Below are 288,358 nucleotides of genomic sequence, written 5' to 3'. Positions count from 1 at the left end.
TACAGTGGGTGACATAGCGGTGATTAAGTACTCTTGTTTATTTCATGTTCTTACTTTAAATACAAGTTTAAGTAAAACTTATTTTAGCAAATAGTCTACATTGCATTTATACATTACTCGAATATGTTTACATTACATGAGCAACAATAACCTTGGGTCATGCAAAGAACATTTTTAACAAAATTAGATATCTCAGGATTTATTATTTTTTTCGGAAAAAGGGGGGTGCGCTTCTATTAGGGAATGCTCACATATTAGGATGAATATGGTATGTGTGTGTGTGTTCTGAGCAAAATATTTTGATACTGTACAGATTTAATATACCTTAATCTTCCACCCTGTGAGGCATTTCATTTTGAATGCATGGTATTTAAGTGTGTGTACAAGTTATGATCTTATTAACTTACAATATGCATAAGAAAGCTATTGGCTACCTAGAACACGCAACACCTGCATTGTTATACAATCTTAATTCAGCCCATCTTTGAATGGTGAATACACCTGCTAAATCACACTTCCCAAAAGTGGGTGTCAAAGCTGAGGTGACGTGACGTCCATGTCTGTGCAGTGCAGTGCAGCCCAGCCCGGCCGAACCCCACCCAGCTCAGTCCTGGCTGTTTGGAGAGAGGTTGTCTGAGGGCCTGTGTTTGAGAAGCTAACAGGCCTCACCCCCAAAATCACAGCACATCTGCTGCACTTCCTCAGCCTTTTAGGGGATGGAGCTCAAGGCAGCTTCCTTCGCGTCGAAAAGCCAGAGGTACTGCCAAGGAGAACTTTCCATGGCTTTAGGGGAGTAGAAAACAACAAAACAACAGTAAAAGCTGCAAAACGTAAAGGCATTAATGATACTCCGGTTATTTCTAAATTACTGACGGCAAAATCATAGTTGGACTTTCCCAATGATGAAGTATAGAAGGGGTACTGAATGACACTAACAGAGGAGACTGACATGCAAGATTGAAGAAAAGTAGCGAGTTTGTATTGATCAGTCATCTCTATGTGGGACACAAAGCAGGAACATTAAGTTCACCTAGAAGGACGAAAGGGACAGTAAACCAAGAAAGATGGTTGTGTGAAACAGGGTTTTCCATTCCAGGTCCTGTGGGACCCCTGTGTATTGTGATTTTGGTTATTCATATTAAACCAATACCAGCTCTGGCATTAGAACACTCCATTAACTCTGTACCAATACCAAGTACTAGCTTTCAGAAATCCTCTCATTTAAGTGAGCTATTTCAATGTCAGTGTGTCTAGAATTTAACAAATCAGGCCAGAAGAGAATTAACAGTGCTTGTTATAGGAGTGTCTGTCAGTGTAGCATTAATAGTAAACTGTGAATAATTTGAGAATATCAACCACTGATTAAAAAAACAGACAAATGCTTTGCTTGTTTTCCATAAATAAGGCTTTTAGTAGGGAAGATACTGTTATCATGAAAGAATGAATAGATGCATAACTATATTTTACATATTAATGAAAGACTTTGATAGACATAGGTAGATTGTCTGCATTTCCCTGCATTCTTCCTGTTCCTTCATATTAACGGTATGATTGTTATTACATTATTCAACATTGTAAAATGTATTATGCTTTGAATTGCTTTGTATTATGTAAATTCGAATTTGTAATGTTTGATGCCTTGTAACTGTATTCTTGGCCTTTGTATTGCGCTTATATTTTGTAAGTCGCCCTGGTCACCTTGGAAATAAAAATAACAACAATAATAATTCAGGCAAATGTGACCTTAAGATAAGAGAGATGTCTCCTAGGAAGTGTTCTGAGGAAGCCCAATAGTGATGCACAAGCCCCTGGAAACTGCAGATAAAATAAAAATATTCCTATTCGGTCTGTTCCTTAGCCACAAGAATTGTTCAACAATACCAATCTGCAACTTCACACACATCATTTTCAGCCTTCGAACACCACATTTTACAAAAGTCAAAAATGGTGATCACTCCATCCCTTTTGTACAGCAAGACTGGTGAATTGTCACTGCATACAGCAGCAGTAAAAATACACTAGAGAAGCCATACGGCCTGCATAACTGTGCATGGTCCTGGAAAAAGCAACTCAGGGGTGTGGATGACTTCTGGCTGACTTTCCTGTTTGGTACACAAACTGATCAGGGAAAAGGAAAGGAGATTCCAGAGGAGTTTCAAAGCAAGAGTGCAAAGAAACTAAAAACCTGGCCAGATCTTACAACAAAATGCCTTCCAGGTTTTTCTGAATAATAAAAATGATAAAAAAAAGAGAGAGATCAAGATCTCTCAGCCTGCACCAAACCCAAAATAATTTAGCTAAAGTTTCAATATTTAAGGATGTCCTTTTGGAAGAGTAATGTGACTAGATGTATAATCAAAGATGCCATGTCAATTAATGGAGCACCACATTCCCCAAAATCACAACCACGTTACTTGAGGGGTAAACCCAGAAACCTCAGTTTTCCACAATTTCTTTAACGAATAACTATGTCCTAATAAAAATGGTAGGGCCTACATATCCTGCACACATATCCTAGATGATTGTGGCAAAGTATTTTCCAAAACAACATTTGAATAACTGCTCCCTACTTTCTGTGAAAAGAAGCTTTATCCTAAGTAGACCCACACACAATTTATGGTGGAAGACAATCTCCTTTACCACCCCTGCAAGTCAATCCCCTGCTAAGATAAACCAAGATAGACCCATGCAGCTCTCAGGTCACTTTCTAGAGCTAACAGATGCAGGTTTGTACCTGAGGGGCACTCGCTTTATAAAAGCCATTACTGGCACAGCAGCCAGTGTCATTTTTTAACAGTTTAACTAGTCTGCTGGATGATCATACAGGTTTTTCAGTTTGGGCCAAAAACAAAAGTCGCCTTTTTTTTTTTTTTATATAGTTTCCGTTCATAATATTGTGCTAATTTTTATAAGATCAAATGCATTCATTTCATAGCCTCTCCTTGCAACAACTTAAAACAAACCCTTGATAACAATATTCAAAGTTAACCCAAATAACTATTTCAGGACCAGCAGTGAAACAGTGGGCTGAATATTGAGCTCATTCTTACTATTAAAGCAGACTTTTTTTTTTCTCTCTGCCTTCCTTCCTTCCTTCCTTCTTTCATACTACTAATTCATTCCATGAAGTATCCTGAATCCGCAGGAAAGGATCACTAAGCTGGATCTCTAAAATCAACATGGAGAGCAAACTAGTTCGTCAAGCTCTGTAATCAAGTGCAGCCCAGGGCCTTGTTCTGAGCACAGCCTCTGGATTCACACAGACCTGCTGTCATAGTCCCATAGGTGGGTGGAATTTGCTTAATGTGTTTATTTTGAGAGCAGGTTAAACAGCAAACCATGCAGCAGTCAGATGTAACCATGTGGAATTTACCTTAACCGTGCACCATTAAGCCTAAAAAGGACACAGTGAATGGGGGCGGAGGCCATTTACGTCGACTTGCATTGAAAGCTTTGTGAAAAGATACTCGATTTTCTATTTATTCATTTATCTCCTGTTTTTCTCTACCTGTTTTAATCCTCAGGTTAAAGTACTGGACAGCAAAAAATGAAAATTCAACGAAAGATAGAATCTGATTGACAAATGTTGTACAGTGGAAATGTAATTAGTCTATTATTCTTCCTTTTGAAGCAGAATGTCTTCAGATATATGCATCACTTTAGAACATCTCAAAAGCATTTCCATAATAAACAAAATAAAAATCTCACAAATAGATTGCAAGCAAGGCGATTCTCAACAGAATCAATTCTATAACTGTGGAAAGGACAAGGCAACAAGGCAACTCCCCAACGATGTGTTTGAAGCTGAAAATTTGGGAACATTTAAAAATAGACTAGATAACCTGCTACAATTGCATCTGTATCAGAACCTACACAACACACAAGACTGAGCTACTGTGGTGTCTCCTCCCTTTGGTGCTTGGTGATCTGTCATACAAGTTATCTATATGAAAGGCTGGTCATAACACAGTTCTATGCCCATCTTGATATACTTGCTCGCTCGCTCACTCACTCTCACTCTCTCGCTCTCTCTCTACAATATATTGAAATCAGTTAGCAGGCATTCTAACTGGTAAGCACACAGGATTAATGGCATCTAGACATTTATTTATTGGGTATTTATTGATTTGAATACACTTAGTTTTTTTTAAAGACTTTAATCAACTCAAGTCCCGACATGGTTAAATGGAAGAAACTTGCAAAAAGGATTTTAACATAACAAAGAGCCCAAGTCAAATGATTACAGTGCCATTAATGGGAGGATATCAAGAGAGACCTGCCATATTAAAAGGAGCAACCTCAACATAAAAGCTAATTTGCATGATCCATAACCAAGCACATTTCAGATTAATGTTACACGGTGAAATTACATCCATATTGAAATGCCAGCATTAATACACTACTGTTTGAATTACAAACTATTCTAAAATCTATTACCTTTCCACAGCCTGAGTTTGGCCTAATCTTCACATGGGAAACCCAACCACTTCAACAGTGTCTGTGCATTCAGAATGCAACTGAGCCATAGCTATCAGATCGGGGACGGGGACGGGGGGGGGGGACGACACACAACTTCAAACAACAGTTGACAGGTCAGTAACTTCAGAATCATAGGTATTCCAAGGAAATTTGATAAACCTAAATTTGTAAGAAAGCTCAAGAGACAGATCACCCTATTTGAACTTTTGAACTATGTTTTTCAGTATTACTTATAAAATCAACCAACGAAAGAAAAAGTGACACCAAGGAAACAAACAAACACACAGGGGCTTTCCTCCCGATTGAAAATTCTCTTGACAAATCTTTACAGGGTTGTGTAAAGGTCAGTAATGTAAAATGTTTCTTGTTGGAAGTCTTGTTGGCATTATGATGAACAAGCAATATGCAGTGCAGAATTGGATAGCGCTGTGTGGATAGAATAGAATTAGATACCTGTTGTGCATTCAATACTATTTGAATCTAATGTGGAAAAACAAATTCATGCACAAATTAATAACTGGACATGCCATCTAAAAGACTAGCAGAGAGGTTGCAATAAGGTTTACAAGGATACACCTTTAAATATTTTTGCACAGAATCATAAAAAGTACATTACGGTCTTAAATTAGGTCCAAGCAAGTGCACATCTTATCAACATTTGCAGGTGATGACTGATCACTTAACTAGTAACAATCTTTAAAAGAAGACAGGTTTGATTCCAGCTGTTTACAAAACTGAGCTCAGTCAGAAATACATTTTGCAAATTAGTAAAATAACTGACAAGAACACATATTTGTCCTCCTTTTTATAATAAACAAACTGCCAAAGTAAATATATATAATTTAATTTTGGTTAATTGCACTTGTAACTGAATCCTTAAAAAAAATATGAACTTGAAGGTTGCGTTACCCATCACTGGACCGGCACTACTGGGCCTAATGTACTATATCTTTGGACTTAATGAATGGGTCAATGCAATAGTGTAAAAACATTTGTTTATGATGATTAATTGCATGTAAGGGTGTCCCTTTACAGAGCCATTAAAGGTTATAAACTTAAAGGTTAGTTTCTAAAGTTAAATTACATGACTAATTACATAAAACAATAACTTAACTACTAGAAATGTTGCAGAAGACAGGAATTTGTGTATGACGCAAGTGGTCCGTGTAGGTCTAAATACAATGATTACAACATGACCTATACTCACATTTGTTAATGTTAAAAAGAAAAAACACTACTTATACTATTAAAGATTTCATTATTTACTAGATGATTTAATCACAAACATAAAATATAATTTCAAAGAATGTCGTTAGCCAACCTTTTTTCTTCTTCTCCTTAATAAATGTGGACGTTAACACATTTTATTAAACTCTCACCTGTCAAACTACAGTAGGAAACAGGCCCTATTTAAAATGTGTGTCCTGGATAATTTCGTAAGAAAATAGGAGGGATACTTACGATTCTCCCGTTTGCTGCTGTGCCCCTCCAATAAACCCGTATCTATCCGTCTGTCTCTCAGTATTGGCGAAGCCATTGATCTCAGAGTCGGAGCCGAAAGAGCTGCTCTCTCTCTCGGCCAGACTTTCATTGGTTCCCCCCAGACTGCGCGACTCGTTCACTCGCAGTCCGTTCTCCTGAGTCTTGGCCATGGTCCTTCAGTTCACTCTCCAAACAATGTAATAAATACACCCCGAAACACGGGTGCAAATACCGCAAACAAGCACGCTGTCCGGAGATGAAATAACGACGTATAGAAAAAAACAAAGATCCTCAGCTCCCCTTTATGTTTTCGGTCCTCTTCTCCTGCATGATGTACAGCTTGAATTTTTGGTTTTAACCCTCGAAATTCCTGAGGTGTGGACTAAACAAATTTTGAAAAACAATTCAAAAATGTAATTTGAACTACATTAAAAATGTTTTATAAAACAATCCTCGTTTGAAAAGTAATATCCCATGTTATGGAAATCCCTGAAACCATTTCTTATGGCAACAAAAACAAACGTATGACCCACCAATACGATCTACCGATTTGTTTGTATTATTATGTTTTAAGTGTGATTGGTAGTTAAGGGTGTGTGTGTCTCCCTCTTCACAACAATGCTACTAGGTTACAGACTACAAAAGTTGTTCACCTAGCTAGTTGTATAGTGTGGTAATCTCTTGAATTGAGCTATTGTATTGCACTGGATTATCCCCGTGTTAATGTATGGTATTAATCCCGTTCGCAGGTAACAAGTACATATATAACGTACTTAAATATACATAGGATCCGCTGTAATCCCACAATAACTTTGCTTTTTATTCCAATCCATTACTTGTGTAAAAAGTCGACTGACTCGCCAGGCCGTTGTTCAACCGCAGATCCTTGTTTGTTTTTTAAAGCCCGGCGCCTTCGCTCCGAAGGGGATATAAAGTTCGCTTTCAACGCCTAAACAACACTAAGCCCTTAGAGTTCGCATACAATGTGCATTTCTGCGTTTGCCTTTACACGTCTTGCTGATTCCGATTATTTTGAGGTAAACTAAACCCAAACTAGAACAGGGTATCCATCGGTATTCGGCAGTCCACCGCTCTCTCTATTCTCACAACTGGCATGTCTCGCTCCCCCCCCCCCACCACCGAAAAAAAAAATACGCAAACTCCTTTGGATTGTTTCCTCCTAATTTCTGATCTTTAGGCACTGTACATTTTCCATAAAGCCGTTTGCCTCCAGTGGCTTAGTTCTGGCTTGGCTGAGTGCGCCTGCGCAGTATTGTCTTCTCCTGGCTGTGGAGACCCGCCCCAGGCGGCCGAGTGATAATTAAATGTGGATGAAAAACGCAATAATAAAGCGGCCGGGGAGACGCAGACATGCTCTACATTTCATTGTCCCAAAACATGCCGAGATCTCGCATAAATGGTCTGTGGTATTCAGTGCACTTACAATAAGGTCACGACGGTCTCATTAGAATTTGAAGTGATGCCAATTCGAGATGCTTGCACAATGAAGCCGTCCATATAAAGACATTTGAAAGTGTTGTATTATGTAAACTAACCCAAACGATGTTCAGTCCGTTAAAGAGCGAGGGTTAGTAGCCAGTAAGTGCACACGGATGAATCTGTTTTCCCCCTTTTTAGCATTATACTCTGTCCTCGAGGATAATACAATTACAATGTTACTGGTAATGTAATAGTTAAATACTATTAAATTGTTAATTACCAACAAAATTGAAGAAATTGAAATTATGACATACATTACTTTAGATAATCTGAGGTATATTTATATTGAAACAAAATAGGCTAATTCAAATTCAACTTTTCATTCGTGAGTAGTGCCGTCCTCAATCATTAATATTTACTCAATGTTTACTAGAAGACAAAACAATAGTAACCAGAAAATGTTATTAAAAATATTGTTTGTATGTATAGAATAAGTTTAAAAAACATATATTATATATATATATATATATATATATATATATATACACAGCTCTGGAAAAAATTGAGACCACTCCAAGTTCAGAAATCAATGTTAAGTGGTCTCAATTGTTTCCAGAGCTGTATATACACTCACCTAAAGGATTATTAGGAACACCTGTTCAATTTCTCATTAATGCAATTATCTAACCAACCAATCACATGGCAGTTGCTTCAATGCATTTAGGGGTGTGGTCCTGGTCAAGACAATCTCCTGAACTCCAAACTGAATGTCTGAATGGGAAAGAAAGGTGATTTAAGCAATTTTGAGCGTGGCATGGTTGTTGGTGCCAGACGGGCCGGTCTGAGTATTTCACAATCTGCTCAGTTACTGGGATTTTCACGCACAACCATTTCTAGGGTTTACAAAGAATGGTGTGAAAAGGGAAAAACATCCAGTATGCGGCAGTCCTGTGGGCGAAAATGCCTTGTTGATGCTAGAGGTCAGAGGAGAATGGGCCGACTGATTCAAGCTGATAGAAGAGCAACTTTGACTGAAATAACCACTCGTTACAACCGAGGTATGCAGCAAAGCATTTGTGAAGCCACAACACGTACAACCTTGAGGCGGATGGGCTACAACAGCAGAAGACCCCACCGGGTACCACTCATCTCCACTACAAATAGGAAAAAGAGGCTACAATTTGCACAAGCTCACCAAAATTGGACAGTTGAAGACTGGAAAAATGTTGCCTGGTCTGATGAGTCTCGATTTCTGTTGAGACATTCAGATGGTAGAGTCAGAATTTGGCGTAAACAGAATGAGAACATGGATCCATCATGCCTTGTTACCACTGTGCAGGCTGGTGGTGGTGGTGTAATGGTGTGGGGGATGTTTTCTTGGCACACTTTAGGCCCCTTCGTGCCAATTGGGCATCGTTTAAATGCCACGGCCTACCTGAGCATTGTTTCTGACCATGTCCATCCCTTTATGACCACCATGTACCCATCCTCTGATGGCTACTTCCAGCAGGATAATGCACCATGTCACAAAGGTTGAATCATTTCAAATTGGTTTCTTGAACATGACAATGAGTTCACTGTACTAAACTGGCCCCCACAGTCACCAGATCTCAACCCAATAGAGCATCTTTGGGATGTGGTGGAACGGGAGCTTCGTGCCCTGGATGTGCATCCCACAAATCTCCATCAACTGCAAGATGCTATCCTATCAATATGGGCCAACATTTCTAAAGAATGCTTTCAGCACCTTGTTGAATCAATGCCACATAGAATTAAGGCAGTTCTGAAGGCGAAAGGGGGTCAAACACAGTATTAGTATGGTGTTCCTAATAATCCTTTAGGTGAGTGTATATCAGTCTTAGTATATCTTATATCTTCGCACTTTAACTTTCCAGTACTTGTTCGTGCTGCCACCATTTGTAAATTTTTGGCATTACAAAAGGCAAAATAGGGAGTATTTTAAACCTTGCACTGTAACACCCTCCCATCATGATATCAAGAGTTTAGTTAGGCCAAATACAAATTAGCAAAGCTGCAGGTTAACTAATGATCCCCACAAGCCTTCAACTTTATAATCAGCCTTAAATAAATTATGTAGTTCACTATAGTGTGTGGATTCTAATACTCTTTAAATGTCTAGAGGAACTATATTAAAAAATGCCATTCTCTCAGTTACTAGTAATGCTGCAGGTATGTTTACAAAGAACAACAGATGTTAATGGTTAATTACTTAATGGTTCTTGCAAAAACATGCAGAACAGCCGACACCCACCACTGACATCCAGATGCGATGCAAGAGCTGTTCACGTTGAACAAGGAAGCCTTTATACAGCGCCCTGACTGGAGTAAATCACAATCTTACTGGGCTATGCAATTCATTCATCGCAGAGAGTAGGGATATTTGGTCCATCCTACACAGATTACAGAGTGACCTATACAACCTGCTAGATAGGGCTTCCCCAGGACCAGGATTGAAGAACCTTTAGCAGATTCAAGTGAATCAAAGACAGAGCTTAAAGGTCTCATCCACTCCACGAACGGAGGTATAGCTGAAGTGTCATCAACTGGATGCAAACAGTTTGAAGAACAATTAGACACATGGGGATGTATATTTTTCATAAATGTTGTTTTACAGCCCATCTCTGTGTACCTTAAATACTTTAAGAACATACAGGGAAGTTTGACCTTTGGGTTTCATGTGAAGGCAGCTTTACATAGCACTGGTACAACAGGCCCTTCATTGTAGCATAAACTAGATAAATAATGCAATTATAGCTGTTATAGGAAAAATAGGAAAGCACCTTCTAGGCTTCTTCTGGCATAATGGGATTAAAATGCAATACCAATTTGAAACATTTTGAAAGAAATCTTTATTTTGGTACTGAAGGTGTGATTTGTTTACCACATTATAGATTATAGCTGTGTAATAATACAACATTTTAAATATTGAGTTCCACATCATTGCATTTGGTTTTAACGTGGTGCCAAATGACTGGCAAGGATAAATCAACTGAAAGAAATAGTACATTTGGGAAAACCAGTGCAGTTTAGTCTACATAAGTAATAGAACTACACAGAGAACATTAAAATAAACAGGTTTAATAACAGGTCTGTCATCTCTGGTATTGTATATTATACCCCAAAACCGTAACAATCTTAATTTTTAGAAACATTTTTTCCATCTGGAAACAATATCCTATTTAAAGAACATTTTGATGTATTGTGGAGACATATTACAAATAATTTTCTGAAGAGTATTACAAGGAATTGAAAATGTTAGTCTCCAATACCACCTTGTGGCCTTCCCTGCCAGTAAGGAATACTAAACAGAAACTACTTTTGTTCTAAAAAGGGAAGCCTGTAAAGCTCTCTTCCCAGACATGGTTCACTTCTTCCTGCCACCTCTCTCCTTCAGGGCCAGGTGGATGACTGAGCCATTGTTCATGTTGTAATAAGCCAGAGAGTTGGAGTCTTTGATAAAAATACCCTGAAACCAAGAGCAAGATAAGATTGTATAAGGTTTACAGTTCATTACAGTGTGCCTACACAGCTATCCAATGCATCCCTCAGCATTTACTTTTAACACCAGGCCTCATTAAGACAATTACATTAATAATTGTATACCTCTGACTATCAAGAACCTTATGTATATACCAATTAGTCATTATTATGCACAGCAGTAACTATATGGATGGTACTGCAGTCATCATGTTCCATAGGAAATGTATACAGTGCAATCAATGCTTACCTCATACTGCAACTTCTGCTTACCAGCTGGCATGCCAGTGGCTTCATGGATTTTAACCTTTATTACAGATACCTACAAACAGACAGAAGAAAAACTGGTTAAGATTCATCGATCCTTGGCCTTCATATCTACCTTATGTGACAAAGGCATAGAAGTATGAGAGTTAATAGACAAATCTGAATACAAAGAGACATTAAGTGGTGATTGACTTGTTCAAAAATAACTTTAAACATAAGACAAATGTCTAGGATAAGTTTCATAGCAGTATATAATGAATTGATATAATGCATTATTGAGAGTCACTGTAGAAACTAGGGTCTTTTAAAAGTTTTGAATAAATACAAAGACATTTAGACTGAATGCCCAGACATTTCCAATCACTGCATTTGATTCAAGTGGGTGGGTATACGAGAGGGGTCCCTTGGTCTGTACCTGGTCAGTGAGAGGCAGAGTGAAGTTGAGGACCTGGCCATTGAGCTTCCATTCAGTCTTATCCTGCATGTTGGGTACTTGGACCTTCACTGCGACCGGGCCCTGAGGATCAGAGAAGAAAATTGAGCCAACAAACCAATTTAATGAAAAGGTACATATCGATTATCACTTCAAATTTAAAATCAGATTTCAACTTTGAATGCCAAACAGGGAGGAAAACATGGTTAGCCAAAGGGGGCAGCATAACATCTAATTTTGGGTCTTAAATTATACAGATCAAAAAATACTTTTACTTTATTCTATTTGTCTCTGTTGGTGTATCTGCTTAGATTGGTACTTTCTATACACACAAAACAACTTCTGAAAAACATGATCCTAACATCCTGCCAGAATGCACAAAGAGGAAGTATATCAGTGCTCTACAAAGCCTGCGAACCTCCTGGTGCCAAACTGATAAGCCATGTCCTTCTCTCCCATTCAGAAAAGGCATTCAGACGCTACTTATATGTGGCACAGAACATATCAGAATATGTAACAATACATCAAGTTTTATACTATATTAAACTGGTTGGTTAAGTGGACAAATTGACCATTTGTTCCTTGTGCTACTGTGAAGGTCAGTGTATGCTAATTGCGAGAGTACCTTGTTCCTGCGCAGGAATTCCTCCTCTGGGATCAGGTTGTCTTCTGACTTCATCTTCTTGCTGGCAGGCTCATCATCATGTGGAGGGGGTGGGTGAGAGGGGGGCATGGGTGAGGGCGCAGAGCTCGGGGGCTGAGGAACAGGAGGGGCTGGAACAAAAGCTGAGGTCGGGGGGGCATTGGGACAGGTTTTAATTTAACAAGCATTTAGGGGCAGCCTACAAACGATTCACCTTTTTACATAACTGTTTTTAGATACATCACTACAAATACTATTCTGATGCATGTTCAATTGTAATGTGGAATACCAAATAAGTGTAGACTATAATCACAATGAAAATGTTTCAGGGAATCATCCTTTTTTTGTAAAACAAGTCCACTGATGAAGAAAATAAAAAGGGAAAATAAAAACATAGCATTACTGAGCAAACAAATTCAAGTACAAATAGCACTCATTTACAAAACTATTAGTTAAGCTAAACAAAAAAAGATGATGGGATATTCAAAAGACATATGTTCCAGTACAGCAATAAAGATACAGCAAGATTAAGTCAATTAAAATTTTAAGTAAATTAAAAGTGAAATGGGGATTCTGTTAAGTATTCCTCTAAGCAGCCTTTACCTGCAGGAACCACCATGGGGGGTGGTCGGGGTGCCATGATGTGAGGCCCAGAGGGAGGCATGGGCACCACATTGATGCGGGGTGCATGAAGCATGGGGGGCATGGGAGTGAGCACCTGCCCAGGAGCCAGTCGCACCACAGGGGTCATCGGGGGTCGCGGGATCACTGGCACAGCTGACACCAGTGTCGTTCGCACTGGGGGAGGCATCTGAACAGAGCGAGGAAAACAGTCTTAAGAAACGGTCACAAGTGAAGCAGGAGACCTGTAAAATAGTGCCGGACTAGAACTGTCACACTATAGAACTTTCTGGGTTGCACAAATGTGATGCCTTCAAATAATTTGGTGTTACTGCTATACTTCTCAACTATAGAATGATCACTTTCCATGTACAGTGTGAGAATAGGCTCTGTTTTTTGTTTTGTTTTTTGTTTTTAAAAGAACATTACTGGGATATTGAGTCAGAGGATATCAGGATGCATGTCAAAGCAGCTGCCTTGCATCTTAGGTAGCCTACCACAATCTGTATGCCATATGCCAATAATGATTAAAAAAAAAACGTTTTACACTTTCAGAGATCCAAGATTACAATTTGTTTATAATGCTTTTTCGTTGAACATTTTAGGCTGTGGTTTTGTGAACAAAATTGTATTTCTGCGGATTTGCCTTTCTAAACTCACTTTTAGGCAGCAGCTTTAATAAATCAAAAGAACAGAAGGTGAGGTCAAAGAAGCTTAGCAACGACTACTGCATTATAATATAACCCATTGCTAACAATAGAAGGACTTTGTCAGTATTAAGATCTAGAAAGTTGAGAGTTCAGACTAATTTTCACATTAAAAGTCTGCTGCAAAATCAATGTTGTGATTATGCACTTCACTGCTTTAAACTATAAGCCACAAAACAAAACTATATATACAATTGGTTTAAAAACAAAAGAAAAGAGACAGCAGACTTTGTGGCTATGTTGACCTGCACTTCACTACACTCTTTTGGTGTGCTGATCACATTTAATTTGATACGAATGGTTTAACAGTTTGGATTTATGTTTGCATGTGATTTAAACAAAATGTACCCCAACACTGACTTTCAACACCAAAACCAAAAGGCACCCTTGCTCTGCAAATCCCAATGCAAAAAGAGGTTCAAACTCACCCTAGTATTGTGCCCTGAGTGATGACTCACCGAGGGGGGGCGGGGAATGGACGTGATTGGTGGGGCGGGGTTGGACATGTTGGGGGCTGATGAGGGGATGGCAGGCTGGGGCATCTCACTGGGCTTGCTAGGCCCAATCTTCTCTTTTGTGTCATCCTCCGGGACCAGGCCCTTGGCTTTGTGGATGGCTTCGATCTGCTCCTGGAGCGTGATGTTGGCCTGGGCAGCCTGCTGGGTGCGAGCCATGCTTCCCGAGTGACCATCCCATGTCACCTGCCACCAACACCAGAAAGAAAATCCATGAGACACCACGACCACTGCCACAACTGTTGGACCCCTTAACCCAAGTGTGTGGTTACATTTGATGACTAGTTCATAATTATTATTATTATTATTTTTTTTTTTTGTCATTTAGCTGATGCTGTACCCATTTATACAGCTGGGTATTTTACTGGAGCAATCTAAGTGAAGTACCTTGCTCAAGGGTACAACAGCACTGCTTCACCCTGGATTTGAACCCACAACCTTCCAATCATGAGTCCAGAGCCCACAGTGCTCTCTCTAACTCTAATTAACCTTGAACATCACAAGAAAACCTTACAAAGGAACAGATTGGAAGCACTCACCTGTTCTACAATCGTCTCAAATGGAGCAACTGTAACTGCAGTAGGCCATGAAAATGCTTTAGCCCAGGTGTGTCACACTCAAGGCCCACAGGTCGAATACGCCCCCCCGCAATGGTTTTAATCTGGCCCCCGTAAAGGTGGTGTATCATTAAGTAATTGGGCCTGCGACAGTTTGTGAATGAGAAAACTACAACTACCAGTTTCCCACCAGCCACTGCGAATGTCATTGACACGATGTAGGGTTTTAACTGCCAATCATAGGCTTTGTTACTTTACACATTCCTGTTCTTCATTTGCAATAAACTCCACTAAATATGTCCAAGAAAAGAAAAATCGACAAAGGTAGAGTTTCAGAAAAGGTAGGAGTGGGAATATCTGTTTGTGGAACAGAGTTCAAAACCTGTATGACTCGTTTGTAAGGAGAGTTTAGCTGTGATAAAAGAATGCAATATATGGCGGCACTACGAGACTAAACCCAAAGTATGGGTATTTGGAGAGAGCAGAGGCTGCATAAAGTGACCATGGTATATCGTGGTATTGTTCAAATGTGATGGAAATGTTCAAAAAGTACTGATAAACACACTGAAATCATTTCACCAAGTTGTACATTTAAAACCAACAAACAACAAATAAAATTAGCAGCACTATGCACATTTTTTGAGCATAAACATTAAAATAATAACATTAGCATTAAAGATGGCACCATGTGGCCATGAGAGGTAAAAGTATCCCTAGTGCAGGTTTTAATGAACACAACCTTAAGTAAGCAAGTCAAATGTAATATGTATATGGTTAGATGAATTTGAGTAAATCATAGTTTTTTGCAAGAACAAAACTAGAGTCTCGAACAAGTGGCATTTGTGGAATTAATCTGGTATTCATTCAGCACGAAGCAAAACGCTGTATGCCCAATTTGATTGACAGATCAACACCGCACAAGTTAAATGTTGCCAAAGCACAATGCCGCACTTGATAATATTGCTTTGCAACAAAGCCATTATAGGAATTCAGATTTAGAATTTTGTAATTTTTAAAACACAAAATGCATTTAATCTCTCTCTCTCACTCACACACACACACACACACATATATGACATAAATATGGAGTTATTTCTCATTATGCACTAAGCAAGGAATGTGTAACCAACATGGGACATACGGTCTTCAGTTTTATAACACTTAATGAGTTGAGAGAATCTGCCAGACTCAGAGTCAGTGAATCATTGAATGAGTTTTGATGGGCAGGTCCACTGCGATGCGATCATCTGTCAGTTCTGCTTTCAGTTCGTTGCAATTATTGACCCGTATGGACTGAACACGATTTACATTTTGTAAACATGAACACTCCCAGATCGGATGCCCACACACAACACAACACCTGCGTTTTAATCAGACAATGTCCAACATTTACATATGGCTGTCTGTGTCTGGAGCTCATAAGGACAGGAAAGGTTATATGATATTCAAATACTGAAGATCCATCAGCAATACCTGTACGAGATGTACGACTGATAAAGCGCACTAACTGTGTATATGAAGGACCTTGAAACACACATATTAACGGTGTTACAGTAATAGTACAGTAATATAGAGAGAAACCACAACACTAAGATTATTGTACTCGTATAAAACACCAGAACCAGTGACTGTACTGAGTCTCTCCGAGTCTGTCCAATCAGCGCGCTCAAGCTGTTGGCCAATGACGCGGACCCATAAAGGCTAGAACCCGCCCCTAGCGGAAACAGGGCGTGGCTTTGGTAAAAAATGTCACTGCCGTCCGCCATGTTTTCACACAAAACAAAACCTGCGCTGCATGCTGCGCCTGCATTAGACTGGTGCTAACTTTGGTTGATGCGGGTCAGTATTTAGCGTGTGTTTTTCAAACCACAGAAATCAAACAGTTTGAATGATAATTAAACGTAGAACACGTGCTGGACAGGGGCTGTACAGGACATCGACACAGACGTACCAGAACAATGTCAGGGCAGTACTACATTCACTCTTCAGGAAATGTTTAGTTTTGTATTCAGCCTATTTATTTACACTGGCGCATTCCATTCATAACAAAGCAAATTTGAATTTACTAAAACCAAGACTTTCCCTTGTTTCACTCCCTGCTCACCTTTTCCTCTGGTTTCTGGATCTCCTCTTCCCCGATCTTTTTTCCGATAGCAGTTTCCTCCACACCGAAGATATCGGTACGGCGCTCTGCTAACTGCTTCAGGCTGCTCTCGATGTCCAGGCCGGGGGCGTACACCTCATCCTCGATCTGCCGCTCGCGAATACTGCGGTCCCTCTGTTCCAGCCAGCGTGGGTCCAGCAGCCCGATGCGCATATGCTCCTGCATCTTGCTGGCAGGGATCTTCTCTCCAGTGATGGGGGAGATGAGGTACTCGTCCGAAGCTGGAGCTGGGGGCTGGGGCTTGGAAGCTGGAAAACAAACAAGTAATCAGAGCCCCTCTTACCATACGACACAGCACTTTCATCTCTGCAAGTCACAAAATCACACAAAGAAAGAAATCATGTACAAAGCTTAAAAAAAAAGATTGGGAATAAATTTAAAATATTTTAGCTATTTTGTTTCTGCACATATTATACTGGAGGAATAACTTATCCCAAGTCAATGAAGATATCAATTGATCACTAGCTGAAGCACAAACTCACATGACCACACATAGTAGGGATAGACAGAACTACTATAGCATATGGCGGGATGTCACTAAAGAAATCCAATCCAACGAGAAAACCCCTTAGACCAAAAACAAACATCTAGGCCAATGTGTAATTAAACTTCATTTAAATGTGTGTGTATCTATAGATCTATATATCTATATCTATATACAGCTCTGAAAAAAATTAAGAGACCACTTAATGCTGATTTCTGAACTTGGTCTTTTTTCCAGAGCTGTATATATATTACACACACACACAAACACACACACGTTCTTACCTTTGGGGTCGTAGTCCTTGCGGATGATGACCTGGTCGGGGGTGGGGGGCAGTGGTGGGGGCATGGGATTGTCTGGTGGTGGTGGGGCTTTCATATCGTCGTCATCATCTGAACCCTGTGAAGAAACAATATAAACTGCCTGACAAGCTCTTTCAGAATGCGCTAAAAGTGAAAAGGTGGCCAGTTAAGATTTTTTTTTTTTTTTTTATATATATATATATATATATATATATATATATATATATATATATATATATATATATATATATATATATATATATAGAATCAATAAATGTTTACATTTTTTGGGGTCATTAAAATGTACAGACACTTTGTAAAGTTATTTAGCAAGGCTTGTGAAAAAAAACTCAAAAGAAAATGAATTTGTAAATGTCAACTTGCAAAATATTTGTCTTTAAAATCACCTTTAAAACCTTATGATGCATTTCTTAGCAGACGCCCTTGTCCAAGGCGACTTACAAAATATAAGAGCAATACAAAGTGCAACAATACAGTAAACAGACGACTGCAAGACTACCAGAAACAACCAAAATAATGCAGAGTAGAGGATGTATGTATGTGAAAACACAGAAATGTTTATGACCATCTCAAAAGACAAGCAAAAAAAAAAAAAAAAAAGCTGAAAAGATAAGAGTTATGTGTATTTGTAATTGCATCAGTGTGCGTGTGTGTGTGTGTGGTTACCTCGTCCATGTCCTGCAGCTGTGTGTCCTGGTCTGGCTGGGCTGGAGGACCATCATTTCTATCCTCCGTGTCACCCTCCTCATCCTCAGACTCCACCTCCATCTCCACTTCCTCACTCTCCCCAAACTTCTCGTAGCGTTCCTGGATCAAGATCCGCGCCCCCAGCTCCTCTGGCGTGGTAGGAGGGGGGAAGTGACCTGAATAACGGAGGCAGGATGAATGAACACATTCTAGATCTAGTGACATAGCTCTAGGAGATGCAGGCAGATAATGGCTGTATTTGACATCACATACTACCCTACTACATAAGTGCATACTGCATGCTACATACTGATTTTCTGACTAGTACCTAGTACAGTATGCAAGAGAGCTTCCCTAATCGGTAGATTTGTCCGCCATTTTTTGGAACATCGGACAAACATGAAGCATGATGGGATGCAGACCCACAAACGACAAAATTAAAAAGGTTTTGATGGATTTGTATAACTCTGGGTGAGTAAGCAACCAGGGTACAATGCCAAAATACCAAAGTATCCCTTTTATGAATTATATTTATATAAGCTGTGACTTGTAAACACGACTAGTGGATCGCCGAGCAAGCAGGTGCTTTTTTTTTTTTCCTCCATTCACCTATTTAAAATGAAGGGCGGCTCATGAACTTGGGGGTATAACGGTAGGTGAAACACTGAAGTCGTATAAGAAATTAATTAAAAATCATAATTATCAAGTCTGAAGTGAAAATCACCTTGCACAGCAAAAACACTAAGATCACTTCCCAGATAAGAAAATAATTTCCTTAGTTCCCCAACCCCCCATGAATCAGAACAAGGGGCATTAACCAAATATGTGTGCTTTCGTCCCTTACCTTGCTCATTTGGCTGGAAGTCCACAGTTTCCACCACCACAAAATCATGCCAGTCGATCTGTGCGTAGGCCACTCGCTCCTTCTCCCGCTCCTCTTCCTCCTTCTTTCTTTCACGCTCCTGGAACTTGGCCCACTCAACTCGATACCTCACCTGCAGGAGATGGAGGCAGTAGGGGGGGTGGTATCAGCACTGCTTGAATGCAACTGTAAATTCTCAAATGGTATTGTCCAAACATGTCTTGGTAAGCTCAAACAAAGGTATAATGTCTATCTTTGCAGGATTTCAGCCATACAAATAATGTATTACATGAATTGATCTAATTTCTTAATTAACCCAGTGTTTAATTAAGTAATTACATAATTGTAGGATCAAAAAATAAAATAAAGACTGGACTGCAATTGCCAAATTTACTTAACTCTAGGTTAGGGGAAGACCATCTTATGAAACATAAGAAAACTGTGTTTGTTACATAATGGTTAGCCCACACAGATAGCAGTAATACTGAAAAATATTTACATGCATTTAAAAAAATCCATTCCCAAGTGCACAGATCTATCAACCACTCAGATGTCCAAACTCATATCCAAAGGGATACAGACCAATCCATCCGTTACTAATGAAATAGTCAATGTGCCATCACATAGCAAAACTCACCTGATCGAGCACCTCCTTGGGATTCTCAGCCTCTCTTTTCAACTTCTGTAGCAGTCCTTTGGGAGGGATGAGGATCTGAAACAACAGCCGTCCTTGGAATAAAGACAGCAGTGACACGGATCCTGCTTTCACCAGCCCCACCATATTTGAAATCATACAACATACAGCTGAGACTACAGCTTTAAGTTGTGCTCCCCATCACTGAAATCCAAATGCCATTAGGAATGTAAAAAATACATTTTAAAACCTAAACAGATGCCCTACCTTGGTGTACTGCTCCACCAGTTTGGTGAAGTAATTGAAGAGGCTGTGCTGGGGCCGCAGAAAGTCAAACTGGTAGTTTCGCTGCTCCTTCTGCATCAGCTGGGTGAGGAACTGTCGTCCATTGCGGGCCACGAACTGGGCTGTGAGCTTAACCACATCAAGGTCAAAGGCCGAGATAGAGGGGGGGTCTGCGATGAACTCAAACTCTGGGGGAGGCTCCTTGGGCACCACAGTCTCATTGATGACCTGGGCTTGAACCTGTGGAAACCCATGCAGGAAGAATGAAGCAGTGCTGGGGTCTTCCGTTTTCTTACAATTGTTATGTGATGTTTTCAACTTTATGTAAATGAAGAATCTAAGCTCCAAATACTACAACTAAATCAACATTATTTGATTAGCCGGTTAAGCCAAATATTTGTACCATAGGTTATTCTTTTTTTTTTTTCCATTATGGTACAAGACATCTTGTGATCTCAAACTGTATATATTATTTTAGGCTTAAAGTCAATGCAGAGGAGTCCTGGACTGAAACTCACCTTCTGTGGGAGCTGCTGCTGGTTGTTCTGCAATGCCTGCTGCTGCATGACTTTGGGCACAGCTGCTGAGGGCTCCTGGGCCTTACCCTCCTTGAACTCATTGACCTTGTGTCGGTAGTAGGCATGGTAGGGGTCATTGGGGTTCAGAAAGTTGAATTTGGGATTGTTGATTTCATTCTGACGGATCCTTGCCTCAAATTCCGGTCCATTTCTAAAATCATGAAGACCATGTTATTCCTTTACTTTTGCTTTCTTGGAGGAATTCTCTAAATTAACTAATTAAGAGTTAATTCTTAACTTTTAAATTACTTAAATTTTCTTAATTACTTAAAGTCATCTCTCTCATTCCAATAAATGCATAGATGTGGACTGCAAGTTTATTAAAAAGATATAAATGAGTCTTATTTATCACCCACTAACATTATTTCATACTTTAATGCAAGACAATCAGCATGGTGTCCACGTTTATACAGGAAGGTATGACCTGGCTAAAAATGCAAAATGCAATGTCTAGCTTTTGGTAAAAATAATTAAAAAAACAAAAAACATACATGTTTTAAGTAACCATTCCTGGTAATATTAGTTATGTGTTAAATTTGGTTCATAATAATAATAAATACATAGAATAAAACAAAATTATCTCACCTGGCCACGAAGCTGGCAGTCTTATCAACAATATTCCGGACCTCCGGTGGCGGGTAGATAATTCCCACAATAGTTTTGCTAGCCGGAGATTCCTCTTTGACTTCTTCAGGCTATTATACAACAAATCAATACAAATAAGTTGCTTGTTTTTTAAAACATTAGTATAATGCATAATACATGTTAATGTTTATTCTCTTGACCTAGCTTTGAATAATGCTATAAAATGACAGATTTACGTGCTCCACAAATATGATTCACAAACTAAAAAAATAAAATAAAATGCATTAGTCAATCTAACAGAAACTGAACTTGAGTTATATAGTGGAAAGGTTCAATATAACAAAGCGATTTCACGAAACAACATACTGATGACAAACTGATAGGCTATTCGAAGTTGTACTTTTATTAGTGTGATGGGTCGCGGTTAGTTTCGTGCGTCTACCTGGCCATTTCGACCCATAAACATTCTCTTGAATTATATATTTAAAAAAAAACCTTTACAATCACTGACTGTGTATTGTTTCCAGTCTACAAACCCGATGTACCTTATTGTTGGTCTCCGGCTGGACAATCTGTACAGGCCCGGCCGGCATGGTTGCAGAGATTGGAACCCAAAGACTCTTCTAACTCGACTCTCCGACTGGCAAATCTTGACTTTGCCTTTCCCTTTAGGATCCCGATTTCCTATTTATTTAACGGTCTATCTGGGAAATATAATTATCAGAAACTATTTTCACATACAGCCAGACTTGTTTACACTTTTCCAAATACGTGCCCGCTGCGAACTTGCAGTCTGAAAACACAACCGGAAGCAATACCTTTCCCTTCCGGAGTACGACTATCGCACGTTAAAGATTGTGAGGAAATATTTGTTATTATTATTTAAAATGTATTAGATAATAATATATTTTGGATCATAACCGATATGCATTCATAAGATCGATTATTATTCGCTTAAATTAGACTATATATTGACCATGTAAGTAGATGCTGAGTTGTATTTTTTTTAAGCGAATGGAGTTTGAGTTAATACATATTTTGTATAATATTTTTTTAATAAAACATTAGTGATTTTAGAATTAGTGACATAATTTCTGTATTAAAATAATATTTAGTATTTAAAAACGTTTTTAAATAAACGACAAAAGTGAACAGTGTACATTTGAGTGATGTCATGATCTTGAGACAATCTGCGACCGAGCTCTTGCAAAGAGTGGTCGCGTTCATGCGGCGCAGATTTCCGCAGATTTGCGCTGCTCCACCAATGGGATCGGTGGAATTCTGCAGATCTGTACAGAATTGCGGAAATCTGCGCCACAAGAATGCGACCAGTCGTCTCCATGGAAACAAGAGACCAACAACTAGGAACTAGCTTGGAAGCTTGATGGTAATAAGAAGTTACGTTGGACGTATTTGTGAGACGATCAGGAAAGTTTAATTTATATGTAATATAACGAAAATAAAAATATACTAAATAAAAAAGTCTTGTCAATTGTTACTTTACATGGAGTGAACAATAAGTAAATGTCATATGTCATCTTCATTAAATACCGCCAACGACTGGAATATACTCTGGAACAACCAGCATACTGCGGTTATATGACTAACTAAATCTTCGTTAGTTATAATACTTTAACCCTTTTTATATAATAATAATAATAATAATAATAATGATAATAATAATAATAATAATAATAATAATAATAATAATAATAATAATAATAAGTGCTAAATTACAGCAGTGCTTAACAGCTCAGGAGAATAAAATGCTATTATATGTGCTTGTGAACAAGATTTGTAATATGACTTGATCATTATTTGTATAAAGATGTGTAATCTTATAATTCACTGGTTGAATGGGAAACTGTTGTTTAAACAGGGAAGATGAGCCATCTTCTGGGACAGCAGGACTGCGTGGACAGCCTGCGGAGGGATCTGACTGACCTCCAGGGTACCATCCTGGAAGTGTTCTCCCGCACCGGCCCAGTGCGTTCCCCCTCTTGGAAGTTCCCTGACAAGCTGTCCTGTAATCTGGACCTAGTGACCATCTTGGAGCAATATGACTTTGTAGAGGGAGAAGAAGAGTTCAACCAGCACTCTCATATTGTGCTCCTTGAGCTGGTAGTTGACAGGTAAGCTCCTAGACACCTGTGCAAAGTGTGTGTGTTGTTTGTGTGTGTTGTTTTATAATACAATGAACACAATGATAATTCAGCATCAGTGGTTTATTTGTCACAACAATGATAATCATATTGTGAAGTTCAGAGATTTAATCTGAGTGAGTGGCACGGTTTTGTGGAATACAATATGAATAAAGATACTTCCTGTCTACAGTAACAGGACTTTTACCTTTTGAGTGCTAAAATGGATGGAAACCCATAAGACTTAGCCTGCAGTCCTTAAACTCAAATACATTATCCGTTTACAGGTTTGCAAAGCAGAAAGATGTCACAATAGCAGGGTAGTAGTATGTAGTAAGACAGAAGTCTTGAGGATGCTCATCTGTTGTCTTCATCTCTCTCTGGCTGGTACTGATTTTCATGAGGGAGTCAGACTGGATAAATAGTTAGTGAAGAACAGCCTGATTGTGAGGAATATTTTTATGGGAGTTTTCAGGCACAACAGAAATATGGGTGTTGACTCATATTACTGGCAAAAAACTGGTATTCATCATAATATACCTCAATGTATTTTTAGTCTTTTTTTTGTGGCACATTACTTTGATTATGGCTATAGTGCCTGAATGTTTCTGCCTCCAGATGTAATCCAATTGTTCTGTTGCAGAATCCTGCAAATTAGCATATAAGGAACAGAAGAATGTTTACAAACAAGAGGAATCCATTTGTTCGATCATGCTGCTTTGGGTGTTAGTAATAATCCAAGAATCACATAGTCTAATAATCCCAAACAGTCAATATGGCTCTGGTTTTTTTTCCAGACCACTATAAATCTGTGTGTGAAGAACTCAATCCTTATGCTCTGTTCTGAATGTCTCTACTTCCACTTGTGACATTGCTGATCTTTGTTGATATCAGGTCATCTGGATTTACATAGTCAATTGCATGGTTTTGAAAAGCTGAATCAAGTCCTCATGTAATGTTCTCTGTTCCAGGTTAAAAAGATTCAGTTCTGTTCATCCATCCGATATACGTTCAAGGGACTATTTTCTAAATGGTCAATGAGTTTTGAAGCTCTTAAATAGCCTGATATTGTCTGCATATTGTTCCTTCTGTTTATGATGTTGTATGTGCTGGCAGGCTGCTGTTGCTGCTGCAGAGTTTCAATAGCTACACAGAGGTGCTGAAGGCCGGACAATGGAGTGGCTCGCACTCTGGGACTGCGGGCCCATCCATGTCCATTGGACTGGTGGTCAAACGCTGCTGGAATAACCTGCTTAAGCTTGGCACCCTTCATAAACTCACATTGCAAGAGGTCAGTAGCAACTTAGAATAGCCTAGAATAATAATATATTAAATACAATATCTGTGAATATTATACATTTATACACTTTTATATACATATTATCTTTTTTTAATTTATAACATTTATAATAAGATGGGATAATGAAAATCTTACACTGCAAGAGGACAACAACATGGAAAGAGAGCCTTCTTTATATGGGGGAAGTGGAGGAGGTGTTGTGTTTTTTAATTATTTTGCTCTCTAATGTATTGCTATTGGACCAATTAGGCAGATTAGTGCCCACTTTATCGTGTTTCACCAAAATATAATGACAGTCGCACACTATTTTTTCATGCACTTTTATAACGAGCACAATCATGCCTTATTTGTGCATGATATGTCATGAATGCATGCTCATAGCATGATTTAAACTTGTATGTGAATACCCCCATATATATGGAGCTCGGGACTGGACATGAGAGAAAAAAAAATGTATATCTTGTGGGAATGATTTTGTATCTTCTGCACATGATTTAGTTGTCTCACAGGAACATTCAATATCTAGATTTTGTCTGTCTTCCTTATACATTCCTTATCCCTTGGATAGTTCCACATTTCATTGTGTTACAACATGAAATCAGAATGGATTTAATGATTTTTTGCCACTGATCAACACAGACAATAATTGAATGCATCAGTAATCACCCCCTTTGCTGTGACACACCTGATTGAGCTGTGGTGAAACCAATTGTCTTTAGAAGTCACGTAATTAGTTGAATGTTGTCCACCTCTGTGCAAATAAGGTGCGTCTCTATCGCACCGGGATTCCAGGAAAGTAGCTGGTGAGGATCCACTTGCGGATGGGGAGAGAAATAGGTTCCGATAAGGGTTTGAGCAAAGGCGTTGCCGAAGCCACAGGCAGGAAGGTCAGGCAATTGTACAAACAGGATAAACCAGGAGTCTCAAAAAGCAAAGTCGGGAAATCAGGCACAAAGGTCAAAACACTTGGAATCAGTCAGAAAACAATAGAAGACTTTGGTAAAGATGCAAGGAGGGAAACAGTACTTCATGGTTAATGTAGGAAAGAAAGGAATATTTCTAATGAGACTAATGAGAAGGGTTAATTGGTTGTAGGTGGAGACAATGTATCAATTTAGACAGCAATGCAGGCTTGCATTGAAGAGAAGCAGAGATCTGGGAAATAGAGCAGGCAAGGGAAGGAGACACCTGGTGGCGGAATTTGGGGAGGCTTAGGCTGTTGGTGTTACAGTCACATGATTTTCAGGTTAAATACACCTGTCTCTGGGAGATCTCACAGTTGGTGTTTCCTAACAAAAACTACATAATGAAGATGAATGAACATTCAATGCAAATCCAGAATAAGATTCTTCAAAAGCACCAAACAGGGGTAGGATATAATAACATTTCCAAGGCATTGAATATCCCCCGGAGTACAGTACAGTTGTTTATTAAGAAATGTAGAGAATATGGAACAACTCTGAATCTAGAATCTAGCCTTGATCAGGCCATCCTCAAAAACTGAGTATCTGGGTGAGAAGGGCAATAGACGTGAAGGCCACCAAGAGGGCTATGGCAACTTTAAAGGAGTTACAGTCTTCCACGGCTGAGCTGGGAGACACTGTGCATACTGCAACAATAGCCCGGGTGCTTCACGAAAGTGGCGTTTATGGGAGAGTGAAACCATTGCTGAAAAACACTCGCATCAAATCTCGACTAGAGTTTGCCAGAATGCATATGGGAGACTCTGAGACCAAGTGGAGGATGATTCTATGGTCTGATCAGACCAAAATAGAGCTGTTCCTACAGTGAAGCATGGTGGTGGCAACATCAGGCTATGGGGATGCTTCTTTGCGTCAGGGCCTGGAAACCTTGTAAAGATAGATGCAGTACAGAGAAATCCTAGACGAAAACCTGCTGAAGTCTGGAAGAGATCTGGGACTGGGGAAAAGATTAATCTTCCAGCAGGACAATGACCACAAACATACAACCAAAGCCACACTGGAGTGGCTTAAAATCAACAAGGTAAATGTCCAGGAGTGGCTCAGTCAAAGCCCGGACCTCAATCCAATTGTGAATATTTGTTAAGAGTTAAGATTGCTGTTCACCCCATCCAACTTGATGGATCTTGAGCAATTTTGCAAGGAAGAATGGGCAAAAATTGCTGTGTCCAGGTGTGCAAAGCAGGTAGAGACTTATCCACATAGACTCATGGCTGTAATTGCTGCCAAAGGTGCCTCTACCAAATATTGACTGAAGGGGATGATTACTTATTACTTACTTATTTTCTGTTTTTTATTTGTAAATAATTTAGAACAATTTGCAGATTATATTTTTCACTTTGATATTATGGACATTTTCTGTGTTGATCGGTCGGTAAATCAGTCCCATGAGATATTTTTCTCTTTCAATACGTTCTTAATAATAACGTTTTTACTGAACTTGCTACAACTCTGCCAGTTCTAGTTGATCTCGACTGTGAGTTTCCCAGCTATATCCTTCTGCTATGCAGTATGACAGGCAGGTCAAAAGTGCTGTTGAACAAAACAAACTGCATCTAACATGTTCGCACTGTAATAATTGGCGCCATTATGGCACTTCATTGTATATGGCATTCGCTGTTATTGTCTGTGCTGTAATGGGATGTGCGATGATGTCGTCACGGTCTTTGTTTCGGTATAATGTTGTGATACTGTCTTCTGCATTACAATTTTTCTCTAATTTACATAGGCTTATTGAATCCTGTAATTTAATTATATTCTTGATTGGACCATTTGTGAACTGCTTATAACAAATTGTACAGTGTTAGAATTGAGCAATAACCTTGTGCCAAATGGCTTAGTTTACTTATCTTGTTTTAATGAGCAAGTATCTAGAATTTATGTAATTGGGCCCATGCAGAACTAAAATGCATTATATGAGATTAGAATTTTTATTTTTATATAATTGTATTTAAATAATTAACTGATAACCTATGAATAGTTGTTTAGACAGCTGTATGGAAGCACCGTTACTTAAATTAGTACAATACAGACTGAATTATTCTATTTGCTCCATTTCCTGGCAACCATGGACCTATAACAGGTGGTTTCTGAAAGGCTAATTGCAGAGAATGGTTTGGAGAAATATAATTAAGGGACTCCAGAGTGGCTAACAGTTGACAGTGACCAAGTTTGGGCCAATATACAATGGGCCAAGCCTTGCTGAGGCTGGCTGGGCTCGAATCATCCAGAGTTTTCTCTGGTTCTCCCACAACAGTATCCCCCATTGCCTGCAATTTTATCAGTTACAGCTTCATCAGTCCTTCCTGCGTTGCTATAGTTCTGCTTTTTTGTCAACTCAGCACAGTTTGAAAAGCAATGGGTGGCTTAGCAGAAGACTTTATAAAGGATTATTATATTCCTCCAGCATTAACAACAGGAGTTGTACTCAAATCCAAAATAAATAAATTACAATTACAAATGTTATATAGACACAGAAATAAATATATTTTTAAATATACTGATAAATCAAAAACACAAATAATTAGAAAAATAGCTCAACTAAGGGATTGAGATGCCTCATTAATCATAAACAAGAGGAAAGAAGGTTCTCCTGCAATTGAGGATTCTGAAAGCTTGCTGTATGTGTTGATTCAGGGGAAACATCAAGGAGCATCTACACTTAAGCCAGCTGATGAGTTGGTGATTTCCAGGGACGAGAGAAGTGGATCAGCGGCTTCCATAAAGAGTGCCAAAAGCAGTGATGTTAGTTGGCCCCTGAGTTCTCCGCAGAACTCTTCCCAGCTTTCCTCAGGTCATTCCTTGCTCACCATCGCCAGAGACATCCGCACCATGGGCTGCCAGACCCTGGAATCATCCCTGGTGCCCTGTGATGCCTGTGTCTGCTCGCAGGCCAGCCTCAGGGAGGTGAGCGATACCCTCATTGCTGTGTGCCAAAACCAGAACCTTCCCTCTTCACTGTCCCGCTTCAGGGAGGTGATGGATGGCACCCTGGCAGAGGGACATCTGTCAGCCTCAGACCTGACATACTGGGCAACAGAGCAGAGCAAAGACCTAGCAAGGCTCAACAAACACTTGGCCGAGCTGCTGGGTACAGTGCAGCCCCTGAAGGAGAGCCTGGCTGCTTCTGAGGCCCAGCAGGGTGATCTGAGGGGGCAGCTGAAGAGGGCAGAAGACATCCTAATGCATGAGAGAGGGGAGCACCAGAAGAGGCTGCGGGAACTGGAGCTTAGTTTGGAGGAAGCAAAGGCCAAATACATAGAAGCTGTAAGCAAACTGCAGGGAGAGCAGGAGATGCTGAGGAAAGGTGAGGATGAACAGAAAAGTATAAGAAAGATGACAAACAAGAGGGAGCATTTCAGTGTGTCTTGCCTGTTTTGTTGTGTATGAATTAGTCCTTGTGGTTGACTTGATCAATCCCCTTTAATATTTTTACACCTGAATCAAAACTCCACCTAATAACCTCTCAGTCAATTGATCAAACGATTGATCAAACAAATAATTATTTTGATATTTTCCCCCTATTATACCAATTTTTAATAAATGCCCAGGATGTAGAGCACATTCCCCACCCCCCATCCAAGGCTATATGAGCCCATTGGGAGTTCTCTTACACTACTGTACTTTAAAGGAGAAATAAATGTCTCATTTTTCTGTTAACAAGTTTTGGTGGGAAATTTCTCCTGCCTTTTCTTCCTATTCTGTCATCTGCTATGCTTCCTTACAGCTCCAGTTAAAAAAATATTCTCAAAAGCTGTCCTGAGAAATACACTGGGGAGAATACAATTAGCTTTACATAAGCCTGTGCAACCCTGATACGCCTCAGCATGGCATCTGTTTATGGAGAACTCTGGGTATACATGAAACATGGAATTGTCTCCTGTGTTCTAGGGACCTTGTCTTTGCAGGAGCGGAACTCCAAACTGAAGGAAGAACTGAGTATGCAGCAGGCCAGCTTACAAAAACTTGGTAACAGCAATGCCTTCCTTGATTTCTAATTTTTTGAAGGGGAAGGTTTTTTTTGGGGGGGGTTTAATAGTGAAACAAATCCTAAAAGAGAGTTTGGAAAAGGCTACAGGGATATCACAATATTGAGCAATTACCACAACAGCAAAACAAGCATGTGAAGGGGTTCTAAGTAGTAAAAGATATCTTGTGGACGGAATGCAGTGGATAGGTAAAAATGTACTGAATTGACAAAATCACTTACAAGCTTTTCTCTATTCAGTACACTAGTGGTTTTAGAGATTCTGTGTGTAACAGAGTTTGGTGGACACAGAGTGTTCGGTTTTACACAGGGCATCTCTGTAACACTCCAAGGCATAACACTTCCAGAGATGGTATGGGAACTCCATGGAAGAATCAACAGGGCAGTTCAATTAGGTGAGGCACAGCTGTGATGAGAGCATGGATTGCTGTCTGAATCAGCACCACAGCTGCGTCTAAATACCTGGTGCAAAGCAACTGAATGAGACGCAGTTGCCAACAATGATGAGAAAAGCAGCCACCAGCCTCCACCAATAGCTGTGCCTTAACAGAGTTGACCTGTCACGCTCTGATTAATTGCTTTTAAGCTTTTCTACCTTCTTATGTACCTCAGAAATGTATAAGAAACTGCAGGTTAAACATAGAATTTTAGAATTTTATATCCTTTCCTTATATCCTTTCAATTTGGAATGAGCAAATGCCAAACAACTCGGCTCAACACTGTGACTCCGATAATGACATATGATGGTTAGAGGTAGCAAACACTTGTCCTCCTAGTCCACTGCACAGACATCAGAGCTATAACAAAAGGAGGGGCACTTATGGTCACACTACAGAATTCACAGGTACCTGAAAAGTAGGAGTCGCTGTTGCAAATAAGCCAATAAAACTCTGGCCATATCAAACCTACCTACCTTGGCTAACTGCACACTATCCTTCAGATAATCCCAGTCACATTTGCAGTAATGCAGTTCAGATTCAAATCAGTTCTATTAGAGATATACAGATAACATTTTGCCACTAGACTACCTGAGCCTCTCAGCAGCCCAGGCGAGTTTCATTTCCTGCTTGCCTATGGGTGATCTAAGGATGTAATGTAGGAACATAAGCATGTAGTGAGCATTGTTTCCCTGCTTCACAGAGCAGGAGAGAGTGGAGCTTGTGAAGGAGATGAGGACCAGGCTGGCTGATGGCAAGACGGAGATGGAGTGCAGACTGCAGGAAGTGGACACACAGCTCTCCAGCACCAAACTCCAGATGGACAAGGAAAGGGCCAAATACCAGTGCATATGTCGACAGCAAGAGGTAACTCATCCTGCAGTCAAGTACGGCTCTCGGACTCAATTTACGGAGGGCTTAGTATCTTCTGGTTTTCATCCTATATGTAGCTGAAACAAACTGTAGTTGTACAGGATGTTCTAGACCCCTGCTCTAAAGCCTCATCAGTGACCACTTAAACTTGAAATATTTTAAAAATATGTAGGTAGAAGTTCTCATTGACTGAGTATTTTTCAGAAATGGCTCAAACAACCCCTATTCAGGCCAGTGAACTATTTTTATTGTTAAATGGCAAAATTGAATTCATGTTGCACATCTTATGAAGCCAACCCAAAACCATGTGGCTCTTATGCTTCCATTAAAAACCTCTGCCCAAAACACAAAAGGTGTCCCATAGCCTGGAGCTAGCCGATCTATAGTATTACCAACTTTAGCTTGGAGAGGTTGGCATTTAATTGCCTGAGTGTCACCAGGGCAGGGTAGATAGGAATTGTCTGGCTAATTCGTACACCAGTGGATTCTGGAGCGAATGTTCAGATTGTTAACAGTTGCTCTTACTGTAGTAATAGCTGATGTGAAAGCATTCTGTGCTTGCAGTGTGAAAAATAGCAGATGGCTAGGAAAACATACTTGGTCTCATCCTTTCTAAAGAAGCACACAGTGATAATGGTGGGCTAAGTGGCCCATTACAAAATGGGTGAAAAGTTAAATACAAAAACTGAACATTCCAAATGAAGAAAAATACAAAAAAAAATGGAATTGCCCTCTGATTATCAACGCCATCCCCTGCTCAGAGGTGCTAATGAGATTTTGAGGGAGCTCAGTGTGTTGTGTCTCTGTATCTGCACAGTCTATGCAGGCTAAACAGAAGGCTCTGCTCCAGCGAGTTGACGTCCTGGACCAAGAGTGTGAGGAGCTCCAATGCCACCTGGCGGAGAGCAAGGAGGGTCGGTCAGAGGTGGAGGAGAAGCTGGCACACAGCACTGAGGAGAAGGCCCAGCTCCAAACCCAGCTCACACAACAGCAGGTCAGTAGTGCCTCTCACTGCATCAGAGCTGTGGTTTCCAGTACTGTCCATTACCTGTTCCTGATTTAGCCACAACAATAAACTCCAGGTCAACCTCAGTTTGGAAACAGTGCCGAACGTGAGAGGATGTAACCAGAGAGACACTCTGGAGTCCCTATATGTGCCTTCCTTTGATTGAATACTGTTGCAGTTGAAAACATGTGCACCCTTACTTTAAAACAGTGGTATTTGGCAGATAATTTACTTTAATAAATATTGTGCATTCAAATATTCTTATTTATCAGTATATTTTCTGAGTTTGTCTAACAATGCTCCAGCCTAGAGAAAACTGAAATGATAGACATCAATGGAGGGACACTCAACAGTTTACATCCCTCCTTTCAGTGCCCTCCAATGGAACCTTTGCCGTTTTCTCTAGCCTGAATAGGTGCCCAACAAACTCTGAGACAGGATTATTGATAAATAAGTCAAGTTTTATTTATCAATCAACAATATTTATTTCACAATGAATCACTGAGTAACGTTTCCATTGAGAGGTGTGACAATGCTCAACTGTTTGTCAGAGGACTGCTTTCAGGTGTAAAATATAATCTCATAGCAGTGGGCCAAAAAGTTGAACTGGTGCCAGTAAGTCATTCCCAGCATTCAACACTTGCCAGGTCTCAGCAGGGTGTTGTTGTCCCCAGGCACTGACTGAGGAGCTGCAGCAAGAGAAACAGGGTCTGCAGTGCAGTGTGGTTGAGCTGCAGGGGGCCATCTCAAGGCTGCAGCAACAGGCCCAGGAGCAGGCCAAGAGAGAGAGGCTGCTGGTGGCCTTCCCAGAACTCTCTCCTCCCAGCCAGTGTGCACCCCAAAGTAAGGCCAACCCATAGATTAAGAATAACTCGATTGGACACGCCTATACAAGTTCTATGAGTGGCAGTATGCAAGCCGGTAGCCATATTGCTTAGTGATGGAAGTATAGTACCTATAACGCAACAGATGGAAGCGGCGATATAAAAGAGTAGTTTATTGTTGTTTAAACTTTTATTTAAATTAAAAAAAAATGTATTCAGTAAACTATTAACATTTGTCAGGATCTGAACCACGAAAAGCACAATGACAGATGCAGAAACAGCTGTTTCAACATATGGAAATGTAACAATTGTACAATTGTGGCTCTTAACCAACTAGGCTGGCACCTCTGACCCTCTGTAAGTGTGTTGATGGTGTTTTCCTGGTCTCTGCATCTCTCCAGGCACAGGAGACATAGTGTCAGACATGGAACACCAGCTGCAGGCAAACTCAGTAAGAATCGGCATCCTGGAGGAGGAGAACAGTCGCTTGAGGAACAGCCTGAGCAAACTGAGGGCCAGCAATCACAGTAGAGAGATGGTGAGTACTCTGAAACACACAACTCTGACTACAACTGACATGCTTTCACTTTGATTAGCACAACTTAGAATGCAACTCAAGAACCAGAAACAAAGATGGGCTTCCCAATTGCATCCACCGGTAAAAAAAAAAAAGCCTCCTCCCCTCATAGTGCAAGTTTATCCAGACGGCATTGGTTCCATTCTTGGCTATGTCATACCTGACTGTCCCCGGCATTCCCAAAGGGGCAGCTCGCACATCACCAGGTGGACTTGAAATGGGCTGTGCTTTTCTCCACTTTGCAGCACAATGGCAGTGTACAGTGTAGTGATGGGCAGTTCGATTCTATTTAGTGACTCGATTAATTTGATTCAGTTCAGTTTAGTGAATTGATTTATTTCATTCGTTTCGTTCATTTAATTCACTGATTCAGTGACTCGAACCAATGCAAACCCAATCAGGACTGGTTAGATAGACTTGAACTGGAAAGAACGAGTCGTTCACAAACTGCACACCACAAAAGCTAGGAAAAGTCTATATTTGTTAAATGTCTTACGCATATATGTATCTCTATTATTATAATTATAATTATTATTATTAATAATTATAATAATAATAATAATAATAATAATAATAATAATAATAATAATAATTTGGTCATTTTGTTGATTTAACTCGAGATGACTTGCAAGTATTAATAATAATTTGTGCAAAATGTTTTATGTGTATAAAACATTACAAAAACAGACCTCATAGTGATTTATTGTATTTTTTTGTATTTGTTTGGCAGACGTACCAATAAATACGAACTGTAATACACACACACGTACATTATGTACAGTATAATATTGCATAAACGTCTAATCTAATTTTCTAACAGCGTAATCCGTGGCACTCTATACTCGGTCTGGATGATGTAACTGACGCCATTTTGGCTAATACAGAGTTATTTCTTATGCACTAAGCAAGAGGGAATTTGGAAACAACTTGGTCTTCAGTTTCATAGCACTCAACAACTCGTCAGAACGAACGAATCCGCCAGACTCAAAACCCGTATCCACCGGCCACGTTCATCTGCACCTCAGCGTGGCCGTGCCGTGCCAGGAGGTTTCCGCTAGGGTTCAGCTGCACCTCCGCCTGTGCCCGGACTAGTTTCAGGAGGCACAGTTTCGTACATCGTATCGGCCCAAACTGGTCCGGTGCACGTACTGTTAGTGAGTCATTGAACCAGATTCGATAGGCGGGTCACCCCGCCGATTCAATGCGGACACTGATCCGATTCCCATCGTTCACCAAAATTATTTGTTCAAAAAGAACGAATCGTTCGCGAAATGCACATCACTAATACAGTGGCTCTCATAAGTATTCACCCTCCTTGGACGTTTTCACATTTCAATGTGTTACAACATGAAATCAGAATGGATTTAATCAGGAGTTTTTCCCACTGTTCAACACAGAAAATGTCAACAATGTCAAAGTGAAAAACATAATCCGCAAATTGTTCTAAATTAATTACAAATACAAAACAGAAAATAACTGAATGAATAAGTAATCAGCCCCTATGCTGTGACACATCTGATTGAGCTGTGGTGAAACCAATTTTCTTTAGAAGTCACATAATTAGTTGAATGGAGTCCACCTCTGTGCAATGAAGGTGTGTCACATGATATCAGGATAAATACACCCATCTCTGGGAAGTCCCACAGTTGGTTAGTACAGTTCCTAACAAAAACTAAAGACAAAGGAACATTCAATGCAAATCCGAAATAAGGTTCTTCAATAGCACCAATCAAGGGTAGGATATAAGAACATTTCCAAGGCATTGAATATCCCCCAGAGCACAGTGAAATCCATTATTATGAAATTGAGAGAAATTAGCCCAGACCTCAATCCAATTGAGAAGATGTGGAAAGAGTTGAAAATTACTGTTCACCAAAGGTCCCCGTCCAACTTGATGGAGCTTGAGCAATTTTTCAATGAAGAATGGGATTTGTATTTTATGCATTGAATGTTCCTTGGTCTTCATGATAGGAATTGTAATAACCAACTGTGGGACCTCCCAGAGAAAGGTCCAAGTCCAAGGGGGGGAATACTTTTGAGAGCCACTGTATATGGCTAATTAGATGGCCGTGAGCCTGCTGTGTTATTAGTCAGAGCTGTGTCAGTATGACCTGCAATACTATATTACCAACATCAAATATGGATGGCCTGAAATGTTCCCCATGTTATTATGAGGAACATAGCAGTGAACTGACCCTTATGCAATAATACCATTAGAACTACTCTAAAGGCAGTTTAAAATCCTAGGAGGAAAAGCAAGAGGAAAAATCATGGATATCCATAAAACAAAGAGCATGTAATAGTTATGTGCTGTGTGCTATCAGTACATAATGTCTGACTGACCTCTCTGCTACAGGTTACCTCTCCACAACCTCTCTGGTCTGCTTCAAAGCTCAGCCTTAATGAAGACAGCCCTGGCCACCCAGAGCACCTCCACACCACCTGCATAGGGTAAGGATCACAAAATAAATAGGCTTTATCCTCTGAAACAGGGATAAAAAAAAAAAAAGAAAACACACCTTCAAATGTCTAAAGTTTCATCTCTCTCTTCAGTTGGATTTTGATTTTGGGCTTTCAAAGTAATACATTGTATACCACATTAAGGGATTATTTTTCATATTTTTTTTCATATACTCTTCAGACCAGGAGTAATGTTCTAGATAATGAAAATGCCATGAGATCTAACCAAGTAAACAGATTGAAAGGAACGAATAATAAATTGAAACTTCTGCAATCGTGTGCTAAATTGACAACATGAAATGAAATCCTTTTTTTTTGTTATATAAATTTATTCAGTTAAGTGGTTATCTTATAAATTAAATTGGGAAAAGGGGGGAAAAAACTCTTTGTATTTGTAAGTGGAACTTTTCACGCAAATGAGCCTAGCTGATAGGGATTATTAATATGTCAGATGCATTGTAGGCAGGTCATAGAGACCAATGTAGAAGAAAGAAAAATGAAATACTTGCCTAGTTACTGACAACACTTGGTTTTACCACCACAGTGACAGCAATTCACCCAGCAGTAAGGGACAGGAGTTGGGAATCAGGAGGAAAGCCGGGCCATCCTCTCCGGGGCCCTGGAATCACAGATCTCCTGCAGTTGTGTCCCCCTCATCCTCTTCTTCAACACCAGCATACAGGCTGGCACCTGCGCTGTCCCTTCCTGCAGATGCCTCCCCCATCACCACCTACTCCTGGATCAAGCTGGCCTCCAACAGCCGCTCCACTGCGGCCCGGCCCAAAAGGAAGTAACCCTAGAAACTACTCTGAAAGGTCTGGCATCTGACAGCCTCACCTGCTCCTGAGCTGTCCATTTACTTGGATTGCCTGGTCAGAAATAAGATTATGGGATAATGATAACGTGAGCCGAAGCACTAATAAAGAAAATGTTTTTGACACTTCAGAGCAGGTGTCCCAGCCTTTGCCTTCTGTTTTTGTATTTATTATCTCAGCCCTTTATTGCTTAATTTAATCAATTATTGATTGATCAAAGTTACCATTGGTTCCAGGTACTTTGTGACTGAGTGACCTATATAAAACATGCAGGATTTTGGCTCTCCAGAAAAAAGTTGGACACAACTGCTTCAAAGCATTGGTCCTTGTAATGCACTGTGTTACTGCTTTTACTACCAGAGAAAAAGATCAATGGGACCTGTTTATTTCAAAGAAGGTCAGATCTTGTGGATTTGACAAGATGAGAAGTGCAACCAAAAACAAAATGAATGGAATCAGTAGCTGTATTAGATCCAGTGTGTCTTATAGTGAGAATCTCAGGTTATTTTGTAATTTTCATGAAGTACTTTTTAACTGATTCTAAGCAAAACTGATTCTACATGCAAAATAATTTTCTGGGGAAATATTTAGGATCAGACCACAGTATAAATCATCTCAAATATATATACAATTGTAGCGATCTGGGACTGGGAGGGGGGGGGTGCATGTTCATGGGAGGGTGTGTGTGTGTGTGTGTGTGTGTGTGTGTTTAGGGGTCTGTCTGTGTATTGGGTGGTGGGGCGGTTTATGGAGGGAGTGCGTGCTTGGATGTACACGTGTTGGTTAGTGTACCGGGGTAGTTCCGGGGTTAAGGGTTGGCCCCGCACAGGAACACAGGAGGCGCTTGATTGGAGGAGCCAGTCACAGGGCCAGAGGGCATAAATAGGGGTGCCCAGTTCCCCCGTGGAGGAGGTTGGGAGTAGTTCAGTGTGTGGGGAGTGTCAGAGTGCTGAGCGTGAGAGTGTAGCTTGTTAAAGAGGGTCGCTCCAGCCTGAAGACTGCCTGTGTTCAAAAAAGTTCCTGTTCATGGTTATCCCTACGTCCTCTCTGTTATTCCTGCCGTTGGTGTTGAACTCCCACAACGATATGGCAAACAAAAAGCCCATATCATTACAATATTATTTTTATTGTAATTTTCCAAAAGTTTGAAACACTCTATATACAGTAATTAGCCTATTTATAGGGATTTTTTATTTACCTTACTTTTAGTAATTTTTTTTTCATTTTCAGTCCCACATTGTTTGTCATCTGTAAATAAAGCTAACCATGTCACATTTAAGTTGGTGTAAATGCCAGTCTGCGTGCATAGTGTATGACAATTAATGGAAAGGATAGTTTTAGTAATGAGGAATTAAAAGCCACATTAAATAAATAAATAAGTCCCCAATCAAAAAAAAACAGCACAGCACTTTGAAGACAAATTGTTAACTGAAGGTTTCTTTTGATCACTAGGATTATAAAATGCTCTGTCTTGAGAAAGTATGCCATAAGCAGATTTTAGGTTGGTGTGGGAGCACTCTCAGGTTATCACCTTGTATCAAAATTCCTAATCCCCCTAGTTATTTGGAGTGTGTGACCTTTTTAAACTTGCTCGTTCAATGGTTTTCATGGAATAAAGCCCAGGTTTCCACGAAAGACAACGTTGATAGATATTTTTAAAGAAACATTTTAAAGGCATTCCAGAACAGCTATATTGTTTTATGGTATTTGAGGAATTTGAGGCTTTAGGGCAGGGGTCCCAAACTCAATCCCTGGAGGGCTGTCTGTTTGCTGGTTTTCGTTCCAACAGATTCTTCAATTACTTTATTGCTCTAATTATTTACTTAGCTAGATACATTTAAACATCTATCCAGGCCCCATGATATTTTATAAGCAACTGTACCTTGAAGCAAATGTACTTTTAGAACATCAACTGTAAAATATCTAGCAAAATAGGGCTCTGACTCCTGAGCAGAGGGCTGCAAGGTTCAGTCCCAGGTGGGAGACACTGCTGTTGTACCCTTGAGCAAGGTACTTTGCCTAGATTTCTCCTGTAAAAAACAAGTTGTATAAATGGGTAATTGTATGTAATAAAGAATGTGATATATTGTAATAGTAATAATAGGCTGTGTTCTGCCCATTTTGTTTAATTCAGACTTACTTTTGTCTTAATTTGTTTCAGTGTATTTTGATATCAGAACCAACTAGGCTAGACAGACCATACACACACATAATTATGATTAATACATTTAAATCAGTGTTGGATATATAGGATTTTTGATGATTACTTAATTACTGATTAATTGAAAAGAATTACTGGCTGGAAATTAAAGTCTAGACAGAGAATGTTGGGCTATGGAAAAAAATGTAATGTTGGGATGCGTATCTTTTGAAATCTTTAAATGGCTCAGGGAGATTCTCTTATTATATATACACCGATCAGCCTTAACATTATGACCACCTGCCTTAATCGCAATTAATCACATTTTTTCCCCAAGCTTGTAATCATCAATATTTAAATGTAGAATCACCTAATTAAATTAATCAACACAAAGGAAGTCTATTTTAAATAATATTTTTAATAACATCTTGTGAACTGTAAACAGACTCTCCTCAGAACTACAGAGTAGTCATTCCCATCAAATATATTAAATGCAGCAACATTATAAACAAAGTGTTTAAGTGCAAGTTGAATATTAAAACCATCAAGGTTATCAAAAAGACTGGATTAGCTTAGAATGTAAGCCAATAGGCCAAAATAAATACTTTCTTTATATGCACCAACAATATCAAACAACAAAATGTTAAAGTGCCAGATGAATTTCAAAAAGTTACATAAGTCTTTGCAATATGAATAATAAAAGGAGAATGTTTTTTTTTTTCACCCCAAGATTTTGTCTACTCTTTTACATTAAGCCAGCAACTGAGACAGACCAGTGGGTTTACATTATCAGGGGACAAAGCAGCTCTCTTTTTCAGGACATTGTGTCATTAAAGTAATTAAAACAGAGGCAAAAAAAGTGCTGTGTCAATTGCGTTATTTTTTCTTAATGCGCTAAACATTTCAAATGAATTGCAAAGATTAACGCATTAATTTTCCCAGCCTTAATATATATATATATATAAAAAAATGTTGCTTATACTAGTTTATTGTTATAGATGCATTATACACAAAGCCATATTGCCGGTTTCACTGCTTAGAATTGGTTTTGTTCTCTTCCCAATATCTCCACAAGAGGTCACAGTTTTTGATACTTCTTAGAACTAGCCTGTCAGTTGCAATACAGAGGGCTTGTATTGCTATCCTGTGGAAACAGAGCTCATTTTATACCCTTACTTACTTGCTTGCTTTTAAACCTACCTACAAAACCTGTCAATGTCTTAATTAAACCCTCAATATAGGCATGAGTTGTAGGAAAATTCAAGTCAATCCACTCTATTTCATTAATGATAAAAGAGGTATTATCTTGTTTCTATTGGTTCACTTATTTTAAAGGTCTCCTTCAAAGATCTGTATTTCTGCCTTTTGGGGAGTGGTAGACTTATACCTTAGTATTCAAAACATACTCACATTACAAATTAAACATGCGTTGTGTTGCTTATCAGTGGAGAACAGAGCACATCACAAAACACATTGTGTCAACAAGTTACAACAGGTACAATTCGTTACCTGTGGAGACTACCTATAGAAAATCTAATGGAGTGTTAGCCCTAGCGCCACTGTGAAGTACTTCACATATAGCGCCAGTGACGCTAAACAGTGCAGCCGAACAAGGAGGAGAAAAGGAAAATATTGTGGAGATGAAGAAATTCTAAAACATTTTCCAAAAACAAGGTGGTGTGGATTCAAAGTGGCATGGGCTACATATTATTTTAATTAACACTGATCCCAGTGTAGCCTAGATATAGAGGGAAAGCTAGAAGGGTGCACTGGTTTCAAATTAAATTATTGCAAAAGAAAAAAGTCAATTTTGTCTCCACGTTTCCATTTCTCCCTCTATCCCGTGTCTACTGAATTATTTCTCATTGCAGGAGGGTGGTGTGCAGAGGAAACTAACAAATGAGAACAAAGGACAGGAACAGAAGTGCACAAGGGTGTGCAGGAATGTTAATTGACAGAGAGAAAAGGAAAGCAGTGAAGGGAGCAGGAAAAGGTGAGGGAACATTGGTGGCCTCTAGTGGGGAAAGAGGGTCAGGGCTAGGGAACTGTGACAACTTAGGACTCCTGAACACTGAACACCTGGCTACAATGCCACACACCAGTATCTACATGATTTACAGTAGACAGAGTAGTTAATGTATACATAGATAATATAATGTGGTAATTTGTAAATAATATATGTTAGGGGGCCTCCGACTTGTCCACAGCGAGTCAGTGTGCACCCCCCCCCATGGGCTTATCCCTAACGGTCCAGAATTAAATGCAAGCAATGAAGTAACAGTCAGTGTCTATTAGAGTAAGTGGGTCAATATTAGATCCTTGGGTAAATTTCAGTGCTAATTATTACATTAAATAACATATTAGAAAAACAAGCACACATTAGAAGATATATGGAGTCAGACAGGTTTCTCTAATTAACAAGTCAAATGAAGAAGTCAATTCTGGAATAAACACTATGGATGCCGAGTTTAATAACAGTCTGCATCCTTCCAGCATGCTTCAATAGGAAGCCAACATAATGCACCTTTTTGTGATTTTACAAGAATTCAGTAGAGCAGTAAATACAGGATGGGCACTGCATTATCTCTGGCATTTGGGTGGGAAGTTTCTAACCTATGAAATTACATCAATACATGTCCCATTGTAAATTAATATGTGTTACAAGTAGTAGCTGACATACACTCACTTTTGGGATTTGAGTAAGTGATTCAGGCTGATAACTGGTGGTCCAATAGATATAGTTTAGCTTTGACTTCCATTATAGAGCTCAAATACTGTCCTTTACTAACATTTAATGAACAGCCTCACACGACCGTCTCCTCCTGCACCCGAGGACAATTGAGGAACAATTACGTCCTGTCAAGCAGCATGTGATCATGGCTGGGGCACATGCACATGTTGCTGGGACTGAGGCTAAAATCCTGATGGCCCAAGCTCGACATGAGTTGGGTGGAGACACATATGACTGGCCTAATGGAATATCTCTGTTTCTGTTTTATCTATCCTGGTTTTCCTTGTCTCATTACTAACCTGTCTCTACATTTGAAGGTCATTACATAAACAGGATAATCTTTTACCCAGTGTTAGAGCCTCTGTTATGGTTCAACATGCTAGAAGCACACCTGAAACAATATCTCTGATCCCACTATGATTCCACTTGGCCCAAAGGGGGGACTGTATTTTTTCTTTATATTATTTATATATTATTAATTGTTTCATGTTGTTAGTTCAATTATGTCTATAAAGTTTGTATTTACCCCTATGTTAGAGCTAGTTTAATTATTAGCTAAAACATTTTGGGCTGTAGCTTCTATCAAACTAGGGATGCTACAGAAACCTACCAGTCATGTTAACCATGCCTCTGCAATTCAATTGTATCTTGAATTGTAAACAGCTATTATGTTTTGAATACTCAATCAAAGACTGTATAAGTATACATGGGGTAACTTGAACTCATACATCTAGAATGAACAACTGGATTTTCATGGGATGTGGTGGATTGCACTTGTACAACTGGATTTGATTTAGAAGACTGTAACCTATTGTCTATCAAGATATACAATGGGTCTTTTTCCAGCTCACATTTCTAGTTCTTTTCCTCACTTCATGTGAGAGCAGGGCTCCGGGTTAACCTGTATTTATGTTTTCTGTAATAAACTTGTTACTTCTTCATCAGTGTATCCTGGGATTTACTGAAACCACTACAGTGATAAAGGAAAACCAAAACCTTTGTACCTTTCTTTTTTTTGCATTTTAGTAAACATTATAGAAAACATTTTCTCTTGAGTTTATGTCTTTTTACACAGGAAAAATTATTAAATGTATTCATATATATTTTATAAAAGAGAGAAGCACAACTAGCCTAATTATAAGATTAAAAATAGAAAATTACAACCAAGTTGATTATTTTAAGAACTAAAAACCCTTTAAGTGGTAAATGGCTGTTCACTGACCAAATTCAATACTCATGACTCACCTCTTTTTTCCATTCCCATTGCAGTCTTCTTTACTTCAGTGTCTGGTGATTGGGTTTGAATCTATCTATTCAGCAGCTGAAAAAGACAGCAGAAGCTGAACGCTGTCTTGAACTTTACTGAAGACAATAAAAATGATGACCCTTAGTAACAAGAAGCAATACCTTTCTTCTGGTATCAGAAAAAACAATATTGCTTGAGGTTTGTGAATAGAAAGGAATATATGGTGGATAGACAACAGAAAACAACAAAGTGTGAAAACATACTGAGCATCAAACTTATCACTTATGCTTGCAACAAATGCACAAAGATACTGTCATCCACGGGGCTGTTCAACAGGGGGTCTATTGTGCACGGTGGCGCAGTGGTTAGTGCTGCTGCCTCAGAGCTCTGGTGTTCCATGTTCAAGTCCTTGCTCAGGGGGGCCAGTCTGTGTGGAGTTTGCATGTTCTCCCTGTGTCTGTGTGGGTTTTTTCCCTCCAGTCTACCTCTTCTAAGTGCCACCTCATACCTTCAAGGTTTGCTTTTCTAAAATTGTAGACCATTGTTTTAGACTTGGTCCTTGTTTCTTGAAAGAATGCCTCAAAGCTAACCATATTGTGATCACAATTTGCCATTGGTTCTCCAACTAGTGTCCCTCTGACTCTATCTTGGTCATTTGAAAAGATCAAGTCAATACATGCACTCTCCCTGGTTGGTTCCCTGACAAATTGAGTTAGAAAGCAGTCATTTACCACCTCAACCATTTCTATTTCTGCTTCTGTAGTCCCAACTGGGCTTTCCCAGTCTATGGTTGTGAAATTGAAGTCCCCCATTATAACAGCCACATCCTTGCTACATGCAGTCCTGATTACACTGTACAATGCAACATCTTGCTGAATATCTGAGTTGGGTGGTCTGTAACACACTACTACCACTAATCCTCTGGATCTTTAATTAAAAAGTTTGACCCACAAAGATTCTGTTCCGTTACTGGGATCTAATTTGAGTTCTTCTGCCTCAATGTCATTTTTCACATACACCGATCAGCCATAACATGAAAAGTGAACATTTTGTCTTCAAAGTTGATGTGTTATATATATATATATATACTCTGTCTCTCTCTCTCTCTCCCTCTCTCTCCCTCTCTCTCTCTTTCTATATATATATATATATATATACCGATCAGCCATAATATTATGACCACTGACAGGTGAAATGAATAACACTGATAATCTCGTTATCATGGCACCTGTCAGTGGGTGCGATATATTAGGCAGCAAGTGAACATTTTGTCCTCAAAGTTGATGTGTTAGAAGCAGGAAAAATGGGCAAACGTAAGGATCTGAGCGACTTTGACAAGGGCCAAATTGTGATGACTAGACAACTGGGTCAGAGCATCTCCAAAACTGCAGCTCTTGTGCAGTGTTCCCGGTCTGCAGTGGTCAGTACCTATCAAAAGTGGTCCAAGGAAGGAAAATTGGTGAACCAGCGACAGGGTCATGGGCGGCCAAGGCTCACTGATGTACGTGGGGAGCAAAGGCTGGCCCATGTGGTCTGATCCAACAGACGAGCTACTGTAGCTCAAATTGCTGAAAAAGTTAATGCTGGTTCTGATAGAAAGGTGTCAGAACACACAGTGCATTGCAGTTTGTTGCGTATGGTGCTGTGTAGCCGCAGACCAGTCAGGGTGCCCATGCGAGTTCAAGGTGTTCAAGGTGTTGACTTGGCCTCCAAATTCCCCAGATCTCAATCCAATCGAGCATCTGTGGGATGTGCTGGACAAACAAGTCCGATCCATGGAGGCCCCACCTCGCAATTTACAGGACTTAAAGGATCTGCTGCTAATGTCAGATACCACAGCACACCTTCAGAGGTCTAGTGGAGTCCAAGCCTCGATGGGTCAGGGCTGTTTTGGTGTCAAAAGGGGGACCTACACAATATTAGGCAGGTGGTCATAATGTTATGGCTGATCGGTGTATAATGCTACCCCACCCCCTCTTCGATTTTGCCTGTCTCTCCTAAACTGTGTGTATCCTTTGTTCCTAACTCTTAAATTTGTCTTGCAGTACCTCTGTCCTACCTTTTCCTATCTCATTGGTTCCAATGTGGACCATGACCAGTGGATTCCCCCCGGATTTGACCAGTAGCCCGTCTACTAGTTTAGGGAGATCTGCAACCTGAGCACCAGGCAGGCAAGATACCATGCGGGTCTCCTTATCACTAGAGCACACTGTGTGATCTACACCTTGAATCGAGTCTCCTACTATAACTACCTCCCTGTTCTGGGGGGGAGTGGGCACCATGGTGCTCTGGTGCTCAACTGCCCTCCCATCACCCTCTGAGCTGTCACTGTCCAACTCGGTGTCCAGCAGTTAGAACCTGTTGGGCAATTCTAGCTCTTGGGGTGACTCTAGGGGTTGACAGCAGTTCTGTCCACTTTCCTGCTCTACGGTCTCAACTCTCCTAGGTTTTGGCGTGCACAACATCTCTCTCATGGGCTGATTGACCAATTCTTCTATATCCCTAATACAGCACAGATCAACAAGCTGAGCCTCAAGATCATGAACCTTGATCTCTAGGATTTCAACCTGCCAACAACGTTCACAAATTAAACCTTCTTGGATGAGTTCATCCAGGAAAGCAATCATTCTGCAAACCTTTCTTATACACATGTCATTTCAACCCACTTGCCCACGCAGATCAGCCAAGGCATCGAGGTATACAGACACACAGAGGGACAGGGTCAATCCCAAAAACACCAGTAAATGGATTAAAAATGACAAAATCATGCCCATCTTCCACATGCTACTGTCTGAGATCATCGTATAGTTTATATCCCGAAATGGCCACATTTTAAAAGTGCATGATAACTGGTCCATTTGTTGTGGGTTTCAAGGTAAAGTAAGTTGCTGATGGACGTTTCATGGTTAATGGCAATGCAGATCACTTTTGTTTCCTATTATCATTATGCTTTCTGTATTGTTGTGGTCTGTTGTGCACTGTTCAGTACTGTATATTGTGTTGTAATCCTAACTTTATAAAATACTTCTATTCACAGCTTGCTGCTCCATCAGTGACATGAAAAAACACTTGTTAAAACAAAGTATTAAACAACAAGGTGCGAGACACAACCCAGCTTCATACATTTGCAGTGTGTGTTGAGCAGGTAAGACACTCCTTTGCATGGTTGTATTTTTGGGGTGGATGTTATTTTACCTAAACTGTTATTAGTTATTGCTGTTATTTCAATGTGCACAGTGCACTATTTACATTTGTATTTATTACTAAATATATTTCTTCATCATGTACAGTGTATGTTTAAGTGCAATACATGTTCTGTGATGTGCACTATTTAAATGTTAGTTTTACCTAAACATTTTCTCTCTGCCATTAAGATGGGCACCACTTAAATGTTTTTCAGTGAGGTGGGGGCACCCCACAATCAAATCTCGCCTATGGACCCCAAAAGGCTAGGGCCGGCCCTGATCACGATGTTGATCTAGGTGAGGTGTCATGATTTGGGGTCTCCAAGTTTGCAGCCTGTCATTGACATTGTTTGGCTACAGTGTTTTGACAGGTTAGAAATCACTGGCTGTGAGCACCCAAGATGGTGAGCAACTCTGAGTTATTGCCACTTCCAACATACAGATGGCACAATGGTGTTGTTCTATTGCACGTCTTACAGGTTCATTCTTGTGCATTTATTTTTGGATTTTTTCCAGGCTTGATGTTCACATCATCACCTGTGCTAAATCAGTAATGAGCTGATTTAGTGCTTATAAAACAGTCAAAGTTATTTGAGCATAATAAATAATCTCTGTCATAAATATAATAATAAATATTACACCAAAAACATTCACTCAGCATCCAGAATCTGTATACTTTAATTCTAAAAACATATATGCAGAGTAAGGTTTATTTTGATGTTCAGTATATATACTTTTTTAAATCTAGTTCTCAATTTAATTAGAGGCGAGAAGAAATTCAATAGACTATATAAGGATAGCTGAAAAATATATGTTGTTACATAGCTAAAGTCGGCTATCTCTAGCTATTTCTTTGGATATGCATAATATAGCTGCCTGAATCTGTGTGTATGTGACTCAGCAATAACATAGAGCAGCAGGGCCTGTGCACTGCCCTGTCACTGATCCTTGGGTTGGATTTTGTCTATAACTGAGAGTTAACAACAGAAAAAGCTGAATCCATGGTATTAGAAAGCCAAAGGCAGAGTTATTGCCCCACATTACACAGAGCTCTCCCATTTACTGCTGCAGCACTGGAAGAAGGGGGACACCTGGGGAATGAGTAAGAGGCTTTATCTGCTCAGCTAAAACCAAAATAGCATCCTTCTGCAGAGGTCAAAAACCCAATACCAATCATCACTGCCCCCATGGAGTGGCCAACTGCTCAGTAATTTGCATTCTGTCTGGAATTTTTAGAATATACACTTTTCCACGCTTGCACAGAATTGAGAAGAGAAAAAATATATAATAAGTAAAAAAAAAAAATATATATATATATATATACTCTGTCTCTCTCTCTCTCTCCCTCTCTCTCCCTCTCTCTCTCTTTCTATATATATATATATATATATATACCGATCAGCCATAATATTATGACCACTGACAGGTGAAATGAATAACACTGATAATCTCGTTATCATGGCACCTGTCAGTGGGTGCGATATATTAGGCAGCAAGTGAACATTTTGTCCTCAAAGTTGATGTGTTAGAAGCAGGAAAAATGGGCAAACGTAAGGATCTGAGCGACTTTGACAAGGTCCAAATTGTGATGGCTAGACGACTGGGTCAGAGCATCTCCAAAACTGCAGCTCTTGTAGGGTGTTCCAGGTCTGCAGTGGTCAGTACCTATCAAAAGTGATCCAAGGAAGGAAAAGCGGTGAACCGGCGACAGGGTCAGGGCGGCCAAGGCTCACTGATGCCCATGTGGTCCGATCCAACAGACGAGCTACTGTAGCTCAAATTGCTGAAAAAGTTAATGCTGGTTCTGATAGAAAGGTGTCAGAACACACAGTGCATCGCAGTTTGTTGCGTATGGTGCTGCGTAGCCGCAGACCAGTCAGGGTGCCCATGCTGACCCCTGTTCACTGCCAAAAGCGCCTACAATGGGCACATGAGCATCAGAACTGGACCACAGAGCAAAGGAAGAAGGTGGCCTGGTCTGATGAATCACGAGTTCAAGGTGTTGACTTGGCCTCCAAATTCCCCAGATCTCAATTCCCCCCTCTTCCTCACCTTCTGCCGACCTCTCTGTCTCAATCCCCTTGGAAACTACGACACTCTCTCCCTCTTCTTCCACTAAGAACCTAGGAGTCACCCTCGATCCTGCGCTCTCCTACACTCAGCACATCACCATGCTGACACGCACCTGTAGATTCTTCCTGAGCAACATACACCGAATCCGACCCTTCCTCACCAACTACTCGACTCAGCTGCTTGTCCAGTCACTGGTCCTCTCCCGCCTGGACTACTGAAACTCCCTCCAGCTCATCCAGAATTCTACGGCTTATCTGGTATTCTCTCTGCCCCAATTCGCACACGCTACTCCACTGCTCTGCTCCCTCCACTGGCTCCCAATACCGGCATGCATTCAGTTCAAGACATTGACCCTCACCTACCGCTGTCTCAACCAGACTGCACTGAGTTAGCTTCAGATCCTCTTCTCTCCATACATCCCCTCCAGACCACTGTGGCCAGAAGACTAACTCTGCTTCCTCTCCACTCCCCTTCCTCCAGAGCCCACTCCTTTTCATCCCTGGCCCCTAAGTGGTGGAACGACCTTCCCACTGATGTCAAAACAGCTGTCTCTGACATCCTTCCGGCGATTCAGACTGTACTTGCAATTTAGTCTTTCATTCTCCTGTAAGATTGCACTTTTTTGTCATACTCTTGCCTTTGCATTAATAGCACTTGTATTGTTTATTTTGATTTCCCCTATGCTCCCTCTCACTTAGTTCTTAACTTTCACTTCAGATTTTACAATCAAGGATGTAAGACCTCCTATACACTTGTGTAAATTCTAAATTTGTAAAATGTATTATGCCTGAACTGCACTGTATTATTATTGTATTACTGTATTGTACTGTATTGCACTGCATTATTGCTCTGATATTTTGTAAGTCGACCTGGACAAGGGCATCTTCTAATAAAAATACTAATAATAATAATACTAATAATAATACTAATAATAATAATTTATGAATGTTGAATGTGTTCCTATGCTTTAGACTTGGTTTAAGGGTTGAAGTATATAACTATCAATCTAGATTGGGGCTCAATCAGTTAAGAAATATTCATGGCATGGTATCATCTTCACTGAAGCAAACAGTTTGGTGTTTCATTTTTAAGACCCCGAATCAGACTTTAGTAATTTATAGCTCAGACCCAGAGGTACTCCAGGACCAGGGTTGACCAAAGCTGTACATTAAAAGGCAGCATAACCCCCCTGTATGTGATGTGAAGAGTAATGAAACATTATAAAAAGCCAAAGACACAAGGAGTGATCAGAAGACACTGGGACTGATTATTTGGCAGAGGTATATAGGAGGTATAATCAAAATCTCATATTTATGCTTAAAGCAATACAAATGAACTTGTAAATGCTACATAAAAAAAATAATAATCATCATCATCACATTAGCAGGGAAACAAGAAGTGGAAACTGTAAAAGCTGCACTTAAGTCCTATTTTATTTATCAGAGAGTGTCCATACATAATGTACGAGGTTCAGGCTAACTGCTATTGCAGACACAGACAGATGGGCCATTGAAATAATTGCCTGAATTTACTTCACTGGTTCCTAGAAAACACAGTCACACTGAAAAATTAAATAATATAGCGTATATATATATATATATATATATATATAGAATGGGTCCATATATATAAAATCAATATTCACAGATTCTTTAAAAATAAACAAATGTAAGCCACACAAAGAGTAAGGTTTACATGGCAGTGGGTTGTGTTAACTGTGTTTTGACCTTGTACAACAAAAGCAGGCTCATTGTGGAGAAACAATATGACAAACACACCTAGTTTGCTTTATACATGCCCAGGGGGCGGTTCCCATGGCAACTGCCGGAAGCAGAGTGAATTCACCATGGCAAAGCACAGTCTTGTTTAATCTGCCTATCAGTCTCTCCCTTGTGTTTTGCCTGCTGCTATTTCCAGATGGTAAATAAAGTGGCAGACTGTTTACTGACAGACTTCTTGGCCCCACTGAACCTCGATCCTGCTTTCAGCTAAACATTCAACATCATCGCTGTACTGTGAGGTGCCAGGTTATGTTGTTCTAAGTTATACATTTTAATTATAATCCCTGGCTATTCAAGCATAATGTAGAACTCCAACATATAGCTTTATTTTGCAGATTCAGATGTTATATCTTTGCATTTCCTATTGTATACTTTGTTTTTGTTATACGACTTTACAATGTAACTATGGTATTTGCATTTCATTTAGCAGTTCCTGTGCTGAATGTAAGAAGAACAAAAAAGGCAAATCAAGAAAAGAACAATTATTAAAATGAATCCATTATATAGTTATTAAAATGCATATCAGAAATCAATGCTTTCATTCACAGTGCTAAAACAGCTGTTTAATGTGTTGCACTGTTTTATTTTGATGTTGTATTGGAGAGCTGGGAAAATGTCAGTATGGCTTTAAAACCAGCTGTGATTGCTCTGAGTCACTGGGCTATACAGTTAATTCTGCATGTTACCTCCCCTGTACTGGAATGCCCTGTAAATAATGTATCACTCTCCAAGCTCTACAACCCCGAGAGAGGATAGCCAGCCTAGTTCATTCCTTCCTTAAAGACAAATTTCTGAAAAGCCTGTCAATATAAGGTCTGCTGCAAAAACAAGGTGGATGAGATCATAATACCCTTTGCTGATAGCATGACAGACTAGCTATTGCAATGTGTTTATAATAATAATAATAATAATAATAATAATAATAATAATAATAATAATAATTATTATTATTATTATTATTATTATTATTATTATTATTATTATTATTATAAGCAGATTTAAGTGATTTTGGAGAGTGTTGGAAAAAATTACAAAAAAGGAAAAAAGGAAAAAAGTCTGCATCGAGCAATGCTAACGTACAGGCATCGTTAATTATCAAAAATTCATGGGACAACTGTAAGCCATCAAAATTACAGGAAGCAACCCATACGCCACAGACCTCCAATGTCCCATTATTAGCAGTTCTAACACTCTTATCATAAGGGGTTAGATCAGCACCAGGGGCAATCTGATTAAAAAGAGTTTCACTTATCAGAGACCTGGGGCTCCAGTACCAATTAAAAAGGTACAAGGTACACTTAAAATGTAAAATTCTCCTTTTCCTTTTTTAAGGAAATACATTGCTGCCAACCAGTCTAACCCCCACTGCCAACTCACAGGCAAGGTGTTCAGGTTCAGGTTCTGGTAGCACAGCAGCTGCCACCACATTTGAGTGCTGGATGGTATACATGAAGCAATGGAGGAACCAGGGAGGTCAAAGAATACCAGTTTATGCACTTATGGTTACAAATGCTCATGTGGAGAATATATGATGGGGGCCAATTGTCATGGGGATCAATTGTCATGGACCACTTTTTTCACTATATGGCCTTGGACCAAAGCATCAGCCAAAAATATGAGGATACAAAATTAATTCACTAACAAGCTCACTAATAAGAAAAATAACAACAGCAATATTAATATTAAAACACCATGATTATTACTGCTTTATTATTACTTTAAAATGACCACTGAGTTAATGTTAGTCTGGGGTGTTTTTAGAACTTGGTACCATATGAAATTCTACTGAATCACTGTGACTTATAATGTGCTGTCATCTGTCAAAAAACGATCCATTTTATCTCTTCTAACACATATCAAGTAATTTCCCCTCATGGGGGTACTTCAGAGAATCCAATAGGATGGTGTTCATAACAGAGTTGGGATGACTCAGACTGGGCTCAGCTCACCAAGTTCCTGGAGAGTTTAATCAGTATATCATTAACACTGTGTACCACCAGGAGAAACATATATATATGCAGCCAGTATATAATTTTAAGAGGGCTATACCATTTAATTTCAGTATTCTTTATTTTAAGGCAGGAAAAAATGCATATAATTCTACATTTATTTAATTAAAATGGCAATCTCCCCCAAAAAAGGGGGACGTTTTCAGCAGATAAAGATGGGGTATACCAGAGTGTGATTCTTTAAGAAATGAATAGAGAGAAGATAGCAATTAACTATTTTTCAAACACTGAAACAAATGCAGCCCTTGTTATGACACTATGGGCCGGATTAAATCAAAACTTTGACCCACCCTGTCACGGTCTCTCAGGTAGCGCTTTTCCACCGACAAGGAGCCGGTGCTCGAGCAGGAGCCGATGCTCGGCCTGGGATCCAGCTGATCTTTTCGGGCTTTCCCACCGGTTTTGGAACCGAACGCTGACGTCACTGGATGTGGGCGTTCCCAAGCGCAGAGTAGAAGAGAAACACACGGCAGTAATAATCAGCACCGAGGCGACTGCGTCTTTAAACCCTGTTTAACATCACAATCAAACTCATTGTAAAAAGCAAAACAAAAAACGCGAGATCACATGTAGACAAGCAGAAACGCAAATACAGCTATACGAATATGCTAAGATAACTCAGCCTTTTATTTGTATTTATTTTTATTGATGCATTAAGGGATTTACACCGATTCGCTACTTCAGACACTTTTAACTGTATTGAATAAAATACATGCATTCGTCACCGCGCACACAGTTCATTATTAATATACTTTGTATGAGTGGATACATTTCCATTCATTTTGTGGCGTATTATAACTTTTATTCTTGTTTAAAACACAATGACTATAGGCTAGCCTATTGATTATGGATGCGGCTGTTTTGGGGGCAGATCAATAAACTGTCGGACGATCTCAGGTGATGTTAATGGTTTCATGGGAAATTGTGCTTATTGATGAAGTCTGGGATGATGGTCCCAAATCACTGTTGCATTGTCCCTGTTGCCAGACACGCAACAATGCTCCTATGTTTTGAAAGTCGCCCTGGATAAGAGCGTCTGCTAACAGATACACAATAATAATAATAATAATAATAATAATAATAATAATAATAATAATAATAATCCATTGTGTGAGCACAAAGCGCATGACTGTAACAGATCTTACTGTGAATATGATCTTCTCTTACTGTACAGTATGTATGGTTTGTGTAATTCGCCCTGTGCTAAGAAAATGAATGTATTCATACATTATAAATCATGCGCAAACCAACCCGGGACACATGACTCGTAGGGGTGCTGTATTCGGCGTAACACCGGACCAGATAATGACCAGTTCATTAACAAACAACATTTCTGTTCAATCTACACTCACCTAAAGGATTATTAGCAACACCATACTAATACTGTGTTTGACCCCCTTTTGCCTTCAGAACTGCCTTAATTCTACGTGGCATTGATTCAACAAGGTGCTGAAAGCATTCTTTAGAAATGTTGGCCCATATTGATAGGAAAGCATCTTGCAGTTGATGGAGATTTGTGGGTTGCACATCCAGGGCACGAAGCTCCCGTTCCACCACATCCCAAAGATGCTCTATTGGGTTGAGATCTGGTGACTGTGGGGGCCACTTTAGTACAGTGAACTCATTGTCATGTTCAAGAAACCAATTTGAAATGATTCGACCTTTGTGACATGGTGCATTATCCTGCTGGAAGTAGCCATCAGAGGATGGGTACATGGTGGTCATAAAGAGATGGACATGGTCAGAAACAATGCTCAGGTAGGCCGTGGCATTTAAACGATGCCCAATGGCACTAAGGGGCCTAAAGTGTGCCAAGAAAAAATCCCCCACACCATTACACCACCACCACCAGCCTGCACAGTGGTAACAAGGCATGATGGATCCATGTTCTCATTCTGTTTACGCCAAATTCTGACTCTACCATCTGAATGTCTCAACAGAAATCGAGACTCATCAGACCAGGCAACATTTTTCCAGTCTTCAACTGTCCAATTTTGGTGAGCTTGTGCAAATTGTAGCCTCTTTTTCCTATTTGTAGTGGAGATGAGTGGTACCCGGTGGGGTCTTCTGCTGTTGTAGCCCATCGGCCTCAAGGTTGTATGTGTTGTGGCTTCACAAATGCTTTGCTGCATACCTCGGTTGTAACGAGTGGTTATTTCAGTCAAAGTTGCTCTTCTATCAGCTTGAATCAGTCGGCCCATTCTCCTCTGACCTCTAGCATCAACAAGGCATTTTCGCCCACAGGACTGCCGCATACTGGATGTTTTTCCCTTTTCACACCATTCTTTGTAAACCCTAGAAATGGTTGTGCGTGAAAATCCCAGTAACTGAGCAGATTGTGAAATACTCAGACCGGCCCGTCTGGCACCAACAACCATGCCACGCTCAAAATTGCTTAAATCACCTTTCTTTCCCATTCAGACATTCAGTTTGAAGTTCAGGAGATTGTCTTGACCAGGACCACATCCCTAAATGCATTGAAGCAACTGCCATGTGATTGGTTGGTTAGATAATTGCATTAATGAGAAATTTAACAGGTGTTCCTAATAATCCTTTAGGTGAGTGTATATCGTCGCATTAACTCTCATCATCATAATATCGCTGTAACACGTCTTTGCTGACACGGAAGCTGCGCTCAGTCGTCTCTCATTGCTGCCATTTGCCAACTCCTAACTAGTTATTGACCTGTGAGCCCATATTGTTACTGAAGTGTCTCTCTGACAGACCGCTGTGTGCTGCTGATTTCGCTAATTTTTAATCAAAACTCTCCTCACTGCTCGCGTCTCTGCTGGCATTTTAAACATGGCGGCTGCACTCAGGCAAATCACTTTTTGTGGAGATTACTTTACTCCGCCCCCCGGCTCCTGATGTCACTGGTTCTTAGGTTCCAGACCAGCAAGTTTTTGGTGCCAGAAAAAGCGGCTCCATGCTGGAACAGAGCCAGTTCTTTTGCGGTGGAAAAGCAAAAAATGGTTCCAAGTTAGGCACTGGCTCCTTGTTGGTGGAAAAGCGCTAAGGGAGGACCACAGGGCACGGGAGTTAAGGACCCAGGTGCAGCGCTCGTAGAGGCAGCTGACAGGACAAAAGGACTAGGCAAGGACGTGGTCGAGGTCACTGGCAATGGTCAAGATCAAGAAGGCTGAGTGAGACACAGGACTAGGACAGTGAGCAAGCGACAAGGAGCACAAGGAGCTAGGCTTGGTGACACAGGTTGCACTGACGACACTTCGCCAAGAGTGAGGGGTTTAAGAAGGGAAGCAGAAAGTGGGAAGGCAAGTGCAGGGCCAATGGGAGAAGAGGTAAGGAAGCAAGAGTGCACATGGTTGACCGGAATGTTAATAGACTGATTGCTGGGAGAGTGCTAAGAAAGGCAAGGAATTGGCAGCCCCTAGTGTGGATGGGGGAGTGCTAGGGGACCATGACAGTACCCCCCCCCTCCATGCTCGGGCCGGACACGGCGGGGACGGCCACGGGACCGAGGAGCAGGCACAGAGGTAGTGGCAGAACAGAAGTCAGGAAGGACGGAAGGGTCAGGAGGTCTGGAAGGCAGCCACAAGACAGGGACCGGTTCGGCAGGCGGCGCAGAGGGAGACGGAATCGTCAACGCAGGCTTCTCGGCGGTGAAGGTGGAGACCATTGGCTGCTGGGCAGCGGTGGAGGCCGGGCGCTCGGGCTGGGCAGACGGTACCAAAACCGGAAACTCTGGTTTGGCGGATGCGGTTGGGACTGGGCCCTCTAGTTCGGTATTCAGATATTAAGCAGCCATTAATTGTGCTATTAGCAGTCCTGCGTGGGAGGGATTGCCATCCTGACCAGCCTTGTGTCATTCAATGCAACACAGGTGTTTCTGTCCTAATTAGTTACAGGTGTCGTATTTAACCGCCCCCCACCCTTTTGCGCCAGCAGTCAGCGCCAGCAGCCTTCAGTGCCCCCCCTTACAAAGGGCAGGGACTCTAGCTGCGGGGACTCCTGCGAGGAGATGCTACACAGCAACAACAGCAATTCGCACACGCTACTCCACTGCTCTGCTCCCTCCACTGGCTCCCGATACTGGCACGCATTCAGTTCAAGACACTGACCCTCACCTACCACTGTCTCAACCACACTGCACCAAGCTACCTTCAGTCACTCGTCTCTCCATACATCCCCTCCAGACCATTGCGCTCATCCAGTGCCAGAAGACTAACTTTACCTCCTCTCCACTTTCCTAACTCCAGAGCCCACTCCTTCTCATCCCTGGCCCCTAAGTGGTGGAATGAACTGCCCACTGAAGTCAAAATAGCAGAGTCCTTGACCTCATTCCGGTGCTTTCTCAAGACGCATCTTTTCCGACAGTACTTGTAATATTAGTCCTCTATCCCTGCTAGATAGCACTTCACAGTTTTTATTATGCTTCTCACATTCTTGATTGTTTTCCTCCTTGCTCCCTTTCCCGTAGACCTTGACTGTGATCCTACATCTTGACAGCACTTAGCTTTCACCGTCCAGGATGTAGGAAGTCTCTTACTGTACTTGTGTAAATTGTAAATTGGAATTTGTATAATGTGTTTGTAATGATTGATGCCTTGTACTTAACTGTATTTTTGCACTTTGTTTGCACTTATGTTGCAAGTCGCCCTGGATAAGGGCATCAGCCAAGAAATAAAAAAAATAATAATAATAATAACCCTACTGTTCCCACAGTGCAGGTCGAGCCACTCAAAAGGAGAGCAAAGTCAATAAAAGATACTAAGGACCAGCCATATCTGCCACCAGGTAGCAAGGAGTGTAGAGGCTCGTTTAGCCCAAAACGAAAAATGCCTTTGAGAGCAACCTCACTAAAGTTCACCTTTGCAGCCAGAGTGCAGAAATCCTTTACATATTCCTTTATGGCATGGTTTCCCTGGCGTATGTCGAGGAGGAGCTCTGCTGAGTCCATGTTGATGGCAAAGTGTCCTGTCATGGTCTCTCAGGGAGGACTGCAGGGCACAGGAGTTAAGGACCCAGGTGCAGCGCTCGTAGAGGCGGTTGACAGGACAAAAGGACTAGGCAAGGATGTGGTCAAGGTCACTGGCAATGGTCAAGATCAAGAAGGCTGAGTGAGACAGAGCTAGGCGCACAAGAAGGAGCTAGGCGCACAAGAAGGAGCTAGGATTGGTGACACAGGTTGCACTGACAACACTTCGCCAAGAGTGAGGGCAGTGAGGGGTTTAAGAAGGGAAGCAGAAAGTGGGAAGGCAAGTGCAGGGCCAGTGGGAGAAGAGGTAAGGAAGCAAGAGTGCACATGGTTGACCGGAATGTTAATAGACTGATTGCTGGGAGAGTGCTAAGAAAGGCAAGGAATTTGCGGCCCCTAGTGGGGATAGAGGGGGAGTGCTAGGGGACCATGACACACCCGGTAATAGAAAGCTACAGAACTGTACTCAGTTGCAGCTCCATTTTTAATGACACTTTCTTCTAATCATTAATGTAACCGCTATGATGTATAGGTTTGCTATTAGTGAGTGGGTCAAAGTTTTGATTTAATCTGGCCCTAGGCCTTCCACTCATAGTTGTATACTACACCCCAATGAGTTAATCCATTTAGAAATATTTGTATCTTTCATAACCTCCCCATTTAGAATTGCTGACTGTCAATTCACAGCTAACTAATGTGGCAGACAGCACAGCTAGAGAATTGTAGAGGGGTGTGGATGCAGATCTCACTCATAACACTGCAGACACTGAGATCACAGGCACCTGGTAAGCCCCAGTTGTGTGGGCAAGTCGAGGAAGCCCTAGCCAACACAAGTCATCCTAATCATAGCAGTGCTTGGCCAGTTGTGCAGCACTCTATGGGAAATGACACGAAGTATAGCCCAGATATGAAAATTGCAGTCTGAAATATAGGGAGGCTTTTACAGGTCTAACAGATTCACGTTGGAGTGCTATAATTGATATGTTTTAACATACAATTAACTATGAACAAACAAATGTTCTAAATGAGTATTTCACATAGGTATTTACACAAGAAAAAACTGAAAACAGGTTAACAATCAGTCCAGTCAAACTCTAAGAGATATCAGGATAAATGAGGTACTAAAGGGACTAGCAGAATTAAAAACAAACAAATCACCTGAGCCAGATGGTATATTTGCAACACTACTTAACGAAATGAGGGAAATTAAAAATCCTAAAAAACCCCTAAATCAGAAGCTTTCCCCCAAAGGAAAGTGAAGTGCGGTCCGGGGGGGTGGGGGGAGCTGGCTTCGGGTGATGAAGTGAAAAAAAAAAAAAAAATCCACTAATAATAATCAATCAAGAGTAAAATATGGCATTTAATTCCCGTTTCTCTCCTTATAAAATAAATACTTGCCATTTAATAATTTGATTATATCCATATTCAATTTGTCCAATATTCTATTATTATACACACATATTTAAATAAATAATATTACATTGACTACATTGAATTATTAGATTAACAATACTTGCATTGCAGTATAACATTTATTATTATCATCATCAACATTTTTCCAGTCTTCAACTGTCCAATTTTGGTGAGCTTGTGCAAATTGTAGCCTCTTTTTCCTATTTGTAGTGGAGATGAGTGGTACCCGGTGGGGTCTTCTGCTGTTGTAGCCCATCCGCCTCAAGGTTGTACGTGTTGTTGCTTCACAAATGCTTTGCTGCATACCTCGGTTGTAACGAGTGGTTATTTCAGTCAAAGTTGCTCTTCTATCAGCTTGAATCAGTCGGCCCATTCTCCTCTGACCTCTAGCATCAACAAGGCATTTTCGCCCACAGGACTGCCGCATACTGGATGTTTTTCCCTTTTCACACCATTCTTTGTAAACCCTAGAAATGGTTGTGCGTGAAAATCCCAGTAACTGAGCAGATTGTGAAATACTCAGACCGGCCCGTCTGACACCAACAACCATGCCACGCTCAAAATTGCTTAAATCACCTTTCTTTCCCATTCAGACATTCAGTTTGGAGTTCAGGAGATTGTCTTGACCAGGACCACACCCCTAAATGCATTGAAGCAACTGCCATGTGATTGGTTGTTTAGATAATTGCATTAATGAGAAATTGAACAGGTGTTCCTAATAATCCTTTAGGTGAGTGTATACATTATACATTGGGAAGACAAAATTATTAGACTTACATAATTATGAACAGAAGACCAAATACACTATAGATGGCTCGTTTATGTGTGTCTTATATGAATGAGGGGCTCACAGTGCCATGGCTTGTATTCACCTAGAAACTCCTACATCAGTGGTGGAAACAGCTTATTTCCAATGAAGAAACATAGCAGGTGCACAAATACAAAATTGTGTATCCTCACCCATTAATTACAGAGCTCTACCGAAATAGATATCTGTGTTTGACATGCACCAGAAACCGCGTCTAATTTGCATGTATAATCTCTGTTGATGTGTGATTTTTCGCTGGTGATGTGTGGTTCTGAAGCAAAGATATGTTTGAGTCCAAATCTGCCTGATTTCATGGATTTCATGGAGATTTTGAGCTAAGTCTTTCGACTTCGAAATAATCACTCATTTCAGGAGGACCCCCAGAACCACGGACCAATGCTCGGAATTCCTCAATCCTCTTTGCCCTCATTTTGCAAAACATAAATTTTGAACAGTGTACAGTGATAAAGGGAAGTGGTAAAGACTTGAATCTGGTTAGACCCGAAATGCTTGAAAGTTTATATTATGTTTATCTATATGCCTACAATATTTAACAAATTAAAACAATTAAAGTGGTCTGAAAGTGCTTTAATTATATTTACAGTAATTTTAATGTTTTATTTTTGTACTTTGTCAATGTACTAAATATTAGTATATTACTAATTCACAGATGTGTGTGTGTGTGTGTGTGTGTGTGTGTGTGTGTTGGAAAGGGGCATTTGGAGGTGTGATGCTAAACCTTCTAAAATACTTTTCCTGTTTATTTTCAGTAATATCAGATATGTAAATGATATGCTCAGCTTAGTGGACATACAAATCTTTAAATCATCTGTAAACTGTAAAACATACCTGTTATTACCACACGTCGGAATCGTTTAGCAAAGTGCACTATTCCATTTAAATGTGAATGTAGGGAACATCTGGATTTGTATTACTGTAAGTCATTAATATATATTTCATAAAGAGTGCTATGATCAATTACTTGCTTAGTAAATCCATTGTCCATTTCGTCTCCACAATCTCCTTGCATTTAAGATATGTTGCACTCCATTTGCTTGCTTTGATGCAGCAATGTGAAAATGCATTTTTGCCATTATACAAAAATAAGAAATGACAAAGAAGTAAGATAATTTGTCTACAGTGTGGTATTTCCAGATTGGGAAAACAGTTATACCTGACTGTAGCACAAATAAAACAAGTAAATCTAAGTTTTTCTTTGTTGTTTTGCTTTAGTTTTTTTTTTTCCCGTGCGCTGACCAGCTAGAGTTTGCACGCATTGCAACAAAACTGATAAATTACCTCTAATTTAACTCCACACAATAACATTTTTAGAAAATGGATTCATTAAAAAAGTAAAATTCGCAATCAGTTTTCAGTTTGAGAAATTACATATGTGCAATTTTAAACATCAAGTCCTCAAAGTGAGGCCACCTAAGACCACACCTGTGAGGCCAAGCACGAGACACGGAAAACTGTCCTCGAGCCGGCCTCGAGGACCCAAGACTGGTTGGTGTCAATTACTTTATTGGAGGGTGTCAATAACGAAGTTGCTTCTAACTGGAGTGAGGTTGTTAGTGGAGTACCACAGGGATCAGTATTGGGCCTTTGCTTTTTCTAATCTACACTGCTAAAAAAAAATGGCAGGTCCGCCATTGGCACCCCGTTCTCTTCACAGAGGAGAGCAGGTTCAAACTGAACACATGTGACAGATGTGAAGGAGTCTGGATATGCTGTGGTGAACATTATGCTGCCTGCAACATCATCCAGCATGACCGGTTTGGCGGTGGGTCAGTGATGGTCTGGGGAGGCATATCCTTGGAGTGTCGCACAGACCTCCACGTGCTAGACAGAGGTACCCTGACTGCTGTTAGGTAACGGGATGAAATCCTCAGACCCATAGTCAGACCTTACGCTGGTGCAGTGGGCCCTGGGTTCCTCCTGGTGCAGGACAATGGCCAGAGTGTGTAGGCAGATCCTGGATGATGAAGGCATAGATGCCATTGACTGGCCCTCACGTTCCCCAGACCTGAATCCAATTGAGAACTTTTGGGACGTTATGTATCGGTGCATCCGCCGCCAAGTAGTGCTACAGACTGTCCAGGAGCTCACTGATGCCCTGATCCAGGTCTGGTAGGAGATCCCCCAGGTCACCATCTGCCATCTCATAAAGAGCATGCCCAGATGTTGTTGGGAGTGCATATAGGCACATGGGGCCCATACACACTAGTCACATTATGAGTTGCCATGATGAAATTCAAGTTGGAACAGCCTGTGATTTCAATTGTTTACTTCGGTGTGAAATTTGAATCCAGCCCTCAATCAGTTGGTGATTTTGGTTTCCATTGACTGTTGTTATGTAATTTTGTTCTCAACGAATTACACAATGTACATTAAAGATTTTGATCTTTAACATATTTCGTTCATCGCGATCCAATGTGTGATTTAAGTGTTCTCAATTTTTTTGAGCAGTGTATATTAATAATCTGGACTCTGGGATAGTTATCAAACTTGTCAAATTTGCAGAGGATACTAAAATAGGTGGGTCAGCAGATACAATCTTGGCAGCACAGGTTAGTCAAAGGGACTTAAGTTGTGGGCCGACATCTGGCACATGAAATTCAATGTGGACAAGTGCAAGGTATTACATGTAGGTAATACAAATGTGCACTATAATTCCACTATGGGGGGAATAGAACTGAAATAAGTAACGCATGAGAAAGACCTAGGAGTTTATATGGACTCCTCACCTCACTTTTCCCATCAAAACAATGGATGGAAGCAATAAAAAAGGCAAACAGAATGTTATGGGAATATTGTCAAAAGTGTAGAATTTAAATGAAGTAAGACTGTACAATGCACTAGTTAGACCTCATCTGGAATACTGTGTACAGTTCTGGGCTCCACACTTCAGGAAAGATATCGCTGCTCTAGAGGCAGGTCAGAGGAGAGCAACCAGACTTATTTAAGGTTTGAAGGGAATGTCATACTTGGAGAGACTGAGGGAACTGAACCCTTTCACCCTGGAAATTGGGCTTAAAGGCATTCAAGACAGAAAACAGGAGACACTTATTCACACAAAGAGTCACCACAATCTGGAACAAACTCCCCAGCAATGTGGTTGAAACTGAAAATTTAGGAACATTCACAAATAGACAGGATAGGATCCTTGGATCACTTAGTTATTCATGGACACCAAATGAGCATGATGGGTCGAATGGCCTCCTCTCATTTGTAAACATTCTTATGTTCTTATGAGAAGGTCCCTGGAACTACAGACCTAAATAATGTATCCCACACATTTGTTTGAGCTTCATAGCAGCTGAAAAAGTTGAAGCTGAAGTTGAATTCTTCAGGAACTCAGTGGCAACACTAATCCCTGTGTTCTGGAGTATTAAGACTTCATTCGAAATCCCTTAATTAGACTAATTACAGCAAGAGCCTGCCAGTGAAGCATTAAACACACATTTGAGAATACCTCATTTCTGGGAAACCATGTCGTGGAAGACCTATCTACTTAGATTAGGATCGCTTACAAGATCTCAGCAGCCTGAAGGTATCTGGATTCATGTGATTTTACAGATTCAAAATATTTAAAAGATCATGTCCCGAGGGGGGGAAATGGAATGAATGACCTTTACCTGAAGAGGAATCTCCCTATAAGATGCTGAAAAAGAATGCACACACAAATCCCAAGGCACTTTTTTCTGACAAAATTTAAAGCAGTTTTAAAAATCCAAACTCCATCATTTCTTCATGGAATGTGGAGTTAAAAATGATTATTTATTAGTTGGAATATATATATTTCCACCAACATGGTGGAAAAGCATCAAACAAATTGTTAAAAAAAATTGTTAAAACAAACAGGATATTTACAAATCCCAGCTTTATACAAAATGTTTCCATGCTTTAAGCAGTTGATCTGAAACACGGTATCACTAGACTATCCATGAATTACCTTGTGAGATTATCTCATGTTATTGTTTGATGTAAATGGAAAGTACATTTATGGAAAAATAGCAGGAGATCCCCACACTTGGTAATGGAGACCCACAGACAGGAATACAGAATGAAAAACAATTAAAGAAAACATTCAGTGCTTCTTCAAACCATTTATTGACTAAATATCACAGTCCCTTATTAAATAAATACAACATTGACAAGAAAAAAGCTAACCCATGTACAGGTTCCGTACATACATTCATCCCAGGTCAGGAGTGAATAGTGCTCAGTGACAGAGACAATAGAAAAAGCGAGCAAAGATGACAGATGAATCTGACAGCAGTTTTATATGGCAACAAGTCTGGCAGAAATCAAGATACAGTCAATAGTATTCTGAATCATACAGCCATGAAACTGCTGAACTTTAAGGGGTGATCCTGCACAAAGATACATTATCAAACTTGCACTTTTTTGTATTCCTTTTATTGCCACAAACAGGTGATTTTGAATATGTATTTAATTTATAGATGATACATGTATATATTTCATAGATGTGTGTGTGTGCGTGTGTGCGTGTGTGTCTATGTATACTCGGTATTTTGTGAAAGAGAAAGTAATATACCTTAAAATGCAGAACCCCTTACTAACAAACTCAGAAAAATTATGAACGCATTCGAAAAATCTATGGTTCTCCTGAAAAAGTTCCAAAAAGGACACGGAAAGGAAAATTCTAAAAAATAAAATAATGTTCCTTATAACAGCCTTATAATAATTACAATGCAACTGAAACAGGCATTGGGAATTTTAACTGTATACAACATTATTAAGGCCACTGGTCATATAAACACATTTAGTAGGAATTTGGAACAGTCATTTTTGAAACATTAATACTACAAAAATTGGGGAAATCTGCAGTGATTTGGGGGATTGCACAGACAAAGAAATATGTCATTGGTACTTAAAAAGGAACAATTGAACCAGTTTGGTTTCAAAAGCTTTGGAAATGAATAAATACTTAAGAGTATATTTGGAGTAGCTAGCATTCAAAGCCATTTTTTCCATGTATTTTTCAAGATACATTTGCATACGTTCCATTTCTCTCACATTATACAGTGTACAATCACTTATAGCCACTAACACTCTAATGCATGCCAATCAATAGAGATTTGGTCTGAAAAGAAAGATTCCTTTAAATTCTTCCTTGCTTTATCCCAGCCAGTAATACAAGGAGCCAAGAATGAAAACCTCTGGCACAACTGTTTTTTGTTTCTTATCTGTTTCAGGACAAAGTGGCTTTTGCCACTTATCCTTTTGGATAGCAAGCAACATAAAAACTAATTAGATGTGATTCATATCTGTTTGGAAAATATCTGAAAGTTAATGTTATTGTCAATGTTGCAACAAAAGAACAGCAACTAATGAAATTGTCAATGTCAGCGTTCTTTAAAACTAGTCTTTGAGGTCCACCGTGTCTGCTGGTTTGTACTCTGCCTGAGGCCTTAATTAGTAAATTGAATTACATTTTAACTTTTTCCTCAGGCCTTATGGAGCTAATGTTTTAAACCGCTGTAGAAAAGGGTTTTAAATTGCTAGATTGATGCCAAGTTTTATAGTTGAAGAACACAAGCAAGGAGGATCACAGTATAAAACCAGAAGTCTGTGAACATGAGGAGCTTTTGCAAAATCATTGGGAGGAAGGAGTGGGGGTCATAATACATGGGACAAAGCCTTCAGGAATTTGCCCTTTAAAATTATTATTGGAATCCTAGTGATAAAAGATTTTTTTGGTCTCCTTATTTTTCCCAAAAAATGATTCTGATGAATGACTCTGGAAAAACTAAAAAGGAAGTGGTTGGTAACTCTCCTTTTGTCCCATGTGAAGAAAGGTTGGTTTAAGTAAGAATAAGAATAAATTTAAAAATGAATAAGAAACCTAGTAGGTATAGATGTATTCCCAAAATAAATAATCAGTATTATTTTTTACTTTGAGCTGTTTGGTTTCTCGTGTTATTTAGCTGAATAAACAAAGATCAAGTGTTACAGTGTTATTTTGAAGGGACTGAAGAGTGAGCTGCATTATATTGAAGGGATCATTCTTGCATTTTGTTAACCATCTGCTAGAATGGTGGTAATGCAAAGGTGTCTCAGACTTGTGGAACTGACCTGACCTTTTCACAAAATGCCCTGGTGCTAAAATTAGTCTGCCTGGATCAGGTATACAAACAAATGACAGGGAATGAATTTAAAAAAAAAAAAAAAAAAGTGAGGAAACCTACAGATGACACTCAAGTGGACTTCAAAACCAGTTTTATGTCTGCTCTATGGAGGTTCATGTGTCGTGTAGATATGCTCTCCAATTTCCAACAAGGAAAGCAAAATTCATTTTGGTTCCTGGGAAATCATGTTCTGTTTGCTGAATGGGGCTTCTTGTTAATCAAACTCTTGAATTATGTTAAATAAAATTTCCCCCCTTTCACATTAAAAGATTGTTCATTAAAACCTGTGGCATGCAAGTATTTCAAATGGCAAAGGTCTTTGCTCAGAGTTTAACTTGTGTCTAGACAATGCTGGTTCCGATCCAGCCTATTTCAGAATACATTTCAGAGGACGAGTATTTGCTGCAGTAGTACAGGAGCTGTAAAGCTGAACTCACTGGATTGACAATTGGCAATCATAAATTGGGAGGGTACTGCAGTACCACAGCAATGTGACAGCAGTGCGCAGTAGCAGTTAGGGCTCTAGACTCTGGAGTGCGGGATTGTGGGTTCAGTTTGAAACGGAGGTACACTGCTGCTGTACTCTTGAGCAAGGCACTTTACCTAGATTGCACCAGCTGTATAAAAAAAATGTTAAAAAATAAATTAAATTGTAACAATTTTAAGTCACCCTGGATAAGGGCATCTGCTAAGAAATAAATAATTCTCCATAAAATGCATGGCCTGCTATTCTCATTTGCTTATAACAGTTTAAACATATTTCAGCCACACAATCTATATGGCAATGATTTCTGAAACATAATTGTATATGCATTAAAATATTTCAAAACATATTGTCAAAATGTAATCCTATATATTTCTTAATAGCCAGTTTTTGAGAGCCAGCGATGTGTGACCATTTGCTTCCAGCAATTGTGCTAACATAATAAATGATAAATTCAAATTCCTTCAAACTGGACACACAGATTTAAAAAGGTTTCCATTAATTGTATGACTCTGGGTGAGTAAGCAATCAGGCTAAAATGACAAAATGCCAAACTATCCCTTTATTTATCCCTTTTTTACAAAAATACAACTTGAAATAGTCTATTTACTGTATACCAATTGATTGGTGCTCTAATGGACACTAACCAAGCCATTGCAGTCTTATCAAAGATCACACCCTGTATCTCTGGACTCATTCTCATTCCACAAGCCTTCAAAACATCTGCTATGTCCTTGCCTGTCACACTGTTGAGAATATTAATCACAACAAAATGGAGCATGTATTCCAGAGATTTGTCATTGTTTCTCTTCAAAGACCTTTACAATGGAAAACATTCAATTTACAAGATTGATACATTCCAATTCATAATTTCTCTTCTAAAACCACCTTCTAATGATAATATACAGCTCTGGAAAAAATTAAGAGACCACTTAACATTGATTTCTGAACTTGGAGTGGTCTCTTAATTTTTTCCAGGGCTGTAGGTTGACAATGCTAGCATTGTTATACAGGCTGCTGGGTTGCAATGTGGATGTCACTGTACAGCTGCCAAACACAAGAAGAGATGGTAGTAATAGTAAAGCAAGTTAGAGCGTTGCAACCCAGAATTAATTCCATTCCCACACTTCTGGAACTGGTGCCCAGAGGGTCAGACAGATTATTATTTTTCACTGTCTTCACAACCTTTCACTACTCACTAATCCCATTCGGAGGGAGAGAAAGCAATTAGGAAATTAGGAAGTTAGGAGGGTGAAAACTGTCACCTTGTGGATCTCCCTTAAGCACTGTAGATTTGTCCTCCTCTCAGTCACGTACTGGAGGTTGATTACATTATAGATATAGAGACTTGACTGATGAGAAGAAAAAAAAAACATTACTGGTTTAGTGCAGACTTTCCCCTCTGAAAGATATTTCAGTCAACATGTGCCTCAATCATAGACTCCAAGAAATTAAAATAAATAAAGCACAGAGATCTGGTTTCAAGATCTCTTCTTCTGGAGTTTCCCTTGGGAATGTGTTGTTTTATGTACCAGAAATTATGCAATCATTAATATGATAATTATAATAATACATTTGCATTTCTTGATTGGAGTTTACTTTCTATGTGCTATAAAGTCTGGCTTAAAAACATGTCAAATCAAAGGCATATATGTGGTTTCTCACCATATAAATGAAAGAAATGGGACAAGCCTCCTCCACCAGTAATGGATTGTACCAGGGCTCAAGTGCGATGTTTACATTTTTTTGTCTGTAACTGTATGATCTTTTGCGATGTCAGAATCCATATTAAAGTTGTACATCCAAAGCAGTGTTCAACTTTGAGCACATTTCATGGACTGACCAGAGGCCCTTGCTCAATCCCATAGTGCACCACTGTGATTGTACTGGAACCATGAATTAGGGAGAGACCACAAAGACCAACTTATTCTGTTGCTGTACTATGAACGGTTAAATATTACTCTGACCATCTTTCAGCATCTGATCTTTGTCTTTTGGTCTTAGGTAATCACCCCAATACTTTTGGTGGTACAGTTTAAAATTATTTGATTTATAGATAGAATAAATAAATAAAAGCAACACAGTGTAATGACCTAGTATACATAAATATATACATTATTTTAAAATATATATATCTATATATATATAAAATATATTTTTGTAAAATAGAATAGATCGCAGATACAGTATTGTGAGTCAAAAGTGCTATTCCCTTTCAGTATTAACTAACTCAGCCCACTGAGCAGCATAGGAGACTTGGTTGCCAGGTTTGTGTGCTTAGCTCCAGTCAGTTTTCTATAATGTTCAGATACATTTACAGGTATAATTTCAGCAGACTGAGGGACAATAAGAGGTCCTCAATTAGTAGCTGAAGATAACTGGTTCAACAATGCAATTAAGAGTGGAACGGAAAAGTGTAAATGTAAAAGCATTAACTGTCAATAACTAAATATGTCTAAATAGAGGGACCCCCCTGTTAACAGTATTCAAAAATATCTACCTTTTCGGTCATGTAAACATGTTTACGAAAACAAATTTTGATAATGACGTTATCCAAAGTGTCCTACATTTTTGGGAAAAGATATATCCGTAAGTAGTGGAATTCTATCAGAACTTCAATTAGATTGGTACGTAAACAATGAAAAACAGCCTCTGCGGACAACCAATTTCCTGACCATCCTTAATAGATCAGTGTGCAGAATGCTGGTGGGAAGAATGTGAAGAGGTGGCTAGGGGGAGCTCAATCACATGATACATCACAGTTTGGTGGAGAAAACTTAACAGAAAAGTCAGATCCACTACATGAATGCTTAACCCCAGCCCTCCATTCTGTCAACTGGCAATGATGTCCAGCCTGGACTGACTTTCAGCCACTGAACACAGACTTTCCACATTCACTGAAACACTTCAGGACCAAGTTTAAACAAAGGACACTGGAATTAAACGAGTTGCCCGTAAGTTGGTGTGAGCAACAGCAGAAGGTACACAAAAGCCAAACAAAAACCAAACAAAGAAACCAACCCAAGAAAAAAACAACTACAGCGCGGGCTGGAGTTTCCAATGACCTGAAAGCTGTTGTGTAATAACATACATACGTCAAGCACGACAGCAATCCCTTGGTTTGCACTCTTGTGAAAGCTCAGTGGGGACAGTGCATAAGCCCAACTGGAAACACACCACTCGGCTTGAAAAGGGAGGGTATGGGGCAGGGTGGGGAGTGCTATTGGGAATCCACACCCATCATCTGTTGCTGTGCTTCGCGGTTGGCGCTGGCTGGGGGGCATCCTGTGGGTCAGGCTGCACTGCTTGGACTGTTTCCACCAGGCTCCCGCTGGGCAGCACCACATAGCGGGCGCTCAAGTCACAGGTCTTGGGCACCCGCTGATTCTCCTTGCTGTGCCAGATCCCATAGCCAAAATAGACCAAGAGCCCTGTAGACACACAAAACAGGTGGAGGTGGGTCGGGGAATGCAGAACTCAACATCTGTGAATGCCAACACTGATCCTGAGGTAGCCCTATGTCTGTTGGCTTTTGTTCCATCTAAATTGTACAGTTAAATAGATATTTTGCTTAAATTAGGAGTTTTAAGTGTTGTCGGCTCCTAGGTACAGTGAGGGAAAAAAGTATTTGATCCCCTGATGACTTTGTACGTTTGCCCACTGACAAAGAAATGATCAGTCTATAATTTAATGGTAGGTGTATTTTAACAGTGAGAGACAGAATAACCAGAATAATCCAGAAAAACACATTTCAAAAAAGTTATAAATTGATTTGCATGTTAATGAGGGAAATAAGTATTTGATCCCCCATCAATCAGCAAGATTTCTGGCTCCCAGGTGTCTTTTATACAGGTAATGAGCTGAGATTAGGAGCACTCTCTTAAAGGGAGTGCTCCTAATCTCAGCTCGTTACCTGTATAAAAGACACCTGACCACAGAAGCAATCAATCAATCAGATTCCAAACTCTCCACTATGGCCAAGACCAAAGAGCTGTCCAAGGATGTCAGGGACAAGATGGTAGACCTACACAAGGCTGGAATGGGCTACAAGACCATTGCCAAGCAGCTTGGTGAGAAGGTGACAAAAGTTGGTGCGATTATTCGCAAATCGAAGAAATACAAAATAACTGTCAGTCTCCCTCGGTCTGAGGCTCCATGCAAGATCTCACCTCGTGGAGTTCCAATGATCATGAGAACGGTGAGGAATCAGCCCAGAACTACACGGGAGGATCTTGTTAATGATCTCAAGGCAGCTGGGACCATAGTCACCAAGAAAACAATTGGTAACACACTACGCAGTGAAGGACTGAAATCCTGCAGCGCCCGCAAGGTCCCCCTGCTTAAGAAAGCACATGCACAGGCCCGTCTGAAGTTTGCCAATGAACATCTGAATGATTCAGAGAAGAACTGAGTGAAAGTGTTGTGGTCAGATGGGACCAAAATCGAGCTCTTTCGCATCAACTCAACTCGCCGTGTTTGGAGGAGGAAGAATGACCCCAAGAACACCATCCCCACCGTCAAACATGGAGGTGGAAACATTATGCTTTGGGGGTGTTTTTCTGCTAAGGGGACAGGACAACTGCACCGCATCAAAGGGACGATGGACGGCGCCATGTACCGTCAAATCTTGGGTGAGAACCTCCTTCCCTCAGCCAGGGAATTGAAAATGGGTCGTGGATGGATATTCCAGCATGACAATGACCCAAAACACACAGCCAAGGCAACAATGGAGTGGGTCAAGAAGAAGCACATTAAGGTCCTGGAGTGGCCTAGCCAGTCTCCAGACCTTAATCCCATAGAAAATCTGTGGAGGGAGCTGAAGGTTCGAGTTGCCAAACATCAGCCTCGAAACTTTAATGACTTGGAGAGGATCTGCAAAGAGGAGTGGGACAAAATCCCTCCTGAGATGTGTGCAAACCTGGTGGTCAACTACAAGAAACGTCTGACCTCTGTGATTGCCAACAAGGGTTTTGCCACCAAGTACTAAGTCGAAGGGGTCAAATACTTATTTCCCTCATTAACATGCAAATCAATTTATAACTTTTTTGAAATGCGTTTTTCTGGATTTTTTTGTTGTTATTCTGTCTCACTGTTAAAATACACCTACCATTAAAATTATAGACTGATCATTTCTTTGTCAGTGGGCAAACGTACAAAATCAGCAGGGGATCAAATACTTTTTTCCCTCACTGTAGTTGGTAATTATTAATAGTAATAAAAGACTAATCCCGTAGGTTTCAGTCCTCTGTACAATATCCTGCAAAACATCATCCGTGAAACAAATCAGTCTGCTGTGCAATAGGAATCTTATTTCCATTGCATCCCTCCCAGTGGAACTGCAAACCTGCAGCTGCCCCGGTAGGCAGAAGGGGATGATCATTATCGATGAGCCGAGAGGGACCCGGCTGATTTAACCCTCCCTAGCCCGGCACTAACCAATTGTGCACCACTGCTGTGCACTTCTACAATCAGGATTACGATTACTTTTAAATACCTTTTTAACAATTCTGGTCAGTTCACCAGAAAACAGTCAGATAACCTTTTTCTGCAAAGGACACAAACAACTTAGAACTGCCTGCCAACATCTTGTGGTAGGGTAACCTCTCTCTAACAGGCCTGTTTAAGGGCTTTGTTGATCATGACAGCTATAAAGAGATTAACACAGGAGAACAGATTAGCACAATCCTCTTTGCCGTCAGTGGACACCACAGCCTATTAAACTCTGCGTCTGACACACACACACTTGCATTAAGATCAGAACTGACTAATTTTTTGACAAGTTTTGATAACTTGGTAAATGCAGCAAATTAGTTTACATTTTATGTTGAAAATGTAAATTGTTTCACACTATCAAAATGTCTTACTTGTAAAAATCATACTGCCACAATACTTTAGGCACAGTAACACAATAAAGGAGTATTAGGATGAATGTGCAGTTAATTCCTCTTTAGGGGATCATTTTATAATAATATCCAATTGAAGTCCTTGCTTTAGAACAACAGTAATGGGAATGTGTTTTACTACAACAGGGAGACTGCATTTTAAATGGCTGCATGGACTAAAGGTACCTAACACAATGGTGGTTTAATCTGTGTAATGGGATAAGGTCAGTGTTTGGCTGTGCATAATTAGGGTAAATCCCAGCTCCAGCCCCACTGGCTTGTTGTACAGAGTCCCAAGCAGTTTGTTTAGGATGTAGAGCACTGATCATTTGTATTATTTTAAAGGGAGTGTCTATTTGTTAAACTGCTTGGAGTACATAAAGTCAGCACAGCCATTTCACTGTATCTACCCTGGAAGGTGACAATACACATCCTAATGCCTGTGAGCATTAAAGAGTTGGAATCTGAAAAATATAGCCTTATACCTCATTGCACTGCTTTCCTTTCTTCTGACAAGTTATAAGCAGGATGGCTAATTAAAAGGAGGTAGATTTAAATGTAATTAAAAAAAATGTTGGGGGTAGATTTGAATGTAATAAAATATTATCCTTGTAAAAAGAAGCATTTCTCTGCACCCATTATCTAATATCGCATTGCTTGATCATTTACCCTCTCTGCCATGAGGGGTTGACACTCCTGCAATTTACATATACAATACATTTTTAGACATTTTGGATAAAGTCATAATTTCCCCCTTGTGCTGATGTATCACAACTATTAACAGAAAGACTTTTCCACAAAAATATTAAAAAACATGAAAATTATATTAGTGGTAGCTTTAGGAGTGATACCATTTAATTAAAAGGAAAACATAAATAGCTAATTATTTAGAAGCTGCCTTATTTAAGAAAGAAAATCCCAAACGGGAACTTTTTGAAATTTTGAAACAAAAGTGATTATTTTGAACTGCACACCTCAGGCCTTCCAGTAGTGGGTTTGACCTAGTATCTCCTACAGCAGCAGGGGAAACAGATTATTTCCAGTGAAAACGCATATTTCTAGCAGGTGCACAAATCAAAAGTTGTGCATCCTCACCAGTTTCAATTACAAAGCTCCACTGAATAGATCTCTTTGATTGACAAGCACCAGACATCACGTCTAATTTGCCTTTATAATATCGGGTGATATGCAATTTTTCACCTGATGTGTCTCATAGTGATATGTGGAAACCAAGATATGTTTGAGTCAAAATCTGCCTGATTTCATGGATTTCATGAAGATTTTTTGTTAAGTTTTTTGACATCGAAATTATTCAGAATTGTGCATTGCAGGGTCTCCAATTTTCAAAACTATGGAGCCCCCTCCATAAATTCCTGGATACGCCACTGATCATAGTTATCAGGTATCAAAGTTGGGTTTCAGAAAATAAATTCTATTGAAAGGCAATATTATTTTGTGGTAATTTCCACCCTATCAGTCTAATGTAACCACATATAGATGTCATCAGAGACTGTACACAGACAGCAGCCAAGGACAATGAATGAATGTAGAAGGCATGAATGCAGACTGAAATATTGAAAGACACTTGACTTGACATTAGATTTCTTATTTATGAGTTAGAAAAAATGCTCAGTGACATTCAGTATGATGCATCACACTGCTTATTTCTTTAGATCCCAGCTATTTGCTATATGAAGCTCAAATCCTCTTTGAACGAGAACTTTTCAATTGTGAAAAAATATGTATGAATTGGGTTTCGTAGTACTGCACCTTTATTGGATTACTGATGTAAACGTATTTTGTTAGCCAGCTTACAGAATACGTCAACCACTCAGAGAAAGCAAAGAATATACCTATGAGTTTTGAGATGGTTTAAGAGTGGAGGGTATGAAAAACATTGAAGGAGACTGCAATGACCTCTTGTTGCTATGATGTTAACTGGTAAGCGCTGCGAAGACAGAGTCCATGGTTTCTGATGCTTCAAAAACGATACAGGCTTGAGAGAACGAGTTCTCAGTGAATTATAAATCTCAAAGTTTTTATTCTACTTTTTTCTCATTATGTGTGGTGTGATAAAAAGCCAATTACCAGAAAAGTTGGACTATGAATTATGTCCTTGTTTCCATGGTTTAAAAGGACAAAGACTGCTGTACTAAAAACAAACCACTGCTGTTCCTGGAATGAAAAAGATCCCCAAAAAATAAAACTTTAAATTGTCCCTAACCTATGCAGCCTAACCTACTTTTAAAGTAATCCAGACACTGAATATATAGAAAATATGTTCACAAGATCACTAGAATTATCCTGACAGCTATTAGGGATCGAATGTACATTAATCTAAAACCATGTATTGACATGGAAAAGATTTCTGATTGGGTTTTCCTGTTTATAGCTCAAGAGAACTTGTTTCTGTGCACTCTACTAAACTGGCCCTGTGGGTCCAACATTCTGCTGCACTGGCGCCTTACCTGCTACCAGCCAGACGGAGAATCGTATCCAGGTCATGGGACTGAGCTTTAACATGAGGAACACATTGAGGAAGATGCTGATTGCTGGGATTAAGGGCACTAGAGGGACCTGAAGAGAAACAGGGATAAAAGAGCATTAGAACATGGTAGACCGAGCCTGGGCTCAGCCTTCCACTACCCATCCCGAGAACTGGTTTCAGTTGCTATACTGAAATCCTTAACACTTTATCCTTTTGAGATGTTAGCCTTAAAGCCTGAAGTGGAGGGCCGTGGGTTTCTCATCTCCCCAATGGAAATCTTACTAGCAAGAAAGGAGACACTATCTGGCATTGATTCTGTTGATGCATTCCTATGTTTCTTTGCACAGAAATACAATGCACACAATATTCTCCAAAAACTGTGAAGAGCTCTCCATGATGTTGAATGTTGGATCAATTTTAATTTCACAGAAGACCTGAACCCCAACATTAGCTATTGAAAAGTAGACACTAGGGCAACAAAATATGCATTTTTTCTACAAATGCCTGGTAGATCACAACCCCAGCATTTCACTACACGAAAATGAAAATGAGGTAACACTTTATATTACGCCATCATTACTAAATGACTGGTAAAAATAGTTAGAACAATTAGGAACCATTGATAGTTCCATTTATAAAACATTAATAAGCCTTTATAAGATACATTGTTTCATTTATTATAAAGATTTGATACAAAAATTGTGTTTTGGCAGCTCCCAAAACACTATTTTATTTTTTGGGGTTAAATGATTAATCATATCATATAAAGGTTTATTGATAATTTATAAATGTAATTAGTGGATCCGAACTGTTTTATAAACTATTTACCAATAATTTATGAATGAATCAAATAATATAAAGTTTTAACAAAATAGCTTTTTGGCCTCAACACTAAGCGCTACATTTTGTGCCAACCTAACACCGCACATTATCCTGAGAACACCATCCCTACCGTGAAGCATGGTGGTGGCAGCATCATTAAAAACACCATTTTATGTTCACTAAAATATTTTTAATAAAATGTCTATGTAATTAAAATATCATACACCAAAATAGGTTTTGTTATTGTTGTTTGTGGATTTTGACGTATGCATGCATAAATAATGAAAGGGCTAGCTTTCTTGAAAATTACATGTTATCTGTGTTACTCTATTTTGATTTGTAACAAGTGCAGAATAACTAAATGGTAGTAGATATACATTTTGTGTGTAGAAATAATGGAGTTACATTTGTTAAAAAAGAAAAACACTGTGCTAGTGCAGGGGGAAATGTGTAGGAAACAGCTCAACAAATACAATGCTGGTTGGGTTCTGAATTGCTCATTTACCATGAAAACAAGGAAACACAGCAGGTGATTGAAACAAAGCCCCGGGTGCATTTTTGGACAACATAAATCTCTGATATTTGTTCAGTGAATGTCTGCTAGGTAAACTTCAGGAAAGTAATTATCATGTTTACTGTACTTAAAGTATTTAGTAACTGAAATCTGTTGTTAAACTGATTGCAATGGATTAGCCACTGTTTTTCAGGTTTTACTAGCTGCTGGCTCGTATTTATACAGGATGCTTATACAACTTGTTGAACTATTCACCTACTAACTGCATAAAACTGTGTACTGTGGAGCGATTGGCATTTTACACACTGAAAGTATTGGTATTTTAACAGACAATCTAACTTCCTAAGCACCCTATAAGTCAGGTTATTTCAAACTTGTTGCCTGAGTTATTCTCATTTGATATTGGGGGATACAAAACATATATACGTATGCGTGTATATTGGCTTTTCAACTTCATAGGCTCAATTTGTAACAGGCTTGTATGGTACTACTGTACAATAAAAGTTTGATTCCCAAATCTGAAGTAGCAACTTGAAATTAATAGAATCATAAAATAAATCCACATGATTTAACCACAGCAGAAGCTTTTGAAAAATGTAATCGGTTCCCCAAATCTGCTGATCCTTAGCTAGAAGCCTGAAACAAATATAATCCTAAAGTAAACCCATAGGATTGTAAACTGAGTAGCTTCTAAAGACTGCAGTCAGATCCCTACCTGGAATGTCTTGGTCTTCTGTTGCTGTTCATGGACCCAGATTAAGGCCATGCTAATCATGAACCCCATGGCAAAGAAGCTGACCAGTAGAGAGAAGCTCCAGACTGGTAACTCTAGGTGGTTGTGCCCAAAGATCAGCACAGCACACAGGCAGATCGTGCAGACCATCAGAGCCAGGACTGAGAACGACACCACCTCTCCGGGCTCACAGTTGCTCAGGAACTTCAGGTAAGGCTCAAAGTTGGCCTTCAGCTGCCCGGGCTCCCGACGCTCCTTGGCTTTCTTCTGCATCTCCACCAGCTGTAGCTTGTCAGAGAAGGATTCGTATTCCTTTAGCTCGCCGCTGTCCTGGGTAGATGGCTGGGGCTCCACTGTGGAGGGCTCTACGTTCGAGTTGGTGGTGGAGGTGGAAGTGGTAGAGCTGGATTTCTCGGGCTGAAACCTCAGCACGATCACACTAGCCGCAACGAAGGTGTAGGCCAGAAGGGTGCCAATGGACAGGAACTGCACCAGCGCTTCCAGGTCAAAGATGAGTGCCATCAGGGCCATGAGGGTCCCGAACACCATGATGGCAATGACTGGCACCTTGGTCACAGGGTTAATCCGGGAGAAGATCTGGAAGAAGAGGCCATCTTCCGCCATGGCATAGATGATGCGCGGGAGAGAGAAGAGGTTACTGAGGAGCACTGTGTTCATGGCTGGAGAAAAGGAAGAGGGACACGAAAAGGCAATGTGAGCACTGACTGCTCTTAGGGGTAAGGCCCTGCAAAATTCAAACAAGCACCAGGTTTATGGTCATAAACCTCAAGCAGTGAACTGAGCCATTTTAATCAAGATGATCTAAACTAAAATGAAAGCCACATAACACCTAAAGCAAAATATACAATATCCTATTAAAACAAAGTCTGGGGTATTATTTCCTTTCTTACATAAAGCTTATTTCCCTTACTCTGTTAATAATTTAATAAGCCTCCTTCTTATGTTTTGGGGAGATATTAAAGACAATTCTTAATCAACTCATTACTGAGGGATATTTAGCAATGAAGAATGTAGCGGTTTTCATTTTTGCCTCTTTGATCTGATTTCCTGAACTTGATTGGCTTGATACGTGAAGTGACTACCAGGTGGCAATTCACCCTTGAATATTGCATGGTTTTAAAATGAGGTAGGATGTGTCCAGGAAATTACTAAACAACATCCATAAAGAAAAACAAAAGAAAAAAACACACAAACACACAAAAATTAATAATATCACTATTCCTTTTCACTTGTTACTGCAGAAGTGTAAAATATATTTTCAACAATGTGTCAGCTCCAATTAAAAAGATAATAATCAACACAAATGCATTAATTGTAAGTCATGTTCAATTGCTTGTACCTCTTCAAAACTCATTGGACGGCACTTCACAGTGCAGATGGACAATGACCCGAAGCATAATGCGAAAGCAACGCAATACTTTTTTAAGGCGAAGAAGTGCAATGTTCTGCAATAGCCAAGTCTATCACCTGACCTGAATCCAATTGAGCATGCATTTCACTTCCTGAAGGCAAAACTGAAGGCAAAATGCCCCAAGAACAAGCAGGAACTAAAGACAGCTGCAAGTGCAGGCCTGGCAGAGCATCACCAGTTTGTCCAAATACTTTTGGGCCCCTAAAACTGGGGGGACCACATATAAAAATGGGTGTAATTCCTACACCGTTCACACAACTTGGATGTAACTACCCTCAAATTAAAGATGAAAGTCTACACTTAAAGCATCATATTGTTTCCTTTCAAATCCACTGTGGTGGTGTACAAGGCCAAAATGATGAAAATTGTGTCACTGTCCAAATATTTATGAACCTAACTGTACATTCGTTTGTTCATAAAGATCAGCGCAGACGAGTGGGATGATTCAAGTGATGTAAGTGTTGGAATGCACTGCAATCCATGTGATTTTCTTTTCACTCTTTAAATATGGGATTGTTTACTTGCACAAACAATCTCCACTACACATTAATCTCCTCTGTTGTTGTAAAGGAGAAAATAATAACTCTGTCTTCACGGTTTGTCCAACTGCTTTGGACGAAGCAACAAATATTCTCTACAGAAACTATAATTGCTATCAAGGAGTAAGACTATGAAATTCTTATACTCGGTTGAATTGATAACACTTATCGAGGTGCCACTTGATTGTTTCCTTTCAAATCCATTGTGGTGACGTACAGAGCCAAAATGATGACAATTGTGTCACTGTCCAAATATTTATGGACCTAACTGTATGTTTAGTGTTTAGGAAAGGTAAAGTGTAACTCTTATTCCAATACAATCTGTACGAAGTAATTTGTTTGGTTTTTTGTATAACAGGGGTCATTTCAAAATGAATGCAGTCCAAAAACTCCAGCCTTATGCTGTTTTTAGTGGATACTCATATAAATGATAGTGACGTAGCTGCCTCTTCTTTCAGAATTTTGGCAACCCATTTCACAAAAAACATTTTCCACTTGTGTATCTCCAACTACATTTTTGGAGACCCCAATCAGCTCCTAATGTAGCTCTTTGTAATACTGATGTGACACACAGATAGCTTTTTATTTTGAGAAAAAAAAATGCTTTAGTAAAAGTAAAAGTGTTTATTTTGGCGTATATCTATATATTTCTCAACTTGTGTATTTTATTTATATAGGAGTACAGTGCTAATGCCATATCAGAGTTCTCTTCTACAGAAGATGCATGACTGTTTACGTCTCCATAGAACAAGTGGCTAACTTTAAATATTATGGTAAATAACATATTCCTGAAAGCAGAAATACACACTGAATATATAGAAAATCAAGATGATAGTATTGACAACCAGAAGACACTTTGGCTTTCCAGAACCATGGATGCACACCCCTGACAAACAAATTAAGCCCTTGTTTCAGTCACAAACACTCACCGCATATTGATCCGATGGCCACAATGAAACCCGCCCAGCTGTATCCTCTGCGGAAGAATGCATCAGACAGTGCCGATTCAGGGTCCAGAGTATGCCAGGGCACCATCAGTGTGAGGACTGTTGAGACCAGGATGTAGGCAGTAGCTGCAAGAGCGAGGGAAATGGCTGTTGCTATGGGGATGGACTTCTGTGGGTTCTTGGCCTCTTCACTGGAAGCAGCAATCACATCAAAGCCAACAAAGGCATAAAAGCAGGTCGCAGTACCAGCCATCACACCGGAGATGCCAAAAGGGGCAAAGCCACCTTCTTTTTTGCTCCAGTTGGCAGGTTCAGCCAAGATGAAGCCAAAGATGAGGATGAAAATGATTACAGCCAAGCTGACAGCTGAGAAGATATGGTTGAGCCAGGAGGACACTCTGGCGCCGAAGGAGATGAAGCATGTAGCAACCAGGAGGATGCCCGCCGCCATGAGGTCAGGGTAATGGGCAATGAAAGGGATGTCCCAATGCACAATGTGGGTCTCAGTGAAGTTCTTTATGGTGTGGTTGAAAATGGAGTCCAGGTAGCCACTCCAAGCTCGAGCCACAGCAGCTCCTCCAATCATGTACTCCAAAACCACATTCCAGCCAATCAGAAAGGCCCAGATCTCCCCCATCGAGACGTAAGTGAACATGTAGGCAGAACCAGTCTTTGGCACCCGGGCACCAAACTCTGCATAACACAAGGCCGCCATCAAGGAAGCAATGCCAGCAATGAGGAAAGAGAGGACCACCGCTGGCCCAGCAGTATCTTTCGCCACTGTACCCGTCAGGACGTACAGACCAGAGCCAACCATTCCCCCGATGCCCAGCAGGGCCAGGTCCACGGTGGACAGACACCTCTTTAAGGATGTCTCCATCATGTTGTCCTCCAGAGTTTTCAGTCGATTCAGCTTCTGACAGAAGCGCACCGCTGGGGTACAGCTCCGTAACCGGCTAACCATGGTTGAGCCCCACAGTGACCCTCGCCACACAGGAAATTTGTCAACCCCCAGGTGACAGCAACTTAGTACTCAGATCCGCTCCATCATCAGGTTCACCTGCCACAAAAAGACAACAGACAAATTTAAGGATCCCACTGCAGTGACAAAGCCTTTACATTTTTGTAATATTAAATTTGGTATCAGTTAGTCAATGGGAGGGATGAGACAGAGTAGGCATTCTCCCAATTGCATGTAAAAGTAATCTATTTTTCACATTTCAAATTCACAATGCCCCAGCTATTACACCAAGCTAAGGTTTTGATGCATCTATAACTGCTAGTAACCTGAACCTGCAGGCCCCAAAAAGTCAAAGGAAACACTGGTGTATGGAGAACTAAGGATTACCCAGCTGACATCTATCCACCCGACACCATTATCCATGCCAATTGAGTGCCACCACCGAAGGAACTATATAACATTAAGCATAACTGTCAATTCTCACGCATGTCGTGTCAGACTCTCCTATTTTGCAAGTAATTTTTTCCCGATATTGTCACAACCTTTTCTGTTACTTCACTGTTCAAATTAACTACTAAAGTTATAAGTAAGTTATAATTGCTTATAGTTTAACTTTAGAATCCAGTGTTTTCTGGTCATAAGAGTGAAATACAAAATGTACCTGTAAATGTATATATATACACTCACCTAAAGGATTATTAGGAACACCTGTTCAATTTCTCATTAATGCAATTATCTAACCAACCAATCACATGGCAGTTGCTTCAATGCATTTAGGGGTGTGGTCCTGGTCAAGACAATCTCCTGAACTCCAAACTGAATGTCTGAATGGGAAAGAAAGGTGATTTAAGCAATTTTGAGCGTGGCATGGTTGTTGGTGCCAGACGGGCCGGTCTGAGTATTTCACAATCTGCTCAGTTACTGGGATTTTCACGCACAACCATTTCTAGGGTTTACAAAGAATGGTGTGAAAAGGGAAAAACATCCAGTATGCGGCAGTCCTGTGGGCGAAAATGCCTTGTTGATGCTAGAGGTCAGAGGAGAATGGGCCGACTGATTCAAGCTGATAGAAGAGCAACTTTTACTGAAATAAGCACTCGTTACAACCGAGGTATGCAGCAAAGCATTTGTGAAGCCACAACACGTACAACCTTGAGGCGGATGGGCTACAACAGCAGAAGACCCCACCGGGTACCACTCATCTCCACTACAAATAGCAAAAAGAGGCTACAATTTGCACAAGCTCACCAAAATTGGACAGTTGAAGACTGGAAAAATGTTGCCTGGTCTGATGAGTCTCGATTTCTGTTGAGACATTCAGATGGTAGAGTCAGAATTTGGCGTAAACAGAATGAGAACATGGATCCATCATGCCTTGTTACCACTGTGCAGGCTGGTGGTGGTGGTGTAATGGTGTGGGGGATGTTTTCTTGGCACACTTTAGGCCCCTTAGTGCCAATTGGGCATCGTTAAAATGCCACGGCCTACCTGAGCATTGTTTCTGACCATGTCCATCCCTTTATGACCACCATGTACCCATCCTCTGATGGCTACTTCCAGCAGGATAATGCACCATGTCACAAAGGTGGAATCATTTCAAATTGGTTTCTTGAACATGACAATGAGTTCACTGTACTAAACTGGCCCCCACAGTCACCAGATCTCAACCCAATAGAGCATCTTTGGGATGTGGTGGAACGGGAGCTTTGTGCCCTGGATGTGCATCCCACAAATCTCCATCAACTGCAAGATGCTATCCTATCAATATGGGCCAACATTTCTAAAGAATGCTTTCAGCACCTTGTTGAATCAATGCCACGTAGAATTAAGGCAGTTCTGAAGGCAAAAGGGGGTCAAACACAGTATTAGTATGGTGTTCCTAATAATCCTTTAGGTGAGTGTATATTGTGTTGCAGTGCTGGGTGGGGCACACAATGGTCACCCAGATGGGCACAGCATTCCACAGAAGCCTTGGGGGGATGATTCACTCTGGGGAAGCACATTGCTTGTTGGTGGAGTTGAAGCAGGAGAGTGTGTGTGAGACAAGAAAATGGTAATCGACCCTTTGTTTGGACTGGGACTTGATTGTGGATTACAACTTGGGTTGCTTGTTTGAATTAGTGATTTATGTTTATAGAGTGGGACTAAGAAGAAGTTAATTTGGGCTCCAGGGGAGCTAGGGCTTTATTTTGGTTTGCTTGTTTTGCTTTCATCACATGAACACTATATAATAAATACATAATGAATAATTTTTACAGAGTAACCCAGCCATGTTTCCTGAACCTTGCTTGAAGAGACCCAGTGTCCACCTGGTACCCAATAACGTCATATATACGACAGTTATTGGGTAAAAATGAAATTCAATAATAAATCCGAAGTGTATCCCCCTATGCCAATAGATTCCTTATAACCATGCATAACCTTCATGTGAAAAGATGGGCAGGTATATTTTTTGAGGGGGGGCAAGTCAAATTTTAAGGCACTTGCCCTGTTGGGCAACCAGAATTTAAAAATTGTCAGACTCTACAATATGTAATCATTTAGAACTATTAAGCTTTAGATTATGATTTTTTTTACAGTTCTTTGCTGAATGCAGAAGCCAAATAAAATAACCAATACGGTTTTACTCAATTGTAACATGAATAAGATTGCTTTGCTTTGATTTTAAGGACATGAATTTGCATTTTGTTTGTGTGTGTTTTCTATGACATTCCATAAAGGAAGCAAGAGACAGCAGCTCTGATATGTTATCTGTAGCAACATCAATGACACTGGAAAACAGAAATTTAACACTGGCCTTGCAAGCATATGCAAATTAAATATTGGCATTTATCTCTCAATGGGTGCTTTAATTCCAGGAATAGAGCAAATGTACCTTTAATGCATTCCACCCCTGTATGCCAATGAGAGCAAGATATCAGTGTTTTGAAGGTATTCTACGTAATCTCACTGTCTTTTTCTATTTATTATAATGTTTTATCACTCACAAGGTTCCCTCCCTTATCTGCAGAGAATTGTAAATGTTCCCTTTGAACACTGATTACCATCCTCAGCTCATCAATTGCAAATTTACTAATGATAACTAATAGAGGCCAAGCTATAAAGAACACTGTTTGAATAGCAGATAAACTTTTGCCTGCTGGGTATGTTATAAGAATAAGCCCTCCAATCTTGTTTAGGTCACACAGAATTCTCCTTTGGACATATAATGGGTAGCCCAAGATGTTCTGAGCAGTTGATCACCAAATTGTTTGAGTTTTCGGATAGTGTAACCTTGAAGTTGTATAGGGAGATACCAACTGAGGAGACTCACCTGAAACTGAAGAACAGCTGCAAGAGTTTGTATTGATTGATCTAAAGAAAGAAGGGAAATGGATTTACCTGGCATGCAAATCCTGAAAATGTGGATATAGTCATTGCTCCTTTTTAAGTGTCATACACCCCTCCCAGAAAACACCATCTGTCATGTAGCACTTGACCTGAGCCATACATTGAAAGACACACATAGCTTCTTACACTCCATAGACTATAATAGATGTGAACCACTGAAATAATGTACACACTCTGATTTGGTGGTTTGACTATACTCACGATGGACTATAAATAGCTATGACAGGTCATCCTTGATAAACAGGCTCAAACCATCCTACAACTTCGCACAATCAGAATTGATTGGAAACTGACTCACAATAGAAAGCCCTAATATATCATGAAGACCACTGCAATGATTAATAATAAAATAAAATAAAAGACTTGCTTCTGCTTTGCTAAAGAACCAGGGACTGTATTACATGCTTAAGTTACACACACATACACATTCGTAACCAAACAGTTACATGTGCTCATGAACCAATGTCACTCCGTAATGGAGTCACAAATTATATATATTAGGGCTGCTTTGATTAACTGGTTTTAATAATCAACTAATTGACTGACGACTTTTTCCCACTTCATTATAACGACTTGCGATTATACGGTTAACACAAGAAGCGCCGATAGCTTTTTAATGCTGTGGTGTAATGCATGGCAAACGATCAAATAAAACTAGGACAAATGTAATATTTAAATGGAAACATTAACATAAAACATTAAAATGATAGGTATAAAAAACATCAAAGCGTTTTTTTTACACGTCACTGTAGTCTAAACAATGAAACAAGTGTTTATTTGCAGCGTAATCACTCAGTGTCCACTCAATCTGACTACAGTTGTAAGAAGACAATTGTAATGCTATACAATGCGTGTGTTTTTCAAGCACATGACAGACTGTAGATGAGGTAGATTGCAACTTGAACTCGTTTCGCGTTTATGCAGCTAAAACGCCGTAGGCATATTTTAGACATTTTGCAGAGATCCTGGCGGGCGTCTGTGTGTATGTGACAGTAGGGCAGCACAAAGATGGGGGCAGGGTGGGTGGGTAAGTTCGGGGAGCGATGTTTGTGGGTTTATTGCGTCTGTGTGGCTCCCCTTGTCTCTAGGTCGTACAGTCGGAGAGTGGTGATTGGGCGGGTGGCAGTCACCAGCTGGGGGGCATATAAGGGCGTGGCGATGTGCCGCGGATCGAGTTGAGTAGGAGTTTTAGCTAAAGGAAGATAGACCTGTGTGAAGTTTATTAGAATCTTAAGGAAAAAGGATTAAAGTGGATGTACCTGTTTGAAAAGATCAATAAACACCAGTTTTGTTTTGGAAGACTTCTGCTTCTTTTGTTTTTATTTCAACAGTGACCTTTAAAGGGCAAGTTGTAGCGACCTTGCCTTTTAAAAGGTCGCTGTTGAAATAAAAGCACTCGAGGCAGAGTTTCCCAAAACAAAAACTTTTATTAAGCTGTTCAAATAGGTACTTTCCCTTTCCTTCAGATTCTACCAAAACAAACAACTGTCCCATCATTTTACTCTCACTTAACTTAGGCTGCGTCCCAAATCGCACACTTGCTCCCTCGTTCCCTTCCCTTGTGAGGCGGAAGTACTACGGTGGCCATCTTAAGGGCTGTCCCAATCCTTTAGGGAGCGAGTGAAGGAGCCTAATCGAGCTGTTTGTGCCCTTCAATGCTCCCTTCGGCGGAGTGTACAAAAGAGCGCGCTTATGCGGAAGTGTTTTAGCGCTGAAGTCCCAGAACTCTGTGCGTTAAAGGCGGAGAAAAGTCACTTGGGAAAATACGGCAGGGGCGGGTGTATAAATGTAATGCAATGCTAGTTAGACAGTTGAAATTAGAAGTAGAAATTGTTTATTTATGTATCAAAGAAATTATAATACACAAATCATATACAATTATTATATAATCATGATTTAAATATATGATTAGAAAGTTAACCAAAAAACGTTTCGACACCTATCAATTAATTACTGAAGTAGTATCCTCTAAAACTAGGAGGTGATATTAACGAACAATGTATTTCAAAATTATATTATTATTACTATGTTAATTAAATACAGAGACTGATGGCAAGAAACGACGGCATAGGTACTTTTTCAGTCAAAGGCAAAGACGCTGAATGCTAACGCTGCAGTGTGAAAATTGTGCAGTGTGCATTGAGCGCTTTTAGCTTCACCCTACACCCTCGCTCACTCAAGTGCACACTCTGTGACGTCAGCACAACATCACGCAAAGTTTACACTTGTCGAAGGGTGTAGGGAGCAAGTGTGCGATTTGGTACGCAGCCTTACACTCCTGGTGCATCACCACGCCCTTATATAACCCCCCTATCTGGTGACTCCCTCCCGTCCAATCACCGCTTTCCGGCTGTACCACCCCAAGACGGGGGGAGCCACACAGACACAAATACCCACAACATCCCTCCCTAACCCAACACAATAATACCCCACACATAACACACATTCGCACTTATGCACACACACAAAGTCCCCGAACTGACTCACCCACCCTGCATACACACTTTTACATCCTCCTCCTACCTTTGGGCTGCCCTAATGGCACATACACACAGACACCCGCCAGGATCGCTACAATATTTATAAAGGAAAAGTATATATATATTAGGAAAAGTCAAGAATGGGTATGCACAGTGTATTCAGCAACACAGAGTAATTCAAATGAAATCGGTCAAACTGACCAGCACTGCGCTTCTATAGTGTTACATTATAAAGGCGAATCATGCAAGAGATCACGTCACAAGAGCTACAGTACAGTATCTGGGTACAAACTGTAGGGTTACAAGCCACTAATAGGAAAATTACAGTCTAGCTTTGGATTCAGAAGGAAATATTGAAGACAAAGTAATGGTTTTCTGTTTAATTTTAAATAAATGCTTTTCTTAAAAGGGCAGTGTGCGCAGTTTACAGTCTCATTTGCGAGCAAACACTGCTGCTGTAGCGAGCGAGGAAGGAGAATCATCTGGCATGTTGCTGCTAAACAGTAATTGTTTTTGCATTATAATTAATTATTTAGAATAGCTCTCAATCATTGCAACCCCATCTCAACTTCTGAACCATTGTCATTAAAATATCACGCATTGGGCGTGGGATAAATAATCTGTGCGTCCCCCACTGTCACACATTGTCAATAAAATCTCACTATGACTTAGTGTTTTTTTTTTTTAATAATATACATTTCAATTTTATTTTTGTTACCATTGCGTTAAGCATTGTTATAGGCTACTTTAATATCAATGTCTATTATTTATTAAAGTAGTACTGTGTAGCGCAACCACTTATTATAATAATTGCCCGATTAATCTACCGATTAATCAACTAATGGCCATTGATTAACCGATCAATTGAATCTACTGACAAATATACACATATACATACATACAAATATATACTAGTGGGAGAATAATTCAATAAGTGTAATTCAGGTAGGCGGTGTTATTCTTTAGGTAAACCGTGTTAAAATGCAGTGTTTTCCTGACAACTCCTTCCATGAGCATAAAACATAGCTGGTGTTGAAGCTCCTATGGACAGCAGGTCTTCAGAGTTGAGATCTTGTCCATGGGGTTTGTATTACTCAGCTACTCATTTACAGACAGAATCAATCATTTCAAAATCAGTTTTGTAAACACGCGATAACGGGCTTCTTATGCAATTCATGTTTTGACATTCACAGTAAGGCAAACAAGCTTTGTAAAAATGAAAGCTTGTCTGTGAGCAGTACACCTTCTGTTTTGTGAATACAACTGCAATTTATGGTGTTTTCCAAACATTTTTTATCTGAATTTATAGTTCATCCAAATGCACTTCAAGTTTTCAGCTTCTAAACAGCTGTGGGTTGGGCAAGTTTCCACCCAGAGATATTGGTTTTCTGGACATTGGAGGGAATCTTACTAGAGACTGGAGTTATTCTGAGATCTAACTCAGTCTGGATGAGATCCATGTTTTCTGGTGTCCCATCCATTTCTTTTTCGGCACATGCAGCTTTGTGTTTGCAGAGATGAGGGCAGATAGCCAGGGGATTCCTTGCTCTGAAGCCATAATTGCAGTAAAAGCACAGAAAACATTGGAACACAGCAGTATATTCCTGTGATGTAGACTTCACAGTAATCAATATTATTATTTAAGGAGCAATTTACAGGTCCTGGTTTGCACAATATACAATATCCCTATTGAAAACTAAGACACTTAAATTTGTGAACACAAATCTGTATTGAGCTTTTAAATGGCAGCAAAACATAAAACAATATATAACAATTGCTCAATCACCACAGGTGAAGAGATGCTGGCATTACAAAGTCTAAGTTTAGCAGATGTTTCCTTTAGCTCAATGACAACAGTGTTAAGCCAGAGGACAGCTTTAGAGAGGACCGGTCTGCATCCAGACCCCATGCTGAGCGAGAAGTGTTACAGGTTATTTGAAGGAGGTTTCAACATGCCTTTACTTTCATCTTGAAATGTCAATCTCTCCAGTTAAACAGTATGTTACTGTTTTTCATTATTTTAATTAATTTAGTCTTTTACCCACACATTTTTCATGTGTGTTATGTAGCTTCGGTAAACATATTTTTCATGGTTAAGAATGGACTCCACACAACTTCCTATAGTTTAGGCATCACTGGTCTGTCATTATCAACGGTGACCAGCATTGCTGGGTGTGTGGCCTTGAAATTGATTGGGGTAACCTCTGTAACCTCTGTAGTGGCCTCCTTTAGGCCTAAGACCCTGCATTGTTATTAGTGAGAGCTGCAGTAGTTTTCCATGTATTACTATGGGCCTGATTTTCCAATGTGGGTAAGAGATTTACTACTGAATAAGGGCAGTATCTCTTTCTTGTTAATTATATTTAAAGCAGAGTTCATAAACAATAGCCAATTCCAAATTTGGAATTAAAGTAAAAACTAGAGTATCTGTTGTCTTTATTATGAAATTAATTAAACTTTCAGAAACCAACTCTTTCAGAAACCAGCTTTTCTACAAAACATAATTTTTCCTGTGTGCAAAATACTAAGAGATCTGTCCAGACAGTGAGTGAAATGATAGTAATGTTTCTGATAGTGCCTCACTGCTGTGTGTGTGCTGCCCTGTGATGGACTGGTGTCAAGTCCAGGGTGTACCCTGCCTTGGCCCCTGTACCTGCCAGGTTAGGGTCCAGGTCACCATTATCCTGTGCTGGATGGAGCGGTTATCGATAATTAATGAATTAGTAATAGTAATAGTAATAGTAAAGGTCTCATACTCAATTTAGAGGTTCATTTCTTTCAGTCTAGGGTTAACCATAAATGCCACCTGTCAAAGTGTTGTGTATGTGAGAGAAGGTGGCAACTGTACAGAGGAGTAAACCAAAGGCAGATATCACTTGAAGAAAACATCACAGAGCAGCGATGTTGAGCACATCCTAAGGCAGAAACAAGCCTTGTCAACACAACCACAATTCACTCTTTAAATTAGCCCTAACAATAGGATACATCTAGTTTTTATATTGCATGCTTTATTGGAGATTCTTCTTTTAGTACCACCTGAGGATTCCAATAACCATAATCCCATGGTCAATTTAATATAGGAACATTTTCAAAGTCATCTCTACACTACATACAGTGGGCTCCAAAATTACTGGCACCCCTGACTGGCAATGCACAAATAATACTTAAAAAAAATAAACAATATAATTATAGAGATAAACTCAAAATACCAACATGTGAGAAATACTGTACTTTATTAATGTTCCAGTGGAACCCACCAAAATCATTTATTGATTTAATTAACAATCAATGTGCTCCAAATCAAGGCTTCACAATCAATGGCACCCTTAAAGATTATTGTAACTAACATCTACCAAAAATAAACCAGGAATTATATTCCACTTATTTAAGTTTATCTAAGTCTTAAGGAACTATATTGAGCCATTACATCACTTTCTGTTTCACCAGGGTATAAAAATGAGGTAACACATATGCAATATCCCTTTGTCATCCAACAATATGAAGAAAACAAAATAACTGGCAGTTCAAAAGAGACAGATGGTCGTAGACCTTCATAAATGTGGTAATGGCTACAAGAAGATCCACAAACGATTGAATATACCACTGAGCACTGTCAGGGCAATTATTAACAAATTCAAAAGACATGGAACAGTTGAAAACTTCATGGATAGAGGATGCAAATGCATTTTGCCCCCCAGGATAGGGAGGAGGATGGTGAGAAAAGCAACAAAATCCCCAAGAATCACAATGAAAGAATGCAGGCCTTGGTGGCGTCTTGGGGTCACCAGGTTTCAAAAAGCACCATCAGATGTCACCTCCACAACCACATGCTCTTTAGAAGGGTTGCCAGAAGAAAGCCCTTTCTGACCCCAAGACACAGACGCAAGCACTTGGAGTTTGCCAAACTTAATTTAAATTATGACTGGAAGAAGGTGCTCTGGTCAGATGAGACCAAAATTGAACGTTTTGGTCAGATACAGCATTGGCATGTTTGGTGTTGAAACAGAGATGCATACAAGGAGAGCATAGAGCATAGCATCTGCATAGAGGAATGGTCCCAAATCCCTCCAAGTGTGTTCCCTGACCTTGTCAAACATTATAGGAAACGACTAAATGCTGTTTTTCTTTGCCAGAGGTGGCTGCACTAAGTACTAAATGAGGAGTGCCAATAATTATGAAACCTTGATTTTGGTGAAAGTTATTTTGTATTAAATAATTGTATGGTTTTGGTTGGTTCCATTGAAACATTTATAAAGTACAGTATTTCGCACATGTTGGTATTTTGAGTTTCTCTCTATAATTATATTGTTTATATTTTTTAAAGTATTATTTGTGTATTGCCAGTCAGGGGTGCCAGTAATTTTGGAGCCCACTGTATATACACCAGGGGTTGAACGACTACTTTATGGAGTCGAATAGTTAACGGTACACTAGTTGAACTAATCGACTAGTCTGGATTGTAGCGCACAAAGATAGGAAAAAAAACACATGATGTTCACTCTTTTGTTATATCAACATAATATTACATAAAATCTCCGGTTTAATAGAATCGATTACTTCCATTTTGACAAGTATACGTCCAGTTTTGTAACAAACTAATTTCTGCATAATTATAAAACCAACCGGTAAAAAGTACTGCATGTGGACATAGTAAAATGCAAGACAAGTCAAAAATAAAACCAAACGCATTGCTGTTTAGCCAGTTTTTTTAATGATTTAGTCGATAATAATGAATTATTTATATTCACATTACTGATTTTATTTTTATATAGATTTTAATAATTAGTTCAAATAATATGCTAATGTATAAACAACACAAACAGTTATAATGTGCATGTGCAATAGCATAGCCTGCCATAAACTAAACTACTGATTTTCTTTTCTTTTTCCTTATTTTGGTAACAAAAATCAAATCCTTTCCAGTCAGAAATACTATTATATTGCTGGGATTAAACTTATAAACAAAATAAGGCTATATGTTGCAAGCAGATTTTTTTGTGTTTTCCTCATCGTGTAAAACACTGTGAGTATCGACCTAAGTTTATTTACTCAGACTCATCAGACACATAGTTAGTTAGTGTCAGTTCCTTTTCACAAAGTTTTGAATTTATCTTAAGAAACACAAGGACATCAACATGATCTGAGTGGAGACTTGATCTGTGTCAGTTGATGGTATTTCCAGAAAGAGAAAATACAGTCTCGCTTCAGGTGCTGGTACAAGAGGTAGCAATATATTTCTTCGCTAAAGCTGCCAGACGAGGATATTCGCTTTCCTTTTCTTCCGCCACAGTAATGGATTGTCCATTGTTGGAATGTGAGGGGTCAAGTCGAGATAATCATTTATTTCAATGTACTCACTCGCTGACCGTGGTTGTCTGCCTTCCTCGAAGTGACATCCAAACATTTCTACATAGTCCATTTCAATTTTTGACTTTTTCCATTTGAGAATCCGCATCCGGGACAGCACTTTCTCAGGCGTCACCATCACATGGTCGGCAGGTGGTGGCAGATACTGTGGCAGCAGCAGTATCACAGAATCTTGACTGGTTCAGAACCAATTCTGAAAGATGGTGTTTAGGCTGCCTCTCTCACGTCATTCTGTACAAACTGAGGTGCTTGAAACGTGGGTCAAGCAGGCAGGCTATGATGGGAAGTGTTCACGCAAGTCCTTGCTGATCCAGTTTTGAATCGTTTTGTTAGTTGTTTGCTGACTTCTGCCTTAAAAGTTCAAGTAGCTCCCATTTCATTGTCTGTTGGCTTGAGGTTGCTGTCCAACAAATGAATAATGACAGGGTAAATTAAAGAAAGCCCCACATGCTGTTCTGCACACATTAGAACATAAGAACATAAGAAAGTTTACAAATGAGAGGAGGCCATTCAACCCATCGTGCTCGTTTGGTGTCCATTAATAACAGTGATCCTAGGATCCTATCCAGTCTATTTTTAAATGTTCCCAAATGTTCAGCTTGTACCACATCGCTGGTAAAAGAACATTATAGTTGTTGCCTTTAGAACAGGTAACAACTGCTCTATCAGGTCCCAGATGTGACTTTTCAACAACAGTGACTTGAGAGTGGCCGCTTTTGTTTCATCAGTCAGGACAGCCGGAACAGCCATTAGTTGCTCAAATAAGCGCTGCAACATGAAGAACATGGAGTTCCACCGAGTGTCTCAGTCGTTTAGCAGCTTGTTTGGTTTGTAGTCAAGTTTGTAGTGTTGTCAAGCTGTTTTTTCAGCTCACAAATGGCCAATGCAGAGTCACGGGAATGCTGTCTTGCTGCTTCTACTGCTTTATTGATGTTAAGAAGACTTAAACCTGCCTTGATCGATAATTGCAACGTATGTCAGGAAAAGCCCAGGTCATTCAGGAACTGATCACAGATCTCCATTGCCAGATTCATATTGCTGGCCTTACCATGAATCGTCCATAAAACATCAATGCCCGACTCCTGCACAGTATTGTTCATACGTTCAACAATATTTACAGCAGTGTCAGCAGTCTTTCAGGCATAACTGCAGTTTGCAATACTTTGGACTTGGATTCCATTATGTAATGTGCAGTTACAGTAATGTAAGCATCCATTGTAACCGATGTCCAGAGATCAGCTGTAGGGAACTGCTCTGTGTTTTAAATTCTGCAGGAAGCTGGGTTTTGACAGGACATACATCTTTCACAACAAATGCTATTATTTTTTTCCGATATTTCCTGTTTACGTGTTTCATTCATTGGACGCTAGGAAAATTCTAAAAATTTGGACTGCCTTTATTTTCCCTGTATCACTGCCTGGACTGCAGTACCACTCACTGTTTGACTTTCAGCTGCTGACAAGTTTAAGGAATGTTTTTCCTTTGAGGTGCACATGCATACACGATGTGAAAGTGTGCATTGGATTTCAGGTTTGATTTGCAGTTTTTTTAAAGTACTTCAAAGTACTAGTTTTCTTTTAATCCTTTTGATTCGCCATTTTAGCAAATAGTGTAAATGGTCATGTGGCATTTCCAGTTTGTCGACTAGCAGCGCTGAGGTAATTAGTAGACTATTCGACTATTTGACTCTTTGGTGCTAGCCCTAATATACACAAACATCTATTTATTGTATGACGTATCACATTGGCCTAATGTCCTCAGGCTCTCCCCAATCAGATAAGTATCTCTGATCAGCTGTCTATACAGCTGTGTGTGTACAGGCTACAAGAAAGGTGAAACGTGTGAACTGGAAAATTATTTGCAATGTATTTTACCCGGGGGGAACCCCCAAAAGCCCCAATCTCGCACCTGACTTCCGCAACAAATGTAACAGACCTATAACATGCTACTGGATTGGGGATGTCTGGAAACAGGATTGGAGAAATCTGGAATAGCATGATGGATTCAAACAGTTTATTTCAACAAATATTCCCCTCTATTTGTTGAAGTTAGCTTACTAAAACATCACATTTAATTAATGTATAATGTGTAGCTATGAGTTGCTTGTATTTTAAATTAACTTTACATATTAAAGCAATATAAGCAATACACTTTAACAATTTGCCTGGTTTGACTTTTCTCAAGGATGGGAATCTATAACCTAAAGGAAATAGTTTGTTCGACTATACCTACAGAGGCCTGGGATAGCACCTACACCCTCATGACCCTGTGTGCACTGCATGCAAATCAAATTATAGGCAGTATAATTTGAATGTTAATCGTGTCATATTTAGACATGGTAGCTGCTATCTTTTCCTCTGTAAGAAATATGACCCTTTGATTACAAGTCCCATTTTGGAAGAGCTTCTGGAACACCTAAGGCTAGTTTGCTGCATTAAAGTACAGTACTCATTGTTAGACTAGGTTTGCTGAAAGCTATGAATAAGAGACATGCCAAATTGAGATAAAGATGTCAGCTTTAATTACTTTTTGTATGTAAAAATATGCCTTCTGTTAGATATGCTAGTTTGCATTTGAAAGTTTGCTACACATTGTATTGGCTTTTGTTCTGACTAATTGTCTTTTCTCTCAGTTTCAAAAAAATAATAATAATCAATAATTATAATAAACCATTAATTCTTAATGTGTACCTGGTTAAGTGTGGTGTTCAGTCCAGACCTCAGATCCAAACTGAGAATACAGACAGTCTTCATGACACCTGAGCCACATTGGCATGAACTGACAGAAAAACCAGTAGGACACGGGAGGTATAACTGTAATGGACACCTGTACATTGTGAGCTTTGTTTCCTGCACTTTCCAATTGTGCTGTGGTTTCTATAATGATCTGATATAGTCAAGACCTTGTTTAACAGCATATCAAAAAGAACAGCACAATTGTACAGCACCATAGCACAGAGGAAACAATACTGTACTAGCCTTGTACACAAGTGCCTACATGAGGGGTACCAAAGTCAGTTCCTGGAGGGTGGCTGTGTATTCTGGTATTCATTGCAACTAGAGCTCTCAATTAATTCATTTAAGTATATGATTTATTAGACTGTTTTTTACTGTTGAGGGCTCAAAAGACTACCTGGATTCTAGCCTGGCCCTCCAGGATCTGAGTTTGAGGCTCTTGGTCTTTGTGTTACGCCATGATTAAGCTTTCTTCTGAGTAACTGTGGGGACAACAAGTACCATTTTTACCTGGGCAGTTAGTGTGTCAGGCCAATAAAACTGGGTCACTATCACACACTAACAATGTGTCTTGATCTTATTAATCATAGTTTGGCAGTAAAGCAAACAGTGTATATGCAAAATAGGATGCAGATGCATTTCACTGGAAACTGGTTGAATGAAGATTGAATGAATGAAAATTGTATTATACACTTCACACATCTTGTTTTGCAGTGCAATTGTAATTTCTGATGTTTGAAGTACAATATATCATGCACTGTCAATCCAAAACTCCCCTTCTTTCAACCTTACTACATAAAAAATAAAACGCGAAATGTGAAGAACAACAAAGGCAATGTTTAACTACATACTTCAATTTCTCTCCAGATAGAATCACACACTCATACTATTGCTGAAAATTAGTTGCAGGTTCAATTTAAAAAAGCTTGAAATGTATATTCAAATAATAATAATAATAATAATAATAATAATAATAATAATAATAATAACACACACACAAATAAGTATACGATGTTGTGTTCTCTGCTAAGTTTACAGCAGGACTTCTCGAACTTTACTGGATTTGGGGCTTTAGACAATAGCAAACAAAATGCGCCACTTTAAATTTTGGGAAAAATTGGGAAAAATACATACAGATCGGTAGAATCAGAATGAAAGCTCGATGCATTTCCAAATAGGAGGAGGGAACTGAGTAACAATGCTGTATTTACACATTAGCCTCAATTGTATTGCCAGAGTTTTCTGCGAACCTCAACCCTTAAAGTATTAATCATAATATAGCAGTAAACCGTGGGGTGTTCAATTTGTCCCAGCTTGAAAACCGCTGATGTATAGATGTCAAATGAAAAAAGCATGGCATGGGACTGTGCTATAGATAGCGCCACCTACCCATCCCTACAGTGCGCTGCTAGTTTAAACGCCACGCAACCCTCAACAGAAGGCGAGCTTTTGATGGTAAAGGCTTATTAATATTATGTAATACTTATTTTTTTTTATTTTATTCCCGGGCTAAGTTATGCGTGGACTGCATTATTCAGTTGTATTTACTGGGAAACCAAACCAAAGACGGAAAAAGCCATCATTAATAATTTAAAACAAAATGGAAACGGATTGCGTTTACTGTGGTGATCATAAAGTGCCAAAAATACATGGAATAAATATACATATATTGACATGTCGACTGTTCCCACGTTTTTTTTTTTTTTTTTTGCTTCCATGTTTCGCATTTCTTAAGTATTGTTTAGGCTCACTACTAGGAAACCTGTTCATTTCATGTGATGTATGAGGTGTCAAATCCCAAGGAAGAACTCGGACCTTTACGGTCACCGTTTTAAATGCATTTGGCTACCGCAATAAATAATACGAGGAAGGAAGGAAGGAAGGAAGAAGATAAAACGTTACCTTTTTGTTTCTGCCTTCTGGATCGCGTTCAGTTGTTTGCTGGCCTCAACAGTAGGATGCTACTCGGCTTTTCCGACCGATTAAATGAGAAGGTGGAGTAAAATAGTACTGAGCCTTGAACTCTTAAAGAGACAGGGCCCTTTCTATCTCTGTCACCTTACCCCCAGTAAATAACGAGACGTGGGCTGTCACTAAAGCACAACTGGCCACGCTATTTTCCACATTAACGTACTATACATCTATAATTTATCGTAATAAACACCGTGCTTTTAAACATCGAGTGCTTTAATGTTGTACAGTTGAGTTAATCATGCGAACTAAGCCAAACATTTAATCAGTTAACGCACAATTTGATTTTCACCTGTTGACATCTTAGTAATAATACCTATGTGATGAGACGCTTGCAAATGAAATCTGGTACAAAACCTTTCAGAGTCAAATGTTTATATCTAATTGTTTTAATTTAAAAGGCAGGTTTTTCGAATTGTATAACAGAAAATTGAAAAAGTATTGGTATGGCAATTGTGAAAAGTGTGGATAAGTAATGTATTATTGTTAATTATCATTAGTTTTAACAGTGATTTATTTTTATTTTTATGAATAACACTTTTTATTCTGGTAAAACCATGAAATGTATTGTGCCATTTTCTGGTATAAATAATAATAAAAAAGAGTAAACATATACATGGGTCTTTGCCCAGCACTGGTCAGGTAAGGTCATAATAAACGTGTATGTGATTACTGCCATATAAAAGGCATTCAACTAATAACAATAGTTTAAGAACAATCCACAAACCCTTTGATAAACTAAAAAATTACCCCCACATCCTCCACCGCACCTGATGACTGACCATTCAAACAAATATATTGAAAGTATGTCAACGAAAGGCATAGGCTGGATTGGCCTCCAATTGCATGTGAGTTTATCAGCATGTTACTGAATGGCCCAGTGGCTGAATACAGTATGACTTTTTGGAGTACCACAAGGTATACCTATTATGTCTTACCTTACCTTCCTACACTATGGAACTTTTTGCCTAATTAAATGTAACATTTTACATTTCCCCATGTTCTACTTGAACAACCACTTAAATACTCACACAATAATACACTTTATTTTGTACTTGGTGAGATTTAATTTTACTCCTACTATGACTAATAATAATAATAATAATAATAATAATAATAATAATAATAATAATATACACAATTTAGGATTCTTATTGGATTCGACAAAGATGGGATGCCTTAATATTCAAGTGCAAAAACAAGCTTGACATGTATATTTTGGTTATTAAGTCCACTGATCATACATTCATAACGAACCTTCAGCTTTTCTGGTGTTACACTTACACTTCCGCAAGTACACCATATGGACAAAATATCTCCATTCACTTTAAAAATGTATCTGGATTTTTGTAAATATTAGAAATTAAAATACTTAATTCTGCCACCCTGTTCAATAAAAACAAAGTCCAAATGTTGGAATTGAATGGAGTCATTTAGTAACTTTTTTATTTCACCCCTCTGCATAAACAGACTGGTGAAAGACTGCACCAGCCAAGTGACAGTGTCCTGCAAATCTGTTTTGTTTTCACTTCATATATTTATTCAAATGTTTTACGAAGAAGAAATCCACTGCAACAAAGCAGATGTGTTGACAGTTTCAAACACTATATAGCCTAAGCCTATAACAGAAACTGCAGATCTGTGATAGGTACATTATTTCTAAAAGGTTTTGCAATTTGGAGTGCCTTGCAAAAGTATTCAGGCCCCTGACCAATTCTCTCATATTACTTAATTACAAAAAGTACACTGACATTTCATTCTATTTGATATTTTATTTTAAAACACTGACACTCAAAATCAATGATTGTAAGGTGACATTGGTTTTATGTTGAGAGATATTTATAAGAAAAAGAAAAATACTGATATGTGTTGATTGCATAAGTACTCAAAATTTACACAAATGAAATAAATTTCACTAACGAGGTCACAATTACCTTACAATTGGCCTCCACCTGTAAACCATTAAAGTTGCTGTTACATTTTCTGGATAAAATCCCCACTATTGAAATATCATCGGTCAGGAATCTGAAGGAAAAGGACCAAAGAGCAGTCTGTAGACTTTAAAGATAAATTAATAAAAATGCATAGATTAGGATAAGGGCACAAAATTATATCCAAATGTTTGGATATCCCAGTGAGCACATAATCAGGAAGTAGAAGCTGCATCACACCACAGAGGCACTGCCAATAAAAGACCGTGCCTCAAAACTCAGCGCTAAAGCAAGGAGACTTGTGAGAGAAGCCATAGAGAGGCCAACAATCTGTCATATATTCATCAAGGGTTTTAAACCAATTCGCTATTTTATTGTCTTAAATACAATTCAAATTACAGTTAACATGCATTCACCACCGCGTATAGTTTATTATAAATAGGCTATGTATGAGTGGATCATTTTTCATTCACTCTGCGGCTTATTTTTACTTTTATTCATGTTAGAAAAATAGTTGGATATAGAATTGGTGTAATGTAAAACCCTTGATGAATATAGGCTAGCACTGATTATACAGGCATAATCCTTGATTATGAATGCGGCTTGTTTGCGCGCAGTGGTGCGGCAAATTGTCGGATGATCTCGGTGGCTGCTAATGCCATTATGGTCTGATGGGAAACTGTGCTTATTGAAGGCTGTGATGATGGTCCCAAATTTTAATTCCTATATTGTAGAATTGTCCCTGTTGCCAGACACCGCAACATTGTCACCACCTTTATCTCTGCTGACAGTGCCGCATTTCTGGCATTGGCTGAAGAAACAGCTTTCCTCACTAGATCAGTAACAAACAATATTCCATTTGTCCAATCTATATCGTCGCAATAACTCTTCTTCATCGTAGCGCTGTAACACGTCTTTCCTTTCATGGAAGGTGCGCTGACGGCGACTTATTAACCATCTCCTATTATTGTTCGCGTTAGGAGTACTTTTAATTCTAAAGATTGTATATGAATATATTTTACTCCTTAGAGAAAAAAGTATGACCAAATTGACGTCACTCAGATATTTCAGATTACCAGCTTGCATTAAGAGTACTTTTCATCTCCTCCTTGATCAGCTATCTTTACCCTCAATGCCTACCTAGGAGGGGGGAAACCTGTCCCCCATCCCTCACAAAATGAAATGCATCAGACATCTAAGTCTAAACCAAAGAGAAACTCAGTGAAAAGCAATACAGTTATCATTATCCAAACGTATCAATTTTACAGTAATATGCAGTATCTGAAGAATGTAATTCAGTTTCAATGTTTTTCAGATACATCTCCAAATATAATCAAGCAGGATCATTCAAACACAAACCAAAAATGTGAACCTTGCAGAGCCATAGCCATAAGATACATTGTTGCAAAGGGTATTATATTCTACAACCTTAAAAGTCCTTCTCCATTTCAGGCATGATTACGCCCTGCTTGAATATAAATGCCACAGAGCAAGATCTGCCCTCACATGTTATATAAAAGGCTGAGTGGGCGTATACATATGTCAGAGGCAGTAATGCCCTGGACACCATACAATCTAACTAAACTAGGCCAGTCGTCGTCATGTTTTACTTTGAATATTGCTAGAAAGTTACAATCGTATTTCAATTGAATCTCTCTCACCTCCTGAAAGGGTCAAAACAAAGGTCAATAATGGAAACTTGAGACAAAAGGCTTTTGTATGTTTTTTGTTTTGCATGCCAATACAGAAAACCTCATATGAATCCCATTGTAATACAGGGTACATTGGAAAACGGTAACAAATGCTTAAATAATAACAATAAAAAGTTATTACAACACTTATGCAAGACATCCCATTAACAAGCAGAGTTAAAGGCATACAAGCTATTGATCAAAGTCGTCGTCAACCTAGGGTCACATGAACTGACTTATTGCCTTCCATTACTTAACTCATGGCAGAAGCATGCAAATCTATATTGAGCAGCACATGACAGGAAGATCTTACAAAGGAAATAGGAGTATGTAGGTTGAGACTGTTACATAAGGCTTAGGTGTTTCTACAATTGTTCTGTAAATAAAGATAGGATAAGATATTGTATAAATATATAGCATTTTTCATATTGAGTCAAAAAGATGCAAAAATAATCTTCAAATCACATTCTGCTGACTGTTATAGTTTGCTGTCACAGGATCTTGGAAGTAAACAAAACTTTGCTTTCAAACTATTTACAAGAATAATTCTACATATTTCTGTAATACAAATAAACAGTTTAGTCAAATCATGGCCAGTTATAATTTCAGAACAACATATTTAGAAAATACCCTTTAATAGACATGGTAAATTAATTTAAAATCTAAACAATACCCATTGACAGCAGGTTGCTTGAGTTACCATTCCAATTCCAGTCCAGTTACTTTTCATTACATCAAACTAAGAATAAAAAATTACCAAGAACTTTACAAATTCCAATATCTATAGACTATCATGCTAAAGGGATTATAATCTTTGCCAATTAGGAAGCCAAACTAGAAGAAATGTAGGTTTCACTGCACTTCTGGACCAATGTTTTCCCAGACCACCTTTCTTTTTCAAATTTGAAGACCAATTGATTTTTCCATAGAATTAGGATATTTAATTATGTTCAAAGTGATTCTGAACCAATCATTTCCTCAATACCAGTTTTACTTGTTTGCAACTTAGTAAAAAAAGCAAAAGTCTTAATTGCCTTCCCCTTTAGTCTTCCAAGCTCCCTTTGCAATATGTCCATTCTGAAAAGACAGGTCATTGTCCATGTAAGCCCAGGCAGTCCTCTTTAGACTCCAAAACTTATATTGCAATTTTTTTTTTAAACCAAAGAATATTAAGAAAACAGGCTTCCAGACTGAGACTCCTTCTGTTGCAGTTTGAGAATCAGTTCAAGCAAGTTCATCTGTAAGGTCAGCTCCTGCAACAATAGAGAAATGAAACTCATAGGAATATCTTAACATACTAATAGAAACTTAGGTGTGAGCAAATTCATCCAGCTTTAAGGTGTCCCTTAAATAGTCCAGAAATTAACTGCCAACATTAATCTATAACTGAGTTTTTTTTGTATGGCTTTTTTGAATATTTTATATATATATTTAACTAGCACTCTGATTAAGATCATCGGAAAGCTGGGGAGATGGGAATGACAAAAAAGGGACTTTAACCCAAATTAAAGTAATTGGAAGGTAATCTTAACTGTGGTTTAAAAATAGTACATTCTAGACAGGATGAAGTAATCAATTGTGTTTGAACATGGCCTGCTCACATGATACGACGGCAATGTGTTCTGTCCCCAAAGTCGGGCTAATGATTCTGAAGTCCATTTAGTTCATACTGCCTCCAAACAAAATGGGTCAGAACACATGGTATGCAAAACAATTTCTTTTGAAATGCTTAAAATCTAAACCTGTATATTACTTTGCAAATCAACTATAGTCATAGATTATGACCTGGCAGATTTCACTGGAATAAGTAGAGATGTTGCTGATTACACTCAAGCCTAAACCCTTTTTGAGTGCAGTCAGCTGCAAAAAAAGCTTTATCAGGTCAAGGCTAATCCTTCCCCAAATGTAAAATACCAGCTTTTACACAGAGGGTAAAACATGATTATTTTATTTTTTGACAGCAGAAATTATAATGTTTAATTTTAGCAGGACACCTCCCTACATTGAAACATTTCCACTTAGTGTTGCTAATGTACCAAAGATTATTATCATCATCATTATTAATTACTTTTTAAAGCTGTTCTATAGCAACACTTTTGCTGCTAGATAAATATTTCTCTGCTCATTCAGGATATTGCAGAAATAATATAACATCAACTTTAGGAATGAAGAAATCCATTACATATTAAATATGAAGAGATTTTTTTTTGTTAGTATATTACATGTACCAACTGATTCCTAACATCCAAGGGTACTACTATCCTACAACTAATCTTAATTGGTTCTAAATCATTTTTTAAAACAACCAATACTGACTTGGACTATGCTGCTCTCTTCTTTGTGCGTCATATATATTTTTAAACAATAATATAATAAAATCTTAACATTAAGACTTCATAATAAATAGAAGTAATTTCATTATATGATAACTGGCTTCTCCTTCATGATGTTTTTCTCAATGTGGTCAAGCACTGAACCACTTCCTACTGCCATCTAATGGTATCAATTGGAAGTTGCTTGGGATTGCTAGTATTTTTTGCCTTGTTCTGTATGTGCCAATGTTTAAGAAAATATAAATAAATCAATAAAAGACTACATTATTTATGTTTATTTGTTTATCTTTTAATTTTGGCACAGTCTTTTCACTCAGTCATCCTAGTGTACAGCCTGTTCCATCCCGTATAGAATAAATGAAAGTGCTGTCAAAATTAAAAGTGATATTTGTGTACTTATTTCACAAATACATATATTTACCATTTAATGTTTGTATTTTTAAAATTTTGGCACAAATTATCCTCCATAGTTCTGCAACAGATGTCTTGTGTTTAACAATGTAAGAACAAATTATTCATAAGCTATCTAAAGTAGTATGGAAATTGGTATGCAAATGTTATTACAGGTTAACATCAGAAACATAACATTCAAGCTCTGAGAGCAATGGATTCTGTTTAAATGTACTTGAAAGTGGCTTGCCTACCTACTCGTTTTTTAAATTCGGACTTCCATAAAGTCTTTACATTTCTGCCAGCATTGAACATTATTTAAGCTATCTGCCAACATCTAACCCTCCAGCTTGTATACCTGTGGGTTAGTGGTGATGTAGAAGCCAGGAACACCAGCCTTTTCCAGGGTAGTCTGCTGGTCAACCACCTTCTGATCCATCTCCACCACAATTTTTTCATCCATCATTCTCTGCTCATCTTTTATACGCTGTTCCAAAGACTTAACACACACACGCACTGTGTCAGTAACACAAGGGGGTATTTAACTAAACCAGTTATGCAAATCATGAAAATTAAACATTATTTGCTAATGCATTATTCACTAATCCTATCATCAATGATTATGGCTTCAAGAACAGGATTGTTTGGATATTTAAAGGATATTCCTGTATGGCTTTTGTTTCTACTATACTATGCGTTAAGTAAGAAAGGTGTGAAGAAACCAGTGCTTTTGGCACAGTAGGTTTTTAAAGGCTACTGTTACCTACTCAAAAAACCTTTCCTGTATAGAACATCACGGCAAGCCTGTAAGACAAACCTTCGTATAGGTAGGTCAAAGGACAGCTACATTTCTGCTACAGGGCAAGAGGCAGGACTAGTGACAGGAATGTACAGCTGTAGTGAGAAGGTGATTCTTGCAAGACCATAGACACCCTGTACTGTTGGTTTATTTCTTCAGAAAAAAACATCTGATCATAGAAGTACTTAGTATGTTAATTGAAAAGGCTTATTTCAAAGGGGCTTGACATTAATGCTGGATGTTATTTACTTCTAAAACTTGTAATCATGTCCTTCCAATTTAAGCTATTAATTATGTATAAGGTCCTATTAATAAATATAAACATATACAAATTACTAAGTACTATGACACAAATTATCTTCTTTATATCTTAAATCATGGTTGATGTTTCTAAAACATTGTTTTCTAAAAACAAGCAATACTGACTATGAGCTTTACAGATTACAGATTGCTTCAATAACATCTACAGGGCTAAAGGTAGACAGGGCTACAGGGCTAGATCTAGAGGTACCAGGGCTGGATAGCTTTCTCATAGCCTGGTACAGGGTTGGTAAGATGGGTAACTAAGAATAGATTTTTACCTCTATCTCCACCTGCTGGTTCCCTCTGAGTACAGCCAGATTATGCGATTTGCAGGACTGAAGGGCCTCCTTATGCTTCCGGACTAGCTCCTGTTTGAGCCCTGGAGCAGGAGAAAAAAGTTACACAAATCAAATCAAAAAAGCAAAACATTTTCACTAGATTTATTCATAGGAACATGGAATACGTTTTTTCATTTTTGTGTGGGGATGGTGTACAGAACTAGATATTCCCTCAAACTCCCAATGCATATTAAAATAAATAACCTACACGTGGATTGTTCTAGGTACACCCACACTATATATATGTATGATGACTCACATTGATATAGAGATTATGCATGCAACACTATAGTTAGCATAAAAAGAAAGCAGGCACAAAGACTGCAAAATGTGGTAGCATCAGACAGGGGGAGACAGACTGCTAATGTTTAAGTTTATAATAAAAACAAATTTGAGGAAAATACTGGACAATTCGAATTTGGGTACTCATATGGTAGAGCATTAACATTTTTTTAAAATAGCTTCGAACACCTAACCACAGTAATAACACCTGAATAGCTCATGCATTTCCTCCAAGTTCTGAACCTCATCATATCCTTACATTCATTTATTAGGGTTTAGTGGCCATTTCTGATAAAACCCTGTCTCACCTCTGTGCTCACTGTGCAGTTTCTGCCGTTGGTTGTACAAGTTCCTCTCAGTCAGGTGCTGGATCTCCAAGAGCCCATGAACTATCTCAAACACAGTGCCATCTATCAGGGCGAGTGCCAGGTCACTGAGTGTGGTATAGGAAAGACGCTGCTGGAATGAACTGAACAGAAGAGAAGGACAGAAAGAGGGCATTTATTTTAGTTTGGGGTTAAGAAAAAGAGAAGTAGAGATCTCACAGCAACATACAGCAAAAAGGCTGCTTCCTTGCAAAAGTGCTGGAGAGAGGGACAGGTGTAGTGTCACAAACAACTGAATAGCCTTTCATATTTATTGTATATTTACCCAAATTATAAAGGCATAATTGATTGAAATGTGTCATTATTATATTGGGTTATTTCAGCTTTCCATGAATTCCATAGGCAACCACCTCAAATTTTGATTTGACTTCTAAACACATTTCACATTTTAAGCTCAAAAATTGCTTGTGTATTGTGTTTGTTTTTGTATTGAAAGGCTCCTTTATTGCTAAATAAAAATAAACCTTAAAAACTCACGGGACTAACCAATTTTTAATAAAATGTATGTAATATTGTATAGTGCTACTAACCGGAAGCTAATTAGTATGCATTTTTGATATCAAGAATTCAATTTCTAATATCCAAAATACAATTGTTGATATAAAAAATACCAGATCATTCTTGATATCAAAAATTGAATTATTGATCTCAAGAATTCAGCAAGTATGGATTAAATGTCACAACGGCTTGCCATAGAACTTATCAAATTGAGCTATAGGTACATTACCAATGGCAAGTATCAACAGGTCAGATTCGTTATAAAGATATGGATGTAATGGAATGCTGCAGACATTTGCAAGACTTGAGGACACAGACAGAAAAACAAGACAGAAAAGGGGGAAACGGTTTGCTATTTAAAAAAAAAAACAAGGAAAAACTAATAATATAAAATGTATGATTTTGGAGACAAAATAACAAAGACTACAACCCACAGTGCAATTTAAATTAACAGAAATGCAGGCTAGTTTTTCATTTCTTTCTTTAACTGTAGCTTCATGCATAACTACGTTGCTGAAAGGTTTTCAAATAATAAGGCTATTTCTTTGGCAAAGTAATGACAGCAGTAAAGATATCCGCTTACCTGGGTAAGTCCTTAACGAGGTTCTGCAGTTCAGACAGCAGGTAGTAATGTCTTTCCTGTTGTTTCGTGGAGTCAGACTGGTTTTCGTACAAAGCAGGGTAGCTCTCCATACTCAGACAGAGCTCTTCATTTAAACTCATCGACTTTACAGAACCAAGTCAGAGTTATAAACTCCACGGGTCCCAGAAAAGAGGGAAATCATTTTGCTAAATAAAAGCAATGTATGAAAGATAATGGAAATGCGGCAAACAGTTTAATTGCAGGACTGTGGTTTGCCCGTAGCAGTGGCTTTCCTGCTAACTTTATCGTATTGTAAATATTAACTTTAGTTCCGACAATGGTATGGGTAGAAAGTGCCTCAGACGGTCTCCGTTTTATATAGAAGATATATGATTAAATTCAGTGCAATTGTAAAGCCAACCCAGCAATAAACATAGATAAATTAATGTTTTTAGTACATATTATGATACGTTTGCTTATTAATGTTTGTTGCAAGCTTTGCTTCCACTTAAGCAGTCCTGTTGTGTGAAATATCTCGGTAAATTTTGACGTCAGCCACGCGGAAGGACCCCTGTCTAAAAGGAGTCTGTTAATATGCCTGTACTGTTTTCCTTCACTGCTACCGTATAATCGTGCAAAGAAGCGCATTCGTGTGCAGAGATAGAGAAGAAGAGAAGGAAAGGTCATGCAGCCAACTTCTGTGACAGCGCCATTTTTGACTGTGCCGTTTTTAAACCAATGTAATGGTTTTAGGAACATCCCCCAAGGAAGTGTGCTTATTTATTTATTTATTGTGGTTAAAGGGGAAATTTCATAGATCCTAGCAGGATTGGTTGATGTTCACTCGTGTTAGTCAGGGATTGTTTAAGTAAATGACCTCAGATTTTTCTGTTCCATTAATTTTAGTAACTTTAAAACTTGAAAGTGTAACCTTCATCAGAATCACAGCTTTTGTACATATGCCAAAGGAGAGCTTTGGCAACCAATCACTTTACGGACCGCAGTAGTTCCCCTTTAACTTCATATACATATACACTCACCTAAAGGATTATTAGGAACACCATACTAATACTGTGTTTGACCCCCTTTCGCCTTCAGAACTGCCTTAATTCTACGTGGCATTGATTCAACAAGGTGCTGAAAGCATTCTTTAGAAATGTTGGCCCATATTGATAGGATAGCATCTTGCAGTTGATGGAGATTTGTGGGATGCACATCCAGGGCACGAAGCTCCCGTTCCACCACATCCCAAAGATGCTCTATTGGGTTGAGATCTGGTGACTGTGGGGGCCAGATTAGTACAGTGAACTCATTGTCACGTTCAAGAAACCAATTTGAAATGATTCGACCTTTGTGACATGGTGCATTATCCTGCTGGAAGTAGCCATCAGAGGATGGGTACATGGTGGTCATAAAGGGATGGACATGGTCAGAAACAATGCTCAGGTAGGCCGTGGCATTTAAACGATGCCCAATTGGCACTAAGGGGCCTAAAGTGTGCCAAGAAAACATCCCCCACACCATTACACCACCACCACCAGCCTGCACAGTTGTAACAAGGCATGATGGATCCATGTTCTCATTCTGTTTACGCCAAATTCTGACTCTACCATCTGAATGTCTCAACAGAAATCGAGACTCATCAGACCAGGCAACATTTTTCCAGTCTTCAACTGTCCAATTTTGGTGAGCTTGTGCAAATTGTAGCCTCTTTTTCCTATTTGTAGTGGAGATGAGTGGTACCCGGTGGGGTCTTCTGCTGTTGTAGCCCATCGGCCTCAAGGTTGTATGTGTTGTGACTTCACAAATGCTTTGCTGCATACCTCGGTTGTAACGAGTGGTTATTTCAGTCAAAGTTGCTCTTCTATCAGCTTGAATCAGTCGGCCCATTCTCCTCTGACCTCTAGCATCAACAAGGCATTTTCGCCCCCACAGGACTGCCGCATACTGGATGTTTTTCCCTTTTCACACCATTCTTTGTAAACCCTAGAAATGGTTGTGCGTGAAAATCCCAGTAACTGAGCAGATTGTGAAATACTCAGACCGGCCCGTCTGGCACCAACAACCATGCCACGCTCAAAATTGCTTAAATCACCTTTCTTTCCCATTCAGACATTCAGTTTGGAGTTCAGGAGATTGTCTTGACCAGGACCACACCCCTAAATGCAACTGCCATGTGATTGGTTGGTTAGATAATTGCATTAATGAGGAATTGAACAGGTGTTCCTAATAATCCTTTAGGTGAGTGTACATTCAGTGGGCCTTCAGGTGTCCTTTGTCACTAATTTACTTTTGATCTAATAAATCATTTGAAAGGTACTCTGTTTACATTCCTGGTTCATTCATTTTTATATTTTAACACTATATCATTAACAGGCTATGTGTGATGAATGATTAAAATTTAAATTGACTGTACCTTCAATGGGCAAATTCAGCAGTGGAGTTGAAATACAAATATTGCTCAGATGGATTTTTATATTAAATAGAAGTTCAACCTTTTCATACAAATAACTACAAAATATTGAGTTTAATGCTACTTTTTTTGTGATTATGAACTTCAAGAAAATAATATATCAGAAGATAATATTGCATATTTCTATTATCTATTATGTTTATAGTATGTATTTGTTCTGGATAATGATAGGTTATTATCATAACCCCAGTTCCCTGAAAACGAAAGACAGCCATTACCTAATGGGAAGAGCCTTCTGACCTACCAATCATTGAAAGCATGTACCAAAGCTGCCCAATATGGGCCCTGCTGGCAGGAGGAAGACCCGCCCCCGGCGTCTATGAAAAGTCTCCTCCTGACTGCAGCTCCCTGCCATTTCTTCATCAGGAAGGTCGTCTGGTCGAGCGACCCCTGAAGACTATAATGGCTGTCTTTCTTTTTCAGGGAACCGGGGTTATGATAATAACCTATCATTCATTTTCAAATCGAAAGACAGCCATTACCAAATGGGAAGACTATACCAGAGCTGTCGCAAGTCCTGACACCTGACTAAGCCTAAACCCACAATGACATGGATAGCAGAGCCTCATGGCGCCTGAGGGCTAGCAGTTTGAAGTACCTGGGAGCACTAGCTTGGGCATAGCCGGTCTACCATGTTGAGGCGGTACAGTTCTTCAAGTGTGGCACCATGAAAGAGAGCCCATGATGTGGCTTGTCACCTTGTTGAGTGAGCTGAGAAGTGTTCAGGCATGGGAACATTAGCAATTTTGTAGGACGTGTATGCCGTGTATGCCGTGTATGCCGACACGACCTTGGGCAGGAAGGTCGTAATTCCAAGTTCCAGGCTGGAATTTTGTCCTTTATTGGTGGTCTCAAGTGTCTCGCACCCTTCAGAAACTATATCACCAGGAAATGGGCTCCTGGTAAGACATTGTCAACTTTATCATGGCAAGCTGAGATGGCAGCCAGATAAACTTTCAGCGTGGATGCAGATTTCCCATCTTTAAGCAGCTGTTGCATGAAGCACAGAATTGTCGATATGGGGCACGACACCGTATCCACACGGAAGGCATACAGCAGTTCCTGCGGCCATGGGTGAGCCATCGTCACACCCAGGGGGCTGCCTCCCATCTCCAGGGAGAACCACAGAGGACAGTAGGTCGTTGCCTGTGTAGCGAAGAGGTTGACCCGAGCTTGTCCCAGCCTCTTCCAGATATGCTCCACCACCTGAGGATTCAGTCTCCACTCTGAGCTGTCCAGATCTCCCCTGGAGAGAATGTCTCCCCTGTATTGGACACACCCAGCAGGTGTATTGCCTGTATGGAGTGGAGATTGTCTTGCACCCACAGGAGAAGTCTGCATGCCACACAATGTAGTCTGGGGGAGTGTAGGCCTCCCTGGTGGTTGATGTAGGCCACTACTGATGTGTTGTCTGTCCGAACCAGGACATGCCTGTCTGCCAGACCATGGTGAAAATGGTGCAGTGGCAGTCGCACCGCTTGCAGCTTCTGTATGTTGATGAGTATTTCACAGAGGTTTTTACGAAAGAAAAAACAGATAACATGCCACAGGTTAACAACCAGTCCAGTCAAACCCTAAGAGAGACCCAATAAATGAGAAGGAGGTACTAAAGGGACTAGCAGAATTAAAAACAAACAAATCACCTGGGGCAGATGGTATATTTCCAACAGTACAGAAATGAGGGAAATTATTTAAAGGTAGCTAACTAAAATATTCCAAATGACACTTAGAACAGGGGATGTGAAAACTGACTTGAAAACTGACTGGAAAACTAATGTCATAACAATCCACACAAAAATTGGACAAAACTGAGCCAGAAGATTACAGACAAATTAGTCTCACCTGCATTACCTGTAACAATTTTGAAAACATTATTAGACAGAAAATCGAGGAGCATCTTAATGAAAACTATATTCTTGGTGATAGTCAGCATGGGTTTAGATGAGGCAGATCATGGGCCAGATTAAATCAAAACTTTGACCCTCCCGCTAATAGAAAATTACAAATCTGCAGTGCAAAAATATAGTGAAGAAGTGACTGTGTTACAGTATTACATCAAAATGCCATCAATCAATTTTTAATCAATATATTTTTATGTGTCTCGCACCCTTTGCAGTGTAGCCACAGAGTGCTTTACAGAGTGATAAACATACTGCAACAAACATACAGCAAAATAAAAAATAAATAAAAGGAGATTAGAAAGTTCTTGAATCAAGTTCCCATGTAGTCTTCTCTGTTCCAGGGTGAAAAGGTTCAGTTCCCTCAGTCTCTCCAAGTAAGACATTCCCTTCAAACCTGGAATAAGTCTGGTTGCTCGCCTCTGAACTGCTTCTAGAGCAGCGATTTCTTTCTTGAAGTGTGGTGCTGAGAACTATACACAGTATTCCAGATGAGGTTTACCATTAATTCTAAACTTTTTACAATATACCCTAGCATTTTGTTTGCCTTTTTTTTTATTGCTTCCCCACATTGTTTGGATGTGGAAAAGGACGAGTCCACATGAACTCCTACATCTTTAACTCCTATATTGTTATTTCCAGTTCTGTTCCTCCATAATTGTGTAATTATAGTGGACATTTTTGTTACCTGAATGTAATACCTTGCACTTGTCCACACTGAATTTCATCTGCCAGGTGTCAGCCCACAACTGAATATTAACTAAGTCCCTGTGAATAACCTGTGCTGCCGAGATTGTATCTGCTGAGCCACCTATTTTAGTATCATCTGCAAATTTGACAAGTTTCGAACTATCCCAGAGACCAGATCATTAATATAGATTAGAAAAAGGAAAAGGCCCTAATACTGATCCCTGTGGAACTCCACTAACAACCTCACTCCAGTTAGGAGCAACTCCTCTTATGGACACCCTCTGTTTCCTATACATCAACCAATTCATAATCCATTTACTTACATTACCCTGAATACCTACAGCTTCCAATTTTAGGATCAGTCTTTGGTGTGGAACCTTATAAGCTTTTTGAAAATCTAAGTATATCATATCATAAGCTTTCACATAATCTGCAGCTGCATGTTCAAAAACTATAATAAATCTGCCTCATCTAAACCCATGTAGACTATCACCAAGAATATGGAATGGGGCCATGGCTTGGCAAGAAGGCATGGAATGCGATGGAGGAACAGCAGGTTCTTGGTGGAAATAGTTGACTGAATCCGATGAAGAATCCAGTGCAGTAAGCAACTGTCCAGATGAAAAGAAGGAGTGCGGAGGTCTTGACACAAGTCTTAACTCTGACAAGAGTATGTTTAATGTATGTATGTTTAAATGTAAACATCTAACAACGTGTTGTCTGGCTTTTTTTTTTTTCAGTGTAAATTACCCCATGTTGCAATTAATAATTAGAGCACTATATAATAAGCCATATCAGATTCATAAAAATATTGGTCCTGCGGTATAATGATTTTTTACAGTGTTTCACATATTGGAGAAAATCCTGTAGCAATAATGACATTTCAAATCGTGGAAGTATTGTTCAAATTTAAACTGGTTAACATTTGTAGATACAAAACTGAAGCTGCACTAATACATTTTAGCGCCTAGGTGGCGCAGCAACCCCAGCTAGTAGGAACCCAGCACATATACATTTTGTATCCAGTTCAGGTTACGTGCAACTACAGATTTACCTATCATTTCAGTCTAACCGACCCCTGCGACTACAGCAGCCTTACACACATATCTTACCCGTTTTACAGTAGGCATCTTTGTCTTTTAAAAATTACAAATCGACGCTTGCCCACCTAATGACACAGCACTTTGGGAAGAAAAGCAGAGTGGACATACTACTGTACTGACAGTCTTCGGAGTAACGTGCTTGTAATTGACTGGAGAAGTAAGTGTTTGTTGTTGTTTATCCATGGATATCGTTTTCTTCTTCTTTTCTTTAGTCTACTTTTGGATCATTAAAGTAAGATTTTAAATGAACCCTACTCTTTGAAGGCGTCTATTTTCTGACTGCATGTGGTATATTTAATTTGAATTCTGGAGAATTAAACTACGCACACATCTCCTTTTGGACTTTGTGAGAAGAAATGGGATCTGGCAACATCACAGCTAACAAGGCTGGTGTGACTACTGGGAAACCCCGCTGCCGATAAGATTACGTTAAAGGAAAATCCCTATTAAACAATCTGTAGAAGAAACTTCAATTCTGACTCAAGAATGGCCAGAAACACTTCTCTGTACTTTCGAATCGTGGAAGGAAGAAATCTACCTGCAAAAGATGTGTAAGTTACAAAAATGTAAACCGACACTTCTTTATTCGAATTTACTTTTGAATTGACCCTAGCCCCCAGAATGAACTTGAACAGAATTAAACTTGTATGTATATAGATAGATAGATAGATAGATAGATAGATAGATGTATACGTATATAGACAGATAAATATATATAGATATAGATATGTGTGTGTGTGAATTGTATAAATTAGTATTGCTGCGAATGTTGTATGGGCAAAATTCACTCGTTTTTGTGCACAAAATCAACAGGGTTGTGCATCAGGTCTCCAATGTACACAAGAAACAAACTTCAGCAAATAAGTTACATTGGCAAACAGCAGAATCTTTACAGCTTTTTTCCTCTCTCTCTTTATATGTATAGTAACACCTATAGTCTAATTTTGAACGTGATATCGACCTAGTAGCATTAATGTATGTTTTAATTGTTAGATTTTTTTTTTTTATCAGCCCAGAGTTTGCAAAAAGCATTATTGCAAGTCTTAGGCAAGCTGTGATGGATAATACATGAGAACACAGCGCAACTACGGTGCCAATATAAGTAGACAACTGCAGATAACTTTAAAATTGTTGATGTAAAGGGCAATGCACACCAGATGTCTGAAATCACATAATTTATTGGCCGTCATTACATGGAATGGCTTGGGTGAATCAGTGCTACAGCTTTAAATGACACCATTGATTAATAAGTATGGTCTTTATTATTATTATTTTAATTAAAAGCACTACTATGTTTCAAACGAAAAATTCGAGGAATGCTTTGTCTTCAACTGGAAAATGTCATATACTACAATAACAGCCTTCAGCTACTGTCTTTTATGTAAAAAATGTTTAATACTTGCTGTTTCTTGTCTTTCCTTTTGCAGCTCTGGTACAAGTGATCCGTACTGTATTGTGAAAGTAGATAATGAGGTCGTGGCCAGGTAAGTCTATATAAGTATGCTATGTATTCTAATCGTTGTTCCCATTTTGCAGTGGGTGGGGGGTGGGGGGTAATTAACACTTTGTATGCAGAGCAAAACTCTTTCCAGGAAAAAAGAATGTAACCATGTACCAATGTAGCAAGGGACAACATAGCAGTGGAAATAGATATAACAGGTACAACTTTCCCCCCAACACCCACACAGGTGGATTTTAGCAGGATTTGAACATTTTTATTTTTGAAATAGAAAAGTAGAGAACATGTTGCTCCAGATAAAAGAGCAGTCCTGATAGTCTAGGAAATCCAAAGCCATATCTGTGTGCAGTTCCTGACACAAAGATATGCATAATAAAATAAAATCAGACAGTGATACTAAAATGAAATGCCACCACAAATTGTGCAAGACTAAAATGTATTTTCTTGTTGGAATATTGATTAATGCATTTCAGTGATGGGGCACTGCAAAGTTTTGTCAGATTGTGACTGAAACAAATTCCTATCTTGCAAAAGCTTGTAATTGAGTCAGCCCAGTCTAAATGCAAACAGCATGTTTTAATCGCCTTTGTTTTCAAGCCTCCCTTTCTTCTCCCCATGTAATACACAGCCATCAGACTGTAAAACAGCCAGTGCAGTGAAATCTGAAGGTAGCTCCTGAACACTTGGCTGTGTTAGGCAGTGTGGAATTAGCGATCTGCAGGTGTGAAGTGAGTGAAAAAATGCTGCTCTAAAATAACAGATTTAGCGCTTACTTCATTCTCTCTTGTCATCAAGTTGCATCTAGCTTATATTTTTATTCAGTGCACATTTCACACACATACATGTTAGATCTGAGGTCTTCAGGAGAGGTGCAGTATTCCATGCACTTAATGTGTGCCCACCAGAAGCAATGGTCGCACTGGACCTAAAACAAATCAAGGAGAGTAATGAACTTTCTTTATATCAAATATATTAGGTAATAGTTGTTACTATTCAGGCTCAATCAAATGTAAAATCAACAATGGTTATATGTGTTATCTAGTTGTGTTTTGCTGTTACTGCTGTTTAAAAGTTTTTAATTCCCTACGAAAAAAACGGAAATCAGCTTCCAGGTCATAAATATTACTCGTGAACTAGGACTTTGGAGATAGACCCACGATTTCTCTCACTTCAAGAATCCTGATGTCACGAATGTGGAAATAGAAGCAAGCAACACGATCCATGGCATCCAATTCCTTTATAAAGTGTAATAAAACGCAAATCATTGATTAATTCAATAATGTTTGCCTCCTTAAGTACAATGATGTTTTTCAACAGTTTTTTTCACCTGGGCTAATGACACTATGACTGTCATTAGCCATAACTCAGTCGCCACAATACCACTAACTTTATGACATTAAAACCACACATTTTCTTGATACCTTCTGTATTTCAGTTTATCTGAATGTTGTATGTATGTTTGTAACTGTGATTATCTGAAGATAATTATTACAAGTACAAAAGTGTATGCAGAAAACCTCCATCTTGGCGTTTGAACGGGTTAATTCGAGGTCATTGCGTGAACACTGTTAGGTTGTTGCTCCGACCAAGTAAGTGGTTTCTACCGTAATTTCCACATGATGTGAACGCAGGGTAAGTTACTAAGTTGGATTTAACGGCGTGTATGGGGCCACTGCACAGGTGCGATTTCAGAAAGCAGCACATCCTGACAGGCAGCTTAAGTGGTCAGATTGACCTGATAAATTGACCTACCCAATCAAGATGAGCTACCCGCAAGATGAGCTATGCGCATGCACACTTTTGTTAGGAAGCTCATTTTGACAAGTAGCTCAGTTTGTCAGAACACCGGCTCTGGCACATTTGCTGCCCTAGGCGAGATTTGGGGATGGCACCCCCCAACTCGAAAACATTACTTCAATATTACATTAATTTCATATATTTACAACAATTTTCTTTGTTTATTGCTAGTTAAGGCCAGTGATGGACTGGCGTCCTGTCCTGGGTGTATTCCTGCCTTGCGCCATATGCCTGCCGGGATTGGGTCCAGCTTCCCCACAACCGTCACCAGGATAAGCGGTTTCGAAGATGGATGAAGGATGGATGGATATTGCTAGTTAATTAAATAGTCACTAAATACAGTCAATACATCAATACAGTTATACACGTGAACACACGTTCATTAATGCAGCACACAATTAAGGAATTTATCGACAATTAACACTCAGATAATTCTACTATTTTTTTCCATTGATTTACCATTGAAGTTGAACAAAAACTGTGATAGTAAATATTTTTTTTTAACTTGTATCTCCATTAAAATTAAAGATAATTGAATTAAACTTTCTGCAAAACCAGGTTAAAGCATCTTAAGAAGAATGAGCCAGTAACCCTTTTGGTAGACAGTGGGATTCTTTTAAATAACTACTTTCTAATAATTTAATCATCATGAAACTTTGTCAGTATTTAGATAAAACATAATTTTAAATGTCCATTTACCTTTTTATTGTGTCCAAAATTTATTTGTGACAGAGGAAGGTGGAAATGGACCGATATTTTTAAAGGAAGCGCAAACTATGACAGAGTTGATAGAATAAAATATTGTAAAGCGAGGTAGTAGAAGGTGATTTCTCCTACGTTATCGCCAGGAATCACAGAGAAATTCTGCCACAAAACGCAAAAGAAAGCTTGTTTTCTGGGATTGCCTCTGGAGATTGTCCTACTGGTTGTTCTGCTGGCTGTGTATTGCATAGATTTTGCCAAACCTAGATTAGCTAAACTAGCCTAAATGGTCATTATGACATACTCCTGTTTTGAGATTTTTTCCCCTCCTCCTCCTTTCTTTTTGACAGTTTTGATGGTGTTTTCATTACAATGCTGGCTGCTCAGTCATCCCACAACTTATGTCCTCTCGACTTACGTAATTCTGCATTTACATTGTCAACATTTGCACTGAGCATGGGTGGAAGCCCCAGAGTTTCATGCTGCAGTGGGTGCTGTTAAATTCAGCATTTTGAATACTCCTTTTACACAAGTAATTACGGTATGTTCTAAGTTCAGTTTTCTAATACTCCATTTATACGTATAATTATGGTGTGTTCGTTTTCCTGGGATACCTGGGATGTTGAGAACGAGAAATATGTGGAGACAATAAATTGTGTTAAATTGCGACTTGCAAGGAGCCTGTGAAGCGCTGGTGCCTTTAAAAAAAAAAATAATAATAATAATTCTTCGCCAGACTGCACCCCTACGACAGATGGCGCCCTAGGCGACTGCCTTATCTGCCTATTTCATGAGCTGGCCCTGGGTGTATGTGTGCGTGTGGAACAGCTATTCTGTGATCAGGTGTCTGGTCTCTACTGCAGAGACTATAGCATAGGGTGAGCGGTGAGAACCCGATCCAGCGCTGGCCTTTCAGCCCTAAGCAGGTTACCATAGCGAAGTGCATACATTTTTTCAGGGAGCACAGGGATGTACAACCTGACAGCTGCAGAGTGTGTGCACCCTGTTAAGAGGGAGCACACTCAAAAGGGAGGGGCTTGGCACCATTCTTAGCTTAGCTCTGCTTGAGTTATTCCTCTACAGCTATGTTTCAACACTATGCAGTGGTCTTGATTCCTGCTCGTGTCATTGCTAACTTTGGCCGGGAGTGCCCAGAGTGTGAAGGACAATTAGCATAAGCATACTGGGTAGTACAGAAAATAGAGATTTCTTTCACTGTGTGCAGATCAGTAAATACGTGTGCTGAAGAAATTGTTGATTGCAAATTGGGTGGAAAAGGCTGTGAACTAAACTGGCAATTGTAAATTTAAAAAATAGAAAATATAATGGGCTTTTAGGACTATAAACAAGAGTCACACTAAAAGAGTTGGACAGCTCACTTTGGTACTTTGGTGGTTTAAAAGGTTCTTAGCCTAATACAGAGGAAATATTAGACACCATTGCTACTGAGGCTACTGATTCCAAGATGATTTCACTCTTACATTCAAGTCACAATATTCTTATCTTACTTTGTTACTTATGCTGGATATTTACATGGATGCTGAAAATCTCCACCAAACCAAGCATTATGTATCCTAATTATCACTTTCAACAGGAATTAACTTGAGAAGCAATTTAGATTTTTATATCCAAAACACCAAGTATCTAGATATATATTTTAACTGTTATTCAGCTTAATTCATCCAAGAAGAAGAAGACCCAGAGGAAGAAAATATATAAATAAAAACACAAGGCACAGAAAAGGAAACACAAAATTGTCAATCTCACGTTTTAAGCAGTTTTGAATATATTCAACATGGACTATTAATGGGGTTGCTCCATTGTTATGTTTATTGTTTAAAAGGGAAGAAATTACTTTAAACAAACACTCATCTTTAAAGGTTAATTGCTTGGTTGAAGACCACTCAGATCCCTGTTAGCTGCATTGTCTGTGTTTAATGAATATAATGACTTTCAAAACAAAAGCTTTTAATGTTTTCTTCAAAATGAAATTAGGCCCATCCTAAATATTCATGTAGTCAGATAATTTTATGTAGTGGAATTAAGAGAGAGTGATACGCCTTTTGAACAGGGTTGTAGTGGAGGGTAAATGCACGTAAATGCCGTTTACGCAGCTTTTTATTTGTGAAATAGCGTTTACTCAACATTTTCATTTAATTAATTATCGTTTACCTACTTATTACCAATTTCCCAGCATTGCTCAGCCACGCAAAGTATGCTCGTTATGTTCGCCTGCGCATGCTCGATTTGCCTTTCAAGCGTGCACTGATTCATCTGTCCAACAGAAAACTCCGCTCATCCGTGTCCCGCTATACACTGCCGATGTAGAACTAGCCAACCTCTGCTTAGAACCAGCCAGTGCTGGCGGCAACAATCGCTCTCAGTCAGATATAGATAACAGACATACGAAACTTTTTTAAACGTCCATTAAAAAAAAAACAGGCTCTTGGATAAGGAGGTATCAAATGGTAAATAAAATACTGTAGTTTCTGATATTCTGATAAACTGCAAATATTAGTTTCATGTGTAACAGTTATGTATTGTACATTAATACATTATCATCACATATTATATCTACACTAGTGCTCTTTAGCACTTCAAAATTCTTACTGTATTTGTTGTGTAGCTCATATCAGATAATTATTAATGTGAATAAAAATATTTTAATATCAACATTTGCAAATCATATATTTTGTGGAATGTGTGTTCAGTCCAGATTATTTTTTTTAGATTAATAACCTGATTAATTACCTACACTAGGCCTTCCTTTTTAGTAGACTTGCATCAAATGCAATGAATTGATACTGTTTAAAAATTTAATGTTTTCGATTATATTGATGAATGATTTGTCGTATCAAAATTATCCAGAGAAATTCATAGTTTAACCACTTTTTTTTACCACTACATCACTGCTTTTGAGTCTTTGTGTTACACACTGTGCCCAAAAGGGCAAACGATAAATCAATCTGACCTGAAATTTTCTAAATAGATGTGTCATTTGCAGGAGTCTCAACTGTAGAGGATTTATTCTACGTTATCCAAAGAGACTCAGAGATTCAGGTTGATTATAAGCTGTAGATATTATATTCAATGCATGCAAGGAAAGAGTAACCCATCACTCATGAAGCGATAAAGCAACTCTTAAAGAAATGGCAGTATACTGAAATATATCCATATAGTTTTTGTGGGTGTATTGATTGGGAGATATTCAAATAAATATTTAAAAAAATGATATGTGAATGACTCAGTTGCAATGGTTATGAACGTGTGCTTTCAGATATGTTGTGTGTGGAGATTCCATGTCAAAAATACCAACTGGGACGCCATGCTGGTCGAAGCAGTCAGGCACCACTCTAAACTGCCCTGCACTTCCCAAAATAGCAGAAATTTAGTGAAATATGTACATTTAATGATGCTGTCTGTCAGGTCCAGGGGCTCCAGGGGTGCAGATCCAATTGTAGTATCTAAAGGACAGTACAAGTAGGAAGAGGCGAAAGGCGTGGTCGGGGGCACAAGCAGAATGTTAATCGATCAGCTGAACAAGGCAGACAAGAAATGAAGGTCAGGCTTAGGTCAAGAATGCAGTTAATAAGTCAGAGGATATATCAGAATGCTCGGAATTGTTATTTGGGAGGCAAAACAAGACTTCACCCATATGAAAGGAACAGGGGAGTTTAAATACCAAGGCTCATGAGGACTAAAATCCCTGCTATAGCCAACGCTCACCAGAAAGAGAGCTAAAAATATACTAATGTATTTGTATTAAAAGTACACCACCATTGATAACATACACAAATCAAAGTTTAATGTTTACATATTTCATCCGGAAATGTGGGGTTTGCTTTATAAACACACTCACAGTATATTTATGTGTAAGCACTGGTGATCAAAGTTATGAGGACACCAGTAAATGTTTTCATTGAAAGCACTAAAACGGGGAAGTTCACATAAACCATTAGCTCCAGAAAAACGGAATCTGTTTCCATAAGCTCATGAATCAATTAGACAGGAATGAATATTGAATGATAGGAAGTGATGATCAGAGAACAGAGTCTGCAGTAAGCGTGGTGTGAGTGACCTCTGGTGGCAAACTTGGCAATGGTTGAACAGTGAGTGTTTCATTACCCCTCTCTCCACGGGCGGCACCTGGTGCTCTGGACTGCTGGAGCTGGGGACAACCAGACATGAGCCTGGGACAACCGGACATGAGCAGTCTCCCGAAACCAATCATCCATTGCTGGGACATCGGTGTTCTCCGTAGTCCCTGGAACAGAGGCAGCTGATAACCTAAAATACATTGAAATGGCATGAGTCCCATTGAGGAATGAATGTGAGAATTCTGTGTGTATTCAGCCCAAGGAAGAAACCAGCTCCACTCCAACTGGTGTTGACTGCAGTAAGTTTGGAGAAATCGTCCAATCTCTTGATTCATCCTTTTGGTTCATCTGTTGGTCTGCAGGTGGTACCCCAGGGTGGTACCCTGAAGAGAGGCTGATATTAATATGTAGAGTTCTGAAGAAGGCTATCCAGACCCGGGAAGTAAATTGGGGACCCCTGTCTGAAACAATATCATCAGGTAAGCCGTAAAATCTGAAAACTTAGGAAAAGAGGAATTCAGCAGTATTGAGAGCAGTGGGAAGATCTTTCACGGGTGTGAGTCTGCAGACTTTAGAAAATCTACTGTCTAAAGTCTACTGCCATGAGGATGTTGGTATAGCCATTAGAATTAAGGAAGATCTGCAATTAAATCGATTGATATGTGAGATCAGGGTCTGCTTGGGATGGGAAGAGGTAGACCGGAAGGGAGATGGTGAGGGGACAAATCGAGAGACATCAAAGTGTGCAAAGGTGTAACATGGACCACCAAAACCTTTGTTGATCCAGGGAAAGTGTACGGCAGACTCCAGGATTTCCAGAGGTAGTGGAAGAGTGGAGACAATGTTGGACCTGGGGACGAATGGAAGAAGGGACATATAAAGGAGAAACTGGGAAATTAAGTGGTGGTGGGTCAGCAGCTTGCGCTCGCTGGATGTGGTCCACAATGTCCCATCGAATGGGTACTGTAATACAGGAAGGGGGAGAATAAGTGCAGTGCTGACAGGGAGAGGATGACAGTCAAATTGCCGGGAGAGCACATCTACTTTAATGTTCTTTGAGCCGGGTCGGTAAGTTAGTGTTAAGTCAAAACGAGTAAAAAATTATGCCCAGCGCGCCTGACGGGGATTTAGCTGTTTCATAGATCGAATATATTCCAGGTTTCCATGATCTGTCAGAACCAGGAAAGGATGTTGGGACCCCTCTAACCAATGCCTCCATGCTTTTAATGCAAGTTTCATTGCTAGAAGCTCCCAGTTCCCAATATCATAATTGTGTTTGGAGGAGTGAGTTTCTTAGAGAAAAAGACACAGGGCTGTGTCATTGGGAAAGAACTGCCCTGATGGGACTTTCTGAGGCATTGACCTCCACAACAAAAGGGATAGATGTGTCAGGATGATTTAGTATAGGAGCGGTGGTGAAAAGAGTCTTCAGTTGAGCGAAGGTTTCTGTGGCTGTTCAGTCCAGGACAGAGTGCGAGTGGAATCTCTGAACAAAGAGGTTAAAGAGGAAGTCACTGAGCTAAAGTTCTGAATAAAATGGTGGTAGAAATTTGTGAAGCCTAGAAATCACTGTAATTCTTTCACTGTCTGTGGTTGGGGCCATTCATTGACGGCTTTAACCTTGGCCGGGTTCATGTGCACACCGTTGGTACAGCTATCCAGATCCAATTGCGGTATTCGAAGGACAGTACAAATAGGAAGAGGTGAAAAGCGTGCAGAGGGTTAATCGATCGCTGAACAAGGCAGACAAATCAATCCAGGAAAGGAGTGTTACACTGTTAGATATTGCATTGTTGCATGTAAACAGCAGTGCATCCATCCCGACAATGTAAACCTAAGAGGGAGAGGGTCATTTAATCTGTGACTCAAGTATAGTGTCTCGAGTAAGGTCAAACACACATTCAGTCATGGATATGTATGCAAAATGTTCATGTAAAAAGTATGTGTTTTTAACCTAAACTGTTTATTAGTTATCACTTTGTATTTGTTCCTAAATCTATTTCTTCAACATGTACAGTACAGAAATGTTTTGTGATGTGCACTATTTAAATGTTTGTGTCTTGTCTCTGCCATAAAGTTGGGCAGCACTAAAATGTTTTGCAGCAAGGTGGGGGGCCCCACAATCAAATCTTGCCTATGCCCCCAAAAGGTTAGGGCCAACCTTGGCTGTTATTTAATGTTACTGAAAGAGATTGGAGCTTTCAAAGCTTCTACTAAATATTAGGCTATATTTGGACATGTGACCAGGGGCCAGTTGGGCTCAGTCTAATATACACTTACCTAAAGAATTATTAGGAACACCTGTTCAATTTCTCATTAATGCAATTATCTAACCAACCAATCACATGGCAGTTGCTTCAATGCATTTAGGGGTGTGGTCCTGGTCAAGACAATCTCCTGAACTCCAAACTGAATGTCTGAATGGGAAAGAAAGGTGATTTAAGCAATTTTGAGCGTGGCATGGTTGTTGGTGCCAGACGGGCCGGTCTGAGTATTTCACAATCTGCTCAGTTACTGGGATTTTCACGCACAACCATTTCTAGGGTTTACAAAGAATGGTGTGAAAAGGGAAAAACATCCAGTATGCGGCAGTCCTGTGGGCGAAAATGCCTTGTTGATGCTAGAGGTCAGAGGAGAATGGGCCGACTGATTCAAGCTGATAGAAGAGCAACTTTGACTGAAATAACCACTCGTTACAACCGAGCTATGCAGCAAAGCATTTGTGAAGCCACAACACGTACAACCTTGAGGCGGATGGGCTACAACAGCAGAAGACCCCACCGGGTACCACTCATCTCCACTACAAATCGGAAAAAGAGGCTACAATTTGCACAAGCTCACCAAAATTGGACAGTTGAAGACTGGAAAAATGTTGCCTGGTCAAATAAGTCTCGATGTCTGTTGAGACATTCAGATGGTAGAGTCAGAATTTGGCTTAAACAGAATGAGAACATGGATCCATCATGCCTTGTTACCACTGTGCAGGCTGGTGGTGGTGGTGTAATGGTGTGGGGGATGTTTTCTTGGCACACTTTAGGCCCCTTAGTGCCAATTGGGCATCGTTTAAATGCCACGGCCTACCTGAGCATTGTTTCTGACCATGTCCATCCCTTTATGACCACCATGTACCCATCCTCTGATGGCTACTTCCAGCAGGATAATGCACCATGTCACAAAGGTTGAATCATTTCAAATTGGTTTCTTGAACATGACAATGAGTTCACTGTACTAAAGTGGCCCCCACAGTCACCAGATCTCAACCCAATAGAGCATCTTTGGGATGTGGTGGAACGGGAGCTTCGTGCCCTGGATGTGCATCCCACAAATCTCCATCAACTGCAAGATGCTATCCTATCAATATGGGCCAACATTTCTTAAGAATGCTTTCAGCACCTTGTTGAATCAATGCCACGTAGAATTAAGGCAGTTCTGAAGGCGAAAGGGGGTCAAACACAGTATTAGTATGGTGTTCCTAATAATCCTTTAGGTGAGTGTAGGTTTATGCAACCTGACTCAGGACTGTGTACATTATCAGGAACAGTTGGTGCAAATTAAGCCAATTCCACAATAAATTCTGAATACAGGGCTCCATTTTGCGACCATTTTTTGAGACTGTGCGAGTATTTTTTACAACTACTCGCACATGTGCGACCGGCAAATTTGACTTAAAAAAAAAAAAAAAAAAAAATCATGTTGAAAAACGAGGAGGGAGCGAGTCTGCTAGAGTTGGCCAATGTTAGCGTTTTTCCACCGACAAGGAGCCGGTGCCTAATCTGGAACCGCTCCGCGCTTTTCCACCGCAGAAGAACCGGCTCCCGGCCGCACGGAACGCTTTTTCTGGCACCAACAACTTGCTGGTCTGGAACCAAGGAACCATGACGCAGGGGCCGAGGGGCGGGTAAAGTCATCTCCACAGACGAGTGACAAGTGATTTGCACATGATTAATACTTTATGAATACATTCATTTTCTTCGCACAGGGCGAATTACACAAAACATACATATTTTACAGTAAGAGAAGATCAAATACATAATATGTTACAGTGATGCGCTTTACGAGCGATACATGCCAGCAGAGTACTGACAATGCATTATTATGATTATTATGATGATTATTATTATTATTATTATTATTATTTTGTATTTGTTAGCAGACGCTCTTATCCAGGGTGACTTTCAACACATAAGAGTATTGCTGCGGAGTCTGGCAACAGAGACAATGCAACAATGAATTGGGACCATCATCCCAGACTTCATCAATAAGCACAATTTCCCATCAAACCATTATGACATTAACATCACCTGAGATCATCTGACAGTTTATTGATCTGCCCACGACTGCAAATACCCGCAAAACAGACGCATTCATAATCAATAGGCTAGCATATACTCATTGTTTTTTAAACAAGAATACAACTAAATATAACGCCACAAAATGAATTAAAATGTATCCACTCATACAAAGTATATTCATAATGAACTGTGTGCATGGTGACAAATGCATGTTAACTCTATCTTGTATTTTATTCAATACAGTAAAAGTGTCTGAAATAGCGAATCCCTTAATGCATCATTAAAATAAATAAAAATAAACGTCTGCGTTATCTGAGCATATTCGTATAGTTTTATTTTCGTTTCTGCTTGTCTACATGTGATCTCACGTTTTTTGTTTTGTTTTTACAATGTATCTGTGCTGTGTCGCTGAATTAGTTTAATTTTGATGGTTAAATAGGGTTTCAAAGACAGTCATGGTGGTGATTATTACTGCCGTGTGTTGCAAAAAGTCAGACTAAATCAAAACTTTGACCTACTCGCGAATAGGTCTAGGCCTTCAAGAGAACTTTATATACCCGATCCACCTCAAACTTGAGCTAGTGGTTGAATGGTCCAATGGGACTAATTAGTTCACCTCCCCATTAGCCACGCAGACATGTCAAAGATTTCTCCCTTCATCTCCATGCAGGACAGCCACGGTATGGAAGAACTTGAACCCATTCTGGGGAGAGGAGTACACCCTGCACCTACCAATGGGTTTCCACAATCTCTCCTTCTATGTCATGGATGAAGACACCATTGGGTAAGAGATCACAGGGCTCTTAAAACTAACAACCGTCAGTCAACCATTTCATCACTTAAAAGAATAACAGTGGTTTTTCAATGTCCAGGTAGGCACATCGATGGGGCATCCATTTTTGGTTTGTGTTCAAAGGGTTTTGAGTTCTTAACTCCAGGATTTATCAGAGGTCTGGCATTCCATTCAGGGACAGTCATTACATTCTCCTGGTTACTGTAAATACCTGCATCAGTGACAAGTCCTAACTCGGGCAGTATTTCACAACCTTTTCCAGTCTAAGGCATCCTACTTAACTTCACATTTAGTGTCTGCCATCCTGCCTTGCTTGGCCCATTATAAACTTTAAAACAAACTTTATTCATGGTGAAATGCAGGTTTGTTTAATCCTAGCAGGAATGTATTTAATAAAAAACAAGAATATAAATGATGATGATGATTATTATTATTATTATTATTATTATTATTATTATTATTATTATTATTATTATTATTAGTAGTAGTAGTAGTAGTATTGTTGTTATTATTATTATTGCCAGAGTTGGGATTAAGTCACACATATGCAAACCACAAGTAAATCTCAAGCCTTAACTTCAAAGTCAAGTCTCAAGAAAACAGTGTATAGAATCATGCAAGATAAGTCAAGTGAATCAAACAGGTCAAGTCGAGTCTCTGAAAAGATTAAAGCAAGTCAATTTGAGTTAAGTCAAGCAATTGAGAATTAACTCATAAAAAATATTTTTCCCACAGACAAATGGGCATATCTAATGAAAGTTCTGAAACTTAATTAGAAGAACATACTACTTTAAACTAAATTCCAAGGGCTGGGGAGAGGCCTAATACTGTTTTATAACTCCATAACCTAACTTCACAGTAACTACAGAGCCCAAGTGAAACCCTCCAGAACCTCCATTGAAAATTAGCTAGTTTGCTAGGATGTCACCGATTCTAAACTCTACCTGAGAAAAACACCACTGGTTACCTTACATTTTAATGTAACTGGATAATTACCCAAAGTTAACTATCTAGGTATAAATTGAAATTATACCTAGATAAATTATTTTGAATTTTCTGATTTATTTTGTCTTGATTTTCTCTGTTTTTGATTTCTAACACCATCGGAACATTATAAATTAGAAAGCATGGGGGGATAATAGGGATAATTAACAACAGTGTAAATGGAAGCACTTAGAATTTATCCCAGCACTTTGGAGAAAACATGCAGAATGGTCCACAGTTATGTTATTTTATTTTGTTACTCTCTTGCATAAATCCTCACTATGATACATAATTGTGAACCCCCGCCCCTGTCAGTGTCAGAGCTAATGGCTTAATGGAAAAGCATGAAAAACTATTTTTGCACTTATCGGCTCCAATACATGAATGGAATTTTGGGGTTTGGCAGAGAATTTTGTTTTTCTTTATTCTGATGATTAAAAAAAACTATACTGATGAATGTATTTTAAATGTTTAGCTTAGCACAGAGCGTAATTTCTGCATAGTATGCAACATCGTCCTCTTGTGATCAGAGTCTAAATATACTTTAATAAACTTGTGCTCAACGCCAACATTTAAAACAAACTTTTAGTAAAATATCATATTGGCGGCTTTAGCTTATTTTATTCATGTATTTATTTATTGTTAGTTTTGCCTGTTTATGTCATAACAGTAAATTATACATAATGGCAAAAAATATACAATTAAAACCAATAGAAGATTGAGTCTCTGCCAAGTCATCCATGCCAAGTCGAAGTCGAGTCCAGAGTAGCTTACATGCAGTGTTTCTGACTCATGAAATGAAAATGCGTGTGCAATTTTGGTTCATAAATGCGGGATAATTGCAGTCAAAACACCAACAGAAAAGACAGGCCTAATAAGAGCAAATGATGAAAACACAGGAGATCCACAACCATATGATCATGTCAAACTGCATTTCATGTTCTGCATCTAAAAAAACAAACAAAACATAAAAACAGGGCCGTTATTAATCTATGCCATGGTTTTGATTTTGTCATTGTTCACTGTTTATGTAAAAAAACTTTATTTTATTCTGCTAGCATGGCTAATTTGAATATGAAATTAACCATGATTGCAAGCGCCACCATTGTCTCACCTGGCATTCTTCAATGGCTTCTTGTTGCAATCTGCTGAATTTTCTAATTTAGTCTAAGGCAGGATTTCCTAATCCTGGTCATAGAAGTTCCTATGTGACATGTTTAGAATTATCAAGCCCTTAATTGAAGTTCATTTAGCTTCTGCTCTCTGCTTTTGGTTTCAAAAATGCTTTGCTTTAGGAATATTGTTGTTCAGACATGGAGCAAACTTTTAGTGCAGCCTGTCCTCAACTTGTAAACAGTCACTGTCAGGGGTGTAAAGTAATGATGTAAAAATAATTTGTACCTGTACTACAGTAGGTTTTTCAAGTATTTATACTTTACTTAAGTATGTATTATTTATGGCTAATTTTACTTTTACTCCACTACATTTATGAACAAAATAATGTACTACATTTCCCACAGACGACTCCGTTACTGTTACTCACTTCCGGTAGGTCATTGATATGAATATTAAACCGGCTATATGCTTCATTCTGCAATTCCATAAACACACTCACTTTACCATTTGGAAAAAAAACGTATTTTGATGGGCCTTTACACAGTAGAAAGGCGTGGTCAATTTGACCATTTAGGTTTGCATTCAAAGTAGTATGCCCACAACGAAAAAAAAAAGAAGTTTCACCGCGCAGCTGCATGAAAAAAAATCTAACGTTAATAATCGGTGTGCAAAATGAATAGTTTAGCCGTGCTCACAACCGCGTGGAAAAACTGCAACGTGCCGGTGAGTTTGACGAGTTACGGGAGAAACAGAAGGACACGGATACCCGCTCCGAGCACAGAGAAGTGAGGATTGATCTGAAGCGCAGCTGTACCTACGTCTGAGCGGCAGGGCACCGATAAGTCGTGGCAGTGCAGTGTACAGTATTGTTTGATTTCCGCGATTGGAAATGCATTGTATTAGCATGGGAAAGTGTTATTTTGGTAATTAGCAGGTGTTTTGTGTTGCATTAGATCAATGGGTATTGTGCATGTAGCTGTGTAGCATTGTCATTACATTTTTTTTTAGCCGGTTATGAATTGTCCATGTTGTTAAGCGGTGCAGTAACCTGTATTCTTGTGGCAGGTATAGTTCTCAAGTCTCATACATTGCCACTAAAATCTTAAGCATTTGCCCCAAACATTGTTGCGCCCACCCCGACTCTGGCTCCTGCTTTATCTGCAGTATCTGTTACCGCATTTTTTGTATGTGACAAATCTCATGCATTGACGTTTTGAAAACTTGAGACCTATGCATCCACATTAGTGTAATTGTAATATCAATTATTGTACATCCTGTGTTATCATCGACCGAAAATAGTTGTGCCCCCTCAGTCCTTTCTGATGCCCCCTTGCAAGATAATCCTGCCTCCGGGCCTGGAAAGAGATTAGCCTACACTCGCCCTAATTTGGTTCATGTCTCCGACCTTAACAATTTCATAAAATGTCGCATCCTTCTACAGCGCTCGTCCTGCGTCAGACATGAATATAAAATCTGTTGGTGGTTCACACTGGACGAGCGGAAATGGTAGAACTGCCTGTATTTCAATAGCAGTTTAAACAATATACTTTCTAGATTTTTTCGCCGCGACTGGAAAGAATCTGACCAATCAAAAGTGATGTCAACCCACATGGTTACATGCACTGTATATGCGCATGCCCCATAACAAACAACGTGGACAACGAGAAGTTAATTTGAAGTACAGCAATATCTGTTATTGTATCATTGTAAATTAAAAGACATCCATTAAAAAGAAAATGTGTGGGTGAACATCTCAGCAGCTTTACTTTAATGACAGCTGTCCATAAAAGATACATTATTAATAAATAATATGCATAATTAAATATGATTTTTATTCACATTATTCACATTATTATTTACTTTATGATATAAATAGCACAATTGTATATGAGAAAAGGTCCGAAATCATGTCCATGGTGATGTTTACACTTTATATAAAACAAAAGTTTTTAAGATGGCTTTTTAAGTAGCTACTTTTTTACTTTTACTCAAGTACTGTTTGAACGGGAGACTTTTTACTTTTACTGGAGTAAGTTTTTGATAGAATATTTTTACTTTTACTCAAGTATGACTTCCGACTACTTTTTACACCTCTGGTTATTGTCTTAAATCTGTCTAAGCAACTCTTTATCAGATTAGTTCTGCAAAGACAATGGTGGTGATTATATTGTATCAAACACTCCCAATAAGCATTGCCAATTATTTAATGGCTTAATGAGTTGGTTACATTCCAGACATCTAGTTATTCAAGCAGCTCACCTAATTGAGACAAGGGCTTGGATTAAATCAAACTTGATTTAAAATGCAGCTTCATTTTAGTAAGAGGCTAGTTTCTTCTAATTGGTTTATTCTGCTAGGTTTGTATTTTGCTATTAGCAGGTGGGACAAAGTTTAGATTTAATCCTGCCCAAGTTCTGAAACCTAGCACTTGGTAGTTAAATGCTTTTTCTTATGCCCAATTATCTTATTAGGAGCTTGTTTTAGCGTTAATAAAACACATTATTAAATTAAGGGCTCACAAATCTAACAAATTTAGCATTTGGTTTGAGTGAAAAAAGCACAGGGGTCCCCCAGCACTAGGATAAGGGAAACTTTGGTCTAAGGGAAGACTGGTGCGGATGAGGCCTAGTGATAGTGATATCAATTTGTTCCTACTTTTACTCTTAGGAGTAAAAGCTATTCATAAAGATTCTTTAGAATGAAAAGTCCTCCTAACTCTACCAATATTTAAGAGACCTCATAAGGTCCCATAAATAGTTAGGAGTTGGCAGATGACAGCAATGAGACGACGACTGAGCGCACCTTCTGTGAAAGGAAAGGTGTTACAGCGGTATGACGATGAAGGGTTATTGCGATGATATAGATTGGACAGAAATGGAATATTCTTAAATATTGAAGTCAGGAATACAGTTTCTTCCACCGCTGTCAGAAATGCGGCATCGTCAGCAGAGATAAAGGTGGTGACAATGTTGGGGTGTCTGGCAATAATGACAAGTTTCAGCCCCCCTGCCACGGCAACATTTCCAGTGAGATATGTCAATGTCAAATCTGCAATGGCTGTTCAAATCTAATCCTACAATAAGAATACAATACAATGAGTTACATGGTTACAGTAGGTTAAATAATCAGTATGCCTACATAATATTAGAACAAAGCTTAATAATTCCTAACAGTTAGTAAAATATGTTATATAAACATCCTTGTACTCTGTTCTCCCAACATGCAGAGTATTATACAGTGGGTATATACAATACATAGGGGGCAATTTTACCCCAACAATAAACAAATAAAAGGCTGAGTTAGCTTAGCATATTCATATTGTTTTATTTTCGATTCTGCTTGTCTACATGTGATCTCACATTTTTTATGTGTTATTTTTTTGGGAGTCTCATAGCGAGACGTATTCTAACCTAAACTATCTTTAGGTTAAACTTTGCTAAAAGTTCTAAAGAGTTCTCTGCCTTCATGAAATGGATTAAAGAGCGTATGTAGGGGACCCCTTTTGTATCCCCCAGTGATGGATGAAGGATTGTGGTTTTAACCTATCAAAAAGTGACTACACCTTGTTGATATCCAATCATAAAAATATAATTAACATACACATAGTATTTACAAATACAATTAATATATGTATGATTTTATTTATTTATATTGTAGTTGCATTCAGACTTTGTGTGCTTTGTAGCTTGAAACTCCGAATGACTGACTAAAAGGTTAATCACCTTTAATTGTGGTCAATTGAATCCCAGACAGCGGATGTTATCATCAAATACCTGTGTTTACAAGTCCCCAAGCAAATACGTGTAACATACAAGACCTGATTAACACACAGCCTTTATACTGATTGAGCTGATTTAAGAAACTCAGAGAAAATTACCATATACATCCCCAACAAAACTAATAATACAAGTACTCCATAAAGAGATAAGTAAATATTAACTAATCCATTACATTGTAAACATAAGGAAAAGGAATATCAGTATCAATATAATATAAAAAGCAATAGGTAAAATATCCCATTATAGCTTATAAAACTCTACGTGTTTAGCTAAACCTGAAATTTATCAATGGATTCAATAGGAATCTTAATTGCTTAGTGTAGATTTGACTAGGTGTCTGTTAGTGGTGCAAAATGTTTGCTGGTATGTTTGCATGTCGCCACACAATGCATATTGCTGACAAGAAAACAGGGTGACAGAAAGCCTCAAATTTCAGTCTGCTGAATTATTTATTGTTTACTGTCCACAGCTTAGCTGCAATATAGATATAGTTATCATGGACGGCTTTTTAGCAACACAAGGTCACAGTGGCAAGAGCCAACAATCAACAAAACACTCCAAATATAGAAGTCTCCCATTTTAACAGCATCTTCTCAGCTTGTCACCTTTTAAAAACATTTTAAAAACATTTTCTGTACCAAAATGCAACATTATAAGAATTTTATTTTAATGCATGTTTATGCTACTTATATTTGTGATTTAAAATGTTTAAAAGCTTAAAAACTTATTCATGTATATTGTAAGTCCTTTTGTGATCCCATATTTTATTATTGCAGACCAGGGTTGGTAACCACTGCCAATAGCAAAAAAACAGTGAAGTTGTAACACTGAATGGAGGAATTGACTCAACTCTCATTGACACTGCAGAAGTAAGGCCCTTACAAGGGTTGTTGTTGCATGGCAGGCCGAGGAGACCCTGATTTTGAGCCCACAAATCTCTGGTAATGCTCAGCTAGCTATGCACTGCCTTGAGAGATCCTAGTCATTGGCAACCAATGACATTATCTGCCTACACCTAAACCAGCAATCTCTGGACAATAGTGCTGCTCTGAAAGCTTTCGATCTCATTTTGAGGAAACAACAATGCCTTTTGACATTTCAGCTTCTATCAAGCTCTGATACCTATAGACTTCAATAGTCAAGTTTACAGGGCCTTAAGGGGCAGTTAATTTTTCACCCAAGTGCTTAGTTTTCTCAGGTGTAAGAGCCTAGGAAACTGAGTATCATGTCTTTAAAGGCGGTTGTTGATGGTAAGAAAACAAAATGTCTGAAATTAATTCTGTTGATAAATTACATATTAATCCATTCTGTGACAAAACGAGTTGTCACGGTTACAACACCAGACACACAAACACCTGTATTTCCCTCACTGAATACTCATAACTCACTATCCCACATCAGTATATAGTAACCCTGTTTAATTACCACGCCATAGCTGGGTTTGCTGTTTTCTCTCCGGTAATAATAATCCAGTACGGCAGGAGGTCTGTGTTGTTTGTGGATGCTCCGCTTCATGGAGTGGAAAACCCGCTAACAAACTTTCCTCTTGCTAACAGCAAGGCAAGAGAAGGTTTTGTTTGGATTTCAAATAACCGCCATTATCTGATTAAGTGGAGCAGAGCAAATCCGGGTTCTGTTTACAAGCTTGCTCTGGGTCAAATAAACGTGTTCCGTGAGAAGGGGGAAGACACCTGGGACATTATTATGATTAAACCTTTTTTTTTGGTAGGAAACGGTCTTGTTCATCTGTTTTATTGTTATTTGTGGAAAGATTAATGAAGAAGGTAAAATGTAACAGATAGATCTAACAGTGCTATTTTGATGGATGTATTAATATTACCTGTACAAATGATAGTTGTTTGACCGGTGGGCGGGGCCTAATGGATAAATGGAGCCTCTTGACTACAGCAAAGGGAGAGAGTAGTAGGAGCGTTTTGGAGAGAGAAGGTAGTGCAATACTTAGAAGGAGATTTATTGTAGTACTGGGAGAGTTTTGTTTGTTGTTTTTTTCTTGTTTCTGTGTATTGTTTCCTGTTATTAGTGGAAACCCACTTTTTGTTTTTGTTTGTTTTATTTTGTTTTGTTTTCTTGTTGGTGAACACCTGCTGTATTGTTTGATGTTCACTGTATGTATATATATATATATATATATATATATATATATATATATATATACACAAAATATTTAGTCATAGTATTCTGCTTGAAGGGTGTGCGGGACACTGTAAATAAAAACACCTTATTTTTTACCCTACTTTTGGACTCCGGATATCCCTGTAATTTTTCCTTGGAGAACCTGTCGGCCCCTACCCACACAGGAGAACACGCTTGGTGGGGAGTTGTGTGACACATTCCTACAAATCTAACTGAAAAGGTTAGGACCTGATCAGCCTGATCTGGCCCTTTTGCTGTCTTCAAAAGACAGGTTGACATTTTCAAGTTGTGCTACGAGAAAAATAAGTGACTGTGTGGCAGCACTACTGCTGTTCTGTTCCATCTGTTTGCTGTTTGGGGGGATATTACTTGGACCACAACAGGAGTGAGTGACCTGAAAAATCAGGCAAGGAAAAGGTGATAGCTCAAAGCTATAGTGGTGCCAATGTAATGTGGGTTGAAACTTGGGGGGGTCCGACAGATACAGAAATGTCCACTGCTATACTCACCATCTTAATCTAATTATGCAGCACACTGTATCAAAAATCTTCCAATGGTGGGGGTTTTCTTCTCCAATTTGTCTGGTTTTCATGCTTTCTTCTCACATTCCGCCAAACATATTCAAGTTCTGGATGCCATAGTGGGAAGGAGACTCCCAAGAGAGCAGCGACCCAGTGAAATTCCAATTTCAGAAAAGATGTTGCTGAGTGTTGATCCAGACTTGCTATTTGCGAAGCCAGAGGATTTACACTGGAAGACCGGGAACTTCTGTTCTTTCATTTTCTTTTCCATGACATAAAGCCACATATTGTTATGTTTTACAGCCAGCTCCAGAAAAAAAATAGACACAGTTTATGCAAAAAACATTACAACTGTCAACTGCATCTGGAAAGTGTAAGACTTAATTTTAATTCTAAACTGCTACCAATGCTAATCTGCTAGTCTGATGCCTTGGTTCCACTGGTTTAAGCGTCCGTCCCAGAGCTTTTTCTGCAAAAGCAGGCCATTGTGAAGTCCGTCCCTCTGATGGGAGGAGCAGCGACTGTGGGTTTGGTTTGTGTTTTAAAAACAGAGACAGAGAACAACACTATGAGCGATACAGCCTGACGTGGAGAGGACTTTTGTGTCTGTTTTATTCTTTCTGCTTTACATGATTGAAGACAGCGTAATAAATACACGTTTCTGTTAAGAGATAGTACGAAGAGCTAAACATGCATAGACAACATTATATTCAGACACGCATTACTGTAAGAATACGTTTCCATGTGCAACAATAATACTAAATAGCAAATATGTATTGTTATTATTATCGTCATCATTTGTGCTAGTAGATATGTATTTTAAATGGCACAGCGTGACTCCCTTAACTTATTACTCTTTGTGTAGATTTGTAACTGCAAACAACACTTTTTGCCAAATTATTTATAATTTACTTAACAGACGTCCTTAACCAGTGCAAGTTACAGTTGAAACAAAATACACACGTTTCACAATTATCCAAATCCAAGTTTTTAATGCACTCAGATATTAACTGTAAGCTGTCATTGTTTCTGTACGTGGATTTCACTCCATGCTGAAATTATATCTTCCGACAGACTGTATCTGATCTCTTCCCTGTCTGTCTACAAGTCAAGTGCACACCTCCGCTGCTGAAAGCGAATCATGTCCTCAGTGGGCGGGACGGACGCTTACGGACACGTCTAGCACCAGATTGTTTACCGTCCACAAAACACGGACGTGTCCGGAGGCGTCCAGATGCTTAGCCAGTGGAAACACCCGTTTAAGCATCCGCCAGTGGAAACGGGGCATGAGTCGTCCAGGCGCAGCGCTGATGATGCATGTGTGACATCATAATCATCAAAACAACGGAAAAGCTGGAAAGCTTTTGATAAGGTTCCACACCAGAGACTGATCCTCAAATTGGAAGCTGTAGGCATTCAGGGTAATGTAAGTAGATGGATTATGAACTGGTTGATGTACTTGAAACAGAGGGTGTCGATTAGAGGAGTTGCTTCTAACTGGAGTGAGGTTGTTAGTGAAGTTCCACAGGGATCAGTACTAAGGCCTTTGCTTTTTCTAATCTATATTAATGATCTGGACTCTGAGATAGTTAGCAAACTTGTCACATTTGCAGATGATACTAAAATAGGTGGCTCAGCAGATACAATCTCGGCAGCACAGGCTATTCAAAGGGACTTAGATAACATTCAGTTGTGGGCCTGTACAATGCGCTAGTTAGACCTCATCTGGAATACTGTGTACAGTTCTGGGCACCACACTTCAAGAAGGATATTGCTGCTCTAGAGGCAGTTCAGAGGAGAGCAACCAGACTTATTCCAGGTCTGAAGGGAATGTCCTACTCAGAGAGACTGAGGGAACTGAACCTTTTCACTCTGGAACAGAGGAAACTACGTGGGGACTTGATCCAAGTCTTCAAAATCCATGAAGGGCATCGACCATATCAAACCGGAGGAGCTTTTCCAGATCAGCAGGGGGACACGCACCCGGGGACACAAATGGGAATTGGGCTTCAAGGCATTCAAAATGGAAAACAGGAGACACTTCTTCACACAGAGAGTAGTCACAATCTGGAACAAACTCCCCAACAATGTGGTAGATGCTGAAAATGTGGGAATATTTAAAAATAGGCTGGATAGGATCCTTGGATCACTCAGTTATTAATGGACACCAAACGAGCACGATGGGTCGAATGGCCTCCTCTCATTTGTAAACTTTCTTATGTTCTTATGTTCAGGAGATCCTGGAGGGCTCTGCTTTTGCTGAGCTATCTATTGCCGGCTTGTTTCAGGAGTGTCTGTTTGGGACTGTCCAATGGTTGTAAACCCCACTCCACAACCCGCCGAGCGACCTAATGAGCGAACTGCCACGGGGGCATGATGAAGATGTTGGATTTATGCCCGGTGTGTGGGTCAAAGTAAGCAGATTTGTTAACAGAACCCTGGTGTATATTCTGAATGCTCTCATCAAACGATCCCTGAAAGAAGTCTGTCTGGGCTGTGAAGTGAATCACCCCAGCCAGTTGAGACACAGATGTCTATTTGAACCAGACACCTGCTATATCCATTTCTATTTCAATGTGTTTTACAGACGACTGAACAAACCGTGGCTGAAACCTGCGCTAATCAAGGTGTTGTCTTACTCCCACCTGCACGCCACCCCCGGGCAAGTCCAGAAAATCATAAATGAGATTTTGCTGGAGCTGAAAAAGGAGCCGTATACAGGGTTGGGGAGTAACAGAATACAAGTAGCAGCGTTACCTAATCAGATTTCAGAATTTTGATACTTGTATTCTGGTTACAGTTCCTCCTGTCAGACGAGTATTCTGATTACCGATACTTTTTAAAAAGAGTGAGAGATTACTGATTACTTCTAGTTCATTTACATGAAAGTGTACAAGTGTAAGGAAATTGCGCAAATCTGAAGGGACCCACGTGTAGTATTTTTGCAACATTGTTTTTATTTCTTTGTCTCTGGCTAAAGAGTGGCTGATTCGTCGCCATTGTACAACAGGCAGGCAGAATGGAAGTAACACACAGTTCTACCACATTGTGCCAACATAAATTAGGTTTCTACAACATTGTGGCAACATTGTGTGTTAACAGGGATTTAACTCATTGAAGTACAGGCAGTTGTTCACTTTCAAAGAAAGAAAATGGAACAAAGTGAAGAATGTGTCCACCACGGGTCAATAAACTTAAAATCTAAAAAAAAAAACATCTGGAGGTAAGATTTTATTTTTAAATGTGTGTATCCTTCATAGAATTATACTTGACATGTGAGTAGATAAAAATGATAATAAATACGATTTAATAATTACATATTTTTATGAAAGCATAATAAGCAAAATGGCAACACGGGCATAGTATAACCAAAAGCGTTATCAATAGTTTGCATTGGCAATAATACGTTATCCTATCCAAATTTAAGATAAATCCATGTAAATTACAAATAGTTCCTGTGCATCCTAGCTGGTTCTGTGATCTTAAGAATAAAATACTTAATATAATACCAAAATAACAACATACAACGTTTTAATAGTCTAAAACAAAATAAATCACATAAACTGAATAAACTCGTCCTAACCAGTGCCCTGCCATGTCGTGCTCTTTACAGTGTGCATTCAGGGGATCCTCACATGTCAAACCTTTAAACTTTTACAAACCGATAGATATCACTTAAAAAAAGGTAAGACATCAATAATGTGTTAATTGCAGAAAGAAGATGCATAACATTCATTGATACTTAAAAAATACCGCCTTAATTGCATTGATTTGTGTTTTTGGTGCCGGTTGATTTGAAACTTGTGACAGCGTTTCTCATGGATAGAAAAATGTAATGCTTTTAAATCCCCTTTGTGAATGAGATACACCTTTGACATTAAGCTTTAACGCATTATTGATATGTCTGATTTATGTGGGTTTGTAAAAATGTAAAGGGTATCAAAATGCAGTTTCACTTGTTCACTACAAAATGCAAAGTACAATATGCAAGAAAATTAAACAGATGCAAATCTTAATTACCATTTTAATTGTCTGTACTGTGGATATAAATAAACAATTTCAATACGTCATCCATATTAGAATGTGCAGTACATTTTGTTTCACTTCTTGAATTCAGCTGCTTTTGTTTTTTAATAAAGGGAAAAAAGTATTCCAAAAGTAATCTAAAAGTATTCTGATTATGTTACTGAGTAATGTATTGGATTAGGTTATAGATTATTTTCAAAACAAGGTAATCAGTATTCTGTAACGGAATACTTTTTAAAAGTAACCTACCCAATCCTGGCTGTATATAAGAGAGAAGCTTGCACAGCTGTTCACCGAAGTGGATGAGCCGAGTATAAAAACCACGGGCAAGCTAAAAGAGTATTTCTTCCATAAAGAAGTTAAAGCTGAGGACGGCTGTGAAGAATTCGACATCTACGCCACTGATTCAGACTCCCTGAACTGAGGGACTTTGAAGATGGGAAATGTTCTGGACAGCTTCTGCAACTGGCTCTGCCATCAACACTCTGCGGATAGCCTGAAAGCTCTATTACACATGTGCTTGACAAAAAAGTTGCCAACACGAGCCTTTTCTCTACAGATTTAACCGTCGATGAGGACCAACTTTCAAACCTGGAGAAGTTAATGGTCGCTGTAACAAAGACTGTGAGGTACGAACACTTGAGTGAGGCGCTCAAGGGGGCCAAGAATGATGTTTCATCAAGTCCGTTTCATCAACATCTGTATCACCTTTTACTGATCATGTTTAACAATCCGTTGTTTACTTTTAAAATAGTTCATATTGTTGTTTTATTTGTGTATGTAACCGATGTGTGTGCCTACAAGACTTTGGTCATTGTGTGTTGTGATCTGACAGAATGACGGGACTACAACCTGGCCAAGGTCGGTGGTTTGGGAGGTAAGAAGATATAGACTCACAATGGCAAATGGATCTAGTTGATATGTCAAATTTATCAAAACATAACAGCGGTTACAAATTTATATCGTTGTGTTATTTAAATATGCGTGGATCTGCGTTCTGAGCAATAAAACAGGTCTTGTGGTGACAAAAGCCTTTGAGGATATATTGGGACAGGGTCAGTGTCCTTAAAAACTGCAGATGGATAAAGGAAAAGAGTTTCTCAATTTCAGAATCTGTTGAAGAGACACAAAATACATAATTTCACCATCGGTAATGAGCTTAAGGCCTCTGTGGTGGAGAGGTTTAACCGCACCATAAAGACCAAAATGTGGAGGTATTTTACAGCGGTAAAATAGCGGTAATACAGTATTTTACAACTGAGGGTATCATACAAGCATTAAAATGAAACCTATAGATGTTGACAAGAGTAATTCATTTAAGGTCTATAAAAAATTATATGGACCTTTTATTAAGACAGAAGAAACTACTTATAAGTTCAATGTTGGAGATGTGGTGCACATTTCAAAGCAAAATCCTTTTGCATAAGGTTATGAACAAACATTTTCCAACTAATATTTTACAGTTGCTGAGCAGTTGGCTAGAGACCCTCCGGTGTACTGTTTAAAAGACTGTGACGGAGAGGATATAGAAGGAACATTTTACACGGCCGAGTTACAAAAAAATATTGTTGGTAAAGATAGAGTTTTCAGAGTTGAAAGATAATAGCTGAAAAAAACCAAAACTGGAAAAAATATGTGCTGGTTAAATGGAGAGGCCATCCTGAAATGTTCAATACTCGCGTCCCTACTCAAAAGGTTTGCGACATTCAAACATTATAACCATATGAATACATGTGTGGCGGGGGACATTACTTTCGATGCTCAAGATGGAACCAGGCGGTTTCTACGTGACTCTACCCAGTAACGTGTCTCTCAATATATATCCTAAAAATGAAATTTCCAGTTACACGGTGCAATTTGGAAAATCTATAGACCTAAGGGGCTCATGGGAAGTGGGTTTGGCTGAAATACAGTATCCTTACACTTGGTCTATTTTACAAGATAAGGATGCCACCTTCTCCATTTTTGATGATGTTAAAAATAATCAATGGGCATTCACAATACAAGGAGGTTATTATGACAGGGTGGATAAATTATTAGATGACATGAATAAGCAGTTCTCAGAAGGCAACCCCACCCTCAAGTTATTACAATCTATTACAATCCTATTAAAAACAGAGTGTACATGGTGTCAAAACTGGGTCTTAGCATTCAAACCAGCGGTAACCTGGGCCATATATTAGGGTTCTATTCTGACACAGGGAGCTTGTTCTCAGAATTGGTGGCCCCCTTCCCAGCCGACTTCAGGGGTGGCTTTTACACTCTTTACATCTATACGGATGTCATTGCCCACCAGAGGGTTGGGGATAGTTACATGCCTCTTTTGAGAAATGCACTTATTAAAGGTAAAAGCAATGACATGATGACAATTACTTATGACAAACCGCACTACGTACTGGTCTCAAAGACCCACTTAGGCAACATCACGATCAAAGTAAAATTGGATGAGTTTATCAACCTGCCATTCTGTTTCGGTAAAGTTATAGTCAAACTACATTTTCGATCCGTAAAACAGTGTGTACATTATTAAAATGGCTACGTTGAGGGGATATGTTGATCCTAGCACCTATGTGGATTATTACAAAATGCAAGCAGGGAATGGCTTGCCTGGTTTTGTAGGAGGCCCCACGATGTATGGGGCCAGTCTAGGCGGGCTCTTTCGTGGTCTCTTTAGAATGGCTGTACCCCTGCTCAAAGAGGCTTTGGTATAGCCAGATCCCACTTGAAATCAGCGGCTAAAAACATTGTTAGTAATGTGTTCACCAATGTTATGAACTGAGCAGCTAACCATGAGCATCAGGAGGGTTCGGGTCTCATGGTGATGGCGAGGAGCAGGGGTAAAAGCAGCAGGCGTCCGCCTGGGCGGTGAAGACCCCCGGCTAACAAGAAACGAAGACTCGCTCATTCTCCAACATACCGTAGAGACACTCAGAGAAGAAAGCAGCAGAAGGAAAAACCTGCAAAAAGAAAGTCTCAAAGAAAGACAAATAGAGCCTCAGGATACATCTTTTAAAAATGTATTTTGTCAAATCAGAACTGGATCTGTTTACAGTGCCATACACACAAATGAGTATAGATAAAAGCATCTATGGGGAGACATCGCCTCTTTCCGCTATTTCGGACACGGCCCCTCTGGAGTTTTTCATAGTGGGCAATGGTGAAGATTATATAGATTTGTAAGTTGTTGTTGTCGCCCTGGATAAGGGCATCTGCCAAGAAATAATAATAAAAAAATAATAATAATAGATTTGAATAACACTGTTATTTTAATCAACTGTAGAGTGGATGATGATGAGGGCGATGCTATGGAGAAGACGACCAATGTTGGGTCATCAATTACCCGGTGGCCACCATGTTTTCGCAGGTGGATGTGACCCTGGGGGATAGACTCATTAGTCAAAGCAGCAATACCTACCCCTATAGAGCCATGATGGAGTGTATCCTTAATTATAGTGAGGAGACCCTAAACAAGCAGTTCAGTCCCAGCCTGTTTTTCAAAGACACCCCGGAAGCCATGGACGCCAAGGATCCAGGAGGAAGCAATGAGGGCTTGCAAAAAAGAGCGACCTTTTCAACTGAAGGCTGGACCTTTGAGCTAATGGGGCTTATTCATGCAGACATATTTTTTCAATAAAAACTTATGCTCAACGGGGTAGACATTCAAATTAAAATGATCCGTAGCAAAAATGTTTTCTGTCTGATGACCCCCAATACTGAAAAATATAAACTGAACATATTATCGGCCTCGCTGTTTGTGAAAAAAGTGTCTGTCACACCGGTGGTTAAACTAGGACATACACAGGCGTTAATGACGGCTAACGCCAAGTACCCCATTTAAAGAGTCTATATGAAAGTCCATAGTATCCCCGCAGGGACGCGTGTGAAGAACCAAGATAATCTTTTTCTTGGTCAGCTCCCAAAACAGGTTATTATTGGCCTAGTGGATAATGATGCCTTTACCGGTGTTTACAACAAGAACACCTTTAACTTTAAACATTATAACGCTGAATTTATAGCATTGTACGTCCACGGAGTGCAGGTGCCATCCAAACCTTTTCAACCTGACTTTGAAAACGGCAACGCTGTTCGGGAATCATCACGCATCGAAAATGGACACAGGCTTCTTTATGGATCACCACATCAGTTTTACAATAAGCGGCCATCTCCTCTCTGAAATCAAAAACACCCCCCTTAACTGTATTATACCATTTAAAGAATTCTGATCTCTCATGAGACATCATAGTCTCAACCCCGTAATAAGAGGCTGGCAGGTAGAGCCCTCGATAATTTTGAGTGGCCTTCGTGTTGAAAAAATGACAGAACCAGCCTTTTTTCTGCGCCTCAAACCCTAGAGCTTTAGGCAAAGTGCTCAATTTCATGGGAAGGAAATTTAACGAGTCTATGTACCGTTGGTTGAAAGTGTCATTGGTGAAACACGTGTCTTGCTACCCTGCGCTATAATTTTAGGGGTCACCCCATTTTCCACCAGATACTTAATCAAAAGGTAAGAATCATAACCCTTACCATTGTGCACAATAAAAGTATAATTGCGGTATTTTGGACAGCGATACTTTATAAAGAAATTCCTGACACAACCCTCCCCGTGGGCCGACCACTCATGATCCAGCATATCTATATAGTGGATATAATTTGCCACATGAACCCCATTTTCCTGACGACATTCAAAATCAAAAAAGACATACAGTTTGTGCGGTGGCTCCTTTTTAACAGGCTGAATAAAACACTGGTGCTCGGCCTCCGGGGTTAAATCCACATTACAGAACCGACATATTGGTGCCATACATTTGTGGGGTTTACCCTCATGAAAACGGTACTGGATGCAACACTAGGGGCAATATTTTGTTTGCTCACAGTTTTCTCCCCCCCTCAATGTTAGCCCTCTGTATCTTATGCTCTGAAAAACAGAACTCCGAGAGACAAATCCTTAAACAATTTTTACAGAGGATGGTGGGTGCAAACCCTTTACAACACTGTGGATTGAAACAAACGTTACAGTAACCGTCACATCGGTGGTTAAGCTTATCATTGAACGCCTTATAACAGAAAGGACAAACATATGAACAACGCAAAAAAGCCGTCAAACTCTTTATTCTAAAGTAATGACTATCACTAAGGTAGAGAAACAGGATCTGTGCTTGGGGTTTCGGATGTGTCTGAAATTTCACAAACACCTCCTTTATCTCGCAACGGTACCACACCACAATTTTTGGTAAACTTGGTAATGTCTGAAAAGGCCACCATCTGTTGAGAGTTTAAGCCGACTTTGATGAAGCATTAAGGCAGGTGTAGTCAATAGGTGGCCCGTGGGGCAAATCCGAACCACCAGATGCTTTTGAATGGACCGCGGGAATAATTTTAATTAAGTTATTATCATGATTGATTTTTTTTAATGTATTGTTACAGAGGTTTATTGCACTCAGTGCTTGTTATTGTGTGGAACCTAGGAGCAGCCCTTCCTGGTTATTAGACAATAGGATGTGATGCATTAATATGGGTTGTCCTATAGAGCTAGTGTTCACGTTAATTAGTTGATCGCGCACAGATTCCTGGCTTGGGTGGCTCTGTACACGGTCTGGACTGGGGCAAGAGCGGCACTTTGTACTCATCAAGAACACAGGTGTTGGATTTGTTTTCCTGATTTCTATAAATCAACAGCTAAACTGCAGATCGTTTGACGTGTGGACATATTTCAACCTCGCCTCCAAAATATACAAGTGCATACACACGATCAGGGGGGGAGGGTCACGGTGCCATAGCTTGTATTCACCTAGAAACTCCTACATCAGCAGTGGAAATAGTTTATTTCTAATGATGAAGATGCATATTTCTAGCAGGTGCACATATAGAAAATGGTGCATCCTCACCCGTTACAATTACAGAACTCCACTGAAATAGATCTGTGATTGATAAGCACCAGAAACCACGTTTAGATTGCATGTATAATCTTGGTTGATATGTGATTTTTCCATGGTGATGTGAGTCCAAATCTGCCTGATTTCATGAAGTTTTTCGACTTTTGAAATGACTCAGAATCACGCATTTCAGGTCTCCAATTGTTCAAATCTTCTGGGGGAGGACCCCGAGACCCCCCGCCCTGAATTCCTCAATCATCTTTCCCCTCATTTTGCAACATTCATTTTGAACACTGTACAATGATAAAAGGGAAGTGGTAAAGACTTGAATCTAATAAAACACAAAATTCTTGAAAGTTTCTAGTAAGTTTATCTATATGCCGACAGTAATCTTTAACAAATTACAACAATTAAAAGTGGTCTGAAAGCGCTTTAATATTTATATTTACATCTATTTCAAAGTTGTATTTTTGTACTTTGTCAAATGAATGTACTAAATATAAGCAATGGAGTATATTACTAATTCACAGAATCGTGTGTGTGTGTTGGAAAGGGGCATTTGGAAGTGTGATTCCCCCCTACCCCCCCTCTGGAGTCTGGACCTTGACCAAGAAATGTGGACCCTGACACAAAATAATTGACTACCTCTGCATTAAGGCCTCTTGCAGAGCTTGGGATTCAGGCATATCAGATTAAAACAAAAATTAACTCCTGTTGACTGTCTGTAAACTAAGGTTACAGAGCTTAAAACAGATGTTATAGCCTTATTTACAAAACATGAACATAATTTGTGCTGCGACAATGAAATGAAGACTTGGCGAAAAATGTGTTTGAATCAAAATCGCTGATGCTGTTTCCTGCCATTGTAGATCTTCAGTAAGCCGCGGCCTTCACTTAAACTGAAAGGTGATTAGGAGGCTTCTGAGCTGTCCCCTTGCCCTCATATGAAAGTGCGGTGGGGTGTTTGTGAGTCTTTGTTCTGGGACAGACTCGTGGGCGCCATGGGACAAATTAACATAGCACCACCCCCACACCCCCACACCCAATAAACAATCTCTGCGGCAAAACCTGACACTTTTATTAAACCCTTTTGGCCATCAAAAAAAATTAAAACTTTTAAAATTAAATTAAACATCTAGCCCTATAGTCCCCTAACACTAAGACTATTTTACGCGTTTATAAGAGCTAGAAATTACCCTGGACAAAGAAAATGACTTTACATATCTAAAACAGACATCTATCTAACAGTTTTATTTCTGTTCACTGTTTTAGGGACCCTGTTTTAGTGTTTAAGTCTAAAGTTTGAACCCTAGGATGTTTAGCGCTTTAAAAACATTATTTTGGCGCCGGCTTTAACTAAGCCGTGGTCTTTTAAGAAACTATCTGTTCGGGATGCTTTGCCGGGGCTTTAAAATTACTTCTGGCTCCAGAACATGCGTTTCATAATAGCAAGATTTGTTTGGTATCAAATGAGTATCAAACTACTCAGAACGGTATTTATCACCGCAAAAGAGGTCTTTGGTCTTTTATTACATGTTTTATAAATTATATAGGTTAAAAATGTTTAGCATTATTTGATTTCACAGCTTGTGCAGATGGCGGTCTGCCCGCCTGAGTGAGCACTGAGTGAACTATTGCTTTTATTTTTAAACTCAGACTTATCATTTTGCATTTTGAGAGAGAGCTAAAATAAATTAAAAACATATTAACATCTTAAGTTTAACTCTTACTAGCTTTTAAGACTGTTAGAAAACAGTTACTAGAATGTATTTAACTATACAAAAAAATTAACACATTATAAGAGAGAGAGAGAGAGAGAGAGATTATATTTAACTGAGAGATGATGTTTAACTCTAATGAGCTTTAAACATGGTGGGGGGGGGGTGGGCTTGACACCATACAGACAACACAAGCTTTTTTATTTTATTTTTAATTGAACTTAGTCTTATTATTAAGCGACCTGCCTATCTTGAGATGTTTCCAGAGATTGAGAGAGAGAGAGAGAGACAAAGTGTCTAGGATAATCACACTATAAGGAGCGGGGCTTGAAACTTTTACTGTTCGGCCCTGGATCGCATCACATTCAATAGACATTGTTGATCTTATAAAGGAAACCATTACATGTATATGTGGGTGGTAGTGTGGTAGTCCAGGCTTGTGGGTTCAATCCCAGGTGTGGGCACTGCTGTTGTACCCGTGAGCAAGGTACTTTACCTAGATTGCTCCAGTAAATGCCCAACTGGATGAATGGGAAATGTAAAACATAATGTGATATCTTGAAACAATTGTTATTGAAAGATAATGATAGATTGTGAATGCAACCCCGGTTATCTCAAAAAGGAAGCACTGCCCAAGGATTGCAGGAGTCCTAGCGCCCGGAAAAATTGGAAGTTCTTGTACAGGCGTCACAAACAGGAAGTGGGAAGGGACCTGTTTGAGTTACAGGCACAGGGGCAGCTTTGATAGAGAGACTTTTTGTTTTTTCAGATAACCAGGGTTTTTCGCAACCTATCATTTTAAAATCCCACCACCTCCCCTGTCACCGCCTCTTCAGCAAAGGGAGTTATGACCACACGAGCTGAGCATAAAAGTTTGTTAAAGCAGAGCTTAGAAACCACTGTTGTGCAAGTGAAACAGTGGCAGCAATGGAAGCGCCTAAATACTCAGCAATCTTGTTTGCAATTGTGGTTTATAAATGTTGTAATGGTACAGTATCATGTGCAGCTGTCTGTAGTAAAATTATACATTACTGAAATATCTATTTATCTGTTTATTGAAATAAGACTGATGGGGCTGAGCCCCAACACTCTCAATACACCAGAATATTTAAGTATAGTACTACTCATTGTAGGCTGACATACAATAGCCAAACATTTTTTCCATAATATATAATAAATCAGTTGTATCCACTGAAAGACACTTATCCAGCTGCTACATATCAGCCACTGTGTACCCTCTCTCATCAACACTTCACAACAAACTCAAGGCACAGTATTAACTGACTTCCCAATCAGTAGCTGTTGGTCCTAGCTGATTGCTCTCTATTGTCACAATGTCAAGAAAAGGCCCTTAGCTAGTACCTTTGTCTGCAATATTGCTTATTAGCAACCTATACATCTGCTGGGGTGAAATACAAAATAAATAAATTCAGAATCCAAGTGGTACTTAACAGTTAGAAACCCACACCTACCTTAGACCCAGTTCACACTTGACATTTAGGCTAGCCTAGGACCTCATATGTGAACGCTTAAAAATGAAATAGTGGCCCTGGGTCTGGTGAAAAGTTAAACGCAACTTAATGGTGCCAAATTGTACTGTACTGTACTGAAATCCAGTTTCTCAGTAATGCAAAGGAAAATGCAGGCTACCAAAAAGCTTATACGACTTCACAAAACAAACACTTTCTCTAAATTGTTTGAATCCTCAAATGTACTGATGAATTTTGGTAGCGCCTTCTTAGAAAAATGTATAGGTTAATAATGACTTATGGGTATAATGAAAATAGTTCAAACTACTCTATGGTCAATGAAAACTGTAAAATTTTATATTCTACGAATATTTATTCTATGAATAAAGTATTTGAAGTCTGAACTTTACTGTAGTGGACAGCACTATGCAATTATCAGGTGTAAAATGCATTGTTTAAATTGTGAATGGGACCATGTCACTTTATGCACTAATCTGAATTTAAAACAACATGCATTTAACCAAATCTCATCTCCATTAAAAACAATGTATTTTAAAATGGGACCAGCTGTTTGCAATGCAATCCGATATGCAATTATAAGGAGTTGACTAGTACAATTCAAAATGTCAGCTTTAAGAGTTGATACAACCAATGCAGAAATTAAAGCACTGTTTACAATTTGAATGGAAGAATAAGTTCAAAAAGAAATGGATGGAAGTATTCAGAGCACTGCTGTCTATAAGGATATAAGTAAGTGGCTTCTTTTGATGAGTATCAATTGATTGCCTAACAAAGTTAAAAGGAAAATAAAAATGCTAACTCTGAGGAACTCTGAGAAAAACTACTGATCAGCAGACCAAAGATAAACCCACCACAGCTTGTGGATTGTGGATATATCAACCTCTAGCACCGGAAAATTGCACTGAAGAACAGACACTTTTGACATACTATATTTCATATATATATATATATATATATCAATCCATTCATTTTCTACACCACTTGTCCTGGTGAGGGTCATGGTGGCAGCATACTAAGCAGGGCAGACGAGACCTCCCTTTCCCCAGGAACAGATTCCAGACTCCTCCTGGGGGATTCCCAGTCGTTCCCAGGTCAGCCGGTAGATATAATCCCTCCAGCGTGCCCTGGGTTGGCCTCTGGGTCTCCGCCCAGTCGGATGTGCTCGCTAGAGCTGCACAGGCAGCCTCCCGGTGGGCATCCTTACCAGATGTCCATACCACCTCAACTGGCACTTCTTCTCAGAGAAGTAATGACTCTACTCCGAGGCTCTCCCGGATTACTGAGCTCCCCTCTCCCCTGGAGAGGGCAACCCACTATTTTCTGAGAGAGAACCGTGGCCACAGACTTCACACTCGGCGGCGAAACGCTCAAGTGCGTGTCGGAGATCACAGTCGATGGGGCAAGAAGCACAACATCATCTGCATACAGCAGCGATGACACCTCCAAGCCCCCAAACTGGATACTCTCCCTACCTTGGCTGCGCCTTGATACCCTGTCCATGAAAATCACAAACAGGAGTGGAGACAAGACGCACCCTTGGCGGAGTCCAACACCCACCTTGAACGTTTTCGACTTAACACTGAGAATACGGACACAGCTCTCGCTTTGGGAATTAAAGGGCTGGGTGGAACGCATAAGCGGCCCTGGCACCCCATATTCCCACAAGACATCCCGGGGATCATGGTCATATGCCTTCTCCAAGTCCACAAAACACATGTAGACTGGATTAGCATACTCCCATGCCCCCTCAAATATCTGTGAAAGGACAAAGAGCAGGTCCGTTGTTCCACGGCCCGGACGGAATCCACATTGTTCCTCCTGAATCTGAGGTTCAACTATCTCCTCTCCAGCACTCTGGCATAGGTTTACCAGGGAGGCTGAGGAGTGTGATCCCTCTGTAGTTGGAATACACCCTCTGGTCCCCTTTCTTGAAGATGGGGACCACCCCCCTAGTTTGCCAATCCAAAGGAACTGTACCTGCCTTCCACGCAACATTGAAAAGGTGCGTTAGCCATGCCACCCCAACACTGTCCAGCGCTTTCAACATCTCCGGACAAATCTCGTCTACCACTGCAGCTTTACCACCGCGGAGGCCCTCGACCGCCACAGCAACCTCAGCTACAGTGATAGACTGATCTCGCCGGAGCTATCCAGCACTGCCTCCTGCAAGGAGGGCGTGTCCACCAGGTTGAGGAGTTCCTCAAAGTGTTCCTTCCACCTCTCAACGATCTCGCCAGTAGTGGACAGTGTTTCCCCACCCTTGCTGAGAATAGCTTGGGCGCAGTCCTGCTGTCTCCTCCTAAGGTGCCGAATGGTTTGCCAGAACAACTTTGAAGCCATCCAATAGTCATTTTCCATGGCCTCTCCAAACTCCTCCCATAACTGAGCTTTCACTTTGGTGACCTCTACTGCTGCAGCCCTCTTGGCCAGCCATTAACTCTCAATTGACTCTGGAGACCTATATGCGAGCATCGCTCGGAAGGCCTCCTTCTTTGACTTCCCTCACCGCTGGTGTCCACCAGCGTGTCCTAGGGTTGCTACCTTGACAGGCACCAACCACTTTAATGCCACAGCTTGAACAAGGTCCATTCATACTCAATGTCCTTGACCTCACTCGGGATACAGGAGAAATTTGTCCGGAGGTGGGAGTTGAAATACGTCACTGCTCGTTTGCGTCACCCGGGTCTATTCAGCCGGCGTCCCGTTCGTTGGATCCAACTCACCACCAAGTGGTGATCAGTTGTCAACTCTGCCCCTCTCTTCACCCGAGTGTCCAAAACATACGGCCTTAGGTCCGATGATACAACTATAAAATCAATTATTGACCTTCGGTCCAAGGTGCTCTGGTACCATGTACACTTATTAGCATCCTGAGTACATTATTAACAACTCATCCTGGTGAGTTGTTATTGGACAACATATATATATATATATATATATATATATATATATATATATATATATATATACATACAGTTAGGTCCATAAAAAATTGCACAGTGACACAATTGTCATCATTTTGTCTCTGTACGCCACCACAATGGATTTGATAGGAAACAATCAAGATGTGCTTTAAGTGTAGACTAGGGCTGGGCGATATGACTTAAAAATAATATCTCGATATTTGTATAAGTTTGTGCGATATACGATCTATATCTCAATATTTCTTGTTTTTTATCCAATCAAGCCACAAAATAAGACGAAAGACATTCAAACTACGAGTATTTCGTTAATCCTTCAATAAGCAAAACTAACAAATACTACATGCAGGCTGTCATGGTAAATATATGCAGAACGCAACACATTACAGGGCAAGTGTTGTGTGATTACTATTACGTGTGTTATATTGTTATAGGAGATATATATATATATATATATATATATATATATATATATATATATATATACATACAGTGGGGGAAAAAAGTATTTGATCCCCTGCTGATTTTGTATGTTTGCACACTGACAAAGAAATGATCAGTCTATGATTTTAATGGTAGGTGTATTTTAACAGTGAGAGACAGAATAACAACAAAAAAATACAGAAAAATGCATTTCAAAAAAGTTATAAATTGATTTGCATGTTAATGAGGGAAATAAGTATTTGACCCCTTCAACTTAGTACTTGGTGGCAAAACCCTTGCTGGCAATCAAAGAGGTCAGACGTCTCTTGTAGTTGGCCACCAGGTTTGCACACATCTCAGGAGGGATTTTGTCCCACTCCTCTTTGCAGATCCTCTCCAAGTCATTAAGGTTTCAAGGCTGACGTTTGACAACTCGAACCTTCAGCTCCCTCCACAGATTTTCTATGGGATTAAGGTCTGGAGACTGGCTAGGCCACTCCAGGACCTTAATGTGCTTCTTCTTGAGCCACTCCTTTGTTGCCTTGGCTGTGTGTTTTGGGTCATTGTCATACTGGATTATCCATCCATGACCCATTTTCAATGCCCTGGCTGAGGGAAGGAGGTTCTCACCCAAGATTTGACGGTACATGGCCCCGTCCATCGTACCTTTGATGTGGTGCAGTTGTCCTGTCCCCTTAGCAGAAAAACAACCCCAAAGCATAATGTTTCCACCTCCATGTTTGACGGTGGGGATGGTGTTCTTGGGGTCATTCCTCCTCCTCCAAACACAGCGAGTTGAGTTGATGCCAAAGAGCTCGATTTTGGTCTCATCTGACCACAACACTTTCACCCAGTTCTCCTCTGAACCATTCAGATGTTGGCAAACTTCAGACAGGCCTGTACATGTGCTTTCTTGAGCAGGGGGACCTTGCGGGCGCTGCAGGATTTCAGTCCTTCACAGCGTAGTGTGTTACCAATTGTTTTCTTGGTGACTATGGTCCCAGCTGCCATGGTGGAGAGTTTGGAATCTGATTGATTGATTGCTTCTGTGGACAGGTGTCTTTTATACAGGTAATGAGCTGAGATTAGGAGCACTCCCTTTAAGAGAGTGCTCCTAATCTCAGCTTGTTACCTGTATAAAAGACACCTGGGAGCCAGAAATCTTGCTGATTGATAGGGGATCAAATACTTATTTCACTCATTAACATGCAAATCAACTTATAACTTTTTTGAAATGTGTTTTTCTGGATTTTTTTGTTGTTATTCTGTCTCTCACTGTTAAAATACACCTACCATTAAAATTATAGACTGATCATTTCTTTGTCAGTGGGCAAACGTACAAAATCAGCAGGGGATCAAATACTTTTTTCCCTCACTGTATATATATATATATATATATATATATATATATATATATATACACATAGACACATAAATATATACAGTGCCTTGCAAAAGTATTCACCCCCCTTGGCATTTTTCCTATTTTGTTGCATTACAACCTGTAATTTAAATGGATTTTTATTTGGATTTCATGTAATGGACATATACAAAATAACCCAAATTGCTGAAGTGAAATGAAAAAAATTACTTTTAAAAGAAATTCTAAAAAATGTAAAATGAAAAAAAAAGTGGTCCATGCATATGTATTCACCCCCTTTGTTATGAAGCCCCTATATAAGATCTGGTGCAACCAATTACCTTCAGTAGTCACATAATTAGTTAAATAAAGTCCAACTGTGTGCAATCTAAGTGTCACATGATTTGTCACATGATCTCAGTATATATACACCTGTTCTGAAAGGCCTCAGAGTCTGCAGCACCACTGAGCAAGGGGCACCACCAAGTAAGTGGCACCATGAAGACCAAGGAGCTCTCCAAACAGGTCAGAGACAAAGTTGTGGAGAAGTACAGATCAGGGTTGGGTTATAAATAAATATCCGAAACCTTGAACATCCCACGGAGCACCATTAAATCCATTATTAAAAAATGGAAGGAATATGGCATCACAACAAACCTGCCAAGGGAGGGTGTGGAAGAACAATCATCTTCAATCAGGTTGGATGTTAGTTGCAATGCCTTTAATACACGCAGCATGGAGAGGAACAGTGAATCAAGAAGATCGCTCTGCCTTCATTTTAAAAGTCAGAGGCTTTTATACACAAAAAACAAAGATCTGGTTACAATCACAAAGTCATTACTATATTATTTTAGAGAGTTAGCTAAGCAGAATATATATATCATTATAGGACAGAGTTCATAGGTCAACACATGGATTAGGGAGCCGGCACTTCAATCATACTGTTTGACATTGTCTCCAAGATTCTCATCGTAAATAACAAACCGAAATCAAGCTTCCTTCTGGCCTGTCCTTCTGGCTTGACCTTATCTTTCTTAAGTATACAAAAGAGTAAAACAGGTATGAGAGAGAATTTCTAACTTTCCTTCCACAAAGGCCACCCACCATGGATCAGGCATGGAGGGCATTAATCAGAGAGGCAACAAAGAGACCAAAGATAACCCTAGAGGAGCTGCAAAGCTCCACAGCAGAGATTGGAGTATCTGTCCATAGGACCACTTTAAGCCGTACACTCCACAGAGCTGGGCTTTATGTAAGAGAGGCCAGAAAAAAAAACATTGCTTAAAGAAAAAAATAAGCAAACACGTTTGCTGTTTGCCAAAAGGCATGTGGGAGACTCCCCAGAAATATGGAAGAAGGTACTCTTGTCAGATGAGACTAAAATTTAGCTTTTTGGCCATCAAGGAAAACGCTATGTCTGGTGCAAAGCCAACACCTCTCATCACCCAGAGAACACCATCCCCACAGTGAAGCATGGTGGTGGTAGCATCATGCTGTGGAGATGTTTTTCATCGGCAGGGACTGGGAAACTGATCAGAAGTGAAGGAATGTTGGATGGCACTAAATACAGGGAAATTCTTGAGGGAAACCTGTTTCAGTCTTCCAGAGATTTGAAACTGGGACTGAGGTTCACCTTCCAGCAGGACAATGACCCTACGCATACTGCTAAAATAACACTTGAGTGGTTTAAGGGGAAACATTTAAATGTCTTGGAATGGCCTAGTCAAAGCCCAGACCTCAATCCAATTGAGAATCTGTGGTATGACTTAAAGATTGCTGTACACCAGCGGAACCCATCCAACTTGAAGGAGCTGGAGCAGAATGCCCTTAAGTATAGTGTGGAAGCATATCAAGCAGAGAGAAGCTTGATTTGGATGGTTTTGCAATATCTTCATTCTGTAAAGTTAGATGTGCTCAACTGCATTACATATGCTTACAAATGCAATTTTACAACATTTCATGTTGTTTCAGGTCAGAACTGACTTGGTTTCAAGAGTTTGATGAATTGTAATGTATACTTGCAAATACACATGTAAACTCTTCACCTATGATAGAGAATGACCTTATGTATGGTGTGGAAGCATATCAAGCGATGAATGGGCAACAATCCTAGTTGCTAGATGTGCCAAGTTATAGAGATGTACTCCAAGAGACATGCAGCTGTAATTGCTGCATAAGGTGGCTCTACAAAGTACTGACTTTGGGAGCAGTGAATAGCTATGTACTCTCAAGTTTTCTGTTTTTTTGTCTTATTTCTTGTTTGTTTCACAATTAAAAATATATTGTATCTTCAAAGTGGTAGACATGTATAAATCAAATTACACAAACCCCCACAAAATCCATTTTAATTCCTGGTTGTAAGGCAACAAAATAGGAGAAATGCAAAGGGGAGTGAATACTTTAGCAAAGCACTGTACATACACATATATACACACTTACAGATGGGTGACAAATGGAGAAACCAATGTAAAGTGACTCAGTAAGGTGTTGGGCCACCATGAGCTGCCAGAACAGCTTCAATGCGCCTTGGCATAGATTCTATGAGTCTCTGGAACTCTACTGGAGGGATGGAACACCATTCTTCCAAAAGATATTCGCTCATTTGGTGTTTTGATGATGGTGGTGGAGAATGCTGTCTAACACGTTGATCCAAAATCTCCCATAGGTGTTCAATTAGGTTGAGATCTGGTGACTGCGAAGGCCATAGTATATGATTCACATCATTTTCATAATCATCAAACCATTCAGTGAGCCCTCGTGCCCTGTGGATGGGGGCATTGGCATCCTGGAAGAGACCACTCCCATCAGGATAGAAATGTTTAACCATAGGATAAAGGTGATCACTCAGAATAACTTTATAATGATTAGCAGTGACCCTTCCCTCTAAGGGGACAACTGGAGCCAAACCATGCCAGGAAAATGCCCCCAGAGCATAACAGAGCCTCCGGACCCCCTCATTGCAGGGGTCAAGCAGTCAGGCCTGTACCGTTCTCTTGGTGTACGCCACACAGGCACACCCACTTGTCAAGAACACTAGCTGGTTGAGCAGTCTTTGTAACTGAAGATCCTGCCATTCGTGCCTCAATAAAAATTCAAAGTCAATTTCCTCTTGCCATCTTTGAGGTCAGCTGGGCCTGCTCAGCATTTTTACACATGCAACCTAGCATGATAGGATGTTAATTGCTTAATTGTATCATGCAGTACACCTGCATTCTGTAGTCTGTATTGTTTTTTATTGTAATGTAGACATCCTACTAAATATTCTTAGCTTTTGGGTGAAATCTATAACAACACTTTTACATTTGTAGAAGTGAAGATACAATTTGAAATGGGTAATTCATTTCCCTATTGAACCATGCTGCTAAACTGGTTACATGTTTTTATTTAATGATATTAGAAAGTATCAGCTGCAAAGTTTAGAGTACTTTTAAAGACAATATAGAAGTGATTAGGTGAATATTAATAAGCTGTGATCCATAGCATACACCTGTAAGCATACCTAGGCTGGGATGAAATCAAAACTGTGACCCACCTGTTAATAGAAAACTACAGAACTGTACTCAATCCAGTCATCATTTTTATTAAGATGCCACTGTTTTCATTCCCGGCATGCATTTTTAGTTTAGGTCTCCTTTTCATCTACAGATGGGAATGCACTTAGGCCTCCTAAAACCTCAGCTGTGAATGGGGTCAGAAAAAAAGCAGGACTAGGCAGACAAGGCTGGCCTAGTAAGTGTGAATGGAATCTTAGACTCAGACTCCCCTAATTCACATACAGTGAGGGAAAAAAGTATTTGATCCCCTGCTGATTTTTTACGTTTGCCCACTGACAAAGAAATGATCAGTCTATAATTTTAATGGTAGGTGTATTTTAACAGTGAGAGACAGAATAACAAAAAAAAAATCCAGATTAACGCATTTCAAAAAAGTTATAAATTGATTTGCATGTTAATGAGTGAAATAAGTATTTGATCCCCTATCAATCAGCAAGATTTCTCTCTTAAAGGGAGTTCTCCTAATCTCAGTTCGTTACCTGTATAAAAGACACTTGTCCACAGAAGCAATCAATCAATCAGATTCCAAACTCTCCACCATGGCCAAGACCAAAGAGCTGTCCAAGGATGTCAGGGACAAGATTGTAGACCTACACAAGGCTGGAATGGGCTACAAGACCATCGCCAAGCAGCTTGGTGAGAAGGTGAAAACAGTTGGTGCGATTATTCGCAAATGGAAGAAACACAAAATAACTGTCAGTCTCCCTCGGTCTGGGGCTCCATGCAAGATCTCACCTCGTGGAGTTTCAATGATCATGAGAACAGTGAGGAATCAGCCCAGAACTACACGGGAAGATCTTGTTAATGATCTCAAGGCAGCTGGGACCATAGTCACCAAGAAAACAATTGGTAACACACTACGCCATGAAGGACTGAAATCCTGCAGCGCCCGCAAGGTCCCCCTGCTCAAGAAAGCACATGTACAGGCCCGTCTGAAGTTTGCCAATGAACATCTGAATGATTCAGAGAACTGGGTGAAAGTGTTGTGGTCCGATGAGACCAAAATCGAGCTATTTGGCATCAACTCAACTCGCCGTGTTTGGAGGAGGAGGAATGACCCCAAGAACACCATCCCCACCGTCAAACATGGAGGTGGAAACATTATGCTTTGGAGGTGTTTTTCTGCTAAGGGGACAGGACAACTGCACCGCATCAAAGGGACGATGGACGGGGCCATGTACCGTCAAATCTTGGGTGAGAACCTCCTTCCCTCAGCCAGGGAAATGGGTCATGGATGGGTATTCCAGCATGATAATGACCCAAAACACACAGCCAAGGCAACAAAGGAGTGGCTCAAGAAGAAGCACATTAAGGTCCTGGAGTGGCCTAGCCAGTCTCCAGACCTTAATCCCATAGAAAATCTGTGGAGGGAGCTGAAGGTTCGAGTTGCCAAACATCAGCCTCGATGAGGATCTGCAAAGAGGAGAGGGACAAAATCCCTCCTGAGATGTGTGCAAACCTGGTGTCCAACTACAAGAAACATCTGACCTCTGTGATTGCCAACAAGGGTTTTTGCCACCAAGTACTAAGTCGAAGGGGTCAAATACTTATTTCCCTCATTAACATGCAAATCAATTTGTAACTTTTTTGGAATGCGTTTTTCTGGATTTTTTTGTTGTTATTCTGTCTCTCACTGTTAAAATACACCTACCATTAAAATTATAGACTGATCATTTCTTTGTCAGTGGGCAAACGTACAAAATCAGCAGGGGATCAAATACTTTTTTCCCTCACTGTACATAGAACATATACACACACATTCCCAAAAGTTTAAAGATTAAAGGCTTATCATGTTAATTTAACTGCCAACACTGTTCCCAGGTGATAAATTGATTTACTTTATTTTGATTGAATTGAGTGAAATGTGAATATGAGGAAATTCTTTATTCTGTTGTTGTTTCAGTGACCAGCTTATTGTTTTTTTTCTAATTAATCCATGTATGATGGATGTCACATTTATTGTTTTCCCCTTCTCTACTCTTCTTTCAGACATGATGATGTCATTGGGAAGATTTCTTTGAGTAAAGACACCATTGCAGCCCCATCCAAAGGTACTTTTAATTTTGGCCACAATGTTGACTGTTGACTTGCATTAGTATGTATATGGTCTTTAAGGTAGCCACTGCTCAAAATCATATGCAGGAAGAACGAAGACCAAAGCTAACCAGATCATGTTGTGGCAACACTGTAATAGTGAACACAGAACAATATAATTGTAGAAACATAAACTTGTAAATGCCAAAACATTGTTAAAACATTTTACATGACTTATTTACTCTACATTCCAAACAAATATTGACAAATAACAAAATGTAGAGTATATAAAGATTTTTTTATATGAAATGAAAAACATTTAAGAAAATATACTGCATTGATACATGCAAAATAAGAGGATTGTGGTTGATATGTATGTAAATACCAGAAATGGCAATGTAATTGGGTAACAATCACACAGCTTTCATGACACCATGTGGTCAGGGTAAAATGCTGTGCAGTGTGTTTCTTGCCTATTTTCCAAATAGACTAAGGATTCAGGTTGATTATTGTCTCCATATATATTAATACATGCAATGCAATGGGTATAGCTACCTATGATTTATGAAGTAAAAAAGAAACTCTAAAAGACATGGTAGTACAATGCAGTATATACATATAATTTTCAGGGGCGTATAGATTGGGAGGGAAACTGGGATTGTCTTATCGAATCATATGTTATTGGTTTAAGGTAAGACAGAAAAGTTCTGACTGGGTTAATCATTTTCTAAAGCCAACATCACTTTCCTATCATAGCGGGAGATCAACCTACCCTTTGTTTCAGTGGTATTTTTGTCTTTATGCAAGCCAGCAAACAAGGACTGCACCCAGATATTTTGTTGATGCAGGCCTCATTTGCAATCTGTAAACAAGGACTGCACCAAGCAGTTGTTTTTATGCAAGTTATTTAGGTAAGTTCAGACAAAATGTCTACAACATTTTACTGATGTCATACTTGTCAAAAACAAAATACAACCAAACTACAACATCAAGAAACATTACATGTTAGCTGGGACAATCCTTAATGCCATTCATCCATCGTTCATAATTATCAGCTGGTTAACCATGCATTGGTTAGTTTTGAAGCTTTTAGGAAAAAGGAGATAGGCATAGTTAGTTGCTTATCTAGATTTAGTTATAGAACATAAGAACATAAAGTTTACAATTGAGAGGAGGCCATTCAACCCATCGTGATCATTTGGTGTCCATTAGCGATCCAAGGATCCTATTCAGTCTATTATTAAATGTTTCCACATTTTCAGCTTCAACCACAACTCCGGGGAGTTTGTTCCAGATTGTGACAACTCTCTGTGTGAAGAAGTGTCTCCTGTTTTCTGTCTTGAATGCCTTAAAGCCCAATTTGTGTCACCGGGTCCGTGTGTCCCTGTAGATCTGGAAAAGCTCCTCTGGTCAATGCCATTCTTGATTTTGAAGACTTGAATCAAGTCCCCACATAGTCTTCTCTGTTCCAGAGTGAAAAGGTTCAGTTCCCTCAGTCTCTCAGTAGGACATTCCCTTCAAACCTGCAATAAGTCTGGTTGCTCTCCTGCAATAAGTCTCTGGTTGTCTCTAGAGTAGCGAAATCTTTCATGAAATGTTTTGCCCAGAACTGTACACAGTATTCCAGATGAGCTCTAACAAGTGCATTGTACAGTCTTAACAGTACTGCCCTTGTTCTAAATTCTACACTTTTGACAATATACCCTAGCATTTTGGATGGGGAAAGTGAAGAGTCCACATGAACTCCTAGGTCTTTTTCATGCATTACTTCTAGTTATATTCCTCCCAAAGTGTAATTATAGTGGACATTTTTATAACCTGCATGTAATACCTTTCACTTGAATGTCCACATTGAATGTGTCAGCCCACAACTGAATATTATCTAAGTCCCTTTGAATAATAATGTGCTGCTGAGATCTGCAGAGCCACCTATTTTAGTATCATCTGCAAATTTGGCAAGTTTGCTAACTATCCCAGAGTCCAGATAATTAATATAGATTAGAAAAACCACAGGCCCGAATACTGATCCCTGAGGAACTAAAAACCTCACTCCAGTTAGAAATAACTCCTCTTATCAACACCCCCTGTTTCCTATATATCAACCAGTTCATAATCAGGGCAGTAGTGTGGAGTAGTAGTAAGTTCTGGACTCTGGAGCACAGCGTGTATAAATGTATAAATGGGTACAGGTGTACAAATAATGTGATATATTGTAAGAATTGTAAGTCACCCTGGATAAGGGTGTCTGCCAAGAAATCAAGTAATAGTCATAAATAAATAATAACCAGTTCATAATCCATCTACTTGCATTAACCGGAATTTCCAATTTCAGGATCAGTCTTTGGTAAGGAACCTTATCAAAAGCTTTCTGAAAATTCAAAGTACATCATATCATATGCTTTCACGTGATCTACAGCTGCAGTTGCATGTTAAAAAAACTCTAATAAATTAGTAAGACATGGGGCTGGATTAAATCAAAAATGTTCCCCACCTGCTAATAGAAAACTGTAACGTCCTCAGGGACTCGGGGAATAGATCCAATTGCAAAACATATAACACTAAGGCAAACAATCCGAAAGGGAAGACCAGAGAGAATAAACAGGAACAGTCCAGGGTCAGGCAAACAGGCTATTCAGGGAGATCCAAGAGGGGTAGTCGAAACGGGAAAACAGGAGTCAAAACACAGATAGGTAATCAAGGAAAAAGGCTCAGAAATGATTCGAGAGAGAATGCAAGACTTCACAAAGATACTGTGAAATGGAGAGGTTAATATACTGTGTAGAAGGGAAGACTGAGACTGGGGTAAAGGGTGATTGACCAATGGGAAGAGGAGAAGGTGAAACAGGTGCACATGGGTGGAAGGAATGTTAAGTGACTGAGTGATCTGGATACTGGGAATGAGAGACACTGGGATTCATATTCAGGAGAGAGAGACCAGGTAGGATCAAGTGAGACCGTGACAAAAACTATAGAACTGTACTTAGTTGCGGCTTCATTTTTAGATGAAGATGCCTCTTTCTTCTAATCATAAATGTAACCTCTATGATGTACAGATTTGTAGTTTTCTGTTAGTGGGTTGACACATCCCGCTAATAGAAAATGGCACACACAGTTGGCACATCCCCTGTTCTGAGTGTCATTTGGAATATTTTAGTTAACGGCCTATAAATAATTTCCTTAATTTCTTTAAGTACTGCTGGAAATATACAATCTGGCCCAGGTGATTTGTTTGTTTTTAATTCTGCTAGTCCCTTTAGTACCTACTCCTCATTTATCCTGATATCTCTTAGAGTTTGACTGGACTGGTTGTTAACCTGTGGCATGTTATCTATTTTTTATTTTGTAAAAACCTCTGTAAAATACTAATTGAGAACATGTGCCACATCTTGTTCTTATACTTCGATACTTCCATTCTTAGTCTTTACCCATTTAATTTCCTCCTTTATAGACCTCTTGCCATTATAGTATTGAAACAATCTCTTTGCATTAGCTCCAAGAGCTATGTTTCTTTCTATTTCCCTCTTTGCTTTCCTGATCACTCTTTTAACATCTCTCTGCAGTTCAACATATTATTTGTATTTTGTTTAGTCTCTATCCCTTTTGTATGTGCTATACATTTTCTTTCTCTTAATATCTTTTTGCATACTTCTATTAAACCATTTTGGCCAATTTGTTTTGGTCCTCAATTTGCTAAGTTTTGGTACAAATTAGTAGTATATTTTTAAAATACACTGCTCAAAAAAATTAAGGGAACACGTAATCATCACAGTATAACACCAAGTCAATTAAACTTCAGGGATATCAATCTGTCCAGTTAGGAAGCCTAAGCGATTGTGAATCAATGTCACCTGTTTTGGTGCAAATGAAAGTGACAACAGGTGCACTGGAGAGGCAACAGCAAGACAGCCCCCAAAAAGGGAATGGCTTTTGCAGGTGGTGGCCACAGACAATTGCTCTCTCCTTATCCTTCCTGACTGATTCTTCTCTAGTTTTGTATTTTGCTAGTGTCCTTGTCACTACTGGTAGCATGAGGCGGTACCTGCAGCCCATTCAGGTTACACAGGTAGTCCAGCTCCTCCAGGATGGCACATCCATACGTGCCATCGCAAGAAGGTTTGCTGTGTCTCCCAGTACAGTCTCAAGAGCATGGAGGAGATACCAAGAGACGGTCCACGAGGAGAGCTGGACAGGGCCATAGAAGGGCAACAACCCAGCAGCAGGACCGGTATCTGCTCCTTTGTGCGAGGAGGAACAGGAGGAACATTGCCAGAGCCCTACAAAATGACCTCTAGCGGGCTACTGGTCTGCGTGTTTCTGACCAGAAACTGTCAGAAACAGACTCCATGAGCGAGGCATGAGGGCCCGACGTCCTCTAGTGGGACCTGTGCTCACAGCCCAGCACCGTGCTGCTCGATTGGCATTTGCCAGAGAACACCAGAATTGGCAGGTCCACCATTGGCGCCCAGTTCTCTTCACAGATGAGAGCAGACACCAATTCCAAAGATATAAATTGTCAAATTTATTAAAAACAAAGACTAAATGTAGCACTACACTAATTATACAAAAAGGGAAAAACTAATTAAAATTCACTCTAGATCAACAAATCAAAGGCAAATCACTTCTGTGACCAAATCAAGGACCATGGGATCGCATATGATAACACACAAATTGTTAAACAAAAAAGGTTATAAACACATTGACTACAATACCGGTTAGTAAGACGAAGGTGAGTCTCTCATTAGTATTGTTAGTCGGACATCAAATAACTACGCAGGTTAGTATTTATGTCAGGTAACTTCTCGTTATATACACTCACCTAAAGGATTATTAGGAACACCATACTAATACTGTGTTTGACCCCCTTTCGCCTTCAGAACTGCCTTAATTCTACGTGGCATTGATTCAACAAGGTGCTGAAAGCATTCTTTAGAAATGTTGGCCCATATTGATAGGATAGCATCTTGCAGTTGATGGAGATTTGTGGGATGCACATCCAGGGCACGAAGCTCCCGTTCCACCACATCCCAAAGATGCTCTATTGGGTTGAGATCTGGTGACTGTGGGGGCCAGTTTAGTACAGTGAACTCATTGTCATGTTCAAGAAACCAATTTGAAATGATTCGACCTTTGTGCATTATCCTGCTGGAAGTAGCCATCAGAGGATGGGTACATGGTGGTCATAAAGGGATGGACATGGTCAGAAACAATGCTCAGGTAGGCCGTGGCATTTAAACGATGCCCAATTGGCACTAAGGGGCCTAAAGTGTGCCAAGAAAACATCCCCCACACCATTACACCACCACCACCAGCCTGCACAGTGGTAACAAGGCATGATGGATCCATGTTCTCATTCTGTTTATGCCAAATTCTGACTCTACCATCTGAATGTCTCAACAGAAATCGAGACTCATCAGACCAGGCAACATTTTTCCAGTCTTCAACTGTCCAATTTTGGTGAGCTTGTGCAAATTGTAGCCTCTTTTTCCTATTTGTAGTGGAGATGAGTGGTACCCGGTGGGGTCTTCTGCTGTTGTAGCCCATCCGCCTCAAGGTTGTACGTGTTGTGGCTTCACAAATGCTTTGCTGCATAGCTCGGTTGTAACAAGTGGTTATTTCAGTCAAAGTTGCTCTTCTATCAGCTTGAATCAGTCGGCCCATTCTCCTCTGACCTCTAGCATCAACAAGGCATTTTCGCCCACAGGACTGCCACATACTGGATGTTTTTCCCTTTTCACACCATTCTTTGTAAACCCTAGAAATGGTTGTGCGTGAAAATCCCAGTAACTCAGCAGATTGTGAAATACTCAGACCGGCCCGTCTGGCACCAACAACCATGCCACGCTCAAAATTGCTTAAATCACCTTTCTTTCCCATTCAGACATTCAGTTTGGAGTTCAGGAGATTGTCTTGACCAGGACCACACCCCTAAATGCATTGAAGCAACTGCCATGTGATTGGTTGGTTAGATAATTGCATTAATGAGAAATTGAACAGGTGTTCCTAATAATCCTTTAGGTGAGTGTACATATCAGTCTCATTTTCGTTTAGGTGCCGAGAAAGATCCTATCATTACTTGTTACCACAATTTCCCTTAACTGATTATTATTCAATGATTAAGGATAGGCAGGGCCACCAATAATCTAATGTCTATTAACGTGTGTCAATTTCAGACTAAAACAGTTAAACAGGAATGAGAAGATATTTCTCGGCGTTAACAGGTTTTATTTCTAAAATTGTCAAACAAAACAGTTTAATGCAATACACATTTATATTTAAGCAAAACTAAATGATATTATACATTCTCGAGTTATGAATCACAGATTAAGATTTCTAATTGATTTCTCAAATGTCATGAATGATAAACTCCAAACTGTTAAACGTATCTGAACTTCGTCGCAGAGAGGCCTCTCTGGCTTCGGGATCAGATAACAGCACACGGCACGAGGTCCGTGTGGTTTGGAACAAAGGCAGTCCGGTTCGGCTTTGTCCAATAACTTCCACTCAGTCGATGCACCTGGAAGTTGGGGTTTTGCGAAACAGAGTCTTTTCCAAACAGATTTTCCACTGGTTTGAAGGCTCCAAGGGTGTGCACAAAATCTTCTTTGTAAGCAGGGTCTCTCACCGTACTTATTTGAAGACAAAGTCTTTGAGGAAAGCAGGGCCCTGTTTGGTTCCAAGGGTCGAGTTTCTTAAGACTCAATAGCTATTTAAATGTCTGACACTTTCGTATTCAGTCGACAGTCAATTGTCCACCTGTAAAACTCCACTGATCAGATGGGTACAGGTGGGCATGTGCAGTTTGTAAAGTTCCTTATTTAATAAAGTCCTTTAAAATAATTATTCGTACAGCTCAATCTCCTTCTCCCAGTTTAACTCTTCTGTTGCCGGCAAAGACTTAGTTGCCTCCCACCTGCCCCACGAGCACCAGGCACAGCGCCCATCAGAAGCCGCTCAGCTAAGCCGCAGCCCTGACCCAGGCCGCCCCTCCGGCCCCCACCGAGCTGGGGCAGATCAAGCAGCTGCTCAGCCTCCTCTGCTCCAGACTGCTGAGCTGAGCCAGAGCACTCGGGTAGGGACGGACAACCCCACTTGTAAATAATTAAAAATAAATATCTGTGTACATACAATGTAACCATACTTTACATAAAACTAATAATTATTATAGTTGAAATTCTAGTTTAAACAAAACCTTAGATTAAAAAGTTGTATTGTTGATAGGCATTTTATTCCACTAAGTACAATGTTAGCTAAAATGAGCTCATTTACAGTAAGCTGCTGGAACATTCAGGGCCTGGGCTTTCGGGCTAAAGAGCTCAGACCTTGAATTCATTAAAAGCATTAAGGAATTAGATGTCATAGTTCTGTTGGAGACATGGTGCCGTGCAGAGGTGCCCACACACTGCCCCCTGGGCTACAGGGAGGTTATTGTGCCCTCAATTAAGCGGCACGGCAGGGACTCTGGGGGGATCATAGTGTGGTACAAAGAGCTGGCCAACCACATCAGCCCAGTCAAACAGGGCCCAACGCACACATGGCTTCAAATTAAGAAGGGAATAGCCCAGTGTGAGAACCATATATACCTGTGTGCAGCGTATACCCCCCCCTCTGAATCCCCCTATTACAATGAGAAATGTAACACCCTCCACACAGAGATCGGCCATTTCCAGGCCCAGGGGAATGTGCTGCTCTGTGGGGACTTCAATGCCCGGACAGGCACCGAGCCCAACTGCATCGGCACACAGGGAAACAGCCATGTGTTCGGCCAGGCCCCTCTGTACCTCACCCCCACCACAACCCAGAGGAACAACCCTGACGGGGCGGTGAACAAGAACGGGCCAAGCCTTGGGCCTGTACATCCTTAATGGCAGGATCAGAGGGGACTCTTTAGGGAGGTTCACGTATTGCTCAGCTCTTGGGACTAGTGTAGTCGACTACGCCCTCACTGACATGGACCCCTCCTTCATTAGTGCATTCACTGTCAGGCAGCAAACCCCCCTGTCAGACCACAACCAAATCACAGTGTTCCTGAAAAGAAGAAGTCAGGCCAGCAACACACAGACACAGCCCAGTAAGCTGTACAACCTTAATCAAACATACAGATGGGCTCAGAGCAACAGCACAGAAGAATTTAACAAAGCAATCAGTTCTACAGAAATAATCAACATCATCAATACTTTCCTCAGCTCACAGTACCAGCCTGATGTGACAGGACTAAATCTGGCCATAAATTATATCAATCAAATATTTCAAATTGCAGCCACAATGGCAAATCTTAAAAAGACAAAGAAAAAGATCAACCAGAATCACACACACACACAGACATGGTTTGATGATGAGTGTAAATCAATACGAACAAATGTAATGATCTGACACACAAACAAATTCAAACCAGGGAAAAACTGAAATTACTCGAACAATCAATTAAAAATAATCAAAACCCAATTGACGCTCCAATCACCCTACAGGGTGATTGGAAAAGCTCCAGGCACTTCCACCCAGAAAAGCCTGCAGCCCGGACAGCATCAGCACTGAGATGCTCAAACACAGCAGCGCACAACTGCAGGAGGCTGTGCTTAAATTGTTCAACATGGTGCTCAGTACTGGTTTACTTCCCTGACATCTGGAACCAGGGGCTGATCACCCCAATCTATAAGAGTGGAGACAAATTCGACCCTAACAACTACCGGGGCATCTGTGTGAGCAGTAACCTGGGGAAGGTGTTCTGGAGTATCATCAACCCCCGGATACTGGCCTTCCTTACCGAGCACAGTGTCCTGAGTAAGAGTCAGATTGGCTTCCTCCCAAATCACTGCACTACAGATCATATTTACACCCTACACACCCTCATAGACAAACACGTCCACCAAAAAAGGGACTTTATTACAGAATTCTTCAAAGCGGTGTAGGGGGTAAAGTCTATGATATTATAAAATCAATGTACACTGAAAACAAATGTGCAGTAAAAATTGGCAACAAAAGAACAGAATTCTTCACTCAGGGGCGGGAAGTGAGGCAGGGCTGCAGTCTGTTGCCAACTCATTGATGTAGATGTTGAACAGTGTTGGAGCAGTCTGATACCCCTGGCCTCACCCTAAATGACACAGAAGTCAAATTCCTGCTCTATGCAGATGACCTAGTCCTGCTGTCGCCCACAGAGCAGGGGCTTCAGCAAAACCTGGCACTGCTAGAGCAGTACTGTCAGTCCTGGGCCCTGGCAGTAAACATGAAGAAGACAAAGATCATGATCGTCCAAAAAAAGGCCAGACCTCAGGGAAACAAATACCACTTCACGCTAGGCAACACTACCCTAGAACACACCTCACACTACACTTACCTGGCCATGACTATTAGTGGGTCAGGGGGTTTTAACCTGGCAGTGAAGGCACTCAAAGACAAAGCAAGAAGAGCTTTCTATGCAATCAGAAGAAGATTCTATAACATTAATATCCCAGTCAAAATCTGGCTCAAACTAATTGACAGTGTGATCCAGCCCATTGCGTTGTACGGTAGTGAAGTATGGGGTCCACTCAGTCAACAGGACTACACTAGGTGGGACAAACATCCAATAGAGACCCTACATGCTGAATTCTATAAAAACATACTGCAGGTGCACATGAACACACCAAACCACGCATGCAGGGCAGAATTAGGCCATTTCCTAACTCTCATTAATATAAAGAAAAGAGCACTGAAATTCTGGATGCACCTGAAGAAAAGTGAGTCAGACTCACTCCAGTACAAGGCCCTCCAAACCCAAGAGCTCAGCCCTGAAAAGAGTCCCCTGAGTCAGCTGACCCTGAAGCTCACGGCACTGACCCCCGCTAATACTGCGAACAGAGACCAGCTTCAGGTCAGCACTGCTTACCTGCCCCCAATTAGAGTCAACCAAATCATAAAGATAACCAAAACCTCCTATCTGGAACATTGGAACAATGAAACCAAATCCCAAAGTAAACTGGATTGCTATCGGGCCCTAAACAGAGAATACACCCTGGCAGAATATCTCTTCACTGTCAGAGATACGAAGCAGAGACGGATCCTGACCAAGTACAGGCTCAGTGACCACAGCCTGGCCATAGAGACAGGCCGACACAGGCAGAGCTGGCTGCCCAGAGAGGAGTGGCGCTGTGGTCACTGCGAGACAGGAGAGGTCGAGACAGAGATGCACTTCCTCCTCCACTGCAATAAATATGTCAAATTAAGGGACACATTCTTTAATAAATTCATAAATATTATAAAATCATTTTCTGAATTGATAAATGAAAAAAAATAGCTATCCTCCTGGGGGAGGGACACACAGCCCCCCTGGCCGCCCAATATGTAGCCGCCTGCCACAGCCTGAGGGGCTCACTGTGAAAACATACATGAGCACCAGCTGTAAACTTGTAAACTATAAATAAAGTAAATGTACATTAAGATTTTATTTATAAATTATTGTACTGTTTCATTTTTTTTTTTCCTTTTTCTTACCTTTTATTATTTTTCAATGTATGTATATAATATCAACTGCTTTGGCAACACTACGAAACTGTTTGTCATGCCAATAAAGCACCCTTGAATTGAAATTGAATTGAATTGAGAGAGAGAGAGAGAGAGAGAGAGAGAGAGAGAGAGAGAGAGAGATGCCGTGCACTACTCTTTATACACCTGTCAGATCAATAGATGATTGGTTCTTGAGTTTGTGAGATTGGATTTCGGTTTCAGCCCCCAGTGTCCTATTGGAGGGGGCTTGATTTATGACTGATGTCAATCCATGCCATCTTTTGGAAATGCCGATTGGCCCGGGTTCATAGCTCTGTGTCGGGATTTCGGCTCTCGTCCACTTCAAAGAGTTTTTATTACCTACAGGCCCTATTCCCCAGACATCTCACAGCAGGGATTCCAAGCCATTTAGCCCATTCTCTATGCCATCCTCCCAAGACTGCCACTTTGATGTAAACCAGTTCACATGCTGATGAGCTTAGGAAATCTGATAACTTTGGGGGAGAGGTCATCTTTAGACCAGTGCTTCAGCTCAGAGCTAAAATGCTCTTATCAAAATACACCCCCCCACTTAACGCTACACCGGGATGAAATCCTCAGACCCATCGTCAGACCTTACGCTGGTGCAGTGGTCCCTGGGTTCATCCTGGTGCAGGACCAACACCCGGCCTCATGTGGCCAGAGTGTGTAGGCACTTCCTGGATGACGAAGGCATTGATGCCATTGACTGGCCCTCACGTTCCCCAGACCTGAATCCAATTGAGAACCTTTGAGATGTTATGTATCGGTGCATCCGATGCTGCCGAATAGCGCCACAGACTGTCCAGGAGCTCACTGATGCCTTGATCCATGTCTGGGAGGAGAACCCCCAGGACACCATCCGCCGTCTCATCAGGAGCATGCCCAGATGTTGGGGCCCATACACACTACTGAGTCACATTATGAGTTGCCGTGATGAAATTCATGCAAGTTGGAACAGCCTGTGATTTCAATTGTTTACTTAGATTTTCGGTGTGAAATTTGAATCCAGCCCTCAATCGGTTGGTGATATTGGTTTCCATTGACCATTGTTATGTCATTTTGTTCTCAATGAATTACACAATGTACAGTAAAGATTTTGATCTTTAATATATTTTATTCATTGAGATCCGATGTGTGATTTAAGTGTTCCCTTAATTTTTTTGAGCAGTGTATAACCATCCATTTTCGACTGAATCTGTATCCAGTGTGCTCCAGTCTAACTCTTCTAAGTGCTGCCTCATACCTTCAAGGTTTGCTTTTCTAAAATTGTAGACCATTGTTTTAGACTTGGTCCTTGTTTTTTGAAAGAATGCCTCAAATCTAACCATATTGTGATCACAGTTTGCCATTGGTTCTCCAACTAGTGTCCCTCTGACCCTATCTTGTTTATTTGAAAAGATCAAGTCAATGCATGCACTCTCCCTGGTTGGTTCCCTGACAAATTGAGTTAGAAAGCAGTCATGTCAACCATTTATATTTCTGCTTCTGTAGTCCCAACCGGGCTTTCCCAGTCTCTGTTTGGGAAATTGAAATCAACAATTATAACAGCCACATCCTTGCTACATGCATTCCTGATCTTTCTGAATATCTGAATTGGGTGGTCTGTAACACTCCTACCACTAATCCTCCAGATGTTTTATTCAAAAGTTTAACCCACAATGATTCCGTTTCATTAGCAGGATCTAATTTGAGTTCTTCTGCCTCAATGTCATTTCTGATATATAATGCTACCCCACCACATCTTCGGTTATGCCTGTCTCTCCTAAACTCTGTGTATCTTATAGATCTTAAAATGGGCATCTGCACTGGGGGAAAATGTACTGAAAGAAATTAGTTTATTGTATTTATACACTATTTTACCAAAATTTCGTACAACAGATGAATGCAAAAAGACAGCTGTTCATAAAGTATTAGGTGATGTAGTATTACTTTTGATGCCTACTGCTGAAATCCTTCAGATAAATGCCATTCCTCCTACAATGCAGCTTGTGTGGGAAGTGAAAGAAATAGAGAAGTTGTTATATGGGATTTAATTCAGGATTCATTGGGAGTGAACTATGAAATGTTTCCATTATTGTTCTACTTGACATTGCCAAGTCTGTGATATAAGGTTATTATGATGGTAGATTTCCCTCACCTTAAAATGCTATTTTGCTGGCTGCACAAAATGCACAATATCTCAATACATTCTGTGGGACATGTGGGACAAAAACATAGCCTATATAGTCCAAGTGGAGACTTTTAGAAATATGCTGTATATTCAAAACACTTTTTTTAAAGTCACTTTCACAGATTTCATCTGATTTAGCTGTGTATTTGTTATTCCTGGAACAATATCACTGGACCCATACGTTTTTACAAAACAAAATAATCACCCAACAGCATAATGTATTAAATAAAAAGTTTATGTCCGCAAATTTGACAGTTTCCACACATTGTATATAGCTCTGAGGTGACGGAGTTATTATTAGCAAATAATTGCTGTGCAGCTTCCATGGTTACCACGCTGCTTTTGATGATGTGGGCTATGTAGTCTTGTTCTAATTGTTAGTGTGCTTGCGCTTAGTCATCGCCATCTTTCTAATACTACAGTTATCTCTAACTTGCTAAGAGAATGGATAAGTTTGTCCTTAAACTGAAAACAAAGACCACAAAAACTACAAATGAAACATCAGTGTCAAATGATTCATGGCTCCTCAGACAAATGTGCTGAAACTAACAGTGGTGCTGAAACAAGTGACAAGCAAAACACCCAAAACAGCAAAAACAAAACAGAACAGAACATATCAGCCTACCTGGAAAAACTAATTTCCATGTATGGCCCATGATTTTTTGGTGAATTTTTTTTCTACAGCAGCCAATGACTTCCAACCACTTCACACAACCAAGATGCTATTACAAGATATTACAGTGTGTGTGAGTGTCAGTACCCTTCTGTGTCAAGGACTCTGCTGTTTTGACTGCAGTGGGAAGGTAGTTGCAAGCAGGCCGGCCAGGAGGGAATTGCAGTAGTCCAGGCAGGAGAGGACCAGGGACTGGACGAGCAGCTGAGTCGAGTAGTTGGTGAGGAAGGGTCGGATTCGGCGTATGTTGCTCAGGAAGAATCGGTAGGTCAGCGTGGTGATGTGCTGAGTGTAGGTGAGCGCAGGATCAAGGGTGACTCCTAGGCTTGGTCGGCAGGAGACTAGGGAGTGATGGGAGAGGAGGGGGGATTGTTGAAGTGCTTGTGGATGTCTGTGATCTTGGAGGAGGAGAAGAAGGAGGCAAAATCATCTGCAGTGAGAGATGAGGGAGGAGGAGGGGGAGGAGGGGCGAAGAGGAAAGAGTTTGTGGGGGTTGTTGACAATGGATTCAAAGAGTGATTGGAAGTAAGACTTCTTTGCTGAGGTGAGTGAGGAGGAGAATGTGGACAGTAAAGAGCGGTAGAGTTCAAGGGCAGCTTGGAGTTTGGACCCTTTCCACTTCTATTCAGCAGCGTGCAGAGTGGATCCGGTTGAGCGGAGAACGGAAGAGATCCAAGGCTGAGGAGGGGAGGGACGGACAGGACGAGACGTGAGAGGCCAGAAAGAATCAAGGGAGGAGGTGAGGGAGGAAAACAAATTGGAGGTAGCACAGTTAACAGACAGATGGGAAAAACAATCAATGGAAGGTAAGAGTGAGAGCAGTGGAGGCAAGGGTGGAGGGGGAGACGGAGCGGAGATTACAGAGGAAGGTGACAGGGAGTGTGTGGTGTGGGGAGGGAGGGGAGAGAGAGGGAGATGAAGGAGATGAAGTGGTGGTCTGAGATGTCCATGGGTGTCATGGAGAGGGGAGTAGCCTCTAGAGAAGATGAGGTCTAGCTGGCGGCCTGCCCTGTGAAGTTGGGGGAGACGGGGAGAGAGAGAAGTTAAAAGAGTGGAGGAGGGGGAGAAATCTGGCAGAGTGGGAGGGGTTGGAGATGTGGATGTTGAAGTCTCTCAGGAGGATGGTAGGTGAGGACAGTGAGGGGAGGGAGGAGAGAAGAAAGATGTGTTAATCCAGGAAGGAGGTGAGTGGACCTGGAGGATGGTAGAGAACCAGAAGGAAGAGGTGAGAGAGAGAGGCGAGTTCCACTGCATGGAATTCAAAGCTGTTAGTAATGATAGAGGAGAGAAAGGGGGGACAGAGAAGAGGAGAAAAGGGGAGAGAAGGGGAGAGCAGGAGCCCTCTTCTTCCTCCCCGCCTGGTAAGACGGGGGAAGTGGGACAGATCAAACGGAGAGGATAGGGCAGCAGCGGTGGTTGAGTTCTCCTTGGAGATCCATGTCTCGGTGAGAGTGAGGGAAATCCAGAGAGTGGTGGGAGGTGAAGGCGGAGATGAAGTCGGCCTTGTTGGAAGCTGAGTGGCAGTTCCACAGGCCTCCAAAGAGTGGAGTAGAGGGGAGGGAGGAGGAGGGGAGAGGCAGGGAGATGAGGTTAGAGGGATTAGGGAGGCAATGGCATGCAGGTGCACACCAAGTAATCGGAGAGATTGTCATGGCTGCCTGCTGTTGCTGTGCTGCATCTCCTCGCAGTCTTCTTCTCACTGGAGTCCCACAGCTAGAGTCACTGCCCTTTGGAAATGGGGCCCTTTTGAGTCCCACAGCTAGAGACCCTGCCCTTTGGAGATGGGGCCCTTCGGAAGGGGTGCACTGAGGCTGCTGGTGCTGACTGCTGGCGCAGAGGTCTAGGGGGCTGTTAAATACTCCACCTGTAGGTAATTAGGATGGTACACACCTGCGTTGCGTTGAATGACACAAGGCTGTCGTGATGGCACAATCCCTCCCAGGCAGGACTGCTAATAGTACAATTAATGTCCGCTTTATATCTGGATACAGACAAAGACCATGCCAGACACGCAGTTACACTGAACAATAGCTCGCAACAATGCTAAATAATAACAACAACAGCCTACAATGTAACCACTTCTGATTTACAGAAACTGTGTGTCAATTTAATGTTTCGACAGTGCCGCTGATGTCTTTGGGTCCGAGGAGGACTACAGGCATGTCTGCAACAAGAAGAGCAGTTAGCACTGTACATCCATTGTGTGACGTTTTTAATTTGGTGATGCAGGATGTAGCCCAAAGCATCCATGCTTATCGCAAATTTCTGGTGATTATTCATGACCTAATAACACATATTCAAATTTTTCCAAAACAACTTGCTAGGTTTAAGCAATTTCAACACAAAGACACCAGATCATGAGCCCTACACGCTGAACAGTGAAAAACTGCCTCATTACAGTCCATTGTATCAAACTACAATGTCTTGATAGAGTTTCTTGAAGATCTATTGCTACAGTGAGGGAAAAAAGTATTTGATCTTGTACGTTTGCCCACTGACAAAGAAATGATCAGTCTATAATTTTAATGGTAGGTGTATTTTAACAGTGAGAGACAGAATAACAACAAAAAAATCCAGAAAAACGTATTTCAAAAAAGTTATAAATTGATTTGCACGTTAATGAGGGAAATAAGTATTTGACCCCTTCGACTTTCGGTCAGACATTTCTTGTAGTTGGCCACCAGGTTTGCACACATCTCAGGAGGGATTTTGTCCCACTCCTCTTTGCAGATCCTCTCCATGTCATTAAGGCTTCGAAGGCAGACGTTTGGCAACTCGAACTTTCAGCTCCCTCCACAGATTTGCTATGGGATTAAGGTCTGGAGACTGGGCTAGGCCACTACAGGACCTTAATGTGCTTCTTCTTGAGCCACTCCTTTCTTGCCTTGGCTGTGTGTTTTGGGTCATTGTCATGCTGGAATACCCATCCACGACCCATTTTCAATGCCCTGGCTGAGGGAAGGAGGTTCTCACCCAAGATTTGACGGTACATGGTCCCGTCCATCGTCCCTTTGATGCGGTGCAGTTGTCCTGTCCCCTTAGCAGAAAAACACCCCCAAAGCATAATGTTTCCACCTCCATGTTTGACGGTGGGGATGGTGTTCTTGGGGTCATAGGCAGCATTCCTCCTCCTCCAAACATGACGAGTTGAGTTGATGCCAAAGAGCTCGATTTTGGTCTCATCTGACCACAACACTTTCACCCAGTTCTCCTCTGAATCATTCAGATGTTCATTGGCAAACTTCAGATGGGCTTATACATGTGCTTTTTTGAGCAGGGGGACCTTGCGGGCGCTGCAGGATTTCAGTCCTTCATGGCATAGTGTTACCAATTATTTTCTTGGTGACTATGGTCCCAGCTGCCTTGAGATCATTAACAAGATCCTCCCGTGTAGTTCTGGGCTGATTCCTCACTGTTCTCATGATCATTGAAACTCCACGAGGTGAGATCTTGCATGGAGCCCCAGACCGAGGGAGACTGACAGTTATTTTGGGTTTCTTCGATTTGCGAATAATCGCACCAACTGTTGTCACCTTCTCACCAAGCTGCTTGGCGATGGTCTTGTAGCCCATTCCAGCCTTGTGTAGGTCTACAATCTTGTCCCTGACATCCTTGGACAGCTCTTTGGTCTTGGCAATGGTGGAGAGTTTGGAATCTGATTGATTGATTGCTTCTGTGGACAGGTGTCTTTTACACAGGTAACGAGCTGAGATTAGGAGCACTCTCTTAAAGGAAGTGCTCCTAATCTCAGCTCGTTACCTGTATAAAAGACACCTGGGAGCCAGAAATCTTCTGGATTTTTTTGTTGTTATTCTGTCTCTCACTGTTAAAATACACCTACCATTAAAATTATAGACTGATCATTTCTTTGTCAGTGGGCAAATGTACAAAATCAGCAGGGGATCAAATACTTTTTTCCCTCACTGTATATGACAAAAGTGACTCAGGAGGAAAAGCAAATGGTTTACTTTTCCAGCTGCAGAGTTTTTTCACATTAAAACTGATGCTGATGGTTTTTGTTTTTCGCACTGAAACTGTCAATGCAGCACACCAGAAGAGCAAACTGCACCTACAGAAAGCAGTCCAGATGATTAAAACACTGTGAAACATCTTTTCAAGAAAGATTTGAGGAATTTTGGAGACGTATGATTTAGCAGATGGCCTAAACGTGGAGAGCCCCTCTGTGCAGAGACCAAGAAAATTACCACAACTTTTAGATGACCGACGGCGACATTACGAAGTAATTGATACCACATTCACGTCTCTGAGTTGCCAATTTTGTCCATCTGTGTTTGAACACATGAGAGATATTGAGGACTTTGTGACTGAAAAGGTGAAAATATTGCACAATTCTATGGAGCCAATATTGACAGATATCAACATACATGCATTGCCATAGCTAAAGAAAGAAGCATTTCACTCACCACTTTTCAATCCTGAGAGAGGAACAGGGAGACCATCTGAAAAATATGTTATCAGAACTGTTACAACTGGTCAAACTTGCTCTGACCAGCAATGACCTCTCTGAGACGTCTTGCACAGAAGTAATTTTACAGCCTACAGAGACTTAAGACTTATTTACGTTCCACAATGGGTCAAGGAAGACAGAATCACGTTGCTTTATTAAATTGCCACAAGAATGTCAAACGAAATATGAATCTGGATGCCATAGCCAATGAATTTATCGAACGGACAGCGTCAAGGACATACACCTTCCATGTAAAATACTACCATCAATCTTGGTGAGTAAACCTCTTATATAATTGTGTTTGTGCTGTTTTCTTTCATCATGCAGGTACACTGTAATAGCAACACATTATTTTACATTTGGGCACCCCCTGGAAAAAAATAACATGGCATCTATGACTGGACGAACCCTAAGCCTAACCTTAACCTTCTTAATGTTGTTCCAACTATAAGAGCAACTTAGCAAAACTAGTTAATGCTATACAAGTCTCGGCATGCATAGTGATAGTTACATTACATATTTTGAATCATCAAAGCATATGACTCTTCAGCTTATCTCTCCTATAATACATTTCTTTGTTGTCGAGAATACTTCCCAAAGTGGGATGGGTTAAGCCAGTTACCATAGTACCTCTAGACTGCTCCACCTCCTCTGCCACTGCCTGCCTAAGGACTCCTGGGTGCTCCAAATTATACCCCGTTTCCACTAGCCACGTTTAGCTGCACTTCAGCGTGGCCGTGCCATGCCGTGCCGTGCCGGGGGGTTTCCACTAGGGCTCAGCTGCACCTCCGCCTGTGCCTGAACTAGTTTCAGGAGGCACGGTTTCGTATATCGTATCAGAGTCCCAAACTGGTCTGTGGCACGTACTGTGACGTACCTGATGCAGCCTGACGCAGCGCGTCTGCATTCTGAAATTGTAACTACAGTAATGGCGGCTGCTCTCGATGCAAGAGATGCGGTAGAAACTTTTCACAAGAAGGAATATGTGTGTTTACCTTGGGAAAGCGATTAATCTAGAGCAGTTATTAATGCATGTTGGAAAAGTGACACACAGGTTTAATTGCTAGGCACAGAAAGACATTTAAGAGTGTTTGACAAGATCGCGAAAATCCTGCCGGAGAAAGGACTGCGTCGGACTGAAATACAATGTGCCCTGACGAAATACATTGCTTTTTTTGTTTTATATACCCGCAAACATGGCATTTTCGTCTTGGATTTAAATTAAATGTCCCGATGTCTTGTAAATTATCACAACATTATTTAAATGTCACAGTTTTTAGCTTCCCCCTGTTTACACTATCTTAAAACTATTAAAATGTTTAAAACGGAGGCTAATTTTTATGTGATCAATCGCATGAAGAATCGTATATTTTAATTATTTTTGTTATCCCTTGTTATCACTATAACTATATGTTAATGGTTATCCAAATATAGACGCTTTACCGACTGCAGAAATACAAACCCTACAACCTTACAAAACTTAGTGATTAATACAACTGATCCATTCATTACGGTGTCAAAGGTGTTTTTTTTTTAAAGAAATCCCATTCACAATAAAAGCTGATGCCCCGCGATGTTATTGATGTGACTCTTTTATTTTGCACATTGATAAAGCTGCAGGTATACAGAGAAAACATGCTAACACTGAATTTGTGGGAAAACTGTTCCAGTAAGTTATGGATCCCAGAGTGTTGTAGCCGTATTTATATACACATGTATGAGTTTTGCTTAAGAAACTGGCTGTGACTGTCATACTGTATATTTCATGATATAGATATGTAGTGGCTACACGGGACAGATTTAAACCCAGCGCACGGTATTTCATAATGCAACGCAGTTCATTCTCCCACAGATAAATAATAAGAGCGAATATGTAGGATACTTAAATTAAGCTATATTGTCAATGTTAATCGGATCATGATACAGGGAGAAGCAACACAAATATTTACGATGCACTGGTAAACAAAATAAGCTAGGTGAAATTTTAAGTGTAATTTGTTTTATATATTGTTTCAATGTGTCCCGGTTTCTACTTTTCAAATATCTTGTATAACTTATACTATACTTTGTTAAATATCGTAAAAACATTTCAGCCCAAAGTTTATTGCATTTTAATGTTAGAGGTATTTCAGCCTCCAGTTTAAAACACTAAATCCCAGAATGCCGAGTGTCTCAGTCACTTCCTAGGGCAGCTGTACCTCACGACAATTAGTGGAAACGCTGCCGGGTATAGTTTAGGTGCACAGATATGGCACAGCCACGCTGAGGTGCAGCTGAATGTGGCCAGTGGAAACGGGGTATTATATGTTGATTTACTCCCTGTAATTCCAAACATGCCTCATCTTGGATCTGAGACACCTGAACCGCCACCCTAAGGTGCTGTGCTTCAAGATGCTCAACCAGCACACCACATCACATCCCCATTGTGCCAGCACACAGGACGTTTCTTCTTTTCACCTTAGTAGGCAAGGCGTACAAGTATGCTTTCCTTCCTTTCGGCCTGTCTCTAACCCCACAAACTTTCTCCAAGTGCATGGACACTAAGCTAGCCCCTCTATGCAGCCAGGAGGTCTGTGTCCTCTACTATCTAGATGACTGGCTGGTATATTCACACTCCAGGGAGCAGGTTCTGAGCCAAATGGCTTTGATCCTCGACCACCTCCTTGAGTTAGGCCTCTGGGTCAACCAAGAGAAGAGCTGTCTCAAACCAACTCAGCAGGCACAGTTCCTCATTGGATTACCATGGTCACCACACTGGTGCCAGAGAGGATTGCCTCCATACACGCTTGCTTCTCCCATATGCCGGGGTCACACTACACGATTTTAAGCCCGATTTGAGCCTGATTTGACCCTCACGACAGATCGGCACTGATCGTCACGACAAGCAGCCTGGTCGGGGCGCGTCCCCGCTGCCGATGGTCATGTAGTGTGAGACGGGCTGCGATGAGATCGCTTGCCCTCCGATCTGATCGTAACCTTGTCATAGCCCCTACGATTTTATTAAACATGTTTAATATTAACGACTCAATCGGCGCCGATCGTGGAGAATGACGTGATCAGCAGCCAATGAGAGCTGAGCTGACTGAAGAAGAGAAAAGAAACAGAAGAATAAACACAGGAGACAGGAGAATAAGATTGTCATACGTATTTATTAAAATACTTCAAATACCAATGGTTGTTTCGGGGCACGTTATTTTAAAATACCATACGCTTTTTGTGTTTGTCTGCACAGACGAACACAAACTACAACAGTGGCTTGTGGTCGTGTTCTTTCCGCAGTTTTGCACAGATCCGTAGAAACCCTCTGATCCCATTGGTGGAGCAGCGCAGATCTGCGCTACACAAATGCGACCTGTACATGTGCACATCCGTGTTTGTTGACCTTTTCACTGTGTGGATTATGCGTGTTTCTGCGAGATATGAAGGCTGTGACGCAGATCGCCACGACAAGGATGTCAGATCAGTCGTGTAGTGTGTGTTCCCCTGTACTTAAGCGATCATGTAGTATGCGCTCCTTCACGACGCAAAAGACAAAATATTGGGGGGAAAATAGTCGTTAAGTGTGTGATGCCCACTGTTCACAAAATCAGGTCGGATTGTAGAAATCGTGTAGTGTGACCCCGGCATTATTCAGGTTGAGAGGCCACGTCACAGTGTCACAAATCTGTAATATGAGGTTATTGTGATGGTAGATTTCCCTCATCTTAAAATGCTATCATTGCTGGCTGTACAAAATGCAAAATATCTCAATACATTCCATGAGACATGGTGCCTTTTACAGAAAACAAAAACATGGCCTATATATTCTTCAGATTGAGAGGCCACATTACAAGCGTCCCTTTGCCAAAGGCTGCTGGGCCCTTGCAGATGTGGTTTCGTGCTCTGATGTGATGTGATCGCTCTTGCAAAGTGACAGTCACTCAGGCATGCTGGAAGGCGCTCCATTGATGGCAGAGCCCTCTGAACATTGCCCTCGGTGTGGCCATCGGGTCGATCTGTCACTGATTGGTCACGAGGACAGACACCTCCTACCAAGGTTGGGGCACAGTCTGCAATGGATGGGGAGTCTGAGATCAGTGGGTTGAGCCTTTCAGAGGAACCTGGGTCCCATTTCTTGACTTTGCAGTTTCTGAAAGGAGCATGCAGGCTTCAGTCTCCTTGGTCCCTTTCTTTGCCTGCTTGGCGCCTTGATGTAGTTCTGGAAGAACTTCCCAAGGCTCCATTGGAGCCACTGCACACAAAACGAAAGCTGGTGTCATTGAAGATCACGTTTCTCCTGCTGATTACATCTGCCAAACGCGTGAGCTAAACTCCCTTCCATGTCAACAGGCTGATAGAGTTGATGACTTTTAATCATCTTCCCTTCTCTTGTTAAATTATCATTAAATAATTATGAGCTGCTTTTGAAATGCAGGACTATATCTGTATAAGTGTACATGCAGGACTATATCTGTATGATGAGGCATTTATGTTAGGATAGTGTGTCAGGCATGAATGGATTGAATTAAATGTGTAATAGTCTGTAGAAGCTGTTTGAATTAAACAAAGGAGGGCACTTTATATTAGCTATTAACAAGCATATTCACCAGGGAATTAGCAAAATTATCACTGTAAATATAGAAGAGAGTATCCCCCATTAATGAAAATAAATAGCATTTGCTCATATCTATTTGTTTACAAAGGACATGGTTATTATTATCATTGTTGTTGTTGTAGTTGTTGTTGTTGTTGTTTGTTTTGGTAATTGTCACTTCAAAATTGTCTGTTGCCAGCAAAGGTGCACTATGTATTTCACATTCACACACAATCTAAAATTGCTATTCATCAGAATGGTGTTGTGTTTTCATCAGTTAAGTTAAAACATATCTATGAATCACACTCAACATGAGCACCCACTTAAAACATCACATTCCTTTATAGGGTTGTTTCTGTAGAAACAAATATCTAAATTAAAAATAGGCAGGCAATTGCAATTCACATAAATCAGAGCAAGATTGTGATTCTGTTACAGTGAGGGAAAAAAGTCTATAATTTTAATGGTAGGTGTATTTTAACAGTGAGAGACAGAATAACAACAAAAAAATCCAGAAAAACACATTTCAAAAAAGTTATAAATTGATTTGCACGTTAATGAGGGAAATAAGTATTTGACCCCTTCGACTTAGTACTTGGTGGCAAAACCCTTGTTGGCAATCACAGAGGTCAGACGTTTCTTGTAGTTGGCCACCAGGTTTGTACACATCTCAGGTGGGATTTTGTCCCACTCCTCTTTGCAGATCCTCTCCAAGTCATTAAGGTTTCGAGGCTGATGTTTGGCAACTTGAACCTTCAGCTCCCTCCACAGATTTTCTATGGGATTAAGGTCTGGAGACTGGCTAGGCCACTCCAGGACCTTAATGTGCTTCTTCTTGAGCCACTCCTTTCTTGCCTTGGCTGTGTGTTTTGGGTCATTGTCATGCTGGAATACCCATCCACGACCCATTTTCAATGCCCTGGCTCAGGGAAGGATGTTCTCACCCAAGATTTGACGGTACATGGTCCCGTCCATCGTCCCTTTGATGCGGTGCAGTTGTCCTGTCCCCTTAGCAGAAAAACACCCCCAAAGCATAATGTTTCCACCTCCATGTTTGACGGTGGGGATGGTGTTCTTGGGGTCATTCCTCCTCCTCCAAACACGACGAGTTGAGTTGATGCCAAAGAGCTTGATTTTGGTCTCATCTGACCACAACACTTTCACCCAGTTCTCCTCTGAATCATTCAGATGTTCATTGGCAAACTTCAGACGGGCCTGTACATGTGCTTTCTTGAGCAGGGGGACTGCAGGATTTCAGTCCTTCACGGCGTAGTGTGTTACCAATTATTTTCTTGGTGACTATGGTCCCAGCTGCCTTGAGATCATTAACAAGATCCTCCCGTGTAGTTCTGGGCTGATTCCTCACTGTTCTCATGATCATTGAAACTCCATGAGATGAGATCTTGCATGGAACCCCAGACTGAGGGAGACTGACAGTTATTTTGTGTTTTTCCATTTGCGAATAATCTGACCAACTGTTGTCACCTTCTCACCAAGCTGCTTGGCGATGGTCTTGTAGCCCATTCCAGCCTTGTGTAGGTCTACAATCTTGTCCCTGACATCCTTGGACAGCTCTTTGGTCTTGGCCATGGTGGAGAGTTTGGAATCTGATTGATTGATTGCTTCTGTGGACAGGTGTCTTTTATACAGGTAACGAGCTGAGATTAGGAGCACTCCCTTTAAAAAAGTGCTCCTAATCTCAGCTCGTTACCTGTATAAAAGACACCTGGGAGCCAGAAATCTTGCTGATTGATAGGGGATCAAATACTTATTTCACTCATTAACATGCAGATCAATTTATAACTTTTTTGAAATGTGTTTTTCTGGATTTTGTTGTTGTTATTCTGTCTCTCACTGTTAAAATACACCTACCATTAAAATTATAGACTGATCATTTCTTTCTCAGTGGGCAAACGTACAAAATCAGCAGGGGATCAAATACTTTTTTCCCTCACTGTATTACGGTTGACTCAATTATGTAACAGGACTGAAAAACAAAGGTATTGCACATTTTCAATGGCCCACCATACATTTTGTATTTTATACAAATTGTAATAAATAACAAAGTGAATCTTTTGGTCCTGGTGAATTTCACAATATTTACAACAAACATACCCAATCATATTGGCGCTCCGATTAATACATTTTTTATAAATTAAAAGTCAGACAATAATACATTACAAATGATTAAAAGAGAAATTAAATGTCTTCTTGATCCCTGTGTACACAAGGTGTCAGGCTAGGATTCACATGAACTGTCAAAGGTGCTGCCTATAGGTGCTGCAGATGCAGCAACAGCAGGTAGAGGGACTTCGGGTCACTTGTGGCGACAGTGGCAAATGCTTGATAAGCTGATCCAAAGTTGCTTCAGTCTGTCTTAGCATCTTTTCATGCTCATCGAGCATTGTACCCTGGGCATTCAGAAAGATTTTGCTGGGTCCGATGCCATGGCAAAGTATTCTGTCAGGCTAGGCTTCACAGGGACTATCAGAGGAGCTGAGGACCCAAGTCCGGTAGTTAGAGGAAAGTCAACAAACAGGTGTGGTGGTCAGGGATTAGGCAAACAGAATCTCGTAGACAAGGCAAAAGGATGGTCGAAGTCACAGGCATTAGGTCAGGCGATCAGGAGATCAGGCAAACTTGTTAACAAAGGCAGTCCAGGAGAACAGGTGAGAAAGGCAGGCAGGGGTCAAGAACACAAACAATCAATTGAGAACTTGGAGGAAACACTCAGTAATGCTTTAACAATACAAACAAGACTTTGTGTCTTCTGTGGGGAACAAAGGGGTATAAATACATGGATTGATGATTAGATGGATCAGATACAGGTGTATTGAATGACTGATTAACCAGGGAAGATTATTCAATGATTAGGTGTGGTCAATCTGAGAGAGACAGGGTCACAGACCTACTATCCAATAAACTATCCACACAGCAAGTCAGCAAGAATCAGCTCGAGTGCCATGAGCTGGGGACAGTGGAAACAGCCCCCTAATAATGCAACAATAGTGCAACAAAGAACAAACTATATACAGGGCGGCTTTGTATGGCAACGTACCTAGAGGCCACGTGACAGACACTGGGAACACATTCAACAGGGTAGTCATCAAGTCCAGGAGCAGCTCATGTGGGTGCTTGACTGGAAAGCATAGTCTGGTAGGAAGGGAAACATGGTTCAATTTAACTCCATCCAGGATGCACTAACAGGGGCAGACTGAAGCCAACACTGGGTTTCCAATGGAAGGGACCAGTCCCGTCACATCCAACCTATAGACCCAGACAAATTCAAGCTGCAGCTGCACAAATGTCTGCCAATGGGGCGCCCCCTGAAGAGGGCCCACAATGTGGCAACGCCCAAGTCGAGTAGGCCACCAGGTGTTTAGGCACCAGGGTCCCAGGGGACTCGTACTCCATAGTAACAGTGTCCACAATCCAATGCGAGAGGCGCTGCTTTGAAAGCATCTGGCCCTGTGTCCGCACTCCATAAGACACAAACATCTGGTCCGAGCGCCGAATATCCTTAGTGTGCTCCAAATAGCACCTGAGGCCCGCATAGCCAACAGTGAAGGGAATTGATCTCAAGTTAGTGTCACCAAAGACCACGTTTTTGCTGGCAATCACCTCTGCAAAACGTGTGAGTGAGTTACACGCACTGACCGTACACCCATCATGTGTCCGATTTGCAGGAGATGGCTCGAGGCCACAGCCTATAAGCTCCCTTTAGGAACTGCGCAGCCTTAATACAGGGTGTCAGTGAACTGTATACAACTGGGTGGCAGAGTAACATAAAAAACATAGAAACATAAGAAAGTTTACAAACGAGAGGAGGCCATTTGACTCATTGTGCTCGTTTGGTGTCCATTAATAAGAAGCTTACTCAATTTAATCTGGTAACCCGACTCGGTAATTTGGAGCTGAGCTGGAGAAAACTTGTGGACAAACGGCCCTCCAGGAGCCGAGTTTGAGCTGAGTTTGCCTTATGTGAAATCTCAAGCTGGTGGTCCCGAGAGGACCAGAGATCAAAATTGTGACACCTACTGTTTTCTTAGTTCTTGTGTGAACAGGCAGGTCACACAAAGTCTTGATCTCTGGAGACTGTGCTCCCTTTTCTCTACTAAATTTAGTCGTTTTTGCCATTCATCCTTGATCAGCACACGTCACTAGTGAGTCTGTCTTTCCTTTTCTCAGAGCCCATTCCAGTGGCATGTGAATTCTGATCTCTCCACAGATATAGGGAAGAGAGCCAATTGTGACAGTGTGGCACAGAAATTATACAATTGCTGGGCTAGTGAGATTGGCAACTGGGACTTTCTCATAGAAAACAGCTGAACACAGACTTATATACCAACTTGCATAGTGCACAGTTACTGAAAACATCTTGTATTGCACTTATGTTGTATGTCGCCCTGGATAAGGGCGTCTGCCAATAAATAATAATAATAATAATAATAATAATAATAATAATAATAATAATAATAATAATGATTAGCCACCCAGGAAAACCAAAAATGAAACAATTGCCTCTTCAAAAATACTATTATGAATTTCTTTCAGCCAAACATGGTAGGAAAATTTTACCCATTTTTAATGTGACTGTCTGATACAAATTGTTGTAATTAAATATCAATCAACTTGTACATTCTGAAACAAAATAATAAATAAATAAATTGTTAAATTCAAGATATAGAAAATTGTAATAATCCAGTGAACACCAACATGACGAACTAGCTATGTGGTGCTTTCCCTTGGTTTTTAAATATTTTGGCCTGTAGCCTATGTGTTTTTTTAAGTGAAACAGCATTGGTTTTGTGGATTCAGTTTCATACCAATTTATGGGGTTTAACAGCCCAGCTTCTGCGCAATCACTGACATTAGCAGCCACTTAAAGTAGTCAGACAGCTGGCCGCTATGCTGTGGTTTGGCTGTAATTTATTGAAATGTATTGAAGCAGGAAAAGCCTCTTCAGGTGAACACATCAAGAGGGTTCCTGCTAGGACAATACATACTCATTTGTGACAAGAATGACTGCAACCAGAGCGACCCAGATCGCATAGAGCATATGTTCAAAGAGCTCAGTGCCAGCAGCTGCATTGGTTAGTAAATAGGGGCATGGTAATCATTCAAGACCTTTTTTTCCTACCACACACACAACAACAATGACAATAGTAGGGTTACCAACTGAGAGGAGGCCATCTGGCCCATATAATTGATTTGGTTTGTTTGTTTACTTGCTGTTCATCACCAAACCCATTTCGTGAATCAGCAATGGGTTTAGAACATAAGAACATAAGAATGTTTACAAATGAGAGGAGGCCATTCAACCCATCGTGCTTGTTTGGTTTCCATTAATAACAGAGTGATCCAAGGATCCTATCCAGCCTATTTTTAAATGTTGCCAACTTTTCAGCATCTACCACATTGTTGGGGAGTATGTTCCAGATTGTGACTACTCTCTGTGTAAAGAAGTGTCTCCTGTTTTCTGTTTTGAATGCCTTGAAGCCCAATTTCCATTTGTGTCCCTGGGTTCGTGTGTCCCTGCTGATCTGGAAAAGCTTCACTGGTTTAATGTGGTCGATGCCCTTCATGTTTTTGAAGACTGAGGTCTAACTAGCGCATTGTATAATCTTAACATTACTTCCCTTGTTTTAATTTCTACACTTTTGACAATATATACCCTAACATTCTGTTTGCCTTTTTTATTGCTTCCCCACATGGTTTGGATGGAGAAAGTGAGGAGTCCACATAGACTCCTAGGTCTTTCTCATGCGATACTTCATCTAGTTCTATTCCTCCCATAGTGTAATTATAGTGGACATTTTTGTTACCTGCATGTATTACGTTGCACTTGTCCACATTGAATTTCATCTGCCAGGTGTCGGCCCACAACTGAATGTTATCTAAGTCCCTTTGAATAGCCTGTGCTGCCAAGATTGTATCTGCTGAGCCACCTATTTTAGTATCATCTGCACATTTGACAAGTTTGCTAACTATCCCAGAGTCCAGATCATTAATATAGATTAGAAAAAGCAAAGGCCCTAGTACTGATCCCTGTGGAACGCCACTAACAACCTCACTCCAGTTAGAAGCAACTCCTCTAATCGACACCCTCTGTTTCCTATACATCAGCCAGTTCATAATCTATCTACTTACATTACCCTGAATGCCTACAGCTTCCAATTTGAGGATCAGTCTTTGGTGTGGAACCTTATCAAAAGCTTTCTTAAAATCTAAGTATATCATATCATATGCTTTCACGTGATGTACAGCTGCAGTTGCATGTTCAAACAATTCTAATAAATTAGTAAGACACGATCTGCCTCGTCTAAACCCATGTTGACTATCTCCAAGAATATGGTTTTCATTAAGATGCTCCTCTATTTTCTGTCTAATAATTTTTTCCAACATTTTACAGATGATGCAGGTGAGACTGATTGGTCTGTAATTTCCTATCTCAGTTTTGTCCCCTTTCTTGTGGATTGGTATGACATTTGCTGTCTTCCAGTCAGTTGGATATTTGGAATATTTGAGTTAGAGGCCAATAAATCATTTCCCTCATTTCTTTAAGTACTGTTGGAAATATACCATCTGGCCCAGGTGATTTGTTTGTTTTTAATTCTGCTAGTCCCTTTAGTACCTCCTCCTCATTTATCCTGAGCTCTCTCAGGATTTGCCTGGACTGATTGTTAACCTGTGTCATGTTATCTGTCTTCTTTTGTAAATACCTCTGTGAAATACTCATTTAGAACATTTGCCACATCTTGTTCATTTTCCAAGATACTTCCATTTTTACCCTTTATCTGTTTCACTTCCTCCTTTATTGACCGCTTGCTGTTGTAGTATTGAAAAAAGCTCTTTGCATTAGTTTTAGCTCCAAGAGCTATGTTTCTTTCTATTTCCCTCTTTGCTTTCCTGATGCCTTTCTTAAGATCTCTTTGCAGCTCAACATGTTCTATGTATTTTGTTTCATCTCCGTCCCTTTTGTATGCACTATACAACATTTTCTTCCTCTTGATATTTTTTTTGCATACCTCTATTAAACCATTTTGGCCACTGTTTTTTGGTCCTCAATTTGCTAAGTTTTGGTACAAATTGCTTCTGAGCCTCAATTAGTATATTCTTAAAATATAACCATCCATTTTCAACTGAATCTGTATCCAGTGTGCTCCCGTCTACCTCTTCTAAGTGCCGCCTCATACCTTCAAGGTTTGCTTTTCTGAAATTGTAGACCATTGTTTTAGACTTGGACCTTGTTTTTTATCTAAAACAATGGTCTACAATTTCAGAAAAGCAAACCTTGAAGGTATGAGGCGGCACTTAGAAGAGGTAGACGGGAGCACACTGAATACAGATTCAGTTGAAAATGGATGGTTATATTTTAAGAATATACTAATTGAGGCTCAGAAGCAATTTGTACCAAAACTTAGCAAATAGAGGTATGCAAAAAAAATATCAAGAGGAAGAAAATGTTGTATAGTGCATACAAAAGGGATGGAGATTAAACAAAATACATAGAATATGTTGAGCTGCAAAGAGATCTTAAGAAAGGCATCAGGAAAGCAAAGAGGGAAATAGAAAGAAACATAGCTCTTGGAGCTAAAACTAATGAGGTATGAGGTTCAACTTTGTGCAGGAACAATACTATTCTCTTGCAGAATCTATGGATATGAGACCACATTTAAATGGTAATACCCCATTGCAGTATGCTATATAGGCAATAGATGTGGTGAAAGCAACATTAGTTTAATTCTTATGGAGATTTTAAAATACATTATAAATTGAGAGACTATCACATTCATAATTAGAAGAGAACCAATGTCTCATTATAATTTTTTTAAATCTAATTTATGTATCCTAATTAATATGTTAAAAAGACATGATAATGAAAATGAATGCCTAGTGGCTTTAGAGCCTGGAAACTGACTGATAAAGCAGACACCTAGTGTAGGGTGCTTTGACTAGTCCCTCTCATAGTCTCATAGTCTCGTACTATTTGGTTTTCTATGTTGATTTGGTTATCAGATCAGACACTAACTTTTAAGGTTTGCTATGAGATTTTGAAATTAGTCTGACCTTGAAAGCTAGTGGAGATAGAAAGTTATAGAGAAAGATTCAGTTTTGAGTGTTTTTCCACAAGTTTTAGAGTTTGATGAGATGTGGAGTATAACAATGTTAGCTTTGCTGTGAGAATGAATGAGAATGAATTAATGAGAATAAATAATAATGATATATAGGCAATCAAAAATTCAAATCAATATCTACTGATATAAAGTAATATATTGGGGGGCAAACAGGCCATACTATATTGGTTTGTGTGTGTACTATATCGGTTTGCATGCACACTATATTGGTTTGTGTGTGTACTATATTGCTTTCTGTGTGTGTAATATCGGTTGTTCATGTGCATTAAGGGGGCGGAGCAGGACTAGGGACGAAGGGAAAACAAGGCGGAAGTAGCAGTGCGAGCTTTGTTCTCTAGCAACAAATTACTGAATGATAAACCACGTCATCTGAGCAAGACATCACAGATTACTTTTTTTGTATAGTTCACACCATGTCCATGGTTGACACTCATGGGGGGCCGTTTGTGTCATACATAATTTTGTGCATGCAATAGGGCTGTCCTGAAAGTGTTCATTTTTACGTCCGAAGGTTTAGAACACATTACAGAGCGAAGGTTCGAAGCTTCGAAGCTTCATTGGTGATAATTTGCATAATGTACAGATGACATCACATTAGCTACTAGTGTTTTTTTTTTACAGATAATGCATATAAACCAAATAAAATATCACGTTGTAGTATGAAATAAGTTATCTAGAACAGTAATCATGTTTTTATTTATTTTTACAAGCACACAGTTTTATGTATACACCGATCAGCCATAACATTATGACCACCTGCCTAATATTGTGTTGGTCCCCCTTTTGCCGCCAAAACAGCCCTGACCCATCGAGGCATGGACTCCACTAGACCTCTGAAGGTGTGCTGTGGTATCTGCCACCAAGACGTTAGCAGCAGATCCTTTAAGTCCTGTAAGTTGCGAGGTGGGACCTCCATGGATCGGACTTGTTTGTCCAGCACATCCCACAGATGCTCAATTGGATTGAGATCTGGGGAATTTGGAGGCCAAGTCAACACCTTGAACTCATGATTCATCAGACCAGGCCACCTTCTTCCATTGCTCCGTGGTCCAGTTCTGATGCTTACGTGCCCATTGTAGGCGCTTTCGGCAGTGGACAGGGGTCAGCATGGGCACCCTGACTGGTCTGTGGCTACGCAGCCCCATATGTAACAAACTGCGATGCACTGTGTGTTCTGACACCTTTCTATCAGAACCAGCATGAACTTTTTCAGCAATTTGAGCTACAGTACCTCGTCTGTTGGATCGGACCACACGGGCCAGCCTTCGCTCCCCATGTGCATCAATGAGCCTTGGCCGCCCATGACCCTGTCGCCGTTTCACCGCTTTTTCTTCCTTGGACCACTTTTGATAGGTACTGACCACTGCAGACCGGGAACACCCCACAAGAGCTGCAGTTTTGGAGATGCTCTGACCCAGTCATCTAGCTATCACAATTTGGCCCTTGTCAAAGTTGCTCACATCCTTACGCTTGCCCATTTTTCCTGCTTCTAACACATCAACTTTGAGGATAAAATGTTCACTTGCTGCCTAATATATCCCACCCACTGACAGGTGCCATGATAACGAGATTATCAGTGTTATTCACTTCACCTGTCAGTGGTCATAATGTTATGGCTGATCGGTGTATATACCAGTAGGTATTGACTTTGAACTCCAGTGCACTTCTTTTTCAGTTCTATTCAATCAACCAATTAAGCCTAATAAATAATGCATCTTTTCCTTCAACACCATTGATATTCTTCTAAGAACACTATCAAATAATTTATTTTGTGGAAAGGCATTCCACACTACTTTTAAGCTACATACCATACCTTTTTAGAAATTGCTAAATTGCTGGCTTCAAGCAAGGCCCTTTATAAGATGCTGTTGGTCATTGTCTCACATGCTGTCTTGGGTCAGATCCAAATAACAGAAACCATGACTCATTATTGTTCCAAAGTCCAATTTTGTTTTGTAATGCACAGCATTTAATTCTTGTTTATTTTCTTATAAACGGTTCTTGCAGCAACACATCCATTAAGTGCTGTTTTCAAAAGTGACCTTTGTAGTATTGATAGATGGACAATGACTCCCAAGCCTTCTACCAGCTCTGTTGTTAATAAAACGCATGTCTTCTTTCTGTTGCTATAGAATATTATCTTACAATAATGCTTATCCTAGTTACACTGCCTTTTTGGTCTTCCAGCTCTGGGTCTACCACACCTGGAATAATCAAGTTATGCAAGCTATTGCTTTCCCTCTTTATGTAGAAACAGAAATCTGTGGTAATCTGTTGACTTTTAAAACATTTTGGTTTAAGATAACAGTTAATCCTGTTAGATCTGTATTTTGTTAGACATACTACGTCTTTAAACTTTATAGATGGGTAGAAAGAAATACCTGACATTGAATAATGAAATAGATTTGAGTAATAAGTGTGATATATTAGCTTCTTCTACACTTCATATTAACTGCTCTTGTACAGTTTACTTTAGTTACTGCCACATCAGTTTGATTCAGTAGGACTGTGATTGTGTTTTACTAGGGCTGGATAACTGGATGAATCTGACACAGGTGGACCCAGATGAAGAGGTACAGGGAGAGATTCACCTTGGCCTGGAGCTGCTGCAGGACACCCCCAGGACAAGTCTGCGGTGCCACGTCATTGAGGCCAGGTGAGACAACACCCTGGTGCTAGACTAGAACAGTACTTTACACTGGGGGTAAATTTCTGACAAGCTCTTTTGAGAAAATGCATGATAGAAAAATATATTAATAATAATTATTAATAATGATACTACTACTACTACTACTACTACTACTAATAGTAGTAACTAAGTAAGTGTATGTAAGTAAGTGACCCCAATAATAAAATAATGAATACAATTCTGTGAGTACATCATGACTACTCCAGTTTTCAATTTTCTAGTTTAGTTTTCTGTTGTATTTCTCTCTCTCGTATGAGATCACTATTCTCTGGCCCGGTTCCAGCACTTTTGGGTCCCCCTGGGAATAAAAAGCCCCACCCACCCACCTTCCTAGCTTTGCTGAGTGTGATGAATAGTTGATGGATTGGTAGATGTTCCATTCAATGGAGATTTCAGCAAGGCCATTTAACCTTTCTTGGCTCATGTTCGTACTTTGCCACTTTTTAAAATCATGCTGTAAGCACCCAGATACACACATACCTAATCAATACAAACAATCCATAAAGCACAAAGCATTGTCTTTATTAAAATATTAATTTACATAGCTAGAACTAATGTCAAAAGTTCACACAACAAATATACGATATAATTGAATATAAAATACTTTAAAAATATTTCAAAACCTATGGTGTGCTGCATGTCAATATATAAAACAAAAAAAATACATACATATCTGTTTAATGTAGGTTACATAACAAGAAACCTAAAACAAACACACATGTATTATTAGGTACATTCCACGTTTACTTTTAAAATGATGGTACATCATCAGCATCCTCTCCTCATTGTATTTAAATTAGAATTCAGGCAGTGGACAAACCAACCCTGCTCAGGGAACTAAATATCGACCAAGAACCCGATGGTCACTCTGACAGAGCTCCAGTGTGTCTCTGTGGAGAGAGGAGAACCTTCCAGAAGAACAACCATCTGTGCAGCACTCCACCAATCAGGCCTGTATGGTAGAGTGGCCAGACGGAAGCCACTCCTCAGTAAAAGGCACATGACACAACAGGTTGCGCACAATACGTTTTCTGTGTAATATTATTGTAATTTTTATTTTTTAATCAACAATTGAATCTCTTGCCTCAGTGCCTAATGCCAGAACTATACACGCACAATTATCTATTTTGTGTATGTACTGTATGAATTTTTTTTTTTAAATCTACTGTGCAGGGGAACCTCACACTTGGGGGGGGGGCCAACAGGGGCCGGGTCTGTGGGTGTCTAGCGCTGACCATGCTCATTCATAGTGCTTTTTAACAGCTCATTGCTAGAACAAAACAATGATAATTTTACCAGAAAAGGTAGAACTCTGACCCACACAACCTTAACAAGAAACAGACCACTTGGCAGCCTCCTTGAAAGACTCAAGTCATGCTTCTTAAAGTAAGTGCTTAACTGTCATCACACAGACAGCAAACATTTAGAAGGCAAATAAGTACATTATTTATACTCCACAACACATCAATGAATGTGTAGCATAGCACATTAAATGGCACCCTTGTAATACTGTTTTATTGAACTGAACTTTTATTGAGAGGTGCTTACAAGAATAGTTTAGCGTTTTTAAGTGGCATGATAGGTTCTTTGGTTAAGACTGAATAAAATAAAATAAAAATAAAAAACATAAAACTCTTAAGTAGCCTATGCAGTAACCTTGGCTGAACTGAATTCTCTTATTTTCTGTCACCACTGGATTACAAAGAAATAACTGTACACATGAACATTTTAGCAGGACACCTAGGTAATGCTACGTTGTAGTTTACTTACCAAATTAACATGAATCATAAAACAGTAAGAAGAAAGCAAACATGTTGTAAATATCCAAATGTTGCACTTCTTATTCATAGGTGTCAACAGCATAAAGTGGATTACATCCTAAACTTCTTCAGCTTCAGCAAATACGTTGAGGTGGAATGGTTTGGGGGAAGGGGGTTTTCAATCACACAGTGTAAAATTGTACTTTCAGTGCTTTTGACACTCATTCTGCCACTCACACATTCACTCATTTACTGCTATCTCTCTTGCAGCCATCTAAGCTATCCTACCAAATACCTTCATAACAGTTAAATATAGTTGAGGATAATGCACTCAATTTTTGAAACACCCATAAGTATGCAGAAAAAATGCCTTGTGTAACATGGTACATATTTATTCACCATAAACCAAAAAGGTATCTTATAGTATTTTTATTTGGTGTCATTCACAATGAAAAAGGTAATGAGAATTTCTAAACATGGACAGACAGACAGCATTAGAGGGGTCCATTTCTGCATGCCCAAACAGCAAACAGTCAGTCAACTGTAAAACATGTGCCCAGCAGAGTGGTTTACTAATTGAGTCGGGGAGCATGACAGAGAGATTTTGTAAATGTGATTTTGAAGACAAAAGCGATTGGAATGCCTGGGTTTCTCACGTTTATGAGGCCATAACTGAGCTAGCAGGCCCTAGATTTCATGTTCTCCCACATTCACATCTTGTTTGTGTGGGTGGTTGATATTGCACAGTAATATCAGGGCCAGATATATAAACATCTCACCTCTATGCTGAGCTCACTTCTATTTTTTGCTTTCTAACCACAAAAAACATTGCATGCTTTTAGGGGACTAATTGCTACTCTAACCAGCATGCACACGCACCGCACACATGAACCACCAAGTACGCACGCACGCACACCACAAGCGCCCCACCCCCCAACATACAGACAGACACCCCCCACACACATATATACATGCCCATGCCGCCCCCAGTCCCAGATAACTACAATATTTAACAATAGATTGTCCGCATGAATTGCTTTTGGTAGTAAAACAAAATGCATACCAAAAATACATTCAAATTTAATAAAAAGGAAACCAAACAACATTGATGACCCTACTATAGGACATCCCCCTCACAAACAGAATAAAATAAGACATTAACATTTACAAACAGACTTAACATTACTTCACTTGTTTTAAATCACTCGATCCTTGCGGTCCTACATGCATTGAAGTGGCTAGTAGAAGAAAATTGTATGCAATTGGTGGCGAGTGGGTGACCCTCCACCACAAAACCAACATCACATCACCAACATTTTAAAAAATGAGACTATTACTTAATCTGATTGAGCTGGATTATTGCTTCATATATAATTTTTAAGATATGTTAATTCTTCACAAAAGTATGACATTTTAAAGTCCCACTACTTGGAATATACAAAACAGTTGTTAAAGTTCCATTGACATTCTCTTCATAAACTCCTCAGCAATATGCACTTATATCCATCATACTTATATGACATTTTGCATACATATCGCTGACATGTGTTTTGAGCTCACTCGACACTATGCTTGAGTCACAGGTTAACTGCCCTTCTCCCTCTCGGGTTTACATGGTCTTAGTTTATTATACTCAGGACGAGCTGCTGTTTCCAGTGTCTTGTGCATTGTACCTTGTTGTTTAATACTTAGTTTTTAAGATTTTACCGAGTGGTTTTCCACATCACTGATGGAGCTACAAAGCCATGAACAGAACTGTTTGATCAAGTTTGCATTACCACATGATCTACAGTACTGAACAGTGCACAACAGACCCACAACAATATAGAGAGCATAATAATAATAGGAAACAAATGCGTAACACATTGTCATTAACCATTAAACGTCCATCAGCAACTTACTATACCTTGAAACCCACAATAAATGGAACTTTTAAAATGTGACAATTTCAGGATATATACGATTATCTCAGACAGTAGCGTTTGCACATAAACTGCGTGCTTACATACGGAAATGGGCATGTAATGCATCAATTATCACATTGCAGCAGTATTTAGAATAGTCAGCAGGTAATTAATTCTGTAATTGCACCTTAACATTTGGTTATCTGCTTACATGGTAAGTTATGTTGATTTCAAAGCTAACTACTGATTCCGATTGAACATTAGTTAGATAATCGCTAGCTTGTTGCATGTATTGAGGTCACACACAAGCATCACTCGACACAACAGTTGAGGTGAAATAAATAATGAATAACGTCTGATGCATGCCTCAACCTTTCGCCTTCTTGTCCTCATCCTTCTTTCTGCACCCGACAGGTACTCTTTTAAAAGTTGCCATCTCTCTCTCCACCTCAGCGCTCTGGCATCAGCAGCACCGCTGTAACCTGCACCTGACCTGCCCCTCCAGGTGGCAGGTGGCAGACTATAGTGCGGGGCTGTGGATGAATTATCGGGCAGGGGCAGATAAATTAGCAGTGGCTATTACAGTTTTTAAATGTATAACAGCCTTGTGTTTTGATTGGGCCTTTGATTGGGGTTACACCCCGTTTATAGTCAGAGAGCGAGAGATGCAGAACCGCAGGTTCGGTTGTTTTAAATTCTACACTTTTGACAATATACCCTAGCATTTTGTTTACCTTTTTCATTGCTTCCCCACATTGTTTGGATGGAGAAAGTGAGGAGTCCACATAGACTCCTAGGTCTTTCTCATCCGTTACTTCATCTAGTTCTATTCCTCCCATGGTGTAATTATAGTGGACATTTTTGTTACCTGCACATAATACCTTGCACTTGTCCACATTGAATTTCATCTGCCAGGTATCAGCCCACAACTGAATAACATCCCTTTATACCTTTGAATAATCTGTGCTGCAGAGATTGTATCTGCACATTTGACAAGTTTGCTAACTATTCCAGAGTGCAAATTATTAATATAGATTAGAAAAAGCACAGGCCCTAATACTGATCGCTGTGGAATGCCACTAACAACCTCACTCCAGTTAAAAGCAACTCCTCTTATCGATACCCTCTGTTTCCTACATCAACCAGTTCATAATCCATCTATTTACATTACCCTGAATACCTAGAGCTTCCAATTTTAGGATCAGTCTTTGGTGAGGAACCTTTTCAAAAGCTTTCTGAAGATCTAAGTATATCATATCATATGCTTTCACGTGATCCACAGCTGCAGTTGCATGTTTGAAAAATTCCAATAAATTAGTAAGATACAATCTGCCTCGTCTAAACCCATGTTGACTATCTCCAAGAATATGGTTTTCATTAAGATGCTCCTGTATTCTCTGTCTAATCGTTTTCTCCAACATTTTACAGGTGATGCAGGTGAGACTGATTGGTCTGTAATTTCCTGTCTCAGTTTTGTCCCCTTTCTTGTGGATTGGTATGACATTTGCTGTCTTCCAGTCAGTTGGCACATCCCCTGTTCTAAGTATCTTTTGGAATATTGTAGTTAGCGGACTATGAATAATTTCCCTCATTTCTTTAAGTACTGTTTCAAATATACCATCTGGCCCAGATGATTTGTTTATTTTTAATTCTGCTAATCCCTTTAGTACCTCCTCCTCATTTACCCTGATCTCTCTTAGGATTTGACTGGACTGATTGTTAACCTGTGGCATCTTTTCTGTTTTTTCTTTTGTAAAAATCTATGTGAAATACTCATTTAGAACATTTGCCTAATCTTGTTCATTTTCCAAGATACTTCCATTTGTACCCTTTATCTGTTTCGCTTCCTCCTTTATTGACCTCTTGCTGTTGTAGTATTGAAAAAGCTCTTTGCATTAGTTTTAACTCCAATAGCTATGTTTCTTTCTATTTCCCTCTTTGCTTTCCTGATCCCTTTCTTAACATATAAGTAATATAAGTGAGACTGATTGGTCTGTAATTTCCTGTCTCGGTTTCATCCCTATATCAATCAGTTGGCAGATCCCCTCTTCTAAGTGTCAACTGGAATATTTAAGTTAGCGGCCTATACATAATTTCCCTACTTTCTTTAAGTACTGTTGGAAATATACCATCTGGCCCAGGTGATTTGTTTTTAATTCTGCTAGTCCATTTAGTACCTCCTCATTTATCCTGATCTCTCTTATGTTTTGACTGGACTGATTGTTAACCTGTGGCATGTTATCTGTTTTTTTCTTTAGTAAAAATCTATGTGAAATACTCATTTAGAACATTTGCCTAATCTTGTTCATTTTCCAAGATACTTCCATTTGTACCCTTTATCTGTTTCGCTTCCTCCTTTATTGACCTCTTGCTGTTGTAGTATTGAAAAAGCTCTTTGCATTAGTTTTAACTCCAATAGCTATGTTTCTTTCTATTTCCCTCTTTGCTTTCCTGATCCCTTTCTTAACATATAAGTAATATAAGTGAGACTGATTGGTCTGTAATTTCCTGTCTCGGTTTCATCCCTATATCAATCAGTTGGCACATCCCCTCTTCTAAGTGTCAACTGGAATATTTAAGTTAGCGGCCTATACATAATTTCCCTACTTTCTTTAAGTACTGTTGGAAATATACCATCTGGCCCAGGTGATTTGTTTTTAATTCTGCTAGTCCATTTAGTACCTCCTCATTTATCCTGATCTCTCTTATGTTTTGACTGGACTGATTGTTAACCTGTGGCATGTTATCTGTTTTTTTCTTTAGTAAAAACCTCTGTGAAATACTAATTTAGAACATTTGCCACATCTTGTTCGTTTTCTAAGATACTTCCAATTTTATCTTTTATCTGTTTCACTTCCTCCATTATTGACCTCTTGCTGTTATCGAAGAAAGCTTTTTGCATTAGTTTAATGCCCTACCAAGGTATATCAATGGTGAAGTAAAATGTAACCCCTATTATATGCTAGGACTTGGTTAGGAGTTCAGTCAGTAGGTTAGAAGGCAAAGAATAATGTTGAATCAAATCAAATCTTTGAATCTCATGACTTGGCCTTTAAACTCCCCATGGTGTTATGTGCTCAATCACAAAATTATCCTCTCATTGGTCAACCATTATTAATGTTTTTAAAATTTTTCATACATAAGCCACTTATATAATGGATTGAATTGTTAACAAAATCAAATCAATGGTTTGCTTTCTTGGCCATGGAGGTGGGGGGTCTATATATATATATATATAATGTGTGTGTGTTCTTTTTTTTATCAGAATCCAACATGTGTTTGTAGTTCAAATGAGTAGGCTGATTTGAAATACCTCTGCGGATAAAAAAATCTTTGCTTACTTACTTAACCATGACATTTCTCTGCAGTATTTATATCTGTTGCTGCCAGCTTAATTTAGCATACTTTTACAACATGCTGTGGCTTTGTCTAACTTGAGAAGATAGATTTGCAGTCCAAAAAGGAAAGTCTAATTAAATGAGAACGGTTCAGTGTTCAGAGCTTTACAAGAATCTTTTTTTGTTTGACCTTATCATGAAACATTGGCTTATCAGAAACAACAACTGGGTATTGAAAAAACCTAACATAATATTGTATGGTATGAAAGGAGATTTGCTCATCTCAACGGTCTAGTAGAATTGGTAGCATAGTGTAACACTGCATGTTTTGATTTATTTGCACATCAACACCAAGAAAAAGTTGTATTGTGCTACACTTAAAAGCAGGGCTTGGCCTTATATCAGTATGTATTGCATTATGTTCGCTATGATATCAAGATCAGGTTGCAGTGCACCCAAACATAATTGTACAGCTGTTCACTGTTTATTGCATTACAATTAATACCCCTCCACTTTCTATATAAAGTATATTAAAGGGTTTAAGTCTATTATTATTATTATTATTATTATTATTATTATTTATTTATTTATTTATTAGCAGACGCCCTTATACAGGGTGACTTACAAAAGTGCAATACAAAGTGCAAAAATACAGTGCAGTACAAGGCCATAATACAAATTCCAATTCACAAAATACAGTGCAATTCAAAGCATAATACATTTTACAAATTCCAATTTAAACAATAAATGAGTTAGTGTGTTGGCACCGGAAAAACGCAGTGGTCTGGAGGGGATGTATGGGGAGACAAGGGACTGAAGGTAGCTTGGTGCAGTAGGTGTGGGTCAATGTCTTGAATTGAATGGATATTGGGAGCCAGTGGAGGGAGCGGAGCAGTGGAGTAGCATGTGTGAATCGGGGCAGAGAGAATACCAGACGAGCCGCAGCATTCTGGATGAGCTGGAGCGGGGGGTAGTAGCTGCAGGCAGGCTGACCAGGAGGGAGTTGCAGTAGCCCAGGCAGGAGAGGAAAAGTGACTGGACGAGCAGCTGAGTCGAGTAGTTGGTGAGGAAGGGTTGGATTCTGTGTAAGTTGCTCAGGAAGAATCTGCAGGTGCATGTCAGCGTGGTGATGTGCTGAGTGTAGGCAAGTGCAGGATCGAGGGTGACTAGGTTGGAGAGATCAGCATAAGGAGAGGAACAGTGGGGGGGGGGAAAGAGGAGATCTGATTTGGAGAGGTTGGGTTTGAGGTGGTGCGAGTGCATCCAGGCGGAGATAGCAGACAAACAAGAAGAGATGCGAGACAGGATAAGAGGGTCAGAAGAGGGAAGGGACAGGAAGATCTGGGCATAATTTTTGTAGTAGTGGTAAGAGAAACCATGGGATGTGATGAGGGGGCCCAGGGAGTGAGAGAACAGGAGGGGACCCAGGAAGGAGCCTTGGGGTACACCTGTAAGGAGAGGTTGGGAGGTGGATGAGGAACCTTGCCATGTCTTTGATAGGTCCGGTCGTTGAGGTAGGAGGAAAACCAGTTGAGAGCAGTTCCAGAGATTCCAAGGTCAGCGAGGCAGGAGAGGAGGATAGAATAATCAACAGTGTCAAATGCTGCAGAGAGATCAAGGAGGATGAGGACTGAGGAGAGGGACTGCCTGAACACAGCTGAGGGAGTCAGTGACTGCCAGGAGAGCAGTCTCAGTGGAGTGAGCAGTGCGGAAGCCGGATTGCAGAGGATCCAGGAATGAGTGATGGGAAAGAAATGCAGAGAGCTGACCGTGGACAGCACGCTCAAGGGTCTTTGAGAGGAAGGGGAGTAGGGAGACAGGGCGGTAGTTCTGTGGAGAGGTAGGGTCAAGGATAGGTTTCTTGAGGAGTGGGATGACAGCAGCTTGTTTAAAATGCAGAGGGGAAACAGCCAGAGAGGAGTGAGGAGTTGAGGAGGGAGGAGATGAAGGTGGGCTTGGGTGGCATGGGAGAGGAGATGGGACTGTTGAAGAGCTTGCGGATGTCTGTGATCTTGGAGGAGAAGAAGGAGGCAAAATCATCTGCAGTGAGAGATGAGGGAGGAGGGGGAAAGAGGGAAGAGAAGGTGGAGTAGAGTTTGTGGATTGGAAGTAAGACTTTGAGGTGAGCGAGGAGGAGAATGAGGACAGTAGAGAGCGGTAAAGTTCGAGGGCAGCTGGGAGTTTGGACCTTTTCCACTTCTGTTCAGCGGCGCGCAGACTGGATTGGGTTGAGCAGAGAACGGAAGAGATCCAAGGCTGAGAAGGGGAGGGACGGACAGGACGAGATGTGAGAGGACAGAGAGAATCAAGGGAGGAGGAGAGGGAGGAAAACAAACAGGAGGTAGCACAGTTAACAGACAGATGGGAAAAACAGTCAATGGAAGGTAAGAGAGTAAGGGCAGTGGAGGCAAGGGTGGAGGGGGAGACAGAGCGGAGATTACGGCAGAAGGTGACAGAGGGAGTGGGTGGGGTGGGGAAGGAGGGGAGAGAAAGGGAGAAGGAGCTGAAGTGGTGGTCTGAGATGTCCATGGGTGTCACAGAGGGTGTCGAGGGGGAGCAGCCTCTATGGAAGATGAGGTCTAGTTGTTGGCCTGCCCTGTGAGTTGGGGGAGAAGGGGAGAGAGAGGAGTTAAAGGAGTGAAGGAGAGGAAGAAATCCAGCAGAGTTGGAGGAGTTGGAGAGGAGGATGTTGAAGTCTCCCAGGAGGATGGTAGGTGAGGACAGTGAGAGGAGGGAGGAGAGAAGAAAGTCGAGTTTATCCAGGAAAGAGGCGAGTGGACTGGGAGGACGGTAGAGAACTAGAAGGAAGAAGTGAGAGGGAGAGGTGAGTTCCACTGAGTGGAATTCAATGCTGTTAGTCTATCTTACTCTATATTCAAGAAACTATTCTTAGTAAATGCTTTTGATTGGGGGGTGGGTGAGGGTGGTATAATGATTTAGAAAAAATAAAAAAATAAAATAAAGTGTATTGACTTTTCTTTTGTTTCTGACATCAATATACGAACATGAGAATATAAGAAAGCTTGCAGCTGAGAGTAGGTAACTTGACCTGTCATGCTCATGTTGTAGCTAGTGAAGATCACATGCTGTCAATGTTTGAATGATCCCAAGGACGTGGCTTCACCGACATATAATATATATATATTCTTACTCAAGAAAGCCCACCTGCTGAGTGTTTTTTGCATACTTCAACATGGATGCAAGGTGGGCTTTCTTGCCACCCTACCATACAGGCCAGATTTGTGGAGTGCTTAGGATATTGTTGTCACATGCACACTTTGAGCAGACTTGGCCATAAAAGCCTGTAGGTCTTTCAAAGTTGAGATGACATGGTTCTGATGTTATTCCATAGGTAAATCCATATACTAACTTCCTTCATATTTCTTAATTTATTTATTTTTTGGACGAAATAAATGACACTGCACAGTCTATCTTTACATGTACCACATAACGATTAATCTTGTGTACTGTCCACAAAGTAGCAGTTTTAGATGTTTAAATGCGAACATGAAATTGATTGTTTCCGTGCTTAATTGGTGGGAGAAACATAAAACAAGAAAAATATGTATACAAAATACGTAAATAAAAAGAGTCATAGATATTTTTATTATATTATCCTACTTTATTTACAGTACTTGTCAAATAATCACTACACCCTCCTTGAAGGTTTTATGTGCTCCCCTGGTTGAGAACATCTGCACAAATCTGTCCACACACTTGGCACCACCTGATGAAAACAATGAATTGAAACGCGTTGTGTGTGCATGTTTTATTTTTCCATTAAAAAAATAATAATAATACATTTTAAACTTTGAAGTAGTGTGGATCATTGAGAAAAAGTGCAAAGTGTGCTGCCAATAGTCTCCACAACTCTAAAAGATATGAGGTTTGTTGGACCTTTCCAGCGGGGGTGAATTGGGTTGGGAGACATGACTACTTTTTTCAATAAACATACATATTTATTTAGTATTCCACAGACTTTTTATGTTTGAAGGTATGATCTAACTCCTTGTTTTTTCCTTCTACAGAGACCTGGCTCCTCGAGATATCTCAGGCACCTCGGACCCCTTTGCTCGAATCCTGTTCAACAACCGGAGTGCTGAGACCTCGGTGAGTGCAGGGCAGGGAAGGAAAGGGGCTCAGAGTTCTACTATGTGAACTGTGATGTTGGGCATGAGAAGTATTTTGGACTAGCCCACCCATCAAGCCAGATACTGGGCCATGATTAGGACACTGGGCTGATCATTTTTTTCACTGAGTTGCTGACTTTTTCCCAAGGTACTAACCAATGAAAATACTTTTTTTCAATTAGTCACACCTCCTTTAATCAACTGCAAAACCTGAAGTGTTTATAATTGATATCCTAGCAATGTTATTGTAAAATGTATCAATTCAAATAATTTTAAAAAAGTATATCCGTCCTCATAGTGAGGAACTATAGCTTTTATTGTTTTGGGAACTGGTATTGCAATTAATTATTGTATTAATGCATATATAAATCAAACTTCCAAAATGCTTACACAGTAGAAAGAGATTATATAACATTCAAAAGTTTACCAAAACATTATTGTTCATCAGTCTCAGTTTTTGATTCAACACAGGGCTACATATAGTGGTTAGTAGTTCAAGCTAAGAGATTATGATATAAAGGAATTAATACAAGCCAAAGCATTTCAATATTGCATCCTTTTATTTTTGGCACCTGATTTCACAGAATGTTTCCAAGGCTGTAGATGAATGGACTACATTATTTCTGAGAGGTGGCAGCCCATTTATTAGAATGAGTGTTTCTAAGAAAACAAGAAGGCATATCAAAGTGGCTGATAAATGAACATTTTTTGCCATTCATTACTTTGGCCAATAACAGAAAGGGGGCAAACAATGCATGGCAAACTTGCATTAGAAACACCCAAAAAAGGACCAAACTGGTCTATTATATGGTTTTATCAGTGATCTCTTTTATGATAACAGTTTAGGGATATCAGGACATTGACTCCCCAAAAAAGAGACCCATCAATGTTAATCTGCTAATATCTTAGATAATGTACTCTATCACCTACAGAAATACACAAAGCAAGGTTTACTTCTTTCTCAGGCATCCCAAATGTAGGAAACTCCGAGGGCCGTAGTTGGAAATTTGTCCGGGACACCGGGTGGGGCTGAGCCCCTGCCCTTTTCCATTAGACTCAAAAACTGCCCTCTTGGTCCCTTGCCATCCTCAGTTAACCCCCCCCCACCTTGATAGCACTTTGCTTGCACCACACACTCCCCCCGGATCGCACTTCATTAGCACACACAACCTCACCTGTAGAGGTATCCCATCTAAGTACTGGATAGGCCCAGAGCTGCTTAGCTCAATTGGAGTGCCAGTGTTGAGCTGCAGGATGGTACTGCTACTGGATCCCCAAGGCCTGGTCCATGAACCACTGGTCTATAGGCAGTGGTGGCCAAGACTGGAGAATCAATATAAATTGTCATTCACCGAATACCTTGGACACATGGTCTTTTTGCCCAAGTAGTAGGATCAATTAATATAATCAAGTATAGCTCAAAGGCTGCATTTACTAAACCTTTGTCTTCCTACTCAGATCATCAAAAAGACACGCTTTCCCCACTGGGATGAGCTGCTGGAGCTGCAACTGCAGACAGAGGAGATGTCAGAGCAGGCCTGCATCACTCTGGAGGTGTGGGACTGGGATATGGTGGGGAAGAACGATTTCTTAGGGAAGGTAAGGGACTCTCTTAGAAACACTGTAAGGAACAATACATAAACACCACTATATCACGCCACACAACAGCATGCTCTCAGGTAGATAGTAGGGTGTTGGATTTTGGATTTTGATTCTAGAACTGGGCTTTAAGGCTGGTTAGATTTCATATATGATATAGAGATAATTAGCAGCTAATAGCTTGTCAAAATCTATTGATATTCATTTTTTTATTCAATTAAGTGGAGCACACTGGATACACTTGAAAATTGTTATAATTTAAGAATATACTACTTGAGGCTCAGGTGAAATTTGTACCAAAACGTAGCAAATTGAGTACCAAAAAACATTGGCCAAAATGGTTTAATAGAAGTATGCAAAACAAATCAAGAGAAAGAAAATGTTGTATAGTGAATACAAAAGTGATAGAGACTAAACTAAATACAAAGAATATGTTGAACTGCAAAGAGATCTTAAAAAGGGATCAGGAAAGCAAAGAGGGAAATAGAAAGAAACATAGCTCTTGGAGCTAAAACTAATGCAAAGAGCTACTACAACAGCAAGTAAATAAAGCACCATTAAGCACACACAGGACAGAAACACATATGAGAACCTTAATGAATGTGACTGATAAGCTCCAATCTCTGTAGATCACTGTGAGACAGTAATTCAAATTTATTTAAGAGAGTATTAAATACATCTGCAATTCACTTCTCCCTAATGGACCGATGTGACTGAAATGGTTCCAGATTGAAGAGCAAATGCATTGGATCTCTTTGCTATGCAGGATGAAGTTGGATTGTCAGTTGAGTTGTATTTCTAAGAAATAATAAGAGAAATTGAGCAATACAGTCCTGTAAGAGCAGTGTAGGGGGACATTGACAAGCAGTTTACAGGTATTTTCAAATAAAGGATATTCTCCAAGCCCATCTCTATATTGTTATCTCCTATCAACCTCTTATCACTAGATAATACACTATAGGTCCCAGATGTCTGAAATGTAATTAGTAAGCTGACTTTGGGACTCCAAGACCATGCTTCTATAGTTTAATCACTGAGAACAACAAATGGGAGGCAGGCCAGACCCCTGACGCAAGACACTATACAGCAAAATATGTCTTCCAATTCCTGTGGTTCTACCACTTAACCATATTGCCTGCCAGTTAATGAGTAGTAACCTCTAGTTCTTATGTAGCTGTACAGGTTCATTGGTGTTTTTTTGTTTTTAGTACTGAAGCTTTGTGTCTGCATGGTTTACAGGTGGAGATTCCTCTGGCTTGCTTGTACAAGACACCCCTTTTGCAGGGCTGGTTCCGGCTGCTGCCTCTGGGAAACACTGAGGATGATGCAGGGTGAGAATATAACCAGGCCTTGATCTACACTGAAGTATCATAAACCATTAATTATAAGTTGTTTGTGTTTTTTACTGTAACCCTACCCTGACCACTTTGCCTGCAGAGTACCTCCACCCAGTTCCTAGGATAACTGGGGGCTGGGGGTCTGCTGTAAATAAAGGGAGGTTATCATTGGATAAAGGATGGAGAAATAAAAACAAAAAGGGAGAATCCTGGGTCTAGTATATAGTGAATTGGCTGATTTGTTTTGTTTTTTTCTTCCATTATTTAAAAAAATGGTGCGGTGCCTCCACCCCGGTAATGCCAACACAAAGAAGTGCCACTATACAGGGACAAAAAAATATACACCTCCGTGAAGTTGGCACCCCATATAATTAAATAATCACCAAAACTATTCCATTCATTTGTGCTGTGTTTGTGCTGATTTGTGCCGCAAAAATGAACATTTGTGCTGGTTTGGTGTTTGAGATATTAAGCATTCTTTTTTGGGCTGTGTGACGTCACTCTCCACCCCATCTCGCTCAAATCGCTCCAAACCGGTGCCATTTGTTTGTGCTCGGTTTGTGCCGGTTTGTGCCGTTAAAACAAACGCTGTAACTATTTCCCTTCCTTAGATATAGCAAGAATGTTTTCGGGATCGGTGACGTCATTCTCCACCCCATGTCATCCGAATCGCTCCAAACCGGTGTCATTCGTTTGTGTTCGATTTGTGCCGGTTTGTGCTGTTAAAAGAAACAACCTAACTAATTCCCTTACATAGAAATAACAAAATTATTTTTGTGACATCAGTCATGCATTTACCCATCTCGTCCAATGCACTCATTTTCTGACTCGTTCTTCTGTGCTCTCGGTGCAGGTTTCTTACCGTTGCTGTCATTTTTTATTTCTTTTAATATTGACAGTTTGATCATTGGCAGTAACTTCAAGCCTCAAATCCAAATCACATATGCCCTGCATTTGTGCTCGTGTAGCACTTGTTTAAATTCACCTCTTGTAGATTGGTACTTAATATAATGTTGTTTGTGTTCTGGTCCATCGCTGAACCAAGTATTACATCTCGTTTATTACCATTATGTTTTAGGAGTTTATTCAAAGTAAAAAGTAGACTAACATTTCAAACACAATAAATAAACTGTAGACTATCAATGCCAAATGCCAATTAGGCCATAACAATAACTAGCATACAAACAAAATTAGTCTACCTCTGTTTTGTGTGTCGGCTCTGTGCCTCCTGGAAAAGTCAATTCACAAACTTGTCAACTGATGCCTGGATCATGGGTTTCTCCAAAACCAAGTTCACTTTTTACTAACTTGCATGAGATTAGTCTAGCTATCAAACTGAGACTAATCTATGTTTAGACTTTTTTAGTACCGTAGAGACCCCTTATATCGATCACATTCGTCGTTTTATTTATTTTTCTCCATATGTTGAAATGTATGAAAAGACCCATACATGAACACTATAAGCGGAGTACTTGATCACTATAAGCAAATTATTTAAACAGTATTTGTATAGGAACGATTCCGTCCCAAGCTTTTTGATCCATATAAGCGGTTGATCAATATAACCGTGATCGCTATAAGCGGTCTCCACTGTACAATATTTGAAACATAATAAAACACACACCTCACCTGTACTTGATTCACTGTTTATGCATCTTTCTCTGAGAACTGTAAGCAGAGATGAGCCAAATCTGAAGATGAAAAGCTTCAACCATCTCCATTTCTTATGAAACTGTTTATCCTATTCAATCATTCCATCGTGGTCGTTGCATAATGCAATAACCATTTTGAACATAAGCTGGACTTGTATCAAGTCACACACTAACTAATCGAGCAAACGGTTATTATAACGCAGTGGCCTTAAAGATGTATTCACTGAGGTTAAGTTAGTCTACTTTTTACTTTGAATAAACTCCTAAAACATAATGGTAATAAACGAGATGTAATACTTGGTTCAGCGATGGACCAGAACACAAACAACATTATATTAAGTACCAATCTACAAGAGGTGAATTTAAACAAGTGCTACACGAGCACAAATGCAAGGCATATGTGATTTGGATTTGAGGCTTGAAGTTACTGCCAATGATCAAACTGTCAATATTAAAAGAAATAAAAAATGACAGCAACGGTAAGAAACCTGCACCGAGAGCACAGACGAACGAGTCAGAAAATGAGTGCATTGGACGAGATGGAGTAAAAACATGACTGATGTCACAGATCCGGTATATTTTTGTTATTTCTATGTAAGGGAATTAGTTAGATTGTTTCTTTTAACGGCACAAACCGGGACAAATCGAACACAAACGAATTACACCGGTTTGGAGCGATTCGGACAACATGGGGTGGAGAGTGACGTCACAGCCCTGAATCATATTTGTTATTTCTAAGGAATGGAAATAGATAACGTGTTCATTATAATGGCTCAAACCGGCACAAATCGAGCACAAACGAATGACACCGGTTTGGAGCGATTTCGACAACATGGGGTGGAGAATGACGTCACCGATCCCGAAAACAGTCTTGCTATATCTAAGGAAGGGAAATAGTTACAGCGTTTGTTTTAACGGCACAAACAAATGGCACCGGTTTGGAGCGATTTGAGCGAGATGGGGTGGAGAGTGACGTCACACAGCCCAAAAAAGAATGCTTTAATATCTCTAACACCAAACCAGCACAAATGTTCATTTTTGCGGCACAAATGAATGGAATAGTTTTGGTGATTATTTAATTATATGGGGTGCCAACTTCACGGAGGTAAAATATACAACACCCCCAAACATTCAGCAACTAAGTAACCACGACACTAATAATACCTGTAATTAATAACGCCACAAAATTAAAACCAGAGCCTGTAGTGCATTTACCTTTTACCCCACTCTAGTAATAATAATAACAATACTACTACTACTACTACTACTACTACTACTACTACTACTAATAATAATAATAATAATAATAATAATAATAGCAACACACACACATTTAGAAAAAAAACAACAACAATCATGTTGATTTATTTAAACACATGCGAGTAGAGTAATAGCATGAAATCAAGTAGTCAATTAGGTAAATGTAAAGAATCAAGAAAATAAAACCACAGAATTGATCTAGCAGTCTCAGGTACAAAATAAGAGCAACACAATTCACTGTGAAACAAATAAAAATATACCCACAAATCCAAAGTTTCGTGAAAAATCAATAAATGGACAAATGTCCCGATAGTTTGAATCCCTTGTTTTTATCGTTGGTGCACTTTTTAATTTGTTGTAGATATCGAAATAATAATAAGATTGAAAAAAAAAAATTGTCCCTTTGGCCTCACTGCTGAGGGCTTAATCGAATTGTACTGCAGAAAAAAAACTCTTCACCTCGGTTATACACGACACAGTTCAACGAGGACTTATTCACTCAGACAAAAATATAATTGAAGTAATTAAAAAAACACTGTCCCGCCAGCTGAAAAACGTAAATAAATACATAAGCACGCCCCAACCATAAACTCACGCCACCTCCTCACGACACAGCAAACGGGTCCGAGTTATTCCCAGCCGCTCGTCCGGAATCCCGTCCCGTCCCGTGATGATGGATCATGTAACCTTTGCCAATCGTCGGTCCTTCCTTCCTCTCGCCGCCGATTCCCAGAGATGTACTGTGGTTTTGTTTTTAGAACACACTGGTTACCACCTACACTCTACACTGTTTACACTTTGACTTACAATAATAAAATAAACGTAACGAATGAACAACAATTTACACAGTACAAAAAATAAATTGGGAACGATGTCCAGAGAGATAAAAAGAAAACAGATTTGTTTTACGGGCTCGTTAGAGTCTCCGTACACCCTGCACTGCAACACTGATGAACCTCTCTATACCGACTATACTGTGAACTGACCCCCCGATTGTTTGGAGCATGAATTTTTATTAGATACCCGTTGGCAACGGTTGTTGAGGCATAGGGGACCCGAATAGTAATTGGACGAGGTACATAAGTTATCAATCTACAAGATATGATTGGTCAGACCCAACCAGCCTAATTTTAAAACAACCCGAACTGCAGTTAAAATGGGGGGCCAAAATAGATGCTAAAGGCATTGCCAGGCCAACAGGTAACTAGCAGTTTTTGTTTCAATTCTTAAAGAAAAAGTGGTATTGAGCCATCCCTAATTTAAATTGAGCGTTAGTAATACACTTTAAAACACTTTGCTAAATTAAATAAAGTTTTTAGTGGAGTATATTAATTTAGAAATATATATAATTGAATATAAATATATAATGTTTATATATATATATATATATATATATATATATATATATAGTATCATAGTGACTATATAGTATAATAGGTGATATAGCAATAATATCAGTAAAGCAAAAGTTTCATATTAGATGCTTTTATTACATTCAGTTTCAGGGCCACTTCAAAATTAATCCTTCTGCAATTCTTAAACATTATGTAAACCATATACAGGAAGGTCTGCTTTTGGAGAGCAGATCAGGTTCACAGAGCTTCTTCTTCAAAATCAAAAACCCTGAATTCTATAATTTGCTATATGGCTATAAAGCCTGAAATCAAACTGTAGTGTACACTATAGACCAAAAAACCTACCAGAAGTACATTTTGCATGACTCTACTTTGCACAACCCCACTATGCACAAATTCATTATAGCACACGTTTATTAAATTAATTAATTATTTTTAAAATTGAATTTTGAAAATCATTTGTAGTGGTTTCAGTAAATCCCAGGATACACCAATGAAGAAATAACAAGTTTATTACAGAAAACATAAATACAGGTTAACCTGGATCCCTCCTCTAACATGAAATGAGGAAAATAAATATACCATTCAAGAAACAATGAACCTTAAGGCGGAGGCATAGGTAACATTACTTTCTGTAGGGTCCTTAGTCTGGTAGGAAGCTACAAACCAAAATGTTTTTAGCAAACTAATAATTAAAGTAGCTCCCAGAAAGTGGTAAATACAAACTAATGATTTGCTTTAGAGACAGAACTGTATTAACAACATGAAACAATTAATAATACAAAGAATATTAAGAAAATAAGTACATTTTTTCACTACACATTAAAATAGTAAAACTGAAACATAACACTTTGCATAGATAGATGGCACAGCTGTTTAAAAAATGTTCCATTATGTTCAGTAATTTATAAACAAAATTATTAAAATTCACAAAATGAAGTATACAAAGCAAGGTATCTGTATGTCTTTTCCTAATAATCAAGATAGGGTGCTTGCATTTTAAATATCTTGATAACACAACATTACACCAATGTTGCTCGGTTGCACTCAGAAAATAGTATTCTCTGCCATAAGCATTGCCAGATTGACTGAATGGCAATGACATTTTGTGCAATGACTGAGTGAAGACCACTGATTTTTATAGAGCGTCAGTCTGAAGTTTACCCATCTTTGGTTTTAACTTGGGTCAGTCAATCTTGAATTGTATGACTTCTCTGGGCTGAATTTAAGCAATGTGATGGTTCAGGCAGGAAACTCATCTAATCGCACATAGCATGTTAAAGCCCATTGGTTGCCTGAGAAAATGAATAGGAAAAATGTGTATTTAAACTCACCCAAAACAGCATCCCCTTCCATGTTTTTGATTTCCCCTCCACCTCCCTAGCCCCCACCTATGTCCTGGCTACTATGTCAAGGGGGGGGTGGCAGCTGCGCTTGCCCCCTTCCCAAAGCTGATGTCGTTCAGGAATGCAAAACTAATGGTGGGAAGGGACCCCTTGAATGTGAGACCAATGTCTATGTAAATGATTATTACACTGTCAATAAACTGTTATGTTATCACATGAGTTGTCCTGATTGAATCAGTGTTCAACAAACAATATAACTGACAAATCTGTATAGTTCAATGAGCAAAATGTATTAAACTAAATAAACCACTGAACAACACTGGTGCAAATGAAGTGTTGTAAATACCTACAGCTACAAGTAATAAAATTCTAATGAAACTAGACAGCCATATAAAGTAAACAATTCTGAAAACAAATCTAAATGCAGAACACAATGAGAAAGAAAAAACATGAAAAAATGATACTTCTAAGATTATGGAAAACAAAATATAAATATAGGCTTTTATGTACATGAGAAGTGAGTTTATCATTATTTAAAATATATACGGTTCTACATATGTGATTCAGATTATTGAAACCTATTTATTATTTTAATTAATGTCACAGGCTTCCATTGATGACAGTGCACTGTTCTCTGTCATGGAAATGATGACATATAATATATATAGGTCAATATATGGATTTATATATGGAAAAATAATGGATTTAATATGAAAAATAAATAAATGTGAAAAAATACTGCTTGCTTGTAATCAGAATCAGTTATGTGCTATATTAAAAACAAGATACATTCACACTTTGACTGTCTGTTTCCCCTTTGATAGGTTTAGAAAGGTCTTACCACAAAACCAGATTATAACATTGTGCCCAAAATAAAAGAAGCTGGTTGTGTCTTTTGATTTGAGTGACTTTATGACAGTTATGCACGTTTCATTTGCTGGGCACTATTATTTATGATGTCTATTATGTTGGATAATTGCTTTTGATTACTGAAAAACAAACATAATTATTTATTTCTATAGGCTTAATGTTTTTATGTATTTTATATGTTAGCAATACATTTCTATTGAAATTGGCAATTGGCAATCAACAGGAGCCAAAGTTTCACTAGAATCACAGAGAAAATAGTTGGTTACCAGCTTTTTCCCTTTGAATTTGTGACAAAAACTGAAATTTGGTATTTTGTTAACCAGGAATTTCCTTTTTGCATTGGACAGACTTTATCAATAAAGATTGAAGCCTAAGATTAATTGGAAATACAATTAATTTGAAATACAAACCACTAGCTGTAGTACTCATACTATACATTGATGTTTCCTTATGTGGTCAAATGATCTTAACAGTGTTTTCCCTTTGCCATAACAGATTTAAGTTATGCCTCTTAAAACAGAACAAAAGGGTCTGGGTAGTCAACATAATCACTTATACATCAACCCTTTCAGTGAGTTTTAATTGGAAACTGCACAGATCTCTTTTTGTAGTCACTGTTAAGACAGCAACAGTCAAATAATTGGCTCCCCCATGGATATGATGGTAACTGTACATTGAGTGAAGAATAGAAGCGCAAGGTTAATTAGAACAAGTCACTCCAGAGAGCTTTTCACAGGCTAATTAGTCTCTGATGGACTATGATTGCAAAGTTATGTAGAGAAACAACTGTACCATCAGTTTAATGCAATTAAGGGCCAGTAATTCCTTTCCCACTATAGAACAATACCAAATTCTACCAGATAGCATCTGCCTGGTTGCTGATGCAGGCTGAAAGTGACATGTGAGTGGAAAGACAACTGTATGAGGCTTTTGATTACATTAAAATGTATTTTGCTCCTCTCCTCCTGCAGGGGTAAGCTGGGAGCTCTGAGGTTAAAAATTCGTCTGGTGGAAGATCGGATCCTGCCTTCCATGTATTATAGGCCTCTCATTGACCTACTGGTGGAGTCCATTATCTCTCCTGCTGAGGTGAGGGGCTACTTTTCCATTTTTGTTTTTAATTAAACTTTATAAAAAGGTTACATCTATACAATTATACGCAATCCATACAATATTGATAGGGCTCTGTAAGGCGGGGCTAAGGAAACAGGCAGGGAAATTAGTGCAAAGTGAAGATTTATTATGTACAGTGCTCCGTGCGCAAACAAAACACAACCAGAACAAAACCTAACTCTTTGTTGAGTCTACCTAAATACATAACAAATCCCTCTCTAAGCTAAACAAAAACATGCACAAACAGCAACCAAATTAAAGTCCGTAATCCAAATCCAAAGCCAAGTTTGTTACTGTCCGTTTCAACTTGTTGTTCTCACTCTCTTGCTCTCACTTCATGGCTCTCCTCTGCCTCCACACCACACACCCAGAAAGTGGGTCTCCGTTCAGTTTTATGGAGGAGGGGAGCCAATTGTGCAGGGAACAGCAGGTCAGCTGTTCCACCTGTCCTTCCCTCCCCGGGGAAGTGCAGTGCAGTGTCACACTGACTCAATCAGATCTGTTACAATCAACACAATCATCAAAGCTGCAGGAACGATAGCACCTAACAGATATAATAAATAATGTTTGCTTGTATCTGTCAGGACTGGTACCGATGAGAGCAGGAGCAATTAGGATCCAATAATAGCGTCAGGAGAATCAAAGGGATTTAGCAAAGGAATAGACAGGGTCACGGAAGGTAGGTCGATCGATCAGGCAAACAACAATAGCAGGGTAAATCCAGATGTAAAACAGAGAGAAGGCAAGGGTCGATACACGGGAAAACACAATAACAATACTAATGCTCAGAAATGCTGCTGGCAAGGCAAGGCAAGAATTTGCGTTTAGTGAGGGGAACAAAGGAGTATATAAAAGAGGTTTTATGAGCAGGTGGAACAGGAAACAGGTGGAGAGGATTAACGAGAAAAGGTGGGATGATAATTGAATAATGGAGTTGATCACGGTCCTGGAACAGAGTCTGGGGAAAGTGTGGCTTGGGTGACCTCTGGCGGTGAAAGCGGGAACAGTCAGGGTGTAGGAGTTACAGTATCCCCCTCCCCACGGGCGGCTCCAAACGACCGAATCCGGCAATGAGGACGTCCACAGGACTGAGGAGCAGGTGCATTTGGATGATCCCGAACTCGGTGATGAGAGCGAGATCCAGGATGTCCGAGGCTGAAACCCAGGACCGCTCCTCCGGACCGCAGCCTTTTCCAGTCCACAAGATACTGAATGCGTCCTCGGTGTCTGCGGGAACTGAGGAGAGACCGAATCACATATGTAGAACCGTCATCAAGATCGATAGGCGGAGGAGGAGGAGGCGATCCAGGTGAATCAGGCACTGGAGGAAAGGGGTCATCAGCAACCGGCTTGAGAAGGGAGACGTGGAAAGAGGGTGAAATGTGGTAATGAGAGGGAAGTTGTAATTTGTAAGTGACAGGGTTGATCTGACGGAGAATCGGAAAGGAACCAATGAAACAGGGACTTAACTTCGTGGAGGGGAGCCGAAGACGTATGTCCCAGGTCAACAACAACACTTTTTGACCTGTATGGAATTAGGGTGATGGTCTCCTTCGCCGATCCACTTGTCTCTTCTGTTGACGGATCACTTGTTGCAGACAGACGTGGGCAGCCTGCCAGACCTCCTCTGGGGAAGGGGAAGAGTGGAGCCAATGCAGAAGCTGGGAATGGATTGAAGAGAGAACATACAAATGGGAAACTGGACAATTAGTAGGTGATGGATCAGTCACAAGCTCTCTTTGTATTTTGTCCATGATATCCCATCAAATGGGAGCCACTATACAAGAGGTAGGTAGAATAGGTTCGGTACTGAGTGGGACTGGATGAGCGTCAAACTGCCGGGAGAGAGCGTCAGCTTTGGTATTCTGGGAACCTGGCCGATAGGTGAGAGTGAAATTAAACCATGTGAAGAAAAGTGCCCATCGAGCCTGACGGGGGTTCAGCTGCTTAACGGCACGGATATATTCAAGGTTTCAGTAAGTAAGGACGAGAAACCGGTGCAGGGAACCCTCCAACCAATGTCGCCATTCATCAAAAGCAAGTTTTATTGGAGTTCCCGGTTCCCTATATCGTAATTGTGTTCTGGCAGTTTCTTAGAAAAGAAGGCGCAGGGATGAAGTTTTGCTGGTGTTCCGTGTCGTTGTGATAGTACAGCTCCTACACCACTCTCTGAGGAGTCGACCTCCACAAGAAAGGGAAGAGATCTATCAGGATGTTTAAGTAAAGGTGCAGTTGTAAAGAGCACCTTGAGCTGTGTAAAAGCATCAGTAGCAGCTGCAGACCAGGACAGTGTGCTTGCAGAACCTCAGAGCAAAGAAGTTAAAGGGGCAGCCACAGTACTGAAATTCAGGATAAAGCGCCGGTAAAATTTGGCAAAACCTAGGAATCTCTGTAGTTCCTTTACTGTACAGGGTTAAGGCCATTCCGTCACTGCCTTGACTTTGTCCTGATCCATATGAACCCCGTCAGCATCTAGGATGTAACCCAGAAAACGAATGCGTTTTTAGTGAAATTCGCATTTCTCGCCTTTCACAAACAGTTCGTTGTCCCACAGACAATGAAGGACCTGTCGAATGTGATCAGTGTGATCTGAGAGATTAGAAGAATATATCAAAATATCGTCGATGTATATCAGGACAAAATGATTCAGGAATTTTCTTAGAACCTCATTGACAAAAGCCTGGAAAACAGTTGAGGCATTAGCGAGTCCAAAGGGCATGACCAAATATTCATAGTGACCTGTGTGCGTAATGAAGGCAGTTTTCCATTCATCACCTTTCAGGATTCTGATCATAGGTGCTTTGCAGGTCCAGTTTAGTGAAGACGCGAGCTCCTCTAATCTGTTCCAGGGCAGCTGGCACTAGGGGCAACGGGTAGTGATTCCTTGCAGTCACTGCATTCAGACCATGGTAGTTGATACAGGGTCGGAGTCTGCCATCCTTCAAAAAAGAAGCTCACCGTAGCTGGTGAAGTGGATGGACGGATGATGCCCAATTCTAGCGCTTTCTGTATGTATTCCTCCATGGCCTTAGACTCAGGTAGGGAAAGTGGGTAAATCCGACCCCTGGGGAGAGAAGCACCAGGAAGTAGGTCAATAGTGCAATCCCATGACCGATGAGGAGGTAACTTGGGGTTTGTGAAAGACTGCAGCTAGGTCTTGGTACTCTGAGGGGATGTCTGGTGGAGTTGACTGTAGAGGGCTCTCAATGTGAGTGGCGTGACAAGGCAAATACAGGCAGTGTGTGAAACAGTGATGGCTCCAGGGAAGGAAATCCAGTCCAGGAAATAGCTGGGTTATGGAGTTTAAGCCACGGCAGCCCTAGGATGAGGTCAGCTTCAGGTGAGTTTATGATGAAGAAAGGGATTTGCTCAATGTGTAAAAGTTTCATCATCAGGGTGATGTGACCAGAGCCGATGGGCTGGTTATTTATAGCACGTACGCGGAGAGAAGGTTCACAGGGTGAGAGGGGTAGGTTGAGTTGTTTCACTGTTTTACTGTCGATGAAATTACCCGCAGATCCGGAATCTACTAGAGCGGAAGAAATAGGGTTTTAGATCCCAATTGAATACAGGCTTGGATTCGACACTATGCAGAGGTGACAGTTCCTGGGACACTGGGACGTGTGGGAGAGTTGTTGCAGTAATGACCGGCTTGGCCGCAGAAAGGCAGTGCATCTGCATCCGTCTCTGGTGCTGCTCAGTGGACAGGTGTGTGCACCCGATCTGCATAGGCTCGGGTTTGGTTGCGATGGAGGGTGCTGGAATATGTTTGTCTGGAAGACGGGAGGTGTCCATAGAATTTTCGCATTTTTGTCTGGTCTTTAACAAGTTGTCTAGTCTCACTGCCAGAGCAAGAGAGATTAGGATCCAATAGCGGCGTCAGGAGAATCAAAGGGATTTAGCAAAGGAATAGTCGGGTCACGGAAGGTAGGTCGATCGATCAGGCAAACAACAATAGCAGGGTAAATCCAGATGTAAAACAGAGAGAAGGCAAGGGTCGATACACGGGAAAACACAATAACAATACTAATGCTCAGAAATGCTGCTGGCAAGGCAAGGCAAGAATTTGCGTTTAGTGAGGGGAACAAAGGAGTATATATAAGGGGTTTAATGAGCAGGTGGAACAGGAAACAGGTGGAGAGGGTTTACGAGGAAAGATGGGATGATAATTGAATAATGGAGTAGATCAGGGTCCTGAAACAGAGTCTGGGGAAATTGTGAAAGTGGGAACAGTAGGAGTTACAGTATCCCAGTTACTATGGTATTTAATGTTTCATTCATATTATACTTTTAATATGTATTATATTAATCTCCTATTATAGGTGTGATACATCATAGAGTTGTCACAACAAAAAATCCAGCCTACAATGAAATTACATTATTTTATTAAATTAATCTGTTATCACAGTGCACAATTATGTTTATTACCAAATTACTGTGAACCCTTTAGGACTAGGATGGCCACCCCTCCCCAACTGATTAGATTCTCTTAAGAATTTTTTTTGCTGCTCTTTCAGAGACATCTCTGTTAAACAAAATGTTTGACAGCATCCCAGACAAACTTGAAATGTATGGCCCACCGCAGTTCGAAATACACTGTTATCATCTCCTTCAATTAAGCTGTAAATTCAAGAGTTTAGGTCAGATTTCATCCTAGCATTAACAGGGAAGGAGTTGTTTTCCCCACACATATATTTCTGTAACAGTGTTCTGGGGAGTCATGGCTGATTTACTACCATTGATGACATCAGGCCATAAATGTCATGACATGGATGTATTCTACTAAAATATGCAGAAGCAAAACATCCACAATTGTTCTGTGGAACATAGAGCATTTATTTCCCTTCTGTCAAAGAGGCTGTCCCTTGTGAAGGATGTCCCTTGTGAATTCAACCTTTTTGAAGATGACTGTAAGTTGTTTTTAGCTTCAATGTGTTCAAAGAGATTAGCAATTTGAAAGATGCTTATAATGAAGGAACTGGAGCAGTTAAACTGCAACATGCTTGTGTTGTCTGCATTCATTTAATATATTTTATCTTAAAAGAGAGAGAGCAGATTGCAACCGTTCACACTCTGTGTGGAGCATGCACTGCTGGTCTTCACTTGCAGTTTACATCTAAACAAGGGTTTGAGTATCTGAAGGTGCAAAACATCTACATGCACACAATGATTGCACCAAGCTTATAGCATGGACACAATGATTGCACCAAGCTTATTTTTACACCACATAGTAAGGATGTTGTACCTTGCCAGTGGAAGAGAATGTCATCTAGGTACATCCCAGGGCACCAGAAAGTCTGGTGTACCTCCAGATCTTGAAGAACAGGTTTAAACATAATCCAATATCATTTTAAAAGGATAATTGTCCATGAAGACTCTGTTCAGAGGGAAACTGCAGGAAGTTCCAAAACTCAGGAGTCAAATAGGCCTTGAAAAATAAACTAAAAAATGATCTCGGATAATCAGCTTTAAGGATCTGGAACTATTCCTAAGCATTCTTATATCCTAGACATGTGAAGCACCCCATCTTCATCTTTAGCAGACTTAAAATTGTTAACATATACCACATACATTTTACAGCTGGAATTTTTACTTGAGCAATCTAGGTAAAGTACTTTGCTCAAAAATACAACAGCAGTGATCCCTTCCTGGGATTGAACCCACAAACATCTGCTTAGGAATCTAGAGCCCTAACTACTACTCCACATGTACAAATTAAAGCAATGCAGGCTGTTGTCATCAATTCTATGTGTAAGATAACTCACCATTTAGCTTTTACAGTTGCAATGTATTATTAAATAAGAGGTGATGAAATGACTTCACTGTATTAATATTGAGAAAAAAGAAGTCCATGAATACTTTACATTACAATACATTACAAATATTTAATTAATCTCGTTTTGTTGTATTTATTGCAGTGCACTCAATAATGCAACAGTGTAAATAATGTAATTTAGTAATAAGATGTTAATGTCCTTTTAAATGTTAAAATCCCCTCCTGTCTCAAAGTTTCCTGGTGGACATGGAGCATATGATCCAAAACAATTGATGCCTTTTCATTTAAAGTAATACATTTAAAGCACATACATATCTTAAGTAACCATAATCAATCAGTGTACTGTACAAGCATGTGTTTATGTATAGATTTGTTGAACAACAGTTACTACGAATAGGAATCACATGGAGCATTTTTCTGTGCATCTGGGAGCACGGGAACAGGGGACCCAAGTGCAGTGCTGGATTGCGGGATGGTCGAACAGGCGTGGGTCGGGTGCTGGATGATCAGGAAAATACAGGGCTAGGCGAAGACGTGGTCGTGGTAACAGGCGATGGTCAGGCGATTGGGCGAACAGAGCAAGCAAGGAAGAGACAGAAGCGTGGTCGGGATGTCAGGCTAGGGATCAAGGAAACACGGGGAAACAAGGCTACGGGAGAAGTAGCATGGTGTTTAGTGCTGGCTCACAGTTCCTGGGACCCTGGCTCAATTCCAGTCTTGGGTGTCTGGCAGTGTGGAGATTGCATATTGTTCCTGTGCCCCTGTTGTGCTCAAGTTCCTCCCCATATTGCAAAGCTGTTTACGTTGATTTATTACTCTAAACTTCACTGTTGTATGTGTGTGTGTGCTGCCCTGCAATGGGTTGACATCCTGGGTGTACCTTGCCTTGCACACTGTGCCTGCTGGGTTAGGCTCTGGCTCACCATAAAGTACAACAACAGTCAGGGCCGGCATGTCATACAGGCGGTCGTGGCGGTCGCTTAGGGCCTCATAATATCAAAGGGCCCCTACAATGTGACATCATTAATATTAAAAACAAAACAAAAAATACAACCGAGCGCTTTTGTGCTGCACACAATATGCTGGCTGCAAGCAGAGTGACTGAGATGTAGTGCGAGCTGCCAAAAAACGTAAATTAGTGCGGGATCAGGGCAGGTCAGGCATATGTTACAGCAGTGCTGCTGAGGTGAAGAGAGATGGAATCTCTTAAAAGAGTACCCGTTGGGTGCAGAAAAGAGGACGAGGACAAGAAGGCACAAGGTAGAAGCATGCAGCAGACATTATTAATTATTTATTTCACCTCACCTGCTGTGTCGAGTCATGCTTGTGTGTGACCTCAATGCATGCAACAAGCTAGCTATCACTGAACTAATTTTCAATCGGAATCAGTAGTTAGCTTTAAAATCAACATAACATACCATGTAAGCAGATAACTATCCAACCAAATCCAACCAAAATTAATGACCTGCTGACTAGACTAAATGCTGCTGCAATGTGATGATGCATTACATTTTTGCACAAGTTAAAAGAAAATATGTGACACTTCACCACCACAAAATCGGAAACATGCCCATTTCTACATGTAAGCACGCAGTTTATGCACAAACGCTACTGTCTCAGTTAATCATATATATCCTGAAATGGTCACGTTTCATGGTTATGGCAATTCATAACGCTTTTGTTGCCTATTATGATTATGCTTTCTGTATTGTTGTGGGTCAGTTGTGCACTGTTCAGTACTGTGCATTGTGTTGTAATCCAAACTTTATCAAACACTTCTATTCATGGCTTCTAGCTCCATCAGGGACGTGGAAAACCACTCAGTAAGATCATTAAAACTAATTATAAAACAGCAATGCGCAGTGCACATGACACTCCTTTGCCCTTTGCATGGCTGCAGGTAAACAGCAGCTTGTCTGTACTGCAATAAACTAAGACCATGTAAACCCGAGAGGGGGAGGGGCATTTAATCTGTGACTCGAACATAGTGTTTAGAGTAAGGTCAAAACACACGTCAGAGATATGTATGCTAAATTTCATGTAAATATGATGGATATACAGTGAGGGAAAAAAGTATTTGATCCCCTGCTGATTTTGTACATTTGCCCACTGACAAAGAAATGATCAGTCTATAATTTTAATGGTAGGTGTATTTTAACAGTGAGAGACAGAATAACAACAAAAAAATCCAGAAAAACACATTTCAAAAAAGATTTGAGCAATTTTGAGCGTGGCATGGTTGTTGGTGCCAGACGGGCCGGTCTGAGTATTTCACAATCTGCTCAGTTACTGGGATTTTCACGCACAACCATTTCTAGGGTTTACAAAGAATGGTGTGAAAAGGGAAAAACATCCAGTATGCGGCAGTCCTGTGGGCGAAAATGCCTCGTTGATGCTAGAGGTCAGAGGAGAATGGGCCGACTGATTCAAGCTGATAGAAGAGCAACTTTGACTGAAATAACCACTCGTTACAACCGAGGTATGCAGCAAAGCATTTGTGAAGCCACAACACGTACAACCTTGAGGCGGATGGGCTACAACAGCATAAGACCCCACCGGGTATCACTCATCTCCACTACAAATAGGAAAAAGAGACTACAATTTGCACAAGCTCACCAAAATTGGACAGTTGAAGACTGGAAAAATGTTGCCTGGTCTGATGAGTCTCGATTTCTGTTGAGACATTCAGATGGTAGAGTCAGAATTTGGCGTAAACAGAATGAGAACATGGATCCATCATGCCTTGTTACCACTGTGCAGGCTGGTGGTGGTGGTGTAATGGTGTGGGGGATGTTTTCTTGGCACACTTTAGGCCCCTTAGTGCCAATTGGGCATCGTTTAAATGCCACGGCCTACCTGAGCATTGTTTCTGACCATGTCCATCCCTTTATGACCACCATGTACCCATCCTCTGATGGCTACTTCCAGCAGGATAATGCACCATGTCACAAAGGTCGAATCATTTCAAATTGGTTTCTTGAATGTGACAATGAGTTCACTGTACTAAACTGGCCCCCACAGTCACCAGATCTCAACCCAATAGAGCATCTTTGGGATGTGGTGGAACGGGAGCTTCGTGCCCTGGATGTGCATCCCACAAATCTCCATCAACTGCAAGATGCTATCCTATCAATATGGGCCAACATTTCTAAAGAATGCTTTCAGCACCTTGTTGAATCAATGCCATGTAGAATTAAGGCAGTTCTGAAGGCGAAAGGGGGTCAAACACAGTATTAGTATGGTGTTCCTAATAATCCTTTAGGTGAGTGTATATCACACAGCCCTGTAACATAATAATAATAATAATAATAATAATAATAATAATAATAATAATAATAATAATAATAATAATAATAAATACTAACATAATAGTAACAATTATATCTGTATCTGTCAACTCCAGGTGGAGGACACTACCCCCCTGACCATGCTGGAGGAGGTGACCACATTGGAAAGCCGTCAGGATGTTGCCATGACGCTAGTGAAGATCCACCTGGGTCAGGGGCTGGTAATCCCCTTCCTGGACTACCTGAACACTCGGGAGGTCAACCAGACCTGTGAGTGGCACTGCTGTGGACCCTGCTGGGGAAGGAGCACTTATTAAACCTGCATTCTACAGATATCAGATTGGTCCTCCATTCCAGATGTTTTCTTACTAACCATCACATTGGGGGGGGGGGGGCATCTGAGAAGTAGCAGTAACACACTAGAAATATAAATTCACAGAAGCATAAGGAAGCATAGTATAATAAACAATGTTGCCAGGACTCTGCACTCCTGACCTCAGTGGGAAGGTTGTTCCTCCACTTAGGGATAAGTGTTGAAAAGGAACGGACTCTGGAAGAAGGGGATTGAAGAGGGGGTACAAGTGAGTCTTTTGGTATAGGATGACCGGAGAGGTCTGGAAGGAATATAAGAAGAGATGAGAGTTTGTAGTTCGCTATGTTCTGTCTAATTGAGACAGCGGTAGGTAAGAGTCAAAGTCTTGAACTGGACGTGAGCCAGTGAAGGGAGTGGAGTAGCATGCTAGAGATAATACAGTGCCTCGCAAACATATTCAGACCCTTCCTATGGTGTTCATTTTTGTGAAATTACAAAATTATGCATACACATTTTTTATTCAAAACTTGAATGGTCAAACTGTACACTTTTTAGGGTAAGATATGGTAAATTTCAGGAAAAACTGAAATATGTTGATTGCACAAGTATTCAGACTGCAAGTCTCTACCAACTTTGCACACTGTCTTGGTGCAATTTTTGTCCTTTTTCACAGATTTGCACAAGCTCTCTCTAGTTGCTTTGGGATCACTGAAGGACAGCAATTCTCAAGTGTTTTCACAGATTTTCAATAGGATTCAAGTCAGGACTTTGACTGGGCCACTCAAGGACATTCACTTTCTTATTCTTAACTCTAGTGTAGACTTGGCTTTGTGCTTTGCATTATTGTCATGACGAATGGAATTTTTTTGCTGCAATTTGAAGTGTTTTCAAACTGAAATAGATTTTCCTCTAGTATTTGCTTGTACTTTGCATCATTCATTTAAATCCTAACAACATTTCCTGTCCATGCTGAAGAGAAGCATCCCCATAGCATGATGCTGCCACCACCAAGCTTGACTGTAGGGATGTAATGCTTAGCATTTAGACAAGTTCAAATTTGCCTTCGTAATTTTGGCAAGATCACTTAGGTGCTTCGTTGCAAACTCCATGTGGGCTTTGAGATGGCTTATTTTTAGTAATGTCCTCCTTTTTGCTACCCTGACATACAGGCTAGTTTTATGAAGTGTTTTGGATATTGTTGACTGATGCACATGTCCTCCCATTTCAGTCAATAAACTCTGTAGCTTTCAAAGTTGTAGGCAGGCAGGACTGACAGTTGGCCTCACAACCCTCAACTTTTTTTGCCTGGCTGCTCAGTTTGGAGGAACAGCCTGATCTAAAATGGTACAATGCATTTTCCATTTGTTGATGATTGAGCAGACTGAGACAGATATTTTTGTAGCCTTCTCCTGACCTGTGCTATTCAATGATTTTATCCCTGGATTACTTTGAAAGCTCCTTGGTCTTCGTGGTTGAGTATTTGCATGAAATTCACTTCCTGACAAAGGAACCTCACAGAGACAGGAGCTTTTATTCTGAACTCATGAGAACCACCATTATCGTACACAGACAGTGGCCATTCAACTAATTGTGTGGCTGTTTTTTTTTTAATTAATTTAGGTTTGCCATACAAAAGGGTTTGAATACTAATGCAATCATGGCTCTTCCATTTTTATTTAATAAACAGTGGCTCTCAAAAGTATTCACCCCCCTTGGACTTTTCCACATTTCATTGTCTATTGTCTAAATTATCTATTTACTTAATTTTTGTCTTTGCTTTGGTTGTGTAGAGTAGGTTGTATATATGACTTCAAATTGTTATGACTGCAGGCAACAAAATGTGAAAACTGTGTCACGGTCTAACAAGGACCCCAGGGCACGGGAACTAGGGGACCCAGGTGCAGCGCTAGTAGAGGTGGCTGAAAAAGTAAAAGGGCTAGGCAAGGACGTAGTCAAGGTCACAGGCGTTGGTAGGGAACAAGAAGGCCGAGAGAGGAGCACAAGGAGCACAAGGAGCACAAGGAGCACAAGGAGCACAAGGAGCACAAGGAGCACAAGGAGCACAAGGAGCACAAGGCTTAGTGAAGCAGGCAGGACTGACAACACTTCACCCCGAGTGAGTGGTTTAAGAAGGAGATCACAAACCAGGATGGGAGGTGCAGAGCCAATGGGAACAGAGGGAGAGAACAAGAGAGACATGGTGATGAGGAATGTTAATTGGATGATTGGAAGGATGGAAGCAGGGAGAAGTGAGAGGAAAGGCAGGATAACAGTGGCCTCTAGTGGTGATAGAGGGTATGGACTTGGGAACCATGACACTGTGAGAGGGTCTGAATGCTTTTGCAAGTCACTGTTTTTGTCACAACATAAAGCAAGATAATGGACGAAGCACAGACTCCTCAGTGACAAGGTGCTCAGCCTTGTGCATCATTCAAGATTTGATGCTGTTGCTTACATTAGAAGTGGTGGGTAAATTGAACAGCTGCACTGTGTTGTTTTAATAGGAAAGGACTGTGCAATCTGACAGCATACAGTACATGCTGGTAAGACCATTATTTGTGTTTGATTACATTATAGACATGGTGATTAAGATGATTATCAAATCTACATTTTTATGGAGAGACAATGGCAATATAGACCTATTAAAATTTCTGTTGATATTCAATAATAGATAAGCAGTTTCGAAGATGGATGGATGGATGGATGGATGGATAGATTTAATAATAGCTGATAGGTTGATTCCCATATTGTTGTTAACATCAGTTTTACTGGAGTAACACCACTGACAGTTGTGGATTAGGAAGGAAATAAGAGTCAGGAGGGACATTCTAATTGACTGGCCAATACAGTTACTGATATACAGAGTATCAATGTATAACTTTTACATACACTTTCAAAATCTCAGCAGTGACTCTATACAGGAATCAAGGGTACTTTTCTTATTATTTCTAATTATTATATTTCTTTGCAGACCTCAGGGTGACTTACAATTTGTGCAATATATCATACACTACACTATCAGCCATAACATTATGACCACCTGCCTAATATTGTGTAGGTCCCAAAACAGCCTTGACCCATCGAGGCATGGACTCCACTAGACCTCTGAAGGTGTGCTGTGGTATCTGGCACCAAGACGTTAGCAGCAGATCCTTTAAATCCTGTAAGTTGCGAGATGGGGCCTCCATGGATCGGACTTGCTTGTCCAGCACATCCCACACATGCTCGATTGGATTGAGATCTGGGGAATTTGGAACATAAGAAAGGGTTGGGTAGGTAACTTTCCAGACTCCCATTGTACTTCCATTAAAGTATCTCATTTTCAATCTTTAAAAACACTTTATTTCCTTGTGTGTCATGTTGTATACATGCCACTGTTTTCATTAAGTCAGCTGGATTAGCTTTGCCAGCCCGTCAGAATCATGAATACTTCTAACAAGTCTTCTCATAATTATCTATATTCTCGACTAAATATATTCCATTCCTTTATGCTGTCTGTATAGGACAAAAAATTCAGACAAGCAATGTCTTTCTTGGTACAATGGCGGCCAAAAATGACATGTGGGTTTTATAAATTAGGCAAATCATCCTTTCATTTAAATCTACACTGTTAAGCACTTCCAAGAATTTCTATGCAGGAAGATATAAGCACTTAAATTCTTTTCAAATGTAGTTTCGTCAAGATTAGTGCCTTCCATCATATATTTAAAATGGCCATTCTTGCTTCTTGCATGTAGTACTCTGCACTTATCTACAGTGCATTGCATATGCAGTATGTCTGCCCAGTTTTAAGCAATGTCTAATTTTTTTTTCTAAACTCACTTCAGGTTTTAATATTGTTTGCCCTATTGTTAGACTGAAGTTCTGAAGTCCTCCCTTTATCTCTGGCATTTTTTATTATTGGTTTCTGCCATGTTAAATACCATTGTGTGAGCCTGGGAGGAGCAACCAGCAGACGATAGGACGTGTCCTGGCCTGCTGGCCCCCACTCCAACCCAGGAGGCCATCCAAGACCACACGTGTAGAAGAAGTGGACTCCAGCAGGCACTATTCCCAGGGTCAGCACTAGACAGCTCCCAATGTCTACCTGCTGGAGGCTCCCCTGCATCCATCAGCTACAGCACCACGGAGAGCTGCTAGAGGCCAGCTAGGGGCAGCTGACCACAATTCTCCTAATGAGGAGAGGCCTATATAAGCAGCCCCTGCACTGTTCCGTTGCAGTTGCGTGTAAATGCTTGCTCTCCCTTTACAGCCTCAGATGACTCTCCCTGGGAGGATCTCTGGACCTGGATGGAACAAACAGCCCTTCAAAAACCTGCAACCTAGGAGGGAACTCCTGAAGGAAGAGGGTCTAACATTCTTATTTTAATAAAACAAGGCAAAATACGCCTACTTTTCATTGAACAACGTCTCTTGTCTCTCCTTCACTACCAGGCCACCCACCAGACCAAACAAAACCGGAGAGCAACCCAACATGGATGAACTGATACGCTACCTAGTCACAACTAACATCGCTCAGCAGACAGCCCACCAAGAAATTGTGACCAACCTGCAAGGCATCACCCAAAGCATCACAGCCATTGGCATGCAGATCAACCCTGACAAACGCTCCGTAGTTAAGTAGGCCCTCCATGTGCTGCATAAGATGACTGCTGATGACGATGTGGAGGCTTATTTCCGTGCTTTTGAGAGAACTGCCACCCATGAAGCCTGGCCTCCAGCCCAATAGGGTTCCATTATTGCACCATACTTGACTGGTGAGGCCCAAAGAGCTTATCAGGACCTGCCAACCAGCACGGTGGGTGACTACCAACAGTTGAAGAGGGAGGTCCTGAGCTGTTATGGTCTGACGACTGCTGCTGCCTGCCAACATTTCTAGAGCTGGACTTATTAACCAGATTCTCCAGCCCATCAGCAGGTATATGAAGCATTGTAGTCAGCCCAAGCCTGGCTAATGCAAGAGGACTCAACAGTAGCTAGTGTGGTAGATATTGTAGCCATTGACCAAATACACAGAAGCCTGCCACCCGCAGCCAAATGCCTAGTCTGCCAGCAGGGACCCAAAACTCCAGGGAAGCTCATCGACCTATTGGAGCGCTATGAAGCAGCACAAGAAATGACCAGGACCCCAAGCTTGGGTAAAGCCTCACCTGGCGTCTCCCCAGGACTTGAACAAACCAGGGGAGCTGGACCATTGGTGTCCCTCCAGTGTTCCAGAGAAGTTGACAGTGCCCAATGACAGCGACCTCAGGTCGACCAAGATGGAAGACGATGCCACCGATGTGGGACACCTTGCTTGGCAGTGCTTGGTACCAGATGAACCAATGCCAAGTGACCCAGGCCTCTCCACCAGGGGCTTCAGGAAAATTAAGGTGACAGGTGGGCATCACCCTGTGGCACCCCCGCCCACTTGCAGGATAAAAGTCGGGTCCACTGAGGTTCAGGGTCTTCTGGATTCAAGTAGTGCTGTCACAGTAGTACACCCTTCACTGGTGCGGACCTCCCAAATACAAAATCGTCCAATGATGACCCTGGCCTGTATCCACGGAGATCGGCAATCTCCAACAGCCTTAAGATGCAAGATGCTGGCTGCCCATGTGTTCCACAGTCAGGCAAGCCAGCCCTCTGCTGAGGACCCTGCCAACCCCTCCGAGGATGGCAAGCACAGCAATGATGAAGGTGAGCATGTTCCCACTGACCCACCCCCTGTGCCTCTTTCCCTCGGAGGTAGGTTCGGCACAGCCCAGCTGGAAGATGACAACCTCTGGCATGCCAGATCCCAGGTTGCTGAGATTGAGGGGAGACCCCTGCAACCGGGACCCCTGCCAACTACGCGGTTCATCATCAGCAATGGGCTGCTGTATCGAGTGGAGCTACAATGGGGGCGACAAACACAGCAACTCTTGGTACCTCAACCCTACCTCAAGACAGCCTTACAGCTAGCTAGGAGGACAAGACTTGTGACCGGATGAAGGCTCGGTTCTACTGGCCGGGTTGTAAGGAGGCCATACAAAGGTTTTGCCGAGGGTATCCCACTTGCCAAAGGACCGCTCCCCTACCAAACTTCTGCAATCCCTTGATACCTCTCCCAATCATCCAAATGTCCTTTGAGAGTGGGAATGGATACAGTTGGACCTTTACCACAGTCGGCTCGAGGACACCAGTATATTCTCATCCTGGTGGATTACATCACCCAATACCCAGAGGCCATACCATTAAGAATGGCTACCTCCAAGAACATTGCCAGGGAGCTGTTCCTTTTCACCAGCCATGTGGAGATACCAAGAGAAATCCTCACGGATCAGTGTACCCCCTTCATGACCCAAATAATGAAGGACTTTTGTTGGTTCCTAAAGTAATGCACTTCTGTCTACCACCCCCAGATGGACGGTCTGGTGGAACGCTTCAATCACACCTTGAAGACTATGCTCCGTAGGGCGGTAAGGTTGGATGGGTGGAACTGGGATCAGCTCTTACCCTATTTAATGTTTTCCATCAGGGAGGTTCCACAGGCATCCACTGGATTTTCGCCATTTGAGTTGCCCTTCACTCACTCAGAAATTGAATGAACAGGACTGCATGTTAATACAGGAGGTGTACCGAACCACGAGCTCAGAGCTCCGGCAACAGACAGTCCTAGGTCCTGACCCTACGCCCCATCAGCAACAAGACCTGTGTGAGCTGCTGGAACAACATAGAGATGTCTTCTCAGACTTAGGCCGGATGGACCTAGTATCCCATGTCATCTGGACAACCCCAGGTAATGCGGTCCAGTTAAGACCCTATAGGATTATTCAGATAGAGCCATCTAGCAGTGCCTGGTCTAGTCCAACCGTTCTAGTGCCAAAGCCAGATGTGACCTGAAGGTTCTGCAACGACTTCCAGAAGTTGAATGACATCTCAGAGTTTAATTCCTATCCAGTTCCCGGAGCTGATGACCTCATTGAACACCTGGTCAAGGTGTCACGACCTTGGACCCCACCAAGGGATATTGGCAATTGCCACTGGAAGAAACGTCCAAGGCAAAGACGGCTTTTAGCACCCCAGATAGGCTCTTCCAGTATACAGTCCTGCCTTTTGGACTCCATGGGACCCAGCCACCTTCCAGCAGCTCATGGACATCGTCCTCCGGCTGCACCAGGAGTTTGCAGTTGCATACCTGGATGACATGGTGAATCACTCTGAAGACTGGGAGTCCCACCTTCTTCAGGTCAGAAGGGTCCTCAAGGCCCTCCGATGCATGGGGCTCCTAGCCAATATCTGGAATTGCCAGTTTGGACAAACTGAATCAGAGTGCTTGCATTGGACATGGCCTCCTAATGCCCCAGGAGAAGAAGGTGGAAGCCGTCCGAGCCAGGCCCAGACCAAAGACCAATAAACAGGTGAGGGCATTCCTGGGGTTGGCTGGCAGCATTTTGTTCCTGAAGAATCCCCTAAGTTATTTTCAGAAGTCAGACCGTCAAGATGATTGAATCAAACAGAGTCTTTATTAACGAGCGCTCGGAAGGAAGATCGACTGGTGACACGCAGGTCTTTGTCTCAACTTCCTTAAAGAGTTGAGGGAGCATACAGTTTTATACACACACAGTCCTATGTCTCTATCCAATGGTAGGGGATTACACCCGTATATTTCGGGTGCCAGCCCCCCGACTAACAGCAAGATATCTCCTTACAAGGCAAGTAATTCATGGCACAAACAAGCATATGTCTAGTACATTTTGTCTTCACAGCTTTGCAGAGCCCCCCTCTTTGGAACAACATGTACTCTTAAACGGGAAGGAAGCTGACTCATTTCAATATGTTTAGAACAGAGGCAAAGGGAGAGAAGGAGGGTTAAGGGTGGTGTTAGTTCTATTTTAGCTGTTTCTCAATTAATCTTTGAGATGCTTCTAGAGGCTTCTACAGTTCCTAACTTCTCCTCCATAGCATCTCCTCTGACCCGAGGCCGAGAGGGCTTTTGAGAAGCTCAAAGAAGTCCTTATCGCCTGACCCGTCCTCAGGAATCCAGACTTCACCCTACCATTCATAGTCCACACCGATGCCTCTGAGATGGGTTTGGGGGATGTCCTCTCTCAGGTATGGGAGGATGGTGAACATCCCATCCTTTACTTCAGTCGGTAGCTACGACCGCCAGAAACGAGGTATGCCACCATTGAAAGGGAGTGCCTAGTGATCAAGTGGTCCCTTTATTAGCTCCATTGCTGTCACTTTACCCTGGTGGCCAATCATGCTCCCCTGCAGTGATTGGCCCACTCCAAAGAATTCAGGTGGCTTTCTCATTCCAAGTCCAGCAACGCTCTGGGTCCCTCCATGGCAACACTCCATGACAGCCTCTCATGGGCTCATTCCCTGTGGATCAGTACTTCCCCGGAGACCAGCTTGAAACCTAAGGGGGGTAGTGTGTGAGCCCAGGAGGCGCAAACCAGCAGAAGACTAGGTGGGTCCTGGCCTGCTGGCCCCCACTCCAACCCAGAAGGCCATCCAAGACCACACAGGTAGAAGAAGTGGACTCCAGCATGCACTATTCCCAGGGTCAGCACTGGACAGCTCCCAACTTCTACCTGCTGAAGGTTCCCCTGCATCCACCAGCTACAGCACCACAGAGAGCTGCTAGATGCCAGCTAGGAGCAGCTGATTGCACTTCTCTTAATGAGGAGCAGCCAATATAAGAAGCCCCTGCACTTTCCTTGGCAGTTCGGTTTCGGTGCCAGTGTGCCGCCAGTGTGCCACCTCCCTTGACAGCCTTGGATGACTCCCCCTGGGAGGATCTTTGGACCTGGATGGAACAACCAGCTCTTCAAGAACCTGCAACCCAGGAGGGAACTCTACAGGAAAGAAGGCACCCTCTTCATGCCCCCAAGAGGCCCTGAAGGAAGAGGGCCTAACATTCTTATTTAAATAAAACAAGGCATAATACACCTACTTTTAATTGAACACCGTCTCATCTCTCCTTCACTGCCACCACCCACCTGGCCCACAATTGTTAAACAGGTATTCAATAAGTTGATCATTTTCTTTTTCTTCTCTACAAGTACTCTATCATTTAGACAACTGTTTTCATCCTTAACTCTTCCTTTGCCATTGTAGTAGTATTGTATTGTTTTTAGCATCTGCGGCAATATTCCAAATAAGTGTCTTTTAGCCTTCCTAATATCCTTTTTGACTTGTGCTTGTATACTTCAAATTATCTACTCTATTTAAAAAATCCTGTCTATATTCCCAGTACTGTTTTATATTCCTACAGATCTTTCCATCAAACCATTTGGACCAGCACATTTTGGTTTGTAGGTGAATTTGCACTGTGCTTCTAGCAATAGATTTCTAATGTTTCTTTAACCACTTTAGCCCAATCCAGTTATCTTAATCTATGCCTAATACTTTCATAATCAGCTTTACCTGATTTTGTAAACTTATACCTAAACAATTACCATGTTGTAATCCCAATTTCCCAATGGTTTCTCTTTCCTCCACTCAAGTTTCTAGTCTCATCATAGCACTCTTTGAATGTGCTATGCCACTGAATTAATTACAGAAACAATATATTTCCAGCTCCTTTTCTCCTGTACAAAAAAACATAGTGCTGTTGGTTGTTAACTGTAATTTTCACCAACTGAGTCTACTGGTTCACTGGCATAGTGTGTGTGGGCGACCCACTGCTGTGGATGCTATATTTACCAACAGCAAAGCAATTATTCACATAATTCAAAAATAATTTGATAAAATCTCTCTCTCCCTTCTCCTTCTTCTATTATCTTCCCAATTGCCTATGTTCTATTAACTTTGGTGCTGTAAAAAATGTTTCTGCTTCCATAGCAACACCACAGGCCATGGATTAAAGAGCAAGCTGCCAAATCACTGCATGAAATTTTTTAAATAAGAATCAAATATCTTCTGCAGTCTTTTGTTTTGAAGTGTGTTTTAAGTATACAAATGTGTTGCCGTGAATCCACTTTCAGCATTTTGTTTGACACTAACAGTCCTACTCATCAACTCAACTACACTGCTAACCTTTAAGGCCTACTGACAAAATACTTATGAGTGGCCCTAGCAACAGATAATTGTTTACATAGTTCTTGTAACACTCTTCTTCATTGGGTCAAAGGTAATGACAACCTTGTGCTTTGGTGGAACCTTCTGGATGAGCTTATGGAGCTATGTGTAGAATTTGCCTTTGCCAACCTGGGTCCAGATTAAATCAAAACTTTGACCCACCCACTAATAGAAAACTACACAACTGTAAATGCAGCTTCATTTTTAGTAAGATGCCACTTTCTTCTAATCATAAATGTAACCACAATGATGTACAGGTTTGTAGTTTGCTATTAGCGGGTGGGTCAAAGTTTTGATTTAATCTGGCCCCTGGTCAGCTTCCAGAGCTGGAGCATACATGCTGATGAAAGTTGTATACTGCCGATCCTGAAGAGGAAGGTACTCGGCTGTGATGCCTTCAGAGAGCTTAGAGGTGAGTGTCTTTTTTACCATTAAGCCAACACCAAAGATTCATCTTGCAATCTACCTGACCAAGCTGAGTGTTGATCTATTTAGTACAAAATGCAACTGGCCACAGGACTAACCATAGTTGGGGTTGATAGCTGATATTGTTCTAATGTTCCAGCAGGTTTAACACTTTTCCCACCTTTTGAAGTGAGGTTTGGAATTTGCGGGTTCTTCTCTGTCCTAGTTGACCTCATTAAGATCCCTTTGGTAAACCAATTGAGGAGACAAGCATTTATTAGGGCCAGCTTTTTAAGGCCTTTCTCCTATTCATGAGCAAGCAGTGCAATTCTTAGAAAACACTGCTTAGTTGCTCAAGTTGCTGCTGAGTGATAATGTCATCTTCAGGTCATAATCAAAGATATTTAAGTTTTTAATTGTTTCTATAATTTATTTTTGGAATGAATACAGAAATGTGCATTAGCAAAGAAACCTCTGTTATACAGACACCATTTTTATTCTCAAAACAATATTGTTTTCAAAATTAACCTGACTTATAAACACGTAATAAAATCATGTATCATGTTCTTTTTAAAATTCCCCCCCTGAAAAAAACCCCAGATGTTTACAAATAACTGTTCAAGAAATATCATCAGTTTTGTAAGGAGTGCACCTGTTTCGAAGACCCACAAAACTACATGGCAAAACAACAAAACTAAAACAAATTAAATCAAATAAATATAAAAGCATCTTCAAATGTACTTATTATTGTTGTTGTTGTTGTTGTTGTTGTTGTTATGACCAGTAATATTTAATCATAACAATAATAATAATACATTTACATTGCTTACTTTGCATTGATTGTAAACACGTGTGTCCGCAGATGTGTTCTTTCTCCTTTGCGGAGAGTTAAACCTAACTAATCAGGTTAGGTTTGCTGTGTTGAATACTCGGACTATTATCTCTGTGTATTTCATAATCTTAGTGGTTCTCTTTTGTGTGAATTCTGTAATTTGTTTTTAAAAGGGGATTCTGACATTTAGCTGAAATAAACTAGAAACGTCTTAATCTGTTTCTTCATCGCCTCGTATTTACATTCTTGTGATTAACTTTTACCTCCCCCTCTTCCAAATCCCTGTCATAACTCTCTACAATACTAATCAGTGTGCCCAATTTAAAGTTAACAATACTAAAAAAAATGCTTGATTAAGTATCAGCAGTAAAATGTTCAAAACATCTCATCTCCTAAGAGACTGGTTATTATTTTGTTTAACCGATACAAAAAATCTGTTTGTTTTAAAAGCTTTTTGACAGGTTAACACTCACTACAAACCTCTTTGCTATTGGTTAAGAAACACTAAAGCAAAAAGACATTTGACACTTTACATTTATATTGAAAAACAAAAATAATGTTCCAATAAAGCATTTAAAAAACAGTTTTTGCAATCTATATCTTAATAACTCAATTAATCATCAGAATAATCGACAGAATACTTGATTACCAAAATCTGTCATTAGTGACAGCCCTAAAATAGTTAGAATCTTCTATAAATTTTAAAAGAATTTTAAATATTCAACATATACATTTATAATAATTATTATTATATTGTATTAATAATAATAATAATAATAATAATAATAATAATAATAATAATAATAATAATAATAATATTATTACTAATGCCATTATTTAAACCTTTACATGGTGTTACAAGTTGATTTTGATCAGAACAGGGGCTATTTATTGACAAATAGTCTGCAACTGCTGCTTGAATTCTGCGCATCTCCAGGAATGGAATTGAAAAGGAATTGAGTGCATTTGGAATAAGTAATTTACCAATGCATACTACCAGTGCGTCATCTGTGCTTCAGAGACCAGGGCCTTCCATTTATTTATTGTGTTGAAAAATATATAAATTCTGTCGTACGATGGAATTTTAGAATGGTCTTACGCACAAGAAAATTGGGATTTATCATGCATGTGTACATGACTCATAAACACACAAGTATGTAATCAGCATTGATAAATACTGATTGTTCGTAATCTCCTTGCGTGTACATAACTTCCTTACAGAAACACCCTCTATTAACTATATATGGTAAGAAACTATCCCTTTATGAGGGAAATAAGTGCAAATGTGGTACTCTTGGGAAGAAAGTTGCATAATGGCAAAGAGGGCCAAGTATTTTTTTCAGACAGTGAAATTGAATTGCTTATACTAGCTTAGGTCCAGTCAAAACAGGACTTTTTCGCTCAGCGTTGGTGTAAACAACAAAAAGAAAAACCTTGCGTGGGAACACATGGCACATGCAGTGAATTCTGCATCTACAAAGCAAAGGTCTGTTGTAGAAATTAAAAATAAATGGTTTAATTTGAAAGTCGGTGCAAAGAAATGACTTGCATCCCGTTCAGATGGGGGTGGGTGCAGATCGACACAACGCTTTCCCCTATGGACCAGTGCAAGATAAAGCGACAGTTTCTGAAATACTAATTTAATATATATACATATCATTAAGTTTTTACTTACAAGTTAGTGCGGCAAGTTAGAGGCAGACCTGCATCAATGGCGCAGATAAAAGATCCTCTTCCCTACTTCCCATATTATAAATAAAATATTGTTAAAATTAAAATTAACACTAAATGGCTTGTTACTTAATGTTAGCATAAAATATATAATTTTAAAATTCTTCGGTTAAGAAAAAATATGCAAGTGTGTCAGTTTTACTTATTAGAATCATTTTTGATATACCGATGTTAGAAAGGACTAATTTAATAAATGCATTGGACTTGCGTGCTAGTTCGCATTCGTGGACCCCTTTAGCGGCTGAAAGTTGATCCTGATCAAATGGCAGTGTAAACGCAACACCACTGATTGTGATCAAATGTTCCAATGTATTTGATCCAGATCAGAAATGGCAGTGTAAATGCGCCTATTGACAGCATCATTGGGGATACAGTGCTTTCTGGGATCATTGATGTCCTGCTATCTGGAGATACTGATAATCCTACTGCTCCCATTACAGACCAGACGGATTCAGAAAACTTACTTGAAGGTAAAGAAACAGGATAGCTTTTTGGTCAGATTATTTTTATTGATATGTTAATGAAATCTTACTGATATTTGCACTTTTAACTATTGTGAATGTTTCATAGAAAACGTCTCTGAATTGTCCTGTTTTCCTATTCTTACCACTAGGTTGTCTGTGTACACATTGTGTGTAGATCTTAAGCAAACGTCTGAATTGGTCAATCTCACACTTGCTTTGAAATAATCGTACGCATGCTTTTCGCACAGATTTGTCATCTAAAGCACAAACACAAACAACACAAAGAAGTATTGAAATACGTATGCTTGGAATAACTTGAATAGATACAAAAAATAGGATCATAATTGAAAGATAGAAGATACACATTGGACAAATTGCATGAAGGAAAGATCAGAGATTGCCTTAGACCCTGACCCTCAGAGAACTAAGCTCACAGCGAATGTTCTACGCGTCAGGACTGCAGCGTTCTCACATAAATCACAGCGCTTGTTATAGCACAACAGATTACATAATTTTACATAAATAATTCTTGATCCATCTGTGAATTCACAATGACTGATGACTGGTGCATTTATTACGGGTCCCAGCCCAAAACAAGTAGACCGCAACTATGTAACCAAATATAAAGAGTGTAAACTTTTGCCATTTCTCTGTTAGCTCTTGTTTATTTTTCAGTTCTCTAATAAGTGGTGAGTCCCTTACAAATGTCTAATAAAGAATAGCATTATTTTAATCCACCCATTGCAATCATAATTTACACATTACAAATTTGCTTGTGTCTATTTGGAGAAATGGGGAAAATATATTTGTTTTCCCTGTATTGTTAACAAAAATAAACTATCCAAAACACAATCAAGAGAGAAAATAATTCCAGATATTCTAAACACCTCTATGTATATGTATATATTTTGTAATGATGAGAGGTTCAACTGTGGTTGCTATAGCAATAGGGCAAGCATTGTGACCATAGTAACATGTTCTAATGAATGGCAGTCGTTTCCAGTCAGAGATGTCTGATGTCGGAGGATGTGTTTTGCATATTGTGGATCAGCAGCACAAAGTGAGAAGTGAGGTAAGAGTTAATGGTGATAGAGGAGGGGGGAATGGGGGGTGAATAGATTTCCACTCATTATATTTTCCATCTGAAAGGAGGCAAACAGGATCTTAGTGAGGTTGGTAGGTCTTGTTGTTACTATGGCAACATATGAACATTTATATGTAACAAATTTAAAAATATAAAAAGCTTAAATACTTTTTAAGGTGTATGAGGAGTATAACCACTGGCTTGTTTTTTTATTTTATTTTCCTTCAAACTTTAAATATATCCACAGTAATCCATTTGGCCTTAAAATAAAATTCTGGATAAAATTCATTGCATTTAGGGGGGATCCTTAGATAGAAGCTTAATATGTTTCTACCACTGTAACCTGTAAGTCACCTTTGCAAGTTTGTAATAAGTAATGGGTTTCTGATTTGAGAACTATGTAACAGATGAGCCTTGACATAGAAGTGACATAAGAGCATGCACCACATGGAGCTGTCGTGGGCTGTCAGGGCTGTGGAACTCTGGTGCACACTATTGTCGAGGACTCACATGTGGGGCATGGAAGAAGAGGTCAGAGACAGGCTATGGCCAAGTACCGGCAAGACAGGGCAAACGAAGACAGAAGGCAGAACGCATAGTCGGGGTCACAGGCAAAGGTTCCCAAGGTCAGGCAAACAGTAAGTCAAAGGCTAACCCAGAAGTCGAGGTTACAAAAAACAGAAAGAGGTTGTAGGAACAGGAGATCATAAACAAAGGGAACTGCTCGGAAATGTAGCTAACAGCAAACAAAACTTCAGACTGATTGTGAGCCAAGGAGTGGTTTACATAATGAGGTTGATGAGCAGAGAATGGGAAGCAGGTGTGAGGTAAGTAATCTGGTAGAATGGGTGATAATGTGATGATTGGAATAAACAGCACTGAGAGAAGGGAACTGGTAAAGCAATGGCAACCTCTGGTGGGGAACTGTGGTAATGATTAGACTGGGGCTGTGACAGGAGCAAACAAACACATTCATATTTGGTAGCCCCTACATGCCCTGACACAGACAGTTATATGTACATGTGTACTGTGGGAAAATTGGGCAATCCCACTGTGTTTATGAAGTGCTCATTTTCATATTATTAGTGTAGCTTTTGTGTGATTTGCACGTGGCTTGAGATTCTGTTATTGTGATTTCTGAGACCATTTGTTATGCTACTAAGTTCTTAGCTAATTCTTAAAAATAGTTTAAAAGAATGTCCAGTTACATTGGAAGTGTAGCAATAAGTAAATGCTTGAGTGTTTAACAATCGTCTGCTGAAGCATTTGCAAAATCTACTAAATAAGGGTACTTATTTCTGAGCCAAATCATTTTGGCTCTGTATGCCACCACAGTGGATTTGAAAGGAAATAATCAACATGTGCTGTAAGTGTAGACTTTCATCTTTAATTTGAGGGTAGTTACATTCAAATTGGGTGAACAGTGTAGGAATTATAAACATGTATATATATGGTAATTGTAATGGTATGGTAATTGACAAACTAACATAATCATGAATTAAATTGTCAGTTTCAATACTTGGTTGCAAATCCTTTGCAGTCAATGACTGCCTGAAGTCTGGAACCCATAGACATTACCAGATGCTGGGTTTCTTTCATGGTGATGCTCTGCCAGGCCTTTACTGCAGCTGTCTTTAGTTCCTGCTTTTTCTTGCCTTCAGTTTTGCCTTGAAAATCAAAACAAACCAATTAGAGAGATAGTAAAAACATTAGGTGTGGCTAAATCAACTATTTGGTACATTCTTAAAACGAAAGAATGCACTGGTGAGCTCAGGAACACCAAAAGGCCCGGATGACCACGGAAAACAACTGTGATGGATGACAGAAGAATTCTTTCCCTGGTGAAGAAAAACCTTTTCACAACAGTTGGCCAGATCAAGAACAAGGAGGTAGGCGTATCTGTGTCAAAGTCAATAATCAAGAGAACATAAGAACATAAGAAGAACATAAGAAAGTTTACAAATGAGAGGAGACCATTAGACCCATCATGCTTGTTTGGTGTCCTTATTAATAATAAGGATACTATATAGTCTATTTTTAAATGTTCCCACATTTTCATCTTCAACCACAACGCCAGGGAGTTTGTTCCAGATTCTGACAACTCTCTGTGTGAAGAAGTGTCTCCTGTTTTCTATCTTATGCCTTGTAGTCCAGTTTCCATTTGTGTCCCCAGGTCCGTGTGTCCCTGCTGATGTGGAAAAGCTCCTCTGGTTTGATGTGGTCGATGCCTTTCATGATTTTGAAGACTTGAATCTAGTCCCCACATAGTCTCCTCTGTTCCAGGGTGAAAAGGTTCAGTTCCCTCAGTCTCACAGTAGGACATTCCCTTCAAACCTGATATACAGTGAGGGGAAAAAAGTATTTGATCCCCTGCTGATTTTGTACGTTTGCCCACTGACAAAGAAATTATCAGTCTATTATTTTAATGGTATGTGTATTTTAACAGTGAGAGACAGAATAACAACAAAGAAATCCAGAAAAACGCATTTCAGAAAAGTTATAAATTGATTTGCATGTTAATGAGGGAAATAAGTATTTGATCCCCTATCAATCAGCAAGATTTCTGGCTCCCAGGTGTCTTTTATACAGGTAACGAGCTGAGATTAGGAGCACTCTCTTAAAGGGAATTGCTCCTAATCTCAGCTCGTTACCTGTGTAAAAGACACCTGTCCACAGAAGCAATCAATCAATCAGATTCCAAACTCTCCACCATGGCCAAGACCAAAGAGCTGTCCAAGGATGTCAGGGACAAGACTGTAGACCTACACAAGGCTGGAATGGGCTACAAGACCATCGCCAAGCAGCTTGGTGAGAAGGTGACAACAGTTGGTGCGATTATTCACAAATGGAAGAAACACAAAATAACTGTCAGTCTCCCTCGGCCTGGGGCTCCATGCAAGATCTCACCTCGTGGAGTTTCAATGATCATGAGAATGGTGAGGAATCAGCCCAGAACTACACGGGAGGATCTTGTTAATGATCTCAAGGCAGCTGGGACCATAGTCACCAAGAAAACAATTGGTAACACACTATGCCGTGAAGGACTGAAATCCTGCAGCACCCGCAAGGTCCCCCTGCTCAAGAAAACACAATGTACAGGCCCGTCTGAAGTTTGCCAATGAACATCTGAATGATTCAGAGGAGAACTGGGTGAAAGTGTTGTGGTCAGATGAGACCAAAATCGAGCTCTTTGGCATCAACTCAACTCGCCGTGTTTGGAGGAGGAGGTATGACCCCAAGAACACCATCCCCACCGTCAAACATGGAGGTGGAAACATTATGCTTTGGTGGTGTTTTTCTGCTAAGGGGACAGGACAACTGCACCGCATCAAAGGGACGATGGACGGGGCCATGTACCGTCAAATCTTGGGTGAGAACCTCCTTCCCTCAGCCAGGACATTGAAAATGGGTCGTGGATGGGTATTCCAGTATGACAATGACTCAAAACACACAGCCAAGGCAACAAAGGAGTGGCTCAAGAAGAAGCACATTAAGGTCCTGGAGTGGCCTAGCCAGTCTCCAGACTTTAATCCCATAGAAAATCTGTGGAGGGAGCTGAAGGTTCGAGTTGCTAAACGTCAGCCTCGAAACCTTAATGACTTGGAGAGGATCTGCAAAGAGGAGTGGGACAAAATCCCTCCTGAGATGTGTGAAACCTGGTGGCCAACTACAAGAAATGTCTGACCTCTGTGATTGCCAACAAGGGTTTTGCCACCAAGTACTAAGTTGAAGGGGTCAAATACTTATTTCCCCCCTTAACATGCAAATCAATTTATAACTTTTTTGAAATGTGTTTTTCTGGATTTTTTTGTTGTTATTCTGTCTCTCACTGTTAAAATACACCTACCATTAAAATTATAGACTGATCAGCAGGGGATCAAATACTTTTCTCCCTCACTGATCTTTTATTCAAAAGCTTACCCACAAAGATTCTGTTTCGTAACTAGGATCTAATTTGAGTTCTTCTGCCTCAATGTAATTTCTGATATATAATACTACCCTACCACCTCTTCGATTTTGTCTGTCTCTCCTAAACTGTATGTATCCTTTCAACTTGTATTCATCCCCATCATTTTCTGTAAGCCATGTTTCTGTCACTCATACAACATCATAGTCACACGCCAACACTGTGGCTTCCAGGTCTAACATATTGTTCCTTATACTCCTGGTATTGAGGTACAAACACTACTAGCAGTTTCACTTTGTTTTCTTTCCTTAGTGAAACATCTCCCGTTGTCAGAGCTCCCTGTCCCCTTGATCCCTAGAAAACTTTAGAAAACTTCACCAGAGTAAACAGGAAGACCAGATTAGAGTTTTCTAAAAAACATCTAAAGAACCCTGTACAATTCTGGAACAACATCCTATGGACAGATGAGACACAGATCAACTTGTATCAGAATGATGAGAAGAGAAGAGTATGGAGAAGGAAAGGAACTGCTCATGATCCGAAGCGTACCACCGTATCTGTGAAGCATGAGCATGTATGGCTGCCAAGGGAACTGGTACCCTTGTATTTATTGATGATGTGACTGCTATCAAAAGCAGCAGGGTGAATTCTGAAGTGTTTAGGGCTATATTATCTGCTCAGATTCAGCCAAATGCTTCAAAGCTCATTAGACAGCGATTCACAGTGAAGATGGACAATAACCCGAAACATACTGTGAAAGCAACCCAAGACTTTTTTAAGGTGAAGAAGAGGAATGTTCTACAATGGCCAAGTCAATCACCTGACCTTAATCCAATTGAGCATGCATTTCACTTGCTGAAAGCCAAACTGAAGGCAAAACCCCAAAACAAATAGGAACTAAAGACAGCTGCAGTGCAAGCCTGGCAGAGCATCACCAGGGAAGAAACCCAGCATCTGGTGATGTTTATGGGTTCCAGACTTCAGGCAGTCATTGACTGCAATGGATTTGCCACCAAGTGTTGAAACTCAAAATTGTATTAATGATTATGCTAGTTTGTCCAAATAATTTTGAGACCCTAAAATTGGGGGGACCACATATATAAATGTGTATAATTCCAAAATACAGAGCGAAAATGATAACAATTGTGTATAATATATTTGGATAATATTACTATGATACTGTCACTCATAGTTTCATGAAAGAAAACATCCATTGTGTTATGTGTTGCTATCGAATTAAGCATCCTAGCCCGGTCTGCTTAAATGGATAAGGGTGTGAAAACTTGTCCATGTGAAGAAACCATTCACAGAATTGGTAACAACAGCTACACAATTGTTGCAAGTTGATTATCCTTATTAGAAAGTTGTGAGCTGGTTGAATAAAACTTGTTTTATATTATTATCATTACTATCATGGCACCTTTATTCAAGATTTACAATAAGTCATGAATTATTATATATAATTTTAATAACCATTTTTAGTGTATACATGTTCTTTTCATCATGGTGAAAATGTAATAACCTCTATAGACCACCTAAAAATGTTTTTCTTGCTTCATTCCCTATGTACTTATCCAGTATGAAAAATTAAGCAGTGCATTAACCTGCTGCAGTAACACCATAACAGAAGGCTCAGCCTTTATTTAATCACATCAATGAGTTGAGTATGTACATCTACTCAGCATAATTATATATTTATTTTCTAATTAGTCAGAGACAAATGTGTTAATTTCTTTATAGCCACTTGTTAGACTACGGAGTGGATTGCCTATAGAGACACCTGTAGGATAACAAATGCATTACAGTTCATGAAAATAGGTCAAGATAAAGCATTGCCTCAGTAATGTCTGATTGTCAAATTTCTCATATGCTAAAATTGGCAAAATTGACCCTGACTGAAGACAACTTAAAATTCAAAGAACTGCCACTATTTAAGATCTCTGCATTAAGGTCTACCTTTAAAAAACAAAGGGCCGGATTAAGTAAAAACTTTGGCCCACCTGCTAATAGCAAACTACAAACCTGTACATCATAATGGTTACATTTATGATTAGAAGAAAGTGGTATCTTACTAAAAATGAAGCCGCAACTGAGTACAGTTCTGTAGTTTTCTATTAGTCGGTGGGTCAAAGTTTTGATTTAATCCAGCCCAAAAGCATAATACCGGTACAGACACCAATGATCTCTTGTGTTTTCTGTTATCTTTTTCTCCCATGCAGCCTTAATGAATTTCCAAAAATTGGAGGAAATCAGAGAAGCAAATTATCCCAATAGAAACAGGAATCACAGATGGCACAACATGTAGGATATGATATTAGAAAAACTGAATTACAGGACAGAAACCTATGACATACACTCACCTAAAGGATTATTAGGAACACCTGTTCAATTTCTCATTAATGCAATTATCTAACCAACCAATCACATGGCAGTTGCTTCAATGCATTTAGGGGTGTGGTCCTGGTCAAGACAATCTCCTGAACTCCAAACTGAATGTCTGAATGGGAAAGAAAGGTGATTTAAGCAATTTTGAGCGTGGCATGGTTGTTGGTGCCAGATGGGCCAGTCTGAGTATTTCACAATCTGCTCAGTTACTGGGATTTTCACGCACAACCATTTCTAGGGTTTACAAAGAATGGTGTGAAAAGGGAAAAACATCCAGTATGCGGCAGTCCTGTGGGCGAAAATGCCTTGTTGATGCTAGAGGTCAGAGGAGAATGGGCCGACTGATTCAAGCTGATAGAAGAGCAACTTTGATTGAAATAACCACTCGTTACAACCGAGGTATGCAGCAAAGCATTTGTGAAGCCACAACACGTACAACCTTGAGGCGGATGGGCCACAACAGCAGAAGACCCCACCGGGTACCACTCATCTCCACTACAAATAGGAAAAAGAGACTACAATTTGCACAAGCTCACCAAAATTGGACAGTTGAAGACTGGAAAAATGTTGCCTGGTCTGATGAGTCTCGATTTCTGTTGAGACATTCAGATGGTAGAGTCAGAATTTGGCGTAAACAGAATGAGAACATGGATCCATCATGCCTTGTTACCACTGTGCAGGCTGGTGGTGGTGGTGTAATGGTGTGGGGGATGTTTTCTTGGCACACTTTAGGCCCCTTAGTGCCAATTGGGCATCGTTTAAATGCCACGGCCTACCTGAGCATTGTTTCTGACCATGTCCATCCCTTTATGACCACCATGTACCAATCCTCTGATGGCTACTTCCAGCAGGATAATGCACCATGTCACAAAGGTTGAATCATTTCAAATTGGTTTCTTGAACATGACAATGAGTTCACTGTACTAAACTGGCCCCCACAGTCACCAGATCTCAACCCAATAGAGCATCTTTGGGATGTGGTGGAACGGGAGCTTCGTGCCCTGGATGTGCATCCCACAAATCTCCATCAACTGCAAGATGCTATCCTATCAATATGGGCCAACATTTCTAAAGAATGCTTTCAGCACCTTGTTGAATCAATGCCATGTAGAATTAAGGCAGTTCTGAAGGCGAAAGGGGGTCAAACACAGTATTAGTATGGTGTTCCTAATAATCCTTTAGGTGAGTGTATACTGCTGTTTTTTCACACATCAGTAGTGAATCTTGTTTGGTGCTGAAAACTGACTGTCTCACCCTGTTTTGTTTCCTAGCGGATCCTAACACACTTTTCCGGTCCAATTCCCTGGCATCCAAGGCCATGGAGCAGTTTATGAAGGTGTGTTTGCCTCTATGATACAATCTACACTCTACACCTTCAGTCACTGTGAGTCTTTCAAATTGTCTCTGTTACACATTACAGTTAGGTCCATAAATATTAGGACAGTGACACAATTGTCATCATTTTGGCCCTGTACACCACCACAATAGATTTGAAAGGAAATAATCAATATGTGCTTTAAGTGTAGACTTTCATCTTTCATTTGAGGGTAGTTACATCCAAATTGGGTGACCAGTGTAGGAATTACACCCATTTTTATAAGTGGTCCCCCCAATTTTAGGGGCTCAAAATAAATTGGACAATTGGCTGCTCAGCTCTCTCAGCTGTTCCATGGCCAGGTGTTTATTATTCCCTCATTAATTCAATAACAGGTAAGCAGATAAAAGGTCTAGATTTGATTTCAAGTGTGGCATTTGCATTTGGAATCTGTTTAACCCTCAATATGAAGTCCAAAGAGCTGCCACTGCGAGTGAAGCAAGCCATCATTAGGCTGAGAAATCAAAACAAACCAATCAGAGAGATCGCAAAAACATTATGTGTGGCCAAATCAACTATTTGGTAAATTCTTAAAAAGAAAGAATGCACTGGTGAGCTCAGGAACACCAAAAGTCCCAGAAGACCACGGGAAAACAACTGTGGTGGATAACAGAATAATTATTTTATACTAAATAACTCCAACACAAAAAAACGGCTGGTCCACTGACTACACAGTTAAAACAAACCAAACTGTCAGCTCAAAAACAACTCCCTTGCTACCGGCCCAACACTCTCCCTTTGTCCTCTGCCCCACCCCTATTTATATATGTCAGGTTGCTGGGGTTGATTGACCTTAATTGCTCAATCACCCCAACCCCCTCCCTGTCACACTCCTCCTTCCCCAGTGTTCCACATCCCAGGTATTTTTTTTTTTTTTTTTTTTTTCTAACCTCCGCTTCTGTCACACATCCTCCTACCCAGCTCCAAACCCCTGCAATGCACCCGCGACAAACCATCCGCATTAGCATTACACCTACCGCTACGGTGTTCAATTGTGAACTTGAAGGGCTGCAATGCCAGAAACCACCTAGTGACCCTAGCATTGCAGTCCTTGTGATCCTTCATCCATACAAGCAGAGAGTGATCAGTAACCAGGGAAAATTCCCGCCCCAGCAAGTAGTATTTCAGGGAGTTCAGCGCCCATTTTATAGCCAGGCATTCCCTTTCTACCACGGCATATCGCGTCTCCCTTGGTAGAAGTTTACAACTGAGGTACATTACTGGGTGCTCCGTTCCATCTACGATTTGAGACAGAACAGCCCCCAGTCCTATGTCAGATGCATCCGTTTGCACTATGAACCGTTTAGTGAAATCTGGTACCGTCAACACCGGTTCACTACACAAAATTTTAATGATCATACGGAAGGCTGCTTCCGTTTCCACTGTCCACTGCACCTTAACTGGGGCCATCTTCTTAGTCAGATCCGTCAACGGGGCTGCTATGGTCGAAAACTCAGGCACAAATCTTCTATAGTATCCTGCTAGCCCTAAAAATGCCCTGACTTGTTTTTTGGTTCGGGGAATCGGCCAGCTTTTAATGGCCTCCACCTTTGAGACCTGTGGTTTGACCACTCCACTGCCCACTACGTATCCTAAATCTTTGGCCTCTTGCAAGCCCACAAAGCACTTGTCTGGGTTTGCGGTCAGACCTGCTTGTTTCAAACTACTCAGCACGGCTTCCACTTTGGATAGATGGTCATCCCATGTTTCTGTGAAGATAACAATATCGTCAATGTATGCAGATGCATAGTCCAGGTGTGGTTGTAGAATTTTATCCATTAGTCTTTGGAACGTTGCGGGTGCTCCATGGAGCCCAAACAGCATTACTTTATACTGGAATAACCCAAATGGGGTGGCGAAGGCAGTTTTTTCACGAGCTGCTGGCGTCAACGGAATTTGCCAGTATCCTTTGGTAAGGTCTAGTGTGGTTAGGTACCAGGCCTTACCAAGCCTCTCGATCAGCTCATCTACCCTTGGCATGGGGTAGGCATCGAATTTTGATACTGCATTTAACTGCCGGAAGTCGTTACAAAATCGCCACGTACCATTGGGTTTTGCAACCATCAAATAAGGACTACACCATGGGCAATGCGACTCTTCTATAACGTCTAAGGCTTTCATTAACTCTATTTCCTTATAGACTTCAGCTTTCTGAGCGGCCGGAACCCGGTATGGTCTTATTTTTACCCTCACACCAGGGGCCGTTATAATATCATGTGCTATGGCCTTAGTTCTACCAGGTGTCGATGAAAATACATCGCGACGTCGACGTATCAATTCGTGAACTTCTTGGACCTGTTTAGGTGTCAACTCTGGACCAATGTTTACGGGACCGGTCTCCTCTCGATTGTCGCTGCCCCCTTTTATTTGTATCTGGGTGGGACAGCAGTTAAATTATAACTTATACCTAATAGCCCTTCTCTTTCTATCCATGGTTTTAATAGATTGACATGGTAAAGCTGTTCCTTCTTACGCTTATCAGGTTGTCGGACCTTGTAATTTACTGGCCCCACAGCCTCAATAACTTCGTACGGCCCTTGCCAATGGGTGAAGAGTTTACTTTCTGGCGTGGGGACCAACACCAACACCCTATCTCCTGGCTGAAACTGATGGATTTTAGCAGTTTTATTGTACTGCTGTGCTTGTCGCCCTTGGGCTTGTTGCAAGTGTTTGGTGACTATGGGGGTGATTCTATCAATGCGGTCCTGCATCTGGAGGATGTGGTCTATTAAGTTCTTACCTTCGTTACTTTGCTCCTCCCACGCTTCCCTGGCAATGTCCAAGATACCCCGTGGTTGACGCCCATATAACAACTCAAACGGTGAAAATCCTGTGGAAGATTGGGGAACTTCCCGAACAGCAAACATGAGGTAGGGCAAGAGCAAATCCCAGTCCTTTCCGTCTTTGGATATCACCTTTTTAAGCATTGACTTTAGAGTTTTATTAAAACGTTCAACCAACCCATCCGTCTGCGGATGGTAGACTGAGGTTTTGATGGGTTTGATTTGCAACATTTTGCAGAAGTCTTGTATTAGTCTACTCACGAAGGGGGTCCCTTGATCGTCAGGATCTCTTTGGGGATCCCCACTCTAGCGAATACCTGAATGAGTTATTTTGCAATAGTCTTCGAGGCCATGGTCCTCAATGGAATGGCCTCGGGGTACATAGTGGCATAATCGAGGATTACCAGGACGTACTCATGGCCCCTGGCCGATTTATTCAGTGGACCCACTAAATCCATGGCCACCCTTTCAAAAGGTACCTCTATTATGGGCATGGGTTGCAGTGGGGCTCTAAGATGAGGTCTGGGGCTGGCTCTCTGGCATTCCGGACAGGATTTACAGAAATTTTCTACCTCCTTGTTAATCCCCACCCAGTAAAACCATTGAGTTATGCGTTGCAGTGTTTTCTCGCTTCCCAAATGTGCCCCAAACAGATGATTGTGAGCTAACCTAAGCACCCTTAAACGATATGCCCGAGGTACTAGCAGTTGTTCAACGTGACTACCGTTGATTATAGTGACCCGATATAATAAGTCATTTTTAACTATAAAATGTTCATGTGGATTCACAATTGCATTCTCCACCGGTACATCGTTTATGGTTACAACCTTCCCCCGAACATGTACTAAAGTTGGATCCTGTGATTGCTCCCGTCCAAAATTCCTGGTTGAGGGTTGGAAAGTATCATACCAGGTTTCTGTCCCGTTTTCCCCAAGGTCAATTACTTCCTCCCCCGTTTCGTCTAAAATCTCTCTGGGGGAGCACTGGGTGCTTACCCCTTTCGCCGTTCTTTTCCCCATTGCCAGCAACAACACTCTATTACTCAGAGATCCCTTTCGTTTCTCACAACGTCGCTGTCGACGTGTTTTATACACTTTTTTGAGCCGTGGCCCCTTGAATATACAATTATACAGTATAATCGTAAATCTCGAAAAACTACTCACTTCTAAATCTTTGTAGTTATCAACAAACCTCAAAAAGGAGGCTCCTTGAAAATGGTCCCATGACACTGCCATACCTCTAGTTGAATGTGCCACCAGTTGCTCAGGCATTGCCAGGGCAGCAGACTCTCCACTCTCCAATGTTTAGATGGATTTATAGCTTAGCCAGATTTATAGCTGTTCAGCTGATCCATGTAGCACGTTAATGCCTGGATAGGGCAAAACAAATGACGTTCCTCCTGATTTACATGGAAGGGGGTGAACTTTGGGCATAAAAGAAGGCTCAGGCCCTTGAGGTGGGCTGAGGCTCAAATCACAGGATCAGCATACACACCAGATAGTTGAGCATCAGTGACGAAAAGGTTCCTTACCTGTGTTGTCTATCCATATTAGCACATGCCTGCCCCTTAGTACAGGCAGAAGGTGCTGAAGACCCAGGAATACAGAGTTCCAATGCGTTGATGTGCAGAGCTATAAGTAATCTTCTGCTTTTCTTGTCTTAGTTACCTTAGTAGAAATGCATCCCTAACAAAAGCTTAATTTCCTAAGGGCTCTATCCCAAACACTAGCCCTAATGTAAAATGTAACAAGACCCAGGCTTGACCTGTAGGAAAACCCTTTACTGTAACCAATGGACCACCTAGTCACATCCACAGTTCAGTCTACATAGTTGAAATTGGAGTGGCTTTTTGGGGCCTGTCACTTTTAGAAACATAGAAAAAAGCTCTCAAACTTTTTACCTATTTTATTGCAAAAATGTAATCGGACTGTGAAATTTGCCATCCACAGTGAAACCTCTTGTATCTCCTGTTCTTCCTTTTGCAGGCTGTGGGAATGCTCTACCTGCATGAGGTCTTGAAGCCTATTGTGAACCACATCTTTGAAGAGAAGAAATACATTGAACTGGACCCATGCAAAATAGAACTGAATCGATCCAGGTAAAGCCGGAATATATTTCACATCAAATGGAAAAAACAACTACAGGCCCATGAGAGTTACAAGTACAAAGGAAAGGAAATCAGGTCACCGCAATACCTTACACACGCTGAATGACATATGCGGTGTGAGTGCATTGCCATCTTACATCTTATTTGACCAGTGCTATGTATAGCTCACTTATATAGAGGAGCCTTTTTCCACTGCATTCTGTATTTATAAGTGCTCTACATGCACACACACCCTGCTAGGATTTCAAAGACCATGATTGGCAACCACACAATTTATATTAGGGATGGGTAACTCCAGTGCTTGAGGGCTGGGTTCCTGGTCTACCTTTCAGTTACTAATTGATTAATACCTGTACATGATAGGTGAAGAATAATTACTTAAAATAATAACTTCCAGTATATATAAATAAATAATTACAAGGATAGTTATTATTAGAGCATTAGAGTAATAAAATAATGTGGTAGATTCCAAATAAGGTGTATGATTCAGTAGGGAGATATTCAGCATACAAAATTCTAAACTTTTGCTTTAACTGGAGCTAAATGCTTTAAATGTGCAGTGCAGAATTTTGGGATTTTTCTTATTCAGATTGTTTGTTTTTTAAGTTTAAAATTGGAAATGAAGTTAATGACTAAATGTCTGAATTCTTCTGGGCTTCATTTAGTCAGTATGCCTAGAGGAGCCTCATTCTTATGGTTAAAAAAAAAAAGGCTGTCGCTTAGCAACCAGGAAGAACCTTCTTCTCTGGAGAATATAAATGTTTGATCTGAGATACTTATCACTACTCATCCCTGCCCCCCCCCCCACACAAACACACACACTTTACTTGCTTAACCCTTTCCTATCTGTTTTACACCCTGCTGTCACTCTCTGGCACTATTAGTATGGTCAACCACCATAAAACTGCTGCAGTGTATCTTAAATTTAACAAATGGTCTGCTATGATGTATTGATATGTTTTTACTTCAAATGTCTTTATGGAGAAACATGCTATATATGGATTTTGACATTGACTTTGACAGTATGGTTTCCTAGCAGTTTCCTTTTGGTTCAATAGTGGCCTCAGGTGATCGATTCCATATGACTGAAGTAATTTGTATTCTCAGGTGAGTGTGAGATGCATTACTTTAAATGGCTCATCTGCAAACAAAAGAGGATATAGTTAAAGTCAGATATCTCATAAGTCCCAGTGCTAAAGACCCTGAAGCCTTCCTCAAGATACTTGATTGTGTTCTTGATTTATATAGCTTCTCATGACCCAGATGTATAAAAGGTGAGTCAAAATGTAAGTAAATTATTTTCTTTTTTTCTAATGCACCCCAGACGTATCTCCTTCAAGGGCTCAGTGTCTGAAGCCGAGGTGAGGGAGAGCAGCTTGGAACTTCTGCAGGCATACCTCTCTGACATCATGGAGTCCATTGTGGGCTCGGTGGCCCAATGTCCCCCTGTCATGAGAGTGGCCTTCAAACAGCTGCACAAGAGGGTGGAGGAGCAGTTCCCAGAGCCGGAGAATGAGGTTAAAGTCACCCACAGCTCATTTTGCTCTGTCTTTCATTTAATTTCAGGTCCCAAGTAAAAATCATTCAACAAACACTATAAAATTATGGAGCATCCACATGTCCAGACTAACAAACACAGATGACTGCTTGGTTTTATGATTGGTGCTGTAATTGCATTATTATCTTATTGCCAAGGCTACTAAAAAGCTATTTTCATATGGCAGGGCTCTGTCATGTGTTCTCAGTGTGTTATCGACATCAAGGATTGCTATCCTAAATGTTAAGCATCCTGAATAGTTTCAGATTATTTTATGAATTAGTTGCTTGAATTAGTTTATGTTCACAGGATTTGGCTTGAATGAATGTTGGAGTACACAAAACTCAATATATGTCAGATCTTAAAAACCTGCCTACTACTGTAAATGGAGAAAGTAGTGCATGATATATAAAGTCAACTCCATTGACACACATATTCTTCCTTCCTGATTCATTGCATTCACTTATTCAGTATACCACAATATAAGGAAACACTTAACACAGAAGCTATAATTAATACCAGTCATTGTGTTCTGATTTGAGGACAGAAGGCGGTGGGTAGACCTAGACAATGGTGTCAGGACACCTTTAAATAGGAGCACTTGCAGATGAAAAGTCCCCATTATCTCCTCATCCCATTCAGTAACAGCGCCATAGCACGATTCTTCAGTGGCAACAGAATATGAATTAAGTGCATTTCCATTAGCCTGGGTTGCAAGCTACACACTTTGCATTCAGGTGGTTTCGCGATGAAATTTGCCCACCAACATAAGAAATTACTCAGCCCATCTCTTAGGCCTCTCTCTACATTTTGCTGACTTGCTGATTCTCTATTGCTCTTTTTCTTGAGAGTGTCACCTAAGCATTGTCAATCTTTATGGCCAAGAATTATACAGAAGAAAGTTTTTTCATCTTATTCATCTTCTTGCTCACTATTTCAAGATAGGAAACATCACAAAATCAAACAAAAAATGGAGCACACACAAACAGAATGGTCTGAGAACTTGGCCATACAGGTTACAGGGCCTGGTGCAGATACAGATGAAGTTGAATTCAGGTCAGGCACCGAACTACCCTGCACTTCCCCGGACACTGGGAGAGGGAATGACCGGGAAACAGCTGAACCACTATTCCTGAGTGACTGGCTCCCCTTCTCGATAAAAACAGGCTGTGCCCGACTTCCTGGGTTAGGGAGGCAGAGGAGAGCCTTGGAGTGAAGAGTGACAGAGTGCAAGAGAGAGAACCAAGAAATAACAGGGGAATCACGGTATCAAAATCGAACTTGGCTTTTGGATAACAAATTTGGATCATGGATTTGCGTGTTCACTGTGTTTGTGTTTGTAAGTGTGTGTTTAGAGAGGGAATACGTTTATATATGTTTAGTTAGGCTCCTAGAGGAGCTATGGTTTTGGATGTCTATTTTGTTTCAGCACTGATGACTGTTTTGCAAATATTTTAAACCACAAAATACATGTTTGTTTTCCTGAGCCCCGCCTTTTAGAGCCAAGGTGGTGGAGAATGCAGGCAAGGCTGTAGGGCTAGGAACGAATAACATAAAACAACAATAGAGAACAAAAATGGAGGCATTCATGCGGTGTTACGTTGCAGGAAACCAGCAGCATCTGGCCTATCAGCATGTTACATCTACCTCTCATACTTCCCCCAATCCCCTGCAGATGTCACTGTCATCTGAATATTAATTGTGCTTATCTGGCTCTCTGTTCCCAATTACATCATTATTAGTTAATTGTTCCTCATTAGCCACTCATTAATCAAACCTGTCCCTTGTCTCATTGACTCACCTGCTCCCTGTATTTATACCCCTCAGTTTCCCTTTGTTCTCTGCAAAGTCTTGCATACTTTCAGCATCATCACTGAGCATTACCATCTCTAGTTTACCTTCTCTGTGTTTGACCTTTGCCTGTTTCCCCTGTTCTTTGACTCCTGTATTTTCCGCACTAGTTTGTATGCCTGATCGCCTTCTGCTTGAAACTCTGACCATGATTTGTGTCTAGCCTTCTTTGTTCCATTTGCTAGCTCTTGACCCCTTGTGTGTTTGACCTTCTCACCGCACATGGGTCCTTTATCCCTACCACGAACCTTTGTCACACAACACAAGGTGCTGGCTGACATCCGGGTGATTCCCAAGCCAGAGAGGGAAATGCCACTGACGTCCTCTGGGCTGGAAGAGGATGAGCCACTGATGTCCTCTGGGCCAAAAGAAGAGGAGCCTCTGATGTCCTCGGAGGCCGAGAAGGAGGAGCTGCTGCCATCCTTGGAGCCAGAGGAGAAGGAGCCAGTGACATCCTGTAAGCCCAAGGAAGCGGAGCTACCAGAGCTCGCTTAGGAGGATGAGTGGCCAGCAATGCCTGAGGCAGTGGCTCTACCCACACTGCAGTGGGAGGAAGATGAATGCCTCGCTAAATTGGATGAAGAGGAAGGCAGAGCCAGAAGCAGAGTCACTGCTTCTGCACCTCCCTACAGATCCAAGGGGGGATATTTGGCCGTGGCATGGCCATCCGCCAGCACCCTGGGGTATTGTTGTGAGGGGGGATGTGTGACTGCAAATCCAAGCAGTTCAGAAACATATGGTGCTTCTATGAAAAGGTCAAATTCGTGAACATCTGTTGAAAGTGACAAGTACAGCCTTTACAAATCTTTGTTTACATTTAAGACTTTTACATAAAACAGGATAAATTAACATGATATCCACAAATTAAAAAAAACAGCTTGCTTCTCAGCTGTTACTAAGGCAGGCCTTTGGTGTAGTGTGAAGTTTATAATAGAACGCCATACTGTATTAAATCTTAAATATAACTAATTTGAACCTTTACACTGTTCATAGCATAAGGTAAAAAATAAATATTATTTTACCTTGCACACATAAAACTATTTATGTTTCTCTACAGAAGTCAGTGATTTGGCATTATATAATTGGCAGTGGGAGGTGGTTTCCAATTCCTATTAAGGGTTGGGTACGTGAAAGTAGGATATGAGATGCTCCACTGTATTTAAAATATAAAGCAGGTTAAAAGTACAATCATAGAGAGATACAGATTTTATCAACTGCTTAAGCTTACAGGTTATCTCTCAACCCAATTATTAGTTTAATACTTAATTTACTGGCTTTCCTAGCTAAGTACTCTGATAATTTTTTCCATTCACTTCCCATTTCCTGCCAAATCACAAATCTTATATTAGTGGGGACTTTCTACAAGTGGTTTCTGGGTAATGTTTATATATGATAGATCAGCACTTACTGTACCTCAAGAACACTTGTCTGGAAAGCAAAATTCTGCTTATTAGGAGTGTTGTGTTACTTTAACAAACCTACAAATACCACCTTGCTACAGCTTAGAAGGTTTGAAGGTTCGTTTGATCTCCAGAACCTCTGAGGTTTTTCCAAATCTTTGAGGGCTCCTCACGTTCTCACTTGTTCCAACAGAAACTTAGAATGTTTGATATGGAAGCGTATTAGGCCACGTGGGGAGTGATTTTTTGTTTTTCTGTCTTGGGGGCGGGGGCGGGGTTATATTCTGAGAGAAATGACAGAATTTCTGAGATTAAATATTAACACAGGTTCACAATCCCTTATCTGAAACCCTTGGGGCCAGATGTGTTTCAGAACTTGTTGGATTTCAGAAAGGTAGTATAGTATATGTACCGTATATTATGGTAACACCCCAGCAAGGTCTGTGGCAGAACCCCGTATGCAACCACATTCATATTTTTTGCAGCAAACACTCTCTTTTTGATCAAATATTTGTATTTATTTTAGAGGAAATGATCACAATCTCAAAACTCTTAGGTCACATTCTTGTAGCACAGATTTCTGCACAGAACTGCGGACATCTGTGCTGCATGAACGCAACCTTGATTCTACTGACAAACACATGCCTTTTCGAATTTCGGAATTGCGGATAAGGGATTGTGGAACTGTATTTTTTGGGGCTTCTTTAAAATCAAATGCTCAAATGCTCTAATCAGGTTATATTTTGGAATTGGATTTAGCAATAAGAAAATTATTTGGCTGTTGGCAGAAAATTGTATTTTACAGAGACAATGTGGCAAACTCAAAGACTTTTTTTCTCAGAAGTTTATTCTGATTTTAATCTCAGAAATTCTGACATTTTTCTCGTAATCTCCCCCCTTCACAGCCCCTCATTGGGAGAAAAAACATATTGTGGCACGGTGGGGTTGAGTTATGTGCCAGCGGGTTGTATGGGTGGTTGCAAGTCCCCCCCAACTCAGGCTTCAAACACTGACTGTGTTTCTTTTAGAGCAGAAGTCAAAGGTTCTTTGTCTTTGTCTTTGTCTTTGTCACGCTGCTACTCAGCTGCCCTCCTTGTCCCTGTCCACAACAGGTATGAGACAAAGAACTAAATGTTTGGGTCCTCCCTTTAATGCAGGCAGCCCTGAGACACCTGTTCCTAGTGGTGGGTCAGCTGACTGCTGGAGTAGGGCAGCTGACAACTCACAGGAAGTTGAGTGCTGGGTTTTGTGGGCAATGTATTTTTTTTTCTTGTGTTTGGCCTAGCAGCCTAAAAATGAAAGACACATGCAGGGATATATCGGTCTTCTATAACCCTACCCCACACTGTGTTACAATATTTTCAAAGCAACGTTGTTTTCAAAATGAACCCGGTTTATAAACACTTAAAAAATCCCAAAATGTAATTTTTTAAATACAAAAAACCACAGAGGTTTACAAATAATTGTTCAGGACATATCATCAGTTTTGCAAGAAGCACACCTCTCTACAAGCTCATCAGAATTACACCGCAAAACAACAAAAAACAAAACAAACCAAATCATCCGGTTAGCTTGTGCTGTGTGTTGAATAAATATAAAAACATCTTCAAATGTACTGATAATTATTGTTGTTGTCGTTATTACTACCAGTACTATTTATTCATAACAATCATAATAATAAATGTACATTGCTTACTTTGTATTGATTGTAAACGCATGTGTTCAACTCGTGCAAATGTGTTCTTTCTCCTTTGCTGAGAAATCATCAGGTCAGGTTTGCTGTGTTGAATACATCTTGGAATATTACCTCTGTGTATTTCTTAATCTTAGCTGTTCTCTTTTCTGCCAGTTCTGTAATTTGGGATGAAAAGGGGATTCTGACATTTAGCAAAATAGAAAAGTCTTAATCTGTACCTTCACCCCCTCACATTTATTCTCATGATTATCTTCTCCCAACCCCTGTTCCAAATCACTATCATAACTGTCTACAATACTAATCAATGTTACCAATTTAAAGTTTACAATACTAAAAAGTGTGTTTAATTGAGTTTTATGGTTTTCAGAAGCAGTGAAATGTTCAAAACATCCCCCAGTTGACTCCATCGTGCTCTAATGTATTGAGCACGTTCAACGTCTTCTCTTAAGAGAAGTTTTTTTTAACCAGTACAAAAATCTGTTTGTTTTAAAAGCTTTTAGATTGGTTAATACTCACAACAGACCTCTCTGCTGTTGGTTAAGACAAAACCTTTTAAGGCTAAAGTGTAGGTGGAAGTTTGGGCCGCAAATCATCCCTGTAGTCCTCTGGCAACACTACAGCACGGGCCTGTAGTCCTCTGAGTGTTAAATAAAAGTTGTTGGATATAACAGTTCTAAACCGTCATTAAAAGCCCCTCAACTGTCAGCAGACATTGGACCAGAGCATTAAGTAAAACCATAGAGGTAAATGTAAAGTATGCATTTTGAAAATATATGCTTACACTGCTAATTTTATTTTATTTATTTTCTTCTGAAAAAGATAACTATCCCCTACCTGGCAACATGCATGTGGACCACTCTTTGTTTTTCTGTGTGTTATTTTTTCTTTATCTCCCATCTTTACAGCAAGTGTTGTGCAATATAAATGGAAATGTAACTGTTTGGGATTTATTTTGCTAATGCACAGAATATCCCCAAAAACGTGTTCCTCAGATCACCACCATGGGTCTCCAACACTCCAGATTTAATATCATCTTCTCTGGTTTTGTTTTTTCCCCGCACCTCATCATTGAATAATTGCCAAATCTCTCCTAATAATTTCACTCATACCTGTCCCCAATTACCTATCCCAATTGACACTTTGGGACAGCCCTACAGGTAGCTCAATCTGAAATGGTTCAATACATTGTTGTGACAATCAATTAATGACAGACAGACTGAGGTAAAATGTATGTTTGGATTAAAGCTGCTGTGATGAGCATCCCAGGACATTTAATTACTGAACCATTGTGCCACCCAATTAACGTACCACATCGGATGGCAACTAGAGTGGCACGCTCAGTCTGTTCCATTCCTGGAAGTGGGCAAGTTCATAACAAAAAGAGGAATTACCGGAGAAGATGACAGAATCCTGCTATACTAGATGGAGCAAAATACAATAAAAGGTTATCCAATTTTCCACACTGTATTTCCTAGATATCTGTATGACCATTTGTCATCCTGAATAAGCCCAGGATACTGGATATGGATGAGTGTGTGTTGGCTCCCTTTTATGTTTGGTGTTTTTGTCTTTAGCACACCAGGACTCTACAAACAATATGATACAGCATAATGTAGTACAACACAGAATACTCTTATAAAACTAACTTTCTGCAATGCATCCCTGATTTCTGTTTGATGAAAACACCACACAATGGAAACCACTGAATAGCAATGAAATCCAGCTTAGGGTCAGCTAAATCTAAAAACTTGATTTAGAGATTTAAATTCTTTGAAAAATGTCCTCCTGCTGTTTGACCTTCACATCTAGCTTATTTATCTCCTCTCCTCCCAGGATGTGAAGTATCTTGCCATCAGTGGGTTCTTCTTCCTGCGTTTCTTCGCTCCTGCCATCTTGACTCCCAAACTCTTCAACCTTAGGGACCACCACGCAGACACACGCACCAGCCGCACTCTTTTGCTTCTGGCCAAGGTACATGCACCTGTACATGCACCCACACATGCAAATGCACACACAGTCATGCAGTTCAAACCTTAAATTACAGATAGTGATGATGTTATAGTGACAGTGAAGAATCGAAATTTCAAAGACTGATTTTTACATGACATGAAAGGATTGTAAAAGTGCTGATATGGTTTGCATACAATCTCCTTTAATCAAGACCATAAAATAAATTCCAAGGCCAATGGAGTGTGAGCTGTACTGCATGTGTAACAAAAGAGGTGAATTTTGCTCATAACTCTCTTATACATGATACACAGGTGAATTAGTTTGTCTGACATTTAAACAAAGGCAGATAGATTAAAAAAGGAGACGGTAGTATTTATGCATTATTGGGCTTAATTATCCAGAATTGTTTAATTAATGCATTTTCAGTACATTTACACATTTTTGCAACATTTCAATGGTCACATAAGTAAAAATAGAAGTATGTTTACGTTTCTATCCTCCAGTGAATTGATTTTGCAAGATTCATGAGGTACTCAGTTATTCACCAAGTTTTTGTAATTTATTTGTGTGCCACGTTCAGAGGAAGCCCTGGCCAATTCAAACAAACCCAGGGCTAGGTATTGGTAAATTCTGCACTGCTGTAAGGGGATCCCTGGTCAAGGAATGTAATGACAGAGTTCAGATTCAAACCAGCACTGTTTGGACTTCAGGGCTTAATACGTGTCTATTTGTCAAGTAACTTTAATGAGTTTATGATCTTTAGCCATCAATAAATAATTTACCTATTCTGGAAAATTAGGCATCAGATGTATAGTCATTTACTAAAACAACTGTGTCTCATTTATATAACAAGCTACCAGGGTAATCCAGTTTTGAAGTGTTATTTATGAATGTTTGAAGTGTTTTATTTATGAAGAGAATCTCATAAAGGAAGACTTTCATTGATCAGTGCTACCTTATTTGCAGAGATGACATTTGAACATCTTGTTTGAAACAAAGACAATAAAGGGAGTCAAAGTATGACACAGGTGATATGAGCAAAAATGATTGAATTGTGCAATTAATTAAAAATGGATGCCACAGTAATTGACCTTTAGCATATCATATCATATTTTTTATCTTGTTGTAAATACCTTGGTTTGCTCATGTTTAAAGCCCAATACAAGCTGTCACTGCATTGGCTCCTCCTATGGGAGCACTTGTTCAGTTTGAGTCACTTAGAGAAAAGAGAGCTCTCTTCTGAAATCCTGTTGCTATGCATGAGAAAAAGAAAAGTTCTATTTTTACCCAATCTGCCTGGGATTTCAAAGCAGGGCCGGTGAGTGTGAAATGGAAATGGACTTGTTTCCCTCAACCACTGCCCATCCAGGTGTGGGGAGGACAAAGGCATTGGTGTTCATTTAGGGGGCCTAGGGGGCCGTTTGATCTGCTGAGAGTGAGAACATTGAAAAGGGGTAAGGGGTAGGGGATAGGGGGTAGGGGAATCTGAATGTGGGAAGAAGAAACATTTCCTGAAAAAAAAGGTACATTACATTTTAAAAAGTCACCTTGAGCAAGCTACATCTCTCTCTCTCTCTCTCTCTCTCTCTATATATATATATATATATATATATATATAATCATAAGTGAGAGAAAGAGATAATTATATATATAATATGAGTCATCTTCATTAATCATAAAAAAGAAGGATACAGCAGCCAGCATTAGTACAGCATGGCACAGCATAGCAACATGCTTTTAAGACAAAATTAAAGCTGTGGGAGCTACAGGACTAGCTTGTGAAGGATTTGTGCCATTGTGCTATGATGATGATGATTTTGGTTTCCAGGAGTAGACTTTAGAAGGTTTCTTACATGGTGAGGTGGAGGTCAGTGCATCTTGACACAGGAATCAAGAATGTTAGCAGAAGTGACAAGTGTGTCCAGAAGCATTAACAGTGATATCTATTTACAGTGCAGCACTATTAATGGTGCACACTGACATATCTGAACAGTACCACCAAGCTAATATGAAACATTTTATTTATAGAGGGAGGTAACATTAGTAGGATGATTCTGCATGGGGTTCTAAAGGATTTTGTCTTGATCTGTATGTTTTAGGATTAAACCCACATATATATACTGTATATATACAGGGGCGTCGCAAGGGGGTAGGCATCCCAGGGGCCCCAGGCTGGGGGGGGACCCCCAAATGGGAAAACTCTGTCTGCCCCCCTCAACTCTCACCAGCGAAAGCACCATCCGCCACCCCCCACTCTCACAGGAGAAAACTCCATCCGCCCCCCCCCGCTCTCAAAAGAGAAAAAAAATTCCGCCCCCCCCCACGGGAGAAAATACTGGAATTACTTTGTCTGGGGCCCCCACATACTCTATAATCACCACTGTATATATAGTGGCACTCTTTAAAAGATGAAGTCTAGGAAGCAGACACACAAGCAGGCAGGGATATGCTTAAAGGACATACAGGTTTATTTATAGTGCTCATGCAACAGTAGCAGACATTGAACACCAAAACTAAATCTCTGTTGACCCCACCTAACATTTTTACAGGTCCCTTTCTACATATGTAACTAATAAACACAAATCACACAGCGAACAATCCAACTTCCACGTCCAGGTCCTTAAATTAAAGTTTGTTACCGTATTCAACCCCTTTTTCTTCTCACACTACTCTCAGTCTTCAGTTTTTGTTTGCTAATCATTCTGGCAAAAACAGTTAATTAATCCTTTGTGCCTGGAGGCTGCAGGTGAGGTGGGGTGCTAGGGAACATATCACTGTTACACAGGCTTCAGTATATAATACTGGACTGTGCTCTGTGAGGTCTAATTTAAATTCCCCTTTGCTTTGCTTTCAGATTTGTGGAAGTACTTTGCAAAGCTATTTGCTCAACTGCAGAACAAAAATAACAAGCAATCACACAAAAAGATAATACATAGAAAGATCAATAGGACATTAGAAGGGAATCCCTCCTCCAACTATTACAGTACAATACAAAGACCATATTCTGATGGACGCATTCTGTAGAGAAGAGTCTTTATCCTCTTATACACTGAATGAACAAAGGGTGTCTATATATTTGAGGATTATTAGGACACCTGCTATTTGAACACCCATTCCAATATATTTTTATAGAAAAACTGACAGGGAAATACTTTCTATTTTTGATTTGAAGAGGTTTTTTTTTAATACTTCAGTGGTGTTAGAATGTAATTTATTTAATTGCTATCATTACAAGTGGATCTCTTTGCTATAAGAGTCATACTTTCCTTTCAATGATAATGATTCTCTTTTCATCTATGGGTGCTATGGGGTCAATTCTGGAAAACAATTCTGTTGTCAGGAAAACATTCCACATGAACTCAGTAAATAGTTAACATGTAGACAATATGTTTAACAGATCTTTCTCCAGACTTTCTCCAGAGTCTGATCTTTCATCTTGATATTCTGTGGCAGGCAGTGCAGAGTGTGGGCAACCTGGGCCTGCAGTTGGGCCATGGGAAGGAGCAGTGGATGGCCCCCCTGCACCCCTTCATCCTGCAATGTGTGGGCTCCGTCAAGGACTTCCTGGACAAACTCATCGACATAGACAATGACAATGGTGAGTATTGCCCACGGGCACCTCCAGAAGGCTATGTGCCTTCAAAATGTAAGGTCACAGTCAAGGGTTACGGGAAAGGGAGAGGAGGCAGAGTTAGACTTCTGGCACCGGAAGAGCACAGTGGTCTGGAGGGGATGTATGGAGAGATGAGGGACTGAAGGTAGCTTGGTGCACTTTGGTCGAGACAGCAGTAGGTGTGGGTCAATGTCTTGAACTGAATGCATGCCAATATCGGGAGCCAGTGGAGGGAGCAAAGCAGTGGAGTAGCGTGTGTGAATCGGGACAAGCCGCAGAGTTCTGGATGAGCTGGAGTGGGCGGGTAGTAGTTGCAGGCAGGCCAGCCAGGAGGGAGTTGCTGTAGTCCAGGCGGGAGAGGACCAGGGACTAGACGAGCAGCATTAGTCGAGTAGTCGGTGAGGAAGGGACGGATTCGGCTTATGTTGCTCAGGAAGAATCTACAGGTGCGTGTCAGCATGGTGATGTGCTGGGTGTAGGAGAGTGCAGGATCGAGGGTGACTCCTAGATTTTTAGCGGAAGAAGGAGGAGAGTGAGGTGCATTCCAAGGGGATCGAGATGGAGAGGTCAGCAGAAGGTGAGGAAGAGTGGGGGAAAAACAGGAGATCCGATTTGGAGAGGTTGAGCTTGAGGTGGTGTGAGTGCATCCAGGCGGAAATAGCAGACAAGCAGGAAGAGATGCGAGAGTGGATGAGAGGGTCGGAAGACGGAATAGACAGGAAGATCTGGGCATCATCAGCGTAGAAGTGCTAGGAGAAACCATGGGATGCGATGAGGAGGCCCAGGGAGTGAGTGTAGAGAGAGGTGAGAGCAGTCCCAGAGATTCCAAGGTCAGCGAGGCAGGAGAGGAGGATGGAGTGAACAAAGGTGTCAAATGCTGTGGAGAGGTCAAGGAGGATGAGGACTGAGGAGAGGGAGGCCGCCCGAGCACAGCTGAGGGAGTCAGTGACTGCCAGGAGAGCCGTTTAAGTTTAAGAACAGATAATACATAGAGGATTCATAATGGATTAAAAAGGGTAAAATGGTAAAACGATTAAAACAAAGCACATGAAAAGCATTTCCAATTCAAATTCTGAAGTATGAGATATTGACCAATTCAATTCCAATTCCAAAGACTGAAACATGCACAATTCCAATTCATGAATTTGAATTACAAGAATCATTAGGAATTCAAATTGGAATTGATCAATTCAAAAAGTATAAGATTTGCATTAACCCATGAATTTCAATTTAAATGGAATTGACCCCAACCCTGATAGTAACAGCAAGCAGTGTAAAGCAGATGACCAATAGCTAGAGGGATGTGGGTTCAAGTCCCAGTGCAGTCACAGTTGTATCATTGAACATATGACTGTAGCCCGATTACTAAAGTTTGGCCAGATGTATTCATGGTTATATGATTTAACCTGTGATCAAACCAGACTTAACAGGAACCTCATCAGGAACCAATCCTAGAAGTAATTTATACCTTGTGAGGAACTGAATTCTTATCTGATGTAGCGATGGGACAAAACATCCAGGTGCTCTTACAGAGATGTTACTCTGTATATGCATATGATTTCTTATGTGGAAAGAGAAATCCCTTCACAGCGATTGGAAGAGAAAGAGAGAGGGAGAGAGGGGGAGAGAGGGAGAGAGATGGGGGGTGGGCAGAGAGGGGAGAAAGAGGCAGAGAGAAGGAAGAAGAATGGAAAGAAAGGAGCAGAGGAGAAGGGCAGGGAAGAAAGTGTTTGAAGTGAAGCAGAGATCTTTGAATGGTTGTCCTAATGTCAAAGAAACAGGAGAAGCAAAACTCACTGAGCCATTCCTTTAAGAATGACTCTTATATCACCAAATCATATTAATCCTGGTGTTCAGTTGCTGTAAAAAGTGAGTATCTGGCAGGAAGCCCTGTGAGTAATTCTGGCGTCATTGTTATAGTCAAGTCCTAATTGAAACCCCCACAAAAGACTGCTGGTGAAATATTTATTAGGAGCAAGGAATTGATAGAATAACTCTTGAGATACTAGGGAGTTGGCCACTCATCCATGCATCCCCTACAAACATAACACAGATAAGGTAAGCTATTCCTGCCCCGCATAGTATTATGTAGGTCAATTGGCATAGCTGCTGCCCACCCCACTGTGTTTGTAGAGGTGAAAATTAGTCCTTATTAAATATCATTTTTCTAATCTGGTCTGTCATTGGCAAAGCAAATTTCCACCAAGGCTTCTGAAACTTCAAATTAATTACTGCATTTCTCTGTGAGATTGGAAACAGACATATTTTATAGCCTTTAATGACAGGCAGCGGGGTTAGAAAACCTGCCAGTTGTGCTGGTCTGGAAGCTTGAGTTACTGTATGAAGATCAAGGGAGTCTGAGGGCTTGTTTTGTTTTGGGTCAGTTGGCAGTTTGTCTTGATTGAAGTGAACCGAGAGGTGGTAGCTATATATTGGGCCTGAGGGTTTGTTTTGTTTTGCAGTGTGAATGCACAGAATTCACAAAGGGTCCTTTTTGCTAATGAACCTTAAAATCAAGCAGTGAGGTTTTGCAGGTGCTGTTTCACTTTAGAGAAGTATACATAGAGAACAGTCATTTACTTTATACCTGTGGTATAAGCTATTTGGTGGTGAGAAAAAACAGGGGCTCATAAATCTTTAAAGGCAGAGTGAAAAATGAAAGCCACCCGATAAATGGTTTGCAATGCGTCATGCACAATGGTTCATCAATGTAACAATTGCATGTTTCCCAACCACATTTCCTCCTTACCTGAAATCAAATAGCCTTCACAAAGGTGATTTATACAAAGCACGATGCAATCTTAATGTTTCTCACCTTTGTGTTCCTCCAAAGTCATATTTGTTGAACTTCTTTAAAAGCCTAGTAAATCATCTTTACACAATTATGGTCCTTGAGATCCCCATAGGTCACCCCTTAAATTATTAAATTTACAAAGATTTGTATAATTCTAATTCTGATTAATATAGCAGGTGGTGTTTTGGTTATTTATAATTAATTTGTAACAAACACCTGAATAACTTGCAGCCTTCAAGTGACTTGCTTAATTGATCAATAACAAACATGTGTTCCCAGTCTTTACAAACCAACAATTTAAGGTAAGCTATCAAACACAATCAAATTGGAACTGCAGACTACTGTTCTAAGCAATAATGCCAGATTATCAAATAAAATACACTTGAAGTATTACATAGTCATATGTCAAACAACAGCAATGTAAACTTTACCTGCATCCATTTCTGAACAGGTTACAGATGTAGTCATCCAATTTGCAATGTGCTGGGAATTATTGGAAAATGAGCCCTCAGGTTACCATGGTAAAACTAGTCAGATCATTTGACGTTATGGGTTGCTTGTTACTAGGGTTACAACCTGGACCCATCATTTGAGGAGATTTTGAGACAGATGCTAAACTTTGCCCCTCAACTGAATGAATCAATATGTAAATTTCAACCTTTGCTGAAGTGATATTATTGCTACCAGAAGGACTCGTGGATCTGCCATGTTCTTTAAAGTGCATTACAAATGTGCAGTGTATTATTATTATGATGATTATTTAGCAGACACCCTTACCATGAGCAATATAGAGCTGTCACACAATATACACATTTCAAGAAACAGTTCAGAATGTTGAACAAGAACTAATGTATATGAATGCTAAAATAACTCCATTATTATAATCATTACCCATATATATAATCCCAGGGATATCTTGGGTGAATTGCAATGAATTTGCAGAGTTACTAACCATGGGATTATCTCCAGTTAGTACACTGCTTTCAGTTATTTGCAATTGAGCCCTTGAGATTTGTCAGGATTTTAACTTTAGCCTTAAATGGAATTTAATGAAAGTGTAAATTCAGCACAGCTATGGTAGTAATTTAGTTGCCTTTACCCTGCACAGTGCCAATAGTAATGAAGAAAGACTATTCATTTTAAATATTTTAATTTGTTGATGTTATTAATGTTATAATATTGTCTGTAGTTCAGAATATGTTTATGTTGCATATCTTCTGTTTATTAATAATAAATGGCCCTATTTGTATTGACTTTCCGGATAAAATCCCAACACTGATTGGTCTGATCAAAGACAGGAATAGTAAACAGATGATTAGAATTGGGTGTTTTCTTGGCATGGAAATTCAACTGCAACATTTAGTTTAGCAGGGTATTAAAGGTTAATTTACATATTCATTTATTTCAGGTCCTAATTTATGTTCAATGTACATGTTAATTCATTTCACTTTCGGGGACAAAAGGCTCTCTGAACTCACAAATTAAATATTTAGAATTCCCAATTAACTGAGAAAACAGGGGGAACACAACCATAGATTCCCAATACATATTTTACCTATTTAAATTATTTAAATGTGTCTTGTTAAACCTGCTGAATTGGGTTTTTTAAGGACCAGAGATGGAGAGCTCTGCATCTATTCAATCAATCAATTGGATAGATTTGCAAGAAAGTATTTTAACAATTGTATGGTTGCTGCAGAACATCCATTTATGCTGCAGTACAGCCCCACCGTGTGTTTAATTCAATGAAGTACACTTTGCAATTACTGAAAAGTACTGGAATGGCTGAATTTGTACTGGCTGTGACCAGGGTTGGGGTCAATTCAATTTAAATTTAAATTCATGGGTTCATTCCAACTCAAATCTTATACTTTTTTGAATTAATCAATTCCAATTTGAATTCTTAATGATTCTTGTAATTCATATTCATGAACTGGAATTGTGAATGTTTCAGTCTTTGGAATTGGAATTGAATTGGAATTTAGACATGTTAAGCTGGAATTGAATTTGTAATGGTCAATATCTCATACTTCAAAATTTGAATTGGAAATGCTTTTCATGTGCCTTGTTTTAATCATTTTACCATTTTACCCTTTTTAATCCATTATGAATCCTCTATAATGATGTATTATCTGTTCTTAAACTATTTTATTTTGTACTAATTGTGTTTTCCTCACATTTTTCAATGATTTAGACATGGGGTTCATAAAAAAAAAAAAATCTGTGACATACACTTAACACTAGAAGCGCCAAGCTTATGTAATAAACATCTCTACTGTGTTTTAACTGCATAAACACGAAAATAAATAAGTTATGAACACATTTATCTAGAATAGTCAAAATCGGGTTATTTTCACCAGTCATTAAATACATAATAACTCAATATAACCCATAATCCTGCCTGCCCTTTACAATACAGTCAGTTTGGCGCTCAAGTGGAGGTCTCTACCAGTCTACAGTCTTTCATGTGCTTGAAAAACACACGCATTGTACAGCATTACAGGTGTTTTCTTACATCTGTAGTGAGATTGAGTGGATACAGTGATTACACCGCAAATAAACATGGATTGGAGATGGAGATTGAAGAGAGATCATTTTGGAAATGCCATGTATATGAACATGACTGATTCAGGGGCATCAGTGATACTGGGAATGACAGATCATTCGTGGGTTTGTGCCAGTGTTGTGAAAACACTGCGAGTGAAACGCCAGGTCCAAATGGCACCCAGTGCTTTTACTCTACTGATCAATACGCGATTGCTACTGCACACAGAGTGCAATAGCGCAGCACATCGCACGCAAAATAATGATGCATGGACATTATCAGTGGAAGAGGATGTATTTTAATGTTATATATTCGTGGAGTAAAAGTGTTCACCTAGAGAGGGCTGTCAAAATGCAGTGTGAGGTACGAGCTCATGCAGGAAAAGTGCAGAAAAGTGTCCTATGTGGACTGTACCAAGCTCTCAGGTATGCAGGCTAAATATATAGTAAATAGTTTATTGAAATACACTGATTTTATTGACTGAAGCTTTGTATGTTGAAAACAAAGTTAACACAGTGTTGAAAATGTTTGCTTTAGTTTACAGTTATGTTTTGATAAATGCAATAGTTATTTTTGAACTTTATTTACGTATACACTTGTTTCATTATCTTATTGTATGCCATTTTTGAGCTTTTTGCTTATTGTAGGCTATATAGCTATTTATGTTTTGACTGCAGTGTGTGCGTTTTGAAAAAAAGTGATTTGTTCTTGCATTAGAATGTAAGTTTTATCTGTATTAATGTTTTGATGTAGGTGTATTAATTAAGGCTGTGGCCTGTGAATACATTTGTGAACACTCGAATGGCCCTTGATAGGAAAAAGGTTTCCCACCCCTGATTTAGACAATATAATGTTTTATTATTAAAATTACAGTCAAATGCTTCTCAGCAGCTTCTCAGGTAAATTTTTCCTGGCCTCCTAGCAACTGAGGAATTTCTATTATCTGAATCTCAGCCAATGAGTTCCTCATCCACCTAATAGACACTCATACAAGACAGTGTCCTAGTCCTGCCCTCTTGTTGGGAAGGATATATCACAAGAACTATCTCAATTACTTGCAATTACACACTGTTCTAAAACGTACTATATAAGGACCTACCTCGCTACCTTGCTTGTGTTTTTGACTTGGACTGTTACTGAGAACCTGATTTTGTGATTGAACCTGGACTGGCTGAGGACCCGCTGCCTACAGATTTGGACAAACACTTTCACAATGTCAGAGAAGCCTCTGGTGTTTGATCACTTTGAAAACTTAAGTGATGGTAACAAAGAAGGAAACCATTAAGGATTAAGGAATTGATATGTGAGAAATATCAAATTGGAATTGAATTTGCAGAATTGATCTGAATTTGGAATTGAGCTAGCAGAAATGATCAGAATTTGGAATTGAGATTAATTGAATTGAAAAGGAATTTAGGAAAGTGTTTTGGATAATGAATTGATTTTATGGAATTTAAAGGGATAAATAATTGAATTGTAATTGAATTAGTGGAATTGACCCCAACCCTGGTTGTGACTGGCCTTTTTTTTGTCATTTTGTTTTTTTCTTTTACTGGTTGGCTTAAAAAAATAATTTAGATACCCAATTAAAGAAAAATTCAACACTATTTTATTTGCCTCCAATTTTATTTGTCCAGTATAGTAGCATGTCATGTGTTTTGTTACAGAATACAGAATACTGCTTTTGTCTGAAAGGAATTTGATATTTTTTAACTGATCAAGTCCTTCAAGTGATCCAAGGATCCTATCCAGTCTATTTTTAAATGTTCCCAAATTTGCAGCTTCAACCACATCGCTGGGGAGTTTGTTACAGATTGTGATAAATCAGTTTGACATGCAGGTGTCTCCTGTGCTCTGTCTTGAATGCCTTGAAGCCCAATTTCCATTTGTATCCCCGGGTCTGTGTGTCCCTGCAGATCTGGAAAAGCTCCTCTGGTTTGATGTGGCCCATGGCTTTCATGATTTTGAAGTCCTCACATTGTCTCCTCTGTTCCAGAGTGAAAAAGTTCTGTTCCCTCAGTCTCTCCGAGTATGACATTTCTATGGTGCCTAGAACTGTACATAGTATTCCAGATGAGGTCTAACTAGTAAATTGTACAATCATAACATGACTTTCCTTGTTTTAAATTCTACGCTTTTGACAATATACCCTAGCATTTTGTTTGCCTTTTGTATTGCTTCCCCACATTGTTTGGATGAGGAAAGTGATGCGTTACTTCTTCTAGTGCTTTTCCACCCATAGTGTAATTATAGTGGACATTTTTATGACCTGCATGTAATACCTTGCACTTGTCCACATTGAATTTCATCTGCCAGGTGTCGGCCCACAACTGAATATTATCTAATGCGCCGTTTCCACTAGCCACGTTTAGCTGCAGCGTGGCCATGCCGGGCCAGGGGGTTTCCATTATGGCTCAGCTGCACCTCCACCTGTGCCCGAACTAATTTCAGGAGACACAGTTTCGTACATTGTATTGGCTGAGTCCCAAACTGGTCTGGGTCACGTACTGTATAGCAAGCCAAATTGTCATTTAGAGATATCTCAAAATATAATTAAAGATATCTTAAATTGCAGATATCTCAAATTGACTTCCTGTGAAAATGCAGTACATTTTGTATGAACTTCCTGTCTATTTTAAGATATCTGAAATAGAACAGGAAGTCTAATTTGAGATATCTCAAATTGAATTTGAGATATCTCAAATAGGACAGGAAATCTAATTTATAACTATGTGTTAATAGTCATACTGTATATGTCATGATATAGAGATGTAGTGTCTACACGGGACAGATTTAAACCTTCGCGCACTGTATTTAATAATGCAACGCAGTTCATTCTCCCACATATAAATAATAAGGGAGAATATCTAGCATACTTAAATTAAGCTATATTGTCAATGTTAATCGGATCATGATACAGGGAGAAGTAACACGGTTATTTGCGATGCGCTGGTAAACAAAATAAACTAGATGAAATTTTAAGTGATGTAATTTGTTTTATATATTGTTTTAATGTGTCCCAGTTTGTACTTTTGAAGACAAAAAAAAAAAAAAAAATATATATATATATATATATACATACACTCACCTAAAGGATTATTAGGAACACCTGTTCAATTTCTCATTAATGCAATTATCTAACCAACCAATCACATGGCAGTTGCTTCAATGCATTTAGGGGTGAGGTCCTGGTCAAGACAATCTCCTGAACTCCAAACTGAATGTCTGAATGGGAAAGAAAGGTGATTTAAGCAATTTTGAGCGTGGCATGGTTGTTGGTGCCAGACGGGCCGGTCTGAGTATTTCACAACCATTTCTGTGAAAAGGGAAAAACATCCAGTATGCGGCAGTCCTGTGGGCGAAAATGCCTTGTTGATGCTAGAGGTCAGAGGAGAACGGGCCGACTGATTCAAGCTGATAGAAGAGCAACTTTGACTAAAATAACCACTCGTTACAACCGAGGTATGCAGCAAAGCATTTGTGAAGCCACAACACGTACAACCTTGAGGCGGATGGGCTACAACAGCAGAAGACCCCACCGGGTACCACTCATCTCCACTACAAATAGGAAAAAGAGACTACAATTTGCACAAGCTCAGCAAAATTGGACAGTTGAAGACTGGAAAAATGTTGCCTGGTCTGATGAGTCTCGATTTCTGTTGAGACATTCAGATGGTAGAGTCAGAATTTGGCGTAAACAGAATGAGAACATGGATCCATCATGCCTTGTTACCACTGTGCAGGCTGGTGGTGGTGGTGTAATGGTGTGGGGGATGTTGTTTTCTTGGCACACTTTAGGCCCCTTAGTGCCAATTGGGCATCGTTTAAATGCCACGGCCTACCTGAGCATTGTTTCTGACCATGTCCATCCCTTTATGACCACCATGTACCCATCCTCTGATGGCTACTTCCTGCAGGATAATGCACCATGTCACAAAGGTCGAATCATTTCAAATTGGTTTCTTGAACGTGACAATGAGTTCACTGTACTAAACTGGCCCCCACAGTCACCAGATCTCAACCCAATAGAGCATCTTTGGGATGTGGTGGAACGGGAGCTTCGTGCCCTGGATGTGCATCCCACAAATCTCCATCAACTGCAAGATGCTATCCTATCAATATGGGCCAACATTTCTAAAGAATGCTTTCAGCACCTTGTTGAATCAATGCCACGTAGAATTAAGGCAGTTCTGAAGGCGAAAGGGGGTCAAACACAGTATTAGTATGGTGTTCCTAATAATCCTTTAGGTGAGTGTATATATGCATATATATGATGATTTTAACACATTTTACTATATTGGCACAAACCTTCTCAAATCAAGCCCCGGGTTTGCTTTGACAGTGTCAGAGGTGCACCAGCGTGCCGTGTTCCTGCCCTCCGTGACAGTGAAGGAGGGCTACCTTTACAAGCGCAAGGTGGAGGGGCCCCAGCTGCTGACCCGCTTCGCCCTCAAGAAACGCTACTTCTGGCTGAGCAGTGAGACCCTTTCCTACGCCAAGACTCCTGACTGGCAGGTTGGCCATTGTCTCTCTTCCTCCCCCTCCCTGTCCTAACATCTCTTCATCATTGGACATCAACCCACACCAGCTAGCTGGAGAAGTCCCACATTGCACTGTGCACTCCAGATTTCAGCAGCCCAATTACCGCCGTGTATCATCTGCAGTGAGTAGGGATAGATATATCATATGGAGCACTTATCTTTCTCTTGGCTTATCGATGTTGCTCACATTGCAAAATGTAATAACTACTTCACCCTTATTTAGGCAATGCATCAGTCAAGATGACTTCTTATCACAGCACTAGAACACTGGTTCAATGTAATTTAAATTGTGGAGAATTTAGGTTTCATCCTGCTTTGTGGATTCACTCACGCATCATGGACTGCCATTTCATCAGAGGAAAAAAGTCATCTTGGAAAATGTGCTGAAGGAGATATGGCATTCACAACATTTCAGCCTGCATCTCTCATTTCCTACCCAGATCCCACTGTTCTCAGTGTCAGTCAAACTAGACCACCTAACAGCGTTTTAAATTGAGCCACTGCACGTCATTCCAGTATACACAAAAACCTTTCAACCCACATTATTCTGTAACCCAGATAATTTTGCATCAACCCGATTGTGTATCTCAGTCCAACCAGTGCATAACCATCTGTATCTATCCACGTAACATCAGAATCTTAGAGCCTGAGAACTGTGTTCAGCCAAATAAATAATTTACATTAAAACAAAAACATTTGGACATATAACTTAAAGATACAAACCTTAGCCGGCTGGGCTAGCTAAGAATACACTTTCCAGAACCCTTGGATCGTGACCCCTTTCAATCTGTGCATTTGCTAATTTATTGGTGTGGAGCTCTGTAAACGGGAAATTCATTAGCCGGAGGTAATTATCCAAAGCAGGCCTTTTGTTAACGAGTGCCTCATTTGCAACAGATGCCCTGCCCCAAAGCCGGGGAGAGAGACGGTAAATGACAAGGACGGCCCTTTGAGTGAGGAAGCTCTATTGTGCTCCTGAAGAAAGAAAATGGACATTCATGCATTGTAAATCATATGGATATTGATACATTGTAAATCAAGTCCAGGGCTGCCAGCAATCTCCTCTCCTTTCTCCTCTTGTACCCTGATTTACACTTTAAATTCCCTTCACGTTGCAGCACACCCCGGAAGGCATCCTTGGATTACATTGCTGCAGTCCCCCCCTTTCTCCTGCCATTTCTTTTGAGATCCTCTGTTCACTTCCTCTGTTCATCCCTATAAGACAATTAATCTTTCTCGTGTAGCTGTTCACCACCTGTGTGACTGGGGCAGTCTGATTTTAGAGATTTTGACAGATTGCCAAAGCAGTACTGTTTCTATGCGATTTCCTCCAGTTGCTACTTTTTTACAGGAGGAGATCCTGGTCTCTGCTATTTCTTCCTTTACTTACCATTCAATATTATCCCAAAAGATATAAAGTAATGGGATTAAGAGCAAGATTCAGAGCCATGAATTCTTTACACACTAAGCAACTGTGTGTCCCAACCTGATCGCAATGTTGATCATGTTGGTAGATCTGAGATCCATCACTGTAAGCAGACTCGACTGTGCAAAACACACTGCTGTGAATTGGTATTGAAGTGTTTATGCAGTGTTTTGATCAGTGTCTGTTCATTAAAAAAAATGTCAGAATGCAGAATGGAGCCAAGCAAAAAAGTAGCTCCAACAGGACATACATTTCTGGAAACACACTTTTAGGATGTATGCAACAAGTAAGAATTTGAATCACAGAAAAATATGGGGTGTGCAAGTTACTGCCTTAAAACCATCTATCTGTCTTTCTGTTCCCTAGGTCCGCTCCTCCATCCCTGTGCAGCGTATCTGTGCTGTGGAGCGTGTGGATGAAAATGCCTTTCAGCAACAGAACATGATGCAGGTCATCACTCAGGACAATGATGGACAACTCCATACTATGTACATCCAGTGTAAGGTAACTAACTGGCCACTCTGTGTTCCTACCTCCCAGGGTCATTGGAAACAGCAGCTGGCACAGGTCAGGCATTAGGTACAGAGAATGAACAAAAATATATCTTTAAATACTCTCTATCTCAAAAAGTAAATCAAAACAATATATTAGAGTTAGAGAGTTAGAGAGCTAGAATCATGGTCTAAAATAGGTTATTCAGTTTTACAAAGCCCTTCAAAGACACCCACCTGGAAATTGTTCTTGGTCACCATGTCAAAAATAATAGTAATCATAATCAAAAGGAAATGGGTTCCTTACAGACGGTTCACACAAAGACAGCTAGCATTATTCCTGGCCAGAATAGTGTGACAGATTGGATTACTAGAGAGGAATGAATGATTGAGGTCTTGAAGAAAATGAATACATTTCACTACCACAGGCTTTTCAGGGACAGCAATGGAAAATTGAGGATCTACCTTTTGTGTATACATAGAGTTGCTAATGCTGTGACTCATTTCCCAAATGGTGGAATTGAATCATAATGACTGGGTTAATAATAATAATAATAATAATAATAATAATAATAATAATAATAATAATAATAATTCCATCACAATTTTGAAGACAGGTATGAAGGTGAGTGAATTAAACATACTTCAGGGGGAATCCTAATTGGCTTAGCTGGTAAGATATCCGCAAGGAGAGTGGGGTTGAGCCCTGTAGTCCACACAGTGCTAGTCTGATTCTGGGCTGTGTCCTAGCTGGTTTTAACAAAGATTCCACAACAGAAGGCACACAACTATGTAGAGGAGTGCTACGTGGCACATATCAGGCAATGAGGCACTAATGCAAGTTGTTATTGCAAAAAGAACAAAACATTTATTGAAAAACGAAAACAACAAACAAAACACAAGAAATCACCCCCACCGAACTCAAGACACATCAGAAGGGGGAACACCTGCATCACACCAACACTCGTTGTATTACAAGAGGTCTGTAACAACCTCCAACCCTCATCTCTGATCTCAGTCTTCTGAGAGCTTTATAGCTGTTCAGTAGTGTCTCCTCCCCCAAGCCAAACCATCATATATACCAATATTAACAATAACAATGAAACTTAAACAGATACCAAATATATTTTACTATAGACTATATTTAAGGGATTCATAAAAAATAACTTTTAAGATGGACTATAAATATGGGAATAAATAATGACCATAATATACCATAATAGTCTCTCCCTAACCGTGCATTCAAAATAAACAAAGCAATATTAGCACCGGTTATTTGCCCATGGAATATATGCAAGATATGCGGGTAAGTGTACTTGGTTTTATGTCAAAACTAAGATGGCTCGTCGAGGACATGGAAAAAAAAAAAAAAAAAAAAAAAAAAACCTAGGCTATGTCGTGATCATGAGATAATGTTATGTCTCACTATCAGATAAAACGGATATGTTGTCATTTTCATGAGCCAGTGCTGAGACTGGGGCAGTGCTGTTTCAATAACGCTAATGCAGACAGAAATTGTTTTATGCCTTTCAATAATTGAAGGACTACACATCAAAGGAGTGGCCACCCCTAAACTGGCGACTCAGGGGCTTTAAATACTCTATTCAATAATTCAATTAAACATTGAACTGCACGGGGACTGGAGGGGGAGAACACAAATTAAAACGTGGAAATGTGATATAGGTGTATTTCATCAAAGTAATCAAATTAAAAAAAACGTACAATGGCCTGAGACCGCTACCAGACCACTCGGTCGCTGTGGTCCGGACCTCGGACCACAAAATGCTACAACCCCTACTGGCACCGCGGGCACTTTTTGAGTGACCAATTAACCTGAACTGCTTGTCTTTGGACTGGGTGGAAATGGAAGGAAACCAGAATACAATTAGAAAAGAAGCGAGATACGAAGAGAATAAGCAAACTTCACAGAAGTGTAATGCATTACGCACATTTCAGTCCAGTGGGTACCCTATACATTAACCAAGAAATTGTGTTGTAATGAAGCTCGCCACAGTTTCAGGATCATTTCGATGTTTGCATCTGTGAAGTCTAAGTCTGGCAAGTTGACGTCTAAGGTGGCGCACACTGATGTGTAGTCCTTCAATTATTGAATGTCTTAAAATAATTTCTGTCTGTATATTAGCCTTGTTGAAAATAAAACCGAATGTGTTGACACAGCACTGCCCCGGTTTCAGCATTATCTCATGAAATCAGCCACGCGAGAGATCACGTTATCACGTTATCTCGTGATCACGACATAACAGCCCGTTATGTCGTGATCATGAGAAAACCAGAGGGGCTATTTTTTTTTTCATGTCGTCATCGAGCCACCGTAAAAAACAAACATTTATCCAAATACGTTTGCAAAATAAACAATATTCAAAATACAAAACGTGTATATTAAAAATTAATAGTTCAGTTCATTAGTTAGTTAACTCTCCATGCGGTCAAACAAACAGTGCAGGACAGTGAAGTGAGAAACGTTGTTCTATTTAAATATATGGGTTTCCTTCCATCACAAACTATCAGGGTTCAGTGGCTTTAAGGTAGTCAGAAATGGGCACCTCTGTGGCTGATGGCATGTCTGCATTGTTTTCGGTGAGAATTGTGCTAGCCTTCACTTCGGTGCCCTACAGAAAATACATCTATAGAAACATATGAAAGTATGTTTTATAATTGTGTCAATGTGCAAAAATGGCCACACCTACATATTTAAATACATTCTGAAGATAAATATATAACAATGTATTTTTAAATGTATTTCAGAAGTTTTATTTAAAAATCCCAAGAATTATCACTTAAAAGTCACTTAGTCATCTTTTGAGAACTGGAGATAGCAAATATGGGCTGATGCAGTGCTATATTTAAGCATCATAAATAGATTTTTTAATAAGCTCATACATTAAGGTCCTATCACATAAATTAAAAGTATAAATCAATAGATGTCCCATAACTAATTAATGACAATACAACAATTGTGTAGATTAATATAGCTTTGTTCAGATTTCCTCTAAGTTCAATAATACTAACAGATCACATATTTTCCTGATGCACAGTGTAATAAGAATGGTTGCATCTGTGATACAAGTCACAAGCTGATATTCTACAGTACTTTATTTACTTTCAGGAACAGCAAGCTCTGATAGCCTCTTTAAAAATTTAAAAATAGTTTGAAAATATTCAAAACTATCCAATAATATTCACTCCATTTTGAAGTAATCAGAAGTATTTAATATGAGATTTCTAGGATTATATAAACCCTTTAAATGCTTATAGATTATACTCAGTATAAAGTACAACTGGAAACATTGATATGAGCAGTAATGACCTTTATACAGCACGGGCAGAACTTGTTTTGTGAGTGTGTGTGTCTCTACAGAACGTCAATGAGCTGAACCAGTGGCTGTCAGCCATCAGAAAGGCAAGTATCTACAATGAGAGGATGCTGCCGTCCTTCCATCCTGGGTCCTACCGCAGCAGCAAGTGGACCTGCTGCCTTCAGAGCGATCGCACAGGCAAGAATCACCTTCAACAATCACCATTGTATTGGCTAGGCAATATTGCTTTCCCAAAATCCCAGTGAAAATGAATGAATTGTTCCTTTTTGATGCATGTCATCATTTGGGTGATCACTCCATAATCACTAGGACAGCACTGGCTTGTTAGTTTTGACCAAACTATACATATTTTAACCAGTAAAGTACTCTGATCAACTGCTTTATTTATTTTTTCTCAGATTGAACAAACTTGTAGTAAGAATTGACAACACTTTGCAGTGAGTGAGAATCAGGGAGGGGTTTATATAGGCCAGTGGGAGAAGCAGATGATGGAGAGCAGGTGTGCAGTGAGTAATCAGAGTGCTGTTGAGATTGAATGAGTGACTGATTGAAGCTGGGAGAGGTGACTAGTATGGAGAGGGTGATGGTGACCTCTGGTGGGGACATGTGGAGGTGCATTAAACTGTGGTTGTCACAGTTACAATGTTTATTTCAGTCATGACTACCCTCACAGTTTTTCTCCTGTGAATAAAAATGTATACTGTATACATCTACATTTGTAATGCATTGCAATAACTCTGTCAAATATGTAATCATTGAAATGTTACTTTCTTCAATTTTAAAGGAAAACTTAAGACACTCTTCGGTCTCAAAGCATCTAGGGGATTATGACGCTATGTGCTCACCATTGACAAAATGACCATTTTGTGTCCAGAAGGACCTGCAAGTTGTTATTGTCTCTGGGCTCCATATTCACAATAATAATTGATACATTTGGCAGATGCTTTTATCTAGATGCAAGGGTAGGTATCTCCAGGCCTGGAGTACCAGATCCCTGCAGGTTTGGCAGAAACCTTTGGATTGGCAAATGGGTCAGACCTTGAAGAGACATGTGATTTGCCTTCCTATCCATGGGATGAGTTCAGTTATGTAACTAAGATTAGAGATGGAGTGATCAAACAATCAAACAAATGCAGAACTGCAGGAGTGCAACTGCCTACCCCTGGTTGAGATTGAACTCATGAACAACTACTCTGACAACGTTTGGCAGTAGATCAGTTTTGTGCTCTGTCTTTTGCATAGGACACAATATGATTAAAATACTTGCTCAGGGTAACTCACAGTAAATGAGGCACAGAGACGGGTCTTGAAACAGAAACCTCCTGTTAACAAGCTCCTGTCCTTAACCAGCTTAGCCACTAAACAACCACTACTTTATTATTTACTGGATGTTAATTGCCCATGCCCTGTGTGTTTTTAGTTTTTTTTACCCCTATTGTTCTTCTAAATGTTTTATTTGCCATGTTGGTGAACTATTCTAGTAACAGATCTAGAAGGACATTTTAAACCAAATGACACAAGTAGTACCCAGAAACCTCCATCACTATTGTTCTCTCCCTCTCCCATCACATTCTCTCTCCCTCTCCCTCTCCCTCATCCACAATCTCTGCTTACTTCTCTCTCTCACAGACACACCTCCTCTCTCTCCCCTCTCTCACCCTTTTATCTCTTCTTCTTTTCCTTCCCCTGTTTCACTTGCCCCAACCCCTCTCTCTTCTTCTCTCAGTCCTAGGTTGTAGTCGAACCCACTCTGCTGTGACACTAGGTGACTGGAGTGACCCGCTGGACCCTGATGCAGAGACACAGACCATCTATAAACAGCTGTTGCAGGGCAGAGACAAGCTCAGGTCAGTGTATGCCTGTCCCTTGTGGCCACACCCTGCTAACACACACTGCTTTCCAACAGTGTTCTCTCTGTCTCGGATTTACTTTAAGTAAGCATGGCTGATGTCACACTGCAGAAGACAGCTTTTAGTGTGAAGGCTTAGTGATCAAGTTAGTTTTGTAATAGGTGCAGTGCATAACCGACCAAGGCACTGCCAGTGAGGGCTTAGTGGACTTGGATTCAGACAGAGTTTCCTCTCTACAGTGCCTTTACTCTACGGTTTGCACTGCAGAGTGCAGAGAAGCAGACAGTACACTTTTCAGAAAACATGTTTACGTAATATGTATTGCCCACTTCTGAATCTCCAATTCTTTATTAACTTAGCTCACTGCTACAAACCTCAAACTTAGAGAGAGGGTAGGCAAAAGGTTTCAGGTTCCATAACAGCAGGAGGCTGTAGTGAAAATACTCAATCTCGGGTTGCAACAATACAGCTGGATTTCTCCATCAGGAGGAAACTGAGGGCTACACATAGCACTAAAGCACTTTGGGTCTCGCACATATTTGTATATATTATATAGATAGCATATACACTCACCTAAAGGATTATTAGGAACACCATACTAATACTGTGTTTGACCCCCTTTCGCCTTCAGAACTGCCTTAATTCTACGTGGCATTGATTCAACAAGGTGCTGAAAGCATTCTTTAGAAATGTTGGCCCATATTGATAGGATAGCATCTTGCAGTTGATGGAGATTTGTGGGATGCACATCCAGGGCACGAAGCTCCCGTTCCACCACATCCCAAAGATGCTCTATTGGGTTGAGATCTGGTGACTGTGGGGGCCAGTTTAGTACAGTGAACTCATTGTCATGTTCAAGAAACCAATTTGAAATGATTCGACCTTTGTGACATGGTGCATTATCCTGCAGGAAGTAGCCATCAGAGGATGGGTACATGGTGGTCATAAAGGGATGGACATGGTCAGAAACAATGCTCAGGTAGGCCGTGGCATTTAAACGATGCCCAATTGGCACTAAGGGGCCTAAAGTGTGCCAAGAAAACATCCCCCACACCATTACACCACCACCACCACCAGCCTGCACAGTGGTAACAAGGCATGATGGATCCATGTTCTCATTCTGTTTACGCCAAATTCTGACTCTACCATCTGAATGTCTCAACAGAAATCGAGACTCATCAGACCAGGCAACATTTTCCCAGTCTTCAACTGTCCAATTTTGGTGAGCTTATGCAAATTGTAGCCTCTTTTTCCTATTTGTAGTGGAGATGAGTGGTACCCGGTGGGGTCTTCTGGTGTTGTAGCCCATCAGCCTCAAGGTTGTACGTGTTGTGGCTTCACAAATGCTTTGCTGCATACCTCGGTTGTAACGAGTGGTTATTTCAGTCAAAGTTGCTCTTCTATCAGCTTGAATCAGTCGGCCCGTTCAACAAGGCATTTTCGCCCACAGGACTGCCGCATACTGGATGTTTTTCCCTTTTCACACCATTCTTTGTAAACCCTAGAAATGGTTGTGCGTGAAAATCCCAGTAACTGAGCAGATTGTGAAATACTCAGACCGGCCCGTCTGGCACCAACAACCATGCCACGCTCAAAATTGCTTAAATCACCTTTCTTTCCCATTCAGACATTCAGTTTGGAGTTCAGGAGATTGTCTTGATCAGGACCACACCCCTAAATGCATTGAAGCAACTGCCATGTGATTGGTTTGTTAGTAAATTGCATTAATGAGAAATTGAACAGGTGTTCCTAATAATCCTTTAGGTGAGTGTATATAATCTATAACAGGGATGGCGAACCTTTTATGGCTGGTGCACCCAAAGTCTGGTTTGTGCCCAGGGTGCCAATGATTAATTAGGGGTGTAAAAGTTTATACAATAGTTAAAACAATATTTATATTTATTTTCTGATGTAATTAAGTTATTAAGTTAACCAAGGGTGCTGGCAGCTTTGTAGAAGTGGCAGGGCAAAGACCAAATAATAATAATAAATATTATTTTTGCACTCCATGTACTTTACTTCATGCATTGTATCCTTTCACTGAGTGTCTACAATATTAATACCATGGAAACATCCTTGTAAACGTCCCTAATGCCATCCTGATCTCTTTTCAAACGGCAGAGAAAACATACCCCTGAAAAGAGTTTATACACAAACTCTATAATTCACCATATTTTAACAACTCTAACCCTAAATTGTTAATCTTCATGCAAAAAAGGTACCTGAAAAATAAAAATATAATAATACTACAAACAAATACAAAAGTAAAACACAGGATACACGCAAATGGTGTTCCCTCCTGTCTCAACTCAACTACTCCCGGGGTTCAACACACAACATGGTACAGTGTAGCAAGATAAGTAACAGACCACACAGACACCTAGTCTGTTAACAGTGGAAATAACATCACTAAGCAACACCTTATAAAAATGATTTCATGAGTTAAAATTACATTAAGTTTTCTTACCTTTTCAGATGTTCAGATATCGAAAACAATAAATGGAACATGAAACAAGCCACTCTGTTTCAGTACCACTCCAAATTAAAATGTCTTTCTCAAGCCTTTTCTCCTTTTCCATAGACTCATGTTTCTTGGGCACTACTACTTAAATACCCTTACCAGATTAGTTGATATAGCAGCACGTCATTATGCTCTATATCGCCGAACCCGCCATCCACCGGCTCTCCCTAAACATCTTGTGGGGCCGGATTAAATCAAAACTTTGACTAATAGCAAACTAAAAACCTGTACATCATAGCGGTTACATTTCTGATTAGAAGAAAGTGGTATCTAACTAAAAATGAAGCCGCAACTGAGTACAGTTCTGTAGTTTTCTATTAGCGGGTGGGTCAAAGTTTTGATTTAATGCCAGCCATGGTTTGCTAGGTTTTCTCAAGTTATGAATCACATAATCAAGGAATATTACAGAGCCTTGTTTCATTAATATAAGCACAGATCATACATTTACACAATACCAAGGAGACTCAAACAATTAAACAGTATCAATTAATTATAATTTGTACATAATGTGCATCCTGATACAGATGTTCAGCCCAGGGCCCAGAAGTGCTGTGGGAAAACTGGAAAAAATGTTCATGTTACTTTCATTTAGATTTTTCAGGGCTCTACAAAACAAAAGTACATTTTAGCATCCTTTGTAGACAGATTTTAGTTTTTTTGGTCAAGATGCAATTCCATTAGATACCACATGAAGTCAGTGTTCCTGCAGTTATGTTTCAAAGCATTGACATGCAGCCAACTGTTTTATTTTTATTTTCTAGGCACATTTAAAATTCCTTTGTGTCACGTGAAGTACAATAATCTCGGTTTCCTCAAATAATTGCACATTTTGCTAATAACAAAACAGTTTATACAGTATGTGCAATACTCTTGTTAAACTGATTTGTTTTTTGCAATTCTGTAAGGATTGCAAATCTCATTCAGCTCTACTGTAGCGTGTCACTGACAATAAGTCCATTGCTAAGCAGACAGATTGTATTCCACAGTGCAATAACAGGAGTAAAATGTCCTTTCAAATACATTACCCCCTGCATGGTGACAAATTGAAAAAATACTTATTGATATGGATCTCCATGATATGTTTTTAACAAAATTGATTGTTAAAAATATTCCAAAATTAACATGGCCGAGAGATATCGTGTTGTTACGACCCCAGACGGCTGGTTTAAGGGTTATAAGGGGGACATAACATAAAACACACAGACAGCAGTAGTGGTAGAGCGAGATACCTAACCTAAATAACTAATGTGCTATTCAAAGATATACCTACATGTAAAAGTGTAAAGCCATGGGAATCTCACCTTTTTACCTGTTTCCCATGAACAAAGTCACTAACAATTGCACAATATGACGAAACAAACAGAGAGCAGAACAGGAAGTAATTTACACATGGAAATACAATCAATAACAAAGGTAGGATAATAACAAACGAACAGGATATAGCAACACAAATCACATTGCTGTCTGTCGGCTAGAGAAACGGATGAATGAGAACTGATTTAAACAGGAGTCGGACACGTCTGGAACATGGAAACAGCACAGTATAAATGACGGGGATGGGAACCAATCAGAGCCAGACACTTTCGTACACGAGAGATAGGGAGAACAACAGAGCACAGAATAAAAACACAAGAACACATACACACAAGCACATAAGAACACATAACATATGTTATCAAGTTACATTGCTTTTATCAGACAAAAGCTCTTTGAATTGATGTAATCCATTGAAACTAATGCATGAAAAGCCCAGTGGTTCAAGTTTGGCTTTGTTTTAGTCTGAACTAGAGAATATTTAATTTTGTTTTTAAATTCCTAATGCTAGAAAAGGTGGAGCTCTATGGCAAGCCAAATTATCATTTAGAGATATCTCTTTAAATGCATTTCAAGATATCTTGAAATATTTTGAGATATGTCTAAATCATTTAGAGATATCTGCAAACCAATCTAAATAAAGTGCTTTTTAAAAGATATCTCAAAATTATTTGAAGATATCTTTAAATGATTTAGAGATATCTGCAAATGACTACTTATTCATTTGGAGATATCTCTAAATCTTTTTGTGATATCTTCAAATCACTTCCTGTTCATTTAGAGATATCTGCAAATCATTTCAAGATATCTTCAAATGATTTCCTGTATTTTGGCTGAGATTATCACTTCCTGTTTCCTCATTCAGTTACATAGAAATGAATGAACAAGTGAACAGGAAGTGATAATCTTGGGCTACATACAGGAAGTGATTTGACAATAGAGATATCTCTAAATGAAAAGGAAGTAATTTGCAGACTGGTCCCGCTGGCTATTCCTGACAAATATGACAGCTCCCCTGATCGCTGTGAGGGCTTTTTCTGCAAACCTCCCTTTATTTTGCCCATCTACCCAAATCCTTCCCGACTGACAAGTTTATTCAGTTATAAACCTTATAGCCTCAATCAGAGTTAGCATTAACAGTTATATATATAATTGAATTACCTATGTATTCATCAAAATGAATACAATTGTTTCAAATCAAGGATGTGAATACTTTCAACTTTCAGTAGTAGGTGAGAATGCGACTCCTTTGAGACTGACTACTTTGTCAGTTTTCCACTATATTTACATGCAAGCAGAATTCCAGCTGTATTTTGAATCCCAAGTTTTCTGATCTAGCCTTTTTGCATTTCGTATGATTTTTGAACTATCATGTGACTGTCAGGTCTTCCCTTGTTCACCTTTTGAGGACATCCTCATCACCTGAATACTAGCCAGTCTGCCTCTCTCAATATGCAATCATCGAATTAACATTCCTACATGTAGTGGTAGGGACTACAGTTCCCATGAGGCTGCGTGTGTAACTTCCGGGGGGGTTCTAAGACATTCTGTAGTATAATCATGGCGTGCTGTCTCCTGTTTTATACCTGTTTATATATGGTGTCAGAAGTGGCAAAACGCAAACCTACGTAATACAGTTTAGTTTAGTTAGCGAAAAGAGGTTGCGCGTTTGGTAAAAAAAAAATATATATATATATATATGGTAAAAAAACGAATTTAATACATGTGCAGGCACCGTGAAAGCTGCTGTGTGTGCGTGAGCTTTTTTTTGTCTGTGAGTTGCTAGGCAAATGGGCCAGCTTGGCAGTGCAGGCAGAGAGGAGAAAAGCAGGGAAACGGGACATAGAAAGACTTTTCCTGAACATAAGTCTACGAGGGAAAACACAGAGATGGCAATGACAGCGGTGGAAGTTATACAATGGATGGATTAGAAGGTTTGAAAGATTTTGCATCGCATCAGGGCTTAATGTTAAACCAGAGGAATATCAGGTGAACTCCCTTGTGTGTGCAATGGGGGATGCAGCTGATGATATTTTAGCAGTTTTACCATTGACTGATGCAGATAAAAAGAATTATGAGATAGTTAAAGAAGCATTTGGAAAGCACATAATGTGATCTTTGAGAGAGCTCAGTTCAATATGAGAGGTCAGCAAGAAGGTGCGAGTGTGGAGTCATTCATCACAGCCATACACAAACTTGCAGAACATTGTAGCTTTGGAGTTCTAAAAGAGGAGCTCATAAGAGACCGAATTGTAGTGGGAATAAGAGATAAAAGACTGTCAGAACAGCTACAAATGGACTCAGAGTTAACATTGGCCAAAGCTATACAAAAAGTGAGACAAAGTGAAACTGTTAAGAAACAGCAAACAATTCTGCACAGCAATGCTGGGGGAGGCAACACATCAAGCGTGGACATTCTAAAGATAAATATGAAAAAAGGGAAGAAACAGACATAGCAAAAGCCACACAAGGAGCAAAAGTCAGACATTCACAGAGAGGAGTGCAGCCGGTGTGGTCAAGGATGCAAACTCTCATGGAAAGATTGTCCAGCTAGAGAAGTGGAGTGTCGAAAGTGTCACAAAAAAGGGCATTATGCTGTAGTCTGTCATACAGGTGAAGCAGTACATACAGTCATGGAAGTTCAGCAGGACATAGACACCGAAGACTTTGCTTTTCTAGAAGCAATTGATTCAGAGACCTCAGAGCATGGATGGAGGAAATCTGTCTAAACGGAGACAAAGTCAACTTTAAACTCGATACTGGGGCAGATGTCACGTCTATACCTACAGCGGTATACAAACCTGAGCTAGATTGTAAGCTACTGCAAACACAAAATAAATTATTTGGGCCAGGTACATATCCACTTAAAGTGGAAGGCTGCTTTAAAGGTGGAATGGCAGCAAAAGAGCACAGTACCTCACAGAACATTTACCTTGTGACAGGACTGGCACAGCCACTGCTTGGCAGACCAGCTATAGAAGCTTTAAGACTAGTATGCAGAGTAGGGGAAGTCAGAGAAAATACAACTGACTTCAAAGCTGCATATTCAGCTGTTTTCCAGGGATTAGGGGAACTAAAATAGCCTTATCACATTGAGCTCGAAGCAGGAGCCAAACCCTGTGCCCTTTCTACACCTAGATGGGTCCCTCTGCCCCTCAGAGACAAAGTGCATGCTGAGTTAAATAGAATGGAAGAGATGGGGGTGATCTTGAAAGTGACTGAGCCCACAGAATGGTGTACAGGTATGGTCGTCACCCCAAATCCTAATGAGAAAATATGGATTTGTGTCGACCTCATTCCCCTGAATGCAGCTGTGAAAAGAGAGTGCCATATCCTGCCAACGGTGGACCAAACACTGGCAATGATGACAGATGCAAAAGTTTTGACAAAGCTGGATGCCCGATCTGGATTTTGGCAGATTCTGCTCACACCAGAGTCACGACCCCTCACAACTTTCATCACTCCTTTCGGGAGATACCAGTTCAACAGACTCCCCTTTGGCACCCGAGCATTTCCAGAGGAGGATGTCTCAGATGTTAGAGGGTTTTGACAGGGTTCTCTGCCATGCAGATAATGTTCTAATGTTTGGCAGAGACAGGCAAGAGCATGACCAGAGACTGCACCGGGTGCTTCAGAAAATGCAAAAGGAGGGCCTCACTCTGAACGAGAAATGCGAGTTTGCAAAAGAACACATAATTTTTTGGGACACAAGGTCTCAGCAAAAGGCATTGAGCCTGACCCTGATAAAGTTAAAGCAATTCTCTAAAGCCAAAATGCATGGAGGACATTCGTCGTCTCATGGGCATGGCTAATTATCTAGCAAATTTTCTATCTCAGCTGGCCACAGCCACCATGCCATTGAAAGAGCTGCTAAGGGACAGAAATGAATGGATTTTTGGCTTTCCAGAAGCTGAAAGAGGAACTCCAAAAGTGCTTGCGCAGTACTCTAACACAGCAGAAACAAGCATTGCCGCCGATGCATCAGCATACGGTATCGAAGCAGTTCTCACCCAGAAGCAGATTGATGGCTCCTGGTGACTGGTGACATATATTTCAAGAGGCTTAACACAGAGAGGCGCTACGCGCAAATTGAAAAGGAGGCGCTAGCGGCCACATGGGCATGTGAAAGACTCACATCTTACCTCCTAGGGCTACACTTCACACTGCTGACGGACCACAAGCCCTTGGTCCCACAGCTGAGCACCAGAGGCTTAGATTTCCTTCCACCACGGATTTTGAGATTTAATCTTCGGCTGCTGCGCTTTTCATATGACATTGTTCATGTTCCTGGGAAGAGTCTCATCACGGCAGATACCCTGTCTAGGGCTCCACTAGGGGGTCCGCCAACGGCAGCAGATCTTCAACTGGAGAAAGATGTCCAGGTCTTCGTCTCCCTGCCACAGACAAACGACTGGAGGAGATCAAGAGGACACATCAGGAAGATGAAATTTGCAAAATAGTGACAAAATACTGCCACACAGAATGGCCAGAGAAACACAGACTTAATCCAGAGATTATGCCATACTGGCAAGTTAGAGCAGATCTTCACGTATCTGGTGAGGTTCTCATGAAAGGAGAAAGACTGGTAATACCATCATCTCTGAGAGCTGAAATAATACAGAGACTCCATGAAGGACATCAGGGGATTTCAAAATGTAGAGCCAGAGCCCAGGAATCGGTATGGTAGCCGGGCATCTCATTTCAGATAAGGCAAATGGTGGAGAGATGTGAGATCTGTCAGACGCATAGAACACAGTACAGAGAACCACTGCTACCCACCAAAGTACCAGAACGCCCATGGCAAAAGGTGGGGATGGATCTGTTTGAGTGGTCCAAGAAGACTTACCTGCTAATAGTGGACTACTTCTCGGGATTCATCGAGATAGCAGGCCCACTTCGGCTGAAGTTACTATTCGGGCTATCAAAGAGGCCCTTTGCCTGCCATGGGACTCCTGAAACTGTGGTGTCTGACAATGGGCCACAGTTCTCAGCAGAGAAATTTAAAAGTTTTGTAAAAAAAAGTAAATTCACACACATCACAAGCAGCCCACGTTACCCCCAAGCAAACGGTGAAGTGGAATGTGCTGTACAAACCGTTAAGAATCTGTGGAAAAGAGACACTGATCAAAGCAGAGCACTGCTGGCATATCGAGCCACTCCAATGGAGCACAGGTTTTTACCTGCTCAATTACTCATGGGGAGAAACCTGCGCACCTCTGTACCCCAGTCTACAGCCAAACTAGACCCTAAGTGGCCGGATGTGAGGGTTTTTTGAAAAAGGCATGAGAACGGGAGGCGTAAGCAGGCAGCACACTACAACCAGAGACACCGCTCCAGACCTCTCCCAGAGCAGTGCCGAGACCTCCCAACACACCAAGGTCATACTTAGTAGAGACGGAAAGGGGTCTTCTCAGGAGAAACAGAATCCACTTTCGGCCTACTGCTTAAGGTGGTTAATTAAATACTCCACCGCAGGCAAAAATATCTTAAAACTGTTATTTTTAATTGATACAATGCATAAGTTAATCAATTTAAGATAACTGCAGTCCTCCAGGAAATTAGTTTGATCCAGATCCAGACCTTGGTGTAAACAGTGGTGCAGCATACTACTGAAAAAAGGAGGAAACTGTTTTTTCTCCACATCCTAAAAGCACTGGGACATCAATGCTAATATGCTTCTAGGCCAATAAAAAAAAAAAAAAAAAGTGTAGTGCAAAACATTTGTAGTTGATGCGCATGATGATACATTGAGCACTGAATAACATTAGAAGCCTTAGTACAGCTCAGAAGTGGCCCATTTATAATTCTTCACAAGCGTTGTAGGCTATATATTGTTTTAATGCTGTATGCATTTGCATAGTAGGTTTTCCACAGAATTAAACATGAAATACATTTAGGCTGTCTTCCACTTCATGAAAATACTCCCTACGAAATGAACTTCAAAGGGCATTGTACACTTATATGGAAGATATTTTCTTCTTTACCCCACCAAGTATTGTTGAATTCCCTCAAACACTGCATTATATAGATGAAGTGTGAAAAAATTCAGCCTTGCCTCACGGCAAAGTACATCTATAAAATGTAGTATTAGCTATCTATCACATACGGTAATTTACATTTTACAAATTCATGGTTTTAATTGATATGACTTTTAAAAAGATGGTTAAGATATATTAAACTGTAATTTGAATGATAACGTTTCATTAGTGCTTTATACTTAATATCTGATTTTAAACATATTTTACAGAAATTAAAATTTTAAATTTTAAAGAAAATTTCCAGCATGCTGCCTTGTCCCCAGTTAGGACTGGTGACACTGAAGCATGTTAAAATGGAAATGGTTTTGCACCTCTCAAGCTGACGAGGTTTGGGAGTTTTGCACCACGGCCTTAAATTAACCATTCCTGAACTAATGTGAACACTAGTTTTCAGAATAAGCAGGTATAAACATAGATGTTTCCCTGACCTGGGTGTTTGTCCCTGCAGGAAGAAGTACCTGGAATCTGTGGATGCTGAAACAGCCATTGATGAGGAGCAACGCAAACACAGCCCCCACACACCTCCAGGTAGAACTCACCTGATCCAGACAACCAGGTGTCCTTGTTAGCCAGGATAGTCTGTGTTGCTCTCTCATCCTCGCTCCCTACCTTTACATTGCCTCCTTTTGCTTCCATGCATCCCTTGGATTCTCTCCCACTCTCATTCTTTATCCCTCCTTTCCATCTCTGATTGCCTCTCTCTCCATCCACCTCTTTTTCTCCCTCTCTCATTCCTTCTTTCACCCTTTTCATCTCTGCCTCCCTTTCAGTTCCTTCTTCCCTCTCCCTTTCTCTTCTTATTCCTCCTCTTCCTTCCCCCCTCCCCTTCCCTCCCTCTCCCAACTCTCACTTCCCTTTACTAATGCCTTTTGTCCCTCACCCTCTCTCTCTTCCTCCTTTCATCATTCTCTCTCTCTCTCTCTCTCTCTCTCAGATGGTGTTGAGCGCAGTCGTATTTCCCTGGAGCGGCGGATGGCAGCGGCAGCACGACTGCTGGACGTGGTGCAGGACCTGGAGCGTGCTCACCAGGCCTTCGAGCGGCGTGAGAAGGAGGAGGCGGCCAATGAGATCCTTCCTCCCTAAACCAGGGGCAAGCCTTGGGTCTGAGGCCACTCCCAGGAAGCCACACCATTTCCCACATGGTCCAATGGGTGGAAGAGTTCAGATCTTTTGTTTTGTTTCTAATATAGACAGAAGATTTGATCTCGGTGCTTTCCATTGAAATTACTTTGTAGTTTAAATGCATTTTAATGGTCTAAGAAAAAGAAAAACATCTATGTGGATTATATGCCATTTTGCCAGACTGTGTGCTGCCATTGAGCTACAGAAATCTGAAATTTGTCAAATTAGTTAGCAAATCCATGTGGTTCTACTTCAGCAAGGACAGGTCACGCATGTTAGATTAGCTGTTGAACTCA

At 40.2% G+C, this 288,358-nt stretch overlaps 6 protein-coding genes across 10 annotated transcripts in view; 2 read left to right on the top strand and 4 right to left on the bottom strand.

Moving 5' to 3' along the window:
- The window catches only part of LOC136712303 (TBC1 domain family member 10A), a 95,034-nt gene extending 87,830 nt beyond the window's left edge, over positions 1 to 7,204 (bottom strand). For both annotated transcript variants that reach the window (XR_010804815.1, XM_066688791.1), the window contains exon 1: positions 5,941 to 7,204. Coding sequence is in view for 1 of the 2 variants with exons in the window: in XM_066688791.1 (XP_066544888.1) it covers positions 5,941 to 6,131 (191 nt within the window). In the remaining variant the exon portion in view is untranslated. The remainder of the gene's footprint in view (positions 1 to 5,940) is intronic.
- A 3,049-nt stretch (positions 7,205 to 10,253) lies between these two features.
- Positions 10,254 to 22,078, bottom strand: sf3a1 (splicing factor 3a, subunit 1). Of its 2 annotated transcripts, none has more exons than XM_066688786.1 (15): positions 21,790 to 22,078; positions 21,245 to 21,354; positions 20,600 to 20,810; positions 20,064 to 20,321; positions 19,800 to 19,874; positions 19,145 to 19,295; positions 18,280 to 18,476; positions 17,575 to 17,689; positions 16,747 to 17,054; positions 13,999 to 14,271; positions 12,846 to 13,053; positions 12,225 to 12,385; positions 11,582 to 11,683; positions 11,150 to 11,221; positions 10,254 to 10,888 (listed from the first exon to the last, which is right to left on the bottom strand). In XM_066688786.1, exons 1-15 carry the CDS (start codon positions 21,835 to 21,837, stop codon positions 10,787 to 10,789), a joined length of 2,391 nt encoding a protein of 796 aa, XP_066544883.1. In that variant the 5' UTR covers positions 21,838 to 22,078; the 3' UTR covers positions 10,254 to 10,786. The 2 variants fall into 2 exon arrangements, with proteins under 2 accessions (XP_066544883.1, XP_066544884.1); XM_066688787.1 differs by having other exon boundaries at positions 14,029 to 14,271.
- Positions 22,070 to 37,281, top strand: ccdc157 (coiled-coil domain containing 157). Of its 3 annotated transcripts, none has more exons than XM_066688790.1 (11): positions 22,070 to 22,101; positions 23,124 to 23,376; positions 24,502 to 24,676; positions 28,303 to 28,972; positions 29,557 to 29,634; positions 30,794 to 30,957; positions 31,781 to 31,957; positions 32,644 to 32,812; positions 33,195 to 33,331; positions 35,727 to 35,821; positions 36,375 to 37,281. In XM_066688790.1, the coding sequence occupies exons 2-11, from the start codon at positions 23,129 to 23,131 to the stop codon at positions 36,622 to 36,624; spliced, it is 2,163 nt and encodes a 720-aa protein (XP_066544887.1). In that variant the 5' UTR covers positions 22,070 to 22,101; positions 23,124 to 23,128; the 3' UTR covers positions 36,625 to 37,281. The 3 variants fall into 3 exon arrangements, with proteins under 3 accessions (XP_066544887.1, XP_066544886.1, XP_066544885.1); XM_066688789.1 differs by lacking the exon at positions 22,070 to 22,101 and adding an exon at positions 22,161 to 22,223; XM_066688788.1 differs by lacking the exon at positions 22,070 to 22,101 and adding an exon at positions 22,444 to 22,631.
- A 25,780-nt stretch (positions 37,282 to 63,061) lies between these two features.
- slc7a4 (solute carrier family 7 member 4) lies at positions 63,062 to 95,878 on the bottom strand. The gene is made up of 5 exons (XM_066689365.1): positions 95,799 to 95,878; positions 78,946 to 80,023; positions 76,028 to 76,725; positions 73,957 to 74,065; positions 63,062 to 69,037 (listed from the first exon to the last, which is right to left on the bottom strand). Exons 2-5 carry the CDS (start codon positions 79,925 to 79,927, stop codon positions 68,847 to 68,849), a joined length of 1,980 nt encoding a protein of 659 aa, XP_066545462.1. The 5' UTR covers positions 79,928 to 80,023; positions 95,799 to 95,878; the 3' UTR covers positions 63,062 to 68,846.
- A 3,630-nt stretch (positions 95,879 to 99,508) lies between these two features.
- On the bottom strand, positions 99,509 to 106,411 carry dgcr6 (DiGeorge syndrome critical region gene 6). Its single transcript, XM_066689340.1, has 5 exons — positions 105,402 to 106,411; positions 104,243 to 104,403; positions 103,593 to 103,693; positions 102,571 to 102,711; positions 99,509 to 100,742 (listed from the first exon to the last, which is right to left on the bottom strand). The coding sequence occupies exons 1-5, from the start codon at positions 105,539 to 105,541 to the stop codon at positions 100,659 to 100,661; spliced, it is 627 nt and encodes a 208-aa protein (XP_066545437.1). The 5' UTR covers positions 105,542 to 106,411; the 3' UTR covers positions 99,509 to 100,658.
- A 5,127-nt stretch (positions 106,412 to 111,538) lies between these two features.
- rasal1a (RAS protein activator like 1a (GAP1 like)) lies at positions 111,539 to 288,061 on the top strand. The gene is made up of 21 exons (XM_066689532.1): positions 111,539 to 112,116; positions 112,993 to 113,049; positions 124,583 to 124,696; positions 156,614 to 156,675; positions 189,710 to 189,839; positions 200,903 to 200,984; positions 202,463 to 202,603; positions 203,843 to 203,934; positions 211,395 to 211,512; positions 220,716 to 220,869; positions 243,042 to 243,106; positions 247,914 to 248,026; positions 249,360 to 249,552; positions 256,353 to 256,490; positions 259,923 to 260,067; positions 269,764 to 269,936; positions 271,755 to 271,892; positions 275,259 to 275,394; positions 276,944 to 277,064; positions 287,389 to 287,468; positions 287,875 to 288,061. The coding sequence occupies exons 1-21, from the start codon at positions 112,052 to 112,054 to the stop codon at positions 288,021 to 288,023; spliced, it is 2,466 nt and encodes an 821-aa protein (XP_066545629.1). The 5' UTR covers positions 111,539 to 112,051; the 3' UTR covers positions 288,024 to 288,061.
- Positions 288,062 to 288,358: the final 297 nt, after the last annotated feature.

This window comes from Amia ocellicauda, chromosome 17, assembly GCF_036373705.1.
Source record: "Amia ocellicauda isolate fAmiCal2 chromosome 17, fAmiCal2.hap1, whole genome shotgun sequence".
In the NCBI taxonomy this organism is placed as follows: Eukaryota; Metazoa; Chordata; class Actinopteri; order Amiiformes; family Amiidae; genus Amia; species Amia ocellicauda.
This window is presented reverse-complemented; position numbering and strand designations above follow the sequence as displayed.

Coding starts and splice junctions, on each gene's coding strand:
- sf3a1 (XM_066688786.1), bottom strand. CDS start 21,837: ATGCCGGCCGGGCCTGTACAGATTGTCCAGCCGGAGACCAACAATAAG. Junction 20,811..21,244: donor ACTGCCAGCTTCGTGGCCAG/GTGAGATAATTT, acceptor TCATGATTTTAG/AAATGGACCGGAATTTGAGG. Junction 19,875..20,063: donor TGGTGGAGCAGTACACCAAG/GTAGGGCATCTG, acceptor CTGTTGTTTCAG/ATCCTCATCCCTCCCAAAGG.
- ccdc157 (XM_066688790.1), top strand. CDS start 23,129: ATGAGCCATCTTCTGGGACAGCAGGACTGCGTGGACAGCCTGCGGAGG. Junction 23,377..24,501: donor CTTGAGCTGGTAGTTGACAG/GTAAGCTCCTAG, acceptor ATGTGCTGGCAG/GCTGCTGTTGCTGCTGCAGA. Junction 30,958..31,780: donor GCATATGTCGACAGCAAGAG/GTAACTCATCCT, acceptor GTATCTGCACAG/TCTATGCAGGCTAAACAGAA.
- slc7a4 (XM_066689365.1), bottom strand. CDS start 79,927: ATGGTTAGCCGGTTACGGAGCTGTACCCCAGCGGTGCGCTTCTGTCAG. Junction 76,726..78,945: donor GGCCATCGGATCAATATGCG/GTGAGTGTTTGT, acceptor CCTTTTCTCCAG/CCATGAACACAGTGCTCCTC. Junction 69,038..73,956: donor CTCCGTCTGGCTGGTAGCAG/GTAAGGCGCCAG, acceptor GTGTGTCTACAG/GGCTCTTGGTCTATTTTGGC.
- dgcr6 (XM_066689340.1), bottom strand. CDS start 105,541: ATGAGTTTAAATGAAGAGCTCTGTCTGAGTATGGAGAGCTACCCTGCT. Junction 102,712..103,592: donor ACCAGCAGGTGGAGATAGAG/GTAAAAATCTAT, acceptor GTGTGTGTTAAG/TCTTTGGAACAGCGTATAAA. Junction 100,743..102,570: donor ACATCACCACTAACCCACAG/GTATACAAGCTG, acceptor CTATTGTTGCAG/GAGCTGACCTTACAGATGAA.
- rasal1a (XM_066689532.1), top strand. CDS start 112,052: ATGGCCAGAAACACTTCTCTGTACTTTCGAATCGTGGAAGGAAGAAAT. Junction 202,604..203,842: donor AGAACGATTTCTTAGGGAAG/GTAAGGGACTCT, acceptor CATGGTTTACAG/GTGGAGATTCCTCTGGCTTG. Junction 256,491..259,922: donor CTCTTTTGCTTCTGGCCAAG/GTACATGCACCT, acceptor ATTCTGTGGCAG/GCAGTGCAGAGTGTGGGCAA.